Source organism: Ixodes scapularis, unplaced genomic scaffold, assembly GCF_016920785.2.
Source record: "Ixodes scapularis isolate PalLabHiFi unplaced genomic scaffold, ASM1692078v2 PGA_scaffold13__105_contigs__length_92229423, whole genome shotgun sequence".
Lineage (NCBI taxonomy): Eukaryota > Metazoa > Arthropoda > Arachnida > Ixodida > Ixodidae > Ixodes > Ixodes scapularis.
In genome coordinates, this window is record NW_024609839.1 from 40,758,193 (window position 1) to 41,046,550 (window position 288,358).

The 288,358-nt window shown below is 47.5% G+C and overlaps 5 protein-coding genes and 1 pseudogene across 9 annotated transcripts; 2 read left to right on the plus strand and 4 right to left on the minus strand.

The window, feature by feature from the left end:
• The first annotated feature begins 3,956 nt into the window (after nt 1–3,956).
• On the plus strand, nt 3,957–4,634 carry LOC120838873. Its single transcript, XM_040208982.1, has one exon. It carries the CDS (start codon nt 3,957–3,959, stop codon nt 4,632–4,634), a length of 678 nt encoding a protein of 225 aa, XP_040064916.1.
• Nucleotides 4,635–27,520: 22,886 nt separating this feature from the next.
• LOC115315970 lies at nt 27,521–28,998 on the minus strand (annotated as a pseudogene).
• Nucleotides 28,999–47,136: 18,138 nt separating this feature from the next.
• On the plus strand, nt 47,137–92,017 carry LOC8028801 (nucleoporin p58/p45). 3 transcript variants are annotated; one of them, XM_029975270.4, is made up of 20 exons: nt 47,137–47,402; nt 47,520–47,575; nt 47,657–47,713; nt 50,240–50,284; nt 51,898–51,957; nt 52,320–52,379; nt 52,571–52,621; nt 54,896–55,732; nt 60,243–60,587; nt 61,287–61,412; nt 62,371–62,392; nt 62,904–62,966; nt 63,713–63,887; nt 68,144–68,223; nt 70,207–70,325; nt 71,453–71,535; nt 79,609–79,807; nt 80,221–80,274; nt 88,911–88,997; nt 89,170–92,017. In XM_029975270.4, exons 1-20 carry the CDS (start codon nt 47,317–47,319, stop codon nt 89,253–89,255), a joined length of 2,691 nt encoding a protein of 896 aa, XP_029831130.3. In that variant the 5' UTR covers nt 47,137–47,316; the 3' UTR covers nt 89,256–92,017. The 3 variants fall into 3 exon arrangements, with proteins under 3 accessions (XP_029831130.3, XP_029831133.3, XP_029831131.3); XM_029975273.4 differs by having other exon boundaries at nt 47,164–47,402; nt 88,911–89,007; nt 89,170–89,379; XM_029975271.4 differs by lacking the exons at nt 88,911–88,997; nt 89,170–92,017 and adding an exon at nt 82,211–82,410 and having other exon boundaries at nt 47,164–47,402.
• Nucleotides 89,386–162,586, minus strand: LOC8028799 (proton channel OtopLc). Of its 2 annotated transcripts, none has more exons than XM_029975274.4 (7): nt 162,469–162,586; nt 119,562–119,905; nt 118,126–118,252; nt 111,797–111,998; nt 104,993–105,147; nt 93,853–94,069; nt 89,386–90,821 (listed from the first exon to the last, which is right to left on the minus strand). In XM_029975274.4, exons 2-7 carry the CDS (start codon nt 119,876–119,878, stop codon nt 89,842–89,844), a joined length of 1,998 nt encoding a protein of 665 aa, XP_029831134.3. In that variant the 5' UTR covers nt 119,879–119,905; nt 162,469–162,586; the 3' UTR covers nt 89,386–89,841. The 2 variants fall into 2 exon arrangements, with proteins under 2 accessions (XP_029831134.3, XP_029831135.3); XM_029975275.4 differs by lacking the exon at nt 162,469–162,586 and adding an exon at nt 132,873–133,274.
• A 3,041-nt stretch (nt 162,587–165,627) lies between these two features.
• On the minus strand, nt 165,628–185,887 carry LOC8028800 (proton channel OtopLc). The gene is made up of 8 exons (XM_029975283.4): nt 185,586–185,887; nt 178,616–178,824; nt 176,223–176,343; nt 170,999–171,236; nt 169,905–170,071; nt 168,810–168,984; nt 167,511–168,082; nt 165,628–166,736 (listed from the first exon to the last, which is right to left on the minus strand). The coding sequence occupies exons 1-8, from the start codon at nt 185,757–185,759 to the stop codon at nt 166,416–166,418; spliced, it is 1,977 nt and encodes a 658-aa protein (XP_029831143.3). The 5' UTR covers nt 185,760–185,887; the 3' UTR covers nt 165,628–166,415.
• An 18,766-nt stretch (nt 185,888–204,653) lies between these two features.
• Nucleotides 204,654–220,989, minus strand: LOC120838823 (proton channel OtopLc-like). 2 transcript variants are annotated; one of them, XM_042289874.1, is made up of 9 exons: nt 220,506–220,989; nt 213,339–213,550; nt 209,874–209,994; nt 208,897–209,140; nt 208,173–208,339; nt 207,581–207,713; nt 206,875–207,226; nt 206,634–206,806; nt 204,654–205,447 (listed from the first exon to the last, which is right to left on the minus strand). In XM_042289874.1, exons 1-9 carry the CDS (start codon nt 220,743–220,745, stop codon nt 205,158–205,160), a joined length of 1,932 nt encoding a protein of 643 aa, XP_042145808.1. In that variant the 5' UTR covers nt 220,746–220,989; the 3' UTR covers nt 204,654–205,157. The 2 variants fall into 2 exon arrangements, with proteins under 2 accessions (XP_042145808.1, XP_042145807.1); XM_042289873.1 differs by having other exon boundaries at nt 206,634–207,226; nt 220,506–220,915.
• Nucleotides 220,990–288,358: the final 67,369 nt, after the last annotated feature.

Sequence of the window (288,358 nt, forward strand, 5' to 3'; positions counted from 1 at the left end):
AAACTTCTACTCATCAGGAAGCTCGGCGGCATACCGGTTGAGGCCCGCGTACCATGGACGACACATCATATCGCAGGAGTTGTTCGAGACGTAGATCAAGGCTTGTCAGAGGAAGACATCTACAACAGCATGCGGGCCCAAGTTAACATCCTCGGCGTGCGGCGCCTGGGGAAGTCGACGACTGTCAAGGTCACCTTCGAAGGCAAGGACCTTCCGCAATATGTCCACATGGGATACGTGCGTCACCCGGTTGCACTCTTTGTGGCTCGTCCTCTACAGTGTTTCCGGTGCAATAGAATGGGCCACATCGCCGCGGTCTGTGAGAGAGAACGAACGTGCGCGAAATGTACAGGTAATCGCGAAACATCGACGTGCGAAAGCGAGACCGTTCGATGCGTCAACTGTCGACGGGACCACGCCGCCACTTCGTCGGAGTGTCCAGTCCTGAGGAAAGAGCGGAAAGTGTGCAAGCAGCGCGCCAGGTCGGCCTCCACCCACGCGGAAGCGAGAGCAGCGGTACGAAAGCAAAACACGGACAAGGTAGCCAGCCGGCGTGGCGCACCTCCTACAGCAGCCTCAGGAGCTGCGAGTGCAAAGGGACGGGCAAGACTGCCAGAAGACGATTTCCCCCCGCTAGTTACGCGACAAACTGGGGCGAAGCAGATGGCGGGGCAGAAAGACGCAACCCGCTCTGAACCAACGGAAAGTAACCGAGCACGCGAACCAGAAGGCACTGCGCAGGTGGAGAGGCGCCGGTCTTTTGCCCATGTGGCACGAAATGGACGCCACAAGACCCCATCGACGGGAGAGGCTACAGACGCCGCCCTACTACGAATGGTTTCACGGCTCTTCAGGGCGGTGCGACAACTGGCACAAGCACGACGCCACACACCAGAAGCGAAATTCGCACTGGAGGTACTAGATGCTGTCGGGGAGAGTCTCGAAGGAATCATCACACAGAATGCCTAAGCCGGGTATCGTGAGTCCACAGAAGCAAGATAACTCGACAAGCACCCCAACTTTGAAGGATGGGCGACGGCCGAGCCATAGGACGGGGGGACGGGACGTCCCAACCGTGCTGCAGTGGAATTGTCGTGGACTTACGGCCAGACACAGCGAACTAACCCTGCATCTGCAACGCTACCCAAGCCCAGTGCTGGCACTCGTAGAAGCCGGCCTTCCGGGAAAGCGGACACTACCTGGGTACGTGAAGCTTACTACGCAATCCATCCCCAGTTTTCCCCATGGAAGTGCGGCGCTTTTTATACGGCAAGGAGTGCCCTACTTTCAAGTGGACACCAGTCAGTTGTGTACCCTGTCGGCGGAGTTTGTGGCCGCAAGAGTCAGCATCGGCAAAAGAACTTCCCATGTGCTCGTGGGTTACGTCTGGCCGGATGGCACGGAGTGGCCGACAGATGATCTTCTGACATGGTGCAAGAACATCGACGGGGACCTGCTTCTGTGTGGTGACCTCAATGCGCACAGTGAAGCATGGAGCAGTCGGAAAACGGACAAACGGGGGGACGCAGTCACGAAAATGCTGGAGGAGCTGCACTTGGTCGTGTCAAACGACGGAGGGCCCACCTTTTTCAGGCCTCCCAGCACGTATAGCGCCATCGATGTCACGGCGCATACACCAACACTCGAGCTGGCATGGGCAACTGCCCCGGACACCAGAGGGAGCGATCATTTCCCTATCCACATCACAGTCAAGGGGTGCCAGACGGTCAGGAAGGTTGTGCGGTCGTGCACAAGCTGGGACGTTTTCCGTGCAGCTTTGAACACAAGCCGTGCAGACATTGCGACAGCCATCTTTCAGGCTCTGCAGAAGCCAACACACACGACGAGCATCTCTGAATGGCTGCCAAATCCCGACCTCACCTTCCTAAACCTGCAGGCGGCGCGAACAAGGCCCCAACGAAAGTACCGACGCACGAAGAACCCGGAGGACAAGACCCAATTTAACAGAGTGTCGGCAAAGCTACGAAGACACGCCAAGGCGCTGGTGAGAGCTCGATGGAAGCTGATGTGCGGGAACATCAACGCTCACTCATCGCTGCCCCAACTCTGGAGAGTCCTAGGTGCAATGATTGGGAGCTGCAGAACAAGGCATGCGCTGCAGGTGTTAGTACTCACAGCCAACATAGCAGAGCAGCTGGCAGCAGAAAGATTATGTGCCCTATACGCCCCTGCCGAAGCGCCAGGAAAACCTGGAACTCCAAATCTATCCCCGGGGCCCCTAGACGCACCTTTTACCGCCCAGGAACTTGAGAGTGCTCTCCGGAGATGCCGGAAAAAGAGTGCAGCGGGACCCGATGGAATCCCATACCAGGCACTCACGAACCTTCCGGATGACGCACAAGAAGCCCTCGTCGCCTGGTTTAACACCATATGGGACTCTGGCGACGTACCCGACGGGTGGAAACTGGCAACCGTAGTGCCCCTACTCAAGGCAGGAAAGCCCCCCGGCAAGGCGGAGTCCTAACGCCCGGTGTCGCTAACGTCATGCGTAAGCAAAGTGTTTGAGAGAATGGTTCAAGCACGCCTTCGCTGGTACCTGGATGCACACTGTCTCCTCCCCGAGTGTATGACTGGTTTCAGGAGAGGTCTGTCAGCCCAGGACAGTATATTGGACCTTACGAGTGACCTGGAAGATAACAAGAATAAACGAAGAAACACGGTGGCAGTCTTCCTCGACGTGGAGCGGGCTTACGACGGCGTCCCGCTTGCCACCATCCTCTGCAGACTGACCGAGGCGGGGATCACAGGCAAAATCCAAGCCTTCCTGGCGAACTTCCTGACGGGGCGAAAAATAGAAGGTTGCTCTGGACAGACAGTATCGTCACCAAGGGTGCTCCACAGAGGGTTGCCTTTAGGGAAGTGGGTTGAGTCTGGTGATCTTTAACATCGTGATGGCCCAGCTACTGTGCTCCATCCCACCAACGCCCCTGCCGGTGCATGTACCGCTGTACGCAGACGACGTATGCCTCTGGGTATCGGGCATTTACACCACGCAGATCCATCGGAGCATACAGGACGCCATCCACGCTGTGGACAAATTTCTGACCAATTCGGGGCTGAAGCTCTCCAGAGATAAGACAGCCTGGATGTCCATACGGGGGAACGGACGCCACTTTCGCCCACCAGACATCAAGTTGGCAGGAGAAAGAATCACACGCGTAACAAGGCAGCGGTTCTTAGGAATCATCCTCACAGACAGACTGCGATGGGCACAAGCCGCGGAGGCGACCATCACAACCTGCAGGCCGGCCACGAATGCTGTCCGCCGCATGACTGGGGCCACATGGGGCTGTACAGAACGAACCATCCTGGCCGCCCAGACAGCGCTCGTCACGTCAAGGATACTGTACAGGCTGCCCTACATGTCCCCATCCCCGACAGACCTGGAGAGGTTGGAACAACTGCACCGCCAGGGACTTCGCACGGCGTTGGGGATCCCGAAGGCTGCCAAGAACACCCTGGTCCTCCAAGAAGCGGGGTTAGAGTCGCTCGAGAGGCAGTCTTGGGAACGAAGCCTCTGCCAACTGGCACGACTGTCGGCAACCCACCCAGGTAGATGGTTCCTGCGTAGAATTCAGGGCCGGACGACAGCGTCATGGCGCAAGGTGGTGGAAGTTTTCCTTCGAGTCGCGGACCCCCTAACGATGCCACAGAGCGAGTTAAGGGCACCACCATGGGAAGTGCCGAAGATAACTAGTGAGGTGCGGATTAAGTACCTGCGCTCCAAACAAGACAAGCCACCCCTTGTCATCAAGGAATTAGTGGAGGCCCACCTCGAAGAACGTCACAGCGGAAAGCTGCAGATATACACTGACGGGTCGGTAAACCACTCACGAACCTCCAGCACGGCGGCTTATCACATACCGAAACTAAGTCTGGAGTGAAGTGGCAGACTCCACAAACCCACGTCTTCAACAACGGCCGAGCTGGTGGCCATGGAAAAAGCTTTCCTGGAGGCCGCCAAGTTGCCGCCCCAACCGATGGTCTTTCTCACGAACTCCCGGTGCGCCATCCAAAAGATAGCCAATGCCGAGACCGGAGACCCTGCAACGGCCGCTGCAAGGAAGGCCCTGGCTATCTTGGAAGCGCATGGCTCTTCAGTCTGGTTCCAATGGATCCCAGGGCACGTCGGCATCCAGGGAAATGAACGCGCGGATGACCTCGCCGCGAAAGCGCATCAGTTTCCCCCCAAGGTCCCTACACCTGCACACCCGCAACAGGCAGCTCTCGATGTCCGCTGGCATCTCCTGCGGGAGAAGCCGGAGAAATCTTTACCCAAAGGCACCTTGACCGGTCTCTCCCGGGCAGCGAAGACACTGGTGCGACGACTAGGGACAAATACGGCATACACAAACGAATTCCTTGCTAAAATGGGAAAACGACAGAGCTCAAGCTGTCTTCAATGCAGGGCAGAAGAGACGATCCACCACATCCTCTGCGTCTGCCCGGCATACGAGACCCAACGGGAAGCGCTGCGTCAACGGGTTAAGGAAGGCACCCAGGTGACAACAGACAGCTTGCTCTTTCCCGACGGGCCCAGACGAAAGTGCCGGAGGATTTTCAAGGCATTGTTGGCGTTCCTACGACACACAGAACTGACTGAGTGCCTGTAGCCAAAGTAGGCCCAGGCTCGTGGTTTTTCTTAGTGCATTACCCCCGGTTCTTTCTTTTTTTTTAGCTTTATTGGAGCTCGTCACCTGCCCAGGCCAGCACATCAGAGCTAGGCTAACCTAGGAGACGTTAAACCCAACAAACCACCACCACCACCACCTTGTCGAGTCAGTCTCGCCCCTGCGCTCGATCCTGCGGTTTCGCCGACATCGACGCCCGCGACGCTCTGCTGTTTTCTTTTGTACCCTTTTATTTCTGGCACAAGTTCGCCACATTAAACGTTTATTTCTTTCCGTTTATTTATTGTTTATTTGGTCACCACCCGTGACATTTTGGTGGAGGTGCGGGGTAATCGCATGCCCGTGCAACGTTCCCCTCCAAGGGCCCGCAGTGCAAGTCCGAACTTAGCCTCCCGAGGACCGAGCGAAGACCAGATCGGGACCCGATCCAGTCGCCGCACCCAAGGTCTACCCCCGGAACACGGACTTCTGCCACCCCGGACCAGGCAGCCAACGAGGCCGACGATGGACAACCAGTCGTCGCAGAACCCGTCCGCTGCCGCCGTCGTATACCTTCCCGTCGCACCCCGGACTCCGACGCCATTTCACGGGGAGGTCCACGAGGACGTTGAAGATTGGCTGCAACATTACGAACGAGTTGCTCGCCATAACGCATGGACTCCGGAGCAGTGCCTTCAGAACGTGTACTTCGCTCTGGAAGGCACGGCACGCACCTGGTTCGAGAACCACGAAGCGTCGATTTCGTCCTGGCAAGACTTCCAGGCGGAGCTTCGACGCACTTTTGCAAGCCAGCAGCGACATCAGCGGGCCGAAGAACTTCTTCAAGCAAGAAGCCAAGGGCCAAACGAGAGCGTCACAAGTTTCGTCGAGGACGTTCTCCGCCTCATGAATCGCGCCGACCCAAGCGCTCCTGAAGAGAAGAAGCTGCGGTTCCTTATACGAGGAGTTAAAGAGACCATCTTCGGAGGCCTTGTGCGGAACCCGCCTATCACCGTCCGAGACTTCATCACCGAGGCAACTAACATCGAACGTGCCTTTCAAGCACGCGCCTCCCACTATCAGAGACTTCCTGGCTTCGCTGCCCCCTCGCCGTACGGCAGCAACACCCCGGACATACGCGAGATCATCCGGGACGTCGTCCGGGAGGAAATCAAGAAGCTCCTGCTTGCTACCCACCAGCCTGCTTCGGTGTCAATAGCAGAAGTTGTCCGCGAGGGGGTCCAGCGGGCATTCCAACCTGAGGCTCCTGCCAGCGTACCAGCACTCGAGGAGCCCTCTTTGACCTACGCCGCGGTAGCTCGGAGACCGGCGCCAGGTGCCCAGCAGTATTCGACGCCACCTCGACGTGTACTACAAGAGCCACAAACCTTCCGACGTGTGGAAGGACAACCCCAGTTCTTCCGCACTGAACAACCGGCGCCAAGGAAGACGGATGTGTGGCGCACGGCCGATCGACGACCGCTGTGTTATCACTGCGGCGAGGCCGATCATGTGTACCGCCGATGCCCATACCGACGACTCGGGCTGCGCGGATTCCACCCAAACGACCCGAGCCCCCGGTATGGTGAACGCCCTCGGGAGATCGACGAGTACCTGCGACGACCTCAGTCCCCTGAGCCTGCGTCCCGCCGAGAGTTCCGATCGCCTTCGCCACGATGTCCAGCTTCGCCGATACACCGACCCCGACGTGAAAGCCTGTCGCCCCTCGCTCCTCGCCGGGGAAACTAGGCGCGGCACCCCTGGAGGTGGAGTTGCCAAAGACGACCGACGTAAAGAGCCTCCAAGAACGACGGAGCGCTCCCACTCTCCCGACGCTACGCATCACAACGACGCTCCTGCTTCGGTGTCCAACAACCTAAACGTTGTTATCGACGGCCTCGACTCATCGGCACTCGTGGACACCGGAGCAGACTACTCAGTCTTGAGTGGGAGGCTCTCCCGCCGCCTTCGAAAAGTCATGATGCCGTGGGATGGACCACAAATAAGAACCGCCGGAGGACACTTGATTACACCTGTCGGGAGATGCACCGCTCGTGTCGTGATTCACGGCGAAACATGCCCTGTGAAGTTCGTCGTTCTGCAAGACTGCTCGAGGGACGTCATTCTCGGAATGGACTTCCTGTGTGAATACGGCACCATCATCGACCTTGCGGAGAACAAGCTGACGCTTCGGAAGCCTGTCCCATCGGTGGAAAATCCCAAACCGACGTTAGCTTCAGTCCGAGTCCTCGCCAACCACGTAAATCTGCCGCCGCTGTCGAGTGTCTTTGTGCCCGTCGGGACCGAAGGAGCCACCTGCGGTGTAGCACTGCTGGAAGGAAGCGTCCAACTTTTCCTCGGACGAGGAATTGGCATTGCAAGAGGCGTAACCGAGCTCCAGTACGGGCGTACCGTAGCCCTTGTCACCAACTTCCGGCAAGAGTCGAAGCACCTTACAAAGGGTACAGCTGTGGGCTACGTCGAGGAAATTCAAGACTCAGCCGCGATCGCCGTGATCTCAGAAGACGCCTCTCCGACGCAGAACAAGAAAATCACGTCCTCAGAGCTCGACATCGACCCGTCCCTCCCAGCCCCACAACGACGGCAACTTCGTGACCTTCTCGCCGAGTTCAGTGAATGCTTCTCCGCGTCGTCGAAGGTGCGCCAAACGACGGTTGCGAAACATCGGATAATTACTGATGACAAAGCACTCCCTGTGCATCGGCCGCCGTACAGGGTCTCCGTGAAAGAAAGGGAAGCCATCCAGCAGCAGGTACAAGAAATGCTTGACGACGACATTGTCCAGCCCTCAAGCAGTCCGTGGGCTTCACCGGTAGTCCTGGTGAAAAAGAAAGACGGGACTCTTCGGTTCTGCGTGGACTATCGCCGACTGAACGCCGTAACAAAAAAGGACGTCTACCCGCTGCCACGCATCGACGACACCCTGGACCGGCTGCCCGATACTTTTCGTCGATGGACTTGAAGAGCGGGTACTGGCAGATTGAGGTCGACGAACGAGATCGTGAGAAGACAGCCTTCGTCACGCCGGATGGACTGTATGAGTTCAAAGTAATGCCGTTCGGGCTGTGCACAGCGCCGGCAACCTTCCAGCGCGTTATGGACACCGTCCTTGCCGGCTTGAAATGGCAAAGCTGTCTCGTCTACCTCGACGATGTTGTGGTGTTCGCAAGCGAATTCGACGAGCACCTGAGACGACTGCGAGCCGTGCTACAGGCCTTCAAAGCTGCTGGGCTGACCCTCAAGTCTTCCAAGTGTCGGTTCGCCTATGGTGAGCTGAAATTCTTGGGCCACGTCGTGATCGTGCTCAGGGTGTAAGCCCTGATCCCGCAAAGACGTCCGCTGTCGCCGAGTTCCCGAAGCCATCAGACAAGAAGACCATTCGAAAATTCCTTGGGCTGTGCGCCTATTATAGACGTTTCGTTCGTGACTTTGCGCAGATTTCTGCACCGCTGACGCCTCTGACGAAAGACGACGTGCAGTTCCAGTGGGGAGAGGAGCAAGAGCAAGCGTTCGGCGAACTCAAGCGAAGGCTCCAGTCGCCCCCCATCCTCGGACATTTTGACCAGTCGGCAGAGACTGAAATCCACACGGACGCCAGCAATACCGGTCTCGGTGCGGTACTCGTTCAGCGACAAGAAGGGGCAGAGAGAAATCGCTTACGCAAGCCGGGCGCTGTCTAAGGCAGAACAAAATTATTCAACGACCGACAAAGAATGTTTTGCTGTCGTCTGGGCGATAACCAAGTTCCGCCCGTACTTGTATGGGATCCCATTTCGCGTGGTCACAGACCACCACGCCCTCTGCTGGCTCGCAAACCTCAAGGATCCGTCCGGACGCCTCGCCCGCTGGAGCCTTCGACTGCAGGAATTCGAAGTAACCATTGAGCATAAGTCCGGCCGCAAGCATAATGACGCTGACTGTTTGTCCAGGGCTCCAGTCGAACCGCCAATCTCCGGCGCCGACGACGATGACGACTCCCGTTTTCTAGGCGCAGTTAACGCTACCGACATGAGGGCACTGCAACGCGACGAGGCGGAACTGAGCTCCGTGATCGACCACCTCGAAGGTCGAGGAGGCTCTGTCCCACGGGTCTTTTCTCGGGACCTACCGAGCTTTGTCCTGCGGGGAGGCGTGCTCTTCAGAAAAAATTTCGGAACCAGCGAAACTTCCTGGTTACTGGTTGTCCCCGCCAGCCTCCGAGAAGAAATTTTTCAAGCGTGCCACGACGACCCAACGGCCGGACATCTCGGCTACAGCAGGACCCTTGCCCGGATTCGTGACAAGTACTACTGGCCAAAGCTTCCGAAGACCGTCCATCTCTACACACGATCGTGCCATGAGTGCCAGCGACGCAAGAAACCGCCGTCAAAGCCAGCAGGTCTCCTCCAGCCGATTACCCCGCCAATCAAGCCCTTCCAGCAAATTGGAATGGATTTGCTGGGTCCTTTTCCACCGTCGACGATGGGGAACCGCTGGATAATCGTCGCCACCGATTATCTTACTCGTTACGCCGAGACGAAAGCCCTTCCGTCGGGGACTGCGGTCGAAGTCGCCAAGTTCTTCATCGAGTCCATCGTCCTCCGGCATGGCGCCCCCGAAGTACTGATCACAGACCGAGGGTCATCGTTCATGGCACAGTTGACCCAAGAGATCCTTCGTCTAAGCCACACAAAACACCGTCGAACAACGGCATACCATCCGCAGACGAACGGGTTGACGGAGCGGCTCAACAAAACAATCGCCGACATGGTCTCTATGTACGTCGACGTGGAGCACAAGACCTGGGACGAAGTGCTGCCCTACGTCAGGTTCGCCTACAACACAGCGGTGCAAGAGACCACAAGAGTGACGCCCTTCCAGCTGGTGTATGGCCGGGCGGTGACGACTATGGTAGACTCTATGTTGCCGCACGAGTCAGTCGACGACGGGAGCGATGACGCCCAAATGGTTGCTCAACGGGCAGAAGAGGTCCGCCAGCTAGCCAGACTACAAATTCAAGACCAGCAACATGTCGACGCCGGCCGCTACAATCTTCGCCGGCGTGATGCCCACTTTCAACCCGGAGACCGGGTATGGGTATGGACACCAATACGGCGCCGCGGTCTCAGCGAGAAGCTTCTCAAGCGCTACTTTGGACCCTACAAGGTTCTTCGCCATCTCTGGGACTTAAACTACGAGGTTCTTCCCGACGGAACTAGACCATCAAGACGACGCCAACCACGACCCGAAGTAGTCCACGTCGTGCGCCTCAAGCCGTATTACGAACGATAGAACTTTGAACTCTCGTCAAACCGTGAACTGTAACTCACAATTCTGCTATCCTTTTGTTGTGCCTTTGTGTTTTATGTTGCATCGGGACGATGCACTTTTAAAGGGCTACTCCACCGATTTTTTCACTGTCTCCGATTTGCTTTAAATTTTGCTAAACTAACCAACAAACATCGCAAAAATAGTATCCCAGATATTAGGTCAAAATATTGTTTTTTCGCGAGGTTATTGAATTTACAGTTTTGGTCCTCACCGTGTTTTTCAAGCTCGAAGTCTCTACTGGCAACAATGAAAAAATGACGTCCGTGGAAGGCAGGGGTTCACTCTTTGGGCTGTAGATTTTGTTTTAAACTGATTCGAAGCAGTTTCATGGTGTCAAATGAATGCTTGGGAAGCTCGCTGCAGTACCCGCGCTCCAGCACGGAACAAATGACTGGCATATTCTATTTTTTGGCTGCTTGCTCGACTGGCAAGCCTGCCTGCCACTGACGTCACGGCCCTGGAAAGCGCGCGTATATTTGAATGTTGGTTTTTGCATCATTTTCATTTGCCCATTTTGTTATAACTATTATGAATTTCGCGATTCTAAATAGCATACCGGAGAGAGTAAAGGCCGGGGAGTCCTAAAATATAGTTAGTTGAGGTAACTCAAAAAATCGGTGGAGTACCCCTTTAAAGGGGGGGATAATGCCGCGCGCAGGGCTGAGAAAGCAACGCTCGATCACGAACCTCTAGAAAGTTCTCGTTTATTCTTGTTCCAGACGTAACTTCTATCGTTTATCCCTGCTTTTGTTGTTCCAGAAAGTGCGTGTTCATTCTCGCCCTGATCGCGCTACTCTCGAACCTTCTCCGCCGAATCTTCGAGGTAGTGACTCACCTTAGATAAGAGGCCGCCCGCGACCCCTTCGAGTCAGTTTCGCCCCAGCGCTCGACTCTGCTGTCTCGCCGACTTCGACGCCCGCGACGCTCTGCTGTTTTCTTTTGTACCCTTTTATTTTTGGCACAAGTTCGCCACATTAAACGTTTATTTCTTTCTGTTTATTTATTGTTTATTTGGTCACCACCCGTGACACCGATCAAGGGCATACCGATCAAGGGCATCGACGGCATTGAGGTCCTGCTGAAGCTGGCAGGAAAACCGGTGAAAATGCTGCTCGACACTGGTGCGACTCTGACTATCATCTACTGAAAAAAATTATATGAATTTTTTTCTGATATCTTTATTGGACACCTTTTTCATATCAGAATTTATTATTTCATATCAGTTTCATATGCCGCATATCAGTTACACTAGGCTAGGTGGCGCTAGGTACCGCCCAATTCATGTGCTACAAAAATATATTCATTTACTCCTGCCACCATGTAGATAAATTACACATACCACTAGCATCAGTTGAACAAATACGTTGAGTGCATATACACATACCCGGCACAACAAACATGAATAAAAGAGCACACCGAATAACTACTTCGGAGCTCTGCGTTTCCGCCTTTTATACAGGTCGTTTTGTAAGTAAGGAGGTTTTCGGTGACCACCTACGCAATAAATAATATTTTCAGCGTGTTGTATTTTTTTCAGTAATGTCATACCTCTGAGAGTATTTAGAACGGCTTAGGGGACGAATCTCAAAATAAAAAGTAAACGCTCATGCCGTAATTATTTGAAAGCCAGCAAATCAAGCCGCTCCACTGCGGTTCCAAGCCACGTGTTTGCTTTCCCGCGCGGCAAGTCGTATACTGAAAACACATTATATGAATTCATTTCAGATATGTTTATTGGACACATTCATATCAGTTGACATATGTTGCATATCAGTTCTTATATGTCGCATATCAGTTTTTGGGTATTTCATATCAGTTCTTATATCGCATATCCGTTTTTGGATATTTCATATCAGTTTCATACGTCGCATATCAGTTTTTGGATATTTCATATCAGTTCTTATATCGCATATCAGTTTTTGGATATTTCATATCAGTTTCATATGTCGCATATCAGTTTTTGGATATTTCATATCAGTTCATATATAGATTCATATACTTTTTTTGAGTAGGGCTAGCTAGAGAGACAATACAACGAGTGACTGCGCGGTTTGCCACTAAAACCCACGACCCTGCGCCTCCGCTCGTACACGAGCGATGCCATCCCTGTCCTCGGAGAGGCACAAGTTCTGGTAACTTACCAAGACCAGGAGATGACGCTACCACTGGTGGTCATCCAAGGAGATCGACCAGCGCTGCTGGGAAGGAACTGGTTGCGGCACATCCGCATCAACTGGTCAAACATTTTCTCAATCACCGAGACTGCAGCTCGGAACGGACTAGCCAGTCTGCTAGACAAGCACAAGATGCTTTTCAGCGAAGGAATGGGAACGGCGAAGGGAACAAAGGTAGCGATTCACGTCCAGCCGGAATCTGCTCCTATCTTTTTCAAGCCTCGGCCGCTTCCATATGCGCTACGAGAGGTTGTTGAGAAAAAGTTGGAAGGCCTCGAGAACAGAGGCACCATGACCAAGGTTGACAGAAGCGACTGGGCGCACCGATTTATTTATTATTTATTTATTAATACTGCTCACCTCGTGGAGGCGATAGCAGGAGTAAAACTGTACATATTTGAAAAAAAAGAAAAAAGTGCCGTTATACACAGTTCAAAATCTCGGCAGCGCCTTGCTGCAACGCGACACAGACAAGCAAAGTGACTCGCTCATCCAATCCCATCGGAAAACACTCGCGAATATAGAATGCGTAATATACAATCAAGATGCAACTCACACGTACAACAACTATTTACTTTTCTAACCGATTTGGGAGAGGAATGAAGACAAGGTTGAACTATTCACAACGTCAGCTGGCAGGGAATTCCATTCTCTAACAGTGCGTGGAAAAAATGAATAATAAAATACATTGTTTTTAGCAGAAAATTCCCTTATCGACAGTTGATGGGATCGTCTTGTTAATCGTGGCTGAAAAAATGAGATATACTTGTTTTTGTTAATCTTTAGCTGGTCATTAATGATTAGATAGAAGAATTTTAATCGATCTCTGCGTCGTCTGTTTTCAAGACTCTCGAGGTTGGCATTTTGCAGGAGCTGGCTGGGAGACACAGACCAGCTATAGGAGTTGTAGATAAACCTTACCGCCCTCCTTTGTATTTTTTCCAGTTTATTTTTGTTTACTTCGGTGTGCGGATCCCAGACCACTCCGGCATATTCCAGAATAGGTCGCACGTAGGTCTGGAATGCAGTCAGCTTCGCTAAAACACTGGAGCGCCCCAGGGATCGTCTCAGGTACCCTAGCTTTTGGAAAGCACGTCTTGAGATGTAGTCAATGTGATCGTTCCATCGTAGATCCGATGTAATGATCACCCCTAGGTACTTAAATGATTCAACTTTTTGCAGAGGTACGCCGCCTATTGAGTAAGAAAAATGTGAAATGGTTTTTTTCGTGTGATGTTCATAAATACTGTTTTTTTCGCGTTTAGAGTCATTTGCCACTTCGCGCACCATAAGTTAATTTTTGCCAGGGAGGCATCGATGAGAAGGTGGGCTTCAGGGCTAGATCGTGGTAGTTCCCAAGAAGGACAAAGTCCGTTCGTCTTTGTGGAAACTGTAGACCGCGGGTAGGGACCACCCAACGCGGTGATTGCTGAGAGAACAATGGCGTTTATTGGCGCGCTTTTGGTTGCCACTGCCGGGGGCTGGCGGCGCTGCTTGTCGGTAATGCTTCTGACGATGCCGCTGGCCACATTTCCCTTTCTTTAATAAAAGAAACACAAATCTGGAGCTAAAGCTTTGCTCAGTCACATGTAGCGACATGGCTTGCGGGGCTGTCTGGAGCTTCTCCGTAGTGCCATAGGTTGGGGTCCCGAAGGCTGTGGCGTCGTCGTTGTGGGGCTATGAGAGCGGATGTGCTCCCTGTTGCGACGAAGCTGTTGCCCATCTTCGTTTGCCACGATGTACGATCTGGGTGCAGGGTCGGCTGTCACTACTACTGCTGGCGACCACTGAGAGGTCCGACTGTCAAACACTGAGACCGTCGACCCAGGGTGCAAACGCTCCAGACTTCTTGTACCTTGGTTGTAGTAGGTCTGTTGGTGCTGGCGTATCTCCTTAAGTCTTGCAGTCACCTGCTGGGGTGGCACTGTCTCAGGCTCTAAAAGCTTGCGGTGCGTAGGCAGCAGTGTCCTTGTCCTTCTTCCCATCAGGCGCTGGACTGGGGACTGCAGGAGCCTGTCTCTTGGCATGTTCCTCCATTCCAACAGGGCGCTGTAGAATTCTGTCGTGTCGTAGGGAGTCTTGCTCAGCAGCTTCTTTGCCTCTTGGACGGCTCGCTCGGCCATTCCGTTTGAACGGGGGTAGTGTGGACTTGACGTCGCGTGGATGATGTCACAGTGCTCCATGAATTCGGCAAACATGTGGCTGTTAAACGGTGGTCCATTATCACTGATCAGCTTGTGGGGAAGACCATGCGTAGCAAAGGCTTCTTGGCAGAACTTTATGACAGGATCTGCCGTTGTGTGTTTCAAGTGTCGAAGTTCGAAATAAAACGAATAAAAGTCCACGATGATCACATACTCTTCTCCTGCTTGGTGGAAAAGGTCCATGCCAACTGTCTGCCAGGGCAGTTCTGGGACATCATGGCTCATCATTGGCAGCCGTTGGTTCCTGGGCTTGTGTTGTCTGCAGAGCGCACATCTTTCCGCTTTCTCTTGGATGTCTGCTGACATTCCAGGCCAAAACATGACGTCTCTGGCACGTTGTTTCATCTTTTCTGTACCCCCATGGGCTGCATGCAGGAGGTCTAGGACTTCGTTCTTCATTGTGCTTGGAATGATCAGCCTGTTTGATCGGAAGAGGAGGTCGTCTTCCGAATGGATCTCATCACGGTACGGCCAGTAGGCTCGGATTTGTTCGGGGACCGCATTTTTGTCTTCTGGCCACTTCGTGCTTGCATACTCCCTCAGGGTACGGAGATTCTCATCTTGGTTTGTTGCCCGCTTGATCTGCTGAACTCTTTCTGCAGAGACAGTCAGCTCTTGGATGACGTTCACTTGGAAGTGTTCTTCCTCTGGCACCTTCTCTTTCGATGGGAACCGAGACAGGGCGTCTGCGATGAACATCTCGTTTCCCGGCTTGTATTTTATCTCAAGTGAGTACTTCTGGAGAGTCAGGCACATTCTTTGCAGACGTAGCGGACACTGGTGAAGTGGTTTCCTGAAGATCGCCTCGAGAGGGCGGTGGTCACTTTCCACCAGGATACACGGCTGAGCGAAGACGTAGTCGTGGAAGCGAGTGCATCCATGCACAATGGCTAACATCTCCTTTTCAATTTGTGCATACCTCTCTTGCACTTCAGTCAGTGAGCGAGAAGAAAAGGCCAGGGGGTGTCCATTCTGTAGGATGACAGCTCCTACTCCTCGTTGGCTAGCATCTACCTGCAACACAAGGGGTTGCGTCTTGTCCTAGTATGCCAGGACCGGTGCCTGTGATAGGGCTGTCCGAAGACGCTCAAAGCTTTCTTGTTGGGAGTCGGTCCAGACCCAAGCGTTGTCCTTCTTCAGCAGGTCTCGTAGAGGTGCACTTAACTCCGACATGTTCGGGATAAACCTGGCAACAAAGTTCACCATTCCCAGGAATGTTTTCAGTTCCTTTGCGTTCTCTGGGACCTGAACTGCAAGGATGTCTTTTGCTCTGTTCGAGTCAATCGAAAGTCCTTTGTCCGTTAGCACAAAGCCGAGGTAGCGTACCTCCGCTTTGAAAAAGTGGCACTTGGCCAGGTTCAGCTTGAGGTTCACCTCTTGGCACCGTTGCAGGACATTTTGAAGACGTCTGTCGTGCTCTTCTTTTGTTGAACCCCACACCAGTATGTCGTCCATGACCACCTCGATGCCGTCGAGACCTTGGAGCACGTGGTGCATTGCTCTCTGGAAGACTTCTGGTGCAGTGGCGATTCCGAACGGCGTCCGGAGGAATCTGTATCTTCCGTGGGGCGTGCTCATGGTGCACAAATACGAGCTGGGCTTGTCAAGTCGAATCTGCCAAAATCCTGTGGCAGCGTCTAATGTAGAAAAGTACTTGGCACCCTCGATGTTTGTGACTATGTCCTTCAGGATCGGCATGTGGTAGTGCTCTCTCTTGAGCGCTTTGTTGAGGTCAACTGGGTCCAAGCATATTCTAATCTTGTCTTTCTTGACCACAACTACCATCTGGCTGGCCCATTCAGTCGATTCGGTGATGGGGGTTATCACTCCATTTGCTTCCATTCGGTCGAGTTCAGCCTTGACCTTGTCACGGAGGGCCAGTGCGACGCTACGGGCTGGCTTAACTACACCCTGCGATCCCTGGTGCACTTTCATGTGGTACACCACCCCACGTAGTTCACCTAGGCCCTTGAAAGTCTCTTCGAACGGTTGTGCCGCTTCGTAGAGTTGGCCCTCTTCTGTCACTGTGGCCACAAGTTTGATGTGGCCTAGTTCTTGGGATAGTTCACCACTGAGGGTTGCTTGAACCGGTTCTTGCACAACGAAAAACTGTGCCCGAGCAGCTCCGTGTTTGCTGGACACTTGCAGGGTCACCTTTCCAGCAGCTTTCTTTTTCTGGCCGAAAAATGTGTTCAGTAGTGCGTTGCTTGGCTCTAACTCCTTGCGTGTTATCGCCTTCAGTTGCTTGAGTGAAATCACCGAACAGTTTGCTCCCGTATCCAAGTTGCAGACCACTGGCTTGCCCTCAATGTCGATCTCGGCTTTCCAAACTCCACCTTTTTGCGTGTAGCTCGACGAGACGGCATGCAGAAAGTAGCTTTCTTCGCATTCCAGGCTGTCAACTTTTCGGGTCTTCACCTGTCCGGCGCCTCTCTTGTTCGGCTTCTTTGATCGGCAGACGCTCGCGAAATGGCCGAGTTTGCCGCACTGCTTGCATTTCTTGCCTTCTGCGGGGCAGGCTTGGTTCTTGTGGTACGCGTAACCGCACTTCGCGCACGCTTTGTCCTTCTGTACGAAGTTGACCTCTTCAGTGCCGTCCTGGCGCTTATCGGCGTTGCCGCGGCCAGCTTGGGTCGTTTTTTGTATCTCTTCTACCTGCTCCTTGCTTTTCTCTCGCGTGCGACAAATTTCCACGAGCTTGCGAAAATCGGGATTCTCGTTGATCAGATGGCTTTGCAACCGCTTGTCCTTTATGCCTAGGATGATGCGGCTTTTCAACATCCTCTCTTCGAGCTGCCCGTACTCGCAGTTCCGGATGAGCGTACGAAGCTCAGTCAGCCATTCATCGAAGCGTTCTCCCGACTTTTGGTCTCTCGTGCCGAAAACGAAGTCGTGGTACGCGAGGTTAGCGACGGGCTTGCAGTGTTCCTCAAATTTTTCAAAGAGCTTGTCTACGTCGTCGCGATCCGCTTCCGTTTCGAAATTCAACGTGCGGAAGATCCTCCGTCCCTCTTCACCGATTATGACCAAAAACGTTGCCGCTTGAATTTCTTTTGGCTTCGTTGCGAGCCCGGTCGCAGTCGCGTAGAGCTTGTACTCACTCGCCCAAAGTTTCCATGCCACCCAAAGATCCTGCGACGTATCCAGGGGCTTCGGGGCTGGTAGCAGGGATGTTACGTCTCCCGCTGTCGCTGCTGTAGCCATTGCAGCGGCAGGGTTGCGCAACTGGCGCGGCTGTTCGGCGAAGGCTGACCGTTAGGCCTTTTCACATTAAGCCTACTTCGCCGGGTTCTTTGTCTTCTGACACCATGTAGACCGCGGGTAGGGACCACCCAACGCGGTGATTGCTGAGAGAACAATGGCGTTTATTGGCGCGCTTTTGGTTGCCACTGCCGGGGGCTGGCGGCGCTGCTTGTCGGTAATGCTTCTGACGATGCCGCTGGCCACAGAGACTACAAGGTCACCGTGAACCGCTGCATTCGGCCGGAAAGCTATCCACTACCGACTGCAGAAGACTTGTTTGCGACCCTTGCCGGGGGCAAGTACTTCAGTAAAGTGGACTTGACCAGTGCCTACCAACAGTTTTAGCTGGAGCACAGCTCGAAGGTCTACACCACCATCACTACACACAAGGTTCTGTACCAGTATAATCGACTACCGTTTGGAATCTCCACAGCTCCGTCAATTTTTCAACGGACCATGGACCAAATCCTGAAAGGATTGGAGCACGTAGTATGCTATCTCGACGACATCTTGATTACTTCAGGTACTCTTGAGGACCACCTTCGGTTGTTGGACAAGGTTCTTACTCGACTAGCAGAAAAGGGAATTGGGGCCAACCTTCAAGAATGCGAGTTCCTCAAGAGTAGCTTGGAATACCTCGGCTACAGAATTGACGTCCAAGGATTACATCCAACGGAGAATAAGGTTCAAGCCCCCGCAGGGGGCACCTGTGAAAACAGGTGTTTGGAGAGTGGCGTCTCCACGGACCCCGAGCTCCGCAGGGGGCACCTGTGAAAACAGGTGTTTGGAGAGTGGCGTCTCCACGGACCCCGAGCTCCGCAGGGGGCGCCTGCACCTTAGGTGCTAGGTGCTTGGTGAGTAGCGTCACCACGGACCCTAGCCACTTTGGCGACACCACAGACCCTGAGTAAAAGTGGCTAAGACCCACCCACGTCTGGCTGTGCGTGGCGAGCCCGTGTCCAGGGAAAAGGGCATCCTGGTGGTTGAGCTGAGCCCGGGGTAGGTTTGGACCCTTCGGGGCCCCCCGGGCGAGGCAACACACCACTTTGGCCCCTGCTTCCTGTAGACGGGTGTCCTGGCTTGGCCCGACCAGGATGATTCAGTCAGTCGCCTCATCTTCTACTATCCCCTCTTATCTTTCTCTTTTCTCTGCTCTTCTTTTATTCCTTTTCACCTTCTTTGGCGGCAAGGGCTAACCTTGGGTGGCGATAGACCCCTTGTCCGGATCCACACTAGGTTATAGTGCCTGGGCAGCACTGGTAGTGTAATGTTGTCAGCAAAGCCATATTTGTTATGGCACATTGCCTACCCCCGTGTTGGGCTCCGTGGTGGGTGGTGCACCCGGGGCACCGAAATTCTCTCCCATCTCTATGGGTACTAAACAAAAAACCTTTCTTGATCGGCCCCCCAAAAGGGGCCGCACCGAAGTACATGCGATTAATACTACTAGATCTGCAGAAAAATTTCCAAGATTCCTTGTGATGCATTCTGAGAGTGAGAAACCTTTGGCGAAACTGTCACCATTCCTTGTTTCCAAAACACTTGAGTCCATTGTTGGAAAGAACTTCTCTGCCAAAAAAATGACATCCGGAGATCTGCTCGTTGAAATTAAAACCAGTGAACAGAGCACAGCACTCCTCTCACTAAATTCAGTTTCTGACTATAAAGTGACAGTCACTCCCCACCGTACTTTGAACACAGTAAAAGGTGTGATTTCTGAAGATGACCTCCTCGAAAGTACAGAAGATGAACTCGTAGATGGCCTCAGTGACCAAGGAGTTGTCGCTGCAAAGCGAATCTTCCTTCGTCGAGAGGGGCAAGAGATCAAAACAAAACATGTCATTTTGACTTTCGAGTTGAGCAAAGTTCCCGAGTCAATCAAGGCTGGGTACTTGAACTGTAGAGTACGGCCATATGTGCCGAACCCCAGGAGATGTTTCCATTGCCAGAGGTTCGGCCATAGTGCCCAGAGCTGCAGGGGCAAGACAACGTGCGCCAAGTGTGGTCAGAACGATCACCCGTCAGACAACTGCGCAAACCCACCACACTGCATCAACTGCGGCGAACCACACGCCGCTTACTCCCGTTCTTGTAGAAAATGGAAAGAAGAGAAGGAAGTAATTACCCTCAAAGTAAAAGAAAACATCTCGTTTCCTGAGGCCAGGAAGCGACTTTCTTTTCTACAGAAAGGATCCTTTGCTACGGTAACACGCACAGGGGGCGTGTCACCAAAAACCTCGGTGGGAACCCAGGTCTGTCCCAAAGACCTGGCAGCCCCGCCGACACCCCCTGCCCCCCCAAGGTCGGCTCCACGACCACGTTTGTCGTTGGAGCCAAAAGGTTCACGGTGCCTGAATGGTGCTGCCGCGCCTCTCTTACAGGAGGCAATGGACACCATGGCACCAAAGGAGGTATCCCCTCCAAAGGCATCAGGGGTGGTGCCTCTCGCACCACCCTCAGTCCTTAAAGAGGGTCCGTCGCAGACCACCTCCTCTAAGGAGCTGGAGCGGACACCCTCGTCGTCTGCTCGCTCTTCAGGCCGAGGTAGGGCTTTGCCCACTCCCGCCTCGACCAGCTCTCGAAAGCCTGGCCAGCTGGACGAGGCATACTCGACCGCAAGCCAGCAGTCAGTAGATGAAATGATGGATGAGAGCATGCCACCCTCTGACGACGACCTGGTCCCTTCAGGTGCTGAGTCATCAGTACTTTTCAGGTCGTAGAAAAGAAAAAGAAAAATAAACTTCCTAGAATTTTCCCCCCAAAGGGATCGTAGTCCCTTTAGAAATGAATCATAAGCAAGTGTCCACTTAGTTATCTTGCGGTGTCCTAAAGGCCAGGTATAATTTTAATTTTAATTTCCAGTTTTAATCTTAACCATGTCTCTGTTTTTACAGTGGAACTGTCGTGGGCTTTTTTGTAATTATGATGATGTCACTTTTTTATTAGACGAACACCGCCCTGCTGCCTTCTGTCTGCAGGAGACGCATCTTAAAGAAACTAGGTCAAATGTACTCCGCCATTATCAAGTGTTTAGACAAGATAGGTTGCACTCCTCTGTGGCGTCTGGTGGTGTTGCTGTAGTTGCCCAGCGCACAACCCCATCTGCCGAAGTGGCTCTCTACACCACTCTCGAGGCTGTGGCTGCCCGAATACTGCTAGACCGGGTGATTACTGTTTGTTCAGTGTACATATCACCGGGATACCAACTGCAGTACGAAGAGCTAGAGGATCTTGTTAGTCAGCTCCCCGCTCCATACTTAATTTTAGGCGATTTTAATGCACACAACCCATTGTGGGGGAGTGGTAAACGGGATGCTAGAGGAGCACTTGTTGAACGTTTTCTTCTTTCCACGGGACTGTGCTTACTTAACACTAAAGAAGCCACACACTTTAGTTCAGCAACCAGGACTTTTACTTCCATCGACCTTTCTATCTGCCATCCTTCACTATACTCGCTGTTTTCATGGAGGGTTATCCCAAATCCATATGGAAGTGACCATTTTCCAATTATTTTAGAGTTTAACAGTCCTCCTGCTGGTCTTCAAACGCGTACCCCTCGTTGGAAGTTTGAGAGGGCTGACTGGGCAACTTTTAGCAGCTCTTCAGTTTTAGCTTGTTCATCACTTGATGATCTTTCCATCGATGATGTCACTCTGCATATCACTCGACACATATTACAGGCCGCAATCATCGCCATTCCCATGACGTCCTCGCATCTCCCAAGAAGGCCGAAGGCGTGGTGGAATAAAGACTGCCGCCAGGCAAAAAAGGAACAGAATCGTGCATGGGGTATCTTTAGGCGTTACCCTACTTCAAGTAATCTGATTGGTTTTAAAAGAAAAAGGGCCCAGGCAAGGTTTATTCGAAGACAAGCCAAGCGGCAAAGCTTAGAGGATATGCCTCTTCAATCAATAGCAGTGCATCTATAAAGGAAGTTTGGGACCGCGTGCATAAAATTGAGGGTTCCTACGGCGCTTTCTCTGTCCCACTCTTGTGCCGGAATGGAATATGTCCTGCAAGCCTTGACGAACAGGCTGACATTCTTGGTGAGCACTTCGAATTTGTTTCTAGTTCCGAACACTATACGCAATCATTTAGGCGGCATAAGCTACATGCAGAAAAAAAGATTGTGCCTACGACCGGTGGTTTGCAAGAGCCTTATAACTCTCTTTTCATGCTGCACGAACTGCAGATGGCTCTCAATTCGTCTGGACAGACTGCCCCTGGACCGGACGGTATCCACTATCAAATGCTTCAGCACCTTCATCCATCTACTCTAGAGCTCATCTTGTATCTTTTCAACCGAGTTTGGGTCGAGGGTCTTTTCCCATTGTCCTGGAAGGCTGCCGTCATTATCCCCCTTTTAAAGCCAGGAAAAGATCCTGCCTGTGCCTCCAGCTTCAGGCCTATAGCACTAACTAGCTGTCTTTCGAAGACATTAGAAAGGATGATCAACAGAAGGCTGATGTTTTATTTGGAGAGTAATAATCTTCTTGACAGGTACCAATGTGGCTTTTGTTCAGGACGATCCACGGTCGACCACCTAGTTCGTTTTGAGACTGTTGTGCGAGAGGCATTTGTAAATAAGCAGCATTGTGTCTCTGTTTTTTTTGACCTGGAAAAGGCATTTGATACAACCTGGCGCCATGGCATACTGCAGGATCTGTTCAGCTTAGGTGTACAGGGCCGAATGTTAAGTGGCATTCAGAGTTATCTTCAAAACCGCACTTTTCGCGTGAAGCTTGGGACAACTTTTTCTAGAGAATTTTCGCAGCAAAATGGAGTACCTCAAGGCGGTGTACTTAGCGTCACTCTTTTTATTGTGAAGATGAACTCAATTGTCCGCGCAATAGCTCCATCTATCTGTTCAGTACTCACTGTACGTCGATGATCTGCAGATTTCTGTATCGTCTTGTAATCCATCCATATGTGAACGTCGGCTCCAGCTCACAATCAACAACTTGGTCAAATGGGCTGATGTCAACGGTTTTAAATTTTCTCCTGAGAAGACCGTCTGTGTGAGTTTCTCACGTAGCCGCGGAGTTTTGCACGAACCTTCTTTGACTATGTATGATGTTCCTATCCCAGTGAAAACTGAACACAAGTTTTTAGGTCTTATATTTGATTCCAAATTGACTTTTGTTCCGCATGTCAAGAGCCTGAAGATGAAATGTTTTAAATCGCTTAATATACTTAAGGTCCTGTCGCATGTGTCCTGGGGTGCTGACCGTCTTTGTCTCTTGCGTATCTATCGGTCGGTCGTTCGATCCCGTCTTGATTACGGTTGTATTGTGTATGGTTCTGCCCGGACATCGGTTCTCAAAATGCTGGACCCTGTTCATCATCAGGGGTTGCGGCTTGCTACCGGTGCTTTTCGCACATCTCCTGTTCTCAGTCTATACGCAGAAGCAAACGAGCTCTCTCTAGAGAAAAGAAGATCTGAACTGGGCTTCACATATTTTATGCGAATTAGATCGGTTCCTAACCATCCAACCCTACACTGTATGGAACGAATACGCTACGAGCGAACCTTCAGTAAGAAGCCTTCAGTTGTTCCACCTCTTGCCATGAGGGTTCGCAATTCTGCGGAGTCTGTAGGACTGAACGTGTTGCCTCCAGTTGTACAGTGTTTGAGTTCGGCAGCCCCTTGGGACCTAGTTCCCATTCAGTGCGAACTGGAGCTAACGAAATTCAACAAAAAAGACACTCCTCGCGAAGTCTTGGACAAGAATTCCTTGAACTCCAAGTACAGTATCACGACTTTATAAGTTTTTACACTGATGGTAGTAAAACTGATTCCTCTGTGGGTTGCGCAGTGATCGGGCCTGGGATGCAGCTTGTCCGGAGAATAAATGACAGTGCCTGTAGTTTTACGGCAGAGCTCTATGGCTTACTCCTCGCTACAGATAAGATCCTCAAACAAAAGCTTCACAAGTCAATTGTTTACACCGACTCACTTAGTGCTTTACGAGCTCTTGCCAGAGTGGGAAATGATCGCAATCCACTTGTAATAGAAATAAAGAACAGGCTAATTTCAGCCGCTAAACGGAAGAAGAAAATAATACTATGCTGGGTTCCTTCACATGTCGGAATTGCCGGGAATGAGGATGCTGACAGAGCAGCAAGTACTGCTAAGGATCGAGAAGTTGACCTGTGGAAAATACCTTACAGAGACTATAGGCATGTTCTGAAATTTTCCATAAGACGCAAGTGGCAAGAGGAATGGGACCGAGAAATAAACAATAAGTTGCGCGCAGTAAAACCACTACTTCAGGAATGGGAGAGTGCACGACACCGCGAGCGTTTTTATGAGGTGGTTTTGTGCCGACTGCGAATTGGTCATACCCGTCTTACCCATGGGCATCTTTTGCGTGGGGAGGATGCTCCGGAGTGTGAACACTGCTGCATTCCGTTAAGCATCCTACATATCTTACTTGTATGCCCTTTGTATGACCAAGAACGCCACAGACACTTTGCTAAGGTTTACCAAGAGCATACACCATTACATCTCGCCCTTTTACTCAGCGATGAGCCGTTGATTCCACACAAGTGTGTTTTCAACTTTCTTAAGGATATAATACTCCTGGACCAGCTATAATTTTAATAGTTCATCGTACTCATTGCCACATCTTATGCACTTGTACTTTCATGATCATTGTTTTATTAAATTACAAGCTACTATAGCTCTTTCTTCTCTTCAACCTTGATTCAGCAATAGTCCTAGTTGTTGGCGCATTATAGCCTTGGTCGCTGCTGCGCCATTAAACCCCAATCAATCAATCAATAAGGTTCAAGCCATCCAAAACGCTCCGCCACCCTCCAATGTGATGGAGTTGCGCTCGTTTTAGGCCTATTGAACTACTATGGGCGATTCTTGGCAGGTCTTTCCACGACCTTAAAACCACTCCACGAGCTACTAGAGAAAAATAGACGCTGGAAGTGGACAGCAGAATGCCAAGACACCTTCAAAGAAGCGAAAGAGAGCTTGCTGCGGAGGAACTGGCTGACTCATTACGACCCAAGCAAGCCGCTCTGCCTCGCCTGCGACGCATCTCCAAGCGGAGTAGGAGCAGTCATCTCACACATCATGCCAAACGGGGAGGAAGTGCCAATTGCCTGCGCCTCTAAAACACTCTCACCAAGCGAGCGTAACTACGCACAGATCGAGCGGGAAGCGCTTGGTATTGTGTTTGGAGTGAAAAAGTTTCATAAGTACTTGTACGGCCGGAAATTCACACTTATTACAGACCACAAGCCTCTGACCGCGATCTTCAACGCGCACACGGCAATCCCAAGCTTAGCTGCTCTTCGAATGCAGCGTTGGGCACTTACACTCCTCTCCTATATATAACTATGATATCGTCTACAGGAAGTCCCAGGACCACGGCAATGCGGATGCGCTTTCGCGGTTGCCTTGTGATTCTGGTTCGTATCACCCCGATGAAGACACCTCGGCACTGCAAGTTTCCAACGTGGAGCTGCTGCCCGTCACAAGCGACCACATCGGAGTGGAAACTTGGAGGGACCCAACGTTATCCAGGGTGCTGGACTTTACCTTGAACGGTTGGCCCAACTCCGTCCAAGACAAGGTGCTCCGGCCTTACTTTGACAAGTGGGACCAGCTATCCACAGACCAAGGATGTCTTCTGTGGGGGTGCCGAATCATCATACCACCATCAATCAGAACGCGACTGCTGCATGAACTCCACGAGGTCCACCCAGGCACAAGTCGCATGAAGGCCAAGGCTCGGAACCATCTTTGGTGGCCAGCGTTCGATAAAGATATAGAAGAGTTCATCAAAAAGTGCTACGCTTGCGCGTCCATGTAAAACTATCCGGCGGCAGCACTGCTACACCCATGGTCGTGGGCAAGAACCCCGTGGGAGAGAATTCATGTCGACTATGCTGAACTGAACAAGCAGCACTATCTTGTAGTTATGGACAGCTTCTCGAAGTGGATAGAAGCTCTACCGACCGGGACGACAACGGCAGCTCGCACCATTGATATGCTGAGGAACCTCTTCGCGTCCTATGAAGTTCCTTCTGAGCTTGTGTCGGATAATGGACCACAGTTCGTCTCAGGGGATTTCGACAACTTCTTGCGAATGAACGGGGTGAAGCACATTCGCACACCGCCATATCACCCGGCATCGAATGGAGCTGCTGAGCGAGCAGTTCAGACATTCAAGCGAGCTTGGATGAAAGACTCGTCCATATAGGAAACGCACAAGGAGAAACAGAAAACCAAAGGCTGGCCAGATTTCTCCTGAGCTACCGCAGTACTCCGCATACTATAACAGAGAGGACACCGGCTGAGCTATTCCTCAAGCGGCCACTTCGAACCCGTCTTGACTTGATAAAGCCAAGTACGGAGCGGACCGTCGTCAAGCATCAACGCCAGCAGCAGTTGGCGCACGACAAATCGCGAAGACCACTTCGTAGCTTTGATGCGGGTGACCGGGTCCTCGTGCGAGACGTAAGAGGCCACCAGCACTCGTGGTCACCAGGCATTATTGTTTCCCGACGAGGACCACTGTGGTATCTGGTGGACGTTTGAGGACGCACAATCTCCGTTCACTTGGACCATATTTTACGACTAGATGCACAACCACCAAGTCGTGAAATATCAGGCCCACAGCCATGGACGCTCTTGGGTCCAACTGCTAGTCCTGGAGCGTCTACGTTAGCAGATGGAGATTTGCCTCGTCCATCAGCAACCGCCCCACCTCCGGTGGTGCAGACAGGGTCGGCCGGCGACACCTCCTCAACGCCGGCTGAACCTTCAACTCGGTACCCGCAACGCGTTCGGCGTTCCCCAGACAGACTTGGAGCGCTGCCTGACCTGCCGGCTGCTGGAGTGGCCCTGGAACTTAACAACTAAGCCTGGAGGAATGTGGTAACTCGGGCAATGGAGGAAGAGAATGTGCACGAGCGGACGGGCGAGCTCGAGAAATCAGGAACCGGCCACCATCGGGCAAGCATCGTCTAGCACAGCCTAGCCTGTATAAATATGTAAACAAACCGCGATTTACTACACCCGGGTTGTGTATAGTGTTCTTGCTAGCCACCTTTCAATGTTGATAGAATTGTAGGACCAAGGCTGAAAAATATGCACATTTTATGCAAGCAAATACGTTTTTTTTTTGTGTGATGAACCTGTAATTGACCCATTGTGCTCACTCATTCATGAAGACTGCTAATTATGCTTGGTCTTTTAGGCATATGTCTTGTTGGCATTCGCAAATCGACCAGCTCCGACGGCAACAGCAGTGACCAGTAGAGGCTGGTTCATGCATTCGTGACAAACTCGACCGCCATCGCTGCTGCGCGGCCACTCGTAAGCGGCTTAATAACCGGTTGTGTCACTCGGTCGCATGTGTGTGTGATCCAGTCTTATTTTAATTTTTTTTCCAATTACGAAGGTGGGTTAATTGGAAGGCAGTGCCGAAGTACTCGCTCATGCTTGTGAAACTACAAAGCCACCGTGGTTGTGCTGGTGGTACCAAACCATATGAACAAAGTACCTATTAACCCTTTGCGGTCCGAAATATTTACCAATTTGGCGGCTTTTCCGGTCAGAAACTATATTATGCATATTACTAGTGGACAAAGAAAAAGTGGAGTTGTGTACAAAGGAAACATGAGACGTTTATTTCTGGCGATTATTCTCTTTCCCATGAGTTCTAGCGGAACTTCTTCATTGTGTGAAACCTCTCAAAGCACTCTCCTGGGTGCAGGCCGGGGTTCTTGGAGCATATCTTGCAGAAAAACACTGTTTCCCTTCGGCCACCTTTTGTCTTGCGATCACTACAGACAGCGCAGTCCTTGCTGCCACGTCCGTCTAGTTTGTAAATAAAGTGTGGCTTTCCATCCAGTCTTTCCTCGGTATCCGACTGGGATGCCGGACCTCTCTTTTTGGGTCGAACTCGTCGGTCTCCTACGAGCTGGTCAATGAGGTTCCGACGGTAGCGGAGGTGGCGAGGCGTCTTTTGTCCCCATGCGCGGCCTGCTCCATCTTCATCAAAAGAAAGCTATTAACTATGGACACCTCCAAAATCCAAAAGAACAGCTTCCTCCACCATTTGATGGATTTTCTTGTGAAGCTGCAGCTCGCAATGTAGTGGTCAGCCCTGTCGACTGCCCCCATGTTCTCAGTGTAGTCGCAGATGACAATAGGCTTGTCCAGCGTGAGGGTTCGGCCTCGTGCTTGCCTTTTCACTTGCTTCATGGCGGGATTGTGAGCGGAGCTCACTACAGTGATTTGGCGCTTGTCGTGCCATGCAAGTACCATGTAGGAGTTTCCCTGCCGATAGGCAGCCACATCGCCTTTCTTCATTTTTTTCTTTAGTTGTTGCGGCATGTTCTTCCTGCTCGTCATGGCAGTCCCGGTTAGCACCACATCCTGGGCAAGACACTCCTCTGCGAGCTGCAACGACGTGTAGAATCGGTCCGTGTACATGTGATAGCCACTTCCTCCAGAGGCGTGCATGGCTTTCTCAAGGAGGTGTAGGACAATCCGGCAGGTGAATGGCAGATCCGGGCGGCAGAGGTTCTCTGTGGTGGTGCTGCTGTAGTATGGTTCAAACGCCGACACGTAACCGGTCGCGCAGTCGGCCAGTACGTGTACCCTGAGGCCCCACTTTGTCGGCTTCTGGGGGTTATGTCACTTGAAGGATATACGACCCTTGAAACCGACAGTGCTCTCGTCCATGCAGATCTTTGGTCCAGCCTTGAAATGCCAATTTATGTCGATGTACTTCGCAACGTTTCTGACCTTGCTGCCGCGTGTTGGTCGGGTTTGAGAACTTTGACGGTCTGTAGATACTTGCAACATCCAGAAGATTTGTAGAAATCTTGTACGAGAGAAGACCGATGGAAAGAATGGCATCTTGTTCAGGATGTCCAGTGAGAAGTATTCCTTGATGTCGGGCTTTGGGTTCAGTGCCATGTTCATCCGCACACCAAGAAAGGCTTTGAATTCAGGCACTGTGACATCTTCCTAGCTTTTCCACACGGACTGTTCCGGAAGGGGCTGAGGGTTTGCAATTTTTTCCCATGTACACCTGTTGGTTTCTCCATCAGTTCGTCCGTGAAAAACAGCTGAAAGTAGTCCAGTTCAGAGTGGAGATTCGAGATGTGTGCCTGTGCCCCTGGACTGCTGACAGTGAATGGAAGAGCAGAAAAATCGGAAAGGTCTCGAGTGTAAGGCCTCCAGGAAGGTCCACGTGGTGGAGCGTCTCCACAATTGCCATCTCCTGCCGCGTCTTCTTCCTCATCGGTAAGCTCGCTGTCAGTAGAGCTCATTTCATCTTCTGAAGGAGGAATATAGTTCTCTTCTTCACTGAAATCATCTTCGCTCTCAGCGAATTCGCGCGAAGAGTTTCCGTAAAAAGTGCACGGAGAAAAGGAAGCCATACAGTCTTGTCAACGCGCGGAGCGCGGGCGTTCATCGCGTCCACCCAAACGTCGTGTTTTCCTTTCCGTCGACGTTCTTTTTTTGTGTAACACAATTATATATATGCTGCAGTTACGTGTTCTACTCGCTGACAGCCTCCCCGAATTTCCTCGATTTTTCGTTCCGACTTCCGCCGCTTGGCATCGGGCGCTCGCGCGTGTGCAGAACGCTTCTCGGAGAAGGTCCATTAGAGGGAGATGATGCGATGCGATATATAGGAGCAGTGATGGAGGAGAAATTTCGGGAACCGGTACATGTGGAAGATAGAAGAACCGAGGGAAGTAGCAGTCCAGCTTGTGACATCGCGGATTTTGGACAAAGAGAATGGGAAAAGGCGGAACGAAGAGTCCCTAGTGGCACGTCGACAGGTACAGATGGGATCCCAATCAAGCTGGTGAAGAATTTGGGTCCTAAATCTAAGGCAAAACTAAGGGAGGTAGTGAGCACTACGATAGCAAAAGGAAATATTCCAGATGAATGGAGGCTTAGTAGGATGAGTACGATATATAAGGGAAAGGGAGATAATTCTGATATTAGGAATTATCGCCCCATAACCGTGACACCAGTTATTTACAGGTTGGTAATGCAGATTATAAAGAACAGACTGGAGGAATGGGTAGATTGCGAGGGCATACTGGGCGAGTTACAGAACGGGTTTCGGAAACAAAGAACGTTGGAGGACAATATATTTTCTCTAACACAGTGTATAGAAATAGCGCAAAAACAAAACATGGAGCTCTGGCTGGCATTTCTGGATATCAAGGGTGCCTATGACAATGTGAACCAAAGGAACCTGTGGGACATAGTGGAGAGCTTAAACCTAGATGAAGGACTAACAGTCCTATTAAGGAACATTTACAAAGATAATAAGGTGATTATAACATGGGAAGGAAAGGCGACGGGGAAAATAGAGATAAGACGAGGCCTTAAACAGGGGTGCCCGTTATCGCCTTTGCTGTTTATGTTGTATCTGAGAGGATTGGAGCATAGACTAGAGAAGAGTGGGCTTAGATTCGACCTTTCCCCACGTAGTACGAGAACGTTCTGAGAACATTTCGTGAATGTTCAAAATAACATACACAACATTCTTGGAATGTTGAAGATTTACGTAAGAACATTCTACCAACGTTGTCAGAATGTGGCGCAGGCACTTATCGCTACATTCGGGGAATGTCTTAAAAGGGATATTCTTAGAACGTTCTGAGAGCAACATAGAGCATAAACCAGGTCATTCAATCAACATTGAAACATCCTAACAAGGTTCTAAGAACGTTCTCAGTACATCCACAGAACTTCTGGAACATTCTCTGAATGTTGCATATTTACGTAAAAAATTCTATCAACGTTGTCAGAATGTGGCGCAGGCACTTTTTTGATATTTTTGAACGTTCTGAGCAAGACAGAACATTTCATCATCATTCTAACAAGGTTTTAAGAACGTTCCCAAAACAATCAAAGAACATCCTGAGGAATGTTTACAGGGATTCCACAATTATGGCTTGCTTAGCTTACAGCCCCACCGAACCGTGCTACATTTATTGATATAATAAATCTCCTCACACAGCGATCGATAATTTTTAATCGAAACATATTAGCCGCTTTTCCAGCGCATTAGCCAGAGCCTGTACTATAACGACAATTTACTCCTACTTATCAAGACGTGCTGCATCCGTAACCGATTACTCACTCCGAGCATAATACCTACGACGTCCCACACTCAAGCGGGACATACCTTCGTCAAGGTATTGAAACCGAGATGCTAAAAATCGGGTCTATTCAAAACTGCCCCTCTACATACGCAGTGAGTGCCAAGCTCATTATCAAATTTTGAAGACCATTGCATTTCTCCTACACCTTATCTCACATTCCTCGGTAGACTCGTATATGATAAAACTGATCCCTTATGCTAAGTTTCCAAAACCTCCACTTAATTTGCATATTTTTGGCAAAAGGTGGCATATAGTGGATGGTGCTTCGAAACACAGGTTGCTTGAAAGCTCCGTAAAGTTGGCTTCACCTGCGAAAATTCTAGGAATGTTCGCAAGCGAACGTTCCAAGAATGTTGCACATATGAATATTCAAAGGGGAACGTTCCGAGAACATTGTGCATACGAATGTTCGCCAACAAACGTTTCTAGAATGTTGAGCAGCTTACCTTGTAAGGAATGTTCGCATACGAACGTTCCCAGAACGTTCCGAATGGTGTTTTAACGTTCCTTCAACATTCAGAACACCTAGGGAATGTTCGCACGACATTGGATGCTACGTGGGTCGTACAGTAAGCTAGGCCAAACAATTCAGCAATCCTTACCGGGATTGATGTATGCGGATGATATTCTACTAATGGCTAACAACAGGACAAAGTTGCAGGAATTAATGAGCATCTGTGGTAAGGAAGGAGAGGAATTAGGTTTAGAGTTCAGTAGTGAAAAATCAGCAGTCATGATTTTTAACAATGATGAAGTTGAGAGGCTGGAAATACAGAATATTACAGTTGAGGGAGCTAGTAAATACAAGTATCTAGGAGTGTGGATATGTGACGGTGCAGAATATCTCAGTGAGCATATGAAAAGTATATAATAGGTAAGGGCAGGGATGGGCAAAATACATGCAGATATGCACCGAAATAAAATACAAAATACTTCGTCAAAAGTGTATTTAATTACAAATCTAATTACATTTCCAAAAAAGCATTTAAATACAAGATACAAATACGACCAAATGTATTTGGTCTCCTCCAAATACTTTTCCAAATACATTCCTCAAAATTTGCGTCAGCGACTTCAGGGCACCTGCAACAGGTTTCTGGGTATCTCATTTTAATTTCGCATGGCACACTCGAGTGTTAGTGCGGGAGGCTCTGGTAACGTAATAGAAATATAATCACAAAAAAAAATGTAATCAGCTTGAACGTAATAGGTGAAAAAAGTACAGAGCTTCAAGCAGCTCTTTTTGTCGATTACATTTTGGTATAGAGCGGGGTCTCAAACACGCGGCCCGCGGGCGACGGGCTGCGAGCCCTCGTTCCCATGCCCTAAGCGCAAGAAATGGCATGCGCTATAATGATATCATGTTGCAGATTTATTTCCGCTTAAACATAGCTCTGCTCCTATAACGTATCCACACAGTTACCATTGTGCTTTCATTTGCCTTGAGTCTTCTTTTATTCTTCCCCAAGTGTTGTCACGTTAGTCACCCGTACCACAATTTCGCTTTGGGGCTGCAAGCGCGAGCGCTTTGCTCAAGGACACACTTCGGCTGCACAAGCTCTCGCTCAGCAGAGGAATGGTCAAAGGTAAAGCTAAGAGCTTGAGATTTCTGCCTTCAGAAAAAATCGCCATTCGACTACAATTATTTTTTTAGACTGCTGCTATCAAGAATCCCCTAGAAACAAAGCACTGTCATATGAAGAGATTTCTTCCTCTATTAAAGAAATCTAGAGCTTGAATAATTCCCGAGTGAATTGGTGAACAAAAACAGCAGTGTGAATTCTCTCGTAGGAGCAGTGCCCATTTAATTATTGTTATCACATCAGGCAAGGACCCAAATTAGTCGTATAAAGAAAGCAAAACTGAATATGTCAGTACCTACACCAGGAGTTTACAAAAAAAAAAAAGCGAGAGCATGACTTTTAAGCCTCCCCCCCCCCCTAGGTTGGCCCTCGACCTTTCGGGGGATGGGGTATCTGGCCCTCGCACTCAAATCGGTTTGAGACCCCTAGACCAACAAAGAACCGAGACGACCAAGACGCGCAGCACTAGCTAGTGAATATTTTATTGTTGCAACTCGCACCAGTTACGAAAATCTGGACGAGCCGCGCATTTAGAATAGAGCACTTTGGAATTACAACAGGAATGAGGTGGCGAGAGAGATTTGGAAAGGGGTCATGGTCCCTGGCTTGACTTTTGGAAACGCAGTGCTATTCACGAAATCCGTAGTGCATGCAAGACTAGAAATAAAACAGCGCGGAGTAGGTAGGCTGGCTTTGGGGGCACATTGCAAAACGCCAAACCAGGGAGTACAAGGAGACATGGGATGGGCGTCTATTGAGAGCAGGGAAGCGGTGAGCAAGATAGAATTTGAGGATCGGTTGAGGCAAATGGATGGGGACCAATGGGCACGAAAGGTTTTTAGCTGTTTATACATGAGGAGCATAGACACAAAGTGGAGACAGCGCACCAGGAAATTAAGAGGACAGTTTTTAGGCTATAGTGGAGATACGGAAGAGCAGGTCTCAGTTAAGAAGAAAGTTAAGGCCACAGAAAGAGATCGGTGGCTAGACGGAATGCAGACAAAGACGGCTCTGGAAAGCTATATAGATTAAACAAAACAGTTATTGCCAAAAAAAGCATTTATGACAATTCTAGGGGAAGCTCATTGTTGTTTGAGGCGAGGACGGGTGTTCTGGGAACCAGAACATACAGAGCGAGGTACCAGGAAATGGATACAGTGTGCACTGCTTGTGGAGAGGAGGACGAGACTGCTGAGCACTTGATAATCTACTGTAAAGGGCTTCACCCTATGCCTACCGGAGACAACATGGATTTAATAAAGTCATTGGGTTTTAGAGACAGTGAAGGGAGGGCAGGGGCGGATCCAGACCTCCATTTTAGGGGGGGGCGGTTTCTCGGTGTAAAACGGCGGAGAAGGGGGGGAGTGTTCATTTTTTTTGTGGAGTTATCGTTTTTACTAAACTCTGATAACATAATATTGATCTTGAGAGCTTTTGTATCGGTTTACCTGTTGTGGATGAACTCTTTGAATTAAAACCTTTCGGGTGACCACGCTAGAGGTAGGTATCTAGATTCTGGACAATTGTGGTGGCACTATCCTTTCTGAAACTTGGGTTTCAGACACACACTACGTGAGCAGTCGATTTAGGGCAGCTTAAAGACATTGCCTTGGCAGACATTCTGGTTGGAGCTAGTGCTCAACTGCTGCGGCAACGGGGAGAGCGGCTTAAATCAATGAAGCAAGTACGTTGCAGACAAGCAACAAAAATGGCCCGGCGGCTTCGACGCTGCTCGCGGCGTCAAAACACTGTTGACGCAGCGAGCGAAACGAACGCTGCCAGGCAAGTTCGTCGGTTGTTCGCCGTATATTTGGAATGTCCAGAGCGCAGCACTTGCGGCATTGCCAACCCAAACTCGTGTTTTCACGTGTTCTGGATGTAACTCGAGAGAACGAAAGCGAATAATTGTTGAATATTTTTGAAAGCATGTTGCAGTTCGGCAACTATAACTTTTAAACTTAGACAAGACCTTAAACCAGCAATGGATCCTTCCAAATTATATTCAATTGCACTTCGTCTGGATATTTTCTGTATGAAAGGAACACTTGTTTCTGGGTGGTTAGCTCATTCGTCAGGGTCGAGAGGACAGGTGCAGAGATATGATGGGGCAGAACGGTTGTCCGGTCGGCGAATCTCAACTGGACTAAAGGCCGATCACGACTGCAGCATGGATGTTTGGGAGTCGGTGTTCACTCGAACGGGCACAGGCACTGTCTATTTAATTTATGTATAGTCGCATCTTTGAAAGGGCTCGTTTGCCCCAAGTCCCTAGGTAGGGAATTCGAAGCCGCAGTTGGAAACCAGCAAGCCCCGCCTCTGTTTCGTTCGATACACACATATTCGCTCCTGCAAAGCCGCGCGAAAGCTCTGCCGTCAATCCACAGAAGCCGCGTTTAACTGGAAAAGTAAAGACGGCGCAAAGGGGAGACAAGGAGTAGTTGGCGCCTTTCTTAAAATATGTCCCGCCACCCTAAGTTGAAACGGCATTGTATACAAATAAATGCCTACGGCGTCGGCTTGAGGACCCCATGTAAGCAGCCTCCAGCCTTTAGAGTGCTCCTACCGTTTATCTTTCTTTTATTAGCTTCCCGCCATGAGAAGTCGTACCGCAGGCAGTATGAAGCCCATTAGAGGAAACATCTCCCCCTTCTGGCGCTCGTCGGCTTCTTTCTGTATTCCGCGCTGCGGCGCTGATCCTCAGTGAGGGACGGAGGCGAGGACGAAAGCGGTCGTGGGGAAGTCCGGAGTGTCTTCAGGAGAAGCTCAGACCCAGACTACACTGTACCCGGAGCATTTGCTTCCTCTCTCAGTTGAGAAGAAAAGCAATTGGTCACCTGGTTGTACAAGCTGCATCCTGCGTCGATTGCTTACGTTTTTTCTTCGAGCTGACAAAGAACCCCGGCAGGGGGGGGGGGGGGGGGGGTTGCCTGGCGAGGCGCTTGGGGGGGGGGGGGGGGGGCGATCGCCCCCACCGCCCCCCCCCCCCCCCCCTTGGATCCGCCACTGAGGGAGAGTGGATTTCAAGACTGTAGGGATTACCAGGCAAAGATTAAGTGAATGGTGGCAGAAAGCGAGGGAAAACTAGGTATTTTCTTATTAACTGATGGCAAGGGGGTTTTATAGCCCCACTTTCTTTGCAGTGCGGAGTGAATATAGATTTCACATTTAAATATTCTAAGCTTAAATGGTAAAACAAAATGGCTAGGTAAAATAAGCTACCGCCCGATCCGAAGGGCTCAGCCGCATTCATCCATCCATCCATCAGCATGATTTGGCCACGCTTGACGGATTGTCGGGCTAAGTGTACTAGAATACTTGGGTAATGTTGGGACTAGAGCCACTCGATATGGCAGCGTAGCTGCCAGAGTAGCGCCACGCTTTTCCCTGTGCCGCCTCTCACCGCGATTGGTCACAAGCGGTACCATAGCAACGAGCTGAGCTGGCTCGGTTTCCGTAACAACCGAGTGACGACTCGTCACGTGACCTCTCAAGAGCCGTGATGTCATCGGTAAGATGGCAGCGCCCAGAGCTGGTGGATGCGAGTTTGTTCGGGACCCTTTGTCGTGATGTGCCGCAGCTTGTCGACGATTTAGGGCTTTTTCGTGCTTTCTGACGTAGGTATAACGTGAAGATCTGAAAGAATGATACTTTATACCCTTTCTGTGCAAGATCGCTCTGGATATTAGCACCTGTGCGACAGCATCATTAATATCGCCTTAGCGGTGCTCGGGTTTCCGGATGTGTTTGAGGATCGATAAGACATTTAGCATGCAATTTTCGCATTCTCTTAGCTTTTTTTGAACGGTGGAGTGTCTGAGAATCCATGCGAAATCTATGCGTCGCATGTTGGGCCTTGGGGAATTTGTTTTTGCCCCAAATAACCGCATAATCACAAACTTTTAGCGAGGAAGCTTTTGCGATGTTTGCGTTTTGTACTAATGAACCAGGGAACCTGGGTTTAATCCCCACCCATGCCCGTTTCGATCTGGATGAGCATCATACCGGCGTGCGGTTGTGTGTCACTACTGCGTGGTGCACGGTAAAGACATTTAGACCCCGGCCAGGCTAGCGGTTATACTGCATTGGCTAAATTGCTCATCTACAGCGAGTGACTCGTCGCAACTTTGAAATGGCTGACCAACTACACGCTATATAAATATTCACACAACTCCCAAGTATACTAATCAACGATTTTACGATATGCGCAGCGCAAGTTCGTCTGCTTCTTTTAGTAGGGGTTGTGGTGACGTCAGAACGCCGAGCTCTGATTGGTTCTAAATAAAGAATAGTGGGTAGACCTCAATGCAGCTTGCTTTTAGGTCTACTCACTATCCTTCGATCGGAGTCACTCAGATCTCGGCGTTCTGACGTCACCACAGCCCCCGTAAAAAGAAGCAGACGAACTTGCGCTCCACATTGCTTTTGGGATAAAATTTTCGCATTTTTCTAGCTTCCTTTGAAAGTCTGAATTTCTGAGAATCATAACGAAAGGTATACGGCGCGTGTAGGGCCTAGGGAAAATTGTTTCAGCCCTGGGTCACCGAATAATCACAGCATTTTTCAGCGAGGAAGCTCCTGCTATCTTTAACCTTTTTTACTAATCGCCAATTTTACGAAGTGGCAGTTCTGACGCTTTTGATATAACTTGCTTTCGTTGCAATAGCTTGGATTTGATCGCAGTGTTTTTTGGTTTGTTTTTCAAGTGAAAAACTGGCGTTTGCTCAAGTGACGTGTATGAAATGTCCTGCTATATGACAATGCATCAACACATACTATTAAACTTAGATGCTCAGAGGTGTGTTCGTCTTTCTAATTAACAAGTTACAGACGTATTTCTTTCTTACGAGTGTAATATTTATTTTCTGTAGCTGGGCCCGTTTTGTGCTCCTTAATGTCAGTGTGCTATGACGTTATCATCATGTGTGTATGGTTCTAAATATCCTCTGTACAATGCCTACAAAGACCGAAATGACGTTAGCCGACCCCAACTCACGGATTGGACACGAAAAATGCGTCGCTCGGATGTATGCGCTCGTCAGAAATCAATTCGTCCATAGATATTTGAATTTGCGGTCCTGGCCAAAGAGTGTCCTGACAAAGCTTATCATCACTTGCGAATGCCAAGTTCTACGGTGTGCTTAAAAAGCACGGTGAAAGCTTGGGGTCATCGCACCGGTGTCCTAGCATGTCGCGACTGCGTGATTTCACAGTTCTCTTCTGAGTTGAGGATTACAGGTAAGGAAGAAGAAGTTCAAAAATAATTTCGTGGCCCCTTTTACACGGATATGTGTGCTACACCAGATAAAAATATTGACTTTTTGAATGCCGGTAAACTTCCGAAGACCATTTGGCCTGTCCGCAAGAACACCTCATATCCGGCGTCCGTCTCTTTTGATGGCGTCAACAGTTCTCTAGAGACCACCATGCCGTCCTTCTTGGTCGAACCCCGTCGACGTCGCTCCTCACCGGTCGGTGAGAAAATCTCATCTTGAAGGGATGATCGGGTCTTGAAGAAGTATGATGCTAAACATATCTACTCGCTTACTATGGGGCAGTCGAGCAGCAGTCATGTTCCGAGCGAATCTTCCTGTCGTGGCCGGCGCAATCGGATTTTGTTCCACCGAAGCGAAGTCTGAAAGTACTAGGACGGTGCGTTCGTCCCACGAAGCGGCCGCCGTCCCGGCGGCGCCGAAAACCGCTCGCCTTGTCCGTCCACGTACAATGCCATAGCAGCTCTCGTCGGCCGACAGTCTCCGGGCTGCAAATCGTCTCACTTTTCAGAAAAAAACAGGCACCGTTCCTCCAGAGGTTCTTGCCGTACAGCGATGCCAAGCGTCTTATACCACTTTTCAATGAACGAATGGAGATATCAGCTAGACTACAAAGGTTGCCACCCGGCGTCGCTAGAAGCACGGTTACCATGGCAACCTTCCAGGCCCAAAATGGAGATCACTATCAGCGCTTCTGACGTCGTGCATCTAGATAATTTTGCGTCGTGTCGCTACTCTGGCAGCTACGCTGCCATATAGAGTGGCTCTAGTTGGGACCGGAGGGGCTCGCCTGAAGCGCGTGGTATTGATCGCGACTAGAGCCACTCGATATGGCAGCGAAGCTGCCAGAGTAGCGCCACGCTTTTCCCTGTGCCGCCTCTCACCGCGATTGGTCACACGCGGTACCATAGCAACGAGCTGAGCTGGCTCGGTTTCCCTAGCAACCGAGTGACGACTCGTCACGTGACCTTTCAAGAGCCGTGATGTCATCGGTAAAATAGCAGCGCCCAGAGCTGGTGGATGCGAGTTTGTTCGGTGCGCGGAGTCGTGATGTGCCGCAGCTTGCCGACGATTTAGGGCTTCTTCGTGCTTTCTGACGCAGGTATAACGTGAAGATCTGAAAGAATGATACTTTATACCCTTTCTGCGCAAGATCGCTCTGGATATTAGCACCTGTGTGACAGCATCAGTAATATCACCTTAGTGGTGCTCGTGTTTCCGGATGTGTTTGAGGATCGATAAGGCCTTTAGCATGCAATTTTCGCATTCTCTTAGCTTTATTTGAACGTTCGAGTGTCTAAAAATCGATGCGAAATCTATGCGTCGCATGTTGGGCCTTGTGGAATTTGTTTTTTGCCCCAGGTAACCGCGTGATCACAAACTTTTAGTGAGGAAGCTCCTGCGATTTTTACGTTTTGTTCTAATCAACCAGGGAACCTGGGTTTAATCCCCACCCCTGCCCGTTTCGCTTTGAATGAGCATCGTACCGGCCTGCGGTTGTACTGCGTTGTGCACGTTAAAGACCTATAGACCCCAGGCTAGCGGTTATACTGCATTGGCTAAATTACTCATCTACAACGAGTGACTCGTAGCAACTTTGAAATGGCTGACCAACTACACGCTGTATAAATTTTCACACAACTCCCAAGTATACTAATCAACGATTTTACGATATGCGCAGCGCAAGTTTGTCTGCTGCTTTTAGTAGGGGTTGTGGTGACGTCAGAACGCCGAGCAGCTCTGATTGGTTCTGAATAAAGAATAGTGCGTAGGCCTCAAGGCAGCTTGCTTTTAGGTCTACCCACTATCATTCAATCGGAGCCACTCAGATCTCGAAAATCAATCGGAGCCATCAGACCCTCCAAAAAGAAGCAGACGAACTTGCACTCCACATAGCTTTTAGGATAAAATTTTCGCATTTTTGGAGCTTCCTTTGAAAGTCTGAATTTCTGAGTAGCATAAGAAAAGGTATACGGCGCGTGTAGGGCCTCGGCGAAATTGTTTCAGCCCTGGGTCACCGAATAATCACAGCATTTTTAGCGAGGAAGCTCCTGCGATCTTTAACCTTTTTTACTAATCTCCAATTTTACGAATTGGCGGTTCTGAAGATTTTGATATAACTTTCTTTCGAAGCAATAGCTTGCATTTGATGGCAGTGTTTTTTGGTTTGTTTTTCAAGTGAAAAACTGGCGTTTGCTCAAGTGACGTATAGGAATTGTCCTGCTATATAACAGCACATCAACACAATCTATTAAACTTAGATGCTCAGAGGTGTGTTCGTCTTTGTAATTAACAAGTTACAGACGTATTTATTTCTTACGAGTGTAATATTTATTTTCTGTAGCTGGGCCCGTTTTGTGCTCCTTAATGTCAGTGTGCTATGACGTTATCATCATGTGTGTATGGTTCTAAATATCCTCTTTACAATGCCTACAAAGGCCAAAATGACGTCAGCCGACCCCAACTCACGCATTGGACACGAAAACTGCGTCGCTCGGATGTATGCGCTCGTCAGCAATCAATTCGTCTATGGATATTTGATTTCGAGTTCCTCGCCAGCGAGTGTCCTGACAAAACTCATCATCTCTTGAGAATGCCAAGTTCTATGGTGTGCTTAAAAAGCACGGTGAAAGCTTGGGGTCATCGCACTGGTGCCCTAGCATGTCACGACTGCGTGATTTCACGGTTCCTTTTTGAGTTGAGGATTACAGGTAAGGAAGAAGAAGTTTAAAAATAATTTCGTGGCCCCTTTAACACGGGTATGTGTGCTGCACCAGATAAAAATATTGACTTTTTGAATGCCGGTAAATTTCCGAATGACCATTTGGCCTGTCGGCAAGAACACCTCATATCCGGCGTCCGTCTCTTTTGATGGCGTCAACAATTCCCTAAAGACCACCATGCCGTCCTTCTTGGTTGAACCCCGTCGACGTCGCTCCTCACCAGTCGGCGAGAAAATCTCAACTTGAATGGATGATCGGGTCTTGAAGAAGTATGATACTAAACATATACTCGCTCACAATGGGGCAGTCGAGCAGCAGTCATGTTCCGAGCCAATCGTCCTGTCGTGGCCGGCGTAATCCGATTTTGTTCCATCGGAGCGAAGTCCGAAAGTACTAGGACGGTACGTTCGTCCCACGAAGCGGCCGCCGTCCCGGCGGCGCCGAAACCTACTCGCCTTGTCCGTGCACGTACGATACCATAGCAGCTCGCGTCGCCCGACAGTCGCCGGGCTGCAAATCGTCTCACTTTTCAGAAAAAAAACAGGAACCGTTCCTCCAGAGGTTCTTGCCGTACCGCGATGCCAAGCGTCTTATACCACTTTTCAATGAACGAATGGAGATATCAACTAGACTACAAAGGTTGCCGCCCGGCGTCGCTAGAAGCACGGTTACCATGGCAACCTCCCAGGCCCAAAATGGAGATCACTATCAGCGCATCTGACGTCGTGCATCTAGATAATTTTGCGTCGTGTCGCTACTCTGGCAGCTACGCTGCCATATAGAGTGGCTCTAATCGCGACATGTGTCGACACCGGCGCGTTATCCAGAGGGTGTGCGCATGCGCGGCTGCACGCGCGAAAATATGAATGTTCGGTGCCGCTTTGGTGGAGTGCACATAGGATTTCTGTTACAGCTGCGACCTGCCAGCGGTCGTACCGCGGCATCAATTACGCTGCAGCACGATCGTTAGCAACATGATGCTTCAATGTATTGGACGGTACAAGCTACATTACCCTTCCTTTACATAAAAACAATTGCGACTTTAAAGAAGCGGATAGCAAGTTGTTTCAGCGTAGAATTAGCTGCGACTTTCCGTTTGTCGGATGGTGAGCGTTTTAAATGAAATGCCCATTTCCTTGGTCGCAAAGGCCGAACATTAGATATTTGAAAGGGATATATAAAACTCGGAAATAGATTTTTTTTTTTTCTATTTTATTTTATAAGGGAACGAAACGGCACATACTAAAGTCCGAGATTGTTTTAGTATGTTTTTAATACCCCAGGTTAACTTCTCTGTCTTCTTTTCTGCCCGTCTTCTTTTTCTTGACCTTAATCAGCTCGCTTCACTTGTCACTCATTCTTGTGTTCATTTATGCGACGAACCACCCAAGCGACGGTCGCAAAAAAGTGAGAATTTTTTTTATTTCTTCATAGCTGCCACAACCATCCGAGGACCACCCGACGTTCATTTGTAAGAAATGGCTTATAACTTAAGCCGTGACAATTTTTATCACGCGTTTTAACATTGAACTTAAGTCCAAAAACTGAGACAACGTGGGCTGAACAAGTAATGCTTTATAAGATTCAAAGAAAACAAGCACCTATTTCACATTATTTTGAGCAGAAAACATGAGCACACGTAGATCAGGCAAGGAAAAGTTGTAATAGTTTACAACACGGCATTGAAATAATGGTTACAATGTGCAGCGCATACATGGTTACAATATACAGCGCATTATCCTCTTGAGGGTAAACCACCTGAAACCCACAAGCTCATAACAATACATTTAACCGGAAAAGCTGCTTTCTGACAACCAGGTAAGTCTCGCCTGAGCTGGGTATTCGAAGGGAAAGACCTATGGTTCCACAGGGAGCGTATCTTGTTCACGCAGACATACAGGGTGTTTTTGTTTTATTCTTTACAGAACTTTACATATTTTACAAAAAAAAAAAAAAAAAGGATGTGGCAGATATGTGGATGCCGTCTTTCGCTATATATGTAGGGCTCGGTGGAAAATAAATGGGTGAATAACCGTTGCAGTGTTTAATAATTAACCAAAATATGTTAGTTAACTTGTTTATTAGCGGCCTCATTGGCCATGGTGCAATTGCAGTTTTAAAACGGTCATTATTATAGGCAAACACAATTTCGACAATTCGCGAAAAGGCAACGAGGTTCGCGAAATTGATCGTAAAAGTTTGCTTTCTTCGCTTCATTCAGAAACGGCGTTATAAAAATAATGCGAATAGTGACTTAGTCGTCTTGATGCGTGGCGCCGGCGAGTCCATCGAAGGCACACTGTCGAGTTAGTGACGAGGGGACAGAAATTACTGTGTCATTCTTCTACGCATCAATATCAGCACAACCTCATTCGCGCTTTCAGCGCGCGGTTTTTTAATTAAGCGAAGAAAGGCAAAATTTTAGCGATGAATATCTCAGGACAGAACGAGGGGGTTGGTAGAGATAATTAAGCTTGAGGAAGAAAACGAGAAGGGACGGACAAACACAACAAAAACGAGCGCATTGCTGCTTTCGCTCAAAGCACGTTGTTTGTTCGCGAACTTTCTAAATTGGGTTGGCCTTTAACAATGGCTCCCTTTGAAGCTGCAATTGCAACATGGCCCATTAAACTTTTCATTCCCCCTTTGCCTACCGCAAAATCTTCAACTACAAAAAAAAAAAAAAAAGATTTGGAAATGTCGATTTTTTTTATGTGCCCTGTACTCTGTTTCACCTTGTGTTGTACCGCAGGAAAGGCTACAAGCGCGAGCTCCTTGCCTTAGGGCACATCTTGGCGGCACAAGCTCTCGTGCACCAAGGGCAGCTGCCAACGCTATGAGCTCGCGCGTCTAGTCTCCGCTGCGGCACAACATAAGGTGAAACGGCGTGTATAAAATCGAGGTACCGACACGTGCACCGCTGAAAGTAAAAAAGAAAAAAAAAAGGCGGGCTGCGCGATTTTTTACGGATAACTCGACTACAGCGTCGCCACGAACTGTCAATACACGCGCCCAGAGCACGCGCCCTCACGAGCTCCCGTTGCCGAGCCGCAGCAGCCGCTCCGGTCCGACATAGCGTTGCCAGATGATGAAATTCGGCACCAGATTTAGAAAATCTGGTGAAATTGGGGGGCTACTGGTGTTGATGTACCGGAACGGCTACACCAGACAATATATGGTGAAAACTGGTGAAAAATCTTGAGAAATGGCTTGTCACTTGCATTAATCAAATTTACCTCGTTTTGTTAGCCTTTTGTGAGTGTATTTATGAAGGATATCAGCGATGGATGTGCTTTATGTGTCAAGAGATAGTCCGTGCCAGTGTGACATTGACTTTGTGTGAAGTTAAGTGTTATGTGACTGGATGTCATGCTTATCAGTTGTTTTCTTCTTGAAGCTTGACTTCAAAACCTGTTATGAACTGAACTTTATCACGGTGTTGTATTTCTAATTCGTTCTTGTGTGTTTCTTTTTCTTACTGCTGAGCAGAGATTGGATGCTTAATTTAGATTGCGAGCATTTTTAGGTGCAACATTATATGGTCTTTCTTATATGTCGGTGGCCTTCATTAATTTGAATTTTCTGTCTAAGGACTACCCAGCACAAGCATCTCATAAACATGGTATATCAAAAAGTAACAATGCTGATAATGCGCCACATGTCTGCTTTCTTCCTTTTCTATTGTGCTGCGATGCCTTATATTAGTGAACCACCTGAAAGCTATCCCTTTGCGAGTGCATGTGTAAAAAAGCTGAAGGAATTGGAAATACGTAATAGACGCAATATTTCAGTGCTGGTGAAATCTGGTGAACTTCCGGTCAGAATTTGGTGCCGAAGCATCTTTCCAATCTGGCAACGCTGGCCCGACACCTGACCACAACGGAAGTCCGGTTGGTCCGGTGATGTCGGGCGAGGCCCGACTCATGACCTCAAAGGGTTAAAGTCGCAGAGACGAAAAATAAATATTAGTTTGAAATAGTGTTGATCATTCTTGAAGATGAGACAAGATTGCAAACAACTGTGGACTAAGTCGTTTTTAGTCCTTCGTGGACTAATTTGTACTACCTGCTTCAACCGAAGTGCGATCAGGGTTGCCAGGTTGGGCAATTAATAGCCAAATTGGGCTGCTTTGTCATGCATTTGGCGTCGAAATTTGGTGGTTGGCTATATGGCTATTTCAAATCCTAACGCGGCACTTTTTTCTTTGTTTTTTTTTTTGCTTGGTTTCGAGTAGTTGTACAAAAGGCTTTTCAGCATGGACACAAAGCGACAGTCCACCCTTTCTGGATTCCCGCTTTCAGGGATTTTCTGCGTGAAGATTCGTGGGCGTGATGTCAGAACCTATTAGCTCAAGTAAGTTACCGTGACATAGATTCAGCTCCGACGACATCGCTTTTGTAGTAATTGTGGCTTATTTTATGCTCCCAAGTTCTTTCTGCTTACTACTGGCGTCTCTTGTTTTCTCGAGCTTCCCACCATCCTCCTACAGGAAGCACATCATCCGAGGGAAAATGATACTAAACGCAACTCAAGACATCCTGCAGAATTTGATGTCGCCCGATAACGCGTGCTGTACCGGATATAACGAAGGAGGCTTTTCCGCAAAACATGAAAGTTTCTTAAAGCACAATGAGCCATAACAAAAGACAACAGATTGGGACAATGAATATTCCGAACAAGGCCAAGATCAATGCGCAGGAGCAGCCCTGTTTCCGTTGCTATCCGAGCTTGCCATCGCGCTTCCGACACTGCCCATGTCGAACGCCGCCGTGGAGAGAGTATTCAGTCACGTGTCCCTCACAAAGTCAGTCCTAAGGTAGAACATGTTCTTTCGAACTCTTCAAAACGTCCTCTATGTAAAGTTTGCTTTCCTTGGGAAGAACGAGTTCTGTAAGGACATCAACCCTACTGAAGTTTTTGCCCGTTTTAACACAGAAATCATGTATGAGGCGGGAAAGCCGGGCGCGAGCGTGTGCTTCATAACTATGTGACTTCAAAAACGTGTGTGGAAAATTTTTGTACTTTTGTGTTTGAAATAAAACGTTCAATGCATTTCAAGATGTAGATCTTGCAAGCTGCTCCTAAACCCTAGATATGCAGACGCAGTGCCTTCGAATTGAGCTCGCACATTCAAGCACACAATTTTTTGGGCTCTGCAGAATATGGCTACTTTTGGGCTACATAAATTTCTTGTATTTGGCTACTTTTGGGCTACGCCGTCTGGCTTTTGGCGGTTTCAGCTAGAAACTACCTGGCAACCCTGAGTGTGGTCGGTGAAGCACTGGCACCACATGGATGCAAGCATTCACGTGCGGTCAGTGCAGGTTTCCGGGAAAACCGGTTTTGTCAGTGCTACTTGCAGGAGACTGCACAGTATTAACGTCAACGGTCGAAAACAGTCGTGCAAAGATAAAAGCAACAGGAATCCGTCAAAGAAACAAGGCAATTGATGTTAACTGTCGAGAACATATTTAAGCAACAAGCAGTCCTTTACAGCTTCTGCAGTCCGTCCTTGATGCTGGCCATCGTCGAAGAAAGGCTTGCAAGCATTTCGTCCGTTCGCGCTGTCTCCTGCGGCAGAGAACCAGCTTCTCGCTCTATGTCTTCGATGGCCGACGCCCTAGACGTTCTGTCGAACTTGCCGGAATCCTGAATCATGGCGACGACGGTGCCACCGCAGTTCTTTGCGTTCTTGTCGAGCGCACACTCTGCCTGCATGATGACGGTTTCCACTTCGGCTGCCTTAAAGGGCCCATGAAACGATTTTTGGGTTGGGATAAATCATTTTAGATTGGGATTTTACTAATAGCACATCGTTCAGTGGACCAAAAGCAAAAGGTAGAAAGTCAAAAGCCTGACTTTCAGTGCAAAAATTTGAAAACAGAGCGGACTATTTCGTACCTCCTCCCCTTCGCAACCTCTCTGCCTTTTCACTGTGATACAACCGCGGTCCCAAAAGCGCGTTATCGGGTCCAAACTGACGTCACACGCAACCGGACCTCACTTATTCCCTTCACCCCTAAGCTGACATTGTGGTTGAAGCTACGCGCTTACCGGACCAATCAGCCGCCTCCCTTTCATCACCTGACTTCATTCTCTGCAGCCACATTTGCCACGCTCACGTGGCAAGTGTGGCTGGCCCAACGAGCACGTAGCTTCAACAGCACTGTCAGCTTCGAAATGAACGGGGTGGGGAAAGCAACTTTTGTCTGAATTTTGAGCGACGGGCTAATATTCTAGGGGGAGAATGGATGTGTCCGGATTACGCAAACGAGAGTGCGAGCAAGAGGGGACTCCCCCTTTTCGTCTTCTTTAACTGTTTGGTGGAATGCGCGATTTATGAGTTGAGGAGGAAAGCGAAACAGGAAAAAGTTGGAAAAGCGTTTCATGACCCCTTTAAGATCGAAGAGGCCCTGCAGTCTCGCAACAGCCAGTTGAACTGAAGACATTTCGGAAGAAGGGTGCCTGTAATCTGCCTTCACTTGTCAAGCACGGGCACGACCGGTGGACACGACTCACGAACACCGTGGAAAGACGCAAACCACAGTTGTGCAAACACCGGAGTCACTGAAAAAGTAACAAACAGCTGAAACAGCCCAACCAGCCGACGCAAACGCAATTTGAAAAAGTATACTCTCGTTACCAACCACTGCATTACCAACCGTTGACGACCACAAGAACATATCGAAGGTGTTTTGTTATAATAAACTAACAATAAACCAAATATAATAATCTAAAATTTCAGGTGATACTCTTAAATAAAACAAATAATACAAAATTTGTCGCACGAATAGGAATACTAGGAATACTCTCGGCGCAGGTGGTTGCCGATCTGAAACAAATGGCGGCGCACTTGTGTGACTGGTGTGACCAGACTCCGGTGTGACTGGCGTTGTTCGGTTGTTCGTACCGACGTTTGTTCATATCACAGCACCTTGTTTCCGTAAGATTCGTCGCCTCTCCGCTTCTATCCGTTGGCTGTAGACGCCCGAAATGACTGCTCCAGGAGGAGGAGGGTTCTCGTTCGGAACTCCGCAAACCCAGGCATCTCCGTTTGGCACCGCGTTTGGGGGACAGCCGTGAGTGCGAGTCGCCCGTAGCGTTGTCAGAATGTTCGCTTCCTCTTCACGAGGATATACCGCTTTTACAAAACGTAATCGGTGTCTCCCAAACGCTTATTTCCTTCCTTCTGTCAGGGTTCAAACGAGCGCCACCGGTATGCAATCTGCGTTTGGGGCTGCAGCACCGACAGGTGATCAACGCGTGCTGCTCGGCATTCGCGGCGCGAAGTTCGTTGTCGTACCCGGTTTCTCACACGGTATCGCATTTGCAGGTGGCGTGCAGCCCTTCAGTTTCGGCGCGACTCCGACGGCGACAGTTGCACCGACTGGTAAGGAGCGTTTGCTCGATGCTGCAGGCTGTCACCGTCGCGTTTTTAAAGGGCTGCGTCTAGCCTGCCGACCGCCCGCAGAATAATTTTTCCGAAGTTCAACCGGCAGCCCCATCCCATTAGCTGCCTGACATCGCGTGAAACCTGCCGCGAGAACAATTTCCCGCAATTATACCGGCATTTGCCTCCCAGTGGCTCTTACTTAAAAGGATACTACAACGAAATTTCGGCGCTTTTTTTAGTCTATAGGTGTTCAGAGGAGCAGTATCACATCAGACACACCAATATCTTGTTAAAAAAGACACGAAAAGGAATTTTAAAACGAATTAAACGACTAGCAAAGAGCACCTATTGAATGTCGCTAACGCCTCGTTTGTAATGTTCGTCTAGGAACCTTGACAGGTAGTGACGATAATTGTCTAGCCTAGAACTATACATGCTTTGAACCTGACGTCATCCCGACATTTCTACGGCCAGCACAAGAGCACTCCCCAATCAATGGGACTCTCTTTTGTGTGTCTCGGACATGGCTAGTCTCCCTCTACAAGATTATAGAAGATTAACCCGTCGCTCAAAATTCATGCAAAAGCAGCTTTGCAGTTAATTGCGGTGGCCGGATCGCTGGCATATTTCGACCGCTTCGGTGCCTGGAATGGCTAGGGCATCCTGACGACGTCAGCCTCGCCACAGCTTTGCTCATCCCGAGACAGACTACATCACGATTGTGCCGAATGTGATGCACTCTCCACTGGCTGCTCTCTGAGCGCTTGCTAGAGTGGGTTGTTTATAACAAAAAAAAAAAAAACGCCCATCAGGCTCAAAATACAAACGTGCAATTGTCATTTACGAATCTTGTGGATCATATTCAGCCTATTTCTGAACACAACGGGTATATTTAAAATTTCGTTGAAGTAGCCCTTTAAAAAAAGACTGAGACAGGAAAAAAGAAAGGGACAAAGTTTCAGACTTTACTGTGTTTGTCCCTTCCTTTTTCCCTGTCTCGTCTTTTTTTCAAAGTATGAACGTTCACCAGCTAGCCTGCGCCACAACCCTTATTTCCCCCTTGACTGTCTTAAATCATGTGACAACTGCCAGTAGAATACTGACTATTTTATTCTCCTGATATTTCGTGGAAGAGTAAAGCTATATGCGCACGTGCTTGTGCACCATGACGGGAAATGGCTATACAGACGGCGCGGTGAGCTCTTGCCATTAGGGTCACCCTTTTCGGACTGCGCGTGTATGTCTGGGGGGTGTGTTAAGCCCCCCCTCCCTCCTGCTACTTTGCAGCTGCTCATTACTAAACTATTAATCTACTTGGCCCCCCCCCCCCTCCCTGGCCCCCCCCCCCCCCCCCCCCCCGTACATGCTGCTTTGGTGCGTACAGGTGGCGGGGGACACCTTCGGAAAGGGAGTCTCATACCATTTAGATCAACAAAATTCGTCAGCAACAATCTCTTTTTTTTTTTCTCAGTGTTAATTGTAAAAAAATTGTAAATGTAAAGAAAAAAAAAGTAAGCCCATTTATTGGATTGAATCGGGGTCTGCTGTGTATGAAGCAGATTACCACTAAGCTACGCCATCGCTTCAGAAACTCGTTGCAACCATTCGTTTTATACGAGTTTCGTGTTGTGCGTATAGCCATTTCCGGTCGAGGTGCATGAGCTCCCACGTATAGCCTTACTCTTCATGGAAACACATTTCATGGACGTGCTCGCTAAAACATTGTTCGCCGCTTCACGGCGAAGGACGTTTTAGCGAACAGCAACGTTTTAATGGGGGCGCGTGTTAAGCCACGCCCCCACGCTGCGCTGAAGCCGCTTCACGGCGGCAGTCTGTGGCGGCTCATTAAAAAAATGTTAACCCACCTGAGCCCACCTGTACATGCCACTTCGAAGCGACAGTCTAGGGCGGCTTATTAGAGAAAAAAGCTAATCTGAATTGTCGACGGGCCAATGGGACGCATCGGGCAGCCAGTGGGATGGGACAACTGGTAGAATTCTTGGAAAAATTGTTCTGCCGGCTGCCGGCAGTATAGACACTGCCTTTTTAAAGCAGGACGTTTTGGCTACATTTTTGTCGGAACGAAGGCATAGGTGTGAGAGCTTTGTTGCACGAGCACTTTTGCAAGGTTTATAAAGTCGTGAGGCATGCACTCATTCTAGAGTTTGCCACAACGCTGCGCGTAGGCACCATATTAAGTACATGACGTTTTCCCACGTAACAGTGGGTTGTTCCAGTAGCATGTTTAACAGACCAAATCTTTGAAGAAGCAACAATCTATTTCAGACTTAGCAAAATGTCTGTGCGTAAGGCGCATTTCTCGTAAACTGACTTGTTGCCACGATATTGGATGGGCTCACTCGGACGAGTAATGATACTTCAGGAGACCAAAAAGACTACGTTATTGGGAGCTTTCCTAGGGTCCATGATTTTTAAACCACCCAGCCAGCACGGTTACAACTTATTGCCTGATTGTCAATCTTTAATGTCACAGCCTTATTTTTGACTCCCTTCTTGTTGCAGTAATAGCACAGCCTTTCAGTTTTGGCACACCGGCCACCCAAACCGGTGAGTGCTTTCTTCCTCCTCAGATTTTTATAGATTTTACACAGGGTGTTCGTGCCACTTCCGGCTGCCATGACAGGGGACAGAAATACTTCCAGTTCCCCTATGTTTACCTTGTGTTCACATAAGTGCACGACGTCTCTGGGTTCACTAGCGAGCGATTGCACGAGAGCTACGGTCTAGACATGCCCCAGTCTCATTCTTTTAAGTTGCCAACGTCGCAAGTGAACTTCTTTCGATTATCTTGAGGCGAGGAACTCTGCGAGTTTCAGCGAGTGCCACCGACAGCTGGCGCGACGCAACAAACGCAAAAATGCGGCGTCAGTGGCTCCTTGACCGACCATCTCCGTACAACGATAGGTGCCAACCGGGCCATTACGTCGCATATAAATACAAGCTGACATGGTGTTCGGGAAAGGAACCTTGAATACCAAAGTAAGCGAGGCAAAACAGGAAATTGGGCATTACAGATACTCTCATCAGCCTGAAGGAAGCGTAATAAAAATTTTCGGAAGATCGGTAGTCCGCTAAAATTGCGACCCAGCTCGGCGATCCGTGCAAGGAAGCTCGGCACACATCTTAGGCGCCTGGGGGAGGCAGTGCCCATTGCCGATGCCCTGCCGATCACAAAGTATAGGAACACACTTGAGAAGTTTTGAGCCCTTCTCAATTATATGAACAAGGCGGCCTGAATAGGTAGTCGTGAAGATGCACCCATAACATTTTCGGCAGATCTGTCTTTCTTTGAGGAACAAGCGCTCTTTCTTTTTACCCGTAAAATCAGAAAGGCGCGTCAACCTCGTTTAAGTAAATTTCGGTAGACTGCAGGGACTACAGTTCGACCTCAGCGGCGAGACTTTTAAAACTGCGCTAATCGCTGGGGGTTCTCAAAGAAAAGCAAACACAATAGCCAACCGGAAGCACCCTTCCCCCAGAAGTTTGGTCGCGTTAGTTTTTGCTTACTTCCGCTCAGCCTGCATGGGCCGATCTTGCTGGCCCGTCTCGCCATGCTGCAATGCAATGCGTCGAGTAAACTTCGGCCTTTCTGCATGCGCGACGACCCCGCTGCAGCTCAGGGACGGCCCCGAGCTGTCATCTGCACAGCCTCCTTCGGATTAAAGTTATTGTGGCGTCGCCGCGGTGCCTGAAATGCGTCTCCAGCCAAAGTGCTTGGCGTCCCGTTCCGCCCGTGCATTGGAAGTGTTCCCGAAGTGGCCACAAACTACGTCGTAGGAACCGCAGTGTCACGCTGTTGGGTGTCGCAGTGGGCGGGTGTGGAACTTCTGGAAAATAAGCAGTAGGGAATGCGAGCATCGGTATCATCGCATGTCCCAACTTGCGGCTGCCAGAGCTTCCGAGGACTGTCCCGCCGGAGGGCGACCTGCAGCAGAACGAACATCCGTCAAGTTCACCACTGCGGCTGGCGACGGCGTGACACTCCTGCGGCCGCGGCGGGCAGAAACAGAGAAACTGCTTTTTAAGACTCGGCAAACACGCCGGTCGGAGCAGGCTCTGTAGCTTCGAGCATGCTCCGAATGTTTCAGTGAAATCAGTCTGTTGGCACGTGAGGTTGGTGCATTGTCGCGTTTGCCGATGAAGGCGTCCGTTTCACGTAGGCATTGCCCAGCCCTTCTCTTTTGGGACCCAGGCGGCACAGGCTTCTACAACTCCGACAGGTACGCTTACGCCCAGATTACTGTACTGTCCGGTCTATAAGCCACATTTTTTTTTTGTTTCCCGTTCGTTGACGAGAACATTGAAACTTGCTCGCGCTTGCGCTTACGTTGCGAACGTGGTGCGCTGGCTTCTCGATGCAGTTTGGCCGTGCCGACCATACAAATACCTAAAGAAGTGTAACTTGTGCAAAGTTTCGATTTATGCTAACGTTTTATTTTCTGATGGGTAACTGCCATTTACGGGTAGGCGTGACTTGTAGACCGGAAACTACGGTGCACTTTCAAGGGCCACGGGCCTTTGGCCAGTTTAGTGCCGCAGAGACGGTCTCAGTGGAACATGCCTACCTTCTTTTGCTTTCAAGGTGTGGTGCAACCGTTCTCGTTTGGCGGCGCTGCAACGACGGCTCCTGCGGCCTCCGTGGGTTTGTTTCAATTTCTGCTCCCCTCTTTGCTTTTTACTTCTTTTGTTTGTGGTACAACATTTGACGTAGTGTCCATTTCTAAGGTCTGTCATCTGGCAAGTGTTAAGAAACTTTGTATCTTCACTTTTTTACTTTTTAGAAACATACACGTCTTCTGCCTTACGTGCCGTGTCTTTTCTTTATCTCCGCAGGCGTTTCCCAGCCTTTTGGTTTTGGATTGACAGCCACCAGGCCGCAAACAGGTGCGGCACCGTCTTACCTACTTGCAGCATGTTTGCAGCCTTACTTTTGGGAGATTGTAGCCGTCACATTTTTTTGGGATTGCTTATTCATCTACGGTGCTTGTTGGCAAGCCCACAAGGTCGTTTCACATACATGGTGTTTTCATTTTTGAGAGAAAGTATATTTTTCTTAAAGGACACATGCAAAGGAAAAAAACATTTTTTTTAGACAGCTTAGATGGAAAAAGGATGTCATAAAACGATTTTGCAACGAAGAAACAAAATTTTTAGAGCTATATTTACGGCGCTATACGAATTTGTAGTTGGCGCTCGCGGGAGCCGCCGCTGGTCACGTGGTAGGCCCGCGTGCCGCCGCGCTGTGTCGCCGCCGCACGCTGAGCGTTGTGCGAACGCCGCCGTCGCCGCTGCCGCACAAGTTCGCCTGCTTCGGGGCGCCGCCGCTGTCGTCTGACCGGCGCATAGGTCTATCACGTCTGCTTGCGCTTTTTCAGGAGTTTCCTTTGGGCTCTAAAAGTTACTTATTCGTCTTGCTTTTTTGTTATACTTCAAACAAAGATGAATAAGTTACTTTTAGAGGCCATAGGAAGCTTCCGAAAGAGCGCAAGCACCACGTGATAAATAAAGACCAGTCACGTGATAAATACGGACCACTTTTCCGCGATGCCCGCGGGCGCCAATTACAAATTCGTTTTGCGCCGTAAATATAGCTCTAAAACTTTTTTTTCTTCGTTGTAAAATCGTTTTATGGCGTCCTTTTTCCATCTAAGCCGTTTAAAAAAAATGTTTTTTTCCTTTGCATGTGTCCTTTAAAATAGCTGCAAATAAACTAATATGTGAGAAATTAACAGAAATTCACTGAATAATGTCAAAGGCCAGCCCAGTTTTTTTTAAAAACCTTGGATAGAGCACGCAGTTCGAGTCATTCAGTGTCGTATTTTATTCTGGGAATCCGTCTATATTGAAACCAGACGCGTGATTCGTAACGGAAGGACAACCCTCCTTTGACGCTGGAAAGTCACGTGCTAATGACGAAATAAGCATCACAGCGTGTTGAAGCATTCACTGTCCACGGAACATCAATTTCAGTCGGCTCCGGCGCACTGAGACTCGAAATAGTGTCGCATATTTTGTCATTAGCACATGATTCTTCAGCATCAAACAAGGGTTGTCCTCCCAGCGGGCATTGCGCGTTTGGTTTTGGTGTCGACGGATATTCGGAACAAAATTTGGCAATTAATAACTCGAACTGCATGCTAGATCAAGGATTTTTAAAAACTGGGCTGGCCTTCAATATTGATTGCTTCGATATCTTTAATATGAACGTGTATTCCGAAATGTCTAATTAAAAAGGTGATTAGTGAATTTTTGTCATTCATTAGTTGCATCCATCAGTCATCCATTAGTTTCATACTCTCTCGGACATAATGTCTGCCCGGCCGTATAACTCACTTGTGCAGACCATCTTTGTCTAACTCTGACGACTTTCTTTTTAGAAAAATATGTATTCTATCAAAAAGGACACCCCGTATGCATTGCGGGCCTAAATAACCGCTAGGAAAAGCGCTGTCTGGAATGTAGCTTCGCACTAATACAGTAGCGTATCAGTGCTGCATCACTAATATAGTGGGAAGTTGTTGCCATATTGCCAAGATGAGCGCTATTTTCAGCAATGACTAATGGTGCTAGGGTAACGCCATGATCTATGTGTGAACGGGCCTTCATAATCAGCGAGTTGACACTAAACATTGCATCCAATAAGCCCTTTTTGAAAATCAGTCTGGCAATTTTGATCACCATCATCACCTAGGTATATTGCATCCGTGCCAAACTAATGACTGCCTTGAGGCTGATGAAGGAAGAAGTCAGGATGCTACCAAGCGGGGGGGATATACGAGGGCTGTACATTCGAGACTCGAGTACAACAAATGAAGCACAAATTAGATACAACAACTGCGTAAGTGTTTATTTTGGAGTGTGGTCCAATCAATCTCTTTACACGAGTTTGACTTCAAGGCCTTCTGTGGTGGGAAATTTAGTCCTGACAGTTATGAGTTGCTGGTTTGCACTGCTTATCGAAACTGAAACAAAACGAGAAAGAATTATGATGTATTTGAAAATCCCGTTCTCATGTACCATTGACGTCAAAAGCGACTGTCTCCGATTAAGTACGGTTTCGCAATTGCCATTAGTTTGCTCAATGTGAAACTTCCTTTTGAGCCACCGGATGGTGCCAAATTTTGAAAAGGTTTAATTCTTTCCACATTTTCTTGTCAGGAGGTTTCAGCTTCGGCGCCACTCAGCCCACGACGACCCAGGCTGTCGCAGCGACGCAACAGAGCACGTTCGGAGGACTGGGTTCTGCCGCTGCTCCGACCGCGTCTGTGGCGCCGTTTTTCGGTGGCTTCGGAGCCACTGCCACGCCGGCTGCCTCCACCGTACCGGCATTTGGGAGCTTCGGATCCGTGCCTGTCGCGACCAGCTCCGCTGCTCCGACCGGATTCGGTGGCTTCGGAACGTCGACGGCTGTTGCTCCGACCAGTTTCGGCGGTTTCGGGGCGCCGGCCCCCACCCCGGCATCCACGGCTCCGACGGGCTTTGGCGGTTTCGGAACGCTTCCGGCGGCGGCCACCTCCGCCGCACCCGTGGGGTTCGGCGGCTTCGGAACGGCGACGTCCGTTGCCACGACGACGACAACATCGGCATCTCCATTCGGTGGACTCGGACTTAGTTCCGGCGTGACGATCACACCGGTTTCATCGTCTGCTCCGTCGACCGGTTTCGGAACTGCTACACCGAGTGTGTTTCCAGCAGCTCCAACCGGCAGTTTCGGCGTGCTGGCAACGACGGCTGCGACGCCATTTGCAGGCGGTTTTGGCGTTCCGACGGCAACTACTGCGGCTTCGGTCGTAGGTTTCGGCATGCCGGCAGCTACGACTGCGGCTGCAGTGTGCTCTGCCGTCACCTTGGTGACTGGCACAGCGATGCCTTTCGGTTCCACCCCTTCCGTGTCGACCGGGTTTGGCGGGTTTGGCATGGTGCCACAAGTGACCACCACGGCAACGACACCGGCGGCAGTGACACAGAGTGCTCCATCCCTTCCAATTGCTTTCGGTGAGTTTTCACCTTTACATTTCAAGATTTTCAGGCTTTGTCTTTGGCATATTGCCTCCCGGATTAAGCTGGCTACAACTGCCCGTGTCTTGGTGCTTCTTGTAAGCCTTCATAGAACTATAATTAGGTGGTGGAAGCATACTGATAATGTTTTACCATGTGCCATGGCCTTGGTCAGAAGATAAATAATTCTGAGCATTCTTACCCCATGCACAGTTAGCATGGAGGGACAGTTACCGTTTTCCTTTTTTGTATCTTTTGTCTTGCAACTGAATTCATACTCGATTCTATCACAAAGGCCTTAGTAAAAGAAAAATTGGGCTTTTTGTAGAGCGTTAATGATTTCCCCCTTTATATTCTGAATAAAACTACTCCTTGTATGTACATTTAAAATACATTTTTTGTCTGCAAAATAGTCTGGTTTTTAAGCATACTTATTATAAGTGTAGTTTTTTCTCTCTCTCTCGCACAACCTAACTTTATAAGAACTACTTTGTGCTGCGTGTGAAGTGTGCGCAAAACTCACCTTTATCTCGAGGGGACTTTGAGAAGCGGTAAATCTGGGAGGTCACCAGCGCCCTCTCTTATTAAATCCTGTAATTTCTTCGTCGCCGTGTTTGTGCTAACTGTGTCAGTAGGCACTTGAAGGCTATGTATGTCTAACTTGTTCCTACCCAGGGTCCTACCCAGGGATGTCCCAATGGGACATGATCACATTAATTTTCTTGCTGTGGTCAATAGAAGCCTTGCTACAAAGTCCCTAAATTCAAGTTTCTAAATTTAACCAAAGGAATGGTTGACTTCATAGACATCTCAAATGTGTAATCTTTTCTGTGCATCATAATTAAGGCAATCTCACTGTTCTTGAGCACATAAGATGAACTGATAAGATGATGATGACAATGATGATACATAAGTCTTTACTGCCTACACTTCATCTCGCAAGTGGCCTGCAGTATACTGTTAGAGGCGCGAACCTAACTGAATGCTTCGTTTGTGTGGGTGCCCGAGCAAAGAAGGCACCTTCTGAGGCCACGCGCTCATGACTATGCCTTCCAGGTTACTGTGTAATGTGGAGAAATATAATTACTATAGTTTGTTTCAGGCTAAAGAGGAGCTCCGGTGCAATCTTGATATTTACGGATTTCCCTCAGAATTGGTTCAACACGTGAATAAACGCTTCTGAACGAGCAATCCTAATTGCAAATCACAATCTGTATTGAAGTTTTATGTTTGGTTTGGGAGGTGCCAAGATTCTCCACTGACAGCATTGTAAATGCGATGTCAGATGTGCTCAAGATGTACACTATTATGCATGAAATATGAGGTTCAGGTGAGTTTAGAGACCCAGCAGAGGAGTGTGGGCAGACTGATGCTGGGGGCTCATGAGATACTCCATATGGAGGAGTGCAGAGACATGGGCTGGGAATCCTTGGAGGCTAGAGAGACAAGTGCTGGGGCAGAGCAGACTACTACCTCTGTGGAAAAGGCAGTAAAAGAAGCCGAGAGAAAAATATGGGAGGAAAGAATGCAGGGAAAACATAATCCCCGATTTGCCTGAAAATTTGCCAAATACAATGTCAAACATCGCTGAAATACGTATCCCAAATATTAGGTCAAATTATGGTTTCTACAGGAAGTTATTTAATGACAATTTTGGTCCTCACCGTGTTTTTCAAACTGAGAGTCTCTACTGGCAGCAATGAAAAAGTGACGCCATCGGAAGGCTACGGTTCACTTTTTGGACTGTAGAATTTGTTCCTAACTGATTCCAAGCAGTGTCATGGCGTCAAATGAATGCTTTGGAACCTCGCTTCAGTACCCATGCACCAGGACGAAACAACTGCTTAGAAACAACTGCTTAAAAATTAATACTGATAAAACTAAAGCTATTATTTTTCGACCCAAGAATAAATGTGTTACTCTAAAGAGCAGCAATCGTGCTTGACTCTATGCCAATTGACATCATTAGTAATATCAAAAGACAGTAAAACACTCCCAGTTAATGTGAAGCTATTAATTTACAATTATTTATTCTATTCTCATCTGAGTTACTGCAACCTCGTGGGGTAACACCACATTCACAAATTTGCAAAAATTATTTTTACTGCAGAAAAAAATGATTAGAATATAGTATGCAACCTGCCTTATGATTTCCATACAGGCAGTTTGTTTAAGAGGTTTAGCTTATTAAAAATTGATAGTCTTTATGTATACAGATTGATACTGAGTTTAAAATAAAAACAAGAAACATAACTCGCTGTCCAACGTAGTGGCATGGACACCAAATCAACACAATCACTTAACTAGACACATGGAGTATTGGAAGGTTGTCTACTGTTCTACTAACTATGGTACGCAAATGTTGCGATATACCATACCAAAAGTTTTAAATTTCCTTCTAGAAAAAGAAGTTTGCATTGACACTATCTCCTTCAAGGCTTTGCATTTTTTTATCTGTAGCAGTGATTCACCTCCTTCACTCGATTGATTCTTTAAATTTGTTAATTCTATATAAAGTGCGCTCTTGTGTGTTTTTTGGATTCTTCGTCTGCAAGGACTGTGCTTGCAACTGTTTAGGTGATTAATGACTGTCTTGTAATTTCGTGCACACTTTTGCTGCAATGCCATTGTACGGGGCCGTGGGCGGGTCAAGCCTCCTTTCAGGCTTTTACTTTTTGCTCCACCATGCTTCATGGAAATAAACTATTGTTATTATTATTGTTATTAATAATAAATGTTCAAAAGGTTTTAGTGGTTTATTTTTACAAGAACAGAAAAGCTATCCATAAAAAGTGAAAGTGATAAAGTAAGACAAATCGGTACTTAGTAATAAAGGTCATAGAGCAAACATTATTTGCTATTCATCCTTATAGATAGCATTTCTACAAGTTGGACAAATAATACAACTAAAAGATTTGCATACCATAGTTTAAAAAAAGAATATTGGCAGTTAAAGGGTTAAAAAAAAGCAGTACAAGCTTCTGCCCCAAAAGCTCTCTGATAACGTTAGGTGGATGGTTGTTAATGGCTGTCCCCTTTAAAATGGGCAATAGTTTGTGCCATTTAGGCTGAAAACCAAAAAACACGATTCCTCCCTCCTGCCCTCTTTGGCTTTTTTTTCTCCCTATGCATTTTTGTAACTATCAACATACCGTATTTACTCGCACAATGAACGCACTCGCGTAATGAACGCACCCCCCAAGTCGGCTCTCAAAATTTCGACTTTTTTTTTCACTCGCGTAATAAACGCACCCCCAACTCGGACGTCAAAATTTTGACCCCCTCCCCCCACGAGCGCGAAATGAACGCACTTTTCTATCCTGGTGCAACGAGTTCGCTAATGCATGGGCAGCGTGGGCGAACAAAGCGCCTTGCCAAAGGCGTTAAAAAAATCGCAAAGATCTAACGGAAGCAAGAAGCAAAACATAAAAAGGAGCTCTTTTTTTTTTTTTTTTTTGCACAGCGCAGTTTGGATTTAGGGTTCGCGGGCCGCCGCGCGCAAGGATGTAAGAAAGAGAAGCGGAGAAGCGCTCTAAGCAAACGAAACAGCTCGCGAAAGGCGGCAAAAAAAAAAAAAAAAAAAACACAACTAAAAGAAAACAAAAAGGTTTTTTTTTTCTTTTTTTGCACAGCGCAGTTTGGTTACGGGGGGTCGTGCGCCGCGCGCAAGGAGGTAAGAAAGAGGAGCAGAGAAGCCCTCTAAGCAAACGAAACAGCTTGCGAAAAGCTGCAAGTAAAAAAAAAAAAAAAAGAATAAGAAAAACAACCAGGGAACTGAAAACAAAAGAAAAAGAGCTTTTTTTTTTTTTTCTTTTGCACAGCGCAGTTCGGTTATGGGTGTCGAACTGAAAACAAAAGAAAAAGCTTTTTTTTTTCTTTTGCACAGCGCAGTTCGGTTATGGGTGTCGTGCGTCGCGCGCACGGAAATAAGAAAGATAAGCGGAGAGCCCTCGCCTAAGCAGACAAAACAACTTGCGAAAGGTGGCAAAAAATAGAAACAAGGAACTAAAAAAAAGAAAACGAAGAGGATTTTTTTTTTTGCACAGCTTAGTTTGGTTACGGGACCGGGCGCCGCGCGCAAAGAGATAAGAAGTTACTTCGATCTCTCAGGATGAAAGGTCCGTTCATTATGGGAGTATGGGAGTAAATACGGACGCAAAAATTTTACTTCGCGTAATGAACGCCCCCCCTAACTTTGCATCGATTTTTCAGAAAAAAAAGTGTGTTCATTCTGCGAGTAAATACAATTGGTGGTCTCCTCTCCAGCATTTGCTCTTCTGAAGTGGAAAGAATGGAAGGCTTCTTAATCTGCAACAGATCGTACATCCATTCCAGACATGACAGTGGGAATTAATGATAGAACATACCTTCCTCTGCTTCGATGCCACGTTTGCTGACTTCGCGTGACAATGATAAAATGAGCAAACGAAAAAAGTCAAGTTAAGGTGCTGGAAAAGGAAACTGCAGCACCATGCTGAGCTTACGTCCTTCAAATGTTTCGTTTCAGGTTCAGCGACCACAACGGCTGCCGTCACAACCGGCACGGCAACGACGACGGTGGCAGCAGTGGCAACCACAACGGCCGCTTCCCTCTTTGGTAGCCTCGGCGCCACGTCGGCACCAACCACGACGGCGACAACTGTTCCGAGCTTTGCCGGGTTCGGCGCCACCACGACCACTCCCCTGGCAACCGTGGCTAGCACTGCCTCCACCACCACGACCGCGACAACGGCCACGGCCACGACGACATCTGCAACTTCCCTTTTCGGGGGGATTCCGTTCAAGGCCGGGGCACCGGGGCTCCCCGGGTTTGGGCAGACAACGACAACCACCTCCACGGGCCTGTCTCTCGGTGAGAACACACGGAAACACCAGCTAGGTGCCTTGATGGCTCTGGGGCAAGGCGCCGACCTACAGGTTGCAGTTTCTAATACCCAGGTAGCAGGTTCGAATCACAGGGTAGCGGGTTTGAATCCCCATGTAGTGGGTTCAGATCCCCGGGTTGCTGGTTCGAATTCTGGCCGAGGTGGCTGCATCCCGACGGTGGCTCGTTGTGGGGAAGGGGTCTTATAACCGAGATTTCAGTTGCACGACGCCTTTTTCGCATCTCCAGTGTGTGTGCTTAGCGTTCCGTCCCGCCCATACGTCGAAAGCGGTCCCGAAGTAGTAACAGGCGATGTTGCGAAAGCCGGAGCGTTGCGTCATCAAACGTCGTGGTCCTGGCAGTCGGGGCTAGAAGTCCCGGTAAAAAGTAGGAGCGGACGTGAGCGTCGCCGTCATTGCGGAGTCCCGACTCGTGGCTGCCAAAGCTTTTGTGAACCGTCAAGCCGGAGAGCGACCCACAGCACAACGGACGTCTGCCACGTGCGCCACCGCCGCTGTGACGCTGCCATGACCACGGCCTGGGACGACGCGATGCTTCTCCAACGTCGTCGGGTGGATGTCGAGGGTTCACGTTTTAGGACTCGGTAGATATGCCAGTTGGAGATGTGTTTTGGACGCCATAAAAGATGCTAGCCTTTGAGAAAACGGTTCTTTGCTGTTGGTACAGGCAGCCTGAGTGCGACGAGTGCTACGGGCTTCGGGCAGACCACGACACCGTCTGTAGCCGCCCCGGTGACGTCCACGACGACAGGTCTCGGCGGAGTGGACATCCTGCCAGCATCCAGTCTTCCAGGTTGGTCCCGTTTCTCGCTCGACTAGCGACACCCGCATCATATGGGCAAATCTAGTGTATCTTTTTTACATATGACGCCTGCCCTTAAAGAGATGTTAAACTCCCTAAAAAAGGTTTTTTTTGTTTAAAACGCGTGGATAGGATGTATATCGCAAAATGACCCCCCCCCCCCCCCTCCAATGCCAGAAAAAATTAAAACAGTTTTGGTTCAATATTTGTGTTACGAGAGTCGTTTTGATGAAGGGTTAGCTTGAACTTGAGGAAGCAGACAAAGAAAGAATGGAACAGGTTGAACCAGCTGGCTCGCACCTTTTCTTTAGTCCACTTCTTCAAACGTGTAATCCTCTTCTTCACAGGCTTCTCACGTATACATAAAATAAACACCAATGTGTACCAACTAGTAGCTGCGAGTCATTTTTGGATTATGGAGCGGTTCTCGAAATATGTTCCTATTTTTGAGATGTTGACCTCAAAGTAGAAGCATCTTTCAGAGTCTCGCAATGAGCCTTGCAACGTATGCATTTTAATAAGAATATTTTGAAGGGGGGAGGTTAATGCTTTATGAGAGTTCAGTGTCTTCAGAAAAACGCTACACTAAACGCAAAGTTCTCACAGCGTGGGCACTGCTCTTTTCATGACGGTGGCCACATTTGCAGCAGCCCGAATTTGATATGCAATTTGTTAATTGGGGCAACAATGACTCGCAAGGCGCTTTTAATAAGAATACATAAATATTTAGCAAGAAATTTTGGCACATTTCTCAAATTTTTTGCGTCGACTGTTTTATCCGATGTCATTGGCATTATTTCTGAATGATGCCTTTTGCTTACCCAGTAGCACCTTGTGGTGAAAGTGACGTTCGATGAGCTAAATGGCTCTCACTGAAAATGACGTTAAATTTGCCCTCCTTTTTTGTTGTAAGCAGCAGTTTGTAAGAGTGCCACATTTTTTCTTGCAGGGTCAGCTGCTACTGGGAAATCGTAAGTTCTCTGCGGTTTTCTTAACGCGTCGACAGGCTCTTGGATCGACATCAACTCAGCCATGCATTTGGGAAGAAAATAATTAAACCAAATAACTCTATTGCGCATCCGCATATAGAGGTGCCAGAGCCACGGACAACAAGCCAACTTTTGTTGGCTTGTTGTGACCGAGGCCCCGAGCGCTTGGCAGACAGTCACACGGATGTGGAAATATAAAGAAAAAAAACATGCATTTGTTCCATCCAATCGGTTTTGCAGGACAATTGTGTTGTGTGTGCGTATATAGACAGTAGAAAGTTATTCGGCCCCAATGTGCATCTGGTGTCTTCCCTGCAGAGGAGAAATTTTGCCGTGTGCGGCTGTGGTACTACACTAGAGAAAAAGAATAGTGCTAAGGTCAGGTGCACACTGCTGTAGTCGGATCGATCTGTTTTTCGGTGCGTCCCCGCGCAGTCCCAGTAGCGTCAGTGTCGTGTAACTAGCATCAAGTTTATTGTGGCATCCTTTGCAGTGACAAGGCGGTGAAGGAAGCCTGCCTCCCCAACGAGATCTCGCAAACAGTGGACGCCTTCAAGTAGGTCTCTCTCTCTCTATTGTGTGGACGCAGAGATGGTGCATATAAGCGTAACAAAGGCCTTGCCTTGGGGAAAGTTTTGTCGAAACAAATTGGAGGCAGTGAGTGTACGCGAAACTATCAGGAAACATTTGTTAATGTTCCTGGATTAAACACGAAAATCACAAAAAAGGTTCTGGGAGGGGGGGGGGGCGGGGGGGGAAAAGAAGGGGGGGCCCCTGAAAAAAAAATAAAAAAATAGACTAGGTTGAAAAGGGGACAGGACAAACCCAAAGTCTTGAGAGCAGTCGAAAATTATTTGACAGGTAGTCCAACCTGTTGTTACACTTGTTTCTAAAATTCCAAAACCCGCCTCTGTTTTGGGGCCGACATCTCCAAATGGGAGCATTCTTACGAATCGCTCGCAACTCGAAACGAGGCTCGCAATCTAAGTCTTGCGCTATAAATTTCTTTTTTTTTTTTCGTAAAAGGGGGGGGGGGGGGACAACTTTATTTTGTAACTGAATGTTCTATCTAAGCACTAAAAAAAAAAAAAAAGATGGGGGGGGGGGGGGGGGAGTTTGCTTTAAAGCATATTTCAATAATGTCACTGTGCAGGGATTAGTGGCCACAATCGTGACTAGCTCCTTGTAGCATATTTTTTCCCGTCAGTTAGAATCCCACGGACGCTTGCACCTTTGGACAGTGCTTCGATTTCTCAACTGTGGCGAGAATCGGTTGCGGCTTATGCCCACCTTTCTTCGTAGGAAGTATGTGACGGAGCAGAAAGAAATCCGCGAGGAGATCTCCAGGGTCTCCTCCCGCACCATCGCCAAAGTGCAAGAGGAGACCGGTGCGCTTCGCCAACTCCTCTCTGCCGTGGAGAGCGGCGTCCAGCGCAACGGCGTCTCCGTGGAGCGCCTCAAACGGGAAACGTCCGAGGTGAGGCACTTCTCTGTCGTCGCGTGACTTTTTGGCATCCGTCGTGCGGTGCCTCGCGGCTAGTCCTCACACTTGCGTTCGAGTTGCCGAGAATGTCTTGACCGCTTACGGCAAGTGTAGAGTACGAGGGGGCAGAAAGCTGGGCGAGTTGGTTGACCACCTTTCAAGGTAAAACGGTGCAATAAAAATCTATGGTAAATTGATGGGAAGTTTTGTTGCGTACGTGAAACGTTCTAGCATCGCAAACTTCTATATCGTCTTTCTGCAGCACGTCCGGCCGGTTCAGCCAGACGCCTACGTTTGCGACGCTTTTCGTCAAGTAATTTAACGCGTGGCGTGTCTAGACTTGAAATGATACACCTGGTAATCTTCCAGAACCTCCTAACCCACTCCTCCTCTGCCTCCTCGCCTACCTCTCCCCCTCACTCCAACCCTGGTTGCGTGACCTCCCTGTTAGCGTCAAGCACCTCGCTTCTCCTCTCCCACCCGTCGGCCAATCACTTTCGAGCCTCGCAGCCACTCTTTCATCCGGGCTTCATTTTTGGCCTTCACGAAATGCCGAACACATAGCCAAAAAATTTTTCAATTAAAAAAAAAAAAAAAAATAGAGACACAAAAAACAAGACGTTATGCAGCGCTGTGTGCCTTGTTTCTTGTCCTTTTTTTTTTAGAGCGCAGCTCTTGGGTTCCATTTTCCAGATTGAGCTGCGTCGGCATAACCAGACGTTGCATTATGGGACGATTCCCATAATGACATCATGTGTTACGTCACGAGAGTAAAATTTTCCCTCTAAATTTGGCAGGAAAATGTTTAGCTAAATTTGGCAAGGAATTCTTGCTAAATTTAGCGGGACATTTCCTATAATGACGTTGCACATGAATTTTCCCGTAACACGTTACGTGACATCACACGTAAAGTTGACGTGTGATGTTGCACATGACGTCGCATGTCAATTCAGCAAGAAAATTTCCCCGCTAAATTTAGCGAAACATTTTCGCGATAAATTTAGCAGAAAACTTTCCCAGCTAAGTTTAGCGGGGAATATTTTCTGCCAAATCTAGTGGGGAAATTTTTCGGCTAAATTTAGCGGGGAAACTTTTCTGCTAAATTAAGCGGGGAAATCGAAAGCGGGAACGCTTATGATTTCTTCGATTTTTAGATGGTATAATACAATGGATAGGAGTGCAAGTGGCTAGCTTCAGGTCGAGCTTCCGAGTGAGATTTTCCACTGGTGTGATATTAAAGTAAAGCGGGATTTACGTCATAGTTGATATCTCTCATATTCGTCCATGACCAGCATCCACAAGCCGGGGCTCACGTACGCTGTCAGCGCCGTATCCAGTTCTCGATAAACGCTCCCACATCATCGTCACAGGAAAACAAACAATACGTTTTCCACCTTTTTTTGCTGCCACAACAAATCTTTGGTAAGGCTAAAATTGTAGATGAATACTGTGCAACATTTATTTCTTTTTCCACGAAAATATTGCGACCAGAATGCCAAACACCGATGCTGAAAATACCGGTATTCGGCGATCACAGGACCCAAGCTTTCTTGTTTGCTACTGCCACCTTCTCCGTTATCTTTACCTTTGATTGGTGTCTCTCGCGTAGAAGTGCATTCGCGTTACAACAAAGAATCATAGTCGTTGGGTAGCAAAGTTTTCACAGTGGTCTTTGCACCCCAGCCTTCCTATGTCCCATTCTAGGGGCTCAGTGAGGTAGCTAAAAGTGTGTTTATTTTTGCTCGAAATAGATAACAGAAGTTTCATGAGATCGATAAAATAACATTATTATGAATTTATTTTAAGCACAACTGCAGCGTCATGAAACGAGTAGTTAAAGCAAATCTAAATAAATGAGCTCATATAAACACGTCTTCAAGGATGTTGCAGTATCAGGTGCTGCAGCATGCACAAATGAACTTGTTTCACATAGACAACGAGATTGTCTCACTGTTTGTACATTGTTGCTGCAAAGCTGTAGCAGTTACTGTGAAATAACGGCCCTTCTGTGTGCCGCACATTCCCACGTAAACCTCTAAAGTATATATACACACAAATTCACGCTGATCAGCCGATCGGAAGTGATGTCTTGAAATTCGTACCCCTTAGTCGCCCGTCTCTGAAACGGCACGCACGCGCAAGGAACAGAGGCTGTCACACATGTTAAGAACACACGAGAGAAATAACTCGGCCGTTTTCACCATCTCTGATGTTTTATAGTCCGTTGCAACTCAAGCAGGTAGGGCGAGGGAAAGAAAGTCGAGGGAGGGGGAAGCGGAGGGAACGCTGGAGAAGAGAGGGGGAAACCTTCTTTTTTCTTTAGCGTTCCGTCTGCTTCGTCCTCCTCGGCCTTCTTTTCCCTTGCCCTACCTTCTTCAGTTGCAACGGACTATAGTACATAGTAGGCCTTGACGTAATTGAATACGAAATGCAAAAACAGCCCGCTTCCTTCAAATGACGAAGACGTCTTCATATTGGAATTCTTCCCTAATGCGGCTTTAGAATGTCTGCAGCTGTTTGCACTTGACCTTCTGACACCAGAAGTTCAAGTGGAAACAGTGTTCTGTCTTTTGACACCAGAAGACAGAACACCAGAAGAGGGAAGTTCACTGTAGGTATTTTAGTCCACAAACGACCAAAACACAGCGGTCCATGTGCCGGAAACCACAAACTATAGACGCAGCCATTTCTCCGAGCTGCTTGCCTCGGTGCCGAATGTTGGAAAACTGCCAAGACTACGAAGGCCCGGCGGGCGTGAATTTAGCTCGAAAGTCCCAGGAAATGTTGAGTCAATGCGAACATTATCACACTGGCAACGATCGTTGGTAATACACTTCGTGAACCCGTGCAAGAACTTTGTGTTTCACGGCGTATCCATGGGTACCGAGGCCAACCAGACCGAATGGGTTGTGCAGGCTACGACACGAGCGCCGCTTTGCAACAGTGAATGGGCGCGTTAGGTCGGCGCTCTTTTACTCCTACTCAGACGCTCCGAGTTCTGTACTCCGAGCGCAGCAACTAAACGACGGATAGATTACAGGAGCGCGACACACTGAGGCTGTGTTCCAAACGTAATCGATTGGATCCGAGTTACCCTGGCGTATTATGTCACGTGACAACAAAAATAGAGAAACGCTGGACGCGGGTAGGTTTTTGATAACCACCTTTACCCTAGAGTTAGATCGAGTAAGTTTTGGAACACGGCCAGAAACTATCGACGGGCCACACGAGCTGCTTCCGACCGTGGATACGGGTGGCGGAAGCCGAAAATATTTTGAAGATAAATAATTAGGCTTGTAAAAAGTCTAAAGCTTCCTACACCGTGGTCTAAAGCAAAAGATACGGCGACGTTATGAAGTTTCTACGAACGTTTTAATAATCCTGAAAGGTTTAAAGACTCGCTTCGTGCACATATATGGAAGGTTACCTTGGCCAATCTATTTATTGACCATGCATGCTGTTCCGACTTAAATTAAAGACAACATTCTTGAACCCGCTCGTCGATGCAGGAAACCCTCAAATTTGTCGGATTCCCTGGTTCCGTCGGTTCCGTCTCGCAGCAAGACGGATGCTACGCCGATACTGGCACACCGTCGTTATATAGCACATCAATTCGTTTTTAGGTGGTATGCATGAACAAACCTTTCCCGCAACGCTAACTGGTGTTTTGGCTTTCCAGTCTAAGTATCTTTATTCGCTGCAGCTGGACTAAGCATTCAAAGCAGGGCAGCGGTCTGACTGTCTTTTCATCGCAACTTTTCTGCCGCTGAGCTATCGGCACGCTCGTTCGATAGATCAATTCGTTTTCACGCAAGACGCACGAACAAACCTCTTTCGGAACGCTAATTGCTGTCTTGGCTTTCAAATCAAATCGTTTTTACCCACCGGATTATGCATTAATCATCTGAAAAGGGGCAGCTGTTTGGCTGAATGCTGGTCCGAATTAAAATCAAACACCCCATACATTTCCTAATCTTTCAGATGTAACAGCATCTCTTTTGGCATATGCTTAAGCAGGCTTTTTGCATATTGATATATAGTGAAGACACTGATGTGGAAATAATTTCTCCCACAAATTCTATTGTCACTGTGGAGAGCTTTTACTGTAGTATGTGCATATTTCATATTGTATTCAGTATTCAAAGGCAGTTTCTCACACTTTTTTTTTTTTTTTTTCGTTTTATTTGTATACTTGAGAATTTTGGCATTTTGACGTGCTCCAACTTCTTTTCTGATGCTCTGTCTGGCAGGATCTGAAACATGCTGAAATAGCACATCACACCAAGGAAACGCCAGTCGCCCTGCAATACGAGAACACTGCCCCAACACTGTAAGTAACCTTTCACCTATAATATGGTTCTTCCACCTATGCCACGTGACTGTCATGCGTATCATGTGACTTTCTCCAGCAGTGCTGTGCTGGTTGTCACTGGTGGTTTCTGATTGCAGCTATGTTATGTTCGCGCTTTTCCCGTGAACAGCAGTCGTTCTCGCCAAAAAAGCCTAGTGCTTGGAGTAATTCTAATGTCCTGTTTATGAGCTCTGGCTGTTCTAAGAAGACCTGTGTGAATATAAAATGTTTAACTTCAAATTGATTAGCAATATTAAAAATTGACTGCAAGCAGGGTGGGCGGCAGTGGCTTCGCCGCCTACCGCTCCAACTAACCGCCCACCACTTGATTTTTTTTTTTTATGTCGCGGGATGACTTTGCGATTTTGCCTGTGCACATGGCTGCAGACCATTGCTGTCGTACTAAGCAGGTTCGCACACTGCCACGTTACCGTTTGCTATCGCATCGCTGACTGCTGCCACTGTCACACTGCTTCAAACGCTCCTCGACCTAAAGTTGCGTCAGCTTCTGTGCTTTTTGCTCGGCGTTTCTCCCGCCCCAGATAATAAACCTCCAAAGCAATTACAAACAAAAAAATATCAAGGTGCAGGCGAGCTGGTGTATGTTGATCAAGATGCAAAATCCCGAGACTGGGAATGAAATTCGCAAGAAATAGTGCAAGAAGAAAGAAAAAAGGGGACAGGACAACGTCTCAAACTTAACTGAGTTGAGTTTGAGACCTTGTCCTGAGCTGAGTTTTCAGCTAAGATGAGTTTAAGACGTTGTCCTGAGCTGAGTTTGAGACGTTGTCCTGTCCCTTCTTTTCTGTCTTCTTACACTTTTTCTTTCAAATTTCATTCCCAGAGCTGAGTTTGAGACGTTGGCCTGTCCCCTTTTTTCTGTCTTCTTCCACGTTTTCTTTCAAATCTCATTCCCAGTCTCAGGATTTTGCATCATGTACAAACTAAACCTATATGTCAGCATCACTCGTGCGGCGTTCGATCGGATTACTATACCCGCGTGCAAGGGGGTAGGGGGGCAGTTTGCCAGATCACTTGAAGTGTTTTCTGAGCCTCAACCACCTGCCTGCACCTGGCCATTTTGAACTGGATGAGTATCGTTAAACAGTGCGTTCGTAGGATCACTACTTCGCGATTCACGTTAATGAGCGCCCCGGGCTGGTGGTCACAATTACTGATCTATTGTTACACGTCACTGCACTAACAAGTATTCCAGCTCATCCGGGACACTTGTCGTCTCATTTAATTGCCTGACCAACTTCGCGCAGTCTAAATATCACACCCGAACTTTTCTAAACCTGATTTCGTGAAAAGTAGTGAAGCGTGAAAACGTTGTTTGAAACTGAAACTGGGGGGTGGCGGAACATGAAAACCGGACTTCGAACTTTGCGCACTTAAACTTCAAAAAATTAAAAACCTTCGATTTTTTTTTTTTTTTTGTATTTAGTTTTAAAAAAAGAGAATCAAAACCTTTGAACTTTTCGAACTTTATGCAGAAAAAAAATCAAAATATTTGAATTTATCGAACTTCATCTTTTTAAAAATTCGAAACGTTCAAATTTTTCGAATTTATCCCAAGAAATTCGAAACATTCGAATCTCTCAAATTTCAAATTAGGGAAGTTCGAAATCTTTGAATTTATCGAACCTCAAGTAAACAAATATTCGAAATAATCGAACCCGAACTTTTAGAAACCGTGAAAGCTTCAAACTTTTCGAATTCGAAACCCCACGATTTTAGAAAGCTGCAAATTTTTTTAATTGGAACCTTTGTACAGTTGAAAATATTGAATCCTTTCGAATTCGAACATAAGTTCAGTTCGAAAATATCGAAACCTTTCGAATTCGAACTTAGGGTGGTTCGCGGCATCCCTAGTTGAAGGGCACAGGCTACTAGCTGTTGTCGAGGGGGTCTGACCTTTGTCAGTGGTTGAACGTGCTCTCAACTTGGTTTGCCTTTCAGTTACTTCCAGAAGCTTGTGACCAGCTTTGGCCAACAGATGAAGCTGTACAAGCAGCAGATTGAGGAGCTCGAGCAGCACTTTGCTTCGTTGTCCAGCACTTCGGTTCTCGCGCCAGAAGGTGACCTTGATTTTTCTCATTCGTCTTGTACCATAGCACTGGAAAGCACAAAGGCATTTACACCATAGAGCAGCCTCCGCTTGATCCGACAAATGCTTCGGCCACCCAATCCTCGCGTGAAGGGCTTAGAGCGCCGATCGGATATCAAACGCTTGCCCACGAGATCCAAGTGAGGCTCTGGCATGGACGGGAATGCGTGGTATATTTTCATGGACCTTGCCAGAACGAACACTGCGTAGGCCCATGGCACACACCTCGGAGGCATTCAGCTCGCTGTAGGGGTGCGACGGCCGAAGAACCTTGTGGCAAGTCGCCGGCAAATACACCATCCCAACAGCCAGGTTGAGACCGAGCTAACGACGACGCGAGGCTCTCCCATTACAAGCTCAATACAGCTGATGCCGTAAAAGTATTGAGTAACTTTCTCAATACTTTGAATGTGTTGTTTTTCTGCAGCAGTAGTTGCCTTTCACTATTTCCTGTCGGGGCAGCTTTTTTTAATTTTCTCATTGTCGCTTTTTTGTTAAAGTCACAGGTGCGAGCTGGGGATGAAAACCAAATAGAATAACTTGTGTTGTACACGCTCCTCTTTGGAAGCAACTAAGTGTCATTACTGTTCACTCCATCAAAAAGTATGCTCGTTCTTCTGTCGAAAAGTAACCAAGTTGTTATTGCCTCACTAGAAAAAAATGACCGCATCTCCCCGTGGTGAACGTTGTTGATTGGGGCGAAGCTCGGGTGGTGCTGATGATACTGATTTTGGTCGTAGGTAGTGCTGATGGTGCCGTTTTCATTCATGTCAGTATAAGAATGTGAGGTTTTCTTCTTTTAAGAAGACAGATAAAATGGCATCTCAAAACCCCTATTTTTTTTTTTTTCTATCTTTTTTTAAATTTTTTTTTCTTGCTCTCGCTGCTGAACTCTTGAGCAGGAGCTCGTGAGCTCCTGCTTGTGAGCTCCTGCTCGTGAGCTCACGAGCAGGGGCACGCCGGACGGACATACGGACATGGCTAGCCCCTAAGGAGCTTCGCCCCTAAAATTGAGTGATAGAAGTAACGCGTTGCTTGTGGCGTGCTGCATACAACTCTGGCTGTGACTGTGTTTCTTGATTTGCCTCGTGATTCCAGACCTGATCACCATGGTGAATAAGCTGCACCAGACATTCACGTTCCTGGCTGCCCAGCTTTATTCCCTTCACGAGGCTGTTCAGGTGAGGGGGCCTGACTTGACTAGAACCTTGGTAGGTGGCACATCGAGGAGGACACATTGTCTGGCGCGTTTTGCATGGCAAACCTCTGTTTCCTTCTCTTGTCTCTCGTAGTACAGCAAACCCCCCCCCCCCCCCCCAAACTTTTTTTCTGGTGTTTTATTTATTGCAAAAATAAACTATGCGTCGCCACATGCTCATTTTCTGCCGAAATATAGCGATAGCGGTCTGTACCGGATGCCAAACTTCCAGAATGACCCTTTATCTCATTCAAAAGTTATAAGTGAATTTCTGAAAATTTGAACTGAGTAAGTGGGGCCCCTTTTTACATGTTTTCGGTAACTAGTAGCATTATTCGGCTCCACATGTTTGAGAGCCCCATCAACCGCTGTTTTCCCATTAAAAAAAATTGCTTGTGTTTTGCTTTTTTGTATAAGTATTAATCCAACACGCCCATTAAACTCATCAGTTATAACTAGGGTTTTGTGTTTTCGGATAAATTTGATAAACTCCGAGAAACCCTCGCCGGTAAAATTTTAGACAATTTGGGTTTATCAGAAAAAAACTGTTTTTCGAAGTCGCACGGCAAAGTAAAAAAAACAAAACAGAAAAGACTATTTTTTTAACAAAGTTTGTGAGAGCACAGAGTTGGTAGTCCTGAAAAAAAGCCAATTCAGTTTTTTTTTTTTTTCTTTTTTGATCTTGGTCTATTAGCAAAATGGAGTTTCCAGTTTATCTCGTCAAGGTTAGTTCAGCACAATCGGCCAATGTACTTGTAAACCATGAGAAAAGCCACTGTTCCGGTTTGCAGTTTGGACCCTACTAGTACCGTAAAATAGCGCGGAAACGCTAACTTTGTTCAGGCGCTCACAATTAACCTTTTCCGAACTTGGAAATTTTCCAAATTACCGTAACATCCCGAGTCATCGCCCACCCCCCTGCCGCCTGAATTTCATAAAAAAGGGGGGTGAGCCGGTACTTGTTCAGTGAGCACAAAAAGTTTAGAAAAAGCTAAAAAAAAACACCCATTTTTTAGCACATGTCTGGCGCTGCTGCACGAGAGATACATTAAGCTCAAAACTCTAATTAGTTTTGTTGTTTTATTCAAGAAATGCTAATGAAAGAATGTTTTACTATCGCAAAGTCTGTTGCTGGTGCACGCGCGATGAATACCACCGAACGGCACACAACACAAACATTTGTTGCATGAAACCATTTTTCTAACATGGTTAGTAAGAAAATATAGTCAACAAGTAAACAGACAAAAACCAACGAGCAAGTGAGCGGGCAAAAGAAGTGACAAAGAGCGATACTGGAAAAGCGGGAACACCAGCGTTCGCGTTGGCAGATACTTTGGAGTCGGGGCAAGTTGGGCGCCTTGTGAATCGCAAGGAGTAGGCTCTTATGCAACTTTCTTGTTTAGTGCATACGTCCGTGTGTCCGTGCATAGAGTGACTATCCACGCGGGTGGAGGCGGCGTTGCTGCGTGGTGTGGACGGCACTACGAGCCTGCAGCTGGAAATGGGATGCTTTACAAACGTCGGCGTGCAACGTTCCTGCAGATGTTTATTTAGCCGTAGGCTTTGTCTCAAACATTGCGCACTTACCAACCGCAGTTGCGACATACTGGGAGAAGGGGTGGGTTCGTGATGACCTTATTTCCGTGGAGACGGTCTTTGACGTTACATCTTTGACCTTACATTCCGTGGTTACATCCCAGGATATGGGGCGTTCGTTGGCCTCGCGATCCCCGAATGGGTTAGCGCTTGTGTTATCTTTCTGACTGTCTTACAGTGGAGCTGTTAAGGGCTAGTTTCCCCAGTATCGTGTCCGCCAGCAAACAAATGATGACACAAAACTCTGGACAGCTATCGCCACCTATGAGCGACGGCGGAAGGCCATTACTTCATTCCCACCATAGTACAGCTTTGCTGGTCTTCCTTCTTTACCAAAATAGAAAAGCTGAAAGTTTTTTTCGTTTTTTAATTCGCTCAAGCTAACTTTTTTGTAAGCAAAAAGCTCGGAAAGCACGGAATACTACTTATAACTTTCGAATGAGATGACAGTTCTGAAACATTGGTGTCTGGTTCGCACTGCCAACACTTCATTTGGGGGGAGAATGGGCGTTTGGCAATGCGTAATTCATTTTTTGCGGTGAAAATACATCGTAAATTTTTTTTCGGGACATTCTGTACTTCAAGTTGGGTACACACGAATGTTGGTTGACGTTCAGCACGTTGCAGTCCTTGCAGTGGTTGGGAGCCAAAGAAATAAAACAAAAAAAAACATGTCCTTTCCACTTCAATAGTTTCGTCAAAGTAACAAACTCGGATGAACACAGTGTAACTAAAATTGACCGCACAAAGAGGAAGATTTAGTACGGTCACTTCCTCCGCTGACTGCACGTGTTTAGAAGTTGGAACCTTGCACGGTGTGGACCGTCCACGGGTGTGGACCATCCACGGGTGCGGGCTATTCGAGGATTTGTTTTTTCTAGACCCCTCCGTAAAGTCCCGTACAAACGCCCACCTCTGAAAGATCACCCATCCTATTTTTTGGGCTGAATATTTGTAACATAAAAATTTTGAAACATTGCCCGTCCCTCGATTCCCGCTGGATGTCAGTCACGCAATGCCCTACGGCTGTCGCATCGATTGCGCGGTGTGCGGTATCGGTGCGTGTGACAGACATGTTCGCCACGGGTTCCCTCGTGTTTATTGCACCGTGGCACGTGGATCTGCTTCATCCACAGTCTGCGATGTCCGTTCCTGTAACATGCAAAATCATAGCACGTTCTCAAATCTTTATTTTTTTTCGTCCGCCATTTGCGCGCGCAATAGTGGTTCCTGTGATACGCGAGTTTGTTGCTGTGTTCCGTGTTTATTGCACTGTGAATTGCGAATTTGCTGTGTCCCCAATCTGTGGTATCTGTTCCCGTGACATGCGAGTTCATACCAGGTTCCTGCACTTTTGTCCCCAATCTGCACATGCAGTATTTATTCCCGGTGCAGCAGAGATCGTAACTGGTTCTCACATATTTATCGCACTGTGAAGTGCGAATCTGTTGCATCCGCATTCTGCGTTATCTGTTCCTGTGCTGGGAGAATTTGTAGCTAATTTGCGCATACTTATTGCGCCGTGGAACTCGAATTTGCTTTATCTGCCATCTGTGGGATCAGTTTCTTTTTCATGTAGCTCGTATAGGTCCCTCCTCCACCCCCGTGCTTATCTCCAATATTCAATCAAATTTTGATGTCGCATCTCCAAAGCTTTTGGGACTTTATGGTAGACATGACTGTTTTCGTGAATGACAGAGTAGGTTAATGATGATTTATGTATGATTCAAGCTACTTGGTGAGCTGACAAATCGGGCATTTGTCGAGGTGTGCTGCATGCGATAAATGTTTTTCGTACATTCTAGGTGCGGACCATATAAGGAAATAACTTTTTGTTTTCGACCAAATTTGCACTGTGAACTATGACTGAGAAGATATGGTTACCCCGCATGATTTCATTACGGCTCTTGATGCAAAAACAGTTCAAGTGCTATTCCTCGTTCGAGCTCTGTTGTCACTGCATGTGCTGCAAGGTTCGTCTGCATGCAGTGATGTGATTGCTGCGCCAATTGCGCCAAACTGCGCTAAGGGGCTAACCCTGCTACATCCTGCTACATTTTGCCAAAATATGGGTATATGCGCCAAGCCTGCGTCAAAGGACCAATTTCGGTCGCCTTTTTAAACCGAAACTAAACTGAATACCGTAATTGAGCACGCGTGAGATAGATGGTGCAAGCGGTCGCCCGACACCAGAGCCGTATTACAGTGGCTTAAAAGGGGTAGTGTAACGAACGAAACCAGAGAAGCGGCACCGCGTTGGAAGACGGCCGCGGGTGGCGCTGGCGCTTGCAGCACCGTCGTTGCGGCTATGGCTCCGGTTTGGCCGCTTGTTCGACTTGGCTCTGGCCGATTTGCGGCTGTCGACTACACTGTCGTCTGCTAGTTTCATATTTTTATTCACCTTCAAACACAAACCATGTCGTTGGAAGTTCACTGGAAACAAATAATTGTTTTTGAGGTATTTATATCAGTTATGAAGCGTGTTAGGGTGCCTCTATCTGCCGGCTGATTGAGGCACCCAACGGAGCTGCGGATCGAAGCACCACCTACGCCGTCTTCCAAGGAGCGGTGGAGGCTACGCAATAACTACACTACCCCTTTAAGCCACTGTAGCCGTATATTGGCTAGTAATGGACCGAATCTGCCGAACTTCAGATTCGGCAAAGATTCGGCAAAAATTCGGCAAATGTCTGCGCACGCGCAAGAACGCGACGGAGCCAACGGAGCCTTGGATTGCAAATGGACGCTGTGCAGTCGAGCGGTTACCATCGTGCAATGTAGTACAACCAGCGGTTACGGCGCGGTGTGGGGTAGGGGACACGGTAACTGTGCGTTTGTGAGCGAGTGTGGTTCTCTTCAATATTTTCTGCCTCAAGATTAGAAGATCGACCAGTAATTTACGCAGTCCACTGCGCAAGTGACAAATGATGTGGCGCATTCTGAAACATTGAGAGATCGGCCGACAGTTACCGTATTTACTCGCGTATAGGTCGACCTGTTTTTCAAAAATCGCCTCATCAAAACTGGGGGGTCAGCCAATACGCGAATCCCGATATTATATTTTTCAACTTTTTTTTTTTTTTTTCGGGGGTCCCGAAGTTAGGGGGTCGACCTATACGACGTATCGACCAATATGCGAGTAAATACGGTACTTTAAAGCACTCCTCGCAATTATAATATTGCTTTTTCAATTGGTGTTATTTCGCGATTTTCACGTATCCGCATAAAACTAAACACAGAACCATCATGCTCGACGTTGCATATCCGACATTCACTCTCCCTATCTTCCGAAACGTTTGTGTGTGTCCTAACACCAGAAGCAGGCATGTTAAAGGTTAAAAACGAGACGTTGCAAATATTGGACGCACACTTTCATGAAAAGCTGACGTCAAGTGACTCAAATCGGAGGACGTGCATATTTACAATATTATTATTCTCTCTTCTGGTGAAGGCTCAGCAACCGTTGCATTCGTTTTCGCGCACAAAACGGTGACTCCCGGAGAAAGCAAGAACGCAGCGTTATTGCCTTCATTTCAGCAATGTACACCCTGTAGACACACATGCAGGCTTGCGCTGATGATGCCTCAAAACCGAAACTCTCGTAGCGTGATTCGTGACTGCGCCACGCTCGCTTCTACCCAAGTAAAGGTGCATTCACACAGCAGAAAGACGCACGTCGTGGGGTGAATTTTTTGCTTATTTTTGTATTGAAAAAAGTCGCGCGCCGAGGAGGACGACGCAGGGAGACGACGCCTCGGAACCCAATTTTTCCCTCGACGCGCGCGCTTGAGCCAATCAGCGAGCGTCCGAACGTGACGTATCGCCCTTTTCCGGTTAGGAAATGTTTTCGCTGTTTTTTTTATATTCGACTCACAATGAAGGCGAAAAGGCAGAGGGCTCGGGGGATTCGTGCACTCGCCAAACGTGGCTGGAAGCATTTCAGCGTGGAAAGAAGCAAGCCGATTGGAACATCTGACTGAGCAGTGTTTTATGTGCGTGTACGATGCCGTGAATCTACTCTTCATCGTTTGCGCGAAGCTGCTGCGAAAGCTACCACCGAAGTTCGCGGTGTGTTCCAATCTCCGACTGTGTGGGAGCGATCACTCCCAGTGTGTTGTGTAGTTTTGTGTACACCCATCACTACGGAATACAACAGTTCTCCATCAAAAACACTCTTGCACAAGCTGCGTGCAGTGTTAATGGTACGGACGCGAAGGCTCTAGGACGCACCGGCGTAGCACCGTGCTTTATTTGCACAAAAACGCGGCAAAAGATCACCTTCTGAAGCTGCCCGTTCGAGTCCGTGCCTTTCGCCAATGCTGCACATATAACCGAAGTGTAAACGTATATGTAATCATCACCGTTGTCCATTCAGTGAAGACGGTTGTCTCCCACCGCATATGCAATCGCGAAGGCAAGGCAACAACAATCGTGCAAAGCAGACGAATAAAAAAATTACGTGTTCTCTCGACAAACGTGAGATTCCCCGACACGACGCCGCCGTCAGGTGGCCCTGTGTGACAGCTTCGTATTTTACGATGCCGGCGTCGACGTCGACCGCAACACGCGTTTTTTGCTCAGTGTGAATGCGCCTTAACGTTGCTTCTACCCAACCTCGTTGTCACGCCACTTCTGCAAGGAGTCACAAAAATTGCCAGTAAACGCACAAAAACGACACTGATACAATTATCTTGCAGTATATCACCTTATTTTGTAAACATGTTGCATTTAAGTTGAGAAAAAAGAAACATAAAACCTTGAACATGATTGTAAACCTGAGACTGGGAGAGAAAAGAGAACACAACAGGAGGTAGAAAAAGGGGAGGCAACGTCTCAACTTGAGACGTTGCCTCCTCTTTTTCTACCTCCTGTTGTGTTTTCTTTTCTACCCAGTCTCAGGTTTACAATCATGTTCAACTTACACCAGCTCGCTTGCACTCTAACTATTTTTTCGTAAAACCTTTTTTCGCAAGAAAAAAACAAAATATCAACGAGTCTGGTAACAATGTATTTTTGCTAAATCTTTGCCGAATCTTTAGAAAAGTTCGGCAAAAGTTCGGCTTTGCCGAATCCCAAGATTCGGCACCGAACTTTCGATTTGGCAAAAGTTTGGCCCATCACTAATATTGGCAGAGTTTGGCCAATGGGGGAGGCCGCTGCCAGCGCCGAATACTGCCCCTGTGGTTGGAGCGTAAACTAAAAGGGTGACGCAGCGTCGACCAATCAGCAGACTGCGACATTACAATATTGAAAACGACATTTAAAGCGTGAAATAGAAACATTCTATCTCAGCGTCTCGGTGGCAGTTTGCTCTGGGCCGGCTTGGTGGGACAACTGCAAAAATACTAAAAAAAACAAGCGAGCTGGTGATGATTCATGCTAATAAAACCCGAGACTCAGGAACACAGAAGGGGACAGCTTCTTAGCTGAGTCTGGCTGAAAGAAAGCAGTGTAAAGGCTGGAACGCGTGAGCGCCTCAAGACGCAGACTGAGTCCCGCCCAGCTCGTGCGCTGGCTTTGGCAGGTTGTGAAGACAAGTGAGCTAAAGCAAAGAAGGCAGTGTCTGCACCTGAACCCGCACAGCGCGTTTGTTTGTCTCGAGTTCAGTCGTTGCACGAAGCGCTCCAAGAACTTTTTGACCCTGGCTCGTGATGTCTTGCATCAATGTGCTCAGGTTTTTTTTTTTTTTGCTGTGTGTTTAGCTTGTATCTAGCCCGCCGGTCTGGCAAGCACGTGCCTCTGGACTGTTTTTTGTCGTATGCTGGACACTTACATTTTGCATACAATTTTGGGAGCCAGTTGGCGACGGAGCGGAGTGGCATGGTTTCGATCGAACAGCCATCTCCGCTGGCACGACAATTTCGGATTGCACTGCAGTAGCTACGTGTTTCATCAGTTGGAGACTGCTTTCATATATTATATAACTTGTCAACCTAATGCTCTGTTATTTACTACAAAGCTGGTCATTTTCAAATAAATTTTAATATGTGAACTCTGGTTCTTATTTACCTATAGCGGGTATATATATACGTATGATTTAACTGAAGCAGTGCAAAATGTGTCATGTCATTGGCATTTCAGTTACATGTTAAAAGACTCCCAGGGGGTCTAACTTGACTATAATTTGTTTATTGCGGCAAACAAAGTGTCCTTCGTTTGTCCAGCACTTGAAACAAATATTTTTATTTTTCTAAGAATATCTGCTCCAAAAGTCACTTTTGCTGCTCAAAAACACTGTTTTGGCTGCTCCAAAGGCCACTTTTGCTGCTCCAAAAGTCACTTTTGCTGCTCAAAAACACTGTTTTGGCTGCTCCAAAGGCCACCTTTGCTGCTCCAAAACACTGTTTTTGCTGCTCCAAAAGGTGCTCCAAAACGGCCAATCACATCGCTGTGCATGCGTCAAACTTCGTTCGAGCCTCGTTTGGTGGGCGTGTCGCCTAGCGTTGCCCGTTTTCCACAGAAGCGGAAAGAGGAGCTGCTGAGCCTGAGTTCTTCCGGTCCTGGCGGTTTCTCCCTGGAACTGAGAGAGAAGCAGAACAGCCCCAGCGGCTCAAACGTTTCGATGGCATGGGGTCCCACCCCATTTTCCAGCCAGAGGAGCGACGCAGCCCTCGCCATGGCTTCCGCACTGGCGAGGGCCGGGCAGCCGACCGCCATTGGTAAGTGGGGCTGTCGTCTGTAGCAGAATAAGAAGCCGACTAACTCCGTCTTTGAGTTCCTTTGTTTGGATGAAGTATTTGGATTTTTTTTAAACACGTAGCCCTCGGATATTTTTACATAGAAACTCAAACTCATTTGGATAGTTACTTCTTTTTTTTTTTTTGTGAAGTTCGAAAATTTTAAATACTTCTTAATGTTGTTTTTGCAGGAATGAGATTTAACTGTAGATGCAAAACCAAGATCCATGTTTTGTTAATTGTGCAAGTTTTAAAAATTATTTTTTCGTGCTTTAGTTGGATTTTACTAACCTGCAGAAAAGCCTGAGCATGTTAGAATACATCTGTAGAGCTGGAAGCCTCATTTCAAATCAAAGCTGGGCTGTATACTGCTGAAAGCTTGATCCCTGTTTCAGGTGGTGGAATCTTGGGCTCGCTCGGAGGCCAGCCTGGTCTGACATCCACCGGAGGTGATGTATTTCTCTTCGCTACACCGGTTATTTAATTGCGTTACGAGAGATGGTGGTTTGTAGGACCGGGATTCTCAGGAGATGGGGGTTTGTAGGACCGGCATCCCCAAAGAAAGTTTGATCAAAGAACGTGGACATGTTACAAAACGTGTAACGCACACTTATAAAGACGAGTGTAAGAGAGTGGTAAATTGAGAAGAAATGACTAAATTCTGAACGCACCTGGACGGGATTCAAACCCACGACCCCACGATCGTGAGCTCGACATTCTACCACTGCGCAAGTTGGTGGGTAGACGGCAGTATCTATTACATGTTTGAATGTGGACGCCGGCGTTCACGTTCGGGCGGTTTGTGGAAGAAACAAGAAGTCCTAGATGTGCCCACCATCACATAAAAATGGACAGAGTTTGGAATGAAATGACACGGTATAACTAGGGTCCTGCGTTTTCAGTGTTTATTTTTTCTCGAAATTGGGGGTATTTTTTTTTTCAGCGTTTAATTTTCTATTACAGATTCAGTGTTCTTTGTTTCAATCGGTGTTCTTTGTCATAACCATTTTACACAAAAAACACTGAATCTGTAGGAAAGAATTAAACCCCGAAAAAATATAACCTGAATTTCGAGAAAACAAGTAAACACCAAAAATGCGGAACCCTAGGTGTAACCAAAGGAAACAAAATCGGCTGCAGTGTTCCCCCCAAACCTAGAAGAACGCCACAAAGACGCATTCTGCGTGTACCGACTTCGTGCTTGGAATTAAGATAAATTAATTAAAGGAGGCACTCTCTGCACTTTCCACTTTCACGGCGATAGCTGTTACAAGGTTGTGCCGGGAAACAAATCTGTTTCATGTGGGCGGAATGTGTGCATCTGGTTCTTGACGGGCAACTCTGTCTTCTACGGTTGGTGGGGGGATGCCGCCACAGATTCCTTACCGTAAAACTCTATTTGCAAAAACCGTCGGGTGTAAAGCAACTTTTCCCGTTCGGGCAAAATATTGACGGTTGTCGATTTTTGCAAAATTTTCACCGTGCACTGAATATCCACTCCCGGGTATGTCTACAAAATATCTTGTCAATATGATTGTTTTCTTCCGAGAAAACTTGCGTCCTACCCCTAAGAAGGTAGGACTTATGTATGCAGTGTGTTCCTTTTCCTACACACCTCAGTGACCACAAGGCTGTGTTGTGTGTGATCAAGTAAATAAAGAGCAGGTATGTATAGTTAAGTGGGGTACACATGATCGAAGAAAACGGGTGCCGCACAGCAGTTTCTATTTCAACCGGCGTGAGCGTCCCTACGTCACTTCCTCGGCGCCCCATCGCTCGGATCTGGTCAGTAGAGAAAACGCCGGGCCGTGCAACAGTGGTGTGCCTAGTGGCGAGCGGCACCCAGTTTCACTACTGGTTCGTTCCCTGCTTTAGGGTGCAAAGCAGATGACTCGTTGGCGGCCGGTGCGTATCAAGGAGGAGGAAGAAAAACGGCCATACGGGTTTTTGCATTACGACGGTTGGCAGAGTGAAAGCAGCAAGAACTGTACAGAGGTGGTGCTTGTCTAATAAAAGATGTCTCGTCATCCGGTTCACGTGCCGCCAGACCTCTTGCATGTCACGATGCGGTGGCCAAACGGCTCGGTACTGCAGCGTGAGCAGACGTCTGCTTGTGTTAGCAACATTTCGCTTGGCTCGCAGAGAATGAACATGCTCCTTTTTTAACGGCTGCTGTTGCCATTTGGGAAGAGGATCAGAACCCGACGCATTCTTGACCCATCGCCATACAGTCTCCCACTTTCCTTGGATTCGGGGATTTGCAGTCACCCGAAAAGCTTATGGACGGGCGCAAGGGTTTTGGCCTCATTCGTGGCGTTCGGCCCAAGCACTGCGTCAGCCGCGTCGCCCTCGAGGGACGTGCTGAGTTGCGGTTTCGCTCTCCAGGCACTTTTGCCGGCTGGAACGGCGGCCAGGTACCTAGGAGCTACAACCTCCAGGACCTCTGCCAGCGCTGCGGGTGCAAGGGGCATGATGTGCTCGGGTGCCCGACGGGTAGACATCAAGGCAAGTCCTGTCGTTTTCACCGCAACCAACCTGGTCACGCGTGAGCAAGTTGTCTGGGAAATGGCGAGCGACGGGGGTCGTTCAGGCGAGCGTCTGCGTGCCAGGTTGCTGCGACGGCCAGTGGAAGCAAGCCACTTGTGGAACCCCGTGTCGGGGACGCTACTTTCCGTGCACTCCTTGGCAACGAACCCAGCGCCAGTTGGCGGGAGATGCAGCGATAAGGGCTGTTGTTGCTGGGGGAGCATCAGTCCGGCGTCTCGAGTCTCTGGGACTCGTAATTTCTCCGGGGGAGTGTCGTCCATATCTAGACAAGGTTGCTGCAATGAAAAACTTTCCCGCCCCTCAGAGAGCGAAGGAGCTGCGGGCATTCTCGGGTCCGGCGACATGTTGCCGAAGTTTTATTCCCAGATTCTCGCGAGTAGCGAGACCTCTGCCATTTCTGTTGCGGAAGGACGTTCGAATAATGTGGGAAACCCGCAGCAGATGGCTTACGGCTGCTCAAGAGATCTCCGGGCGGACAATATGGTAGTAATGCTACCTGACCTCAACAGACAATATGCAATCCGATGCAAGTGCCATTGGCGATGCTGCAGTCCTTCTGTAGGGTATAGGTGGTCATCTCGGACCAGTTTCGTTCACGAGCAGGACTCTCGTGGAAACAGCGAGGCACTGCACAGCTCTTGTGCTGCGTAGTGCCTCACTGCTTCCACGAGAGTTCTGCTCGTGAACGAAACGGGTTTGAGATGGCCACCTAGATCCTGCGCAGCATGAGAGGAGCTGCCTGCGCAGTGCCTGTTTGCTTCCTCGAGAGTCCTGCTCCTGAATGAAGCTGCATAGCGCAGGAGAGGCACTCTGGCTGTCGTGCGGGTCGTCGGCAAGTTTAGACTTTACCTGGAATTCGCTCAATTTGAGATCCTTGCGGACCATGTCACCTCAAAGTGGATGTTTGTGACAGATGAAACATCTAGCAAAGCGTGCTATTGGGCTCTGATGCTAAGCATCCCTGCAGACGCCTTGAGCAGATGCCCCGCACTGTTGGAAAGTACAACATGACCCCCCGACTCGACAAAGGGGACGGAGGAGTGGCGGACAATGTGGTACTACAGCAGCGCCATAGTCACTCACAATGTGAGAGCAACAGGGCATGTCTTTTGAATCCCAAACGAGAGCTGGATTTGTTGGGCCTGAACAGTGATACCGATCTGGCCAAGCAGCAAATTCAAGACCCAGAACTGGCCAGGGTAGCCAGTTCTGGGTTTTGTCCATATTGTCTGTTCTCCAGCGCTCTTGCGCCATGGACGTGGACGTTGACTCAAGATGCCCGGGGTACTGCGTGTGGAGCGAGTCAGCGGAACAACCTCGTGCAGTTCTTCCGGTCCGGTCGTTGTGACGTACTTGAGCTCAAGGTTGCAGGATGCACAAGCGTCGGAGAAAGGCATGAGGGCTCGGCATAAACGTTACGTCAAAAAGAAGATGCCCGCAGAGCATCGGATGGGCGACTCGGTGGTGTGTGTCGTTCGCACTTTGGCTGATGCCAGCGAAGGGATCACAACGTATCTGGCCTGGACCAGAAGTGATCATGCAGAGAATCGGTTGCCACGACTACCGCCTTGAAAGGATGGCTCGGGTGGACGGCCAGTCGCCATTGCCCTTGTGGATCAGGTGGTCGCCTACGGGGGATAGCCCGCCACGACAAGTGGTCCAGGCAAATCTCTGTCTTTCCATCATCTCCATCATTCGCTCATCCACCGTGGGGGCTGAACTTTAATCGTTTTGTGGTTGTTGCCGTACATGTATGCCGGCGATTACACATTTGAAGATTTCCACCTTGGCGTGAAACTGTGCATGTCCTGGGTGGTGCTGCTACGTTTTGTTTTTTGGGGAACTGTAAACATTATTTTCGCACTTCGTGTCTCCTTAGTACGGCATTTTATACATAAAATTGGACGTTCTATGCACGTGATTCGCACAAGATGGCATCTCCGTGTGTCGGCCGGCTGCTCTGGGTGTATGGCAAAGTGGACAATTGGCCGAGTTTGTAAAAGTTCATCGTAACTTACAGCGCAACTGGTACAAGGACAGACAGACAGGAGAAAACACAGGACAAGCGCTGAATTAGCAACTGATTCTATTGAAAAGAAAAAAACTACACATGATGCTGCTGCTGCTTGTGCAGGCATGCCCCTTTGTGGCCCTGGCGCTTCTTCTTTCACTCAACACGAAGTCAGCTGGGTTATCCAAGATCCAAAAACTGATCTCACTGCACGTCAAAGCCACAGTGGGCTGGCTCGCACACAAGGATCTGTATTGTGTTATGTAGTACATCTCGGTCATTTCTCGGGGTAGTTTGTGCATGTGTCGGATCATCACTGTCGTGTTGGTGAAAAGCGGTTGGCATCCGCAATCCCGGCAATGCATCACGAGATGTGTGTAAGTGGTTCCTTTCATAGAACTGTGGTGTTCTCGTAGTCATATATTACGGCAGCGCCCAGTCTATCCTATATACCCATGCCCGCAGGAAAACGGAATCTTGTATATTACGCCTCCTACGCAGGCAACAAACTGCATTCCGTGTTTGACGCTGCACCCGCTGTGAGACGTTGGATCGTCTGTTGTCGCGTGTTTGTTTACTGCGGAGCACACTGAGCTGAGCTTGTGGCGGGCGGAAAAAACCACATTTACATCGTATCTCGAGGCGACTTTTTTGAGACCACGGGAAAGGCAGTGGATGTGTGGTATGACTGAAACTTTCCTCTCTCTCTGCTCGAGGTCACGTTGCTAGATCATTGGACCTGTTTTAAGGTGTTTGACCATTTTTTTTGCAAGCTGAAGAGATAACCGAATTAGGATATCCCTAATCCTTGAGGCCGCTGAATTTGGGACATGAAGCTGGAACTCAATATGTGGATGCATGTGCTTGTGAAAGCAGTCCTCAGACAGGAAAAAGCAATGCCTTTTTTGACGAGTTTGGAGTGGGCTGATTGAAAGTTTAGAAGAGCGTTCTCAGTTCTGAAACTGCAAGACCAGCAAACATGATCGCCCCCCACATCGACGAGGCGATCCAGGAAGTGAATAGGGTTCTTTTTTTGGGGCTTCATAGGTGAATCAAAGTCCTAGCCATTTTTCCGTAAATATCTCCAGCACATCGTCAAGCATCTGATTAAAATTGGCCCTTTCAACGAATACCAAATAATCGTCCACGTACACGTTTTTGGCGTGCTTCTCCAAGCAGGGTTCCAGACCCCGATCAATCCTGCCTAGGAACATGTTATTGAGCACAGCGGCTACCCTTGACCGTATGCTTACTCGAGACTTCTGTATGTACACCTTGTCCTGCCATCTGATGATTGTGGACTTTAAATAAACAGACAAACAAACAGGGTATGGCAATCGGAGTGCCGGGTCTTAGAATTCAGACTTTTAATGCCTCTCAGAATCGAATTCAGAGGATGAGGGCTCATCAACTGATAGAAGAGCTCTGTAAAGTACCTCCGGTTCCAAGTCTGCGACCGCCGAAATGTCGCGGTAACAGACGCACCAAAATGAAACCGAATGGAAAAAAGGCGACAACCTTTTGCCTTAAACCTTTCCATTTGACGCTTGTCAACCTGAACAGCTTGCGAGCACTGTACATGCTCCCATTGGATAACTCTTTACTCTTTACATGTATTCTTTATTTGTACCATTCCTTTGGTAACAAACCCCAACCGCTAGGCACACCTTCTTGAAAAAATATTTGGCGGTGAAAGGGTTAACCCTGGTATTCATATCTTCAGAAAAGGCAATTATTGTGCGAAGCAGCCGGCATAGTGAGGACAGGTAGTAGGATGGGTGCAGTGTTCTAGGGTTCTTGCGTTATTCGTGTTAGCTGGGTAATAGCAGCGTGAACTATGACAGCATAAAAGTGGGTGTTACTACGTATGCGCAATAAACGCTATCGCCGTGCCGTCTCTTTGCACATTGTAACAAAAAGCTGCATTTCTTTTCCTCTTCTTTCACATTTTTTTTACCCCTTCCATTCGAGTAAATACGTTCTGCCCTTTCAGTTCCTTCCTTCACTATCACATAGTGTGGGAAAGGAGAAAACAGGATTTTCTGCCAGGGAGATTTGTCAGGTTTGGAAATTATTATGGCCGAGGCTACATCCACGCGCGGGGACGTAGCCAAGTCGGGAGGAGATAAGGCTCCATCCACGCAAAAGGTCACGTGACTTATAATATAAAGAGATAATTTGCTTTTATGAACATATTATACCTTCTTATAAGTAAATATAGGATATAAAAATAAAGAGGTTATATTTCATTGTTGTTTTAAGGTTAATATGTCACGTGACCTTACAAATGTTTAGACAATTCATTAATGGTTTACTGTTTTCTAAGACTAATAGCAAATATAATGCATCATGAAAATAGTACCAATTGAGACGTTGCCTCGTCTTTTTCTACCTTCTGGTGTGTCCTCTTTTCTGCCCCAGTCTCAGGTTTACAATCATGTTCAATATATATCTTTATAGTTATGTTGTCCAGGAGTCACACACACGTGTGGGCGGCGTGCGTGCCATCCGTGCGTGCGGGCGGTGCGGGTGCGGCCTCCGGGGCCTTTTAATGTGAGCTTATGTGTATCGAAGGGGACAAGTACGTGCCCACCGCTTCGTACGTTCTTGATTTGCGCGCACGCTTGCAATCACACAAAGATTGTGAGAAAAGGGAAAACATGCACTAGTCCCATGAATAACAAACATACTGAGAGCATTCAATCGAGAAAACTGGGTAAAAGATTCCAGAAACAGTTTATTCCATGACAAATAAGACAGTAGCCGATGCACAGATGCCACTCGTCCACGAGATCACCGATAAACACGAAGCCCTGCTTGCGGCAGAACTCCTGCAGGAGCCAGTTCACGTCTCTGTGCCGATCATTCAACGCCTGGATATCGGCACTCTGACTACGCTGACACTCCATCGAAGAGAACCTGTTCCCCCGCCTAGGAAGGACGGAAGAAAAGGCGATCTGCATCGTCGATTGCGTCCCAAGATCTGAGCGGCCAGCCAACAATACTTGTCAACGTACGCGCTGGCACAAACGCTGGTGTTGTTTGTACCAAAATCGAGCAGGGCGTCAGACACCTTGGAAAACAAAGCCTCGATCCTAATGCCACTAAACGCCCGCACTTCGACAGCCTCCCGATTATTCAATGGGAAATACTAGGACAAGTATTTCACCGTCGAACCCCCGGCAACCAAAACTTGAGGCAGATCAGAAGCGCGACCGTGCTAATACTCAAACGGCCAAACTCCTTGTCCGAGAAAACAGAAAGAAAATAAAAACGCTTCAGAGAAAGTCAAAACCGCTTGCGGAAGACCAGGCAGGCACAGTAGACAGTAGTCCGCGCACGGCAGGAACGCAAGGTGCAATGGCCCGGGCCGCCAAGCAAATGGAAAAACAATGGGCACAATGGGAGGCTAGACCGGAAGTTGATCGTAGTGCGCCGGAAGTGACGTATTGCGTGGATGGAGCCTTATCTCCTCCCGACGTGGCTACATCCCCGCGCGTGGATGTAGACACTCCCAATTATTATTGCTGTCAACTAGAATGTTTTTCCTTTGCTTTTTATTTCACTTTTATATTAGCCTTGGTTTTTGTGTTAGTGTATGTACAGGCAGTCTTTTTTTAGGCTGTACAGATTTGTTTAAAAAAAATAAAAGCCGTGGAAGCTACACTAATGCTGTTGGTGCAGGCGAGTTATGCGGCCAGGGGGGTCACAACATAGGGGGCTAATCACAATAAGTCTGCTAATTAACTTAAATGTGTTAATTAACTTTTTAAATAGTGAAAATAAACGTCAGGTTCCAATCGGAAACTTGCTGAGCATTGTAGGAAAAGACAAAATCAGTCAATTTTAGAAAGGCTGGGAGCACAGTGGAGCACTGAAATTACCGCTTGAGCAGGAGCAAGGCTACTGGTGCGAGAACACGCCCGCACAGTTTTTAAAATTTTTTTATTATTTGCATTTTCTCACTGCCATCCTTGCGCCTGTTTCACGAGTGGTGTTTTTATGCACTACTGCGCTTCCCACGCGTTTGGTCTTTCTGAAAATTAGCCTTTTTGTGGTTTTCTATGACGCTCAGCAACATATGTTTATTTTCACTAATTAAAAAGTTATCTAACAAGCTTTAGTTAATTTTCCGGCTTAATGTGACATTGGCCCCCTTTATAATGCCCCCTTCCCTGTCCATGTAACTCACCTGCTCAGACCGCAATAGTGCAGCTTTCACGGCTATCTTTAAACAAATCCATAAAGCCTTAAGAAGACACCCTATATAGTATCATGCATAGCATCTAACATTAGTATACCAAGGAAATTATGTTTGCATTTTTTTTTCCTTTCATATCTTTTTGTGCGTTGTGTACAATTTTTTTTTTTTATTGGAGGCTCGCATCGCATTACCCTCCCGTTGACTTTGATGCTCCCGCTGCACTGAACTTCTTTGCTCGTAGGAATGAATTATTGTTGTTAATATCGGGTTCAGGGAATTGCTGAAATTGAGACCGTACAAACCCATCTTTTTTTCCAATGCAGGTTTGGTATCGTCCGGCCTTTTCGGCGGTCAGGCACCCACGGGCACGTCCTCCCTCTTTGCCTCGGCGAGTCCCTTTAAATCTCTAGGTAAATAGCGGTAAGCGCTGGTTTCTCCCGTCGGAAAGGCTTTCGCTTGTTTTTTGCGTTTGCGAGTCTGTCCCATGCAGGAAGCTCGCCTTCCAAGGACCCCGCAGATCCGCCTTAACGGCGAGACGAAACAACTGTACTACAGAGCCGCCTTTTTTCGTGTTTCTCGTAGGGGGAGACTCCTTTGGGTCGTCGACCACGGGCCAGACGTTCCAGCTCCAGAGGCCGCCGCCAGGCAACAAACGTGGCAAGAAATAGCCTCGACCTCCGTGCCTTTTTTTCCGAAGCAGTGGCCTTACGAGGTTATTGTTGTACGGCCTTTTCGTTTATGCTCACCTTTTTAACTGTGGCGTGCCTAATTGTACAAAAGGAAAGACACCAGGGACACTCGACGCCATTCTTGCGCTGTTGTACCATTTATTGTAACTGTGTCCGGCACCTGCGATGCGGCAGATTAAAGGAGCTTTCTAAAGTATGGCGGTTTAGACTTTGTATTGTTAAAGCTTTTTATGGCAAACTGCACTGTTTAGAAACTCGCGTGGTGAAACGGATACAAATTAAATAGTGTGCCGAGTATAAAAGGAGTGGGTGAAAACAGCGAAAGTTCAGTGGTTACCGCCATTTGCGTGCATCCAGACTTTCTCTTTTCGTTCGGTGCTCCCCTTTTTTTTGAAAGTCCGGGGACACTCATTGTTGATGAGACCAGAAAGCAACTGTTGTCTGGTCTTCTACTAACATCATCTTGGAGCTGACACTCACGACACCTCGGATTTGAAACACGGCCTGTCGCGACGCCGAAGTTGTTGCAGCTTCTGCCCGTCGGAGCATTGTCCCTCGAAGGCACTTAGTCCCTGTGTGAATCGGTCGACTGGCGCCATGCCTCAACGAGGAACACACAGGAGTGGAACCTGTAGAAGATGACAAGCGGAAGCGCCACTCTGGAGATGATGCCCCAGGACACTGCTCCGTACATGGCCAGCTGCTGCTGACTCACAATGTGGTTCTGATTGGTGAAGGTCTCCAGAAGCCACAAGACCAGGTTGCTGAACATGAGGAACGTGACGACCTGAAGACCCGGCTTGTGGCCGCCGTGCTTCTTGGACACGACGCTGGCCGCGACTCGTTGCACGAACAGGGACTGGAGGCTGGCGAAGATGACCATGAAGGCACCGTCGAGGAGCAGGAGGACGTGCTCCGCTCCGTCCCCGATCTTGGATGCTCCGACCACGACGCCGAAGACGCCGTACATGTAGACTGCCAGGATTCCGATCGCTTGGAGGGTGGAGTTGAGCTGAGTCATCCTGCGGCGTCTGTGGTGCATTCCCCCAACTCTGCAGAGTCCGACGGCTGCGGCCAGGAGAGAGAGTCCCTGCACCGCACAGTGGAGTGTGGTGACTGCGGACAGTGTCTCGGCTTCCATGTTTTCGTTGCTGAGCACAAAGAAGAGGATGAGGACGATGATTCCGGCCACCAGGACCAGGAGACCAAGGAACAGGCCCTTGCTGGAGCTCTGGCAGTCTAGGAACCGGAAGCTTCCGCTTCCGGAATCGGCCTCAGTGCGGCCATTGGAAGAGGAATGGCGCTTCTGGTCCTTGGTGCTGCCGCCGCTGCTGCTGTTGCCCTTGGTGCAGTAGGAGAAGTTGTCCCAAAGAGTGTAGATGACAACGGCGCCAACGACACAGTACTGGACGATGAAGGGAGATAGGAAGGGTGCAGCCTTTTTCCAGATGGCACCGATGGTGGAGTTGTGCAGGCATCGCTGCAATGTCAGCATGCGTTCCATGGGCATGTTCTCTTGTGGTCGCCACAGGCAGTCCGACGTAACTGGAACAGGAGGGCAGGGACCACATCTTTGCAATATAATGAAGTGGGAAAAAAAGTGAACTAATCTAAATACTTAATTATTTTGTCTGAATTAGCGACAAATTAACTTTTTTATGCAAGGAGCTTTTACTAAACTTCTATACCATAGATTTGTACCAAAACAGTGTGGCAGATTTTTTTCTTAACAGTTTTACTTTTTAACAGTTTACTTTTTAACAGTTGCACAGAGTAAATAATGTTTTGAGTGTGGATAAGAATGTTTATAGCTATTTGATGAATGTTACAACTTTTGTGGAGTGCCTGTGCAGCTCAGGTTGCACGATTTGATTAGCATATGTAGCGCATGGAAAATAGGCTGCAAATGTTTCAGTTTGAGGTCGTAAGAATCCACTGGTTTCCTAACACTTCCTATTGTCCAGTATGAGCTCATTTCGAATTGAATGGTATTACGATTTCCCCAAGTTTTACTTTAACATTATATTTGATGTGAATATATGTGCAAGTTCCGGTTAGCACTCCTAGCCTTGTAAATGAATTTTGTACGTCTTTTCATTTTGGTCTTACTTTTTGGAGTGTGCTGTACATTTTTCACTGATAGTCGCCACTTAAAATGTTTCAGCACATGTTTTGACTGGCAGGCATTTTGAATGCTTGGTGCAATTGCAGATATAGTAATGAGCCCCAAACTAGCTTGGAGAACTTTGTACCCTAACCATTAGACCATGTCAGCTATACAGAACTCTCCAATAGAATGACCTGAAAATTGATATGCACCAATCTTGTCTAAATAATTTTTTTTTTTTTCACATTTTGTTTTAGTTTAAAGTTTAAACTACTATGGCCTGATGAGCAACAAGAGATCTGCAACGTTTGGACAAATAGATGGCCACAGTTGGTGGTCCCTCAACCCCCAAAGTGAGCACTTGGTGTGTTTGTTTTCTTTGTTTTGTATTGCAATGCTTGAATAGCCAAGGTTATAGTTTCTCTAGAATGCATCTTGGTTGTGTGATTGAGAGATGCTGCCAAAGCTTTGAGCTTGTGCATGAATTCTTGATAAAAAATTGAATATATTTGCTCTTCAACTTGCAAGTTGGAACACGGCTGGACCTGTGTAAATATCTCCGACATGTTTCACTGGTCGTTGTTCAGAAATCTCGAAATTAAAGCTACACTCTTCAAGAAGTGGTCACTTCTAACGTCTCGACAATTTTGTGCCTGCAGCAAAGATGCATAAAAACTGACATTTAATGGAGGCAAAAGTGCGCCACCAGCAATGGACATTTACCGCATACAGGCAGCACCCAACGGCGGGTGTCTTATGCTATTATTAGAGCATTTCCGAAGTTCTGAAATGATGCATAGATTATGCGCAACCGCAGCTAGTTCGTCTCATTGCTTCTGGCGTAAACCATGCGATTGGTTCTGAGTTTGCGTCAAGCACTGCCGCAGCACTCGTGTACAATGGGTTTCGATCCGAGTATACTCCGAATGCTGGCGAAGCGCTAGTGTCCAATGCATACTCACGGTGCACGACCAACTAATGGCAGCCGCACATAATCTACGCATAATTTCGAAATTTGTCTATTAGCATTCTACATGGCCAGGCACCGTCTTCTCATATGCAATGATTTTGGTGATGTACACAGCTGTGGACTACTTAAGGGGCAGGAAATATTGTGGCATGCTTGCTAAACAGGATAATTCTGAACAAAACCATGATGAAAATGGCTTTGCTGCACCTATTTTGCCTGTCCTATACTTTGCAGCACATGCGAGCCTCCACCGCTAGATGGAAGTAGAGCCCCTGCATCTGTACAACTCTTCTCAAAAGAGGTACATTATTAGAGAAAAAGTTTATCGCAAATTGATTAACATAGAAGTCTGGACTAGTTGGTATGCAGACATAATTAAAAACAACCGAAAAGATAAAGGTAACTGCCAGGACTCAGCGCTAATTCTCAGCCGAAGATTCATTTGTTAGCGTCAAGTATAAATAGCAAACATGCCACACCAAATAAATCAAGGAGAAAAATGAAAGACGTTTACAACTTCCTGCAATACTGAATTAGAGCGCAGCTCTTGAGGAGGAAGAGGGGAGGGGACGGTATGGCCCCCTCCTCCTCATCTCCTCCTGTGCTCCTTGCCTCTTCCCTTCGTCCCCCCCTCCCTCTTTCTCTTCCCTCCTCCTGCCCCTTCTCCCTCCTCCACCCTCCCGCGCGGGACATTATGAGAAACGTCCCATAATGCAAAGCGCGCGTCACGCTGATGCCGACGCTGCTCAAGCCGGAAATGGGCGTCTAAGCTGCGCTCTAAAACAAAAAATGCATATCATGTGTTCAACAACACAGTCGCTGGTTTGCCATCATTGCTCCAAGTACTGCCTGTCTTTATCTGAAAGCACGAGCGAAGGGGCACTATTGCAATCTGGTACCAGTCTTGCGATATCACGGGCTTCTGTAATATCACGCAAGACTGTCTTTATTTTTAAAACCACTTGGCATTTGTCAAAGATTGGGACAACCACAATCTGCAGTGCAGCCCGAGGTGACTAGACACAACTTTAAGAATGTTATATCGGTGTTCTCTGAGCCGTCTGTTGACGCATCTTTCTGTTTGACCGACATAACGACGGCTGCAAGATAAAGGAATGGAATAGACCACTCCCTGCACGCTACCACGAATTGGTTTTTGGTGTTTTTTTTAGTGCACCCGATCTTATTTTTAACATTCCAATGAACTTTTCTGCAGAGCCCGGCCAGCGTATTTGGTGCTGAAAACACCATCTCAACTCCCACGCGACTTTCTACCTTCAGGTTATGTGAGATACCGTCCAGGTACGGTACAACAGCGCAAAGGGGAGAGGGGGAGATGGTTGTGTGTTGACGTCAGTGCTTCGGCCCAATGGGAGTGTCGCACGCGTCACCCTCTCCACCTCCTTCCTCTCCCCGGCGCTGACAAACAAAAGACACCGCCGGATTTTCGTCAAAACGAGCGTTCTTATACGCATTAAAGAACATTGAGGGGTACGCACAGAAGACCTTATGCTCTCCCTTGTCGTCGATGACGTGAGTGGTGAAGTTGAAGCCTTTCGGGGGCCAGATGGTCTGGCCGGCTTGTACCACGTGATTCTGCCGGAGCCACTCGCTCGAGGTCTCCCAGAGGAGGAGCTTGAGCCAGACAGCAACGTTGGTGGCGACCAGGTGCATGAGCACCGGATGCCGCAGGCATCCCAGGGACCTCGCCACTCGCTGGATCGAGGCACAAGTACAGGGGTCCGCAAACCCTTAGTTCTAGTTGGGTCTTACGTGGGCCTTATCTAAGACAACCTCAACAAGCATTCTCAAAGCTAGGCTTGGGCACTTGCATGCCTAAACGTTAAAATATATTTTTTTAAACTTTTACAACGAAGCTGTATATGACTCGTTAATCGGGTTTTTTCATGTCTGTTGACAGAAAAGCATCGCACATGCCTTATCATCGTTCGCGCGCATCTTATCTATAATGTGGTTTTGACACTTGTTTCAATTAGAAAACCGCAAAACAAGTGTCAAAACCACATGATAGACGATAAGTCCGTAGCTCTCCCCGCATGTGTTTCTCGGTAAAGATTGCGGTTGCATGAGCTGCCGCGGCAATGTCAACGTACGAAGTCTTTCATATATATAAAAAAAATGAAAGCCGTTTACAACTCCCTGTAACGCCGGATTAGAGCACAGCTCTTGAGGAGGGGAAGGTATATCCTTCCTCCCTCCCTCCTGTCTGCTACTCTTCCCTCCGAGCTGCGTCGCCGTCGTACGGGGGGGTCACGTGACGTCACCGGGGTCACGTGACCCCTATGAGGTCACGTGACGATGCCGATGACGTCATGAGTGATATCACGGATGACGTCATCAGGGACGATGCGGATGCCGATAACGTCATCAGTGACGATGCCGGTGACGTCACTGATAACGTCACGCGACCCATAATGTACCGCGCGGTTACGCCGACGGCGACGCCGCTCAAGCCACAAACGGGCGCCTAAAGGCCGGTTCTCACATGCAGCGAAGCGCTCATGTAGCGCTCCTCACGTGTCGTCGGCTACTTATCCTCTGCCATGAGCAACAGTTTTGGCGGTGCGATACAAAGCTGGTGAATGCTGCCGTCAGCACGCGCTTAGCGCGAGGTTAGCGCTATGCTTGTAGCGCTCCGCTGCATGTCTGAACGGGCCTTAAGTGCTGCGCTCTAAAAGTTTTGGTACAGTGCATTTACTTTTCTTTCGTCAATTATTTAGTATAGACCCTTTAGCTGTTTACAAACATGAACTACCGCTTGTGTCCCCAGCGACTTCCGGTCGGACCGTCTTTGCAAGCTTGTTGAACTTGCTTATGTCACCAGCGCTAGAAAGAACCAATACACGGACATCGAAGTTGGAGATTTATTGAGGGCCTTCGGCTGTACAATATTACATCTTCGAGGAGGCAAGTCATTTTACAAGAATACTCGAAACATTTTAACAGATCTTGCACTCCATTCTTCTGGCATTCACCTGGAGCATTGGTTAAACGTTTCATCTACATTTCAAGCAGTGGTGTTAAAGTGGCCTTTGCTCACAACCCGGAAGTTCTCTGAGACGTCAAAGACTGGAGCACCACCTGGTGGCGTTTGACATAAAAAGGGTCTATAGTGCAGTGGCCCGTGGGCAATCGTTGCAGGTGATGCCACAGCTTCGCTGTTCACCTTTACAGCGTAGATTGAAGCCCCAACTGTTGATTTTATTTTGACCAAGCCGACCCTCTTGTCGTTGCGTGTCGGCACAAGAGGGCAGGGGAAAGAAGGGAAGTAGTGCACTAAAGTTACCGCTAGTGGAGCAGGTACAAGACTAGCGGTTTCGGTATGGCCCTCGCGCAATTTTTCCGTTTCTTATCTAGCCCCATAACCTTGTACCTGCTCCACGAGTGGTAACTTTAGTGCGCTACTGCGCTTCTCACGCGCTCAGTCTTTCTGAAAATGACTGATTTAGGGGTTTTGGATGACGCTCAGCAAGTTTCTAATTGGAACCATATGTCTATTTCCACTAATTAAAAAGTTAATTAACGAATTTTAATTCATTAGCCGACTGATCGCAAAGATTAGCCACACACATAATGTCCGCCTAGCCGTAGAACCCACACGCACAAACCGCATTAATGTAGCTTTCATTGTTTTTTTAAACAAATGTGTAAGAATAAAAGAAAAAAAAAAAAAAACACCTGGTATAAAAAAGGCAGCTCTTAGTTGCAGTAATGATTTCTTAATGAAACTACGGCTAATATTTATGATAGACTGTGGTATTCTGGCTATATATATATATATATATATATATATATTTTTTTTTTTTTTTTTTTTTTCAAATCCGTGATTTAGCGAGGGCACTCGCAAAAAAAATTGTATGAACTGCTCTATACATGTTTTGCACCTGACGTCGACGTGGTCGTCGACGCCGACATGGCCGACACCCCACGCAACGTCAAACGTCGCTATGACGTCCTGTTAATGTCGGCCTGACGTCGCGAGACGTCGCCGTCACGTTCACGTCGTCCTGACGTCGCGCGACGTCGTCGTCAACGCGACGTCACTACGACGTCACGACGAAGCCTTGGCGTCGTGTAACGTCGTTGTCTTCGCCAACATCGACGTCGACGCGCCGTCTCGACGAAGTCCTAACATCGTGTGACGTAACGTCGACGTCGTAATGGCGCATATGGCGGCCGTCACGCTTCCCCTTCTAGCCACCATAGTTGAACTCTTGAACTTTCGTCAAACTATGACTAATAAAAAAAAATTGCGACGTGAGAACGCGACTTTGTCACGCCAGACGGCAAGCAGTCGAAGAAAAGGAAAGCCAGCAGATGGTTTTCAGCACCTGCGACGATGCTGACAAAGCACTTCGGATAGAGCTTTCTTTTATGTTGATATTTTTTTATGCGTCGTCATCATTTAATTTTTTAGTTTAATTGCAACAATAATAATAAAAAAAAAAAAGATTACGCAACGGGACGACGCCATTTGATCAGACTGTAGACAACTCGCGAGCGATGCAAAGCCAGACAGTAGGTTCGCAACCGGGCAACGTAGGAAGCCGTTCGAAACGTGGAGACAAGACGCCTGCGTATTTGTTACGTCCGTCACCGACCAGAATCTCTCCTGTTTTCGCGTGTGCGAATGTGAGGATCAGTGCCTCATAAGTGTTGTGTGCCATGACGTCGGGGTGCCGGAGAACCGAAGGTCCAGATATCCTTCCCAGTAGACGAGCAACGGTGTATCAAACGAATTAAGGAAATTCCGGAGAGAGACGTTGAAGTTACGAGCTCTTCAAAGGTACTTTTTTTTTTCTTTCGTGAAAACGGCCGGAGTATGCGCACATTTATCTGGTTTATTGCGGGTGGCTTTCGTGCCAGGAGAGGGCAAGTACAACTAATACTACCGTCATACCACTGCCCTTTCGCTGATAATAGTCGCAATTGAGGGGTTGAGGCGCAGCGCAGTCGGCCAATGGCGATTGCGCTGGGGGTCATGTGATCGCCCTCATCGCCACGTGCTCTTTCTCGCCTTCGGTCTTCCGTTCGCTCGATGCTCTAACTAACTGTATAAGCCTCGCATCACGTGACCTCGCACCCTCAGCCGGAACATGCGCGGGGACAGCACAGCCAGGTGGACACGTGCCCGAGGATTCCGAAATGCTATCTCGTTTCCCCAAATTCACTTTAGTTAATTAAAGAAAAAGATATTTCGTTCGCTGCCAAAACCGAAACATGGCTCTCCCTAGTTTTTCCCCAGTCTTTCCCGCCGCCCAAACATGAAGTCACCGGCGGGCAGCGAAGCGCGCGGCCGGCCAACCGGGTACACTCGCGCCCACCTTTCTTGCGTCTAGCTGTGAGAAAACATGGTGTTCGTGCTACCTGGAGATGATAATAATCTCTATCTGCACAAAGTATGACCCTTGCTTGCGTGCTAAACAATAATAAAAAAAAAAACTGTGATTTTGGGAAAACCGTTTTTGCAACTCGGTACGTTAAAGCCGCGGCTCGCTAGTTTCGTGAAATTGCGAGCAAATCCGTTTTCCGTCTATCAGAAGCTGGCAGTTAAGGCCCGTTCACACTCTTGCAACCGAGTACGACCGAGAAAGACCAGACAGGTTTTTAAGCCTCTTGCGATCTCTTAGGACCAGCTCCGCTGCCTCGCATCCGGTCCTAAGAAGTCGCTCTCAGTCGTACTCGGTCGCAAGAGTGTGAACGGGCCTTTACGCTCACGGACAAAGGTCAACGAATCAAGCAGTACATTTTTTGACAAACAACCCAAGCGCCAGGAAGAATGCTCGAAATGTGGATACAGGTGCCCACACGCTCGTCTTACCTGAAGGAACGTGCCATTTGATTTAGACTTTCTTTAAAAAAAAAGTTACTGTTGCAGACGCCAGCACGTGTAACTAACTACATTTGTAGCATGCATCAGCGTCAGAGATCGGTGAAGTTTTGTAACTCTACCTCCTCTCCCTTTCTTACTTTGATAATGTAACCGCACTTGCATCTTCACTTTTACTACTTTTTCTTTAAAACCTCAGTTGTGAGTCAGCGCTCTCTCCTTCCTGCTGTCTCTTCCTTCCTTACCTTATTTGCACTGTTTGCAAGTCAACATCAGTGTTCCTGCGTATGGTGCGTACTTTGCTCGTCTTCCAAAGCAATGAACATGCGCGTGCTGGGCTGTGACCGAACACATGTAGGGTGTGATTCTTGTGAACATTGAAATGTATGGAATGGAATGAACTGCATTCGTGTAGGACACATGGCAGGTTTCTGTCCATAAAAATCGCGCTAAAATGAAAACTAAAAAAAAATTCTGAGGACACCTAAGCACTTCTTATGAGTTGTGAATGCGAAAGCATGAACGTCGTTCTTCCGCCCCCTTAGTTCGTCTGCGGTGTACTTGCATGGACGGCCAAAGTTTCGCTCTACTGCCGAGGTTGCGGCCGGCGGCCGAGCGCGTGCTCTGGTGAAGCGGCCGCAGCCGCTTCACGAGAGCACGTGGGAGTTTTGGTACTCTGGGAACATTCAGCGACTCTAGTACTGGGTCGCTAAACTCGTCAACAAAAATATTCTTCGTGTTATGACATAGTGGGGGGAGGAGCCGAAAGATTGCTGCGAAGTTTTCTTTTCTCACAAACCCGCAGATCCGTCTGTCTTCGTGACGTTTTTTGTTGAGGGGGCGAAAAATCCCTACACCTCCCTAGGCACCGAACAAGAGCAGCACAAGAGAGCGTGCGGAGACGACCGTGGCTCATACGTGTGACGTCACAACAAAGATTATCAGCTGCGACCGTCATGTTTGATGGTCTCTAAAAAGCACGATGGATGCTTGGGAATTGCATTTTAAAATCAACACCGTCGAAGTTGATAGTCTGGTATCGTTCTTATTTCCGCCGATAAAGCAGAATTTACTAAGAAGCGTCCCTGCCGTTCTTTTGATTTATCTAATCTGGCCAAAGTGTAGCCCGACGTGGCTAGGTCACAACCAGCCGACTACCGTTGTCCACTTTCAGGCAAATTTCGCCTCCGGGCAGTTGTCCCTTCATCGGCGGGATAAAATCATTTTATGGTAGACATTCGAAGATCAGTCAGTTTGACATTAAGTATGTTTATCTACGGAAATAAGGAAATAAAAGTAATTTCAGGTTGTCAATATTGGCGGTGATACTTCAAGAACGCAAGGACACTAAACTTGACATCGTCGATTTGAACACGCACCATCAAATTTGTCGTTCACAACTGATAATCCTGACTCCATCGTCAAAGGTATCAACTATAAAATGACGTCACTGAACGCGCCCGCACACTATATACGTGCCCTGGCACGAGTCTTTCGCTTGAAAGTCTGTCATGGCCACTTTTGAGTTCATGGAACGCGAGCGGTTTTAATTCCAGAATCTCTTGAACCGTTATTTCGAAAATTGCAGGCTGTGCTGTTCCTCGTCCATTGCTCATTGGAACACCTCTAAGCAGGATGGGGGGAGGGGATTTAGCCCCCCCTCCCCCAGTTGCGTCGAAAGAGGGGGCAATGGGCGTAAGGGTGGAAGGGGGGGGGGGGGGGGTATCGCCCCAGCCCCGAACCACCATAGCATTTCAGAGAGATTTAATAAAATATTAGGGGAAAGGAATATCCCCCTTCTTCACCAACATCACCTCCTCTCCCTTTCTCCCGAACAATTTCTACGGCCTTTCTTGAGACTCCTATTTGTTTGTCCGTGTGTGTGTGTGTTGGTCGTACCTTAATTATTTGTTTAGAGCGCAGCTCTTCGGCGCCGTTTCCGGGTTTTGCGGCGTGGGCGTCGCCGTCGGAACGCTAAATTTAGCGCGAAATTGACGTCACATGACCTCCAACACCAATTCAATTCCCAGCAACGTGACTTCAACGCCAATTCACTTCTCCGCTAGATTGTCATGTGATGTCCTTTTCCCTGCTAAATTTAGCGGAGAAGATGAATGGGAGGAGGAGGGGAGGAGAGGAGGAGGGGTATACCCTCCTCTCCGTACCCTCCCTTATTCCTCCTCAAGAGTTGAGCTCTAATTTCGCATTACAAAGATTTGTAAACGTCTTTAATTTTTTTTTTTTGATTTCCCTTTCTTCAGCTTTTTTTTTTTTTTCTCCCCCGTTTTTCCTCATCTCTCAGACATTACCGACGTCTATACACAAACCGCCTGTGGGTGACCCCGGTGGCGTTGTTGACAGTGGTGGAAGATAAGCTCTATAAAGCCGCCCGCGTACACCGCGCACGGCTCCACAGCATCACAAAGTTCAATCTTCGCTTCGATTCCGAAGCGAAGATTTTGGCCTGAAATAACTCCTTCCCAAAGTTGTGAACTGTCACTTTGTCGTCACCAATAACTTCCACAAACGACGATCTTGCGACGAGAAAGTTCAGAGTATTTACCGGCCGCCTAGGTACAATCTACGCATCATTGACTCTAACGCGGCGTAGGGATGTAGGGACACTCGGGCGAGACGTCATCAGTGCAGCCGTTCAATCGGCTGGCACCACGGTGTTGGTCGCATGCGCTTCGATGGAGCTCGCTACGACTTTGTGTTTTACATTCTCGCTGGAATTTGAGCACCGAGAGAGCTTGGATGATTGACACCTCGCTCGGCTTGACGTCAGCGTCGCGACAGTCCAATTAGCGCGTTCCGCAACTTTCGGACACAAAGTTGTGCTCGACGAGTTTAGCTACCCTGGCACGGACGGCCAAAGTTTCGCTACTGCCGAGCTTGCGGCCGGCGGCCGAGCGCGTGCTCTGGTAAAGCGGCCGCAGCCGCTTCACGAGAGCACGTGGGAGTTTTGGTACTCTGGGAACATTCAGCGACTCTAGTACTGGCATGGACGGCCAAAGTTTTGCTACTGCCGAGGTTGCGGCCGGCGGCCGAGCGCGTGCTCTGGTAAAGCGGCCGCAGCCGCTTCACGAGAGCACGTGGGAGTTTTGGTACTCTGGGAACATTCAGCGACTCTAGTACTGGCATGGACGGCCAAAGTTTTGCTACTGCCGAGGTTGCGGCCGGCGGCCGAGCGCGTGCTCTGGTAAAGCGGCCGCAGCCGCTTCACGAGAGCACGTGGGAGTTTTGGTACTCTGGGAACATTCAGCGACTCTAGTACTGGCATGGACGGCCAAAGTTTTGCTACTGCCGAGGTTGCGGCCGGCGGCCGAGCGCGTGCTCTGGTAAAGCGGCCGCAGCCGCTTCACGAGAGCACGTGGGAGTTTTGGTACTCTGGGAACATTCAGCGACTCTAGTACTGGCATGGACGGCCAAAGTTTTGCTACTGCCGAGGTTGCGGCCGGCGGCCGAGCGCGTGCTCTGGTAAAGCGGCCGCAGCCGCTTCACGAGAGCACGTGGGAGCTTTGGTACTCTGGGAACATTCAGCGACTCTAGTACTGGCATGGACGGCCAAAGTTTTGCTACTGCCGAGGTTGCGGCCGGCGGCCGAGCGCGTGCTCTGGTAAAGCTGCCGCAGCCGCTTCACGAGAGCACGTGGGAGTTTTGGTACTCTGGGAACATTCAGCGACTCTAGTACTGGCATGGACGGCCAAAGTTTTGCTACTGCCGAGGTTGCGGCCGGCGGCCGAGCGCGTGCTCTGGTAAAGCTGCCGCAGCCGCTTCACGAGAGCACGTGGGAGTTTTGGTACTCTGGGAACATTCAGCGACTCTAGTACTGGCATGGACGGCCAAAGTTTTGCTACTGCCGAGGTTGCGGCCGGCGGCCGAGCGCGTGCTCTGGTAAAGCGGCCGCAGCCGCTTCACGAGAGCACGTGGGAGTTTTGGTACTCTGGGAACATTCAGCGACTCTAGTACTGGCATGGACGGCCAAAGTTTTGCTACTGCCGAGGTTGCGGCCGGCGGCCGAGCGCGTGCTCTGGTAAAGCGGCCGCAGCCGCTTCACAAGAGCACGTGGGAGTTTTGGTACTCTGGGAACATTCAGCGACTCTAGTACTGGCATGGGCGGCCAAAGGTTTGCTACTGCCGAGGTTGCGGCCGGCGGCCGAGCGCGTGCTCTGGTAAAGCGGCCGCAGCCGCTTCACGAGAGCACGTGGGAGTTTTGGTACTCTGGGAACATTCAGCGACTCTAGTACTGGCATGGACGGCCAAAGTTTTGCTACTGCCGAGGTTGCGGCCGGCGGCCGAGCGCGTGCTCTGGTAAAGCGGCCGCAGCCGCTTCACGAGAGCACGTGGGAGTTTTGGTACTCTGGGAACATTCAGCGACTCTAGTACTGGCATGGACGGCCAAAGTTTTGCTACTGCCGAGGTTGCGGCCGGCGGCCGAGCGCGTGCTCTGGTAAAGCTGCCGCAGCCGCTTCACGAGAGCACGTGGGAGTTTCAGTACTCTGGGAACATTCAGTGACTCGAGGGGCGACCCGGCCGCCCTTCTGCAGCATCACAGCTATACGTGAAAAAGTATATTATTACTATTTATCCATAGACAACTCATCAAAGCCTGCAACCAAGGCAACTGTCATTGTCTAAATGCGACTCCTCATGCGATTTTTACACCTACAACTGCGTCACAAAGCCTGTGACAAAACGGCAATGTGTCCACTGCGGCTATTTTTTTTTTCTGAACGAAAAGTAACGTAGTGTAGTCACGTTTATTCTAGACGTACATCAAGCAGTGACATAAAAATCACCAAGTAAATAAGGATTGCCGACCGGCCATCTTCTTTTCCATCTTATCTAAAACCAGCCTCATTTTTCTTTCTCAAGAGTTATAATTATGCAAAATAATTGTAAACACAAACATTTTCCGAACTCTACCCACGTCTGTAAAGGTCAGTTCACATAGGCATCTCGGCGCTGTGTAAGCGAAAAGTGTTGCATTAGCGTATACTGTTAGTGCTGACTCAACCCTGAGTTAGCGCAGATTATGTGTGCACGCAGGAAAAGGAAGGGTCCCACGCAGTGGAGCGCTGATATTGCCGCGCGCAGGGACAAACGCTACTACGTACTTGTGGAAGATTCGCGTTTAGTTTTACCCCAAATGATTCGACGTTCGATTCGAATGTTCGAGATACCAAGTGTAATAGATAAGTAGACCAACATGACCTTGCCCGGTAAGTCCCCCGAGTGTTCCAGAGTGTAGCCGATAAGGAGACCAGCGTTGCCTTGCCGTGGACTCACTTTCGCACCCTTGCGCTAGCCAGCTGAAACGCCGATACCTCGATGCTCGCTGCTGCTTTCTCCGCGTTCGTTCTTTCTTTTGTTTCTGGCACAAGTTCGCCAATTAAACATTCATTTTCACTTTTACGCTTGTCGATCCGTTTTCGTCTGTGGTACAATATAGTCGAAGTTTGTCAGCGCTGTACGTGTCTATAACGCTGAGTTGGCGCTGCGATGTGTGACCGATTCACACAAACATCGCAGGGGGTAAATCAGCTCTAGAAACAGCGCTGACTTGAACCTGACTCAGCCCTGATTCAGCGCTTTATCAGCGTTGTATCACCAATATGGCGGTCGCGAAGTCAGTTGCTGAATCAGCAAGGTCAGCGCTATTTCCAGCGCTGATTATATAGCGCTGAGTTAGAACTGCACTGTATGTGTGAACCGAAGTTCACACAATTATGTGATTTTTGGGAGAAAACACTCTCTACTAAAACGCAAAAAAGGGGTTTTTGATACGACTTATCTCAAAATTGCAACTTAGGATTTTCAAGTGATGTTGTCGAAGGAGATAATGCGAACATCTGAAATATTTTAATGTATTTATAAGGCACTCCTTTGGGGCTTTTTATGGACATAAAAAAGGAGCCTGTAAAATTGTATACAAAAATCTTTACCTGTAAAGTGAGTTTTGGCGATTTCGTAAAAAAAAGTAAAATGCTTAAAACTATTTAATTATTATAAGACCTCTTCATATTGTCTAAAGATTTATATACAAAAATGAAAATAACGTAGAGGCAAAAACCCACGTCAAACATATGCGACCTTCGACAGTGAGGAAAAACGCCCATTTCCACTGCGGCCGCTTGTGCGCTCCATAAATCTCTCTCTCTCTCTCTCTCTATATATATATATATATATATATATATATATATATTTTTTTTTTCTGAGACCGCGGGTTCTAGATTTCTTCTACATAACGAAACTAAGTTGTTTTTTTTTTTTTTTACAGTGGAGTTGTTAAGGGTTACTTTCCCCAGGATCATGTCCGCCCGCAAAGAAATGTCGACACAACACTCTGGTTGCCGCCGTCGCTCATAGATGGCGGTAGCTGTCCAGAGTGTTGTGTTTGCTGGTTGTCTGCTTGCCGCCGTCGCTCATAGATGGCGGCAACCTCTCCAGCCTTTCCACTCTGGCTTGCCGACTTGCGGCCGGCCATTACTTTATTCCCGCCATAGTACAGCTTCGCTTGTCTTCCTTCTTCACCAGTGTGGAAAGGCTGAAATATTTCGTCAAAATTAACAATTTAATTTTTTTTTTTTTGCTTGCACGATTTGAGATTAAATTGCCCATAGGAGCTAATCACGGGTCCTTTGCATTGATCAGTACGGCATGAAGTATTCCTTTTCATCTACATGACGCGTAGCATGACGCCTAGATTTCCTTCGAACATTTTGTGTCTCCGCTTCGTCCCTCGAAGCGCGCGTGAAAGCACGAAGCGAGGACTCTTCGCTCACCTGTGAGTTCATGAAGAGAAAGTGCATCTGGAGGAAGGCGAAGAGCGCCTGAAGCACGGGCATGGCGAGGTTCACTGGGTCCGTGCACGGCTTGGGAATCGTGAAGATGGTGGCGATCTCCAGGCCGCACGAAATCAGCATGCCCAGTCCAAACACTGCGCAAGACGAAGAAAACAAAAATATACATATATGACCAGCGACCGTTATCTCCAAAGTCCAATTAACGCCGAGATGTTTCGGTGGCGCCTTCTTATGATTTTCATTCGTGACGTCACGAGCTGCGATCCTTGCTACTTGTCAGCAGCTGCGAACGATAAGTTTGATGGTGTGGGTAAAAAGGTCGGTGGAACAGTCACGATATTGTTCAACCAACACCGTCGAAGTTAACACTCTGACATCATACTTCTTTCCGTCGATGAAAGCAGAAACAATTAAGGTCCTAACCCCCCATTCACACTGGAAGCGGATCCGCGTTCGCGAAGCGGTTGCGAACGCGGTTGTATAAAGATCCAGTGCAATTGCGCGCGCATTTGATGTCATCAAATGCGCGTGCAATTGTACTGAATCCTTATACAACCGCGTTCGCAACCGCTTTGCGAACGCGGATCCGCTTCCAGTGTGAATGAGCCCTTGTGAGCTCCTGCCTCTCCCTGGCGTCCCTTTTTTATTGTTGCTAGTACAAACTTTCGCTTTGAAAAACACGGTGAGGACCAAAATTGTAAATGCAATACCTTCGCGAACTGCCCAATATTTGGGTTACTGTTTCCGCAATGTTTGTTGGTGCGTTTAGCAAATTTTTAGGCAAATCATGCAGAGAAAAGCCTAGTTCACATGCAGCGGTTTTGGCCCTAGAGCGGCGCGATTTCTGCCGTCGCGGCGCTCTGGCCAGCACCAGCAATTCTGCGGCACGAGCGCCGCGACGGCAGAAATCGCGCCGCTTTAGGGCCAAAATCGCTGCATGTGAAACCCGCTTATGAGGAAAACGCCGGAGTACCCGGGTGCTCGTGTAACTAGGGTAATAGTGTGCGTTTTATCAATCGTGCAAAGTAGGTTGCCTACGTGTCTGTCTGCCCCTGGATAAAGGCATTCTTCGTAGCACTGAGTCGACCATCGAGTGAGTGTGACTTGTGCGGTAAAATGGCGTGTAAGGATTAGCCAAGACTACGCGACTGCGTTCCAAGGAACGGCGTTCCAAGGAACTGCGTTCCAAGGAACTGCGTTCCTGGAACGCGTTCTTTTTTTTTTTTTTTAAGAGGAGCGAAGGAACGCCACCGTTCCATCTTGCATCGGTGGAACTGGAACGGGAACTTGTTATATTTTAACTAAAACGGAAAAAGGAACCGGGTTCCTTTTTTTTTTTCGTCCAGTGAGGTAGTTTTTATTTTATTTCTATGTGGGTAACTAAAAATATATATAAAAAAACTAACTTTACGAAGAGCAAAATCTCGTTCTTTTTGTTACTTATTTTAGGGTTTATTTTGTGGGGTCCTCGCTGGTTACAGTCGAGTGCAAGCAAACTAATAAACATTTTTTTTTTGTGCCCTGGAATGCGACACAGAAAACAAAACATTTAGTTGAGGGAAAAGACGCAAGAAGCGGGACCTCCTTAACTCAGCTACCTTTTTTGCTTCCAAGAACTCTCATACACCCAGAGAGCTAAGGCCGACTACAGCCACCACTGAACTTCCACAAAGAGACCTACAGTTACAACAAAAGAACAGATTACCAGACATCGAAAGCACCTTGTAGCTCAAACATTGGTCACTTAGACGATACACATAAATTAACCTTTATTCCCTCTTCCTTTCAAACTGAACAATGACTCCGACCTTTATGAAGAAGGACTGGTAGTTTTCAAGACTGATCTTCCAAAAGCCCTACCCTCTTCTCCGATGGCGCGTCTTTCGGACAGCAACATCGAGAAACAACTGTAGTTGTTTCTCGATGAGAAATAACTGAACCACGGTTCAGTTATTAGAAGAGTGTTTACGAAGTAGCTTGATCACATAAAGGCCACTTCAACCAACAAAATTACTTTCTTGCCTATGTCGCTTCCTTCACTGTCCACATCAGTAATAATTAACAGAGCTCTAGTTGAATGTTAAAACACTTCCAATAATTGGGAGCAATTACAATAATAAGTGTTGTAGATTTTTGTGGCAGTTGTCGAATTGCGAGGCATGCCATATACGGGAGGCGAAATTTTGCTTTCTTGTAATGGGAATTTTGCACGTATCCGTTCGGTTGCTGCATAACTCAAGGAGGTTATAAGTACTAGGAGGGAGCACGTTGCAATATGGGTGAAGCCTAGTCATAAAAAGTTTAAACGATGTGGCCAACATGACCGTAGATCTCTCTGGCGATTGGTGCGCGTGACATGTCACGTGTGAGGTGGATGGTTCATTGTAGAAGGATTTCTTGCAGGCTTGCGCGCGCTCCGTCCTGCAGGCTTTGTCAGATCGAAGGCTAGACGAAGGCTAGCTACGGTCACGTGATGTGGTCACGTTGACCTGATAAGTGGGGAGAGTAAGGAGGAAAATGAGAAAGATGCGAGGCGTCAAGGGATCATGGCTTGTGGAGGCTACGCGGCTGACGTCATGCCCTGTCCTACACTTCTATCCTCCTTGGCATAACTCAATTCATGTGTGAGTAATAGTGTCTATAGACATGTTAGCAAGAGGGTCAGCTGTGCTCCAAGTCGACATCACGATAATTTTTGTGTAAGCTGGCCCGGGCATGTGCTCTATTAATCTTGCTGCTATTCTAGTCAAACAGGTTCATGAACGGAGTCAACGTTTTCAACGGAAGCAATTTAGTTTTCTTTCGAAGCTACTGGATGTGAACGAAAAATCTTAATATTTTTGGCAGTGTTTATTTGATTTTAATTTTGTACCTCAAAATTATTGATATCGTAAAGTGCTAGAGTGCTTGATCATTGGCGAAATAGTTTCTAATCGAAATCGCATCCGCCTCATTACAGGCAAGGAAAACTTGAATTTCATTGAATCTAGGGTCTTAAAAAGGCTTGACAATAATCATAAGATAAAACATACGTAGATTTAACAAGTTGGCAAAATATACAATTTTCGTCATATCGTTACCTCCACCACTGCCATCACCATCATCATCACCACCACCATGGTTACTATTATTATCCTCGGTAAGGACCTTATAACAGCCTGAGCCCAGAGACCCCAAAATAAACGCCTTAATCCGGCACTAACCCTTAAAAAACACTGTAATAAAAAAAAATATATAAAGAAGTTGAGATGATATTCGCATATATTTTTTTTTTTATTTCTTCTCGTTCTTTCGGTCGCTTATTACTGCACATCGATAGACGCTGAGAGACGCCTGTATTGGACCGCAGCTCATGAAATATGGTTGAATGCTAGAATGCCGTTTTCATGGACGCGTCTCCTGAGCGTTGCCGAAGTTTTTAGACGGAGGCGGAATAGCAGACGGAGGAGAACGAAAACGGACGCCGACGCGCAGCTTTCGTGTCCGCGTCTCACGGGCATTGCAGACGACGATAAACGGCGGTGAAATAGCAGACGATGCCGGAGGCTGCCGCGTGTCTGCTCGCATATCTAGCAGGCAGTGTCAGACGACAAACTTTTGGCGCACAGGATGTCGCGAAAGAGAGACACTAGGCTTGTTAGCGTGTTCGGTCGAGCAGCCAAGCCAATCCAGTAGTAATAGGGCGGGGTTTAGAGCGGCCGTGACCTCCAGCGAAATTCCGTCTAACAACGTAAGTATTGCGCAAAAATGATATATATTTTTTTTTTGTGTGTGACAAAATTATTTAAGAAAAAAAAAGTGTCCCAATTAAGTTTTAAAAAAATACGCGTCCCAAATAACTTGAGGTCAATGTTTTGAAGCGTTCTTCGGCAGAACGAGCGCTCGCGCCAGAAATGTACAGTGCTGCGAACGTGCGGCTTTCTCCGGGGAGCGCTAGACTGGTGGCATTCGCGGAAACTAAGCTAGCCACGTGGCGCAACATGGAACGGCCCGCTCGAGGGGTGTCCTGCCCACTCTATCAGCTTGATAAGCGAAAAAAATTAAGTGCTTTATGGTATATTTTTGTTTTTTGACGACGACATCGTTGATACGCCTTCAGGCTTCAGTTTGTTTATTGTTCGAGCAATGATGCTTGTAAAAAGCGTGCGAGCAGCCTTCCGTGTTCGGCGCCAGCTGATAGAGTGGGCAGGACACCCCTCGAGTGGGCCGTTCCATGTTGCGCCACGTGACTAGCTTAGTTTCCGCGAATGCCACCAGTCTAGCGCTCCCCGGAGAAAGCCGCACGAAGTGTGATTAGCACTGTACATCTCAAGGCCAGGAGCGCACTGCGCGTAGGCAGAAACCAGACTCGGGTGAGGCGAAGCTTCTGCGCATGCGCAGTGCCGACAGCAGCGCCACCGTGGTGGCGTGACGTCAGAAAGTTTAGTTGGTGCATACTTCGTTGGAATGTTTATCACTTCAGACATGCTGACTGGCACTGGTGCGACCTAGAGTCACTGTATGGGTTCCCAGAGTAACGCATTCCTTTTCTTTTTGCGTTTTGCCGACAACATACTTACTCTAGCCAATCATGTTTTGGCTTGGTGAGCATCATTGGACGGCAGCGATCACGTGACACAAGCACAGCTAGACTCACCTCCATCAGCGCTTCAAGCGGCTCTAATCGCTACAATCTTGGGTCCAGCAAAGGACTGCTCATCGGACGCGCGTTTAAGCGCCGCCTTTTCCACGCGGTTACCGACGTCAAAAACAAGGAGGTTGCGTACTTAGTGGCACAATGCCTGCTCGTTGCACTTTTGGGTGCAGCAGAAGGTCGGAGAATGGAAAGAGACTCTTTCGAATCCCGTTTGGAAAAAACGCAACTGCAAGGTCGGAGGAAGAAGGCTTGGCTGGCCGTAGTAAAATGGAAAGACTTCGATCTCACTGCAACAAGCAAGCTTCGTGAGGTGAGTGCCGATTACAGCTGGTTCATTGCGCGTATCGCGGAATGAACCAGCTCCTTCAACACGCTCCAATGCATGTCACTATTGCCTTCATACCCCCGTCGACGCGTGGACGCAAGATGGCGGCGCCATGGTTTCGGTTTCAGCGCTGCGCCGCGGTTCTAGAACGAACCTTTGGAGTTTCGTTAGTCTGGGAACCCATACAGTGACTCTAGTGCGACCCTCCTATTTTCGCACGCAACGCCACTGAAGAAGAAACATATTTGTCGCGGTTTCATCTCAACGATAAAAGTGAACTTATATCTACTCAGTCCTTCGTAGAACTTGATGACGTAGTCTTAGCTAGGGACTACAGTGTTGGCACAGTCACGCGGATTGTCCTATAATGCCGATATTCAAATGCGATTGGACACGTGCATTGCGTGAGCATTCAATTTGAGCTCATGTCGATCAGTGCCTGGACGAGCATTCGGGCAGTTGCTTGACCAGTCGCTGCAATGACGGTAATAACCGAACCCAAAAGCCGGGGCCACACTGCCTATACATCATACAAAAGACAACAAGCAAACAGATTCGAACGCAAGTCACCACGAGATCCGTGCTTTGAATGCCGCATGGCAACGAGTTCAAGGAGAAACTTGGTACGCGGCATTCGAACCACGGACATGGCGGTGACTGATGTTTTCAGACTGTCATTGGTATGATGTATAAGCAGTGTGACATCGGCTTAACGATGTCTGCAACCTAGCGCGTACGTGCCCTCTCAGTTCCGCTTTGCGAACCTCTGCGCGTGGCTATCAAGCTGCAGTAATACGGTTTGCAGGTGAGCTATACAGCCAGAGGGACGGCTAATCACGAAAAGTCAAATGGAAAACTATAAATTGTTAATTAACTTTGTAATGAACAAAGATAGTGATATTGCTCTAAAAACATTGGGGTGCGTGTATCTTTATACAGCCTAGAACTTGGTCTGCCTCAGCGGGCCACGAGTCTCCCAGCTGTAGAAGAGAAATTTAGCCAGTGCAGTACAACCGCTAGACTGGGGTCTTTAACGTGAATCACGCAGTAGTGATACACGACCGCACGCCGGTTCGATGCTCATCCAAATCGAAACGCGTGGGGATTGAATCCAGGATCCTGGGCTCTCCCCATATGGTTCTAATTAAGAACTTACTCAGCTTCATCGAAAACGACCAAATTTGTACTTTTTGTAATTACTTGAAGCACGTGTGAAGCGCGGAGGTTAACTAAAGCTAACACTGATGCAACACGCGCAAGGCTGGTGGTGCAAAAAGGAGGATATGATAATGTGATCATCCGAGCTCTGGACTGGGGGCGTTTGCTTTGCTGACGGCTAGCTACTGTTCTGCTCAGTTGGTAGGGCGCTAGTCTTGTAGATGTCTCCTAATCAATTCCTGGACCAGGCGGATTTTTTTTTCCAACAAACGCCTTCTGCGAGCTGCCATATTTTCTTACTGGACTGTTAAACGCCTTCTGAGCACGCGCAATAGCGCCTCTTGCGAAAAAATCGTACGCCGCGCCTGCGTAACAGTCCAGTGACTCGACATTTTTCGCCTGGGCGATAAGCGATGGAAAGGTCTATAGTCCGTGCCATGTTAGGAGTTCAGGGGAAGCTCCTCCCAGCTTTTCCCACTTTAGCGGGGCGAACGCTGGAAAGGAGGTCGCCTACTCTCCAGCGTTCTCTTTGCTGGAAGGAGCTGGGAGCAGCTTCCCCTGAACTCGTAACCTGTCAACGCCTATGGTTGCACTCCTTTTGAGGTTAAAGTTACGCTTTAACCATAACCACGATCTCACTCAAATCCAAAAGTTGACCACTGACCCAGGACGCCGATGCGCAGGTAGACGCTGACGTCCGAACAGTTGAGCATGACCCTCCGGTTTCGAACGGCCATTTCGGCGTCTTGGCTGTTCTGCCGCGGTGACTCCCCCGAGAGCGCGGGACACCTGTCCACCAGCATGCTGATGTAGACGCCCAGCAGGCAGACGACGGAGCCGCCGAGCAGATAAGCGTACAGGTAGCCCTGGAAGGAAACAGCGGCAAGTGCGTTGTCATACCCTGCTGCAGGTCAGCAGGAGAAGCTCTTAGAAGAATGGATGGCTGGACGAGTTGGTGGGAATTTATCATGGAAACAGCGCGAAAGGACGAGGACGTAGAATATACGCACGGGACGAGCGCTGTATCAACTGACAAATTTCGCTAGGAAGACACAGGAGAACGACCTTCCGTTCTATGGCAGCGCGATCCCGCGCAAGCGGATTACATGACAGTTAATAAACGCGTAATGACAGGGGCCAAAAAAGACTATACCAAATCTAAAAATGTAATCTCACTGTCTAGCAGTGCCAACGACGGTTGGCTGACGCAAGAGGCGCCCGTCTTTTTTATACACGAACTCATCCCTGTTACGTCACGGCGCGGTGGTGGCGCGTCGGACGCACTTCCGGTCCGGAGCTGTGGGCGGAAGTGCCCATCTGAGACGTGCATTCCTGCGTTGTTTTGAAAGGAACCAGACAAAAACCTGCCTTCTTGTCAAAATGCTGCGACTGGGGCTGTACCAAAAGGGTCGAGAAAGGTTTGAAGGTCAGTTTTCATGCGCTCGGCTCGTCCGAGAACGTTGATATGTGCCGTGAAAAGGGAAAACCAGACGCCGTCGGACCACGATTGCTTGGGCGGGAAGCATTTTGGGTTGAATTCACGAATACTTTTGGCCATCACATTTATTTGTTTTGTTCCAAAATGAACGCCGGAAAACCGTCAAGTTATACGGACCACCTGCAGACTACGTTCAGTGCGTCTTCAAGTTCGAACGGTCGCCTGATCGTTCGAACTGTCGTCTGCTCTTTCATACGTTTCTGCTTGTCGTCTGCTCTTTTAGAGGACACCGGCCCGTAGACCAAACTTGGGCCCGCTACTTGCGACAAGAAGTAAGTGCAGGCCTCAAAAGACTTAAGTTTGAAGGTTGGTAAGCAGGCTCGACGTAAACAGTAGATACAAGGAGATGTTGATCATTGTTACCAGTGGCCATCACCGACTTGTTATGCCTGATTCACTTGGTTAGATTCTGCTTGCGATTTTCAGTATCGACGTCGACCATCTCAGCTACGGTTCACGCTTTTGCAGTCCGAGCGACGTCGCTACTGAAAATTGCGAGCGAAATCTCATCATGCGAATCAGGCGTTAGCGTACATTCTGCGGCGTCCACGCGGAATCAATCGCCGCATGTCAGATTATTCACGCGAGGTTTTGCGGTGTAACGAGCCTCGTTAATTTCGCTGACGCCGCTCAAGTAGTCAGACATCGTTAGGAGGACGTAGAATCAACAATTGCAACGCGGAAAAAAGCGCGGGGACTCACAGCGATGCCGACAACATCACATTTCAATGGTTTGTTTATGGGCGACGGCGAGCTTCTTGCCCACACCCCCATCGCGCATGCGCGGCGCCGGTGGCGTCCGCTAGGGGCACTCCGGGCGCTCCGGTTTGTTTGTAAACATGAGTTGGTGTATACGCCTCCACTATCTCTCTAGGCAGCTAATCTTTGTGCTAAAAAAATATTTCTGTGATACTCAATGTTGGCTCCCACCCACAATCACGACAATGCATCGCAATATGAGTGTAAGCAAATGCTTTCAACGAACTTTTGTACTCTGTTAACTTCGGGATACTGAATCGAAATTTGTATTTCGCCAAATAAGGCCGCAGACGCGTTGAACGGGACGCGCGAGCTCCAAAACCTCACTCATACATCGATATCCCAAACTGATGGCCGTATTTTTGGAAAAGAAGGGCGCCATCGAGGGCGAGGACTTTGACGTCACGATCGTCCTCGAACAGTTGAGAATAAGGGGAAGCGGCATCGGTTCTTTCCTTCTCGCTTCGGTTCGCCAGCTCGACGGGACGAAGCGAGGAGAAGAAGGAATGAGAATTTCTTCATTTTCCATTTCTTTTCCAAAAAAATTTAGGGTTCTGCAGAGTCCCGTCTATCGCTCCAGCCGTGTTTTGTGAGCTAGAAATGTCGGTTCAGTATCCCTTTAAATGGTTGTTTAAATACCGTTTCCCCGTTTTACCAAAATATATTTGTCCGCACGTGGAGCTTACACACTGCGCGAACTTTGTTACATGTTTCACAGTGTAACCGTAACTTTATTTTTTTTTTTGCGTGCGTGTTTTTTTACTGCGGGTGCAAGTCTTGTTTACCTTGTTTCTGGCAAAAAAAAAAAATATATGACACCTATTTTGTATTTTGAGGCGACACCCCCCCCCCCCCCCCCCCCCCCTACCCGTGCGAGATGCGGTGAACGTAAAGGATGGTCAATTAAAACTTGTTGTTGGCCTAGTTGGTTCATGATGCAGTATAGAGGTTTTTTGCGCGACACAGGGGACAGTTACAAGCGAGTAGACACGGACAAGCGCAACAGAAAGAAGGATGGTGGCCACCTTCTTTCTGTTTTCCACGTCTCTCTCCCCGCAGTATCTCGCATCTACGCTGATACTTTTCTTTACTTCTTCGCAGACTGAGGTAATCACTGGGTCTGGAAATTTTGCTTCTCTGAGCCTCGCTATTTGGGCTGAAACACCCTCCTTTATTTTGTGCTCGCATGATTTTGATTGCGCTGGCAGAGTACATGATACAGCAATACCATTTCCTATCAGCTTTGAATGGGCAGGCCGAGAATCAAGTGGGAACTTGGCGGTTGTGGGATGGTACAACAAACAAACATGTCCCTCCCTCACATCAACATTGAGATCCAGAAACTGAATATGGTACTCTTTGGGAGTCTCAACGTAAACTCCAGGCCTAATCCTCTTTCGTTAAAGGTTTTTAGCACGTTATTGAGTGTCTGATTGAAATCGGGGTTTTCTACGAAGAGGAAATATATCCTTCACGTACCTAAATATCTTTCTGGTAAGTCCCATTAAATTGTATTAGAGCACAGTACAACTCTTAGGCGCCCGTTTCCGCGTCTCGCGGTGTCGCCGTCACCGTGACCACCCCGCTAAATTTAGCAGGAAATTGAATTGGCGTTGAGGTCACGTGACGTGAATTTTCCCGCTGAATCTAGCGAAGAAACTGAATATGTCCACGGCTAACGTGACACGAAGTCATGTGACGTTAGTTTCCCCACTAAATTTAGCGGGGAAACTGAATTGATGTTGAGGTCACGTGGAGTCAATTTTCCAGCTAAATTTAGCGGGGAACTGTGGGAGGAGGAGGAGGAGGAAGGGGTGAGGAGCTCCTCTCCAATGTTCGCTACTGCGGTGGCGCTGCTGTCGCTGCTGCGCATGCGCAGATGCTACACTCCTCCCGAATTTGGTTTTTGCGCACGCGCAGTGCCCACACCTGGTGTGGGCAAATAACGCTTGTCTGGAAACACTGTGTTGGTGATAAATGCCATATAAAAGAAAACTTTTTTTTATTTATTTTTTGTGTGGGACACGTATTTTACGGTTGTCGTTAAAAGACAGTACACAGCAGATGGGCGAATCGAATTCGCAGTGCTGTACTTTATTAAAAAGGGCGGCACACTGCCTCTGGTAGAGTATCGTATGGCTACATGCGTTTACGTGCGTCAACGGTTAGCCGATTACACGACTAATAGATTAACTACTGTAAAAAGTATTATTTGTTTACGTGAACTTGATTTGGCGTTTACATAATTCTGTCAAGCGAACACCTCGGTCTCTGCTTCCGTTTGCACTCTCAATAATTGCAAAGGGATTAGAAAAAAATATGCGAATCAATGAACCGTATTATACTGGACGAACGGAATATGTTTTTACAATAAGTATACGGTTAATCTGTGTGCATATTTTCGATTATTTACTCTTTAAAAACCACATAAGATGGCTAGAAAAAAGAAAAGCCCCATGATATAATTGATTTTTTTTTCCAGATTCCGCGCCATCGCATGTCCGCCATTGCTTGATCACTTGCTCTGAGCATGGAGCGTTCGGCGTGAACTCGGCTCAGCTCGTATCGAGAGCGAGTGTGACGTCAGCGTTCGGCGAGGACTCGGATCCAGTCACGCACTTCGGGTCCAAGCAATGCAGACCATCAATGTTGCTTGATAAAATTTTGAAAAGGGTGAAATAAAAATAAAAAAATAGGATTTTAAATATCTTTTATTTATGAAGATGTTTTAAATTTTTTTTTCTTAGCGTTGTAGGCTATTTAGCTCTTGAGGAGGAGGATGAAAGCGTACCGGGGGATAGGTGACTCCTTGAGGTCACGTGACCTCAGAAGGGGGGGGTCGTGTGACGTCAGGGGGGTCACGTGACCTCGGGGGAGGGGGCCACGTGGCCTCGGAAACACGTCATCTCAGGGGGTCATGTGGCCTCAGGGGAATCACGTGGCCTCAGGCGGGTCACGTGACCTTAGGAAGTCTCGTGACCTCGGGGGGTCACGTGACCTCAGGGGAATCATGTGACCTCAGGGGGTCACGTGGCCTCAGGGGAATCACGTGGCCTCAGGCGGGTCACGTGACCTCAGGGAGGGGGAGTCACGTGACCTCGAGGGGGGGGGGGTGTCACGTGACGTCTGGGGGTCACGTGATCTCGCGGTTACGGCGACGGCGACGCCGCTCAAGCCGGAAACGGGCCCCTAAGAGCTGTGCTCTAAAAGACAACAAAACGTAAAACTCCTTTGAGTTCTTTTTTTGCGCTGTGTGTTGAGATGACAAGCATAGTTTCTAAAAATCGGACACTGCGTTAAAAATAATTTTTTTCGCATATATATCTTACAAGTCAGCGAACTAAAAAGGTATCTCAGTGGCATGGGTGAACCATTTGATACCAATAATTTAGCAAATTGTTTCATATTCGTTATTAAAAAAATAAAAAAATAAAGATTAGGGCGGTGAGAAGATTACACTGGCATAGCTATCTCTACGTAGATAAATTTTGCAGTAAGTATGCTTTTTTGCTTACTTTAGCTACGTTTCGGCGCGAGTACTCAAGTGTCACTGTAGTCCAGGTCCATTTTTTGTACATTTGGCAACTCTGCTCCTAAACTGTTTTTATAGACCCTAGATGGTATGCTTTTCCAAAGAGGGGGGGGGGGGGGGGGGGCACTAAGTTTTTTCAAAAACAACTTCATTTATAAAATAATAAAAAAACGGATAATGTTTGTTTTTGATGAAATGGCAATTATAAGGCCAACAAAATAGGTCTGTGTAATGCTTCGCCCGTGACGTCAGGTCTTTTTGCATACTCCCCCAACCCGATACCCACCGCCCACCGCCCACTTAAGCCTAACCCATAAGTCCGCCCCTGCTTGCGGAAGCGCTTACACTGGGTCGGTCTGCCCTCAGAATGCCCTCACTCCACTCATCTCGATCGACAGTCGATATGAGCACCATGTAAGAGAGAAATCGACATCTCATCGACGAGACGACACTCGTCCTTTCTGGATGCCACCGCAGTCTCATCTCTGGGTCGGTTTGCTGGAGAATCTGGGTACCCTTCTCCACGGCAGTTAAAAGAACTGCAAAGCGGATTTTGAAGTCACGCGACGGGCACCGTGGTGAAAAAGTGCCTCGCGTTCTGGCCGATTCCGCCCAGCAGGTGTACACCCTACCCTGCCTGTAGTTTTCCTTTAATTCTCGCTCAACGCGACCTCCCCCAGAAATAACCTCGCATATATGCCCCCCTAAAGTATACACGAATGCGATTCGTTTACGCTTACATCTTGACCTTCTCAAGCCGTCTGCCTGGAACGCTAATGATACCTTGAATCTGCAGTCACAACGCTAAAGACATCATACGAAAGACAGCTTGCAGACACTGTCTGAGACGTCCAATCGTAGGACAGTTCTGCCGCGTTGCTCGTACACAAACCGTGTGCAGACATGTGCAAAGCACACACTTATATGTATAAAGAAAACCTGCTTCGAACACACATGCTTATTTATCTGCGGAGTGTTTGCGCGAATAATTCTGTCATCATGTCTGAAAACGAACACATTGCATTTTGTACGATGCATGAACAACGGAACTGCGGCTCTATATGGTTCCCCGTCCTTATAACGGAGCCGGTCACGTGGCCCGAAAATCCCTCTCGTGGCTACTTTTAGAGGCCGGGAGAGAGATCTCATTCGTGCACCGGCCAACCGACCGTTGGCGAAGGGGTCGGCGAGGCTGCATGCTTACGTGGAAGTGGAGGAGAGGAACGGCGTTGTCCATGACCTCGGTGAGCACCAGGACCGCCGTGGTGACGACCACCATCTTGCCGTAGAGGGCGCTCACCATGTTGCAGGTGTTTGATTTGGCGTGTCTCCTGCGAGGTTGAAAGGTCGTGTATGCAATGTACACGTCGCGATGTTGGCTCTGTGGGAAAACGCGATTGCCACCGGAGTGTTGCCGTTAATAGTATAGTGTGCGACAACTTAAGAAACTCAGGGCGTGGCTTATTGGGTTCCGCTTCTTGCTTCGTGATTGGTTCTTCGGCGATCGGCTGGTTTCACGATTTCATTGGCTGTGGGGCGATCATAAGATGTCCGGGGCTATCTGCGTTTCTTAAACATCTCTGCAATTCTTAAGCATTTCCGCGCTTGTTAAGTTGTCCGTGACTGTACAGCTAAAGTTCCAAAGAGGTAGGGGCTATATTACTTCATATGCACAGCATATTAACTGAAGCAATCCACGCGTGCCAGCGGGCGTTTTCGAGACAAGCTGTATACAGCGAAATTAGATTATGTGTTGATCCGGTCTCCGCAAATAGGAAGGGCCGGTGCGTATATGCTAGCGTGCTTTTATGCATACGTGTTTTCACCATGAAAGCTAGTCTTCTGGACTTCGTGAGTGGAAAACGCTTTGCTGGGACGCCTTGGACAACCTTTGGCAGTCCTACTGAGGTCTGACGGCTTGACCCTACACACCAGCTCAAGGTGGCGAAGAAAGAAGGAAAAATTTCTAGCATTGCTGAAGGAGGTTTCGCGGGGCAGTAATTTTCGAAAGCGATCGTCTTGGACCGTTTCCACGCTCCATCACTTCATTTTTGTTTTCAAAATATCTATACACGTGCAAAAAAAAAAATAAAAAAGAATAAATAAATAAAAAAAATTATTTGGAAGGTTGCACGCCTAGCGTGCACGAAATATGAGAAAATAGTGTGTTCTTCTCCTTGCTTCCGCAGCGTCTGCCACGTGACACCGAAGAAGGCGAGAGAGAAACGCGCTAGCTTTTAAACAGCTCCCAGATTTTCTTTCGCGTTACGGTCTGGTAGCCAGCTAGAAGTTAGGCGTGATTCACTCATGTCAAGAACAAAGTGGAAGCTCCTCCCACCTCTTTCCACTTTAGTAGAGCGAACGCTGGAGAGGAGGCGACCTCCTCTCCACCGTTCGCTCCGCTGAAGTGGAAAGGGGTGGGAGGAGCTTCCACTTCGTTCTTGACCTGCCACTCTTCCCACCTTTCCCTTCCCCCGAAAACCAGATGTGGTGACGGAACGGTGACGCCGATTCATGAACACGGGCCAGTCAGAGTGCCGAAATTGGCTTAAATGTTGACTTATTCCACGAGCTTTCTCCGAATACTTATCCCGCCGTGCACCATGCTTGACGGTACTTCGAAACAAAAGGCCTGCTTACCGGCATTTGCGGACGACGACTTGCGAGGAGTCGGCCGAGCCCTTCCTGTTCTGCGGGTCCTCCGGGGCGCCGTCGAAGGGCGCCGGCGGCCGAGGGTTCTCGAGTAGCGAGCCCTGGAGCAGGCTGGACTCGGGTCCCTCGGACGGGGGCGGCGGAGGGAGCGGGGGCGGAGGCAGCGGCGCCGACGGCATGTCCGCTGCGGGTTCCTCCGGCGGTGGAGGCGTCGGCTGGGGCGGCTCGTACGCGTGCAGCAGGTCACCGTTGGCCGGGCCGCTGGGGCCCTGCTCGTCCGGGGGCCGGGGCCCGGCGGGATTCATGGCCCTGGGCCGCGCTGCCGCCGGACTCTGCAAGCGACAAGAAAAGGGGAAAAAGAAAGGCCCTTTTAAGCAAAAAACTGGGGAAAAAACGCAAGCAAACTGCAAAACTAATTTCATTAAAAAACGTTAAAAACGTTACAAAATTTAAAAACAAAGAAGGGATGACGAAATGTTAGGCTAGGTGGCGCAAGCTGCCGCCTGTTGCAAATCCATCCATCTATCCATCCATCGGGAACAGATAAAAATCGCAAATACCAACGTATTTGTTCCTGGTCTGTGATTTTTCACTAAGGCGTTATGAATTATGAAACGCTTTTTTACGATAGGTGGTGCTAGTGCATTCTGTCATCGCAACAGATCACAAGAGGTTTCGAGGCACACGGTCTTAAGCAGTTGCAAGTGTGTGATCGGACATCTATCCTCTTGCTCAGGGCATAGACAAATGGCATAGGCGAACAGGAAGGAGGGAAAGATGCGTGTGGGGCACGGCAATAATCATTTTTCGGAACGACGCCAATCGAAAAACTGAAAGAACAAAACCAACTAATAAAGGAAGGAGGGAAGCGATGCAGCAGTAGTGTTGTCCAAAGGCGCTGTTTTAAGATGGTCGTGTCGCAGCAACCAGTGACTTTTGTATTCACGCAGTCCGTTATATATTGTTTCTCCGGAGATGCACACGCACAACATTGCCGATAGTTTGACTTCACCTCAAATGTGACCTATACTTTGGTTTCAGAAGCCCTCGCTTAACTCAGAAAGCGGCACCACCTGAAAAACTGTCTGTGTGCAGTAAGAATAAACGAACGAGTCATTAAGCGGACGCTTAGAGCAGCCTGTCGGCAGCGTAGCTCATAAAATGACCCGAGAAGTATAAGACAAGACAGTTTAGGGGTGGTGTAGTTAGGACTGTGGGCGACAGTACACGAACCAATTAATTCCTCGTTAGAGTATGTATTCCAAATTAATGCCTTTCAGATGCTCTCTCTGTCAGCGCTGCCAATAAATCATACGAAAGACACTCTACAGACACTGTCCAAGGCGTGTTTCCACGCTAGATGCCGCAAGCTACCGCCCGTTAGAAAGGGCATAGCTACTAACATCCATCTATCCTTCTTGTATGGCGGTCCTGTCGGATTGGCCACACAAAATACAGTCTGCAGACATGTTCGAAGCACACAAACGTATGAAGCAAGCGTGCTTCGAATATTATTGAGGCGTGTCCACATGATACTCCTGCCATCATGTCTATAGACAACACCGACTCTTTTGTATGACGCGCGAGCACTACGACTGCGGGTTAAAGATCCTGCACTGTGACAGACACGAATGAATCATGGTTTAAATAAACCTACAAAAGCGTTTCAGATTCCGCTTCCTCGCCATCATATGCGCATGCTTGCTACACGGAGTCAGCTGTTCTACTATTGTGCAGCTTCTTCGGATTGTCCTGCTTTGTGCATCTGATTTTGAGGAAGGGTATAGCCCCAGGGCGGTGATCAGGTGGCGCATCAGTCGGCTGCTAGTCAGCGCGGCTGTTGACCAGAAAGGGACAACTTTGGGAAGGGCCATGTCACCGGGCGATCGGACACGAGCCCCGCGTCACAGTTCGGAACGTCGCTCGGAGATTCGAGCTCGAGATCAAGTGCGATGATCGCAAACGAGCGGCCGTCTCCGAGTTGCAAACAGTCCCCATAAGATGGCTCCACTTGTCAAACCAAACTTCGTTGCCCCATGGGTATATCCAGGCATTGCGTACGAACTGGGTTTCCGCTTTGTGCAAGTTCGCTACGCAGGTGAAGGTTCCTTTTGGAAACTTGCAATCGCGCCTGATTGCCTACAGGCGTAAGACACGCTATAGGTGCATGCAGAACATACGGCCGAAGTCCGCCGCCAGCTCCGTTCAGCGCTGCCTCGTGCTCCGTGATTTGTCGCTGCAGTTCGATGCGTTTCCGTTGTTCTCATTTTCACGTAAGCTGTCGAATAGATCGGATATGATACGCCAGCTAGCAAGTTGAATCGTTCACACGAATCGAATCGATCCCAGAGCTAAGCTGATTATGTACTGTCTTTACACAACCCTAGAATTCTGTTTTGTGGTACGTTTCGATACTGTATACCAAAATATCCGAAGAATTTAGCGAGGCGTAGTATAGACAGTTTATTCCGCCGCATCTTTGAGTCAAAAAAGAAAGTTGTTAAAAGTCGTTGTAAACACGGTAAAATGGCTGTCGCATTATTACCGTCCATGTTCTGCATCAAATCGTCCTCCGAGTCGGAGCCTTCCTGGATGTATTGAGCTCGAACGAGACATCGGAGGATGTCAACAATGAGCCTTCCGCGTTGGAGGCTACGCGCTCGGCGAAAGGAAAGCGGCGACGCGAGATGAGAAGCAAGGCCATCGCTCAGCGAGGAAGCTCACTCTCAAGGGCTGCCCAAGGTTGCGCCACCAACAACACAACGCGCCTCAGAACTAGATTGACGGCCCCTCAAAGGGAGGACGCCTCGGCTCTCGAAGATGAGAGCTGCGCTGCTACAGTCATTGTATGACCATGCACAATTTTTTAGCCTAAATACTAGTTTAATCGCTGACAACTTAAGAAACGCAGGGTGTACCGAGTTTTGAGCATAGCATTATCGCTCCTTTGCCAACGAGACCACAGGCATTGAGATGACATACCTTACGAAAATGGCATATCTGGACTTATATATATAAAAAAACAAGAAAACAAATATGGTTATATAAAATATTGGGCATAACTGGTCATATCAAGCACATCAGATTATATAAGGCATATCTAGCCAGATATGCCCAATTTTTCATATATCCATAACTGAGTCTGCCAAAGAGGGTATATCTGCCTCCTATATAAGGCCAGATATGTCCCAATCAAATAAGTCAACATTTATATATATATGTATTGTTATTTTCTACAAATAACTACCAAAAAGTGACTTTTCATCTATATAAGAAAGATACCAATTGGATTTTGAACTTTTACCAACTTTTATTAATTTTTACATGAGTTGCACTTTACGCCACTCCTGATTTCGCTTAACTTAATTCCCAGGGGAAGCATGATTATTGACATTCGCTTAACGAGTGTCGATAAAACGTTAATGTCGACGAAACGTCTGTCCATGAAACGTGTATCCACGAGAGGGTGGCCGTGGAACGTGTTATCACGAAACGAAGGGAGAATTAAAAAAATCAGTATTGCACCTGCAGTTGTGACATGATTTACAAATTTAGGAGAAATTATTTTCCCGGCTGCCAGAAGATAGACACGGCCTAATTCTAGAGGTAATCAAGGGAAAACAACCTTTAGGAAAACGATCAATTGTCGCGAAGTAGGTTGCAGCGCACTTACGTTGACGAGACGGGTCTTGAAAGGTATAATCCGAGATATATGTCGACACGGCCACGGCAGAACCACCACTCAGACACAAAAACGAGAAGGAAGGTGTCTGTGAAGATTCAAGACGACGTAGCACAAGCTGTCATTTGTAGAACCGAAGAGCAAACGCATCACAAACAATTCTTGGGCTTCTGTGAAGAAATCGCTTGTTGCCGATATACGGGTAGGACTTTTCGAATTTATTGCACAAGCAGAAATCTGTAGCAGCCACGCAGGGCGCAACACATGCCAAACTATACTCTGTTTCACCTTATGGAGTACCGCAGGAAAGGCTACAAGCGCGAGCTCCTTGCTTCAGGGCATATCTCGAAGGCACACGCTCTCGTGAGTTAAGAGCAGCTCCCGACGCTATGAGCTCGCGCTTCTAGCTTTCTTTGCGGTACAACATAAGGTGAAACGGAGTATAAGTCCGGCAGAATGCACTCCGAGATTTCCAACGGCTAATGCGTTATCCGTCACACCACGCGACCACGCTTCTGACATTTCCCGTGCACAGAGAGAAAAGTCTATGGCTGTTTGGTTCGGAAAGCGCGTACGTTCTACCACGCTTTCAGCTTGGGGAGAGAGAGAGAAAAGGAGAGAAGGAAAGGCCAAAACGGAAGTGCACACAGAAAAGGCTTATCTTCAGGGGCATCAATGACCACAACGGGCGGATTTGTCATTTGTACCCAAGGTTGATAGTGCAGTGAATGCTATGTTTGTGTGTGTGTGTGTGGGGGGGGGGGGGCTTTGGGCTCCAGGCAGGTGCCGTGTTCTGCCTTATCACCAGCTTCTAGACTGTAGTCACGTAACCCTAACTGGAAACCCGATTGGCCTACAACATGCATAGCATCTACCCTGCTGTCAGTACTGAGTGAACAGGACAGCTCTATGAAGTCCAGCTTTTGAACTTCCCAAGAAGCTGTCCAGCTCGAAAGTGATCCAAAACGATGCGAGTTTGAAGATACTATGTTTTACGCCGTATAACCCACATTATAATTTTGAATGCAAAATAAGCGCCACTATTTTTTTTTTTGCACACGATGTCCACAAATAAATAGATAAATAAATATATATATGTTTGACCAATAAATTTAAAAGTAGGTGTACACTGTTAGGTTCGCGTTTTCAAATTTGAAATTTTTTTACGAAAGAGTTACACATAAACGCCACCACGGACAGCACATCTTACGACTTTCAACACACGATGAATCACAGACGCTCGCAAACGGAAGGTTGCGATGCTGCGGGAACGGTTTTTGAAAGATGCTGCGTTGGGTACTCCGGGCGCAACGCCTTTGCAGCCGTTCGAAGGGAAAAGGATTCGGGACGACGAAGTAGCGTCTTGCATCTTCAGTAAGCTAACGGGTCGCGTTTCCCCGCACAATTTAGCGGGGAAACATGAACAAAATTTGTTTCAGTGCTAGATTTAGCGGGAAAATGGACGTCACGTGACATAAGTACCAATTCAATTTCTCGCTAAATTTAGCGGGGCGGTTACACCGATGGCGACGCCGGCACCGCTTAACGCGGAAACGGGCGCCTAAGAGCTGCGATTTAAAATCCATTATTGGTTTAACTCGCTTTCCGATCTTATGCAGTTCGTCATATTGTCACACGTCAAACATACAACCGAATTTCATTTGTCTTTCAATCTTCAAAATGCGCGATTGATTAATTGGTCCAAAGATCTGGAATAACTTCACTTTAAGGATGTTAACAATAGTTAACCAATTACATGAGACTCATGCAATATAGATCAATCAACTAGTGTCTTGGCGAGTACATATGACGTTTTGCTTGCACGACCGAAACTGGCCGATATATCATTATCAGGGGATATATTTTTACCCATATATGTCGTATATGGCAGTATTTGAACTGTTATGCAGCGATATAGGCTGTATTTGCACGCGTATATGGCGAGATATGGCCGTATTTACGCACTTATATGACCACATATGGCAGTATTTGCCCACTTATATGGCGATATATGGCCGCATTTGCTCCCATATATAGTGGCATATTGCCATATTTGACTCCTTATATTAGCATATATGGCCATATATAAAATATATCAGGGTCATATCTGACATATTCGTACGGGAAGCCACGCGCCTCATTTCTTGAGCTGTCATTGACATGCACTTGAACCTGGAGCGTTTATGTACGTTCCCGTAATACACTTGGAAAAGGTGCAACTTACGAAGGGAGCCTGAGAATGACGGGGCTGAAATTGTGTATAGAACTAACAAACAAATCGGCCTGCGCTCTAGCACTGAGCATGATCTTTCGCAAGGCGCAGTGCCACAGCGCTGCCATTTTTTTACATGACTTGCAGCGATTGGCTTTTCCAAGTACATTGCGCGGAAAGTAGGTGCCCGAGATTTCTTCGACCCTGAGAGTGGCTCATGTGTTTGGTGCCCTGGAAAACTTAGGGCACTGCCTTTCTTTTACGTTATTTATTTTCGTGTTTAAAGGCACACCGACAGGGTATTTATGCTCGCCAAGGTTTTTATTTTTACATGACGTATGAGAGCCCAGCTACCCAGAACACAATTTGCGGCTCGAAATTCGTTTTATTTCCGCCCGAAAACCGCCGATCGTGAACTGGCCTGTCTGAGTCGCGCTCACTCTCTTCTCCGTGGTCACGTGCCGTTTCCTATGGTTTAGACGCAACCACCAAAGATAATCGAAGTCATGGGACATCAACGCATACTCTCAAGACCAAAAATAGACAAAAAATAGGATACCCATTTTTTGTGGCTTCTAAAAAACTGCAAATACGTTGACTGAAAAACAAAAAAGTTGCACATCCACGTGATATTTTTGTATCTTTCTCTTCCCCTAACGTTTCCTTCCTCCCCAGTCGAGTTTCGGTTTCGACCGGTTACGTTTTTTTACGCTATTAAAAGTATACGTGGCACTGTAGCAAAACATTGATCGGGTAGTCTTGTGACACCATAAAAAGTCGCCTGGCAAAAAGTTTGAACAAAAAATTGGGGGTTGTTAGTGTTTTTTTGTTTTGGCTAACCAACGGGAGCAGGCGGCGATGTCCTGGTCCTCTCGTCCCGATGTCTTGCATAGCCCCCCTAGGAAACACACAAAAAGCCGATCCTAGGATGTTTGTTTAAAGGGGAGCAGCTCCGGAAAAAACGTTGATAGTCACTGCTGGGGCTCGAAATTGGCTCAACGCATTAGCAGACATTAAAGCAAACTGTGCAGGCGAGCTGGTTCAACTCTGACTTAGTAACCCAATGAGCGGGAAAAGGCGGGAAAAACGGGAAATGTTTTGTGTTGTCCGTCTCGTTTTTGCCCGCTCCTGGGTTATCATGTCGTTAATACACGCATCTGAACTACTTACCCAAATTAAAAGTCAATACTTTTTTTTTTGAAAGTATTGAAGTTTTAAATTTGGTTTGCGAGGTTGAGAGGCTCTACGAGCAACACTGAAAGTGTAATGTCAGATGCTGTAATATGGGGCAATAGAGGGGATTACAGTTTGTTTAATGTGGGTTACAAAAAGTTTGATGGTGTCAAATGAATGCTGCATAATCAAGCTCACGCCAGCAAAACGAACAAAGAAAAAGAGAGGTAATTTGTTAGGCAATTGTGTTGCATGCGTGAAACGTTCTAACGTTTCAAATATTTAGCGATACTCTGAGTTTTCACGTATACAGCGCTGATAAACATGGCGATCTTCAGGAGCCTTCCATTCTCTCGAACTCCTCTCCCTCAGTGCGCATAGGTAGTTGAGCTCCTTTTTGCCTATTCCACTCCTTTTCGCCTACCCCTTTGGTCACGTGACCTGCCCCGTTAACCAATCAACATCGAGCTTCGCGGCCATCGTTATAAGGCTTCACGAAATGAGGAGCACCTAGCCAAAGAACGTTTCGCATTAAAAACATAAAAGCGTGTGCAAAATGTTACGTTGCTTAGTCTGCCTGCCTGCTCGATTTGCAAGTTATACCACATGTGACTTCACCCCACTGAGAGCCCGCGAAAATTTAAATGTTGGCTTTGGCATCAGCTTCAATTATCGTTTTCTCGATAACTATTTTAAATTTAGAAATTACGAAGAAAAAGTTTTAGCCTTTCCATTTTGGTGAAGAAGGAAGACCAGCGAAGCTGTACTATCGTGGGAATGAAGTAATGGCCGTCCGCATGTCGGCAAGCCAGTGTGGAAAGGCTGGAAAGGTTGCCGTGATCTATGAGCGACGGCGGCAAGCAGACAACCGGAAAACACAACCCTCTGGGCAGCTACCGCCATCTATGAGCGACGGTGGCAACCAGAGTGTTGTGTCGACATTTGTTTCGTACCGGACACGATCCTGGGAAACCTAACCCTTAACAGCTCCGCTGGTAAAAAAAAAATAGCATTCCGGAAAGAGTATATGTTTGGGTATTCCGAAAATGTGTTTAGTCATGGGTAGCTTGCGCTATGGCTTTGCAACAAAAAAGGCGTTGGACTATCACCCTACATGTCATTTTAACGAATGGGAAGTGAAGGAGAACGCAATTGGTGACGTTTCGGGTGGTATGTATACCGTCATTAATCCAACCGGCCTCTAAAAAAAAAAAGCCATTCAGCGTCAATCGCGGCGGCTAAAGCACCCAAACGGCAACTCGCTTTCAATGGGAGGGTCTTCAAAGGCACTCCCCAATTTTCCGAACGCGGAAGCCCCGCCGCAAGAGTCCGTGGCAAAGAGTTTTCGGTTTCGCTTTTACAGCTGCCTCGGTCGTTTTTGGCTCGACCAAGCCTCGAGGTTTCAGATTTCGGTCGCGAACGACGAAGACCCTAATCTCTGCCTGAAGCAATCTTTTTCCAAGAACCCTCCCCGCGAACTCTTTTTTTTTCCCCTTCTACTTTTTTTTTTTTTTTAGTTTCGTTTCTCCTTGTCTTAAATCTAAGCCTCGGTGTTCATTGAGAAGAGCTAAGATTGGCCATGTCGTAGCGTCTCTTCTCAACCCGTCATGTGTTTCAGATAAGTGCAGGCCGCAAGCTCTGTACGTAGTTTCCAGAGAAGCTGTCATGTTTGGCGTGACTGAGCGCCTGTCTGCTTGGACGGATCGTGGCTGTTGGGAGCGACTGTTTGTTGCTGCAGTCGCTTTCACTTTCACACCGACGTCTCTCTGCTTCGCGGTCCGCGTCGGTAACTCTTTCGACAGAAAGAAAAAAACTCGTCGGAATTTTATATACCAAGCTTTTTAACAACGAGAAACGATTTTCACACCTATAGACACAGAGCTGGAATCGACCAAATATGTTTGAAAGCACCCGCGTTTCAGAAACTAGCCTTGCCCACCATGGTCATAAAACGTTTGTAAAAAGATTTGACTCGCAGGACGTGCAGACACCGGGGTGTACGCTCAGAAATTCGTTTTCCCAAGAGCGAATTACCTGCTGTTTTCACCCGTTACGTCAAAAGCATGTGTGCGTGTATATTAGCTAGGTAGAGGTAGAGTACACCCGTGAGCGATATGAAGGTAAACAGCCCTTTTCTTGTTTTGGACGCTCCTGCAAGTTTTGGAACAAGCTCTGTTCCAGAAGAGGGCTAGAACGCAAAGTTTAGACTCCCTAGCCACGTACCATTTGAGACGTTGAGAGTTAATATAGCTTCCGGGAGCCGTAAAACAGGCAAGAAACCAGGTAAGGTGTTCACCTTCATATTTCCGGCGGGTGTACCATCTCCAGGGCGTGTGCATGTGTAATCGAAACCGCTTTGAGATACAGCTTGATTCCACTCGACGTATATTTTTATGACGCGTAGTGCTGATCGCGTCAGCCAAGCTTCGTTATATGACCGGGGGCCCTATTATACACGGCGGGACCAGGGGACCGGGACAATGCCGTCTTCTGCTATTGATTAAAGATGAAAACAGCGCAAGGACACGGACAAGAACAAGAAGGTAGACAAACAAGGCGCTGACTTACAGCTGAAGTTTATTCGTTCTAACAGCTAGTATAAATACTGTATTGTCACAACAAACAAACATGAATAAAAAGCTTGACCTGGATGCCATGTGCTCACTAGCCATCGCTATGCACTGTCACTGTTTGTCTAAATAGGAGCGTTCCTTATCTGATAAAGATAGTGACGGAATGCTGGCACAGTTTTGCCCCAATCTTCCAATTTCCCGCGCCTCAATGATTTCCCGAGTGAGTTTGTCTTTAATTTTCCTAATCACTTCACATTTGTCAAAGACGGGAGCGCAGCAACAGTCTCGGCAGTGCAGGCCAAGGTGACCTGACACAACTCTAAACACGTTATACTTGTGTTCCCGCAGCCGATCATTGAGGCATCGCCCCGTTTGCCCGACGTATCTCCTGCCACACGAGAGGGGAATAGAGTACACTACCCCCTCCACACAGTCTACGAATTGGTCATGGTGTTTTTTGGTGCAACCCTGCTTTTCTTTAGGACAGGAGTTCACTTTTCTGCACAGCCCAGATAGCTTCTCTGGAGCCGAAAAAACCACATCAACTCCAACCCTACGGCCAACTTTCTTAAGATTGTGAGATATCTTATGGAGGTATGGTAAAACAGTTGTGATATCTCACAATCTTAAGAAAGTTGGCCGTAGGGTTGGAGTTGATGTGGTTTTTTCGGCTCCAGAGAAGCTATCTGGGCTGTGCAGAAAAGTGAACTCCTGTCCTAAAGAAAAGCAGGGTTGCACCAAAAAACACCATGACCAATTCGTAGACTGTGTGGAGGGGGTAGTGTACTCTATTCCCCTCTCGTGTGGCAGGAGATACGTCGGGCAAACGGGGCGATGCCTCAATGATCGGCTGCGGGAACACAAGTATAACGTGTTTAGAGTTGTGTCAGGTCACCTTGGCCTGCACTGCCGAGACTGTTGCTGCGCTCCCGTCTTTGACAAATGTGAAGTGATTAGGAAAAATAAAGACAAACTCACTCGGGAAATCATTGAGTCGCGGGAAATTGGAAGATTGGGGCAAAACTGTGTCAGCATTCCGTCACTATCTTTATCAGATAAGGAACGCTCCTATTTAGACAAACAGTGACAGTGCATAGCGATGGCTAGTGAGCACATGGCATCCAGGTCAAGCTTTTTATTCATGTTTGTTTGTTGTGACAATACAGTATTTATACTCGATGTTAGAACGAATAAGCTTCAGCTGTAAGTCAGCGCCTTGTTTGTCTACCTTCTTGTTCTTGTCCGTGTCCTTGCGCTGTTTTAATCTTTAATCATGAAATACCAACTAGCCCAAACTTCTACTTTATTCTGCTATTGGTCAGCGCCGAGCTGATGACCAATCACAGCAGTCGGCCTTGTCCCAGTTCCTCGGTCCCTTCGTGTAGTATATAGGGCCCTAAAAGGGTGTCTTCTAGTGATTGTGATCTTGTTTTCCCACGATAGAGTGAATATCGCTTGTTGTTGTGAGTTGTCACGATGACTATTCGGGATCGAAGTCCGTCTGAACATTGTACTGCTGCGATAGGCGTTGGTGACGATGTGGCAGGCTCGCACGATGTGCCAACTACATCGCTATGTAAATGGTTTTAACCGCATGTAGAGAAAGGAGAAGTTCTCATTTGCCATTTTTGATATATGGCGTTGATGTGTAAGAGTATTCGGCGTGGAAGTTTGACGGCTCCTTGCAAACCTCGGCCGCTCTTTTTTTTTTTTTTTTTTTTGCCATTCGAATAAGTTTTTGTGCTCCTGTTTTCCCCCGACCTCAACCAATAAGGGCGCTTACAGCGAGTTTTGTACGTTTCCCTTTCATTGGCTTAGACACCAACTTAGTCACGCTCACTGGGCGTGACTAACTTCCGGTTGCAGAAACATACACACAACACAATTACGATTTTATCATTGGCGTTGGCATCGGAACGTGAGGAGGGCTCTCGCCTCCCGTTGCGTCAAAGACGGATTTTGCAACACTTGCGCATTGCTCAGTATGCACGAACCTCATCATTGTGATACGCGTGTCATACATTTCATTTATTCCTCCAACTGAAGTTTCCGGTGTCAGAGTATGTGTGGCACCGAGCGTTTAATTTCACCAAATACAGATCGAGTTGAATTGGAGTAATAAGGGTACGAATTGATGGCTAAATCTGCCTGTGGATGTGAAGTGGTTTCAGAGTGCCTCTTAATGTTAACATGATCCTTTTCCTGCCCTCTCAAAGTGCGTGCGTGGAGCGATGTTGGGATTGCTCCAAATCCACTAGACTTCAATTGTCACGGAAGCATTTATAGACGCTCTTAATCAGCTGTGCATGGGCGCCGCCATACCCGACCTTCAGTTTTTTGTTGCCTTTTCTTTCGTCTATTTTACTTCATGATTACTGCAGCAGGACAGTTAATTGTCATATTATTGTGGAAACTCGTAAACGCTCGTTTCGGTGGCTCGGCATCTCGGAATGACAAGAGAAGCTCAGCAATGGCGGATGTAATCTGGCACGTGTTTAGAGCGTCTATAGAAGTCAGATTCATTAGCTGGAGGAGGGAGAAATACTGTCGAGCGACATCAGTCTCGTCTAGACGTGGGGTGGTTTAGTAAAAGTCTCGCAGAGTGAAGCCAGGTATCTAAATATTAAAAGGGATGCTTTCACTCGATAGATTGTACTGCTTATTGTAAGGGCATCATGTTTCCGGTATCTATTTATCGAAAGAAATGTTGGGTGTTTATCGTGTTAATTTTTTTTTTTTTTAGATATCGGTGCACTTCAGTAAACTGTTTCGGACGAACGCAAAAAAAAAAAAAAAAAGGAACAGGAGCAGTGATTACCGGTCAAAAATATAATGAAATACTAAGACTTGAAATATAAGATGGGAGGCTTTCGACAAAAATGGACCTTGCGGGAGCAAAAATGTCCAGAAATCGGTGTCTTTTATTTTTACCTGCTTTTGCCTTTTTTACACGGGCAGACGTGTATCGGTGTTTTTCGGTTTTATAACCGATTTCCTACGTTTTGACACCGAAGAATTTTTATTGTTTTTTTTTTTCTTCGGTTTACACCGGAAATTTTACGGACAACTTATTCTTTAGAAACAAAGTTTGGCTCTGAGCACGATATGCCGATGTGAAGTGTCTTGGCTCACGGTACAGGTTGCTTTTACTCGCTTGCCCAAGAAAGAAATCGGAATATTTAAGACTCCAGTCAACACTGTCCCTGCATTGTACAGGAGACCCGATGTTCACTGCAGACATCGCAACAGAATGATCTGTTCAAGCGGCTCAAGAATGTCCCAGGCATGTTTGCTTCATACATTTCTATACGGTTCGGGTATGTGTCCAGACGGTTTCTGTACGACCAATGCGACAAGACAACAGACAGACACCTTCTCAGGCGAAGTTTCTTCCTGGTATAACAATCCAATCGCGATGGTCACAAAGAAGAAGAATAATACTCTTTTTAGACACTGATCTCTGCAGGGAACAACACGCTAGAAGGCACGATATTTCCGATCAGTCGGATAATCTATGACCGAAGTTGCCCACATCCGTGGGTGCCTGTAGTAAAATATAAATAAACGAATGAATCCGTTAACGCCTTTCTCAGTAAAAAGCTATACAAGAAAAAAAAAAGTAAAAAGAAAATTATAGCAGCGCGGCTAGTGTTGCCCACCTATCTGTCAGAACGACGTCATCCTCGTCGACGGGAAAGCCAGGGGAAACGGCGATGGGCGAAGCACGTCCAGAGTCGAGTTCATCACACGGTCGGCACCGCGCGGTGTGGTGATCGTAGACACGGGCGGCACGCACGGGTGGTGCTGGTGGTGACAGCGTCGTCCGGCTTATCATCCGTGCTCCGCGGTTATCCGTTTTCGTTCGTGTATCCCGGAGAGAAAGAGCGCGGCTCGACGTCGCCGTACGTGCCTCCCGACTCCGGCGACTGAATGCGTCCCGTGTTCGCCGCTGGTGACTGCTTACTTGACGAAAATAGAAAAGGAAACAAAAAAAACAAGATGGCGGACGCGCGAGGGCGCGAGTTTACCACGGGACCACGGGTGCGCTCGGCGGCGCTGCTGTCTTTTGGTTTTGCTTGTGCGCCTAGAGTTTAGAGTGTTTCCAACTGCGCGATCGTGGTCACGTGGTTTATGGGCCACGTTTGCAGCACGAGCTGCGAGGAGGTGACGAAAGCGGTGGTCCTCTGGAAAACTGTTCGCCTGGATGATGCAATGTAATTGAATTACATCCCAGATTACCGCGACAAGAAAGTAAATTAGTTAAAATTACAAATGGCGCCCCGAAAAGTAGAGAAATTACTTTCGAATTACTTTATTGTGTCTTTATATGAAATCGCTTAATACTTTTTTTTGCGGCCAATTTTATAAAATTTATTTTATTAGCACTTTAATATACATAAGCGGCTCTTTGGAGTCTGCCCCTACAGGCTCGAAGTTTCTAGAGGCGAGAGGTCCTGGCAGTCAGTTTTCGGGGTGACTCAACAAATATAGGTGATTCACTTCCTCGTGTGTCTGGTTGTGTTGGGCGGGTGAAATAGATGTGTTTGCCTGGTTCGTTTCCTGTCTTGCAGGATGCCCCTCTAAACAAAACAAAAATTAGAAGAACAGCAGATGACCAGTTTGCTACTAAAAAAAAAATGTTTGCCTTCTATGATCTATTTTCTATTAAACCTTTTATCCGTAACCTCGATCCTGCATTTCGCGACCCCCTCTTGAACTGCGGATCCTATTGTGTGAGGAGAATGTGCAGCTTATTGCAATTCTTTGGTAGACCAACCTCAAGAAACAAAAGCCCCATCGGTGTTTCGGGAACGAAGGTTACCCTTCCGAATTCCTGCTTCCGTTTCGATTGTTTTCCTTACTTTTTTTTTAATTAATACCAATGCGTTTCTGAGTGCTTTAGTCATGTCACGCTTCCAGCCACCTATGTTCTTTCTTCGAGACGTGGGCTTGAGGCACTTATTGCCTTTTTTCTTATTAATATTTTTTTCTAGTTGTGGCTAAGCTGTTTTTTTTTTAAAATAATTCCGGTGGAATTTTTTTGATGCCCACGAATATACATTCATTATTTTCATATCAATTTAAGGTAGCCTAAGCTAATTCCCTACATTAATAAACTACCTACGCCCAGAAATAATGAATGACATTGCTCATTTTACAAAGTAACTAAATTACTCTCATTTCACTACAGTCAATATATCACCGCCACCTCTGCTTGCGACCAATGTGTCCATGGTCCGTTCGCCATTACGTTTCTAACGCTTTCCATGAGTTGCTCCCTTGTCTAGGCTCTCTAAAGTTTGACTACACAGCAACTCAAACCGCGCAGACCATGAGAGCTATTGCAGCTTAATGGTTGACGGCATAAACCACATGAGCCCGCTCGAGCAGTTGGAGACACTCTCAAATTTGAGCACACTAAGTGTGGCCAGCTGATACCGCAGACGTGGCTATGTTTTACTTTTTTATGCGAATGCGGCTCCTCCTTTCGTCTGTCTGGCGTCCGTCGTCGGTTTAGTCTCCGTGAAATATGGCGTAGTAAAAGAAAAGAAATAATACAAAGAAACAAATTGTTTGCTCGCTTTGTGTGGACAGCTACGTCATACGGAGGACCACGGATGTTTCCGTTAACCGGTTCTTTTGAATTTCCTGCTCGTCGGCGATTTGCCAATGTTTGAGAGGGTGCAACGAGCTCGTGATGGTGCCTCTAAATGGACTGAGCTCACGAATGTATTTTGTTATTTTCTGCGTGAGCATGTTACGGCACATGTTGTCATTTGTTGTCCCGCGGCATGCCGCAATAGTAACATGAATGTGTCTATACGTACGGGGAACTCGAGACCGTAACCATCTAACATGATCGCAAACTTTTTTTCTTTTTTTTTTTTTTTAATGAAGACGCCATTTTTGTGGTTCTTGATGAGCTAGAAGCGAGGCCTGGGTGCGATGCACCTCCGAAAAGTGGTTTCGACATGACAGGTATAAAGGCTGCCAAAAAAAAAAAGCAGTAATTATTAACGACAACATATATTGGAAACGGCTACTGCTTCAATAAAACGATACATTCAGAGTAACGGGAAAATAACGCTTTACTTTCAAGCTGAGGTAGCGCGTTTCTTTTGAGTGGAAATAACGAGTAGCGTACGTTACTTTTTGAGGTAAATAACCAGTAACGATAGTTAGTTACACTATTTAAGTAACGTGCGCAAGTCTACTCTCACGTGCTTCGCGGGATAGTATATGCCCTAGATTTTTTTAGAGTATGGTCAGTCAAACAATGTCACAGCTTAGACGCAAAAAAAAAAAAAGAAAAAAAAAAAAGAAAAGTTTGTTGGGTGGTTTCTGTAGTTCGCGGTTCTGGTAACCTCAATCCCATCTAAAGGTCTGGCTCTATTTTTAGACATTGATTGCGCTGCTAAGGATGCAGTTCCAACAGAAACCATTCGAACGCGTCGAATGAAGCGCCGCGTGTTATGTGTTCAGATTCGACGATGCGGACCATTTCGCGGACGCGGGTTGTTTGTAATAAACGGAATTGATGCAAGGACCGAATGACCTCGTTTCCGTTTACTGGAACCGGCTCTTGGAAGATGCGAGAGTATTCGAGTTTAGTCAGCGCTCGTTTATCCGGCGGCTCAAACCAAGAAAGGCGGTCGTTGTCCGAGCATTTTTTTTTTCTCGGGCCTTCTCTTTGTGGTACATACTTCACATGGAAGCCTAGATCCAGATTCTTGTTTATACTTTATCCAGGTCTTACGTACAGACGATTTCAATATTCGCTCTCTTCGCGCCCAGGGGTGCTGTTCGATACTTGAGAGCTACAGGTCTATACAACGGGGCTTCAACTAACATGAAAAACTGAGGAAAGCATGCAAAGGTGTCGAAGAAACAACAGAGTCGGGCTTTTGATTACGTGACTGATTTTACGATTAGGTTATCTCTCGAGATAATCAAAGGTGCATGTACGAACCACGTGGTGATACGTTAAAGGGGGCGCTCGTGGTGTGGCACATTTTAGGTATATCTTATCTCGAGCGTAACTTTTTCGCACTAGCAGTGAACTTAACTGCGGGATACTTTGTGCTTTACATTGACTCCAGTAGTGTGCTGGTTCGGAATTCAACTTAATTTATTTCGCTTTCTGGTCTACACTCTCAGAAACAGTGGGTGTAGTTCTTACTCTCCTTTAAACATATATAACACCCCCAAACCTATAATTCGACGTCCAGTTCACTGATGTCGAACCGACGATAGCAACTTTCACGTGCGGCTTGATAGCCGAGTGGTATACAACTTATTAAAATAGCCAATGTACGCATTCTAGTCTACAGGAAAACACTGAAGGTTTTGGTAACCACGCTACAAATCCTCCATTTTTTGGTTTTTTTCTTTTGTTTTTGATACATACAGTATTTATTTAGTAAGTTATATCACACAGCTATCAAGCCGCTCGTAAAACTTGGTATCGTTAGTTCGACTTCAGTGGACTGAACGTCGAAATGTAGTTTTGGGGTGTCAAAGTACTACACTGAAGGTTGCAATAGACCGATCTCATTAAATGTTCGGTGCATGCGTGACGCCGCCATAACTTTAGTTCAGCAGGAGGCAGACGGCCGTGCAAGTTAGGGCTCGTGCCGTCTCGTGCTCTACACGCGCACAACTCCAGTGATGTTGTCGCACTTGCAAAAAGACTAAAGATCCCGCGATGCATTGCGGCAGCGGTGGCGTAGTCAGGCTGGCCGGTGAGATCGGTCTATTCGCCTCCCTCCTCTAATGGCGAATTCCAGTGGGCGTTTTGGAGCGCGCCGGGATCAGTTGACCAGATCCGGAATGGAGCACATGATCCGAACGGAGTCACGCCACCTACGGATCCCCAGTGAAACATGACCACTGCTCCGGGATCGGCGGATGCCTTCCCGTCATTCAACTGCTCGGGAATCCCCTTTCCGCGGCCGCCGCGGTCGTTTCGAAGACGTTTTCGCAATCGCGGCGCTAACACGTGTTCGACGCACGAGCGGCAGGAATAGCTCAGGAGCTTCTAGCAAAGGTTGCCGAAATGCCCGTAGCGCGGCAAAACCTTCTCTTCTCCTTCCTGGAAAACGAACCGGCTGTCGAGCTAGGTCGAGCCAAGGGGGTAACCAAGCGGCCATTACGAACTCTGAGGCGAGATGGGCGAGATGAGGCGAGATGCCCCGCGAGAAAGGAAGTCACGTGTGTGCGCCGAGGGCTGGCCCGGCTGGCTTCCGGTTGAATCTGCCGAAATCGTCGGAGCGACTTTTCTCGGATCTAGATCGAGGTCTGGAGCGGGAGCTAATCCAAAACGACCAGTGGAACACGTCCGTCTCGATCCCGATCGCCCGGTGAAATAGGCTCGCTCCAGAAAAGTCGATCCCGGCGCGCTCCAAAACCGTACCAGTGGAATTCGCCATAGTGCCTGCCCAATTGTTTCTTTGTCGTCGTCGTGCTTACTTCACAGATTTGCTACTAGGGGCGCCAAAACCCCATACAGAAATGCAGACGACGCTTGTCCGCTGCCTGCGGCTACAGTTCACTGTAGCTAGCGTAAGCTACGTTATCCGTTAAGCTACGTGATAATGTAAGTTTCCTATGTTAAGTTACGCTGTAACGTGACCTTGCGTGATCAAATAGGTGACTTGATCACGTAATTTTTTTTTTGACACGAGTAACTGCTTTCGGTCGTCGTTCGGCCGGCAGATAGAGCGCTTAGCAATTGCCGGCATAGCTCAATAGCACGAGGCTGTCTGCGGCTCGTGGCACGCACACCGCGACGCCACACGTACACGCGCGGTCATTTCATTTCATTTATTGATCGTGGGTACATCAGCACCTTGTGCTTAGTCCTGACACCTTGTGCTGCATTCTAACTCGCATGATACCTTACTGTTGTGTGCCTATGTGCAACTCGGACTCGCGAGTTGTACTTCCTATTGGTCATTAAGCAGGCTTTTATGGCTCCTTGTAATTCCTTCCTTGGGCACTGGGACAGGGGAGGACTATACTATCCATCAGAGAAGCTAATGAGGGTGTTGTGTGCGCTGGAAGAACTTCGTAGAGATTTTACAGAAAAAACGAAATATGCTGAAACAGCTGTTGCATGCAGCTGGTGATCCTGCGGTGGATACACTTATACACCATGGCGCTCTAAAATACGCAAAGGTAGAGAAAGATGTCAACCGTTACAAAGATTTCCTGCAACTAGGTATTAGGTATTTCAGGCCAATTTTTACAAACTACTCGGCATCCCTGACTGACAAGCATGACCCCAAGAAGATCTTCGCCAGCAAGCCACTATCTACGAAGTCGTTAAAACTCTAGAACTGCATGCGTGAAAAACAGTGCGGACCACAAGGGACCGGTCTAAAACATCAAGGGGCTTTGCGCTTAAAAAACAAATTGAAAATGTATATCAAGATCCCCGGTCAGAGTGCTGCCGACGGGTGCGCAGGTTTTCGGTCAGCGGGGACGCGTTCGCGGTCCTGAGAAAAACCACTTGACTGCCACATGTAGTCCGCGGGCCGTGTGTTTTGCGGCTCTGCTCCAGTAGCAATAAAAACGCTAAGTGGTCGCTGTATCAACGTTTTGGAAGTCCGCCAGCCTGGCTGTCTCCTTTTTAATTGGCATTGACTATTTCTGTTGTCGATATGACAAGCACCAGAGGTCTAGCATTTCAGCATAGAAACAAAACCAAGACGTGAAAGCTAAAAGAAAGGTATAAGACTTCTTTTATATATGAAATTTATACTGACGGTGCCCTGCGCCTGCTATGTAGCATGGGTTACGAATGTATTCAATTCACAGATGGCATCACAGTGCACTGGCAGCGGGAAGAGAAGAAGAGTCGTCTGCATTTTTCTATGGGGTTGTGGCGCCTCTAGTAGCAAATATGTGAAGCAGGCGCAACGACGACGAAGCATGGGGAAGCCATCCACTGGGCAGGCATATCAGAAATCCATTGATCTCGTCCGTTCTATAAATGAACCCTGCTTCATAATATTCTAAACAAGCACGCAGTACATCGACACGCACAGTACAGATCGGAACGCATAGGGCACTGCTTAATATGTTTCCAGGCATTGGTAAGTGAGCAAATGACGTTCAAATTTTAAAGACCTTCATACATAGGTTTCTTGATTTGGACCCGTACCTTCTTCAGCAATGTCTCACACGTCTCCGTACTGTGTATTATTTTTTTGTTTTGTTTTGTTTTGTCCCTAGTTGACGTTTTATTGTTGTACGATCCCCATTAACTTCCCACAGTTTCAAGTGATTGTCGGAAATTTTCAGTTAGACAATGGCGACTTACGAAGTCTACAAATGCACGTAGATGAATGGTGTCAGCTATATCGAGAACGTCCCCCTTTTTCCATTAAAGGTTTCCGAGAAGCGCTTATAATACATTTTTGTACGTAAGATAAAGGGACGCTTTAAAACGTTTGCATCGGGCCCGGTCCGCTATTGCTACATTTTTACGGAAACTCAGCGTTGGGCGACGCGCAATTTATTTATTTATTTATTTATTTTTTGCTGTGAAAAACACATTATTATATTTTGGGGGCACGTCGTATCTGCCGTTGGAAAGGAGCTGGAGTCCAAGGAGCCAATGAACTCTAATTTACCCGCGGCTATTTCTTGCTTCTAATTGAAGTGCTGTGCCATTTCTCTGTTTTATTGTTTCCTATCTCCGCCAACGTCAGAGTTCAACATGGCGACTGTCACGGGATCACGGTCCATAAAAAAGGAAGCAGAAATGGATGCGCTCTCGCTGTGTCATTCGCGACCTGGCTTTCTTCGTCACGACTCGCGTTATCCATGGGAGGCGGATTCAGCCGTGTCATTAGCGGTCCGAAGTGACTCTACAGAGTCAGCTGTCATGTCCCGCTATCGCGTACCATGCTGCGGCGCGGTCGAATCGCACGCTTTGGGCCGTGACGCGCTCGCGCTCTCAGCTCTTTTGTTCTCGTCGTCTGGGACCTGTTCAGAGTCACGTCTCCACTCTCACGGATAACGGTGTTGAATGTCAAGGAAAAAAAAAAATAAAGAAGAAAACGACAAAAGAAAAAAAAAAAGCAAGGCGTTGTTACGTCGGCGAGGCGGCGCAAAGGGATGACGTATGCAAGACCGCGTCGGGGAAGCTCGAAGAAGTGACGTGAGTTTTATTTTATTCCGGAAAGAAAATTTACATTTTACTTTCGACTCAAAGCTCGGTTTGCTCTGCCACTGCTTTGTATTTGAGAGGAGCTGAGGACCATTCAATTTATATGGACAGCTCGCCGTGTCCTATAGCTCGAATGACGGGAACAGACGAACCCTAAAGCCGGGGTCACACTGCTTATACGTCATACAGAAGACAGACTGCATACAGATTCGAACGCGAGATCACCGCGGGATTCCGTGCTTCGAGTGCCGCGTGGCAATGAGTTCAAAGAAAAACTTGGGCAGGGGGCATTCGAACCACGGATATTGCGGTGACTTGCGTTTGCAGACTGTGTTTTGTACGCTGGCGCATAAGCAGTGCGGCCTCGGCTTAACAATGTCTGGAACTTAGCACGTGCCCCGTGAATTGCCGAGCCCAGCACTGGCGGCACGTATATTTGGCCGCAGGTCACGTGGCCGCTTGTTGTGGCTGCGAGCTGACGCGTTGAGAGGTTGAGCGCTGCTTGTTTTGAACGCGATACGTCTTGTAACATTGTGACATCACAGTGTCACGTTACATCGTGTCATATCGACGTCACAATTTTTCCGTTAAATTTATCGGCGATTTAGTGTCACGTGACTGCGGTCGGAACAGAAAAAAAAGGGGGGGCGATCGCCCCCCCCCCCCCCCCCAAACATTTTTTAGTAATGGCGGGTCGCGAGCTCGATAGCTTGCAAATTTCTCAAAGTGCCGGTTTTTAAGGTATTTCGCAGGCAAGAATTTCCCAGGTTCCGAGCTATACACGCTAAATATGGATCAAAATTTATTGGAGATCTCAATTATTTGCAGTTACTTTAAAATCACGATATTCGCGAAAATTTGCTCCTCGTGGAAATGGAAACTTTTCCGAATTTCGGCTCGATAATACATGGCTAGACAACGAGCGCTTTTCGGCCGCAAATAGCACGAGAGCGACATCCTGTTCAGTCAATGATTTGCAGTGACCTCGATAATGGCGTACCGAAATTTGCCTTTTCCCGTTGTGGATTCCCTTTCGCTTCGTGGTGAGCACAAAGAAGCGCTCTACTTTCTCTATTCGACTAGCGCGAAACGAGACAGGGAAACAGATCCATTTACTGTCCAAGCCATATTTTGGAAAAAAAAAAAGTGGATTAAGTGGTTTTGCAGGAAAGTGAGCCGATCGACTAAGTAATCTTCGACATACGCCTGATCGGCCAACCGCAAGCCGCCTCTACGAGAAAGTCGGCTTGCGATTGGCCGACCAGCGTATCGTCACCGCTCCGGCTCCGCTGCTGGGGCCTTCCCTGAGCGGAAAAATCGGCTCAGAAAGTTGTGTGTCCCGACATTTCATCACGCTTTTAATAAGGAAATAGGCGTCATCGTATTTTTTTTTTATGCTTAGCGTTTGTAGTATTAGTTATGACCAAGAACAGACGATGGTAGAATCCTCTTTAGTGGCCCTCTGAGCTCTTCCTTATTTCACGCTGTTCGAAGACATCAACATGGGAGAAAAACAATTTCTCCCCAGTCCAAAACCGGAAGGAGATATATATATATTCGTTCTAAATAAACGCTCGTGAGTGTTTCCTTTTTATAATTTCGTATTGTACAGACTGTTTCACCCCCCATTCCCGTTGTCCCACCACATAAATACTTCCGACGCGTACAGCGGAAGACACCCGTCGCCCATTGGGGCTGACTTCGTTCCCGCTGACTAAACAAATACACACAGCGCCATTTCACGTTTTTTATTACTGTTCACAACGGAGGGGTGCCTTGTACATTCGTGGGGAGCTTTTATTTTCCCCTAAAAACCTGCGTACGTGGTGTACGTGCTTCGCATGCTTGCGAGACATTGAGTGTTCGTACTCGAAAGAAAAATAAAAAAAATACTAGCTTGAAGATCATGCTGACAAAGACTGGTAAGCACAGAATGTGTGATGGGCCTTCCAGTGAAGAAGAGAAGTGCGTCTGAACTGCACCGCCCTATCCAAGATCCGCTCTCATTTCTGACACGCGCCGTGATATGAAGCAGCATGACGGGAAAGGCCGCGAAGCGCACGACCGCGCCTTCGCGCGCCGCGCCACTTAGTTCGCTTTGGTGTGCGCCGACCACCGACCCCGGATAGCTCAGCCGGCAAACCATTTGGCTCACAATATTCAAGGTAGTGAGTTCATCTTGCCGTGGAACTGAATTTATATGCTTCCCTAGGAGCGTACGCTTTTCGGTGTCCGTTTTTCGTTACAGTCGGCGGCTATAGCCGGCTGCTACAGCCGAACGATACGGAACTCAATGAAAATCAACGACTAAAACACATTTAGTAAAAAATGAAGAAACGATGTTTCATTTGTATCAAAGGGGCTTCGACATATCACCCTCGCGCCAGAACCGTTTACGGGCGGGCAGGATGTTTGCGTTCTGAGAGAGAGAGAAAGAGAGAGAGAGAAGACGACGGTGGCTGGCCGTCCTCCAACGAGACTTCAAATATTGACGGTGTGTCGTCTGCGGCGACCCGTAGTCGGAACTCTCTCTTTTGCCGCACATCACGAATGGAGCCCGCAGCGAGCGCTGCTCGGTATCGCCGTCGTCAACGATGCGCCGAGTGGGAGCTATACAGAACAATAAGCACGAGCGTGCGAAAGTCATGGCTGTATCACTCCGTGTCCCTGGAGAGTTGACGAAGCACAGACGACACTTTGCGTGGCACTAAGATCGCAGAAACCACATTTTTTTGTCAAGTCACCGAAAGCTCGGGCGTCTCGAGTCTCGGGCATCTGAATGATTACCGCTAACACGCCAACTAAATTGCGATATTAGCCGACTTGATCGCGGAAGAATGACTCCCGAAGCAAGAAGCGCGTGTGCGTAACAAGAGAGGCTATTTAACTCAAACCGGGTTAAAACAAAAAAGCGTTTAAAGTCGTAGTTGTGCACTGTTCATGCATCATACAAAAGACCCCTCTTCGCGGCAGACACAATGATAGAATCGCCTTCATGTGCATGCATGCTTCGATCATGTCTTAGGACATTTTATGAATGGGCACTGTGACAGGAGTGTCACACAAGGAAGGGACACGACTCGGGCAGTGTTTGCAGACGGTCTTTTGTATGATGTATTGGCGGCGTGACCGCGATTCCGGAAAAAAATATTGATGGTCATTGATTTTTGTAAAAGTTTCACCGTGTACAAAATATCCACCAGCTACTATGTCTGCAAACTATAGTAATCAAAATATTTTTGTTTCTTGAGGAAATGAATTTTGATGTTTACGCGAACGCCTCAGAATTAATTGATTTTGCTGCCGCTGTCGCTGACAACAACGAGCAGGCGCGCTCGTGACCTCATATGGAGAGCAGACGTTGTGCGTTGCAGTGATAGTGACCGTATGCGGTTTTGCGAATTTCGTCCGGTTTAGGCTGCTCGCGGCACGCGATGGAAGGTGGGAGGAATCGGTGATTGGCTGTGGCGGTGCAATAACGCCAAGAATAAATGCGGCAGAGTGACATCTTATGGGTTTGCTACCAAGAAGTCTCTGCGACGGAAATGGGACCGAGCAGTCCGACGCGAACGCTGGCTCCTAGCGTTCCTGTTGCGGAGCGTAAGTTCGTCTGCTTTTTGTCTGTAGGAGTTGTGGTGACTGCGGAGCGCCGAGCTTTGATTGGCGCTGACTGAAGGATAGTGGGTGGACCTCAAAGCAAGCTGCCTTGAGGTCTACCCGCTATCCTTCCATCATAGCCAATCACAGTTCGGCTTTCTGATGTCACCACAACCCCTACAAAAAAACAAAAAAAAAGCAGACGAACTTGCGTTTGGCATAGAAAACAGTTCACACCTTGCTAGCAAATAAAGTCTTCCATGCCATTCTGATTTGAAGCGGCATCTGGGTCCACTAGGCGGAATATCGCGAATGCGGTCCCCACGGGAGGTCCCCTCGGAGGCGATGTCGGCGGATCGAATGCGAACGGCGAATCGTCTGAAATCTCGTGTTGGAAATCTTAAAACATTTGCTGGTCATTGCTTGACAAAGACAAGCTTGATGAATCGTAGTCCACTATTTCCCACGGACGATTGCGACGGGCTTCTGACTGTTTCTGACGCTGGGCCAAACAGGGTCAAGCTACCCATGAGCTGATGTTTATACATCTGGCATCACAAGAAGATGGCGGAGTAAAGTTGTAGTTTAATTTCGGTTTCGGTTATATCCTATTTCTACTATTAGAAATAGTTGAAACTTTTTGGGCGAAGTTTACTTGCTGCTTTAGGCTGAGTTTTTTTGTCTCCTTTCAGAAAATATGTTTAGTCCAAAACGTTCAAATTGACACCGTAGGTCACCGAAGGCTGTCCCGACCCTTTAAAGGGTCGTGTCAGCCTTCAGTGAACGCCCATTGACAGTAAGTCACTAGATCCCGTGACTTCGGTTGACACCACCCTCCGCACTCTTACGACTCTCCCGCCTATCACTCCTCCGGCGAGCGCAGGGAGCCGAATCTCCGGTTGGCAACCGTGTACACTTTGTTACGGGAGGATGTGGGTGGAGTACTCGTACACCGAGAACTGTCTCCCGAAGACATACCGCCCTCTTCCGGGGACGTCGATTATAAACACTGGCTCTTGTTTGTATTTTTATTTTTTTCATTTTTGTTTGTAATGTATTCATCCTTTCTGCGAACTTCCTGTTCTACAGTTGGCTACGGTGTTTAAGAGAGACTAAGCGGGCGGGCGTGTTGCGTGGAACCGACCGGCTTATCTCGAACGCTTTTTTTTTTTTTTATACCATAAGTGGTGCTCATCTTCGAGTTGTAACATTGAGATTGGCGGCGCTTGGCCCATTTGCAAGTTGATGGGAGCCGTGCGGGGGCGTGCAGCATTAGTTAGGCGGGTACCCGCCTAACTAATGCTGCCAGTACAGCCCGGAAACGACGAGAACGTTCTCGTCGTTTCCGGGCTGTACTGGGGGGAGGGGGGAAAAAGGGAGGGGATAAAATAGTTTATTCACTTTCGCCGAGGCGATGTGCGTTTGGGCCTTGATACGGTACGCCCGCATCGGTGCTAGTCGCTTTCTAGGCCGTAATTTTGGCTACGCCCGCTCGCGTATATATAGCCACGTGTCGCGAGGTCGATTTTGTAACCCCGGCGTTTATCCCGTATGATATTCACGAAGATCAAAGTTAGAGGTGTATACGGTGTTTCTTTTTGTTTGTTGGTTTCTTTTTTAAGAATTCTTAAACGCCCATTTTTTGATAGGTTCACGTTCGGATATAACTTGGAAGCGCGCCCGTGAAACAGGTTTTAAATTGGCGAGTCAGAACACACGATAAGCGTGGCAACAGAAACAGCTTAAACCGATGCAACACCTTGGTAAGCCCTTTTCACAAACTGATCGAGCAGCATTGGCGGTCGCCATTTCTCGGTCACGAAGCGTGTGATTGGATCCGAGTGCTCGCCGAACACTGACGAGCCGAGCACGAAGGTTGACGTGACCCTTGCGTCCAATATACATGCTCAGATCGCGTGCCCCAAACAATGGCGGACTCGAAAAATTGGCGTGGCAGCCACCAGATGGAGCGACAATTTTTTTGAAAAGGGGTAATTATTACGAGGCGACTGGAGACTGTTCTTGATTGCGGGATGATTCACAGAGCCGAGAAAGCTCCATTGACACTATCTTAATTCGCAAAATTTTCAAGATCTCGATGCCGAGATAAGGCAAAGTTGCGGTGCTGCATCAGCACTAATATATACTATATATATAGCTCAACGACAGCGCCGTGTCCCTAGCGCGGAGTTAACGCTCGGGCTTGTACGGTATACTCATATCATAGGGATCAAATTATTCATAATCGATTACTTTTTGGAGTAACTTCGTAGTCATTCGATTACTTTTATTAATCACTATTTTTCCCTCCCCTTCAAGATGGCATCTTTTGTTTCTACGTGTTTCCTGCCAAGAAATCTTTGAACCAAGTCTGCGACAGGAAAATATGGTTTCCCAAAATAGGTGGACTAAGAGCAAGAGCTCAGTCGATAATTCGGTGATTTTAGTCCAATAATGGACAGTACGAAAGAGCCGTTTTCAAACCGACAGGAAAAAACTCGTTTTGAAAACATGAAGTAATAGGGAAAGTACAGGTTACTTTTTCTTTTTTTTTCTTTTTTTCAAGTAACAACCCATTACTTTTTTTTTCAAGTAATGAGGTAACCTAATTAAATACTTTTCAACCGAGAGTAATTTTAATTATAATCGATTTTTTTTTCGTTCGTCTAACATGTCGAACGTTGTGAATGCGTTAACGGGTTTTTCAAACCGCAGTCATACTGTTACTACATCCTATAAAATACGGCCTGCAGACAGTGTTTCTTCCTCGCATGGCTGCCCTGTCTGACACACCGGTCGTACAAAAACTGTCTACAGACTTTGTGCTAGGTTAGAGTGTCAGCTAGAACGTAAACACGAAAACACAAAGGATAGAAAGAGCACCGCTGTTTGTCCCTTTCTTCTTCACACGTACGTAGGAAGCACACGTGCGCTTCGAACATTCTCGAGGCCTGTCCGTTCGCAGATAATTTTGCAGCGAACATCCTGTCTTTTGTATGGTGTATGAGCAGTGCGCCCTCATCTTCAGAATGCATTTTAACCATCAATACGCTTTTTTTTTTTCTTCTCATATCTGGATACGTTGAAATTATAAGAGGCACAGTGCGGCCATCTAGCAATGGTCGTCCGAACTCGCTTCGGAGGAACGTCTTTGCCAGCTCGACCGGCCTGCAAAGCAGACCACGCAATGCGTAGCCTAGGAGATTCTTGGCGTGCAAATCTCTCCTCCGGTCATTCCCCTCGTCAAAAGAGGGCTCGAGGCTGTTTTCGCCGCGCGGTAGCGCTAGCTACAGGCCCCGGAAATTCTCATAATCGACCTTGCTTGGCTAGCTGCCGGGATAAAAAGGCGCTTGTTTGCCCGAATCATAGTTGTTGCTTCTCACCACAGCACACATTACTTTTTCAGCGAAGGGGGGGGGGGGGGGGGGGATTGAAGTCTACGTGTTTTATATTTGAGAGCCGGGAAAGACGTGCAATAAATGCACGCCTGATTGTTTTCAGGCCAATTGCACGTCTGATCATCTCGGGCAATAGCTAGTGGCGGGTCAATAACGAGTCTCAATAAAGTTACTGACCCGAAAACACCCTTTTCTTTGTGCCTTTGAGTAGGCGAGACGTCATGTTCGTTATTCTCTCGCGGATCTGTTTACTGAATGGGAGGTTAGAGGGGTTTGAGTACTTTGGTATCGTCATTCGCTTGGGAGTTTCGAATTACATTGCTTCGTTTTCTTTTTTTTCTTTCGTGAAATCTTTATTTGCTGAATTCTACCCGTTGTTTTCGTTCTGCCGTTTTTCGCGTTTCTCTCAAGTGCTCCTGGGATGCCGTCTTGACATTACTGGGCTATCGGCAGGGCTTTCACGGCTTTAGCCCTTTTGCCGCAGTGTAATTTTGTGCGACATTCTCCCTTGTTCGAGGCCGGCTTGCTGGAAACCACGTCTTAGCAAAATACTGGGTGAAAGAACGCACTACCAGAGCCAGCACGTTAATAAAAATACGAGCTCTTTAACGCGTGCACACATCTAGTGTTTGATATAATAATAATGTTAATATTGTTACTGATAATACTTCTTATTGGCTCAAGAGAGCCGCTGCACCTCAGAAAGGCCTGTACCATGGAGGCTCGCGGTGCCGCGTCTAGGTGGTGGTGGTTTTGTGGCGATATGATGTACACGACGGGGACGACATGTTCTTCTCATCGTCGCGGAAACCGTTGCCCGAGTTCCGGAAGTTCGGGGACAGTTTAGGCGAGTCAGCCAGGCGGGCCGAGGTCACCTTGCGGACTTTTCGGTGAAAGTTTCAAGTGATAACGCCCTAAAAGTCCGGTCGGTCTGGTGGCGCGGTCGTTCACTTCGGTGAAGGCAGCGGGCTGCTGGAGGTGTTGAGTTTACGTCACCAGTGTTTAAAGCCGGGGTCACATTGCTTATCCATCATACCAGAGACAGTCTGCATACAGATTCGAACGCGAGTCACCTTAAGACTCCCTGCTTCGAATGCCGCATGGCAATGAGTTTAACGAGAAAACTTTTCGCGCGGCATTCGAAACAGGGATATTGCGGAGACTCGTGTTTTCAGGCGCCAAGAATCTCGGAGGCCACGCGTAAGCGTCGTGATCTTTTCGCCTGTCTCCCAAATGGCACGTGAGCTTCCGCCGCTAGGTGGAAGGAAGGCTTGCGCATACCCACGACACTTTTCCGAGGTTATACATTCTGTGAAATAATTTCAGATCGTCCCGTTCGCTGTGAAAACGACTCTCCCAAACCGGAACCTCCAGTCACACTAAAACGCGAACCTGGGGGCTCGTATCGCGTGCCCTCCTCGAGCGGAAAACACCGAGCTCGCGTCCGTCGACTTCCGCGCGGAAGTTGGCGTGTCGGATTTGCATCGGAGTTCCGCTTTGTGCGCTGACTCTCGGTGGGCGGTTATTTGACCGTCGGCAACCCCCAAGGCCTCCTTCTTCGCTCCAAATTCTTCCCACGCGCGCGCGCGCGCGCCGGCTCTTTTTGATAGGGATGTCCTGTGGCCCTGGCGGCCGCTTGGCGCTTGGCTCATTGAGATCGAGCGTGGGGCGCGCGCTCCGCTTATAGGCGGCTACGTGGAGCGCCGTCATTCGCACGCGCAGGCAGACGCGGAGGCACCGTCATTAAAGTCGCTGGCTTACGAGAAAGTGGCGCCATTGCCTTCCCTGCCTGCTAGCCGGACACAAACAGACCACACAGACGATCAAAACCTCGCACGGCGATTGGCTGATCGGTTTTTGTTGCAATGGCAATCGTCGTGTGGGTCGTTTCAAAGCTTCGAAATGGTCATTCTGAATGGCCGCGCCAAGATCGCTGTGGAGCGTCGTCGTGGTGAAATCGTTCCTCGCCAATGTAAGCGTCTTTCACACTGTTATATTGTCACGAATGACAATTGATGAGGCGATGATAACTGAAGAAACTAAACGTTTAAAGGGGCGAACTTGTGCCCAGAACAAAAGGGAACAGAAGAAAACAGCAGAACGTCGCGGGCGTCGATGTCGGCGAAACCGCTGGATCGAGCTCTGGGGCGAGATCGACTGACTGCGGCTCGCCACGCGGAGCCCCTTATGTAAATGCGTGAGCTTCTGGAATAATCGGCATAGAATGTTCGTCGTGCAGAATATTCGGACCTCGAACAAGCAACAGGATTCTCGAATTTACCAGGAAACTAAATTGCAGGAAGAACAAAAGATGCGTCGCTCCCAGGAATGGAACCCTGGCCTTTCGCGTGGGAAGCAGGCATAATAACCGTTAGGCCACGCGCGCGCTGCCTGCACTTGGCCAGCTGCGCGCGCGGCAATATACAATCAACTTATCAATCATTCTTATCTCCACAGATCTCTTATGGTGATGTTCCCGTTGCGTATTTCGAGAGGAGGAAAAATATTTTTCAGTGCCGCCAAGCACTTTCGCCGCACGTGGTGGCGGTGCGAACATGTGGGCTTGCCTCGTCGGTGCGTGGATAAGAAAATCTCGATATAACGAGAAATGCATTTATAAAATAACCTGTCGCCGGCAAGTTCAATTGGCTCACCAAGAACGGAGAGGTCAAGGAGTCACTGTTCAAAATGGCGACCATACGCGGTCGCTTGGCGCTATACTTTCTCACGTTCCACTGACTTCAACTGTAATAAGGGGCAGATAGGCGGCGTCTGCTATAAATAGACGTTTTCTCCAAGCAAACGCTCCCTAAGTCTCATCTTTAATGGCGCTTCTTGGAGCTGTTTGTTTATTTTTGCTTGTTCTTGTTTAGTTTTTGTTTTCTTATTTTTTTTTGTGGGGGGGGGGGGGGGTAGGGAGATACTATTCTTCGAGGTTGTTTGTTTATTTGCTCAGGTGCTGTCGTGCGCACGCCGGAAATTGGAACTAAAAAAAAAAGAAAAAAAAAGAAATCTGCACGGAGGAAAGAAAAAGTAAATATAGTCGGTGACAGGTCAAGAAAGAAGTGGAAGCTCCTCCCACCCCTTTCTACTTCAGCGGAGCGAACGGTGGAGAGGAGGTCGCCTCCTCTCCAGCGTTCGCTCTACTAAAGTGGAAAAGGGTGGGAGGACCTTCCACTTCGTTCATGACCCGTAACCGACTACAGGAACCATGGTGGCGTGGTGCGAAGATTTTAGATGAAAAATATAGTAAAGCAAGTTCTGAGAACGCGGGAAACGCGCTTTAAAATATTAATCCGCAGTTACACTGTTCACGCGTCGTTCGAAAGACAGAATTATCTGTACACAAGCATATGTACGAAGCCCGTTCGCTTTATACAAATGCATGCTTGGAAACGTGCCGAACGATGATAGAGTGAGTAGGCAGGCGAGCTGATTGATGTTTACATACTTAAAAAAAAAAAAAAAAAAAACGGGGACGACGGACGAAAAATAGGAAAACACACAAGGCGTTGAGACGTCTTGTGTGTTGTCCCCTTTGTCGTCCGTCGTCTCCGGTTTTTCAAAAATGTGTAGAACAAGAGGGTCTTTGTGGTGACTAATTTCGCAGGACCGCCGTGCAAGGAAGAAACGTGCCTCAGAGGCTGTCTGCAGAGGGACTTTCGTGCGACGTCTATTAGCAGTGTAAGTATAGTTACGTGGCCGGGGGTTTCTTATAAGCCGCGCTAACGGCGCTGCTGTAACGTCGTACAGGAGACAGTCTGGAGGCACCGGCCGAGGCGTGTTTCTTCCCCGTATGACAATCCTGTAACAGTGGTGATAAAAAAAAAAAAAAAGAAGTCTACAGACATCGACGATGCATGCGTGTGGGGGGGTGTTTCTAGACACTTCTGCAATCATGTCTGCAGCAAAGAACGTATTTTTTTTAATAATGTATGAATTGTGGCTTAAGAAACCATACTGGCAGCCATCATATGCTCGAGCTTTTTTTTTTTGTTGTTGTTTTTGTTCGTTTTAAAGCTTAGTGTAGAAAAAATCTGCACGCAAAAGAGAGGCCGTTTTAATTGAGTATACGGCTCTTGGCCCATAACTGTCGCCCACCGGATGTCACGAAACGCGTTCTTTCGACAGGCAGGCCATCGAAAGGCGGCGCTCAAGAAACGACACAACCGTCCCTCGGTGGTCTCTTGGGCTTTGAGAGACGCGTGTCACAGAATTTTCTCAGCGGCAGCTCGCGCGAGCAAACACAAGGAAGGCGGTTCTCTGGCGAACGAAGAGAGCGCAGGATCCTTTCGTTGCTCGTGGGCCGTGGCGCGCAGCCTGGAGTTCGTCAGCTGGGGCCGCTTTGCTTCTCCGATCACGTGATGTTATTTATCTGTTTGCCTATTTGTTTGCCGTGTCGCTACGCTCACGAGTCGTTGACCCTGAATGAATAAAAAAAGAAAAAGGAAAGGATACGTGTATGGAGTGGAGGGCGGGTCACCCTTTCTGGGAAGGGCAGAGACCATTAGCTGCTGCTGTTATCATTTGGGATGGGGTGGTTCTCTTTCCCGTGGGTCTCCACTCCCCTTCGTCGCTGCTACGGACGTGAGAGTTGCATCGGCATCTCTGAATCCGCTTGAGAAGTGGTTCCGGAAGGAAAAAAATGTTGCGAATCGAAAAAAGCTTTATGAAGGCTTCCTTGTTGATGACAGTCGTGTGACGACGACAAGAGAGCGCGTTCATCGCTAAGATTGTATGTTGCGGGCAAAATTTCTCATTTTCGGTTATAATTTTTTTTTGTACGATTCGGTGTTTACTGAAACGACGTTGCTGTATGTCGGCGCCAACTCTTAGTGGGAGTTTATTATGCGGTGTCGTCAGATCGGGCCATTGGGGACGAGATCCAACCATGGCGCCTCTTGTGGATAAGTTGGCAACTAAACTCATGGGGGCAACAACAGGGTTAGGGCTGTGCGGTTGAAGTTCCGCTGCGCATACGCAGCGCCACTCCTCCCCCTGGCGAGCCGCGCCCATACTTGTTAGCAGTACAGGAGTAGACGACGCGGGAGGCTGGTGCTCTTGTCGTGCCGGTCTCGCGCGATGTAAAGTAATGTACCGAATGCAAAAATGGCACGGCACATGGTATTGTTGTGTACTCAAATGTCACAGCATCGTATTAAGCGGAAAGATAAATGTGTGTCTCCCGAAAAGATTTATTCGGTTGGTTGCTGGGAGGTGATCCAAGAAAGATCGCCAGAAGCATGAATCACTCGCTGTGCGGAGGACAGGGTTAATTATTTTTTCTTCATCTTGTCTTGTGATTCAATAGTGCAGTTACGCTTACTTGTCACGCTAATAGGAACTTTTCGTAGATTACACGCAAGAGCATGCAAGAGTTTTGTGTTGCTTCGGGGAGCCGTCAATTTGAAGGCGGTCTGAGCTTACGCCCGCAGGGTCCGTAGGGCCCGCAATCCGCGTCTGACGTTCTACGATAAGTTCCTAATGTAATAGCTACAACGCTTTCCCGTGGCTGTCGACAAAAGAAACCCGAATATGCAGGTACTATGTTTTAAACAACTCTAAATTTGAAAACCAAACTCACTTTGCTTAGCCGCCAATTTTGTTCCCCATTGCTTACAAGAGAAAGCGAGAAAGCGGCAAAAGGCTTGATGTAAAATGAAGCAGATAATGCCCCTATTGCGCATAATTGTAAAGAAATTGACAGCTGTACTCTAGTTTTTTTTATATATTATTAAAATTATGTAGTTAGCTCACAACAGGTGTAATTACTTTCCAAGAAGCTCTAAAAATTAGACTAAAACATTACTGGGTGGACGAGTTAGAGCGTGTTGGCAATGTTAGGTGTGTAAAATGAAAACAACATAAAGGGGACTTGGACAGGACACCTCACAAAGGTAAATAATTGAAAATATATGACTGAAATAAAAATTCATTACATTTTTCGCAGAGAGAGAGGAAAGTAATATTAACGATCCTTTTCTCAGGGTGTTCTGAATATATAAAGTATAACTGCGCCTAAACAGCAAGCAAAACAAATATCACGGAAAAACTTATTTTTAGTCACCCACAACTGTGTTCAAAATTATCATTCTGGCATCACATAAGAAAGGTAAAAAAAGAAGACAACGATATTGTCGCAAATATGAGTCGATTGGCGATTTACTCGTAAAAATATGAGCGGGTTACTGTCGCGCGTGCGTGAATTACGATTTTACCACTTTGACGGCAGTGGTACAAGCGCGCAAACACAACAAGATGTCGCGGCGTGTGATAAAAGTTTTTAATTTTGTTGTTCGACCAGCTCGAAATGCCTGGAAACAGAACAGAAGAGCTGTGAACGCATTCGCGTCCCGCTTCGGCTTTTTTTATACAGCTTGATATGCTGATGAGGGCTGGCAGTGCCTGCCTGGTCCTTGACTTCATTAGCATGAATTAAAACAGTTTCGGCACGCTTCCAGCAGTACGTAACTCCGACTTCCTAAGAAAACTTGCCCGCGTTCAAGCAGTGTGTGCGACAGCGCAGCTGTGCGGGAAAAGGCAATTAAACAATATAGCATCCTCATCTTTGTCCGAATAGCTCTCACTTTCAAGAGCGAGCGAAACGATAAAGAAAAACAACATTTATCTTGAGGCGGATGTTACAAATGCGACGCTGTCTTGATCTTGCGAGACGCACTTCGCTTTCGACAAATGTTCTCATGCCAGGATTATCTCCTCCACCCCGGACACCTGGCACACGGGCAACCTTTCTTTGCGGAGGTTCGCCTTCCTAAAAAGACCAATCATCGCTTTTCAACAGACAAAAAGCCACAATAATATTGCAACGCGGCTGCAGTAGACTTTTGACGTGTTCCAGCGCGGCGTGCCTCTATACTATTGCTCCGGCGCGCCCTCTGGGCAACCGTTCCGTGCTAGATTGTTCGTGCTTCTGACGCAACGCTCGGCTGACGTAGCCGGACGCTACATCTGCGTTCGGCTGGGGCTCCGTGTCCAATCAGCGAATCCCCAATTGACAACGAGTCCCGGCCGAACGCTGACGTGGCATTCGTGTCTAATGACGTAATACAATCCAGTTCTGGGGCCTTGTGTTTAGTAAACCCCGAGGCACTGCGGAAAGCAAACTGGAGGACAGGCGAAGGCAACGCCATGCAAGGGGAGAAAGGGCAAGCACTAGGAAGTCTGGAGAGGAGAGAAACTTTCTCGCCTCTTTAGCGTCGCTCTCCATTGCCCCTCCTCTGCCATCCCGCCTTCCTGGTGCTCGCCCTTTCTTTCTTCGCCTGGCGTTACCTTCGCCTGCACTGCACACAACTAGTGAAACGGAGAATAGAGGGCGGTTTTACATGACGTACTTCCGGTTCGAAATCTCGCCAGTCGTCACGTTGTTGAACTTCCGCCCTATGCTTTTCTAAGCGCGGAGGCAGCGTTTTCCAGATCGCTCGAGTTTCGAATACCACGGAGGTATTCGGAAGAAACACCCGTGCAATGAAAACAATAGAGTATATCACACCAACCGTCAGGTCTCTCCGTTTGAAGAAAAACAAAGACAAGAAGGCGATGAAAGACCTCTCCCTCCCCTTACTTTTGGTTTACCCTGTTCCAGGTTAAGAAAAGCAGGACAAGTTCCTCCTCTACTCTGCCCTTTCGCAGAGCGAGCGCTTGAGATGAGGCAAGTCCCTCCTCACCTTCTTTTGCCTTCCCTCCAGCCTTCACCCTGATAAACTGGAAAGAGCGGAGAGCCAAATGACCAAAAGGGCCTCTGAGCTGTCCCGTCTCGTCTCTTAGGGGCGCTACGCTTCGGGAGTGTTCCCCCCTCCACGTAAGCCTCTCTTCCAACCCCAGCCTGATGGACGTCTGGAAGAGAAAGATGACGGTCTAAATCTGGATGGCGCGCTTTCCCATGCGGGGCCATCGGGCATCTTCGAGGGCGGGGGCGGCGGAGCCCCCGACCTCCCTTCCCCCTACCCACCTCCCTTGCTGAATTCAACGGCCAGATGGTCGCTGCGTTGGAGATCCCTTGGCTGACACGTTATTTATATACTTTTGGTTCTCGCCTTGTATCTTTTCTTGGAGTTCCCGCTTTGGCCCGCGTGCGTCTGGAACTAATCCTCGCACGTGCGGTCGCCACCGGAGACATGTTGGGAGCCCCAGAACTCCCCGATGCTTTTCTTGCACGAACTAGTGCCACCGACATATTGGCCGAACTGGGTTTGTATGTCCGCGCTGACGGTTTGACCGTTTAGATGACCCGTCCGAATGTGCACCTGCGTCTACTTTCCTACAAATCACTTCGGGCAGCCAATCGCCGCGGCTAACAATGAAGCTAAAAATATGTTTAAGCATGCCAATAAGAATTGTTACATGGCGTCCGAAGTGATAAGCGGAAGAGCAAGCCATAAAGACTTCTGCGGCAGCCTCGGCCTTGGAGGAGCTGCAAGCAGCGGAGCCGCCTCAGTTTACAGGCAACATGGCTCAAAACTGGAGACGTTTCCACCATCGACTCGAAATCTTCATGACAGCAACGGAACCACGTATTAAAGGGAAGGATGAACAGAATATTGCTCTTCTGCTGCATGTCGCAGGAGATCAGGCCGTGGAAGTTTATGACGCCTTCAACCTGGAAGGGGAGCAGACATGCGGCCGTCGTAGAAAAATTTCGAGGATATACTTCTCTCTCAAGAAAAGCGAAACTTATGAACGTTACGTTTTCTGGAGGCGGAAACAAGCAGAAGGTGAGCGGCTTGATCAATTGTACCGAGACTTGTTGTTGAAGGTCAACACCTAAGAATTCGGTACTTTGACCGACTCGATGATCAGATATCAAATTGTGTAGGGAAGTTTAAACAAGAAACTACGACGAAGGCTCTTTAGAGAGCAGGATTTGTCGCTTGCCACAGCGGTGGAAATCCGCAAGGCAGACGAACTACCGGTGAAGCAAAAGTTTAAGACAAGCCTGAAGAATCTGTTCTCAGCGCCAACCTAACAGCTACAAGGCGTTCAACGGCGCAGGCCCAGGCACCGCCGAAGCAAGACGGCGGGGAAACATGCCGAAGGTTCCGACGTTATGGTCATTTTCTGACATGCTAACCAACGTAACCGATGAACAAGCCACAGACGACGGAAGTGACTTCGTAAATCTGGAAGATGGGCATGCGCAGCCTGAGGAGTCAAAAGGAGTGGCTAGTCTCGGCGAAGGTTGCCGACAAGCATGTCACGTAGAAGATTGATACCAGAGGACATGCAAACTTGCTGCTGTGATGGCAATGCACAGACAGGAACTCAGCGAACTAAGACTTAAGAAAATCAAGTTCTTGTTGACGTGATGAAATGCATAGTCGCATCTTTACGCAGGCCAGGGGAAGGTGGATGGATTGATGATAATGGCTGTATCCTTTATAACGGGCGGTAGCTTGCGCCACCTAGCCATGGTCGCTGCCGTCGCCCCAGGTTGCCAGCACAGGTGTTACAGACCTGAGAAAACAACGCAGGGTGTTGCTTAGTATGTCGACGCTTATTGCGTCATGATTCGTTCTTCAGCGTCCTTTTCAGTTAATACTGCCAGTCCATTGACTGGATAGCGTTAATGAGCCCTGATTTTCTTAAACTGTCAATAACCTTAGGCGTGATTTTTTTTTTCTGCGGAGTTATTTTCAGTGTTTGTTTCGCATTGCCGCGATTGACTCTGTCTAGTGTTTGGGAAGTAAGTAGACCCACCGGAGTTTTCTAGAGTGTCCGAACACGTTGCCAGTCGCGCATCAAACCGTCCGCATTTCCTACGCCGCCTAAAAATAAGCAACGCGTTTTCTTTCATTTTGTTTCTTCTTTTCTTTTTGGTTACGCCGATTTGTTGCTAATTATTTTTCCTCGCGTATACTCTCCGCGGGCTGGACCGTGCCCTTCTTAGCTCATTGTGTTCTCCGTTATCGGGCAAACATCGCGAGCCTAATAATAAAAAAAAAAAAAGAAGACTATAAAAATAAACAAATAAAGATGTCTTGGCGGCGAATGGCAATGTGAAGCTCAGAGCCGGTTTTCTTTATTATTATAATTTGTTTTTTTCTTGCGTTGCTCGAGTTTTTTTGGGCGGACATTTCGGGGCCAAGCCGAAGAAGCGTTAACCGAGGCGTGACGGCCGGTGTGCGTTCGTTGGGCGAAACCTGGCGATTTTTATAGGCACGGGGCAGCTCTTCCTCTTGTCCCTGCGGCGCAGAGTAGAGAGCCTTGGTTCCAGAGAGGGAGCAACTGAATACCCCAGAGAGCGTTTGCAGTTTGATGGCAGACACCTCGCGCGCAACTCGGCTGCTCATGCGCATTCGTGATGTCGCGCGTGGCAAGGATGATGATGATGATAATAATAATAGCAATAACATATTTATTTATTATCAGAGCTATGGAGGAGGTTGGCGGGAAAAGCTGACAAATCAGCTTGACGAGCTCTCTCCTCCCTAGAAATTATACGATTAAATTTCGAGAAGGCATTGAGTGCGCTAAGTATATTGCGCAGAAACACTCCACGTAAAAAAAGAAGTATACAACGTATTGAAACAAACTGAAATATAATAGAGTACCATGAAACAACCCAGATAGTTAGATGACTCTACATGACTATAAATAGTCACTAAAAATTCAAATGCTGCGATTTTCATATAATAATATGAAGATAATTATACGATTATCTTCCTCGCAGCTTGTACTGAAAATGTCACGTGACGTGACCCTCGTCGAGCGGTTGGAAACACTCTCCAATGTGGGCACACTACCGCAGGGAGCAGATTACGGCGGCATGCAGCGACGCGCTCGCGCGCTCACACACACACACGGTGTTCCTTGACCGCACCGCGTACGTATACTACGTCCCGTCGGCTTGTTTTCTCTCTACGCGACGACCCTCTAACCCAGAAAAAAAATAAACAAACAGAAAGTAAAAAGATGAAATCAAGTTTTGGAGAGCGGCGGGTGCCGCCATTTCGCTCGGCCGTTTTGTTTGCGTTCACGCGTCGGGGACGGGGGGACGCCCCCCGAGGAACCCGAATTCTGGGCGTTGGCCCTTCTTTCGCTGGCGCGGGACGCTGCGCTCTGCCCGGTGGACAGGGCCATGCACACGACAGCGGCTGCTGCTAACCAGGCTCGTGCATAACGCGTTGCCTCTGCCTATACGGAGCGAAAGTTCGTCTGCTTCTTGAAGAGGGGTTGAAATAATGTCAGAACGCCGAGCTCTCATTGGTTGATAGAGAAAAAAACAAAAACATAGTGGGTACGCCTCAAGGCATCTAGCATAGGGGTCCACCCACTATCCTTCAATCAGAGCCAATCAGAGCTCGGCGTCGTTCTGACGTCACCACCAGCCCTGCAAAAGAAGCAGACGAACTTGCTCTCTGCTTACCCGTTTTCACCCCAAGAAAGAAAGCAAGTTTGGCGGATTGTTCGTATGCGCCGCGCGAAATTGTTCTTACAAGATTTGGTTATCGAAGCAAGGAGCGATGCTTTTGGGCGTTTCAAACGTGTAGTAAGTCTTGATAGGATAACGTATATATCTACTCTAAAATGTACCACTGAAACTAGTAACGCTCCACAACGAGCCAGACTTTTTTTTATTATTTTTTATTACGGTTTTTAGGTGAAGACGACTATAGTTGCTTTATGCGTTAAAGAAATGATGACTTGGCTACTTTACGAGAGCAGCAGGAACGCGCAACGGGTTTTACTTACTTTTTATTGGAGTAACTGGAGGGAGGTTAACGGTGGTACAGCGCAAGTTACCAAATTTGGTTTTTACTCCAGCTCGTGCCGGTGACTTTCACGGCAAAAAGACAAAAACAAAACAGATAAAAACGCCAACAAGAAAATAAAGGGAAAAGGTGCCCACGAATGCGTTAAAAAGCTAGGCATTATTAAGGTCACAAAATGTCGACAAGATGGCTCAATGACACGTTCAAAGTAACGAGAAAGTGACGTGTAATTCTAAGCTCAAGGAGCGCGTTCATTCGAGTAACGTGCTTCGTTCCCTCTTAAACAAACCATGTTGTTCATTTTTTTTTTTTTAGTAACGAGTACAGGTTTACCGGTAACGTCCCGTTTCAGAACAGCGCTCCTGGAACGCGCTGCGTCTTGCAGTAACGAAATCAACGTTGTAAGAGTTCCACCGAAACAAAAACTTGTTTCTCGTTTCCCGTTTTCTTCTCAATCTTTAAACGATTGTTCCCGTTACAAGTTCCGGTGGTCCGAAAGATTCCCGTTACGTTTTTTTTAAAATCGGAACGTGTTGTTACACTAGCGTTATAGGTTTCCGTATTTTATTGAAGTAATGTGCTGGATAAACATCCGTAGATAAAATAAAGCGAACCAGTGAAAATATCCACATCAAACTACGAGTCGTCATGTTCCAGTACTTGTTTTCGACTCTCTCTCTCTTTTGTACACTTCCCCATTTTTCGAACTCGGATATTGAAATAGTCGATAATGAAAAAAAGAAAGCCTAAACTCCTATTACATTCGGGTACAATTGCAGATAGATATATACAATTAAATAAATGAACGAAGTTTCTCTTGGTCTTACCTCGAAAATGTGACGAGTTTCTATTGCAGTTCCATGGATCCAAGATGCAACGGCAGCGTTGTTTTTCGTTCGTCCCCAAAAGAACGCCTTTTAGTAACGTCGTTCCGTACAACACCAAACAAAACAGTCCTCGTTTCGCCTATGGTAGAACTTTTTTTTTAGAATTAAATCCGCTTAGTGTAAGAACGCAACGTTTTTCTTACGTACCAGATGTTGCAGCACACTTTGATTGATGTAGGAGGTCGTAGATAGGTATATATTTTCAGGTTGTGTAATTGTTGTAAGAGTTGTGTAATTATAGTAAAGACAAAAAATGGGAGATAGCGGCATTATAGTAAAACATTTTGAACAATTACACCTTTAGGGGAAAAAATAAAAAAAGAAAGAGGTAAAGTCTCGCTCTTACAGTGATAAAAAAAAAGACATTGCTTTATTTCCTTGAAAAAAAATGTTGAGAGAGTTTTGCTATTGAAAATAACGTGTAACTATTCTCAACCAGAAGTTTCTATAGATCCGGATGATTTTCGTGGGAAAAACTATGAAATGAGACTTCACTTGACCGAGCAGGAGAACGATCGACACATTCAAGTTCAACGAGTGCAACGACAGCGCTTCAAAACTGGAATGAAAAGTGTAACGAGGACTCTATTCGAAGCTAGGTAACCAAGAATGATGGGTAAGGGCAGATCAGACATACTGGCTTCATTGTTGATGTTCACTGTACTCAAGCACTTGTGCAGGGTTTCGCCGGAAAGAAGTAAACGAAGATTACGTTAGCTAAAAATACCCATGTGTGGTGGTGACCACGTTGACATTGTTGGCGGGACCTGGGGTTTTCCGGTTTAGTGCAAAAAGTAAAGAACGCGTAATCGGGACAAAATCCACTATGATGAGGTTGTACTGGCAGACTTCATTGTGACCATCAAGTATTTGCATCTTCGGTGTTTTCGGCCCCTCATTTCGCAGTTTTGTTCCTTAGCTGTCACAAGGTGTCGTAAGCGTCTTCCTGTTAAACGCTCTGATTGCTCGATGTCGTCTGTTTTTTTAGGGTTTCTGACGGGAAGCGAAACCGCACATAACCGAATATAACCGCACAGGTAACAAGGCAAGCGCGGTGCACGCGCCGCTTCGTACGCGTGAAATGTTTGTGATGTCGTGTTGGAAAGACGTACAGTACATGTTTCTCGAAGAAATAATTCTGAGAAAATGTAGCAATATTCCTCGGAAGATAATGCACGAATTATGACAAACCTCTATACCGTTTACATCCGCTCTGTAAGTTGGCGTTCGAAAACCTACCCGCGTTCAACGTTGCTCTATCTGTCTTGTTACGTGGCATGATCATTTGGAACAGAGTTTAGATATGATATGCGCGGCTGCAAGCGGGAAAGAATGTGCACGTGCGACGCGCATTCGAATATGCCGAGTCAAGAAACATTGTTCGATTTAGTTCGGAACGCGGGTCCACGCCACAGGGGAAGCAGGACGCGGAAGTAAAAGTCCGTCGGGCTACGAGTCCGAGCTTTTCGAGGCTCGGAACCGAAGCTCGTCGGCACACCGTCGTGGTAGCACAATCTGTCGATTGCATTCCTGTCTCTATTTCTCAAATTGCATTTTTTCTTTTCCGATTTTTCTCGCGTAAATAATGTGTTTGTTTTGTGTGCAAAAGGCCTCGTCTATATTTAGTACGAAATATCAAGTTCCGCTATACTTTGTTTCACCTTAATTCCAGACGCAGACGACAATACGAGCTGACGGGGCCAATCAGAGAGCGCCAAAAAGGCACCACCTTGGCGCTCCTCCTGTTTCTGTACGTGTTCTATCGTCTCTGAACAGAAAGGGCCCAATGACGCGCTTTTGGCGCTGCGTGATCAGTCTCGTTAGCTCGTAGCGTCGGCTGTGTCTGGACTTAAGCTGAAACGAAGTATAAAAAGAACCTGATCTTCACAGACAGTTTGTGGCCAGCCACTTAATAAGACAAAAATCCACAGCACCCAAATTCACTGTGCGCTGGCAGAAGGCCGCAAGAGCAGGCGCACGTCCCGTTGGAATACCCGTGGAAACCCTCCCACTGACATAGTCGCTCTCAATGCTAGAAAGGAAAAGGACCAGATCAAATGATTGAGAAGATCTCCCTGAAGAAAGTATGCCACGTTTTTTTTTTTCTTTCTCGAACATTTTGAGTTGCAGGATTTTGACGATTTCTCACGAACTGCGTTCATAACACCTATTGTATGATCACAGACAGAATAAGAACGCCAGGGCATCTCTTTTGGGTGTCTGGCCTCCAGCACGCGCTCGAAGCCTCCCGCCGCGCTTTGACTGCGCATGCGCGCTCGGGACTCACGAGACATCAAAGCATTATCGAAGTTAGGAAGCTCGGGCTGGAGGCGGGACAGCTGAAGATGTCTCTGTCGTTCTCATCCTTCCAGTGATCACAGCCCACATGACCGTCTATCCGTCTAGTGTAGCATGCTCGCCCCCGCTGAGCGAGCGCAGGAGTGTTTCGACGGCCCAGCCCGACTCACCGCACGGGGTATCCATGGCGGCCTTGACCGTGAACACCAGCAGCCGAACTCTCCCGCGCGTGCGGCTTCGAGTCGAAGACGCCACTGAAATCGGGGAGCGGAAGAAGCCCGCCAAAAGAGAGTGAACCCGGTCCACCCCGAAATCCGCGTTGGGGAGGGTTGGGTGGCGCCCTCTCTCGGCGCGTCTCGGCTCTTCTGGTGAGGCGTCGGTCGCGGTCACCGAGCATCCGGGACAACCAGTCGGTCCAGTTGCGCGCTTTGCTCTCGGGCTGCTGCGCCACCGTGGGCGATCCACCGCTGCCCACGCAGTACCCCCTACAAGACGAGGCCTGTGGAATACGTCATCGGTATAGTGTATACCCCCCCCCCCCCCCCCCTTCCCGACCCGCACCCTAGCAGCAAACAAGCCGGAGCTTGATGAAAGTCTAGTGTCACGCTCGTTGTGTCACGCTGCGTGGGCTCACTAGTGATGACGTTTGGGAAGGAGGCCTTGTGTTCTGGGTGGAGTCGGCCCACGTGGCTCGTTACGGCGAGGAAAGCAGAAAGAGGAAGATCGAGATCAACAACAACAAATGAACATCACGTTGGGGGTTGTTCTAAGCCGCCGTTCCGCGTGACGTAGCTCGGCGTGGTTTGGACTTTCGTTGTGGTGGCTACGCGGCAAGATTGTTATTGTTGTTGCGTTATATGAGGGTCGACCTTCTGCCACGGTCAAGTACAAGTTTTGGGTGTTTTTTGCCGAGTAAACAATTTATTATGTACGGCCGCGCGGGCGCGCACGCGTGTTCGCGTGCGTCTGCGCGCGCGTGTGGAACGATGTTTCTTTAGGAGGAGTTTTGGCTTTCTTGAAAGACCCGACGTTTTGGGGTTTTTGATACGAAAAAGAGGCTAAGGGAGAAAAAAGACAGAAAAAAAAAGACGTTGGTTTTAAGCTAAAGAATGATGGAGGACCCTGGAAGTCCGCCGATGAAAAATAGGAAATGCGGTTTCTTGTGAGATAAATACAAATGAATCCGAGAAATAATGACAAAGCACCTTGCGTGCACCACTGGCTTCTTATGATTAGAATGTCCTTTTGATGGTAGCCTTCACTTCTAAACCTGTAAAGTTTGACTGGAAAAGAAAATATAAAAACGATCTTGTGGTGTCATTTTGGAACCGGCAAATACAACTGTTTACGTCGTATTCGTTTCGCAAATTCAAATGTCGTGTCGCTTTATAATAGGTCTCTACTGCCAGCGCTTCGATTGTAACCCTTGATGCAGTGAAGAGAAGAAATAGGCTGCGCTTTACACAAGCTTGGGGTGCAGTGAAGGCTACAGGCGTAATGTCAAAACTATGGCACTGCATGCTCCAGTGGGTTAGATCGTGTAGTGCAAGCTGCTTTCAAAAATACGCATAATATATATACTATATGTATATATATATATATAATATGCCCAGCCCAGTGGGCGATCTCCACAGCCCTACAACCGCATGATCGTTGCATTGAAATGGGAACAGGAGGTGGCTAACAAATAAACAGCAGGCGTTGTTTATTTGTAATTTTTTTTTTTTTTTTTTCAGAAAAAAGAAATCTTTAACAAGGGCGCTGAGGGAGTCGATGAAGCTTCGATGACGTTCATTTTTACGAAACATGAAACTAGAAGAAGATTGTTGTACTGCCATACGCTCGTCGAATCTCCTCATTCAACTCCCCTAGAACAGAATAGCCAACGAGTTCAATAACCTCAAGTTAACTTGTCTTCATTCTCGTTCCGTCTGTACGTCCTTCCTTCACCGATGGTAAGTGATGCATCTATGGTCTGTGGCAATATAAGAACGACTGGAGAGTCTCCTCCCACAAATAACGACTCTTTGGTTGGCTAGCGCGACGAGGCGCATTGCGTACGAGGTGAAGTCTTGGTTTTTGTGGCCGCTAACCTCAATAGATTGGCGCTGACGGGGGCTCCTCCCATTCATTGACTTAAGAATATAGGATAAGCTGGCGCCTTCGTTCAGAATGACTTAGGGATTGCATTTTTATTTTTGTGAGAATTGGGGGGGGGGGGGGGGGGGAGATGGCGGGGGGTAACCGCTGCATTATTTACCATTGTACATTTGGAATGGTTCCAAGACTGGCCAAGAAGGCAATGGATCCAGATGTGTTTGTGCAGTATGTTCTGTGTTTATTTTGAATAAAATTGACATTTTGTTGCTTCATTGCTCGAATTTCTTGTAGTTCCTGTGTTTAACTACACACTATAGACCGTTCCACTAGGAAGAGCGGAGAGCGAAAAAATGCTCTCACCCCGTGCGTCGTCTGCTCCGCCGAGTGGGCTGTACCTACATCCGGCTGGCGTTCAAACTCGGTCTAAAATCGCGTCATTTTGAAACATTTAGCGCAGATGGGCGGATTTTAATATGCAAGTTATCGTGCAACGCTAGGCTCAAAAAAAAAAGACTAACTGGGTCTAATTACGCTGTTACCTGCGTGCAAATAAAAAAAAAAGGGAAAATTGTGTCAGAGTGACCGGTCCTCCGGGGAAATGTAAATCCGATTGCTGTAGCTTTTTGACTCTACAGCTCGTACTGTCGTAGGCCTTTAGCGACAATGAGTGGAAATCTGGAATAATAAATAAAAACGTGCTCTCCTGACGCAATAGACGTAGCGGCTGAGGGTAGTACCGCCTGCTGACTCCACTGATATTAAAGTAACGGAACAAAGATACGTTAGTTGATCATTTACCGAAATAAAACAACACAGCTCTATAGGCTGATTTTAGAGTAGCCATGGATATTCTAAGAACGCGAAACACTTGACAACGGCAGCCACGAGCGAGAGTTCGATGCTCGGTATAGCCCGCCTGTACAGTCCAAAGATGGGGAACGGCAACCTCCCGGTCTGTCTTCTGCTAGCGGAGTCGGGCGGGTGCCCCCTCTCTCGTTTTATCCCGCCGAACCTGCTGAACTTCCTGGATGTGTGGAGAGGGCGCTGCGGTCGAACAAAATGGCGCCGCCCTGAGAGCGCTAAATGGAATGGTCTGGTGAAGATTCGCATTGGACATTAGAGTCACTGACAACTTGATGAACGCAGAGTGTGGCCTATTATTTTCAGGCTTCGTGATTGGTTCCTCGGGGCTCTTGGCAACGAATGCCGCAACCTCTTTGGCGGTGAGGCGATCAAAAGACGGGACAATTGACGTCACGTGACCTGACGTCACGTGACCGACGTCACGTGACCTATGCGCCAAGACAGTTTACTCGCTAACACGATAAAAATATACGTTTTACGCTTCCCGAAACGACTTTTAATGTATTTTAAACAAATTAAAACGATTGCTCGTTAAATAGTATATGTCACGCATTATAGGACTGGAAGATAAAAGTCTGTGCCAATTTTTATTTCTAAGTTCTGACCTTCATAATCGCGCACGCTAGCACCTAAAAAGAAAGTCTCACCATAATTACGTGTTTGAGTGAAAATACAAACCAACAAACCGACGGCATTTACCTGTTAGTTACGAATTTAATCGCCAACGCGGCAAATAAACCACCATGTGTACTGACACTTTAAGAACTACAACGACAACAACAAACAAACAGGCAAAAGTCATGAAGCTCTTTGCACCGCGTGGCGATGACGAAAACGTCAAGTCTGATTGTGAAGATGCCACGAAGACGTCAGTCCTACACGCACAGTGTCTCTCTTCACCGATGACGTCGTTCAGCATCCACCGTGAACCGTTTACGAAATCCGAAGAACGTCGCCACACACACGAGCGCTGGACGGTGTTCACCAATGGCGCAGCCAGGGATTTGTTTCGGTAAAGAGGGGGAGGGAGGGAGGCGTTGAGATGTCCATGCCTTGGGATGCGGTGGAGGGGGAGGGGAAATGGAAATGCATGTGTATAATATAGGGTTGCTTGGATGTGGGAAGAGGGGGGGGGGGGAGCTGAATTTGATGTTCACTCGGCTTCGTAGGCGGACTTCCACATGTCCGCCAGGCAAACGGAAGAGTGGAATCTGTAGAAGAGCATGAGCGGTATCGTGGTGTGCTCCACGAAGACCCAGGCGTGGAGTCCGTAGTAGCGGATGCCCATGAAGAACCTGACGGCCATCTTTCGCTCGAACGTGTACACGATCCACATGGTGATGTTGATGACGATGAGGAAGGACACCACCTCCCTGCCGGGCTTCTTGTAGCGGAGCACGTGGGAGTTGCTGCAGCGCCGTAGACCGTCGATGATGAGCGGTGTCTGCACGACCACCTGGATCACCGAGAAGATCTGCGTAGAAGAACGCGTTTTTGCCGCGCGATCAGCTGTGTGACGCCGGAAGTTTACCTTGACTCTACACTTTCCACAACAACATTGAACTGTACTTTCACCGTCCTTTCTGTTTCGAGCTGCTATAATGCTGCAATCAGTAATCAACCCCCCCCCCCCCCCCCCCCCCCACCCACCCAACTTTAAACTTTCCTGTTTCCTCACCTTTCTCCATTTTTGACAGACTGTCCTGTCTAAACTGCAATCACTTATTGTATACCATACAAAGCTCTCATGGGGTGTTCGCTGCTTACATGATGACTGAGCAGGCGCTAAGCATCTTCAAAACATGCTTGCTTCACACATGCTCCGAATATGTCTGCAGAGCGTCTTTTTGTACAACGTATTAGCAGCGTGAGCGCGGCTTCGTTGCCTTATAATCGGCAAGTGCAGCGCACTGCACTGTTAGCAGGAATAAGCAATCGCCCGTTACTCCTGTTTTTTTTTTTGAATCGGGAGGTTCTCATTATAATCACTTGTGTGGGATAATGTGGTCATTAGGGGCACCAACGTAAGCCATAAAGTGTGATGCCACTGCGTAAAGGTGCCAATGTCGTGTCCGTGCCAGTTGCGTCGCGCCACACATATACGCTCGAAGAGCGCAGTCAGGTGGATCAACAGCTGTGATTGATTTGTTTAATGAACACGTCAGTTAGAATAGACTGCCAGTCTATGGGCGAATGTGATATAAGCTCGTCAACGCGATTACCGGAGGGGGGGGGGGGGGGTACTGACCTGAAGCAGGATTCGAGCCCAGGAGCCTCCAGTTTGAAGGTTGGCTATGACCACCAGCATGCCATGGAGGAAGTAGAAGGGCAAGGGAATGCACAGCAGGAAATCATCCAGGAACGTGATGGGGTGACTGTTGATGTCCAAGACCACGATCCGGGCGTAGGCCAGGAGGCTCGCCACGAAGGCCAGAGACAGCAAGACGCCCTCTTGCACCAAGTACACGATGACCCCCGTGTGGTTATGTTCTTCGCTGAGGACAGTCACGTAGAAGACCACCATGACCACGATGGAAGCGAGGAGTACTACAATGCCGGCGAAGATGCCGCGGTTTGCCGAGTGGCAGTCGACGCTGATGACCAAGTTCTTTTCGGTTGTCTCCTCCGAAGACCTGTAGCGTTTGTGGCTGTTCTTGAGGCCGTGTTTGCCGAGGTTTTGGAGAACGATGAACCAGACGCCCGCCAGCAAGAGGTCGAACTCGATGGTGAACGGGTAGAGGTACTGCATCGGTGCCAGGTAGGCGGGCGAGAAGAGATCGGCTGTGGCGCAGCTCAGGTTGGTCAGGTTGTCGGGTTGGTCTTGAGACGAAGAAAAACAGTTTGTTCGGGTTATTGCCTCTCCACACCTACAGCGAGCGCTATAGTCGCACCGCAGACTTGGCGCTATTGTATCAGAGCTCCGCTGCGTGTTACCCCGCCTTTTTTTTTCTCACAGAGGCAATGCAGTTCTATCTCAGCGATAACAGTTTGCGCTGATGCACTGCTCACTTTGTGTTGTCTCGGCACCGAGATACATGTGTGAACCGGCCTTCAAGGCATGAAGGACGTTGTGGCAAGTCAAGTTTCAGTGGCAGGTTTGCTTACATGACTTAGCTGTTCAGAAAGTCAAGACTTGCAAGCTTTGGTTCATGACATCAGCTACGTCACCGCTCGTAGGCTACGCGCGGAGCGCGGGCAGAGAGTCTTCATCGCCGCCGAACACCTGCTCTGCGGCGAAGCTAACGAAGCTCGCCAGTCTTCTCGAGCGAACTAGGTTTTTCTTATTTTTTTTCTGTCTTTTGTAGGGTGTTATTACCGTTTGTTGGAATATTGATTAGTAGCGGCGAAGTTTAAATTTGATTCGAGATTGTATAACGACTAACAACGAAAAAGCTGAGAAAGGATTTTGCGACAGGGCGACGACTTCGATTTTTTGTGATTTTATTTGACTATTCGGTAGTCAGACCGAGTAAACGCCATTGTTTTTATTTGTACTTATCGATGATCGAGAATGCATCCTATGGTGTTAGTAATCATTTAGCCTTACCTGAGAAACGTTCACTCTCAGCGGGTGGCAGCCAGTAAGGACCTTGGTGTTTGTTGGCCTTGATAACGTCACCGTAAGCGTCGTCTACAATAGTCCGAAACCAGTAGCTCAAGGTGGTTGCGAAGCAGTGCATGATGCCAAACTTGGCCATCACCACCCACCTGTTGATGACGATCTGAAATGGTATGCCCGACGTCGACATCATGGAAGACTGTTATGAACGCCTTTATCTTTGGGGGTCTATTTGCTTTTAGATGTGATATGCATTGCTATCAAACATTTAGGCGTGAAAGTGTAGCCCTCCATGCCTTTGTATGAATTCTTCTACGCGGTTAGCAATGTCTAGAACGGTACCCGCTTGAACCCGCAGCTCTCACCGCGATGTACACGACTCTTAATATGAGCTTTAAATAAGCAATCTGTCCAGTGCCATACAGCTTCGAAATCAGGAAGACAAGGGTGGTAGAAATGGCTCGGTCGAAAATGTCGGGGGGGGGGGGGGGGGGGATAATCTCCCATTCTTTCTTTCTGTCTTGACGGCACTGCTGGAAGATAATGTACAGGAGAAATATTAAAGAGGAAGTTCGATTGCTTGAAGAAAAGGGTTCGAATAATCCGATTCCTTAATTTTAGCACAGCTTCGTGGCGCGTTGTTTACACAACTTACACATTATCAGGCCTGTTCATTGTATCTTTACGTCATCTATCTCAATCAACTGCGGGGCCAGATTGGATGCAAGTACTGCGTTAGCCCGTACCCCGCACGAATTCCCAAAACCTCTGACCAAAACGTAGCTGAGTGAAAAAAAAAAGGTCGCAAGAAAAGGACAAGTTTTCTAGAGAAGTTGACCACGATAAAGTGGCCTGCAGTTGTGCTCTGCTAGTGGTTTTTGGTATTAGCTTATCCTTCTCAGACACAAGATGCACATGTGCCTAAAAACAAAATAGTCATTACTTGTTTAGACAACGAGGGTTTAGACTGCCACAGCATGGCGACAGCGTCACCCACTGTATTTGCAAAATTTAGCGAGTGCAGTTCGACTGCTAGCCTGAGGTATTTCCGTGCATCGATTCTGATAGTGACTCAAAACGTACGTTGGAGTATTTGAAGAGGAAGTATAGCTGGTAGAATGAGAAGATCGGTCGCACGACGTGCACCACGAGCAGGGAGATGTCAGCGCAGATTTCGCCGCCGTGCATCCAGCCGATGACCTCTTTGCCCAGTAGCAGGCCTTCGTGAATCAGGTGGCCACAGCAGAACACTGTGGATTAAGGAGATTTATATTAAAGGTGCATGTCTTGAATCGAACAAAGGGCTGCATGCATCCACAGACACTCCAAATGGAAGGAAACGTTTCTGTTGGACACGAGACTTCTAGAATCGGCCATCCTTAGAAGGCAAGCAAATTACATCATGATGGCGTCATCTGCAACGGCGTCACTGACGGCCTGCCCGGGGAACGTTGCCGTTCGTCTGCTTTGTCGCAGGGGAGGTTTGCTCCCTTCAGTCGAGAGGTTTTGGTGCAGAGATAGTGAGAAAGCAGCCGAGAATCAGATTGGATGCTTACAGTTTAGTACGTCATGAACATATTCCAGGGAGAACAAGGGCTTCCCAAGGATTTGTACGCTAAAATAGCTCACAAAAACAACCTGGTGGGACCGAAAGCCACACATATCGGGTCGCCAATTTTGCAGTTTATGCTTAGCGTGTCTATAGGATCGATTGCGAATCATCCTTGGTTTCCATAGAAACCCGATGAAGGATGACATGTATACTAAACAATCCCATACCGTCACCGACATCTTAAAAAGCAGAGGCTTATGATGACATGTATACTAAACAATCCCATACCGTCACCGACATCTTAAGAAGCACAGGCTTAATGATGTTCATGTTTCCAACTTTGTTATCATTGGTGTTCTCACTGTCTAGTGCCGAAATCTCGATGGTTCCGGAGCAGACGATCAGCCGTCTTTTATTAACCTTTTCTTAACCTTTCCTAAACTTTACTTAAGCTTTAAGCTTTTCTTAATCTCTAATCTGAGGAGTGACTCTAATCCGACGAGTGAGACGGTTCCGAGTCTTAACCAAACTCCAGTTAATAGACTGCGGAACTCATTTGTATCTACCTATGTATACGCGGTTCAAGTTTCAGCGGACTGCATGTCCGAGAGCGAGCCGAACTCACCGGTCATCCCGACCTTGAGGTAGAAGCTGCCGCTGTGTCGTCCTGTCAGGTAGCTGTAGCCGGTGACGGGGCGGCCCTGGTCTTCGCTCCACTCGGACACGTAGTCGGACATGGGGATGTCCGTGTCCCGCTTTTCCCGGTCCCGCTCCTTTACGGCCCGTCTCTCGAGGCGACTCAGGTCCACGTGCAGGAAGGCCAGCCACGCGAGCCCCACGAAGCAGATCGTCGTGAAGAACACCTGGCGATGGAACCGCCGAAATACCGAGGTTTTACCTGATGTTTTTTTTTCTGGTCGGACACAAACAGTGTTCACAAGACCCTGGCTTCTCCTTGTTTCATCCTGTATATATATACAGGATGAAACAAGGGAAACACGGCACCGTACGAAACGGTGCCGTGTTGTTTGAAAACCGGTGGCTTTGCTGCGTTTCCATAGGAGCTAAGCCTTTTTCTTTTTTTGCTTTTTCCTCAGGTAAGTTCGCTCTTTGCAAATTTTACAAAAAAAAAATGCACCATTTGTGGGCAACTCTGCACAAAGTCGTAGCGCGATAGGTTGGGAAACAGAATTTTGCGGTCGATTTAAAGAGTCTGGCGTCTCCTTGAATCACCCTGTATATATACTCACACAATCCGCACTAACTATACAAGGCGTCCCCCCAAAAGACTTACAAGGCTGTTTTCACCTAAAAAATGAACTATGCATCGCCGAACACTCCTTCAACTTTTTAAATGTAGCGAGCGGTCCGAATCAGATGCCGAAGTTTCAGAACTAACCGTTATCTCGTTCAAAAGTTACGAAGGACTTTTAGAGCGCAGCTCTTAGGGGCCCGTTCCCGGCTTGAGCGGCGTCGCCGTCGGCGTTGGCGTCGCCGTCGCCGTCTGCGTCGGCGTCGGCGTAACCAAGGTCATCCCAAGGTCACGTGACCCCCAAGGTCACGTGACCCCTCCCAAGGTCATCTCAAGGTCACGTGACCCCACGTGACCCCCTGAAGGTAACGTGACCCCTCGAGGTCACGTGACCCCTCGAGGTCACGTGACCCCTTCCAAGGTCATCTCAAGGTCACGTGACCCCAAGATGACCCCACGTGACCCTTTGAAGGTCACGTGACCCCCAAGTCACGTGACCCCTCTGAGGTCACGTGACCCCCGAGGTCACGTGGTCGCCTCCCCAAGGTCACGTGACCCCCGAGGTCACGTGACCCCTTCCAAGGTCATCTCAAGGTCACGTAACCCCCAGGTCACGTGACCCCTCTGAGGTCACGTGACCCCCCGAGGTCACGTGACCCCTCCAGGTCACGTGACCCCAAGGTCACGTGGGGGTCACCTTTGGGGTCACGTGGCCTTGAGGTCACCCCCAGGTCACGCCTCCCCGCGGTCACGTGACCCCCTCCCCGAAGTCACGTGACACCCCCCCCGGAGCATATTAAAGAATGAGGGGAGGAGGAGGAGAAGGGGGAGGGGTCTACCCTCCCCTCAGTACCCTTCACTTCTCCTCCTCAAGAGCTGCGCTCCAATTCGGCGTTACAGGGATTTGTAAACGGCTTTCACTTTTTTTTAAATTTTCAATGAAAAAACAAAGGACGTTTACAATTCCCTGTAATGCCGAATTAGAGCTCAGCTCTTGAGGAGAAGGAGGGGAGGGTACGGGGAGGAGGGTATGCCCCTCCTCCTCCGTACCCTCTCATCATTCTCTTCTCGTCCCCCTCCCCTTCTCCCTCCTCCTCCCCTCCCCCTCCTCCTCTCATTCTTCTTCCCTCCCCTTCCTACTCCCCTTCTTCTCCACTCCTCCTCCCACTCCCTTTCTCATGACGTCACTCGTGACTCTCGTGACGTCATACGTGAAGGCCTCGTGAAGGTCGTGACCTTCACTGTGTGACGTCACACGTGAAGGTCGTGACCTTCACCGTGAAGGTCGCCTTGTGAAGGTCGTGACCTTCACGAGTGACCTTCGTGACGCCACTCGCGTCGTCACTTATGACCCTAGTGACCCTCGTGACGTCAATCGGGACTCTCGTGACGTCACGTGTGGACGTCACGAGAGTCCCGATTGATTTTGGGAAACGTCCCAGAATGCAACGCGCCGTTACGGCGACGGCGACGCCGCTTAAGCCAGAAACGGGCGCCTAAAAGCTGCGCTCTAAAAGGGGCGGTCAAGGGAGCTCTCAAATACTAGGTGCGGAATGGCGCCAATTACCGAAAACGGGCGAAAACAGGCAAAAACTGGCCCTGTCTTCCCATAATTTTCAAAAAATCCCTTCTAACCTTTGAATGAAATACCGGTGAGTTGTGAAACATTCACATCTGGTTCGGAGCGCTAGCGCTACATTTAGGCGGAGAATGAGCGTTCGGCGATGCGTTATTTATTCTTGCAACAAATAAACAAAACAAATTTGGGGGGGCACCTTGTGCTTGCTAGTCGATGTTCTGATCTGGCTCAACTACCCGACCTTGCTAATTAATTCCTATCAATGCCCGCTTCCATCTGGATGCGCATCGTACCGACGAAAGTTTGTGTAATCGCTACTAAGCCGGCCATATTGTTCACCTAAAGCGGGCACAGCAGACCCCCTAAATTGCCACTGTAAAGACCCTTTTCACAAGGGCGCCGCCATCTTGAATTGTCGTCACTTCCAGTATGGGCGAAACATTGTAATGCCGTCGCCATCATGATAAAAGACGTTTAGGATATAAACGTAACCGTCAGACATTTTTCGTTTGCCTCCCCTCTATTTTTTTAGCGAAATTTGGCATGGCAACGTTGGTTTATGGTTAGGGTTCCATGGATTTTTCGTGTGCGTAACCAAAAAACTCTACGCTCGCACCGCCGCTGGCGCCGCGCGCACACGCCTTCTCCGTTTAAAAGATTAGAAATAAACAACCAAAATAAAGCGTTGACGAACGAGCGTGCAACATGCCACATGTTTTAGGCTTTTGCTTTAGAACAGTTACTGCTGCGAACGTCAGCACGTGCATCACCGTGCCCTGCCATAGCCTCCTCGTAGCCTCCTCTGTACCATAGCCTCCTGTATACTTATAAAGCCTGGCGGTTCGACGACGGAGCCATAGAGTGCCCGGTCGCGGATCTAGAGCGCGAGGATCTGGTAGTACAGAACATTTCTCGGGGAGTCCGGTAGTGCATGAATGCACAGCTTTTGAGCGGCGAGGACCCGAAACACACTGTTCGTTCGGGAGAAACCGATGCGACTGGCTGCTGATGTCGAGGCTACAGCGATACCGGCCGCCGAGGCCTCCGAGGCCGAATTCTAATTTTCATACTCATTCTGGTTTGTTCTCACTTCCCGGCATGGAAACATTTTGTACTATTGAAAATCATTCGAGAGAAGGCTTTTTTGGCCTTCATAATTAAGGAAACTTGAAAACGGCCTCAGGACGTCTTTGAAAGGACCAGAATGTCCCGACTAGTTCCGGACGTCCCGACGACGTCTTCGTCGGGACGAAGACGTCTCGGCCAGCTGAGGACGTCCTCAGGACCATCTGCGTTGTCTTGGCAGTTGTGTGCCCTATGGCGCATGGACCGACGAAAACTCCAAGCGGGGGTAGTTTTTAGTCTTTATTCTTTATTTTTAAGCTCTGGAGAGCCGCAGCACCCCGGAAAGGCGGTGCAGCGGCCCACACCATGGAGGCCCGCGGTGCCACGTCTAGTGAGCCTGATTATGCGATGAGTATACATATGCAAGATGACGACGACTTAGGTTGTTGGTATTGGGGAAGATGACAGTCCGATTCGCAGAAGTCCAGATTTCGTGGAGGCGGGTTGGGCGGTTCAGCCGCGAGCTATGGGGATCTGGCACGCCGTTTGATCGGTGCATGAAGGAGCCCCAGGAACATGATGGCGCTGTTGCTCACTGGGGTCCACTGGGGTCGAAGCATCAGGCTCCAAGGAGGTAGCTCAGCCAAAGTAGAAGCTGCCGCCTCCAAGGAACCGAGGCCCAGGGCTCAGATTGAGGCACCGCCGTCGCCCGGTGTGTCATTCTCTGAACGTTGTCGCAGTCATCTTGCATACTGACCTTTCGACGCTGTTCCCGTGTATAAATATCTGTAATCTGTAATCTGTCAGCCCCGGCAGTTTGCCGCGCAATTTTGAGCGCGAACGAAACAGACGAAACCGAAACGGAGGAACGGGGAAGGGGTGGCATTCCATGTATGCCCTCGCCAACAGGAGAGAAAAAAAAAAAGAAGTATAATGTGTTTCGGCGTCTCGCCGTAGCGGGGCGCCCGTTGCATGACTCTCCTCTTATTCGTTGCTTGCAGCCCTACCTTTTCACTTTCGGCGTCCGCGTCACGTGACTATCTGCCAGGGTTTGTCAGTATAGACTATGTCTTTACTTACAAAGCCTGACAGTTTGACGACGGAGCCATAGAGTGCCCAGTCGCAGGATTCGAGCGCATGGATCTGGTAGCACAGAGCATCAAAGAACCATTTCTCAGCGCACAGCTTTTTCAGCGGCGAGGACCCGAAACACACTTGTTCGCTCGGGTGAAGTGTGTTTCGGCGTCTCGCCGCAGCGGGGCGCCAGTCACGTGGCTCTCCTCTCATACGTTTTCTACCGCTCTACCTTTTCCATTTCGGCGGCCGCTTCTCGTGGCGATCTGCCAGGCTTTGTCAGTATATAGAAGGCTATGGACCTGCATTCTCCTTGATGCTCGGGCAATTTAGCAATAGGTCTATTTCATTTCTCTTCTCTCGTCTTAACGGGGAAGCCGCGTATAGTCCGGACTCCTGAAGAGCAACGACGGGAACGGCACCGAGAATGTCAGCGGCGGCGGCGGGCGGCAAACACCACCGATGAAGATCGTGCATGAAACGCCGAGCACATGCGGGAAACCAGACATGACGACGAACGTCGCGGGGCGGTGAACGCATCAAATACATATGCGTGTGTATCCTTTCGTCACAACGACCACCGATCAAGACAATAAATGTGTTCAAGTTTGTTCAAAATTCCGTGTCACGTCTGCGTCGTGTGCTGAACAGCTTCGGTAGTCATCCACTTTCGCAGACTGGAATGGCTCGGGATTTTTTTTCTTTTGACTATTTACAGGTCGAAACGTTTTATTATTTTTTCGTCGCCCATACCGGATACGCCTATTTGGTGGCTGGGGACGAGAGTACACAAAAAAAAGGTCTATAAACTACAACAGTACTCTCGAAAACGAGTCGTTAAAAAGAAGGGGAAAAAAAACGAGGCTAACGGCAACTTACATCGTTGATCTCGATCCTGTGGAGTCCGACGTAGATGTGGGGCCTCAGTACAGTGACGACGGCCGCAAAGACGACCACAAAGGCCGCGTAGATGTAGCTGAGGAGGGTCGTGAGGTTGTCCCTGCGCGAACGAGCCCGGTTATAGTCGGCACTGATAATGTACATTGTGGCAAGATCAACTGTGTCCCGTCCCGCATTAAAAAAATGAACAGCAGTGTCCAGATAAGTAGGAATGTTTCCTTTGTATCGCCGCGAGTTGCTTAGGGTGCATTTTCTTGAAACAGCCGATAAACGTGTCCGGAGCCGTATCACCTCCGTTAGTTTCGAATTAATTTGAGGTGCGTGGCCCTTTGTGTCGGCTGTGCAGCGGTGGCAGATCGCAGGATACGCCTATGACGAAAATGCTTCGTGTGAGTATTTTCGTCAAACGTCCATTGAGTCATATCGGTTCCGATATGACTCTTGCCATGAAAAATGGCGACATCTCTATTGCAAAAATGTTGTTGCCGAAATCGCTCCGCAGGTTGTCGTTAAAATGCAATAGGGGTTTTGCACTGCCTCGTATTGCGTTGCTGCGAGGCAGACGCGGTATCCTACCCACGCTTAGGCTTGTCTTGAGCTTTGCGCAAAGGTCAAACCCGTCTACCGACTTGTCGAAGAACGTCGCTCAAAGGAAATATTCAAAGCTGTCCTTCACAGCGCTCACGTCCGATTGCAACCACGTGGCGGTCACACACGCTGCACACCATACTTAATAAGTCGTTGAGGAAATACTTCTCAAAGTGCTTGTTGGCCAACACGTACGTTTGTATTCGTTTATCGTTATGCCGTTCCGTTGCCCATGCTCGTTTCGCGTGCTTGGCGTCCCGCTCGCTTTGTAGCTGAAGTTGCTCCTCTTCGTCCGTTTAGCGAGACATCTTCTGCTTGGCTTTCCGCTTGTGTTGCAGCCGAAGTTGCTGCTCTTCGTCCGTTTCGCGAGACGTCTTCACCAACTTGGCGTCTCGATCGCGCTGCAGCCGAAGTTACCGTTCTTTGTCGGTTTCATTAACCTTCTTATTGCTTTCTGTCTCTCAAGCTTTACTAAGACACAACTCGTTGTTCCACAGTCTCTTCAGCACGTCACTATCTCGCTCTTGAGCCTTGACGAAATAGTTGCAACATCCGGAAAAGCTCCTCTCCCGCAGAACAAAGGTTCTGCGGATCACATGGTCTTTCCTCAGCAGCCAATGATGTCTTTGTTGGTTACAAGCATGAAGGACGTAGACAAAAATGCGGAGGGTTCGCTCCAAAATGCTATTGTACTTAAAATAAGTAGCGCCCAAACCCGATGACTATCAAGAAACGCTCTAAACGTAACAGATGCCTGCTGATAACTTACATTTTATTACACGCGCAGTGAAAAAATACATATGGCATTAAGCAAAGAAAGGACGTGGCATCTGAAACAGTCTGCGATGATAGGAATAGGAGCTAACGGTCATTCGTTAAACGTCCATGCCAACTATGATATTTGGAACGCGTCCCCGACTGGGTGTGTGTGTGTTAACCGCGAGCCGCAGTTTGTCCACCCCTTAGCAAGATGTTCAGCGCTGCGTGGCATTGTTAGACGCTTTAATGTACGCAGTTTGTCCACCCTTGGCGTTCTAAAACCTAATCGCGTCCAGCGTTTTTCAATCTGTGCTGTCACGTGACACGATCCCCCGGAGTAACTCGGATCCATTTGGGTAAGATTTGGAACACAGCCAGAGAAGCAGCATGACGTGCACTTGCAATGCATCTGTTGTTTTCGTCTGCTTTCTTACTCTGCTTTTCTGTCGCTCTCTTTCGCGTTCATTCTCTCTGGAGGACCTGCACTCGCTCTTTTAGCCTCTGCTAGGAGTAGAACGTTGCCCAATGTTTGGTCACGTGATGGGACCCGCAGAGCGGGAGTTACTCGGTCGTACTCGAGCGAGGCGTTCAGCTGGTGCTGGAGTCCAATCTGTGAGGAGACGAGCGCTGCTTCAGCGTTCCGCTGGCAGTCGCGGCTACGTTTTCCGTTTCAGATTTGCTACCTGGAAATGGTTAGGGTGCCTTCATGTGCGCTTTGCTTAGGGTGGAGACATCTGGCCATTTTGTCTCACACTTTTATTTTTATTTTTTGTTCAGAAGCGCGTGAAGGAACATGTCCCTGCACGCGCTCGTGGCGCTGACTGTGCTACGGCGACATTTTGTTTTCGTCGATTTCTTTGTATTTTACCCGTGAGCGCGTGCTGTCGGCATCGGGTACTACAAAGGGTGGCATCACCCTTAACAGAAGGACATTGAGGCACCCTAGAAATGGTTAGCTGCCACCAACAAAACAAATTCTGTTCTAAAAAAAAAAAAAAAAAGTTAAGAGGAGTTAGGACACTTACCAGAGCATTTCCGTGTTCTGTTTGCCAGCAGTGCGCCTGCTCAGCCTTTTCTTGTCCGACCGTATTGTGCCAATTGTGCTCGAGATGGAAGGCGAGAAGGTGGCCGTTTTGGTGATGCTGTACACCGTGTCCGACTTGAGGTCCCCGACCGAGTCCATCGAATAACTTAAACTGAGACGCGGATTTTTCTTACAGTTGTCACCGCCGCACTGCAGATAAAAATTAATTAGTTAACTAACATATCAATCAACTAATCAATTCGACAATCAATCAACCAGTCAGTCAGTGTGTCAATGAACGAGTCAGTAGGTCAATCAATCACTAAAACAATCCATCAGTTCATAAGCCGGTCTGTCAAAAAATTAATCAATCTATAAATAATGACTCTATAAAATTTTTACGTGCCGACAAACTGTCCTTAGTTCCAAAGGTTGTATTTAGTGCCTACTGAGTGTCATGTCAAATACAGCGTAATTAACCCTTTTCGTAATGCAGTGCCATCTGGTGGCTCAAATAGCAGCTTACCTTTCATCGTCATCATCGTCATAATCATCATCATCACCATCATCATTTATTATCCTTGAAGGCCTTCACGGACATTACACGAGATAACGGTACTGTTTTTTTTTTTTTTTTCTCTCTACCGAACAATTTTGCATGCAATCTTAGCGCAGGAATTCGTCGGATAAAGCAGAAATTAAAGGGGTCGCAGGGGCAGAAAATTCATATGTCTAGGTTACGGTAACAATGTCGTTTGGTAGTATGTTCCAATCGTTGATGGCCAAGGGTAAAGTGGAACTAATGTATGAAGTAGTTGACGAAAAAATAGGCCGCAACTTACAGGAGTGGTCAAAGCGGGGGAAAATCTGCCACGGGGGTAAAAACAGCGATTCAAGAAGAGGCATGTTATGGTGAAAGATACGGTGAAGGATAGAGAGAGACGGGACGCTCGTCACCTTAATGAAGGTCTGCGAATAAGCTTAGCCGTTTCGCGCAATCCAGACACGCTGGTGAATGGTGAGCAATCACAAAAACTATAAGCTCAGAGCTTTGTTTTGGATGAATTCAAGTTTAATAACTAGGTAAGATAGCCAAGGACACCATAGAGATGAAGCGAATAACAGCTTAGACCGAACTAAAGCTAAGTGTGCTAGTTGTTTTAATGTTGGTGTTGTGGGTTTCAGGTTTCGGCGCAAAAAGCTGAGGGAACGGTTTGCGTCAGCTACTATGTTACGGATGTGAGGCGTCCATGAAAGGTCAAATTTTAAATAAATACGTATACATTTATATGTACTGCCAACGGTGATAGGGGAGGCGTCATGTTAGTAAAAAAAAGGTCGAAGAAAGGCTCAACGAGAAAACGCAAGGAATTAGCATTTGTTAAAATTTAGGATCATCTTCCATTTACTGTACCATTGAATGATTTGTTTAATATCCGTTTGCAAGGTATTGTGATCTTGGGGTGAGAGAATGGGCTTGTAGGTTACGCAGTACTAATGGCAGGAATGGACCTGCCGTCTGTAGTATTGTGGCCAGGCACCGTAACTTTCGCTAGTCAACAGCAGTCGAGAATAGGCGTATTTACCTTGTAATTCTTTCTGGAACAACTGGTAAGGACGAAGCACCGATCCACATTGAAGCCGCGATACAATTTCATACATAATGGGCTGTAAAGCCGATTATGTGCCGCCAACAGGTTAACTGGACCCGAGTTAGAGACGGACGCTTACGCAGCTCCCGTATAAAAATTCCCGCGTCCCATCGTGCTAACGTCTCGCGTGTATAGGCCTCGCATAATACACTTTGGAGAATCTCCAACTTTTCCCACCATCAGTAATCAGAAGGCCGCCATTATTGCGACGCATATGCCATTCCTCAGATGGGGATAGTGATCAAAGTGGCCAGACTGAATTTCGGAAAGGGTTTATAGTCATACAGACACTGATTACTTAAAGGCCGACGACCAGACTCGAGATTCTGCAAGGCAGAAGATCCTCCTCACCATGGGGGAGGAGGAAACCGGCAACGGTAGACAGGGTGGAAGGAGGGGAGAGGAGGACGCGGGAGAAAAGTGGAAAGCGCGAACTGGTCGTCGAGCTTCAAGAGACGAAGGGCGCGGCAAGTTCGTCTGCTTCTTTTGCAGGGGTTGTGGTGACGTCAGAGAGACGCCGAGCTCTGATTGGCTCTGATTGAAGGCTAGGGGGTAGACCACGAAGAAAGCTGCCTTGACGTCTATCCACTATTCTTCTTTCAGAGCCAATCAGAACTCGGTGTTCTGACGCCCCCCCCCCCCCCCCCCCCCCGCGCTCTAGTCTCCTCCTCTCCCTCCGTTTCTACCCGCATAGTATTTTTTTTCAGTAAGAAAAATGTTTTTTTTTTAGTTTTATGAACATTCCGTATTTGTGAAAGTCACTGATACCCTAGTTGCACTAGCGCTCTAAACTGTCACTAAGTCAACGATCGTTGACATCACCCAACTGTCATTGAGCTGAACTAATACCCTTGCCACACGGGCAACTCGAATGCCATTTAACGAATGATATTTGAGCGGACGGCCAATCAGCGCGCGACACTCCGGGCGTGGCGCATCCCACGCTGATTCGCCGATCACACAAATGTCATTCGTTGTAAATGGCATTCGAGTTGCCCGTGTGGCACGGGTATAAGCTGTCCGGTGTTACACGGTACATAGGCCTAATAACAGCCCCAGTTGAGGTGCGCGTCAAGGGACACCATTGAAGACGAAACAAAACAAAAACTGATGTCACGTTATCTTTTTTTTTTTTTAAATAGCGATGCGAATGAATTATATGCACACTTTTCATTCATGATAAACGCTTAAAACAAAACAAAATAAACTTTTTTGTTTGTTTTGTTTTTAGAGTAAAGAAACGACTTTTAGAACGTTTTACACGAATTCAAGCAAGACAGACACAACGACAGTCTTGTCGGCACCGACATTACAACAGTGTTGTACGGAACGGCGTTCCAAGGAACGGCGTTCCTGGAACGCGTTCCTTTTTGGAGGAACGAAGGAACGCCGCCGTTCCATTTTGCATCGCTGGAACTGGAACGGGAACGCGTTACATTTTTACTGGAACGGAAAGAGTAACGGCGTTCCTTTTTTCGTCCAGCGGGGTGATCTTTATTTTATTTCTAACAGGAAAAGTATACGAAAGTACAAAAACAATAGCTTTACGAAGTGCAGGATCTCTTTAACGTTTTGGCTACTAATCTTATATATTATTTTGTGTGGTCCTCGCTTGCTAACAGTTTCGGGTGCAGGAGAGCTGCGGGCATTGATACTTTTTTGAGTGCCCGAAACTGTGGTACAAAAAGCAAAACTTTTAGTCGTATAGGAAAAGACAAAGGAAGAGGGTTGTTTCAAACTCAGCTGCTTTTTTTGGTTCCACGAATCCTCATACACCCAGAAATATTTTTCCAACTACAGCCAGTTTTGAACTTCAATAACGAGACCTCCAATTACAACAAGATCGCAGGTTGCCATATATCGGACTCACCCTTGTATTCCGACCATTATTCACTTAAAAGATACACAAAAAAAATAATAACCTTTATTCCTACAATTGTCCCCCACCTTCAAACTGAACAACAAATCTAACCTTCACAACGAAGTATTTCCAGCTTTCAAGTCAGAGTTTCCAAAAGTCCCCGCCCTTTCCTTCACTTGCTCCTCTTACGGACAGCAACATCGAGAAGCAACTGTTGTTAAGTTCTAACACAGGACTCTGTTGAATTGAAGCGTGTGAGCGCTGCAGAACCCAGGGATCCTGGGTTCGAGCCCCACCCCTGCCCGTTTCGATCTGGATGAGCATCGTACCGGCGTGCGGTCGTGTATCACTACTGCGTGGTGCACGTTAAAGACCCCAGGCTAGCGGCTGTACCGCACTGGCTAAATTGCTCATCTACAGCTGGGAGACTCGTCGCCCCTGTGAGGCAGACCAAGTTCTAGGCTGTATAAACACACACACAACCCAATTTTTTGAAGCGTGTGAGGTAGTTGTAAAACGCTCGTGCAATCTTGGATAAAAGTACATTCGGCTCGTCTCAAATTATCCGCTACAAACATGAAGATGGTTAATAGCTGAGATTTTTAACATGAACATATCAACAAATGAAACCCTGCTTCCGCGTCTTTTCTTCTCCTGTTGCCCTTCCATCACGACATACAAAATCGTAAGCTGACTATTAATGGGATAGATAAAAAAAACTTTGTTTGATTTAACTAAATATGGTAATTAGCAAAAAAATACAAATGTAACGTATATGTAACGATACGTTCCATTTCTTCAACTGTAACGGGAACGAGTTCCTTTTTCAGATATGGAACTTGTAACGGGAACGCGTTCCAAAAATCAGAAGGAACGAGGAACGACCTTTCGTTCCTTTTTTTGAGGAACGTGTACAACACTGCATTACAATGGCCGTCCTCGTCGAGCTTTGCTTTGGCGACGTGCTGTGATCGTTCTAGCAGCAGCTCTGGCCCCGAATCATAGCTGTTCCGACAATATATGCTGCTAGGATACTTTCTACATACCTCTCCCAATCTTCCGCAATAGTAAGTGCTTCGCTGGCGCTGCCCATGGGCGTTCATGCGGCGGACGTCGCCATCTTTAGCTTTATTGGGGTGAACCCCCATCAGTTATACTCCGTTTCACCTTACGTTGTTCCGCAGCGAAGGATAGAACGCGAGCTCACAGAGTGGGCGGTTGCTCTTTATGCGCCAGAGCTTGTGCTGACGAGACCTGGCCCAGACAGCGTCCCTAGGCAGCTTTAAAACCTGCGCGTTACGTCACATGACGCCACGTCCGGGAGACCGGCACGGGCGCCGATTGGATGCGAGTGCCGCGTCAGCTTTCGCGTGGAACTATGATAGGAGACGAGCCCCACGCGAACGCTGACGCGGCACTCGCATCCGATCAGCGCCCGTGCCGGCCTCCCGGACGTGACGTCGTGTGACGTAACGCGCGGGCTCTGCTTCTAGGAGGTGCTGCCCCGGCGCATTCATACATACATACATACGAGCTGGCGCTTGTAGCCTTTCCTGCGGTACATCATAAGGTGAACTAGAGTAGAACTGAGGTAGGCCAGCTCGATCGAACTCAACAGGCCACTTGAAGAAATCCCTCTATGCAACTCTGCGCGCGTTGCTCGCTGGGAACCAGTTGGCCATGGTTTCGGTTTCAATCAGATAGCCGCTGTCTGTACTCCTATTTCCGAGCACGTGATCTTCCAAGCCCGCATAACTTCACACGCATGCGAACGTGTATGCACGACAGGGGCACCAGCAGGGACGTTGCGATCCATCGTTCTACATTTGCCTACCTTTACCCAAAATCCGGCCACACCGGGAACCCCAAAAACAGTGCCAAGTGTTTTTTTTTTTTTTTTCGATATCTGATCACTTGTAGGAAGTCGCAGCAATGAAAACGAAAGCAGCGTGTTCCATCACAACACGATCATCATGACGAAATCTGAAACTGAAACCAAAACTGAGTGGCCAACTGGTACCCATAATGCATTTCGTGCCACCGTGCCACCAGGGCCGCTTCAAATCGGGGAAAGATATATTATCATTAGCGGCTCAATGGCAGTTGGCGCCGCCGTGTAACTCCGCCTGATTGCGATCGAAACAACTGTCATTGGCTTAATGACACTTAAGAGCTCTAGTGTAACTAGGGTATAAGTCGGTGACAGGTTGAGAACCAGAGCTGGCCAAATTACTCATATTTTGTAATTAAATTACATTACTAATTACTTTGCTCAAAATTGCTGAAATGTAATTAAATTACATTACAAATTACCACAGCCAGAAAGTAATTAATTACCATTACAAATTACTTTTAAAAGTAATTACATTACTTTCGCATTACTTTTGTATACTTTAAAATATAAAGGAGCTATTGATAACTTCCTTTTACAGATAACTTTATTTACATTATTTACACAGTTCATGGCACACAGCTAGAACTCTCTGTTGCATGTTTACCGATGGACAGAGGAACGCACGCGACTGATCCGTTTCCCACCCAACCCGGACAACTATTTTTGGAGATGACTGAGGACCCTACGCGGATTATCTCTGGGAGGGGGAAAAACAATTGTCATTGTTCGCAAAATCGCGTCGAGGGCCGTTCCACCAGGGGCCTTAGTTCGACCTACTTCCCCTCCTTCGTTTCCCGAGAATGTCAAGCAGAAAAGCTCGAATGGAAGGCACTTACCAGCCCTATTTCTCATAGTGGAAGATAACACAGAGAAGGTACGCAGTATGCACCAGAAAAAGTAAGCGGAACCTTTCAAGAGGGGCCAGAAAACGTCGAATGCAAAACCGCAAAACATAGGTAGAGAATCGCGCTGAGCGGGTTTTCACAGTTCAAGAGAATGGCAGAAAATGTCTAGCTGATAGCGGGCGCGAGAGTCGCACCAGCCGCATTAGCGTCAGCAACATAGCGGCGGCCGAAGAGCGTTTTTTGGAAAGGTGTAGAGGAAAAAGAAAAAGTAAAATAAAAAGAAAAGCGCTCTTGTGTATTGTGGACACGAAAAATATGCCTGGTGCGAAAAAGTAATTAGGTAATTTAATTACAATTACCGTCGCTGGAGTAATTCATTACATTACTAAATTACCTGCTACAAAAAGTAATGAATTACATTACTAATTACTGGAACAAGTAATTAAATTACTGTAATTTCATTACAGTAATTGCATTACTGCCAGCTCTGTTGAGAACTCAGTGACTCAGTAGGTGCTCCGCCTCCAGCACGCACTGGTCGCCTTCCGCTGGACTTTGACTGCGCGTGCAACGAAGTGTTATCAAAGACAGAAAGCTCACGATCGAGATTGAGCGCCCACTGGGTTATTTCCCCTGTCGCCGATTATAGCTTTTAAAAGCGGGCAAATAATATTTCGGTCTGTTTAACCCGCGCCTGACGCAGAGAAACATAGACATACCACGTTCGGCAGCTCATTTTTCCAGTCCGCCGATGAGAGTGTCGGGTGGTCTTCGTTCTCGAAGCCTGTTGCGTCGTCGTCGGTGGAGCTGGATCCAAGACCGGAGGTTCGTACCGACTCGTACGACATGTTGAGATCGTTGGAGGCGCGCGGCGCCAAGTTGTCGTCAGCCATGTCGCTCCCTTGCCTCTACTCTTTCGTCAACCGCGTCGAGCGTCTGTTTTTACCGTCGACAAAGCGACAGTTATGGACACACTCACTATCCGCGGCGACAACTCCGTAAGGCTATCGATGTCGGTATGCAGCCGATACGATTTTGTCAGATCCGTTATCGGCGTAGCCGTCATTTGACCTCGCTAATCGAACGCTCAGGTACGTGTTCTTCTTCGGAGCTATTTGTGTGTAGATTGACCGTGAAGAGACTGCAATCAGCTTGTCGGTCACAAGTTGTTTTTACTTGACGCGTGCATATTTGCGTGCGTGTGCGTTTATTTGCAAGAGCGCGCAGCATGCGCGGGAAGGTAATTTTCGGCGGGCTTGAATTTCACGTGCTTTCTCGTACCAGCAAAGATATGAAAAAGAATAAATAATCTACTGCAAAAAAAAAAAGTATTCTTCCGGATTTACGTGTTTTTATATAACTTTTATGAGTTTCATGATTATTGCATGCAACAGTGTGAGAGACTATGAGAGTAGTGTTTGAACGATAAGGAAGCAGACGCGGTGTTATCAGATAACGGCAAAAGTACAAGTTGGTTTATCCATTGCGTATTTTAATGACGTACTTCGTCACGATTATCAGCGCACTTATCTTGTCTTGGCACCCTTGGGGATACGCTGAACTATCAGACACTCTTAAAGCGAAAACCCTGCCAGAAGCCGAGAATTCGTAGCGCCGCTGAAATCACTGTAGCTGAAACAATGGGAACGCTGACGCGCAGGCTATCTGTAATCTAAAACCCGGAACAGTTTCTGAGAAACTGTCACAAATTGAATTGGTTGGAAACCTGGAGAGACAAGTGGGATAGTGTATTGACTCCCCATGCATTTGAAAGCTTGCAAATAGATACGAATGACATTAATGCACAAGGTAAAAATGTGTTATCTTTTTTTTTCTTTTTCTTTTAAAGAATTGACAACCGAAGAAGCGTTTAGTCTAAGATGATTCGTGCTCTGATCCCATCGTGATAAGGCTACACTTATCCTCCTCTGTTCGTTTATATAGGTGTCTAATTTGTTGTTTATCTGTAATTTCCCGGTTAATTAGGACTAAAACGACTTCCAGGTCGGGAAATTCTTAATGATGCCTTAAACGGCTATTTAATTTCCGCAAATAGCAGTTACTCGAACCCCACTGAATGTTGCCAAGCTGCTCCATTCTATAGCGTTCACTTGAACTGAAGATTGAAACCAGTCGCGCTTTCTGATTGGCTGGTGTCAGCCAACTTGAAGCCGGCTGTCTTAAAGACTGACGCCATTTCGAAGCCTGAAGTCTCGAATGTGTTAGGAGCGTTGGTTTTTTCTAGAGCTTTCTGTATAAACTAACCTGCCTTCAAGCCGGAGTCGCAGTGTCCGGGTACAGGTCCCCCCCTCGTCGCAGCCAACTCGTCATAGGAAAACTGGTCATAGGGGAACAGGTCAAAAGGGGCATCTCGTTCTAGGTTATCCCGTAGCAGGGAGCATGGTCGCGTCAACCTTTCCGTCATAGGAAAAGTGGTGAAATGTTTTCAGTTCACAACATGTTTTTATTTCTCTTTTTTTATCTTGTTCGCTAAAAAGTCTACATTCCCACAAGGGGTTATTGTCTTTCGCTGTGACCCCTCCTTTCCATTGTAAGCACTCTTCAAAGTTCTTTTCAGATGACAGTTTTTTGTTAGGGGGATGCTAAGGTTCAAAAGAAGAAATTTTTTTGTTGAACTGATGAAGGCGAACACGTTGAAATGTAGATGATTAAAATTGAAAGAACAAAAACACGAAGGACGAGGACGAGATCACAACACTCTTTCATTTGAATCCCAGAAGAAAGCTCACCAAACAAAAGCTCACCCATTCTTTCACAGACCCGAACAAAACCTCACCAGAAATAACATGTCATGTTGGTCTTAACACGAGTGCGGACAACTTAGGTGCATGCGTGCGACACTAAAATGCAACGATAAATTCAATCTCAGAGGCGCATGGTTTGTTGATTAGAGTAGAAACAAGTTTATTTATCGATTGGTTAGAAGCGAATGCAGTCCCCTACTAGCTCCAGCTGTTTTCGTAGATCTGAGTGTACCTGGAACTCCTCGCAAATATATTTTACAGATGAGTTTGCAGGCGCAGAGTGGATTTTTGCATCCGCTTCACTGGGGGTTCACCTCCCCGGGCTTGTGGCTATGCCGTGGCAACGAGCGCCTGATTTTGCTGTAGGTATTCAATCACCCTTCAGACGCTTGGATGGGCGTGCAAAATGAAAATGAGGGACTTTCTTTTTTTTCCCGCAGGCGAATTGACATGCCTGATTCGATTTTACATCGCCGCTTTTGTGAAGCCATCGACCGCAGCGCCGCGACGTGGCTTTAAGACGATTCATGGGAGTTTTGAGTGTCCATACAAATTTCAGTGGCTCTATTTTGCCCCTACACCTTCTTCTTAAACAAAACCAGTGATGTGATTGATCTAAGACATTTTGTAACACCTTTCGGAGCAGCCAAAACAGTGTTTTGGAGCAGAAAAAATGGCTTTTGGAGCAGCCAGAACAGTGTTTCGGAGCAGCATAAGTGTTTTTTTGGAGAAGATACTCTTAGAAAAATAAAAAAAAATATTTGTTTTAAGTCTTGCGCAAAGAAGGGTGCTTTGCTCGCTGCAATAAACAAATTATGGTCAAGTTAGACCACCTGGGAGTTTTTCAACGTGTAACTGACATGCCCATGACATGATACATTTTGCAATACTTCCGTTAAATGATACATATATATGTACCCGTTATAGATAAATATAAACCAAACTGCACATATTAAACCTTATTTGAAAATGACCAGCTTAGTAGTAAATATCACAACATTAGGTTGACAAGTTATATAATATATGAATGCAGACTTCGGCTAATGAAGCACGTAACTACTGCAGTGCAATGCGAAATTGTACACAAGACAAAGATGCATCACGACTAGCGGGTGCTTTTCTTTTTGCCTTTAGAAACTTTCTGCAAGGCTGCTGGAAGCCTCGCTTTGCCTTCGGCTAGTAATGAATGTCCACTTTCGATGTCTCCAAAGAGGCATTGAGACATCCCAGAAGTGTGCATACATTGCCGTAGGCGTTGTCGAGCAATTCCGAAAAACCGCTTGCCACCGTTTTACTGGATCCGGACGTGCCATATTTTTGTCAAAAGTAGGCAACCGTAAAACTTTGGATTGCAAGCGCCCCGGCTGGTGCCTCTGTCGTGCATTCATGTTTGCATGCACATGAGGGCAGCTTTGGCAGGCTTGCAGTTGCGCGTGCTTCTTCGCGCGAGCGGAGATGACTGTTCGATTGAAACCGAAACTCTGCCACTCCGCTCCGTCGCCAACTGGTTCACAAAACTCTATGCAAAATGTAACTGTCCAGCATACGACAAAAAGTAGTCCAGCGGCACGTGCTTGCCAGGCCGGCAAGCGAGGTACAAGCTAAGCACACAGAAAAAAAGAAACCGAGCGCGTCCATGCAGGACATTGCGAGCCAGGGTCAAACCGTTCTTGGAGCGCTTTGTTCAACGGCTGAACTCGAGACAAACAAGCGCACTCTGCGGGTTCAGCGTTGCAAACATTGCATTCCTTGCTTTAGTTCATTTCTCTTCATCAACTTTCTTTCGAGGCAGATTTTTCAGTTACCGGGGTCCCTCTCGAAAGAAAGCCCACCGAGAGAAACGATAGGTAATCAATACTTCGACACAGCGGTCTTTGAGTTAAAGAGATATTTTTGTAGTCTATAGCGTATGATCTAAACACGAACAGGAATGTTGATGAACATGCGGCGGTCCTTTCGTTACGGTTTAGAAAGCGCCATATCTGTAGCGACATGGGGACGGCAACATTCGACGTCGCGCGACCACGGTGACTGGCAGGCAGGGACCAGATATAGTTTTCCCACAACATTTGCTTTCAAAAGCGAGAGCTTCGGCTCATAAAGTAACTCCCACCGCGCAAAAACGTGCTTTCGTTTCACCCGACACGCTTGCGTCGGAGCGTACGCACAAGCCCGCGTCTATATAGTTGAAAAACTTTTAAAAAGCCGCGAGACGAGACGCACGAGACGACGAGAGCGCGAAACGAGATACGGCAGGAAAAACCATTTAAAGGGACCATGAAATTATTTTAAAATCGAATTTCATCCACCGCACGTCGTAAAAGGTGTGAAAAGGAACACAAAAACACAAGACTAGGGAGCCAAAAAAAATTATTTGCTATAGAACTTTTAAAAGAAAACTGGACTCTTTTGCGACTTCTTTCCTTCGAAAGCTCTGCCTTTTCACTACGATGCATACGCAGAATCGGTGCACGTCAGCCGAATCCACATCGCCTATTGGGTAAGAGCCTACCTCACCAGCACCGCGATCGTAAACAATAAATAGCCGGCGAATGTTTCCTAAAAGTTTTGTTAAATAATATTCAGATCCACATTTTGTAGCATAATTAGAGATGTGTGGCGAAAATTGCCAAATTTGATAATGCTGAGAGCCAAGCGCCATCTATCGTGTGGTAAACGAAGCAACTACTGCGCGTGCGCAGTAGGGCAGGGCCAAGTTCAGAACGGTTATTTGCTTTGGTTTCCTTCCTCTCAAAACTCTGACTGACTGAACGTTTATTTTTCTACGTGTTCATCTCGCGCGTGCCGACTTCAAGCAGCAAGAAAGAAATGTACTTAAAACAAACCACGACGAACAAGAACGCTGGATCCACAAACACCCGAGAAGAGCGACAACAGCCGCGAATCCCGCTCCGACGAAACTCTCAGAATATAGGCCTAGCAGGCACTCCGACTCGGCGCAGCGTTGCTTCGTCGCAAGACCGTCTGCCTACGACCGGCTGGCGTACTGAATGGAATATGCCCGCGCTACCCTTGTGGACCCTTCCGTATTATAGTTTGATCGCTGACCTCAATTTTAGGTTAAGAGGTGAGGTCAATCTCTTCCCCTTGTTTTCCGAGGCAGTGTTGACGAACACTCGTCGAAAAGGGACCCTCGTCGATCCTCTCCTTCTTTGTGTGATATAGAGCTGAAATAAACGCTGTATGGATTACCTTCGTAGCACGGTATGTACACTTTGTTATTGGTATGCCATTTTTATTCTGACAGACTGCACGTCACTGTCCAGCTGTAACAGTTCGTGGGAGGTATACGTGCAATACCGGTCCAACCTTTCTTTGCCGAGTGTCGCGTCAGTATCGAGTTGCAATTGTAAAAGATCGGTCCCGAAGCGCTTACCAACAGCGCGAATACAGCACTTCATCAAACGCGCGCGTCCGCTCCGAGTGTGAACAGGTATTTACGTGGCTCTTGCTGACAGTTCAAACGTATCTTTTTTAACGTCGGCTCGCTCCTGCATCTCCGAGACCGCGAAAAACGCCGCGGCAAATTGTTCCCATCTGCACTTCCCAACAGGCATACCGGCGTATGGGACTAGTCCCATGCTGTCGCTGTAGCGCAACGTATCTCATTGAATTTCGTTCAGCTGCGATGCGGCGATGAGAGGCGCCGATTCAGAAAATACGTCGGTGACATCGGCGCAGTAAAACCCACCGGCGCACCCCAACTCGCTAACGCTCCCATCTCCTACTGCAGAGAGAACTTCCGGTTCCGGAAGCATCGTACGTCACGGCTTGTTTTGCGGTCAAGAAAAAGTCGATATTTCATTAATTTTTTGTGTAGAAGTTAATAAACCGAGACGAAAACGGATGCCTGTTCGGCATTCAGTGAACATTGACGGTTTATTGTAAAAGTTATCTGGAAAAAGTAAAAAAGTCATTTCATGGTCCCTTTAAGACCGGATGAACCGGATGCAGGGTACTTTCTGTCGGGCGGCCGCTTGCGCCACCTGGCTTGTGCATGCTCAATTACGGCACTCAGTTTAGTTTCGGTTTTGAAAGGCGACCAACGTTGGTCCTTTGGCACAGGCTTGGAGCAGATTACCCCTATTTTGGAAAAAATGTAGCAGGATGTAGGGCAGGGTTAGGCCCTTGGCGTAGTTTGGCGCAATTGGCGCAGCAATCACATCACTGGCTAGACTGTTTACGTTCCTACATCATTATCTGTCATTATCTGTCGTGCGTTGTAGTTGTACATTTGATCATCGGTTTGTATTCTTGCAACACTGAACTCTCTCGAGACATAATTGTATGTGCCTGAATACGATACTTACATTAAAAAAGAAAAATGAACTCCCCCTTAAACAAACAAACGAAACCAACTGAATATTTTTCGCGCGAGACACATTTCGAGTCGAAAGCAATTCCGATATACGCTTGGACGAGGGTAGATTGAGATGCGGTGAGACGAATACTGTATTTCTTTGCTAGGAGGTGGACGGTCAGTGGTGCATTGATGTTTGTGAAGACAATATATTCGTATGCCTGAACTCGTAGTCGGACCGTCATTGTCTTTAGCGTTCTGTCGCAGCCAGTGAAGGGCACCTCATACGTCTTGCCATATGGCGGCTGATAAAGACTTGCTTGTGTGAGAAAGGCAGAGTGCGTGATTGAATTGCGTTAACCTCGGGATCATTGCACTGTAACAATCTTCGTATAACCCGGACTTATCGCCGTGGAAATTCCAGGCACTTTAGAAACTAAAAATAAATAAAGAAAGAAAGAAAGAGAGAGAGTGAGAGAGAGAGAGATAAAAAGAAAGAAAAAGAAACGGCACGGAAGGAAGTTTTTTTATAAGATGAAGTGAACGAAATCGCGGCTGCGGCGCTGAAAGTGATGTGTCAAAACATTTTACATTTTTGGTAATTGTTTTTTAACTACCCCAACAAATATATTCGTCGTGAAGGTAGGACGTGAAGGTAGGCTTTGAAACGGAAGATTTGTTACAGCCTCTTGGGTCACCAAATACTTTGTTCAAAATCGGTCTCATTACTTTTCTATCGGAACTCGCATTTCGAGATCTTAACCGCCAAATAGAAGTATATATGTTTAGGAATCGTTCAAGTGACTCTGACGACGTGCATATCGCAGGAAAAAAACAACTTCGGGGAGAGTTTATTTTGTGAGTTCAGTGTCCAATTGTTGTTGTGCCAATCAGAACTACGTTTTCTTTTACATATTTTGCCGGGCAAAACGTTTTGCGCATAACAAATATGTATGCTCGGTAAAGGAACGCGAAGACCCTTTCGCGGACTAAGGCGCGTGCGATCTATTATCCCGTGCGATAACGTTCGAGTATTCGCGGACGAATGGAGACGCATATCACTCGCATTAGCAGCGTATTGCTGACACTTCTCACGTTTCGCATTGTTACTTATCGGCACTCTGCCAGACCCTAAATTATCACCGCCAGAAACGATTAGAGGGGGCTACTGACGCCGCAACATATCAACAACGCTATCGAACAACCTTTAGGTCTCTGGTATAAACAACCTAGTATCTCATTCATTAGGAGGTTGAACCGTAGGGTCTCTCTACGATATTGTTGCAGGCATGCTATGAGTAAAATTGATTCATCGAGCCTCGGGAATTTTGTTTGCTACTGCAGCGTCGTCTCTGCAGAAACAAAAGCCGCGGTCACACTCATAATACATCATACAATAGACAGTCTGTATAGACACTGTCCGAGGCGTGTTTCTTTCCCGGTGGACAATCATGTCACGTTGGTCATGCAAAACCCGTCTGCAGGTATGTTCAAATCATGCGCATGTAGGAAGCAAACTTGCTTCGAACGTGCCTCGAGGCATGGCCGTCGATAATCCTTTCATCATGCACTCCTAAAAAAAGAGGGTGTGGTACTTACACCCATCGGGGTGTATGTGACTTGTCCCATATACGACACCCCCATGGGTGTCGTATATGTACACCGCAACAATAGGTGTACATATGCACCTTACTTTGATGTGCACATGTATGCACCTCAATATATGAGCAGTGCGGCTCAAGAGTGTGACGGTAGTGAAAACGTGTTCAATTATATCTAGATCTCTGGCCCTACGGTTGTCCTGACGGGCCAGGGAGCAAAGAGTGTGCGAGTGATATAGGTTGCTTAGTAAGCCGGTGCGAAATTAGTATGTATGAAATTGGTGCGAAATCGCTTATAGTAAGCCGGTGCGAAATTGGATAATCTCGCCCATGCTGGAGAGGACACACTCAAATCTAAAATGTCAATAACCTGCCCTGCTGTGGTAATGATGGAGCGAAGTAATCAAAATAAGAATAAAAAAAACTGAAGATCGGTCATGGCGGCTGCTGCAGAACGTCTATACTCGCATCCAACTAAAAAACCGTAGGAAAAAAAAAAAAAAAAAGCCCGGCTACTCGTTGAACGGCACCAATTTTTCCTTTCCTGTAGTGAATTAAGATGGATTAGGTGCGTCTTAGATGAGCTTTATCTTATTCTATCAAGACATAGACGTTTCAAAATCCAAAATCATCCCTTCCTTCTACGAAAACCAATTCTTGTAAGAATCACTTTGCGCAGCGCATGAATACTGTGCAAAACGTCCTCTTTTTTTTTAACTGACAGCGAGCACTTGTCGGCTGGGTGATAAGAGGGCGTCAATTTGAAGGGGATTCATTATTTGAGTCTCTCGCTTCGTGGGGAAACGTCATAGAATCAGAAAATTAAAAAAAAGTGAAAGCCGTTTACCACTCCCTGTAACACCGAATTGGAGCGCAGCTCTTGAGGCGGAGGAGGGAAGGGTACTGAAGGCCACGGTTTCTCGGGGGGGGGGGGGGGGGGGGGGGGGTCACGTGACATAGGGGAAAGGGTCACGGGACCCCCCCGAGGGCACGTGACCTTGTTGGGGTAACGTGACCTCGAGGGCGAGTCACGTGCCCCCCCCCCCGAGGTCACGTGACCTCGGGAGGGGGTCACGTGACCTGGCGGTGTCTCGTGACCTCGCGGAAGGGTCGCGTGACTCCCCAGGTCACGTGACCAAAATTTCCCTGCTAGATTTAGCGGGGAAATTTTCAGCTAGATTTAGCGGGGAAATTTTTCCGCTAAATTTAACGGGGAAGTTTTTCCGCTAAATTTAGCGGGGAAATTTTTCTGCTAGATTTAGCGGGGAAATTTTTTCGTTAGATTTAGCGGGGAAATTTTTCTGCTAGATTTGGCGGGGAAATTTTTCCGCTAGATTTAGCGGGGAAATTTTTCCGCTAGATTTAGCGGAGAAATTTTTCCGCTAGATTTAGCGGGGAAATTTTTCCGCTAGATTTAGCGGGGTCCGCTAGATCTACCGGGGAAATTTTTCCGCTAGATTTAGCGGGGAAATTTACCCATGATGCACCGCGCGGTTACGCCGACGGCGACGGCGACGCCGACGCCGCTCAAGCCGGAAACGGGCGCCTAAGAGCTGCGCTCTAAAAAAAGCTCAAAAGAAGTGAAGAGTCTATTAAGACCTACTACTGTCGCTGAGAGAATGAGATCGTTCGTGACTCGTTGTTTATGACTTGCATTCTAATCTTGTCCATAACCTTCAAACTGACACGGTTTTTTTAGATTTTGCCAAAGCATTCGACAAAGTACCGCCCCAGCGCCTCCAACTAAACCTTTCCCAATTAAATCTAAACAACGCTATTGTTCAATGGGTCAATTGAATTTCTGTCTAATCACTCTCAGTTTGTCTTTGTTAACAACCACTCATCTAATCCTCTCCCAGTAACATTGGGCGTCCCACAAGGATCAGTTCTCGGCTCCCCATCCTGTTCTTAATATACATAAATGACTTACCATCGCATCTGTCATGACACATTCGTATTTTTGCGGATGACTACGTTATTTATCGTACAATCACTAACACCTCCGACCAGACACGCCTGCAGAATGACCTTAACCATGTCAAAGAATGGTGCGACTGTTGGCAAATGACCCTTAATCCCAGCAAATGTAAACTTGTATCATTCCATCGTCGCCGTAGCCCCTTTCTTTTTCCATATACAATTGCTAGCGCCATCATCGTACATGCACAATCATTTAAATACCTAGGTGTAACACTGTCGAACGATCTATCTTGGCGCGCGGATACTACCAACGTCATATCAGCAGCAAACAGAGTCCTTGGATTTCTTAAACGTAATTTACGCCATGCCCCGAAGTACGTACGTTTATTTGCGCCAACGAGGTAGAGGGGCTTAGAGCGATAAACCGGGGTTCCGGTCTGCACTCGAAAGTGACCCCCATAAGGAGGCTGCCATTGTACGCAAATTTGACCACACGTCACATGACCAAACCAAATACGTGACGTCACAGGAAAGATGGCAGCGCCCATGCAGCGGCTGGCCCCAGCTGGGCCGGAGCTTGTCGGATGCTTTGTTGGTTGTCGTTCGTCTCGGCGAGTTGATTTCAGACGCGGAAGCCGTCATATGAGGCCGGTCGAAAGCGAGTTCAGAGTTCAACGTGGTGTTTGACGTAGGTATAACGTGAAAATACGGAGGAACGGTGTGCATTTCGCTGGTGACCGACCGGGATATTGCCACGGAAGAGACAATCTGACCTACGTTGCTCGGACCTCGGATTGATTCGGATACCGCTAGGATAAAATTTAAGGCGACGTTTCTGTGCTCTCGTTGACCATCGGAATCTTCGAGGTTTTCAGTGAAGCGTGTGCAATATATTTGGATACACAGTTTAGCGACGGAAATTGCGTGAGTAGTGCTTGGCGGTGTGCAATCGTGGTGCAGCTTCGATCAAATGACCGAGGGCTTACTTCGGTTGTGCGGCGCACCGGAAGGCTGCCTTGAAGCTGGTAGTTCCCGTGCCGTGCTGAATGATGCTGTGCTGCTTACAAATTGTTCCGGCGTAGAAGTGCACTTTCACGGAGCACAGGTGTGCGGCGCACCGAAGAGCTGCCTTCAAGCTGGTAGTTCCTGTGCCATGCTTTAGGTGATGCTGTGCTGCTTCCGGAATTGTTCCGGCGTAGACGTGCACTTTCACGGAGCACAGGTGTTGCAGTTGGTATTGATCCCGCTGGTCTGTCGCACGTTTCGTCAACACAAACGTTTCATCCACACTCGTTACGCGAATTGCAAGCTGTCCGGACATTGCATCGAGCGTGTTACGTACCCAGCTCACGCCGCTTTGTGGCAACAGTCTGCAGTGGCTCATTACCAGAAAAGTGGTCCCACATCCATTTCAGTTCAGTTCGTCCACGGCAGTCGCCAAACCCCGAAGGAGAGGATTTATTCGGACAGAATGCCACTAAAGCAATGCAGCTTCTTCAGTGGTCAGGATAGATTCTCTTCTGCGAGTTTTGTTATACTGTCACGGATCCTTGTTCCAGTCCTATCTTCTATCAATATTCACTATTCTGGGACACCGCAGGTCATGCTCAGCAGTAATCGTATGTTCTGGTGGAGGTGCTGGGCACCCATAACCCTTCACTCTGTGTGAACCCGGCGGCTCTTCAGCCGAGTTACTCGATAATGGGACACGGCTGGCGGACTATCCTGCGTCTTACACCCCCGTCGAGCCGTGAGCAAAGTCCTGACCCGATCCTGGCAGAACAACCGCAAGACGACCGAATACCACAAAAAGTAACCTCGTAAATACACCACGAAGCACCTGAAATCCGAGCCAGTTGCTGCTACCAGGAAAAACCACCGGAATTCGGTCTCCTGTCAGAAAATCCGAAGCTGACTAAGCCAACAATGACAAACCTGTAGCAGCAAACCGTGTCCCCTCCCACCATTGTTTGCATGCCCGTCGCAAATCACACTCCGACGCTTTTTCACGCAAGGTGTATGAAGACGTCAAGGACTGGATTGAACAATATGACAGTGTCGCCCGCCACATTGGGTGGACAGACAACCAGCTCCTGCAGAACCTATACTTCTCGTGGAAGAAACAGCCGGCGCTGGTCTGAGAACCATGGATCCTCCTTAACGTCATGGGAAGTTTGCAAGATCGAGCTGAAGCGCGCATTTGTCAGCCAACATCAACAAGAGAGAGCCGCATTCTTGATTCTGTCCAGGACACTGCCCCAACGAGAGCGCCACCGCACTCGTGGAGGATGTTTTGCGCTTGATCGAGCGCCCACGCCCACGCCGACCTTGATGCTACAGAAGACAAGAACCTAAGAATCCCATGCCCCTCACGGGAGGGACAACACCTTCGGCAGCCTTGTCCGCAACCCCCAACAACAGTCGAAGTGTTCATATCACCGAGGCTTCCAACATGGAATGTGCACTGCATGCCCGAGCCTGCCACTATGAACAACTTCCCGGCGTCTCGACACTCGAGTTGTCCAGCTACTACTTCGACGCCAGCCTCCCAGGCATCCACGACATCATCCACGACGTTGTCTGGGAGGAGATCAGGAAGCTACTTCCTGCCATCAGTTGCCTGGCTTTTATTTTGATTGCCGAGATTGTTTCGGAACAAGTTTGACAGGTATTTCAACCGAGACTTCTGCGAGCGAAGCGGCATCTGACAAACCAAGGGCAACTTACGCCACAATGGCACGACGACCGCCACCAAATGCCTCTTAGTATTCAATGCCAATTCAATGAGACACTCTAACGCCGAAGCATTCTCGACATTGTGTGTAGGTTTGTGCTCAACAAAGTACACCGAGGAAAACGTAGGTGATGCGAATGTGCGACCGAAAACCACTTTGCTTCCACTGCATGAAGCCGACCATGTCTACCAAAGCAGCCCGTACCAATGAATTGGTCTGCGATGGTTCGTGCCAAACGACCCTCGATTACGTCTCGAGGAGCGACCACGGGAGATTAAGGATTACCTTCGGCGACCTTTGTCCCTGATGCCGAAGGTGCTGAATCGAAGATTCTGAATCCCTGATTACCCCGAAGCTCCTCATGTCCATCACCTCAACAAGAGGTAAGCACGACAAAGCAGGTGAGCGGCGATGCAGTGACAGTGGATTTGGTGTTGGTTGTCGTCCAAGGACAATACCTAAAAATTTGCTGACATCAATTTTCTGTGTCCACTCCACGAAGCACATAATTTCCAACTTTGAGGGAGAATGCCCCTGAGTGACTTGAAGGAATAGAATGGTTGGTTGCTCTCAAAAGTGAACTGCAAGCATCACCAGACTTGGATAGCAAACAAAAATTGTTGCCAGCTATCACGTCAACGGTACAGCAAAACGCACAGCCACGTAAGCAATACATGCCCGAGCTTGCTGCATTGATGCCGAAAACCACCAGGAAAATTTTCGGATTAGAAGCCAGCCCTGCAGCTTCAGTGCATCAGACGTCAGTGGCCGCACATGACGTATGATTACAAGACAGCATCAGTCGGTCAAAGTTGCCACTCGACCAAACTGAACACCGACGTGCCAGGAGCGTCATCCGACAACAAGGTCCACAGGTACTACAACTGAACGCCTGACACGAGACTGTCGCAGAAAGAACTCGTTATGGAACCATTTCCTAAGAATCAATAATTATGTAATCAAGTGGAAATAAACATATTTGATACACTAAACAGATAAACATATTTCCGCTTGCCTTCATGCCTTGAGAGTCTACACACCGAGAATTGTGTCCACTGCACGCTCTGGACCTTACGAGGACACTCGCATCTCTGACCCTTCAATATTAATTAAGGGGTCATACCAGACTGGCAGACTTCTTGCAAGGGGCTGCACTCGTTCAACCTTTCCTGAACATGTGGTGCATCCGAAAACCAACTCCAGAGATGTGAAAATGTTATTTATTAATTTATTCCTTCCAGGGGCCTTCGTAGGCATTGCAGAGAGGATACTTAAAACTACACACATGATAATAGCATTAAAGCACACTGCTGTAACTTGTTAAATGGAAAAACAAACACACCTCTGAGCATATAGTTTAATAGTATGTGTTGATGCATTGTTATATAGCATGACACTTCCTATATGTATGACACAATAGACCCTTTGCAGAACCTTATCAAGCAACACAACTGTCACCATTTTTTTCGGTGTAAAGCACACGAATGGGCCCCAGTTCACGTCGAACGCTAATGCAGCATTCGAGTCCAATACGTGCTGAGCCGAATTCACAGGGATGGCGGACATAACATTCTTGTCGAACAAATGCCCAAAGTCTGAAAGCTTGGGGTAATTACAATAGTAGCTACTGTAATTTGTTTCATCAGAATTTGGCAGACGGCAAAGGCTACAGTCTCGGTGAGTCAATACACACATTGGAGAGAGGCACATGACAGCATATCACCAGAGTGCTTGTCTGCACAGATTTGTCACACACCTTCGCTCCGTCTCTCTGATTGGCTCGAGGGGGCTGTGGCGGTTGGCCTTTTCCAAGTAACGGTGATGCGAAGTATAGACAGCCTACACTTTTAAAAAGAGTCTATTGAAGAGACCGAAAGGAATGGCAGTCAACATTTTTCAACAAGACTGCTCTCCAGGCAAGGGATGAACACAAATATGAATCATCTTACCCAGGTAATTAGAACAATTAAATAATTGACCGACTAATACAATACACTCTTGATGGAAAAGAGTATAGCTGCAATAAATCCTACAAAACAGAAAAAATGCGCAGTTAATCTATGCATGCACCAAAACAGTTGTTCTTATAGCAAGTCGAATAGCTTTGAAGCAGGTGCCTGCAACGATTTATTCTTCCCCATACTCAGTAAAACGCCATCCTCGTAGCTGAAAATAAGGGTGCACTTCGCACTCACACACACACAAAAAAAAAAGGAAGAAAAGCGATCGAATGTAGAATCGTGGATTAGCACAAAAGAATCGCAGAAGCTTCCTCGCTAAAAGTTGCTATGGTTGTTCGGTGACGGAGGGCTGAAACAACTTCCCTTAGGCCCTAACGCGACGTATACATTTCGCGTAGATTCTCAGATATTTCAACGTTCAAACAAAGCTAAGAGAATGCGAAAATTTCATGTTAAAAGCTCTCAAAGTTCTATCGGTCCTCGGACACATCCCGGAATCCGAGCACCGGTACGGCGATGCTGTCTCACAGGCGTTAATATCCAGATGATCCAGAGCGATCTTGCGCAAAAACGGTATAAAGTCTCATTCCTTCATATTTTCACATTATACCTGCGTCAGCGAGCACGAAGAAGCCCGAAGTCGTCGGAAAGCAGCTGCACATCACGGCTACCGCTCACCGAACAAACTCGCATCCGCCAGCTCTGGGCGCTGCCATCTTACCTGTGACGTCACGGCTCTTGGGAGGTCACGTGACGAGTGGTCACATTTGCGTAAAATATGGCGGCAACCGGGGGGGTGCCACTTCCGAACTTCCGGTTTATCACTCTAAGCCCCTCTACCTCGTTGATTTGCGCACAAATCACTTGTTAGGTCAAGACTCGAATACGCATCTGCCCATCCGGAACCCTCACCAAGCATATATTAGTAATGAACTTGAATCTGTTCAAAATTGATTCTCAAGGTTCATTCATTCTGCCTACTCATACGATATCAGCGTTTCATCTTTAAAAGCAGAATCCGGCCTGACACCTCTTTCTCTTCGCCGTCGCACTTCCAGCCTCTTTCTCTTTCACAAGTTTTACTACAGCTCGCTCAATCATGCACCTTACATTGTCCCCCCATCACGTATATCTCCACACATTGGTCATCCACTTCAAGCAACGCTCCCACGTGCAGCACTACGACTTTTTTAGCGTCCTTTTTTCTAAAGCAGCAGCAGACTGGAACGGCCTTCCCCCCCACGTCGCCACCATCGCATGTCCATCCGTATTCATGGAGACTGTCGTCAACCACCTTCCGATATGAATGTCTGTCAAAAATGCTTTTATGTGTAACCCCACCCCTTATGTAGTACCACTAACGGGGTTTTTAAGGTAATAAAATGAAATGAAATGAAATGACATTGACAAGGCGTCTCTCATCATAGCCTCCTCTATACTCACAAAGCCTGGCAGTTCGACGACGGAGCCATAGAGTGCCCGGTCGCAGATTTGGAGCGCGAGGATCTGGTAGCACAGAGCATCAAAGAGCAATTTCTCGAGGAATTTGGACGTCAGCGCACAGCTTTCGCAGCGGCGAGGACCCGAAACGCACTTGTTCGCTCGGGAAAAGTGCGTTTCGGCGTCTCGCCGCAGCGGGGGTGCCAGTCACGTGACTGTCCTCTCATCCGTTGTCTGCCGCTCCACCTTTTTCATTTCGGCGGCCGCTTCTCGTGGCAATCTGCCAGGGTTTGTGAGTATAGAGGAGGCTATGGCCCTGAATGCGCGTGCACGCTCGGAACTGACGAGTCTCTGAAGTGTCGTCAAAGGAACGAAGCTAGCGCTGGTGGCCGGACAAGCAAAAGACTTCATTGACTTTCTCATCGCGCCAGTGACTATACTAAATTAATAAACAAGATAAAAAAATGAAAGCCGTCTACAACTCCCTGTAAAGCCGGATTAGAGCGCAGCTCTTGAGGCGGAGAATGAAAGGGTACTGAGGCGATAGGTGACTCCCTGAGGTTCGTGACCTCGGGGGGGGGGGGGGGGGGTAACGTGACCTCAGGGAGGGGTAACGTGACCTCAGGGGGGGGGGGGGGTGACGTGAGGGTAACTCTCATAACTGCCGTGACCCTCGTGATAGTAACCCTCGTGACCCTCACGAGGGGAACCCTTTTGAGGGTAACTAACCCTCGCAACCCTCGTGAGGGTTGCGAGGGTCACGAGCGTAACCCTCGTGAGGGTAACGCTCGTGACCATCGTGAGCGTAACCCTCGTGAGGGTAACCCTCGTGATCCTCGTGACGGTAACCCACGTAACCCTTGTGAGAGTAACCCTCGTAACCTGCGTAACCCTCGTAACCCTCACGAGAGTAACCCTCGTGACCCCTAGTGAAAAAAGTCATTTGTATGCATACCTCGGCAAACCTGATTCATGAGGGCCCTCACTCACCCTCACTCACCCTCATCGTCACAGGTGAGGTGAGGGTGAGTGAGTTTCTGAACCAGGAAAATTCATGAGTGTGAGGGTGAGTGAGGGTGAGTGAGGGCGGTGAGGGCCGTGAGGGCCGTGAGGGCCGTGTGGGCGGTGAGGGCCGTGAGGGCGGTGAGGGCCGTGAGGGCGGTGAGTGGCGTGAGGGTTATGAGTGCGTGAGTGGTGTGAGGGCGGTGAGTGCGTGAGGGGTGTGAGGGCCGTGAGGGCGGTGAGTGCGTGAGGCCCCCTTCAGATCGAGCATCTTCCTCAGCAATTTTGGTGTTAATGGCGGGTTGTTCTCTAGCTTTCCCTAGATCGACACGAATTGCTGAAATCGGGTCCGGCTCGAAATAAGCAAGCGACTCGGAGCAATTCGAATACGTTTGAAGCGGCTGCATCCAATCAGGGACGCAAAATTTTCACGTGATACCTCGTGCCGGTGATGATGACACCGAAAGACTTGGTTCTGGTTTGAAATCGATCGTTTTTTGGAAATAAACTGTTTCAGAAAGGTGCATTAGTATTCTTAACGAGATTTAAATGAATAAAAACACGTTTATAACGCGTAATTGTGTCTAAATAGTGCAAGAAAAATAAAATTTTATGATGACGATGGCAAATCGCAGCAATTGGTTGCTGCATGTGATCGCGGGCGGCCCGTGTTGCTGGTGTTGCGACACAAAGTTTCTGGGCGAAATTGCCCCATCTGAGGCTGCCCTGAGTGGCGTGAGGGCCATCAGTGCGTGAGGGGTGTGAGGGCCGCAAGGGCGGTGAGGGGCGTGAGGGCGGTGAGTGGCGTGAGGGCGGTGAGTGGCGTGAGGGCGGTGAGTGGCGTGAGGGCCGCGAGGGCCGTGAGGGCCGTGAGGGCCGTGAGGGCCGTGAGTGGCGTGAGGGCTATGGGTGCGTGAGGGCTATGGGTGCGTGAGGGCCGCGAGGGCGATGAGGGCCGTGAGGGCGGTGAGGGCCGTGAGGGCGGCGAGGGCGGTGAGGGCCGTGAGGGCGGTGAGTAGCGTGAGGGCTGTGAGTGGCGTGAGGGCCATGAGTGAGTGAGGGCCGTGAGGGCGGTGAGGGGCGTGAGGTTCAGTGAGGGTGAGTGAAGGGCTGAAGGTGAGTGTGACTGTGAGCGTGAGGTTGAGTGAGGGGCTGAAGGTGAGTGTAGCTGTGAGGGTGAGGGTGGGTGAGGGGTTTAGGTGAGTGTGGCTATGAGGGTGAAGGTGAGTGAGGGCGACCTAAAATGCTGACCTCTGTTTGTATGAGACATTTCTCGGGTCCAATAAACACATATGAATCATACAAGGTACATAAGAACATATAAGAAAAATATAAGAGCTATATAAGAACGAAATAAGAATTTTATAAGATATATAAGGACCATATAAGAAACTTTTCACAGGTTTCTTATATGGTGCTTGTATGTTCTTAAATATATTATATAATTTTGATAAAGTTCTTGTACAGTTCTTATATGGTTCTTATATGTTCTTATATATCTTGTATGAATCATATGTGTTTATTGGACAAAGAAATTTCTCATACAAATGAGAATTTTCAATAGGGATGTCATTATGGGAAAGTGTCCAAAATGCAACCCGCGCGTTGCATGCAACGCGCATGCGACACAAGGATACGTTGTTTGCATGCAACGCGTTGCATGCAAGCTTTGCATGCGCGTTACATGCAACGCGCGAGTTGCATAAAACGGGCATGCAACGCGCGGTTACGGAGCTTGCATGCAACGTGCTGCATGCAATCTTTGCATGCGCGTTGCATGCAACGCGCGGTTACGCCTACGGCGACGGCGACGCTGCTCAAGCCGGAAACGGGGGCCTAAGAGCTGCGCTCTAAAAAAACTCCTTTTTTTGGAGTGTTTTGCATCCATCTGGCTCCCACCCATTTTCCACCAGCACACGTACACTGCAGGGCACTGTTCGCGCGTACACGATTTAGGCGTTTTTTTTAGATATTATTTTGCAAAGGGCGGGCATAAAAATTTAGCACTTAGGTTAGTACAACACTTAATTACGACCACTATGGCAGTTTTGATGACAGTCTTTTATTACCGAGAGAAAGGCAGAAACAACCGGCGATGGCCTGTTCGCGCTAACAGCATCGCGGAGTGTACGTGCGAGGACGTGTCAGTTGTGAATGGTTAACGTTTACACGGCAATTTTCTGATGGCCCGTTAGGCTCGGAGCTTGTTGAGCATGCCTGTGTCGCAGAGGGCGACTAAGAGGTCCTTTGTCTCCTTCTGGTTATCACTGTTGCATAATCCACTGACGTCATCGATGATCCCCAATGTCCGGAGAGTGTGGAGCAGTATCTGACGTTGTTTAGACCAGACGTATCCAACGAATGCAGAGGAGATAGCACAGGTCTGGATGCGTCCATTCGCACCACTCCGGCTCGAGCACAGGTCTTCGAGCAGAAAACCGAGCGAAAACTAGAAGTTCATATCACAATCTTTTCGACTCCTTGCATTCAGAAAGGCCGAAGTGATGCATGGCGTTCACTCGACATCGTAAGCGGACTTCCAAATGTCAGCCAGGCAGACGGAAGAGTGGAAGCGGTAGAAGAGCATCAGCGGCACTGTTGTGTGTTCCACGATGACCCAGGTTTGAAGTCCGTAGTAACGATGCCCCATGAAGAACTTGCTGGCCGTCTTGGACTCGAAGGTGTACATGATCCACATGGCGATGTTGACGACCACCAGAAAGGACACGGTTTCTCTGCCCGGCTTTTTGTAGCGCAGCGCGGCGCAGTTGCTGCACCTTCGAAGACCGTCGACGATGAGCGGAGTTTGGGTGACAACCTGCGCCACGGAGGAGACCTGCAGAATAGGGTAATGCAGACATAATTGACCTACCGGTAGCGGGCTGTGTGTTTTCATTTAACTTATCACACTGGGCAAGAAAACAAAAAGGCCTAGAGCCGCGGTGACGCTGTTCGTACACCATACAAAATTCACGATGTCCGCTGTAGAAACAAATAAATAATTTATCTGGGGACAAGTCTCAGACATGTTTACAGCATCCTTGCTTTATACATATATGTATGATTCGAACATGTCTAAGGACAGTTTCTTCATGACAAATGTGACCGTCCATACAAGGAAGAAACATGCCTCAGACAATGTCTGGCGACTGTCTTTTTTATTATGTATTTGCAGTTTGACAGCGGCTTTATGGCTGTGTTAGGATTCAGGACCCATAAAAATATTTAGGTTTCTTTTTGTTATTTATACGGCAGCACATTTCATTTGTGAAATAATGCGAAAGACGCCATGGCGTCTTCCGCATTATTTAGATAATGCGAAAGATCATCACTGCAATAGATCATCAGACAGTGCACTGTCTGATGATCTATTGCAGCGGTCCTCAAATGGGGACCACTGCAATAGATCTTTGCGGTCCCCGGAACCTTTGGGGTCCGCAAAGGCATTTTAGCGAAGCCCTGCCTCATCAGTCAAGCCCGGCAATAAAAGTTGCATTATTTCAGGTCGAGAAGAAACGTTTCAGTTTCTGGGCGAGTTTTCTCGTGTGTATGTCAATAACAGAGGTCTACTTTACACTAGGCCTCAGTTATATCCATTTAATAAATCATTATTATATTTAACCTATACCTTTGCCCTTCCCTCATCACGAACGGGGTGCTCCAATATCTCTGCCGATCCACAAGGGGTCTGTGAAACATCGATGGTTGAGAACCACTGATCTATCGGAAAAGCGATGTGTGAAACCAGCACAAGTAAATTCGAACGTTGTCATGATATTTAAACCAATCATGCGGGAAATTACCTGGCACGACCGTCATAATGCGAACCTCTTGATCCGTAAAACAGAGTAACGCGAGACACTAGGCAGGCATGACAATAATACGACGAAGTGTCATCAAAGGCGAAAAGCTCACGCTGGAGTAGCAAAATAGTTGACTCCTATATTTTCGACTTAACGGTCAACCTTTATCTTTCTATGCTGCGAGAGGAAATTTGTTCTTTTTTTAGCATCATCTCTGACCTGAAGCGCAATCCGGGTGTATGAACCTCCATCTTGAAGCTCGGCAATAACCACCAGGATTCCATAGATGAAGTAGAACGGCAGCGGAATGCAGAGCAGGAAGTCGTCCAGGAGGGTTGTCGGGTGAGTGCTGACATCCAGGATAGAGGTTCGGCTGTAAGCCACGATGCAAGCTGCGAAAGCAAACGACACTAGCGCACCTTCTTGCGTCAGGTAGACCACGGCCGCAGCCGAATTGTACCTCCCGTTGAGAACGGTGAAGTAGAAGATCATCATGAGCACGATGGACGCGAGCAAGACTACGACGCCGGCGAAGATGCCACGATTGGCCGAATGGCAGTCGACACTGATCACGAGGTTCTTGTCGGCCGTGTCTACGGAAGACCGTCGCTGGCTCAGGTTAGGGAACCGCGTGGACGTTCTGATGTTCTGAAGGACTATGAACCACACACCGGCCAGGACAAGGTTGAACTCTATCGTGAACGGGTAGAGGTATGGCAGCGGTGCCAGGTACGTTGGAGAGGGGAAGTCTGGGGAGGAGCAACTTGAGTTGGTGTAGTAGCCCAGCAGCGTTTGGTCACCACTTGCTTGAGCTGAAAGGCAGAATGTAAGGTAAATATACGAATGTAGCCGACTGACCGTGTTTTCATTTCACGCAACGTATGCGCTGCGCCACATTGCTGTCGCGACACGACATTGACACTTTTTCTCATTTTACTTCGAAGGTATGTTTGATAGAATAAAAGTTTACTGCCCAAGTTCGTGCCCCGAATGAACAGTTTCCGTCCGAGTACCAGAATTGATGACAATCCTCCAAATATAAATGCGAAAAAAAAAAAAAACTGTCAATCACTTGCTTGCGTTAACAGTGTCGCGCCGTGTACTTGCAAACTTGTAAGGAAACTATTGTTAGCTATATGAGCTATATGTGTGTCGTTGATACGTACCTTTCTCCCGTATTCCCTTTACGACGTCACCGTAGGCGTCGTCAACTATGGTCCTAAACCAGAAGCAAAGGCTTGTGGCGATGCAGTGCATGATGCCGAACTTCGCAAGACCTATCCACTTGCTGATGACAATCTGCAGCGAGATATATATATATATATATATAGTTCCGTCAGTTGCCTTTCTATATTCGTTACTATACTTCATTTCACTTTAAGTCCAGACGCAGCCGACGCTACGAGATGATGGGACCAATCATACAGCGTGAAAAGCGCAAGACACTGGTTCTTTCCTATATATGATTGGTTCAGCGATGGTAGAACATGTACAGGCACTTGACAATCACCATGACGTTGCGCTTTTGACCCTGCTTGATTGGTCTCAACCGGCTTGTAGCATCGGCTGCGTCATGACTTAAAGGCCGACGACCAAACTCGAGATTCTGCAAGGCAGATGATCCTCTCACCATGGGGGAGGAGGAAACAGAATAAAAGGGGGAGAGAGGAAGCGGGGAAAAAGTGGAAAGCGCGAACTGGTCGTCGGTCTTTAAGGCGAAACGAGGTCAATGTGCGGAAATGGGAGCCGCCGACGTACGTTGGAATACTTGAAGAGGAAGTAGAGCTGGTAGAAGGAGAACACAGGTCGCACAACGTGCACCGCCATCAGCGTAACGTCGGAGCAGGTTTCTCCCCCCTGCTTCCAGCCGATGATCTCCTTGCCGAGCAGCAGGCCCTCCCGGATCAGGTGACCGCAGCAGAACACTGCGAGGTTTGAAACTTCTTGGAGCCAAACACACGTGACGATTCCATTGGGGCACACCACAATCCCATTGGTGACGAATGTGGGCGGATGCAGCGTGCGATTCTCTGACGGAAATTTTGAGATGGAAATGAAATGGAGCCATGCATTGAGACAGTTGCCATCTATATTCTCCTTAATAAATATTACAACTGGATTCCTCTTTTTTTTTTCTTCTTTTCTTTTTTTTTTTTGGGGGGGGGGGGGGTGGGGGTAGAAAAGAAAACTCCTCCCTACCCCTGGCTCTGGGAAAATAGTAAGGCTAACGTTTTCTCTGCTTGCATATATATATATATATATATTTAAATAAACCAGTACATGCCTCATGCATCAAAGTCGTGCCGACCATTGATTTTTGTCTTTTGGTATTGCTTCCTTAGTGGTGAAATCTTCCGGCCTAAACTTTAATTCTGAGTTATATTGTCTGTTCATCGAGGGGAGGGCAGGATATAAATCCATAAGCTTGGAAAGCATATTTATTTAAGGATCTTAATGTAGTCGAAGCATAAAACCAACATACCGGTCATTCCTATTTTGAGGTAAAAGCTGCCGCTTTGCCTGCCCGTGAGGTAGCGGTACCCAAAGGTGGGCCTTGTCGGGTCACCGGCCCAACTCGCGAAGTCGGTTGCTACGGAAGACACGTCGGAACCGGATTCTTGCTGACTCTTGCGATTTCGCTTGGCAGATTTCTCATGGCGACATAGGTCCGCATGCAGAAGGCCCAACCACGTGAGTCCCAGAAGACAAAGGACTGTTGCAAAAATCTGTTCGAAAAGAAAAAATGGTTACGTTGGAAAAGATAGTATTTGAAATTTTAAAAATATCCCAAACAACCGCGCGCAAAGTCTTGTACGCTCCCCCTTGGCTACGCAGGACCTGCCACATGAAACGGGAGAGGGCGAGAGAGAGAGACAGCTGCTCGCGTGCTCTTGCCCGTATTTTCTCAATTGCCGTCTGCTACAAGGCTACAAGCGGTTCTGTACCTAGAGTTTCCAGAGGAGGGCGCTGCACGTTTTCAAACAGGCTGAATGACGTCATGTGAATATAGCCTGTATAAGAAAATCTGTCTGCTGGATAAGCGTGGCTAGTGGTCGAAGTCTGAGAATTGCCTTGGAGCAGCTTGTTTTTGCCGTTCACTATAGCTCGATACAATAGTCATGAATATCTGACAAGTATGTTTCTATTTTGCAATTTATTTGAAATCAAAGGTACACAATTTGTTGTTTACAATTGCACACTTCCAATTGCGCGCAAAAGTTTGACGTGTATTAAAAACCTAAGGTTGAGGAGCTAAGGTTGAGGCTAAGGTTGAGCTAAGGTTGAAGAGCAGAAAACCAGAGGGGCAGAAGGGCTACACAAAACACGATCTCTCCTAAAACTCTGCTCTGCGTAGAATACGTTTTTCTGGCCTTTTGTTTTTCTTCTTTCTAGCTTACCCCAGTCTGGGACGACATGGTTTGGAGACATGCTCTGTAAGGATTAAAGGTACGGACTTACGTCGTCGATGATTATTATGTGTCCGCCGACCACTTGAAATGGCTGCAGGACGGTCGTCACGCCTCCGAAGACAACCACGAAGATGGCGTAGATGTAGCTCAGAAGTGTCGTGAGGGTGCCCCTGCAAAAGTAAACATGACGGGACACTACAAGGAGCTACAAAACACTCAGTTTTAGCGCACCCTGAAGGTTGCCTCACGCATTTGCTTTTGACTGTGCCAAGTGCGCCGAGTGTGTTGTGGTTTCTTGTAACCGTTGGCACACTGGCCCCATCTTTCAGGTAAACCCGGTACACTTTCAACATGTGTATGACCAGACCATAGCCTCTTGTATACGGGCAATGCCTGCCCAGTCGCTGGTTGCCAGCTATCACCACAAGGGTGCGCCGCTTGCCCATACAAGATAGAAAACGTGAACGACGTGAGCAACGTGATAAAGCCTCTCTCGTGCGTTCTTGCGGTCTTGGTTATGTTGTGGGGTCTTGGTGTAATAGCTGTAAGTCGCACTTAAGCAATTAGCGTTTTCTTTTTTTACCACATTTCTTGCCGCGTTTTAGGCAGAGTCGGAAAAGATTGTGCCGGGATTCTTATTTCCCGAGATACCAAGTAAGAGCCAGGATCATAGAAAAGTGACTTAAGCTCATATTGAGGAAAGTCTATGAACAAAATTCTACCTCCTGCTTTTCAAGAATATCTAGTAAACACCTTTTCCTTTTTTAAGGACATTAAGGAAAGTTTGTCTAGACACGACTTCCTTGCTGTCCTTTTCATTGAATCCTAATGCATGCTGCTGAGGCTTCCCTCAAAGCCCAGCTTGGTTCGAGCCCCCCTGTTCCCAAAGCTGGATCAGACAATGTACCCTTCCACGACCTCTATCGGTAATGTTTGACTGGCTGACCTGTCCAGCTTTCGCGCACCTCGATGTAGAAACGGGCCCCTGACGACCTCACAGTACGCCATTACGAAACGTGAGCCCCGGTAGAGCACACACATTTCTCAGTGCTTCGTAGCGATAGTAACCCCAGAAGACCCTGGCTGTTGAAATTCCTCTTCACCCTCCGCTCTTTGCCTGGTCCTTGACCTCAGAAATAAAAAGCTTTCAGTGCTCGCTGTTTCGACATTGCGAGCGTTCACGAGGTCGGCCATTTGGCTATAATCCTTATCGGGTCATATCTACCGTCCACTACATTTATTGACTATTGCAAACAACATATGTCGCTGCTCGCCCGCTATGAAGTATGCGTTCCGAAAATATTCAAATCACGTACGTTGCGGCAGTGGCAGGGCGCAGTGGACAAGCATCGTCTTCATTGTATGGGAAGCTGGCGCCTCTGGCGGTGATTATGTGAAGCAGGCGCAAAGGCGCCAAAGCATGGGGAAGCGAGCAATCGGGCAGGCATTACTGAAGGTTTTGTAGTATTTCCGAGATCAGATGCACGCACTATCTAAAGGAACAGTCGCTCATGGCATTGTCAGAATTATTTCAGACCGACAGTGCGGGAATTATGAGTAAACCATAACATATATGTTAAGTGTTTCAGGAAACGCGAGCCAAATCGCTCCTGCGAGAACTATACGCAATACACAGGAAAAAAAAAGAAAAAAGAAAACGTTGGTGACGTAGGGGTTTGTGCCAAAGGATTGATTAAGAAAAAAGTATTAGCGTTCAGTATAATCGCGTAATTATTTAATTTTCAGTAATAACATTCTTATTCATAATTTTTAAAGGTTTGGGTTTAATAAGACAATTGCTGGGCGTCCCATCGACAGCTATACTAAATCCCTTTAAGTTATACAGTGATGTAAGGCACGCGAAACTCCTTGCGGCGAAATTATCAATATATATATTTTTTTAGTGGAGCAAATTTTTGCGCAAGCAACCCCCCCCCCTCCCCCGTTCTTTCTCTCCCCGTGTCTATAATACGTAACATGCGCGCGTCGCCACGCATCGCACGTAAAGGTGCGTCTTCCAATTGCCACCGACGTCAAAAATGCAAGATTCATGTGACAGGCTTCCTTATCTAGCCTTTTGTACGTGCAATGCGTGGCGGCGCGCGTTTTGGCCACGGGTAGCGGGATTGCTCGCGCGGGGATGCGCTCCGATGAAAGACCGAAACCCAGGAACGCGTCCAAATGGAGCATTTTTTTTTTTCAGAACGCCTTAAAATGGTGCGCTTGCCTAATATCGTTTAAAGGAAAGCTGAAGTAGTTCTTTCTGTATTGGAATAAGAACATTTAAATCGTCTTTGTTTGACCTCCAAAATCACAAACATCGAGATCTGTTTTTCTTTTTTTTTTTAGTTTGGTGCAATGAGGCTGCAGAAAATCATTTTCAAAGGTTCCGCCGAAGTACCTCCTTCCCAAAGCGTGGACTTCATAAAATGAGTTTTCGGAAACTCCGCTCTCGCGCATTTTCAGCACCTGTCGAAGCTGTGCGCGAGCACTCTCGCTATTTTAAAAAAAGGTCAGAAACAGACGTGATGACTGTTGCGACTGCACGCGCTGACCACACGAGCGACACGCGCTTGGCGGCCGAAAGACCTTTTCATGACGTAACGACTGGTCGGAGGTCTTTCGTGTTTTGTAGCGTTTAGTTACATCTTCGGAGGAAAACAACATGATATTGAGACTCACGGAATAAAAATACTCTAGAATTCATTCATAACTGTTTTTTTTTATTTAAAAACCTCTTCAGTTTTTTATTTTTTTATTTTTTAACGTTTGTGTATTTAGTACTTTTCAACGATGCCCAGCAAGATTAAAATTGCAACCATGCCTTTAAGATAAATCATTAAAGGGTTCCTGAAAATAAGCACAAAAAAGGGATTTTTTCTTAAACAGTCTGGTTGGGACGCAAGTTTAAAAAAAAAATTTCCGCGAGAAAAACATTTTTTTTAGAGCAATGTTGACGTGGAGAGATTTATTTGAAGTCCATGAAAAAGTCCATGACAACGCGGGTCATTCCAGAATGACCATCTGGATCTTTCGCTTTTTCCACCTCAACGTGATGGCAAAGCCAATCCATCTCTCCCACACGCGCCCGAAATACCGAGAGAGAAAACAAGTGGAGGTTATTTTTTTCCGCGTAAGACTCTTTTTTTTTTTTGTTACGCGTCTCCCAGCTGAACTGTTAAAAAACATTTTTTAGGGGTTTTTAAACAATTTTATTATTCCAAGCCTTTTTCCTGCACGATCCGTAGTTTTCGCCGGAGCGATTTGACCCGCGTTTCCAGAAACACCCTGCATACACGAGTTAGAAATCTTCTAGTGCCACTCAATAAGTGGAGCCAGTGTACCTGCGGATAGAGGAGATCACAACAAAGGCTGGATGGTACATATCAAGCAGCCACGATTTTCCCCCTAACAAGATGTTGATCGACTGAGATCGCACCAGGCTTGGCGCACTATGATGATGGTCACGGTCAAACGCGCACGAAGCAAACTTCGATCTGCTATCTCTACCTACCATAGCACTCCTCGGTTGTGTCGCCTGGAGATCTCGAGGGAAAACGAGCGGTTTCGCGTGCGTCCTTGCGTGGAACTTCGCCTCGTGTCGGACACCGAACAGGACAGGATTCCGCTTCTGGAGATGGCGTAGGCCGAGCCGAACTTGTCGTTCTTGAGAATCGCCGAAATGCTGGCGCTGCAACGCCGCGCGTACGGTGAGCTCGTTCTCGGCTGTGTGGGAGAACACGGGGCAAAGGTACATGTACCGTCAAATCTGTGTTTGTGTGTGTGTTTTATAAGGGGAGGGGAGAATTACGGTAAAGTTGGGGTTGAGACATCATAGTTGCCAGGGGTGAATGTTTGAGATTAAAAAAATTAAAAAGTGACAGCCGCTTACAACTCCCTGTAACGCCGAATTAGAGCGCAGCTCTTGAGGAGGAGGAGGGAAGGGCACTGGGGGGGGGGGTTAAACTAACCAGGGGGGGGTCACGTGACCTTGGGGGGTCACGTGACCCCAATGCCGATGATGTCATCACTGACGTCACTGATGACGTTATCAGTGACGATGACGATGCGGGTACCGATGACGTCATTAGTGACGTCACTGATGACTTCACCAGTGATGATGACGATGACGATCCGAATGTCGGTGACGTCATCAGTGACGTCGCTGATGACGTCATCAGTGATGATGACGATGACGATGCGGATGCCGGTGACATCAGTGACGTCACTGAGGACGTCATCAGTGATGATGACGATGACGATGCGGATGTCGGTAACGTCATCAGTGATGATGACGATGACGATGCGGATGCCGGTGACGTCATCAGTGATGATGACGATGACGATGTGGATGTCGGTGACGTCATCAGTGATGATGACGATGACGATGTGGATGCCGGTGACGTCATCAATGATGATGACGATGACGATGTGGATGCCGGTGACGTCATCAGTGATGATGACGATGACGATGTGGATGCCGGTGACGTCATCAGTAATGATGACGTCATCAGTGATGATGACGATGTGGATGCCGGTGACGACATCAGTGACGTCACTGATGACGTCATCAGTGATGATGACGATGACGATGTGGATGCCGGTGACGTCGTCAGTGATGATGACGATGACGATGTGGATGCCGGAGGCGTCAATCGGTGATGATGACATAATCAGTAATGATGACGATGACGATATGGATGCCGGTGACAACATCAGTGATGATGACGATGACGATGCGGATGTCGGTAACGTCATCAGTGATGATGACGATGCGGATGCGGGTGACGTCGTCCGTGATGATGATGATGACGATGTGGATGCCGGTGACGTCATCAGTGATGATAACGATGACGATGTGGATGCCGGTGACGTCATCAGTGATGATGACGTCATCAGTGATGGTGGCGATGACGATGTGGATGCCGGTGACGTCATCAGTGACGATGACGTCATCGGGGGGTCACGCGACATCGGCGGGGGTCACGTGACCCCGGTGGGGGGCTCGCGCGGTGCATTATGGGACATTTCCCATGATGCACCGCGCGGTTACGCCGACGGCGACGGCGACGCCGACGGCGACGGCGACGCCGCTCAAGTTGGAAACGGGCCCCTAAGAGCTGCGCTCTAAAAAGTGAAAGCCGTTTACAACTCCCTGTAACACCGAATTAGAGCGCAGCTCTTGAGGAGGAGGAGGGAAGGGTACTGGGGGGTGAAGTGACCTGGGGGGGGTCACGTGACCTTGGGAGTCACGTGACCTTGGAGGGTCACGTGACGATGCCAGTGATGTCATAACGTCACTGATGACGTCACCGACATCCACATCGTCATCGTCATCATCGCTGATGACGTCATCGGAGTCCGCATCGTCATCGTCACTGATGACGTCATCAGTGACGTCACTGATGACCTCACCAGCATCCACATCGTCATCGTCATCATCACTGATGACGTCATCAGTGACGTCACTGATGACGATGACGATGCGGATGCCGGTGAGGTCATCAGTGACGTCACTGATGACGTCATCAGTGATGATGACGATGATGATGCGGATGCCGGTGACGTCATCAGTGACGATGACATCATCGGGGAGGTCACGTGACCCTGGGGGGTGGTCACGTGACCTCGGGGGTCACGTGACTTTGGGTGTCACGTGACCTGGGGGTCACGTGACCTCTGGGGGTGACGTGACCTTGGGGTGACCTTGGGGGCCACGTGACCTTGGGATGACCTTGAGGGTCGCGTGACCTTGGGGTGACCTTGGTTACGCCGACGGCGACGGCGACGCCGACGGCGACGCCAACGGCGACGCCGACGCCGCTCAAGCCGGGAACGGGCCCCTAAGGGCTCATTCACACTGGAAGCGGATCCGCGTTCGCAAAGCGGTTGCGAACGCGGTTGTATAAGGATTCAGTACAATTGCACGCGCATTTGATGACATCAAATGCGCGTGCAATTGCACTGGATCTTCATACAACCGCGTTCGCAACCGCTTCGCGAACGCGGATCCGCTTCCAGTGTGAATGGGGGGTAAGAGCTGCGCTCTAAAAATGAGAGACGTTTACAAATCTCTGTAATGCGAAACTAGAGCGCAGCTCCTGAGGAGGAGGAGGGGAGGGTACGGAGGGGAGGGTATGTCCCTCCTTCTCCTCCTCCCTTCGTTTCCTCCTCCTTTCTTCCTGCCGCTGAATTTGTTCATGGGTGACGTGACATGAAGTCGTGACGTCATTGGGGAAACTGAATTTGTGTTGAAATCACGTGATGTCAATTTCCCCGCTAAATTTAGCGAGGAAACTTAATCCGCTAATTAGTGGGGAAATTTTCCCGCTAAATTTAGCGGAACATTTTCCCGCTAAGTTTAGCGGAAAAGTTTTCCCGCTAACTTTAGCGGGGAAACGTCCCATAATGCAAGGCGCCGTTACACCGTCGCCAACGCCACTCAACCCATAAACGGGCGCCTAAGAGCTGCGCTCTAAAAAGAAAAAGAAAAGTCGGGCAAGGTACACCGCCGTTTAGAACTCATGACGTTAGTATGCCATGTTTTGAAGTGACTCCTTCCTCCAGTGTAGACTGAAAAAGTGGTGCAACGATTTCCGTACTTTCGGTAAATACCGCGGTAAATACACGAGAAAGTACACACGGGGTGTTCGCTGCATACGCGACGACAGAACTACCTGCGCACACGCCTCAAGCATATTCGAGCCTCGAGGAAAGTCTGTTTTTTACATATATGTGCCTAGATGAAACATATGCTGTCTCTTGTAGGATGTATTGGCAGTGTGACCGGGGGTTCACGCGGGAGCCTGCAATTCACTCCGCTCTCCTTGCGGGATAGAGCCACTCTCATCCCGGTTTGATTGATAATGAGAGATATCGGTCTCACTCGTGGTCTATATCATCTAGCCGCGGACTGATACCATATACGCGACACGCTTCGCGGTGTCGTTCCGAATGCGGTCGATAGCAGTCTCACGCGCTGCGTGTCGAGTCGATAAGCGGCGTGGGGCGCTCTGCAATATGCTCCAAAATTGTGGGCGTCGTCTACGAACAATGCCTCCGCCAGCGATAAGAGCCCGTAAACTTGCTTGTCAAGCATTAGCCTAACGACTTACCTGTCCTCACGCAATTTTGGAATCATCATATTAGCTCGAATGAATTTCGTTACTTAATGTTGTGGTTTTCGTCTTATTTTACGGCAGAAGAGTCGGTACCGCCACCATCATCATCATCACTATCTTCGTCATATTAATTTTCGTCTTCATTATCATTGTCACCATCGCGACCACAAACGAAAATATAGAATTCGGCAAGGAATTTGACCGTATGCACTGGCAGCGGAAGGGAAGGCGCTCGAAAAATATTCCCGATGTCTAGCTTAACCTAAAGTCACTGGGTCCCGGAAAAGTAGCGTCATTACCTTCCCTGTCTGCTAGCCGGACACAAACATGTACTGACATACAGACGACCGAACCTCGCAAGCTGATGATTGGCTCATCGGTTTTAGTTGCCATGAAAATCACCATTTCGGTGCATTCAAATCTTCGAAACTTCGAAAGAATCGTTCTGGAGCAGTCGCGCGAAGATGGCGTTCCTCGCCAACAGAAGCGTCTTTCGAACTGTGCATGCTATTATAATCATGCTCATCTATACAGATTCCTTATAATGGCATTGTTATTCTTGCGTATTTCAAGCCAGGAAAAGTATTTTTCAGTGCCTCCAGCTGGCACGACGCCGCATCTGGTGGCAGTACGAAAATGTATGCTTGTTTTGCCGGTGTGTGGACAGCAAAATCTAGGTATACAAGAAACGGCTTTATAACGCTACCGGTCACCAGCGAATTTAGATCGGCTCACCAAGGATGGAGAGGTCGAGGAAGAACTGCTCATTCCATGAACGAAAATGGCGACCTACATGGCGCTTGGCGTTACTTTCCCAGGATCCAGTTACTTTAGCGTAACTATACCAACCTATTACTTTAGAAAAAAAAAACTACGGAAAGTAACGTATGACACAGCAAAGTCACCTCTTCAGAAATTGAGCAAACGGTACCAGACGTACCTACACCAAGACCGCGTAAAGGCCCATTCACACAAGAGCGTGTGCTTACGCTTTCTTACGTTACGTTATAAGTCACCGAAATAAGGTCGGTTCAAACAGGGGCGCATTCTTACGCAACGTTACGTCCCGACCGCTTAGGACCGCTTACGTCGCGAGTCACGTGGTCATCCGTGCTTCGAATGAAGGGTGACGACCGCTTCAAGGAGTAGCCTTGCACGCGACATGCGAAACACCAATGTCTCAATGACTCCTCACGTAACCTAAGAAATCGTAAGCAAACGCGCCCCTGTGTGATCCGAGCTATATCCGTGCCTCGAACGTCACGTGCAAGGCTCCTGTTCCAACTGGTTGCATTGCGCTTAATACGAAGCACAGATGTCCCGGCGACTCGCCGTTCACCCTTCAGGGCGATTCACACACACTTGCGTTGAGTCCGACCGAGGGCGAGGGTTGCTATGGAAATAGCTGCGTCGGCTCCAACAAAACGGGGTAAAAACCGGTTTTGTTGGAGCCGACGCAGCTGTTGCTATAGCAACCCTCGCACTCGGTCGGACTCAACGCAGGTGTGTGTGAATCGCCCTTGAAGCTGAGACTGCAGTCGATGCCGCAAAACTCAAGCACGAAAGCACGAGACCTCGACTTGGGAACGATCGTCCGTAGAACGAGCGCTCGATCCCGCTATAGTCAGTTACAGGTTAAGAAGGTAGCGGCAAATGCCCCTCAAAGGGAATCAGATATCCCTCCGCCAACCCCGCATCCAATAGCGTCCCACCGTTTCCGTGACGTCGCGGCCAACGCGCGAGGAGGGTCTTGCCTTTCTGTACATATTTGCTTTATCTTTCGACTTTGACTTAGCATTGTGGAAGCCACGAGAGGGAGATTAGAGTTCTCCCCCCCCCCCCCCCCCCCGACGGAAACAAATACGAGTTTCGGGGATTAGCTTCCCCCCCCCGATGGATACAAAGGCTGCTTTCAGGGGCTCGGTTCCCTCTCCGATGAATACAAAGGTCGCTTTCTTAAAAAGTAGGATCGGAGACAAGTGGGAATCCATTGAAGCGGAACAAGGAGCGTTTCCAGCGAACTCTTCTTTCGACTGCGGAGAGATTTGAAACGGGCGCATCACACTTGTGGGAGGAGCTTCTCCTACCTTCTTGGCTGCCGCCATGTTGCTGGTGCTGATGCGGCTGGTGCGACTCTCGCGCACCCTATCAGCCGGAAATTTTCTACTACTCTCTTGGACTGAGGAAACCCGCTCAGAGTGATTCTCTACCTTTGTTTTGCGGGTTGGCATTCGAGGTTTTCTGGCCCCTCTTGAAAGTTTCTGCTTAATTTTTCTGATGCATGCTGAGTTCCCATTCTGTGTTATCTTCCACTGTGAAAAATAGGGCTGGTAAGTGCCTGCCATTCAAACGTTTCTGCTCGACATTCACGGGAAACGAGGGAGGGAAAGACGTCGAACGGACCACGACGCGATTTTGCGAACAATGACAGCCATAGGCGTAGACTACGGGGGGGCATCGGGGCTCGTGCCCCCCCCCCCGGGTGAGATCCGCGAAAAGCAGAGCCCCCCCCCCCCCCCCCCCCCCAGTCCCGGGCCATGATCCTTACCAAGACGCTGTTTACGTGCCATGTAACGAGCTTCTAGTAGTGGCATGTAAACAAAATAACGCCCACATTGCCTTTATTGACAAAATACATGGGAAATGGAATTTCAGGGTGCTTACGTTAGCTTTAATCTCCAGTTCTGGCGAAAAAGTAACGAGGGCGGCTTCCAGGATGGTCTATTCGCAAACCCAGCCGCCGCTCGCCCTCTCGCGGCCGAACGAAGAACTAGAGGAGTGGGGACGGCGGCCGCGGAGGCGGTGGACTTTCGGCCTTGGAGCTGTTGTTACCGCGTGGTTCTGGTTGGCGTGTTCGGGCATCGTGCAGTTTTAACGAAAAAAAAAAAAACATGCAAAAATAGCAATTGTCGCGTTCCGTCTCGCAAACTGTTAAAAATCAACATGCTCATGTTCATAACGCACGTCAACTTCTTCGTCACCCGTGATATGGTCCGGCCCTGACCGCTTCGTATTTGTAGCCAAATGAATGTTAGCACTCTGGCCAGCGTCAGTGAGCGGGCGCATTAGACAGATGTTATCTTAAGGGGTATTCACACGAGGGAGAAATCCCGGGGATTTCTCCCCGGCACGCGCATCCCACGACGAAAACGTCAGGCTTTGCGATGTGCAAAAGCCTCGCGTTTTCATCTCGTGATGCTCGCGTGCCGGGGAGAAATCCCCGGGATTTCTCCCTCGTGAGAATACCCCTTATCAACTCGCGCAAACTTCAAACCCCCATAAGCATTGCTCCTTACTCCGACAACCAGGCCTTGTAAGGACTACTTCTCGCCGCGCATGAACAATGCGTAAAATTTGCTTTTTTCTTGAGGTGCAAACGAGTATAGGTGGTATTAGTCTATACCCCTTTCAGCGTTTTTTGTCGCTTAGGCGAAGAAATGCATAGTCACTGGGCTGTAAACACGCGTTGACGTCTGACAATTCGCGGACGAGAGCTCGTGTGCAATGCCCAGAACGTGTCTCACAGCACAGCAGAACGATGTGCAATGGTCCGTACGTACCTCGGCTTCCGACGCCACGCCTCCCGTTTCCAGTCGGTCCATTCTCACGCCCTCCGCGGAAAAACCTTCCCCGGTATCACCAGCGTCGAGACGATCGCTCTTGAGCGATTCGTGGATCGCTTCGCGACAGGTCCTTGAGCCGGCGCTTTGGGACGAAGCGCTCGACTCCGACACACCGCTGTCGCTGCTTCTTCGGTCCTTTCTGGAAGAAGGCGGCTTCAAGCGCGCGCTGAGGTACATCTTTTAGCTGACTCGGCGTGAGAGAGACGGCAAGACTCTGCTAGTGGCAGGAGGAAAAATTGGTTGCGATCTGTTGGCAAACCTGTCCGAGGTAAACTCTCCAGATAAGATTGGATCGATCTCTCCCAGCTGTGTACTTATCTTGCGGTAGTTTCCCTCGCAAGTGTGTTGTCCAGAGCGTTCTTTTTATTATTATCACTATCCTTGATCATGTACGCGCCAAGAGAGTTTGAGGTTTCGATCTAGAAAGTACCGGCCTCTTATCTGATACAGCGTGTGCGGTTCGCCGGCTGCGCAATTTAGGAGCCAAGGGGGTGCGCTCACGCATGCGGCGTGCGCCCTTCTTAGCGCTTGCTTTTCTTTTTAAAGCCGGGGCGACACTGCTTATACATCGTACAAAAAAAAAAAAAAAGTCTGCATAGAGGTTAGAACTTGAGTCACCGTGAAATCTGTGCTTCGAAGGCCGCATGAGTATGCTTTCAAGAAAAATCTTTGCAGGCGGCATTCGAACCACGGATATTGTGGTGGCTCGTGTTGGCAGACTGTCTTTTGTATGGAGTATAAGCAGTGCGACCCCGGCTTTAAGCTCAAGCTTTAAGCTTGAGCTCACGAAGAGCTCAAAGAGAAACTGCTTATTCCATGAACATGAAGCGGCTACCATTTGAGGAGCTTGGAACCACATTCTAAGGATCCAGTGACATTACTTCCAGCAAGCTCGTGCAAAGTGAAACAAAAAAAAAAACATTTCAGGTGCATATCCTAGTACCGCCCTCTTAAACGCCGGTCGCGCAGGAGTGGCAAATAAGGAATCCCGAGAGAGTGTGTTCATAAGATGCAGCATAAAATGTATTGTGATTATAATGCGTTTTAACTTGTTGGCACATGGGCTTTCATCTTCAACCTTTTGACGCCACTGTCGACGTCTGTCGACATTATCCCTGAACAGTTTGTTGCAGTGGGTGTCACACATCGTTCTCCAAGGTAAGGAAAAGCAGAGCTAATACTGATCGCGTTCGTTATCCCTGATGGAATTTGTCTTTAACACCGCCGCCTCGTATCTTTTAGAAAATAAAATAGTTTTAACAAAACGTATCCACGATTCGGACCCCTCGACGGATCTATATAGGTATAATTTCATGGGTATCTAGAACAAAATAAAATAAATAAGCGAGCCAAAATACTGATATTCAAAATGAACCGCCGTTGGGCAATAAACGATCTCAATTTTAGGTTCAGGGGCGTCCAAAAGAAGTCGCTCGCTCCAAACTCTGAGTTCTCATCCCCCTCGCGAGGAGGCAGCACTGGTCTCTCGGAGTGGGGCGTCGTCGAGGAGTCGCTTCGTCACTTCCGGAACCCTCAGGAATTCCGCTTCCGCGTACACGCTGAACAACGTCACTTGGGGAGACCCCAGGAGGGTGGTCGCAAGACCACTCGTAGAAGCGGCCGAAAAGTAGCGGCCGCGGTCTTCTGGCAACCAATCGCAGCGCAGCCAGGAAAGCCAGACCGTCGTGAAGTTTCGTATATCGCGTTTGGTCACGAGGCAGCTGGGTTGGAAACAGAATATTCGGCTCGTTACTGGAACATGTGCTGTACTTCGCGTCATCCCAAAATGAACTAACGCCAAAGCTACGCCTAGAAAATACTAGTACTAATACTAATAATACTTCATTTGTACTCGGGAGGGATTACTCAGGAGCACAGGGTCACAAAAGGAAAATCCGCCCACGCCGGAATGGCTTGTGTAACCAGGGGTCTCAAACATGGGACGCGGCTCGCAGGCAGTCGGCTACGAGTTCCGGTTCCCATGTCTCGAGCGCTAGAAATGACATGCGCCATTGTGATCGCATCTCGCCGATTCATTTTCGCTCGAAAAGTAGTTCTTTTATTCACGTAGTTTTTACTTATCTAGGTTCATTTGCCCTTTGTTTTGCTTTACTCTTTTGCTTCCCTGCCTTTTGTTATGTGCAACGATTCCGCTACTAGTGTGCAAGCTCGAGCTCTTTGTTGAAGGATGCATCTCGGCTGCGCGAACTCTCGATCAGCAGGACGAACTGCCAAAGAAAAAGCTACGAGCTCGGGATTCTTGCCTTAAAAAAAGTATCACCATTAAAATGCAAGTATTTGCTCAGGATGCTTCAATAATAATCGTCAGGAAAGCAAGCCCTGTCAAATTAATTTTTTTTAGACATGTTGAGCTTGGTTAATTTCTTAGTGACTTGGGCAATGGGAACGACAGCGTACTTGCTCTCTTCTTCTTTTGAAATGCCAGCACGTTGGCGGGGCGGTCTCATTTTAATTCTTGCTATCACATCAGGTCAGGGCGCAAAGTAGTCATATAAACAAATCAAAACTAAAGATGTGACTGGCAAAACTGAGTTTACAAAGAGCATAGTGCACGAGGTTTCTTCTTTTAATTATTTTACCACCCCCCCCCCCCTCCCCGTCTACGTTGACCCTCGGCCCTTCCAGTATGGGCTATCTGGCCCCCACTCTCCAATGAGTTTGAGACCACTGATATATACAGGGTGTCACAAAATAAAATTTACACGGTCTTTTTCACCGCAAAAATAAACTAGGCGTCGCCGAACGCCCATTCCGAGCATAGGTAGAAGATACGAATGTGCTAGGAGAGCTACAAAATAGGTTCCAAAAAGAAAGAAGGCAATTTATTTTCATTGAACACAGTGTTTCAAGGTGGATAGCTGAAAAGGAAGGTAGACCCCTCTGGTAAGCCTTCTTAGATATAAAGAGGGCTTAGAACAATATCATTCAAGGCAATTTGTGGAACATAAGGATGTAAACGAAAAAATATGGAAATTTTTAAGCAATATTTACAAAGACAACATATGGTACTAATAACATGGGAAGGAAAGAGGACAACGCCAATAGAGATAAAACAAGGTCTTAGATAGGGACGGCCTTTGTCGCCACTGTTTTTCATGTTGTATCTCCAAGGATTAAAGGAAAAGTTTAAAAAAAGCCACAGGTTAGGCTTAGAATTCAGTTGTGACATGGTATTCAATGATGACGTAATTGCAGAGCAAAAGATACAAAAATTAGAATTTGACCGAGTCGATAAATGCAAGTATCTAGGAATATGGATTAACGAGGGTATAGAAAACCTCAATGAACATGCAAAATGTGACTGGTAAGGGCCACAAAAATCAAGCTGTAATGAAAAATAGAGTACTGTGGAACTATAACAGGCATGAGGTAGTGAGGAAGATCTGGAAAGAAGCTATGGTTCCGAGCCTGACTTTAGCAAATGTAGTTTTGTGCATAAAACTGGACGTCCAGACAAGACTATGGAAATAAAGAACGTGGAGTTGGTGGGTTGGTTCTGGGAGCACATGGTAGAACACCGAACCAAGGTGTACAGGGCGATATGGGATGGTTCTCCTTCGAGGACAGAGAAGGTAGCTGTAAGATAAAATTTTATGATAGGCTAAGAAAAATAGATGCAGAAGGAAGGGCACGAACGGTTTTTAGCTGTTTACACATGAGAAGCGTCGATGCAAAATAAAGTAAACTAGAAAACTTGAATCTAAACATATGGGCAATAGCAGGGAGGTGGATGGGAACTAAAGGTTAAGATGGGAGTTAAAGAAACTGAGATGGAGATATGGGAAGCAGGCATGCAGACTAAATCGACCTTGGAAATTTACAGATCGTTTATGGACATTGCTAAGGAGCCCATCTTCGACAATTCTAGGGCGAGCTCTTTGTTGTTCGAGGCGAGGACGGCAGTGTTGCGGACTAAGACATATAGAGCTAAATATCTGGAAGTAAATACGGTGTGTGTCTATAGCTTGTTGAGAGGAGGAGGAGACGGCTGAGCACTTGACACTTTAATGTAAGGAGCTTCACCATGTAGTAGCTGAGGAGGCGACAAATTTGAGAAGCGCACTGGGATTTAGGGATTGTGAGGAAAAAACAGGCATGGGGAAGATGGAAATAACCAAGAAGAGATTCTCTGACTGGTGGCATAGGTTAAGGGAAGGATGAATATTTTCTTATTGCCCTCCGGGCGACCTGTACGGCGGAAGGTGTGTGCACCCGATTGCATAGAAACGCGTCCGTCGTACGAGTCGTTACTTTTAAGAATTAATCTTAGATGTTAAAAGGAAAGATGAAATATATGTTAGAAAGGAAAAAAAAAAAACCGACTAGGTGGTGCAAGTCGCCGCCCGACTCAAAGCGGTCAGCTTCATCCAGTCATCCATCCGTCCATCTGTTGGTTCGGTTTTCGGGAATCGATACCAAAGAAATGTTCACGTTTTTCTGCTTTATGCGGCGCCAGCTGACATTTTCTGCCGTTTTTCTTGCTGTGCATAAAAAAAAGAGAAAAAAAAACAACAACAGATGTTTTAAAGCTTAAAATGTTTTTCTGAAAACCGTTTTAAGCGTCAGTCGAGCTTCAAATCTCCAACAACATTTATGCCCCAAAAATAATAATTTACGAGAGTATGAAAACATTCTATATATATGGCTAACTAACAAACCATTTTCACATTTTTTTAGTGGTCCCCATGCATAACACGAAGGCAAAAACAAAAACAAAAAAAAACCTCATGCAAGATTTTTTTTTTCTTTTTAAATGTTTATTCCTCTAAAAAATAAAATAAACACCGTGAGCTGTATACTACGTGACTTCTAATTCTCTCGTGATTGGGCCTGGCGGCTCGAAAACGCCAAGGACTCGACACGCACTGCGTTTATTAAAATGGCGGTTACTATACGGAGCGCAGTTTCATCTGCTTCTTCTGCAAGGGTTGTGGTGACGTCAGATTGCCGAGCTCTGATTGGCCCTGACTGGAAGAGTAGCGGGTAGACCTCAAGCCTCAAGGCAGCTTGCTTTGAGGTCTACCCACTATCCTTTCAGTCAGAGCCAATCAGAGCTCTGAGTTCTGACGTCATCACAACATCTGCAGAAGAAGCAGACGAACTTGTGCTCTGCCTAGTTGTTAACACGTGCAGGCAGTTTCGATTGAAGGGTATACTTTCGCTCTTGGTTTAGTAGACGGCGTGGCTTGTTTTGTATTAGGACTTAGCTTGCGCACCTCGTTTCCCTCTCGCGTCGCAATATTGTGCGTGTGTGTTATCGTCAGTTTTGCGTGCTATATTTGTGCGAAGTGTGAACGGTTGATTGGGCCTCGTCGGGCAGACCTTATCTGCCTTTTGTTCTCGTAGCCGATATCATAAGTGTCTGAGTAAAGCAACGATAAGGAAGACTTGCAGATACGTGCAAAGCATTTAAAAGGATATATATTTTATAAAACACATGAAAAAAGAAAACCAACAATCCTAAAAATCAGCTTCTTTTACAACAAACCGCTTCTACTTAGCCACAACATTATTTTTTTTTTAAGTTAGTTGTTCTATGTGGCACGTTCTCATCGCAAATAATTTGAAATGTGTCGAGATCTCCACACAAAGTCGTCACCGAGTGAAAAAATAATAATAAAAAAACCCGCTAACGATATGACTATCCATAGTAACCTGAGACGGAGGAACAATAAAACAAACGGACAGAACAACGAAGTCTCTAACACGGCTTGTTCTGTCCGTTTGTTTTTATTGTTCCTACGTTTCAGTGTTACTCTGGATGTCGTTCACTATCTCGCCTGCGTTTTTTTTTTACCTTTCTTCAATAACATGACTAATTAAATAAAATAAGCTTTACACGGAGGTGCCACGAGCGTTTGATGTATAGTGGTCCTGAGTAAAGCCTGATTCGCATGGTGCGATTTCCCCTTCTATCTCGCACTTTAAAACGTCGCTCGTGGGCAAAAGAAGAAAATGACGGTGGAATTTGAGGTGTTTGTCGTCGCAACTGCGGAGTTACAAACAAAATTGCACGACGTGAATCAGGCTTAACCCCGACTTTCTTAAGCATTGTTAAAAGTGTAAACATGAATGCAAAACCCCCTCCGAATAAACGAGATTTTTGGTCTTGTGGCTGTAGGTTACACAAGCAAGTGACGTTACGCGTGAATACACTATTTTTATCGGGGGGAACCCAGTCCGAATCAGCGTAAACGAGCTTTTCTCCAGATAGTATATGCGATGTGGGGAAGCCTATCTAATGCAGAAATTGAGTCCAGAGCAAACCGAATGCACTCCGAGACTTTGAACGTTCGCGACCGTTGACGAAGGCGTGATTGCATGCGGGTTGCGCGATCCAATTGCGATACTATATCCGGGGATTTCCAGCGGTAAGCGCGCCGGCAACACCATTGATGAACTCGCGTGCTGTCTTTTATACTTTCTTCGGTTATCCGTTTTACAGTCTGTAAACGTCCGGTGTGGGCGGAAACTGATGTAGGCCCACCTATCTTCTTGTTTTTTGGCAAAGACGGCACGAAGAGCGATGTTATAGACGGGTAGATAAGACATCAAGCTCCCCGAAATGGGACAAACAATAGCTTGAAGATTTTGCCGCAGATTGCGAAAGTGCCGCCCATGTTCGTGCGGACTCGAGCCAATATCCGATCTTTGGTATACCACCGCTTCAATGTATTGAGGACATTGTGTTAGGAACAAGTTTATGGCGTAATAGAACCGTTCTGAAATACGCGTGAATTGATTCTGAACGTTATATGGTCTTGAGAACGAGAAATATGAAATAGTCGCCGAGGGCTCACGCTTCTTGCTTCCTGATTGGTTCGCTGGCGTTCTCATCGGAAAATGCCGCACTCTCATTGGCTGAGGGGCGATAATAAAATGTTAAAAACTCGCCACAACCCGAGTTTCTTGAGTTGTCGGCAACTAAAATGTGTCGTCGCTTGCCGGTCGTAAAACACATTTCTGTATGCCTGTTGCATCTCATGGTCTGCGGAGGATGACACACCTCATAGGACTTGGTTTAGACAGAGCTTTCTCGCTGTCAGCAGTCGTTTTGACGACCACGCAAAGGCCCGAGGTGTAGCTGGCTGACTTGCTCCAAACGACGTTAATAAGACAAAGTCTAGATCCCTTTTAAAAATAACGCGCTTTTACTTAAAGCCCCGAATAGCTGCACACTCTGCGTGCATATGGTGTTCGCACACGAGCCGTAGCGAAGCTTTAATTTACAGTACGGGGTAACATAGGTGCCATGTATTATGTGCGTGTTCGCCACGTATAACGAACACGACCTACTGAGTTCAAACAACGGCGGATGCAGCTGGAGCCACCGGCAGGGGAGGGCGAGTCACGGAGAAGCACGAGACGCCTGAAAGTCACAGACCGCACAGACTGGGAGCAGTCGCAGACCCGAAAAGACGCTTCTCATATTACCAACCGATTGTAACCTAAACAGCTAAATACATATATCCTTGCATTATCCCAAATTAAGTGGTACATCAAAATGGCGACGAGGATTGGATCCAAGGACGGATATACAGAGTTGAGTGACATCGGAACAAAGAAGACACAATAACGTGAGTGACGACCTATCTCAAACCGAAAGAATGCCTCGCATCATGAAAATTGAAACCAGGAATCGGAATCATGCATCTTCGTACATCGAAAGGATCGAAGTGTTCTTTGCTGCGAACGACATTCCAGAATGAAAGCGAGCCGATGTTCTCTCTATCGTCGGACGAGAAATTTATTTATTTAGAAAATACTGCAGATGGTTTTTCACCATCCAAGCAGGAAAGGGTTACACACGGTTTCAAACAGAGCAGTCAGAACAGTCAACATTTGGGTCATGCACACAATCGGTTACATAAGGTTTCGAACACAACAGTCAAAACAGTCAATATTTGGGGCATGCACACAATCGGAGGGCAGTGAATTCCAGTCGTTAATCGTACGTACAAAAAAGGAGTATTTAAACGTGTTATTTTTAGGAGCATATGGTCTCACATGTACGGACTAATACGAAACTTGGCGGGCTACCAAACCAAGCACCAAGACGTACGTACAGATCGTTCAACAGCAGCAAACCACATCGACCAGACGCCCAATAAAATGGTTGAACGCTACAAATTCCAACGCTGGAAGCAGCTGGCATCCGAAACCATCGCAGACTACATAGCTGCGCTCAAGCAGGTTTCACTGCAGTGCAACTTTGGTGTTTCCCTCAACGAACGCCTTCGAGACAAGCTCATGGACGGCATTAAGAACGGAAATTACATTATAGAAAAGCTGCTGGCTGAACCGACGCTGACATTCATAGCAGCAGTGGATCTTGCCACTTCGAAGAAGGTAGCCTCGAAGGATGCGAAGGAAATAAAGCCTGGTTCAGACAGTTGCGTTTGACTGCGTTTGACTGCGTTGCGGCAGCGAGAAACCATGACATCCCTGCTCCTTATATCGCGTGCCAAGATGATTCCTTGAATTGGATTCCACGCTTCAAACGAAGCACAGATGTGCCGGTGACTCGCTTTCGGTTCTCGACGTAACGCAGTCAAACGCACTCAAACGCAAGTGTCTGAACCGGCCTTAAGGAGCGAGACCGAAACCCAACAAGATGCCAATCGCTTGGTGCAAGGTCGTAAATGCACGACTTCACTTTCGAAAAAGGCATGCGAGGGAAAAGAAAAATATCGCTCAAGCAGAACCCCATGTCACCGTTGCGGTAAAAAGAATCAAAACCTTGAAAACTGCTTTGCAAGGAACAAGACTCAAATATGCGGAAGAACAGGACGCTTCCAAACGGTCTGCCGTGACAGGAAACGAGATCAACAAGATTCAAGAAGAAAGAATAAACCAAACTTCACCAACCGTGCCACCACACAGAACTCGAGAGACGATACTCCGTTTTATTTCATCGACTCAAGCTATCGAAAACCCATCACAGTAACTATGAAGATTTGCAACAAACCTCTTCAGATGGAGGTTGACACAGGCTCACCCGTGACAGTGATCAACCTGGAGACGTTTTAAGAAATTCTTACGAATATACAGTCGAAACCTTCGGGGATAACGCTGAACCCGTACACCGGCAATCCCATCGTCCCAAAGAAAATTGTTCAAGTGGAGATGAGGTACAACGGGCAAGCCAAGCGTCATGAAATCCAAGTGGTGAAGAATGGGGGACCTCCCATACTGGGGAGGGCATGGCTTCATGATTTTCAAATGAACTGGGAGGAAGTATACAACGTGCGTGCAGAAACCTTAACTCTCGCAAGTGTGCTATAGAAACACGGTTCCATCTTTGAAGGTCCGGGAGAACTGAAGGAGTATGCCGTGAAACTCTGTGCGAATGAAGATGCTCAACCAAAGTTCCTCTGTCAGTTCCATACGCCTTCCGACAAAAGATTGAAGAGGAGCTGGATCGTCTTGAGAAAGAGCACACAATCACTTTTGTGATGAAGAGTGAGTTGGGCGACTCCATCCGTTCCAGTGATGAAGGCAAATGGACAAGCGCACATTAGCGGGGATTACAAGGGTACACTCAACCAAGCCTTGAAGCCAGATAGGTACCCACTACCGAAGACTGAATATCTCTTTGTGAAGATTGCCCATGGGGAGAAGCTTACCAAGCTAGATAGCAAGCAAGCAATCCAGCTTGTCTGTGCAATTCCAGATCCCCTTAGCGGAAGAAGCAAAAAATCTTGCTGTGATCAACACACACAGATGGCTCAATCGGGTGAACAGACTACCATTTGGAATAACCGCAGCATCAGCTACCTTCCAACGCGTCATCGAAGAACTCGTTGGGAACTTGCCGTCCGCAGGTGCATTTCAGGATGACAGGGTGGTAACTGGCAAGCACGATCAACATTACATTACAACATTACGTACTACAAAAACTCAAGGAAAGTGGACTTCGCTTATATAAGAAAAAATGCTGCTTCACGCAGCACTTCATCCATTACCTAGGACATTTCGTAGACAAGCAAGGGATCCGCTGAAATGTCAAGAAGGTGGATGCGATCCTACAAGCGAAGACGCCGAAATACCAAAAAGCTCTCAGAGCATTTCTGGGACTGCTGAACTACCGCGGAAAGTTCATCAGCAACAAAGCCCACATCCTACATCCACTACATGAACTGAAGCGAAAAGCTAATAGGTGGGAATGGTCGTGATCATGCCAGAGAGACTTTAACGAAGCGAAGATGCAACTCACCAAGAAGAGTCTGCAAGAGCATTATGACCCTGCACTTCCTCTGGAACTTCACTGTGACGCATCGAGCCATGGTATTGGTGCAGTTCTTCAGCACATACTACCCAACAAGCAACGGAAGCCGATCGCCTCCATGTCGAGAACGCTCTCCAAAGGTGGTCGAAACTACTCTCAGATTGACAAAGCAAAACAGTCTAGTTGAAGGCGTAAATAAATTTCACCAGTATTCGTTGCATGACGTCGACTCACTCAATGGGACAGGTAATGCTTTCGCATTAATAAGTCGTTGAGCTCCTCCAAGGAGGCTTCGCGAGGCGCGAGATGTTGGTTAAAGCCAAGACGAGTACAGTTAGAACATGGCGGCTCTCATAACCGCAGCTGCGGCCGCTTTGGCGGTCTTCGTGAGCGCGACGTCGTCGGCATCCTCGCCACTGCGATTTCCAATGCAGGACAACGTTGCACTTCTATAGGGAGGTGCACTTTACATATGGCTGGAAGGCCCTGCAAGGTGTGCAGCAATCACCGGCAACTTGCTGCTCGTGACGCGCGAGGGTTTCTCGACCTAAAGCGCGAAACACATGTACGACGAAACCGTCCGATCCGACGTCCGACCGCGCAATACGACGGTCGGAGGCGAGGGTTTTCAACGCTCTCCGATGCTACGAAAACCCTCTCCCCCAAGGTCATTCCGGCAGTCCGCACGTCGGATCGGAAGGTTTTCGTCGTACATGTGTTTCGCGCTTAAGTACGGTAAACGCAAAACGTATTTGGTGTGCGGAAGGTCAGTACAGACAGAAGACCTCTCTTGCCGAGGCGACACAAGCGGACACTGGTCGACCTCTCACGTGGCATTCTCCTATTTAAACAAATCTAAAATGCTACTCTAGACCAAAACACTTTTTTTTCCTTCCGAAGTTACAAAAAATGAAAGCCGCTTACAACTCCCTGTAACGCCGAATTAGAGCGCAGCTCTTGAGGAGGAGGAGGGAAGGGCACGGGGGGGGGGGTAAACTAACCAGGGGGGGGGGTCACGTGACCTTGGGGGTCACGTGACCCCCAATGCCGATGATGTCATCACTGACGTCACTGATGACGTCATCCGTGACGATGACGATGCAGGTACCGATGACGTCATTAGTGACGTCACTGATGGCTTCACCAGTGATGATGACGATGACGATGCGAATGTCGGTGACGTCATCAGTGACGTCGCTGATGACGTCATCAGTGATGATGACGATGACGATGCGGATGCCGGTGACGACATCAGTGACGTCACTGATGACGTCATCAGTGATGATGACGATGCGGATGCCGGTGACGTCGTCAGTGATGATGACGATGACGATGTGGATGCCGGTGACGTCATCAGTGATGATGACGATGACAATGTGGACGCCGGTGACGTCATCAGTGATGATGACGATGACGATGTGGATGCCGGTGACATCAGTGATGATGACGATGACGATGGGGATGCCGGTGACGTCATCAGTGATGATGATGACGATGCGGATGCCGGTGACGTCATCAGTGATGATGACGATGACGATGTGGATGCCGGTGACGTCATCAGTGATGATGACGATGACGATGTGGATGCCGGTGACGTCATCAGCGATGATGACGATGACGATGGGGATGCCGGTGACGTCATCAGTGATGATGACGATGACGATGTGGATGCCGGTGACGTCATCAGTAATGATGACGATGACGATGCGGATGCCGGTGACGTCATCAGTGATGATGACGATGACGATGTGGATGCCGGTGACGTCATCAGTGACGATGACGTCATCGGGGGGTCACGCGACATCGGCGGGGGTCACGTGACCTCGAGGAGGGGGTCACGTGACCTTGAGGAGGGGGTCACGTGACCTCAGGGGAGTCACGTGACCTCGGGGGGTCACGTGACCCCCCACGAGGTCACGTGACCCCGGTGGGGGGGCTCGCGCGGTGCATTATGGGACATTTCCCATGATGCACCGCGCGGTTACGCCGACGGCGACGGCGACGGCGACGGCGACGCCGCTCAAGCCGGAAACGGGCCCCTAAGAGCTGCGCTCTAAAAAAAAATGTTACTGTGTATTGGTGGTGTTGCAAAGGCCACCAAAAAGCTTGGGTTCTTTGCGTCGCGGCGGAAAACCCCTATTCTAACACTCTTTGCGTAGCACGCGCTAACGCGAGCGCTGGTGTACGCGCTAAAATTGCGTACGTTATTCTAAAACTCCCTATTGTTTTGGATTCGATCTTCTGCGTTCTCATTGGCTAATGTCATAGCTTTCGCCTTACATTGGCCCGGGATAGAGCCACTCTATATGACAGCGTAGCTGCCAGAGTACCGACACGACGCAAAATTATCTAGATGCACGATGTCAGAGGCGCTGATAGTGATCTCCATTTTGGGCCTGAAAGGTTGCCATGGTGACCGTGCTTCTAGCGACGCCGGGCGGTAGTCTAGTTGAGATCTCCATTCGTTCGTTGAAAAGTAGTATAAGACGCTTGGCATCGCGGTACGGCAAGAACCTCTGGAGGAACGGTGCCTGTCTTTTTCTGAAAAGTGAGACGATTTGCAGCTCGGGGACTGTCGCGCGACGAGAGCTGCTATGGTATATCGTACGTGCACGGACAAGGCGAGTGGTTTTCGGCGCCGCTGGGATGGCGGCCGCTTCGTGGGACGAACGTACCGTCCTAGTGCTTTCGGACTTCGCTCCGATGAACAAAATCCGATTACGCCGGCCACGACAGGACGATTGGCTCGGGATATGACTGCTGCTCGACTGCCCCATAGTGAGCGAGTATAGGTTTAGCATCATACTTCTTCAAGACCCGATCATCCCTTCAAGATAAGATTTTCTCACCGACTGGTGAGGAGCGACGTCGACGGGGTTCAACCAAGAAGGACGGCATGGTGGTCTCTAGGGAATTGTTGATGCCATCAAAAGAGACGGACGCCGGATATGAGGTGTTCTTGCCGACAGGCCAAATGGTTGTTTGGAAGTTTACCGGCATTCAAAAAGTCAATATTTTTTATCTGGTGTAGCACACATGTCCGTGTTAAAGGGGCCACGAAATTATTTTTAAACTTCTTCATTACCTGTAATCCTCAACTCAAAAGAAAACTGTGAAATCAGGCAGTCGTGACATGCTAGGGCACCGGTGCGATGACCCCAAGCTTTCACCGTGTTTTTTAAGCACACCGTAGAACTTGACATTCGCAAGTGATGATAAGTTTTGTCAGGGCACTCATTGGCCAGGAACGCGAATTCAAATATCCATGGACGAATTGATTGCTGACGAGCGCATACATCCGAGCGACGCAGTTTTCGTGTCCAATGCGTGAGTTGGGGTCGGCTGACGTCATTTTGGCTTTTGTAGGCATTGTAAAGAGGATATTTAGAACCATACACACATGATGATAACGTCATAGCACACTGACATTAAGGAGCACAAAACGGGCCCAGCTACAGAAAATAAATATTACACTCGTAAGAAATAAATACGTCTGTAACTTGTTAATTACAAAGACGAACACACCTCTGAGCATCTAAGTTCAATAGTATGTGCTGATGCGTTGTTATATAGCAGGACATTTCATATACGTCACTTGAGCAAACGCCAGTTTTTCACTTGAAAAACAAACCAAAAACACTGCGATCAAATGCAAGCTATTGCAACGAAAGCAAGTTATATCAAAATCTTCAGAACTGCCAATTCGTAAAATTGTCGATTTGTAATAAAGGTTAAAGATCGCAGGAGCTTCCTCGCTAAAAAATGCTGTGATTATTCGGTGACCCAGGGCTGAAACAATTCACCCTAGGCCCTACACGCGCCGTATACCTTTCGTTATGATTCTCCGAAATGCAGACTTTCAAAGGAAGCTAGAAAAAATGCGAAAATTTTATCCTAAAAGCTATGTGGAGCGCAAGTTCGTCTGCTTCTTTTTGCAGAGGTTGTGGTGACGTCAAAACGCCGAGATCTGAGTGGCTCCGATTGAAGGGTAGTGGGTAGACCTAAAAGCAAGCTGCCTTGAGGCCTACCCACTATTCTTTATTCAGAACCAATCAGAGCTCGGCGTTCTGACATCACAACCCCTACTAAAAGAAGCAGACGAACTTGCGCTGCGCATATCGTAAAATCGTTGATTAGTATACTTGGGAGTTGTGTGAATATTTATGCAGCGTGTAGTTGGTCAGCCATTTCAAAGTTGCGACGAGTCACTCGCTGTAGATGAGCAATTTAGCCAATGCAGTATAACCGCTAGCCTGGGATCTATAGGTTTTTAACGTACACCACGCAGTAGTGATACACAACCGCAGGCCGGTACAATGCTCATCCAAATCGAAACGGGCAGGGGTGGGGATTGAACCCAGGTTCCCTGGTTGATTAGTACAAAACGTAAATATCGCAGGAGCTTCCTCGCTAAAATTTTGTGATCATGCGGTTAACTGAGGCAAAAACAAATTCCCCAAGGCCCAACATGCGACGCATAGATTTTGCATCGATCCTCGGACACTCCAACGTTCAAATAAAGCTAAGATAATGCGGAAATTGCATGCTAAATGTCTTATCGATCCTCAAACACATCCGGAAAGCCGAGCACCGCTAAGGCGATATTACTGATGCTGTCGCACAGGTGCTAATATCCAGAGCGATCTTGCACAGAAAGGGCATTAAGTGTCATTCTTTCAGATCTTCACGTTATACCTACGTCAGAAAGCACGAAGAAGCCCAAAATCGTCGGCAAGCTGCGGCACATCACGACTCCGCGCACCGAACAAACTCGCCCCCACCAGCTCTGGGCGCTGCCATCTTACCGATGACATCACGGCTCTTCAGAGGTCACGTGAGGAGTCGTCACTCGGTTGCTACGGAAACCGAGCCAGCTCAGCTCGTTGCTATGGTACCGCGTGTGACCAATCGCGGTGAAAGGAGGCACAGGGAAAAGCGTGGCGCTACCCTGGCAGCTACTGCACTGGCTAAATTGCTCATCTACAGCGTGTGACTCGTCGCAACTTTAATGGCAGACCAACTACACGCTGTATAAATATCCCCACAACCCCAATTATTATTATACCCTGGCAGCTACGCTGCCATGTCGAGTGGCTCTAGCCCGGGACAGACACAAAGATGGCACCAAATTCATTGGTGAGAATAGCCCGGCGATACTGCAGAGAAACTCAGTAAGGGCTCGATACCGTTTCCATAAAAGTTATCATCTTCAGGGTACAAAGAGACTGAGTTATAATTTTCCGAGCAAAGTAAGCCCAGAGTAGGAGATCTCGTCGAGTAAAAAAAAAAAAAAAAAACGAACAAAACAAAGCCATTCATAACGCGATCATGATGTTGGTACTTACAGGTAAAATTGTACGGGCGGCGGCCATACCAGCACAAAATATGGCATGACTGGAGGTACGACACCGTGTCTTTGTGACGGACGGCTGACGCCGACTTGCGCCCGCGGCCGGAATCCTGGAACCCTGGACGTCCTTGTTCGACGCCCAGGATGCCTTGTCCTTCCGCGTCTTCTTTGTCTTCTTTTATCGAAGCCGACGATAAATCAACATTATTCGCGTTTCGCCCGACCGATGCGCTTGTTTTCATACTGATACATTCGATGGTGCCACATTCACTTTTATTAACTTGAGTTCAGACGCAGTGGACGCTACAAGGTAATGGGACCAATCGAGCAGCATCAAAAGCGCAAATCACTAGCCTTTTTTTGTGTGTGTGAATGATTGATTCAGCGATGATAGAACACGTGAAGAAATACGCCGAACACCACGATAGTATACTTCGTCTCACCCTACAATGAACCAAAGGCAAAGCTGCGGACTACCAGATCCAATCACGAGCCATTTAGAAATTGCCTGGTATTGGGCTTCAATGCACGTGTCGGTGCCTACGTCTAATGGGGATCGGCGGACAGTGGTTCAAATTGACTAGCACTGAGTGACTCACCGATTTTACAGCGCAAAGAAAGCCACAACATAGAGGCTCTCTGCAGTGTCGAAGCTACACAAATGATGCAGCTCTTCGTTATTCGGGTCATCATTCGTCCACCAATAATCAATGTTAAGCACGTCGTAGTTTAACATGTAACGTGATTGGACCTGGCGGCCTGCGGCTTTGACCTTTGGTCCACTGTAGGATGAGACAAATTATTGGCTTTTGACGCCGTCTGATTGATCCCCTCAGCTCGTAGCGCCCGCTGCGTCTCGACTTGAGCTGGAACAAAGTATAGTTCTTTGATACTACATTTCAACGCAGCCGACGCTGCGATCTAATGGAGCCAACAAGCAGCAGCAAAAGTGCATCGTCATGATGCACATCAGTTTTGAGCATTTGTGCTTCTGATCAGAGCCGTATATGCAGAGAGTTTGGCCATTCGTTGGGAAGTATATGAGACAAATCAGGAGGCGCCAATGGCCGAAAGTGGGCTAGGCGTGTGTTAGGGCGTCTTCAGGAATTCGAATGTGGCCAACCAGAAGCCGGAAATAATACCCTGGCGGTGGTCGCAAGAAACAAACTTGATAACTGCGTCGGAGTAACTCTCGGTGGCTGAAACTATGGTGCACGTGATGTTTCAATCAAGGTCATCCAGAATCATGGTGGAAGAGTGCGACTAGCGGAACGATCGACATAATCCGTACGCCAAGCGCCGACGGCCGGGTATCTACCGTCCGAGCGGTCACGCTCTGTCCGAGCTAAACAGAATTAATAATTGAGAGTTGCGGGGATATTTATACAGCGTGTAGTTGGTCCGCCATTTAAAGTTGCGACACGTCACTCGCTGTAGATGAGCAATTTAGCCAGTGCAGTACAACCACTAGCCTGGGGTCTTTAACGTGCACCACACAGTAGTGATACACGACCGCACGCCGGTACGATGCTCATCCAGATCGAAACGGGCGGGGGTGGGGCTCGAACCCAGGATCCCTGGGTTCTGCAGCGCGAGCTATCGCTCCACGCGCGTCGAGCTCAGTGTGCGCTTTAGCCCACTCGGCCACCGATCCCCCTAGAGCTAAACAGAGTTGAGCGGCGCATTCGTTTCTTACATCTTTCTGCATGATCATGATCGAAACATCACGTGCACCCTATTTTCAACCACAAAGGGTTACTACACTTCACTCTTACGCGTTTATTATAACTATATACGAACATGCACCATTGATTCAAACCGTTTCTCGCTACCATCGCTAGGGGATTCTTTTAAGCTTCTGGTTGGCCAAGAGAGCAAGCCCTCTTTCTGCGTCTGGTGCACGCCCTGGCTCTGCCTGCGCCTCCCATTGACTAAACTCTGTATACACGGCTCTGCATCTGATATCACCGTCTAAAGCAACAATGCACAGCAAACGCGCAACGATCCTGGGCTCTTTTTTTTTGGCGTGATTTGTTGATTGTTGATAGCGAGCCCACAGATACGAGTCGTGACTTTTGGCGTGATTGGTAAAAAAATCACGCATAGTTTGTACGGGTGAAGATTTTCACGGTACCCAGAATGCTGAAAGTGTGCAACTCGGGGCTTTGAAACTTGTTTCCACCCGCACGAACTATACTGTGCGAGGTGAGCAGCTATTAGCGGCGAGATGTTTTGGTGGCGCCTCCTATGGTTCCCTCTCGTGACGTCATTACCTTGCGAACAGCAAATTCAATGGTGTTTGTAATGAGCATGGTGGAAGCTTGAAATCATTGCGCTCTTAAAGCAACACTGCCGACACCGCCAAGAAGTTCTTTCATTCCACTTATTTCCGTCAAAGAGAAATCCTTTGCTGACGTCATTGTCAGCACTGGGCCAATCGTGGAAGGCCGATCAGAGCGACGCTTTTGATTGCGCACGTCGCCAATAAAGATTTAATTTCATGCCAGATAGCCCTCACATGCGCTCCGAGCTAAGAAAGAACCTCGCGTAGCTACGCTCATCACCGCAGGCCACGCGGGACGGTCACATAACCGAACGAATATTCCGGTAATCTATTATCGGACTGTTGACAGCCAGCGATGAGTCTTCTTTTTATCCGATGAATCGTGTTCGGGTCATTTCCAGGCCAACTTTAAAGATGCCGTTTGTAACTCTGTTCTCTGTTCCGTGTAACAAGTTTGTTCGATGTTTCTTTTTTTTTTTTTTCACCTGCCAAATTTACTATGTGTTGTATTATAGATGTTTTGTTCACTCCCCTCTGTAATGCCTTGGGGCCCCTGAGGGAATAAATAAATAAATAAAAATAAATAAATAAATAAATAAATAAATTGTTGCGTGCTGTCAAGTAACGGCACCTGATGTGACCATAGCGACGTACTGTCGACGAGACGTTGCGGTGGCTCCCTCGTACGTTCATATCTGTGACGTCATGATAAGGATTGTCAATTGCCAGCGACAATTTTGATTGTATTTGTGAGAAAATCACGGTGGAAGCATGTGGTCATGTCGTTCTAATGACCACGGTCCCACTGGTTCTGGCAACTGAGTTGCTCTTCGGCCGCTCGCTATACTCGTCTTATTCTGAATACTTTCTTGAATGAGTGGTTTCATTTGAAAGGTAATACGATTATCTTTCCTCTGGCATAACTTACGTTATGTCTTATGTTTTTTTTTTTTTTTTTTTTTTTTTTTATTATAGCGTCGCGAATCGGGAGACGCGAACACCCACTTGCTCCGCTGGTTCCCATTTTGTAAAAGTACCATTAAAGGTAAGAGAAATTTTATTATGCTCTTTTTTTTTTAGAAGATTCGAAAGCGGATGCAAACGAGTTTTTTTTTTATTATTAAATTTTGTATTACTTTGTTTTGTACAGCTCCCTAAATATCGCCCCAAAATCACATATTTTCATCAGGAATATTTTTTTGTTACATATATACTAGACTTAAAATTTGCAACACATGTAGTTATTGGCGTCACTTTTTTATTAACGACCATTTTGAAGCTCAGGTGCATGTTGTCGATAAATTATTTAATTCCAGACACAGCAATATTTTATCCTTCAGGTGATGGCAGTTCCATTTTGCCGAACGGATAATTGAACTACACTAAGATGTTTGGTAAAGTGTGAAAATCCGGAGGTATTCAAAGAAGTCCACGAGGGCTTTTCTACATTTTTGAGTTATTATTACTTTAGTAGCCTATCAAACTTAACTCTTTTGACTCATCTACTTTCTGGACACATTATAGAATTTATGGCATCTAATAAAGCGGGTTGTAATAATTAGACATATATTACTATATATTAAACTTCCCTCGTGATTGGTGTCCGGTTGCATTATTTAAATAGAGCTTGGACAAAAAAATCTGTTTTTGAAGTTTTGTTGCGACACCTGGTGGGAGGCCAAAAAACTGATTCCTAAAGTTCAGAAAATCGTCGATGGCGTGTATATTCTGAACAGTGAACACTATTCCGTAACATACAGTCGCTTTTCAATTGTGATTATATTGCTCAGATAAATCGATCGTCAAGCATTGCTCCTTTTAGCCACTGCATGTGTATACGTAGGTGCATCTTAAGTTAGCTTTATGTCATTGTATGTCGACGTACACGTTTCAAATGTCCAAAGCATCATTTTTTTTTTTGTCGACAACCACATCTCGTAAGAGCTGCTTCGTGTAGCTCATGAATAATGCGCATAAACTTTCTTTTTTATATATGTATATATATATATGCCAACGAGCATTCGCGAGTTCAGCGACCTATAAGGGGCGCCACTTTCGGGCAGATCTGGCGGTCTCATACAGTTTGTGTCGTGCCATGCGCCAGCTGGACGCACGACGCTGGGGCATCAGCAAGCGAGTATTGGACTCAGAATGGTTTGCTCCGCTTTTTATCCTCCACGTTTCAAACCTGCGGCGATTTCTTGGCATAAGAGAGCTTCCAGAGGCTTGACTTCTTTGAGGAAGCGATGAAAGGACTGCCTACTGTCCTTGAACCGTGCCAATGAAAGTTGATGAACGCGGAATTTCTGGTTCACGCGGTTGTGGAGGTTGCGTGCACAACAACCTTGGAACAGGCTGATACTACAGTTACGACAGAGTCACCGGGACAACTGAGCTATCGCGGAAGCCACTGACACCATGTAATCAAGGAAACCACAAGAGACGAGCACAAATCGCGGAAGGACCTGTTCCAGTCAGTTCAGTGTTTTCCCGCTAGGTGACGTCCGTTTTGCTGGAGTCAAGGGAAGGATGAATATTTTTCTCATTCCCCTTCGGCGCACCCCGTTGCATAGAGGCGCCTCCGTCGTACGGATCGTATATAGCTTTTAAGGATAAATATCCGGAGATATAACTCTATGTTAAATAAATGTTAAGAAAAAGAAGGAAAAAAAAAAAGAAATACTGGCTAGGTGGCGCAAGTCACCGCCCGATTTAAAGGTTTCAGCTTCATCCATCCATCGCGAAGCTGCTGCACCAATTATCTGTACTCTGAGCACGTATTCGCCACGAGGGCCGCGTCAGCGTTCGGCGAGGACTCGGCCCAATCAAACGCGTGTTCCCGAAAATGGCGGCCGCCAATTTTGCTTGATGGGATTTGGAAAAGGGTCTATTCACCACACTCGAGACACGGCCGCTCGATTCCCTCAACAGGGGGGGGGCGGGGGGGGGGGGGGGGCGGGGAGGGGGGAGGGGGGGGGGGGAGAGGGGGGAGGATCGAGCGGCCGTGGCAGCACATCACACGGCTAATAGACCGATCTCAGCAGCTAGTTTGAGCACGCCACCGCTGTCATCCTGCATCGTGGGAACTGTAGTCTTTCTGCCTGCGCGACAACCACGCTAGAGGTCTGCGCAAGCAGAGCACGAGACGGCACGAGCTGTCTCGTGCAAGGGCGCCTACCTCTCGTGAACTACAGTTATGGCGGCGTCACGCATGCGTGGAACACTTAGTGAGATCGGTCTATTCGGGTGGTCATTTCCCGGGAAAATATTTTGCCACATTTTCGGTAAGGGCGTTCGCGTGGTCAAAGGCTGGCGAGTGCGCGCCGTTCGAGTGGCGCTTCTGAGGCGCGTGCCGGCAATTTACCGGCACAATTTTCGCCCGAGCTCCTCGAGGTCGGGCAGCTTGTCTGTCAGACTGTATCCGGTATCGTCACATTCGAAGTGGGAAAGGGAGCCAGAGGGAACACTGCTCGCCGATAGCGGGTTCGAGTAGAAAACGAAGCAATTGAGACAGACACCCTTTTGGGCTCCGAGAAAAGATAGCAAAAACAACGAAGATAAAGATATAATATTTTCGAGGAAGCTTGCGCAAGTCCAATTTGCTCTGGGAAACGGCGTCTTACTACACCGCTGTAAAAAACAAAAAAAAAGAAAAGAAAGAAAAAAGATGTGTTGATAGTGGTGCAGCTCGACACTTGAACGTGCATTACAATTTCAATGGGGTGGACGCAAGAAAAGGCTGAGGATTCCACGAAAAGGTAATAACAAGAAAATAAGGGTGAACCCTTCTTGGACTTATCTAGTACATCTTACCAACACGCTCGTTAGGAATCTAAGAACCCTTCTTGGAGCCTCGTAAAATAGCAACAATTCTTCGGAAATCCAAACAAATTATATTAAGATCTGACGCATGTGCTCCACACAATTTTTTTAATAAAAAAAATGTAAAATAGTGGATGGACGGGCTAGTTGGTCGTTATTATACATGGCTCGTTCTGTGTTCTACTTCTTATCTGTCCCGTTTTTCTTGCGCTACTCATTTACCATGTATGTTAAGTAATCTGTAAGCTGTACTGACAGTGGTCATGTCAGTATCACTGTCAGCACAGCTTGTGAGTATAATATATGTAAATACAGGGTGTTTTTTTTTTTTTTTTTTTTAAGCTTAACAGAATTTTTTAAAAACAAACCATGAAACCTAGGTTTATGCGGTCTGCGCAGGTGAGTTATACGGCCAGGGGTACATAGTATAGGGGACTAATTGTAACAATCAATCGGCTCATTAGTTAAAAATCGTTAATTAACTTTTAAATTAATGAAAATGCACGTATAGTTACAATTAGAAACTTGCTCAGCGTCATCGGAAACCACTAGATCAGTAATTTTCAGAAAGACTTGGAACGCGTGAGAAGCGTAGTAGTGCACTAAAGTTACCGCTCGTGGAGCAGGTACAAGGCTGGGGCTAGATAAGAGATGGAAAAATGCGCGGGCGCCTTACCGCAACCGCTAGATTTGTACGTGCTCCACGGGCGGTAAATTTAGTACACTACTACGCTTCTCACGCGCTCAAAGTCTTCCTGAAAATTTCTGATCTAGTGGTTTTCGATGACGCTGAGCAAGTTTCTGATTGGAACAATATGTCTATTTTCATTAATTAAAAAAGTTCATTAACAAATATTAACTAATTAGCCGACTGATCGTTACGATTAGCCTCCTATATTATGTCCCCCTGGCCGTATAACTCACCTGCGCAGACATCATTAATCTAGCTTTCATGGTTAAAAAAAAAAGGGTTCTGTTAAGCTTAAAAAAGTCTGTATATATATATATATACATATATACAGTATATATCTACAGTAGTGAACGAAAATATATGATATTTCGGTTTTACGTGGGTGACTTTTCTTCGAACTGTGATACAGATATAAAAATTCGAATGGAACACTACATTAACGTATTTATAGAGTATAAACTGATGCTTACTTAAATATGAATCACTGAATTAGACGTCGAGCAATACTTCTTTAAAAGAAACGAAATATCATATCTTTTTGTTCACTACTGTATATATATATATATATATATATATATATATATATATATATATATATATATATATATATACAAAGTTTAAAATCCCAAGTCAGAGAAACAAAAACACGGAAGGTTTATTTCTTTTGTTTCTCTGACTTGGGATTTTCAACTTTCTGTACTCCACGCCTTCGGCCAACCCTACGCGGCCATGCCCTATATATATATATATATATATATATATATATATATATATATATATATATATATATATATATATATATATATATATATATATATAGTATCAAACAATAATCGAAGAAGGTAACAAAGCTCACGGGAAATCCGGGCAAACGAAAAACGCCAGTTGCCGGCGCTTTGTGTTCGGGTAGAGAGGGTCACATGGTTCGCTGATGGCGCGGTTTTGGTTGCCGGTGCCGCCGGCAAGGGCTCGCCGGCGGTTGACCACGCGAATTTGCCAACAGTGAGCGTACGGCCGACCACAAAGACGCTTTTGGTCGCGCTCGACGCCGATAGTTGGTGACAGGTCAGGTACTCTGCCTCCAACGCGAACTTTCTGCCTTTGAAGACGCTTCGTTGCATGTGCAGCGAAAACCCGGATAAGGGCAACGAGGGCATGACATCAAACTTGTTAACTGCCCTTGCTGCTACACTCGAGCGTGCACCTTCGGGCGACAAATCAACATGATGGTGAACAAGGGAAACTAGGGTGCCTCAATGTCCTTCTGTTTAGGGTGATGCCACCCTTTGTAGTATACCCGATGCCGACAGCACGCGCTCACGGGTAGAGCACAAAGAAATCGTCGAAAACGAAATGTCGCCATAGCAAAGTCAGCGCCACAAACGCGTGCAAAGATACGCTCCTTCACGCGCGTCTGAACAAAAAAAAAAATAAAAATAAAAGTGTGGGACAAAATGGCCGGATGTCTCCACCCTATATAAGCAACGCGCACATGAAGGCATCCTAAGGAAAACGATTAAGCTTTCTCATGGGAAATGGTGCGCTTGTGTGGGCATGGGTCTTTGTGTTGTGGGACTGTGCTCTCACGACGCTCAGACCCCTTGTGATAGAGAGAGGGAAGGAGACCTGTAATGTTAAAGAAAGCACGTGAAAGGGAGGACTCAAGAAAGAACTCAAGCCTCCATCTGACTTCCCTCCAGCTTATCATTGATCCTGAAGAACAATAGTAAACTACCAGATGTTCTACCAACTCTGGCGACAGTGTAAAAGTGTGTGCATTATGCTAAAAGGTATGTTCGGGCTAGTTGCCCAAACAAAGCCTTTACTATTAGCATGAACGCGCCCCGCCACTCGACTCGGTTTTTGCGTCGCCGTCCGCCGTTTACCCTGGCAAGCGTTTAGAGCGCAACTCTTAGGTGTCTGTCTCCGCGTTGAGCGGTGTCGCCGTCGGCGTAACCGCGCGCGTTGCATTATGGGACGTCACAGTTTCTCCGCTAAATTTAGCGGGGAAGCTGAATTGGTGTTGAGGTCATGTGACGAGAGTTTTACCGATGCGCAGCGTCGCATTATGGGACGTCACAGACCTACAGGGTGCGGCCGTAAAAACTTTCACATTTGGCACGCCTAGCGAAAATCGAATTTCAAACGTACATACCTGAAATTGCGCACACGACCGTCGTGTATTCCAGAGTTTTTCGCCTATTTTTTCAGACGTTAACTCGGGAGTAGCGAATTATTCGAAAGATAACAAAAATAGGAGACGTGCATTTCCTGCGGCCTATAGACCTTTTCTGAGACTCTCGTCCCGAGCCACCCAATAGGCGTATCCGGTATGGGCGACGAAAAAATACTAAAACGTTTCGACACGTTACTAGTAAAAAATAAGGCGGAGGCAAAACGATAATGTGTGACGGTTACGCTTATATCGTAAGTGTCTTCTACTGGCGTAGCGACTGCGAAACAATGTTTTCGCCCATACTGGAAGTGACGACAATTCAAGATGGCGGTACCCTTGAAGAAGGGACGACTTTTTTCAGAGGTCGATACGGGGCAGAGCAAGGAGACATAGTAGTAGTTTGATGTCTGTGACGTCACGAACAGTTTTTCATTTCATTTCATTTATTTATCCTTAAGGGCCCGGGTGGGGCATTACATAAGGGGGGAGTAGACGAAAACTAAAATACACCTTGACACTTGAAAACGACAAAAATAGGAAAAGGAGAGAGTCAAAATAACAATAGTAAAAAACACAAAGTACTGATATGGTTTAGTCGGGAATGGTTAGTGGTTGTGTAAAGAGACTTCCTGGCGAAACCTTATTGGGTCAGTAATGATTACAATGTCGTCGGGAAGAGAGTTCCAGATGGCTATTGCATGAGGGAAAAACGAAGTGCTGAAGGCAAGCGTTTTGCCTGCAATACGCTTGATGCATTGACTGTGATTAAGGCGTGATGATACTCGGTCTGGAGGAGCAAGAGGGGTGGTATGGGAGTATGGATAGTTATAGTAGAACTTATGCAATAAATATAACCGATAGTTCAATCTTCGACTGGACAGTAAGGGTAGTTCTAGAGTTTCTTTAAGTTGGGTCACACTGATGTCATGAGAATAAGCTGATGCGATGAATCGGGCTGCGCGGGTTTGTATGCGTTCCAGGTTATCAGAGAGGTAAGCTTGAGAAGGGTGCCAGATGGATGACGCATATTCAAGCTTTGGTCGAACGAATGTTATGTATGCAAGTTTCTTAAGGTGACTGGGCGCGGACTTTAAATTACGTTTCAGGTATCCAAGTGTGCGTGATGCCTCAGCTATAATATTATCAACCTGCAGAACCCAAGAAAGCGTTGAGGTTAAATTTACTCCTAAGTACTTATAAGAAGTTGAAGTATTAATTGGGGTGCCGCCGAGTGAATATAAATACGTATCTGTAGATTTTCTCCGGGTAAAAGAAACTACTTTACACTTGTCCAGGTTGAGAGGCATCAGCCATTGTTCACACCAGGTACTAATTTGTGTTAGGTCGTCCTGCAATATGAGATGATCTGAATCATTTGTGAGTGGGCGATATATCACGCAATCATCGGCGAATAGCCTAATTTTCGAAAGGATGTCATGAGGAAGGTCGTTTATGTATATTAAGAATAGTAGTGGGGAGAGTCCTGCACCCTGGGGAACTCCTGATGCTACTTTACCAAGGGGTGATTTGTGATTATTAGCCAATGTGAACTGAACTCTTGAGGTGAGAAAATCCTGAATCCAAGCGATGATAGTCGAATCAATACCAAGAACTGAAAGCTTGGTGAGTAGATGACGATGCGGAACACGGTCGAAGGCCTTCGCGAAGTCGAGAAATATTACATCTGTTTGGTAATTATTATTCATGTTAACAAGTAGGTCATGAGTAAACTCTGCAAGTTGGGTCTCACACGAGAGACCTTTACGGAAACCGTGCTGAAGTGGGTAGAAAAAATTAATCGAGTTAAGGTGACTTATTATGTTCGAGCTGATTATATGCTCTAATAGTTTAGAAGGAACGCTTGTTAAAGAAATGGGGCGAAAATTAGATACAAGTGATCGATCACCACTTTTATGGACGGGGATGATTTTTCCGATTTTCCAGTCTTTTGGGCTTTGGCGATCTGAGAGTGATTGGGAGAAAATTAGTGATAGATACTCACTTGAAACAATATTGGTGCTTTTAAGGATTTTGGTGCTGATGTTATCCATGCCAGCAGATGATGATAGTTTTAGTTTGTCAATTAAGGCACTTATTCCAGCAGATGAAATGACAATAGGCGGCATGATGGCACTAGACAATGAGCGGGGAGATGCTACTTCGCCAAGGCCTCCGTCCGTGAAGACAGAAATGAAAAAGTCGTTTAAGGCTGTCGCACTTTCGTTCTCAACGATGGGATCTTTATTGCTGTCTGTCAGCGACAGAGATTGGGAGTGATATTTAGGTGACAGGAGTTGCCAGAATCGGGTTGGGTTAGAACGAAGAATGGAAGGCATGTCGGCTGATAAAAACTTTTCCTTAGCCCGTTTAATATTTTTTGCATATTCCTTTGAAAGTTGACTGTGTGTGTCCCAGTCTTGAACGTGACCAGTGCGCTTAGCTTTGCGATACACACGTTTATTTTTGTTTCGTAGTATTTTTAGTGTCTTATCAAACCAGGGGTGGTTCCCGTCGGATTTAATAAGGACTGTTGGTATAAAAATGTTGATGAGACTGTTTATTTTATTTCGAAAAAGGTTCCAGTTTTCTTCAACAGATCTCGAATAAAGGTTCCTGCTGAAGTTTGTGTAAAAAGTTTGTAGTTCATTATTGATGGATTCAAAATCTCCTTTATTGTAATCTTTAATGAATTTTTGAGTTGGCATTTTCCGAATAATAGGTAATGACATAGTCATGCTTAAGAGTTGATGGTCGCTTAATCCTGGTGAATGAATAATGTTTTGAATATACTCGGGAGTAGTGGAAAAGACGAGGTCAAGCGTATTTTCGAGTCTTGTTGGACGACTAACTACTTGGGCGAGGTTGAAGTCGAGCGTGAGATCAAGAAATTTTTTTGATTCATTTATGGCACTTTTGTTCGTCACCGTGAGTGAGGACCAGTTGATGCTTGGAAAGTTAAAATCACCAAATAGAAAAAAGACTGCTCTGGGGTGACTGGTTTGAAGCTCGTGAAGAGCATCCCGCATCTTATCAACAAAAGTATTATCGCTCTCGGGCGCCCTGTAACATACTCCGATTATAATGTTTGAGTAAGGGGAGCTAATGCGAACCCAGATTAGTTCCAGATTGTTGTTCCGACTGATACAAAGCGATGAGATTTGTTTTTTATGGCAATGAGGACGCCGCCTCCCCTTCTTGAGCAACGATCATGACGATATACATTATAGTTCATGTGAGGAGGGAATATTTCAGTATCATGCACGTCATTCGTTAACCAAGTTTCTGTTAGAATGATAATGTCTGCTGTGCTATCATCAATAATACTATGTAGGTCATCTCGTTTGGACATGACACTGCGTATGTTAGTAAAGATTACAGAAAGTTGTAGAAACTTTTCAGGCTTATTTACAGGAACTATGGGGCTTGTGAAAGTCAAGCAATGGCCTAGTTAGCTGCGAGTTTCAATGACTTTTCTTGATTTAGCATCGTACACATAGCAGAGATTACCTACAAAAAGTTTATCGAGCCGTAGTTTAAACGAACATTTCTGAGGTTTGATAAATTCGAGCAGTTTGTTGCGGGCTAATCGCGTCGCTGGTGCAAAGTCTTCGCGGATTGCAAAGTCTGTTCCTTTCAGTTTTCGTCCGCATGCTAAGATGGATTCCTTGTCCTTGAATTGATTTAGTTTAATTATGATTGGGCGATTTTTATTTGCAGTGAACTTCCCTATGCGGTGTGCTCGTTCGATGTTGTTTGAGTCAAGATTGAAATCTAAATATTGCGCACAAAAAGCAATCAGTGTTTCTTCCGATTGCTGCCAAGATTCAGACTGCGAGTCAGCAATTCCTAGGAACAGAAGATTATTCCTACGCAGTCTGTTATTTAAGTCCTCGTTAGCCGCTTGGAGGACGGCAATATCCTCCGAGATTGCGTGAGTGTTAACTATTGGTTCTGTGCCCCCTGAGTCTGCTGAGGTGTTTTCCAGCACCGCAAGTCTTTGCTTAAGTTCCTCCGTAGTTTTATCTGCAGAGTTGTTTTCCAGCACCGCAACTCTTTGCTTAAGTTCCTGTACGGTTTTATCTGTAGTCTCTTGTCGCTCTTTAACTGTCTTAATTTCTGCAAGTAGGGCTGCTTGTCCCTGCTCGATCCTTTGTACAATGGCTAGAACAGTTTCTTCTATTTCTGTGGGACCAGGGTTTGTTTCTATGTCACCGGACAGTAACAGGGCCATGTGCGATAAAAGGACGTTGGCATACGAATTTAGGCACAAACACAAAAAACTACGCCATCTCAAGTCGTAGGGGCACGACATCGCAAGTAAACAATAATCACTACTACTATAATCTTTAGTACAGTCGAGGTAACTAACCTGTAGTAGAAGTAGAGGTGAGTGCATTGCGTCGTTGGCGATGTCGTGCCCCGACGAGTGGGCGTATACTGGTCGTTTATATAGCGGGCACAGTGTGTTCCCGCCGAAAAGCGTCGACGATCCAGGTTGCCATCCGTGTTGAAAGGGTGGCTCCACTTTTGGCCAAGTTTGCGATGGAGCAGGCGGCCGGGCTTGTTGGTTTCCGTGCAGATCTTGCGGTGTCCATCGTTGGCATGCGCGACCGTAGTCAGTGGGCTCAGTGGGGCTGCCGGCGAGCGACAGCACCTGTAGTAGAAGTAGAGGTGAGTGCATTGCGTCGTTGGCGATGTCGTGCCCGTGTTTTCGTCAACATAGAGCTATTTGTACATATTTTGTTACCTTGACATCTTCACCTCCTCACTCCGCGCACTCGTCCGGAGTATGCTGCCAGCTCGTACCTCCGAAGTCAACACAACTGTCATAGTTGGTAAAAGACGGCCCGTGCCAGTCGTTTGCAAAGCGACGTAGATGGAGACAAATCGCCGCGGCTTTTTTCGCGGCCTCGGAGATGCAGCAGCGAGCCGACGCTGAAAAAATATACGTTTCAACTAGGAGAGCAACGCGTGTCAGTAAGAGCCACGTAAACATACCTGTGCACACTCGGAGCGGACGCGCGCGTTTGATCGAAGTGCTTCGAGACCGATCTTTTACGATTACCACTCGATACTGACGTGGCTCTCGGCAAAGGAGGGTAGGACCGGCATTGCGTAGCTCCCACGAACTGTTATAGCTCGACAGTGACGTACAGTCGTCAGAATAAAAATGGAATACTAAAAAGGAGTTTTCGTAGATCGTTTCCGCTGTCCCGCAGCGCTCTCCGCAACCAGCTACGCTAGCCGGAACTGTGCAGTCAAGGCCATCGGCGCGCCGGCGCAGTAGCGGCTGCTTCGTTGCGGAGGGCTTCGCGGAGGGGGAAACGCGGTCTACGAAAACTCCCTATTAACAAAGTCTATGTACATACCGTGTTGCGAGCGTAATCCAGACGGCGTTTATTTGAGCTCCATATGACACAGAACAAGGAGATAGAATCGGTGAGAGTCCCTTTACGACGACAGCGTCCGTCACCGATGCCTCGAAGACAAGGAGATGGCAAGGGAAAGAGATTGATTTCTTAATCTAAAACTGAGGTCAGCGATCAAACTATAATACGGAAAGGGTCCACAAGGGTCGCGCGGGCGCGTATTCCATTCAGCAAGCCAGCCGGTCGTGGGCAGACGGTCTTGGCCAAGGACCGTCGGAGCAACGCTGCTCCGAGTCGGAGTGTCTGCTGGAGTACATTCTGCCGAGCTCGCTCGGTCGGTGTCACCGTTGCCGTTTTAGCTTTTCCGGGTGTTTGCGGATACATCGTTCGCGTTCGTCGTGGCTGGTTTCGAGCACTTCCTTCGTTTTTCTTGCTGCTTGAAATCGGGACCCGCGAGAAGAGCACGTAGAAAAATAAATGTCCGTTGGTCGTCGCGACCGAGTAACTGAGCGACGTTGTCGGTCATGTTGATCGTAGAAAAACGGCTCCGGAGCTGTTGTCGTACGTACATTTTTGGAGTAAAATTGTTTCGTGAATCTGGCCTCTGTTTTTTAGCGCATGGCGCTGCAACAAAAACGCGCCGCAACCGCCGCCTCCCCCAGCCCGAACACTGGACACAACAACCTGCAAAAGGCTCTCCACGAAACGTAAAAAAAAAAAAAAAAAAAAAAAAATATAGAGAAAAATATTTTTTCGTTTCCTTTTTACGTTCAGTCACTTCAATCCGCTTGCCGTTGCTCGAAGCGCCATCTAGATTTTCGTTTCATAACTGTGCGTTCCAAAGAGCTAAAGTTCCTGTATACAGACCGACACGCGGAGCGGCTCTGTTTACCAACACGGCCGGAAGGCCGCGCATGCGCGGTAGCTATGTGGGCAAAAGCAGCCCCGCTCTCCGTGTTTTCGCCATTGCGCTCTATGGCGTGCGCTCGTTGTTGACGTTGTAGGGACGCTTGCATCTTTATTTGTGCGTCGTATTTCCTCATAACGTATGTCGTATGCTATGTCCGACTTTTTGAGCTCGTTGCCCGAGCCTGAACGGTAGCGTTATCGAAACAAACTGTGCGAGGACGGCGTTGCCTACGAGGATCCGTACGCCGTAAACAAGGCCTGCTGGACTTCCGACGTAAAGTTGCTGCCACCGAAGTCGAGGGCTCAGGTCGTCGTTTATTTAGTTTTTTCGCCAAGCCAGTTCACGGCCGACACGGTGCAAGCATACAAGTCTCTCGAGGTCTACGATTACATCGAGTCGGTTTCCGCACTGCCGGCGGGATCTGCAGACTGCGGGTCTGCGGAAGTGTGTGTATTCATTAATTGATTAAATACACACGGCGTCTTCAAGTCAGGGTATGATATTTTTCATAGCCTCATGACCACAAGGCATTACAACTAGTAAAGGTTTGTCCGTGCTGCAGTCTTGGCGGTAACAGGTTACAAGTAACGGCGTTACCACGAACGCGTTACTTTTTTCAGTACCGTAGTAACCTACTCGTTACGTTTTCGACACAGTAGCGGGTAATGTACTTATGTTACTATTTCAAGTAACGTAGTTACGTTAGTCGTTACTACTTCCCAAGTCTTAAAGAAATTATACTTCAATTGTTTCCGTGTTTTAGGCGCGCCATGTTTTTCTTTGCGTTTTTTCTCGTAAGTATTTAGCTGAAACCGTAAAAAGAGATAAAGCAATTATGTTCAGTTTCTGCATGAACATAATGTTTCTTGATATATGACCTGTATCGTCAAAACCGTAAAATGTGTTAAATCATAATTCAAAAAAAGTAACGCAGAAGTAACGTGCCTTACTTTTTATCGGTTGCGGTAACGCGTTCCTTTTATTTTTAGATCACGTAGCACAGTAACGCGTACCTTTTATTTGCTACTAACGAGTAACATATTTCGTTACTTTTATTTATTTATTTTTTTTTTTTTTTGTAACGCCTACAACACTGCCGTTCTGTCGCCGATCCCCTTCTGCTGGGTAGCACGGGCGTAGCGAGCTTCCAACGAGCGCTTGGCCGGTGCGTTGTGCGCGAGCTCCGTCGGAACAAAATCCGGGTGGTCTCGATCGGTCAACGGTTTCCCTGCACATAAGCAAGCCTCGGGACGGAGATTGAAATGAAAGCCGCAGTTGCCTCTAAGAAAGTGTTTGCCGCACAAACGGTCGTTCGCGCGAGGTGACCATTCTTTTCGATCCACGGGTATTATCCACCTTCTATGCCTTTCAGAGTCTGCCGGGAACTTGTGGAAACTCACTCCGCTGCTTTTCTTGTACATTTCGGTGCAATTAACGGCAACACAGCTTCGCGACATGCTGAAATGCTATGACGCCCATGCGAAACGTGCGCGCTTTTGCCCATACCCCCCGGCTCCGGCGCGATCGCAGCGCCGCCGCAGCTCCGTGACGTCAAGCCCGCGTGTCGGTGTATACACCTTTCCAAAAAACACTCGACCCCAGGGGCCACAAACCGTTTTCGAGCCCAGTCACTGAGTTTGAGGCTAGACTCTCACCGGCGTCCCTTCTAACCCTAACCGAGTGGACTGTGATTTCAATAGGCGCAGCCTGCGTAGGCGCAGTTTCAAACGCTGCTGGCGGCTAAATTCTCGTTTTTTTCCCGCAATATTTTGTGTTTCGTTGTACATGTATTTTCCCGAGGGCCATTGAGAAAGCATTGTGCCACACTAAAAAAAAACAAAAAAACTGTAAACTGTTTTTGTTGGGTACGCGCGCGACAGAACGAGTGCGACTGAAATGTATAGTTCTAGTTATTTGTTTTTTTCTTACGATCAGTTTTGACGACGCCGCGGGATTCGTCGCATGTGAAGCGACAAAGCGCTTTGCTGTCAAAAATAAATTGCAACAGAAGACGGCCGAAAGGCATGCATTTTTCACGCTCACAAATAACGTGTTTACCGATGGACAGGACACCGACTGAGGAAGTGGTAACATTAGAACAACATGTCGTACATACCACACGATGCAGCGTTATCCAAAAAGAATTTATTTGAGAAAGATCTCAAATAACACAGTCACAGTCGACGACAGTCATATCTTGACGATCGGACGGAATCCGAGATGACTTCGTTTGGGGCACGTTTCGGGGAGAGCTTCCTTTTTTTCACAACCGCACCAAGGCAAAGAAACAAACGCGACTGACCCGTTTCTCACCCCAACCCGGACAACTATTTTCGGAGATGACTGAGGATTCTACGCGGATTATCTCTGGGACGGGGGAGAACAATGTTCGCAAAATTGCGTCGAGGGTCGTTCGACGTCCTTCACCTCCTTCGTTTCCCGTGAATGTCGAGGAGAAAAGCTTGAATGACAGGCACTTACCAGCCTTATTTCTCACAATGGAAGAGAACACAAGAAGGGTAGGCAGCACGCATAAAAAAAATGAAGTGGAAACTTTCAAGGGAGCGAGAAAACGTCGAATGCAAAACGGCTAAAATGCATGTAGAGAACCGCGCTGAGCGGGTCTTCACAGTCCCAGAGAGTGGCAGAAAACTTCTAGCTGATAGAGGGCGCGAGAGTCCCACCAGCCGCATCAGCATCAGCAACATGGCGGCGGCCTAGGAGCGTTTTTTGGAAAGGTGTATAGGCAACCTGCAATGCAGTTTGGCGCTGCACGTTGCGCCATCTAGCGACTGCAAAATAAAGAAACTGGGTAGGCCAGGACTAAGCGGGTCGCGGGGGCTGCAGGCAGGCGCATGCAGAAACCACGTGTGAACGTTGCATTTCGGATCGGCCTGAGTTTTTTTTGGATCCGTTTTTCGTAAAAGTAAGTCCCAACTTCACGTCTCTATAACCTCACCGGGTTCCTGTGACATCTCGCCTACTCCTGGAGTTCTTCCAAAAAATAAGCATTGCTACTGCTGCATGAAAGACGGCCACAGTCGCGAAGGTGACTCAAGGATCAAACTTCACCGCTTCCCCAGCTTCCCTTCGAGATCTTGGGAAGCGACACGGCGACAGAAGTGGATTACTGCAGTGCGACGCAACAAGTAAGTGAATTTTACAGAAACTGTTGGGAGGGAAGTGAACGAAAATATATGTGCAGGCTTGGAAAGTGGTCGGACGAACTCATTTTGCGGACTACTCGGCAAAATAACATATTTATACAAATTGTATTACGAGTCGCTTTGACAGCCACATAAGGGAAATACGATAGGAACAATCGGGGCGATTGTTGCTTCGCTGTGGCGTCGAGAATCGGGCGATCAGGTCTTCAAGCGAAAGGCTCGTCGGTCCATTCCGGCACTCCTAATGTCGTTCGGCACGCGTGGTCGCAACCAAAACCTTCCAAACCTGCGAGTTTTCAAATAGTGGATTTTCGTAGCACAAAATTTTGTTTGTTTTAGCAACCAAATTTAATGCTGAGTCTGGTAACAGTTGTGACGGCATGCAGAAAGCAGGATGCTAAAGTTTTTCTTTAGAAAAATCTCATGCGAAGCGTAAATATCCTTTTTACGCGTACACTTCGTTGCCTGTCGCCCTTTTACACCAGGCTTTGCAATGTGCGTACGGTTCTGTAGCATGCAGAGTTTTGTTCTAATTACCCAAATTTTATTCTAGTGTGTGTGGGCGTCGGGAGGAGAGGACGGCCGAGCGAGGCGCGAGCGGGGGCCAGCCGGCGAGGAAAGAGGAAGAGCGTGCTGCGCGAGGCTGGGGCCGGGCAGGAACGATAGAGCCGTTCTGGCTGGTCTGACCCATGGCGATTCCCGGGAGCATTCCACCAGCGAAGTTCGGATCAGGACCGGCGGAAGCGGCGAACCCTGACCATACTGGCCTAGTCCATGACGATCCCGGAGTGGTTCCGCAGCGAGACTCTGGCAGTGATAGCCCACGACAGATAGCCTACGCAGCGCTGGCGTGGGAAGGGCGATCCGCAGGCCTGGACACGGGCCCCGACTGGGAGCTCTGAACGACGGGCGACAACTAGGGACGGCGGGTCCGGAGTGCCGGCTCTCGAAGACGGGCAACCGGGATGTACAATAAACCCATTTGTTGTATTGTGTCACTTCCTGGGAAACGAGCGAAGCACAGACCGATCGGGCGCCGGGCGGCCACAAGTAGTGAAGACAACTCAAACTGGTGTCCATATGACGACTCTAGAATATTCTCTTAGCACTTGGACCTAGCAAGGCTCCCGACTAAAAAACCGCATAAAAGAACCAGGGACGCAGGTACACACGGGGACTGCTGAAATCGGGGTCGCCGCCGCTCGCAACGGCCCGGCGGAAAAACTGGCCGCCCCATTAACAGAGACGCCTCCGCTTGTGGCGCTGAATGCAGTGCTCTCGTGGCGCCGCCTGGCCATTGCCGGCTGCCTATAGGCAGGCTCCCTACGGGAGCCAGAGTTGCGCGTTCATCCCCGTAGTGTCGTCTTTCCTGCACGGCATGTCGATCCCGCTCCTCACGTGACTGAATTCGGCGAATTCGGAGTGGGCACGGGAGCGCCGTAACGACACCGACGCTCACACACGAGATGCTTCCCTTTGTGCAGGTCTGTAAACGTTTCTCGCTACATACCAAAAATTCAAGCTACGTATTCATCTTATGGTTCCCGTGCCCCAAAGTGCTGTTTTGTTTTGCTTGTGATTATTTTCATGTTTTTGGTAAATTACTATTACTATCTGGTGACGTCGAAACCAACCCCGGCCCTCCAAAGGTTGGTCCAAAGCACATTGAGGATATGCATGTATTGCTACTAAAACTCGACACCAATGTAACGAGCGTGGCGACGGGCCAGGCTGCTCTAAAAACCGATGCTGAGAGGGTACTTCATAACCAGACGCAACTTGAGAACTCGGTCTCTGCCCTTACCACCAAGCTCAATTCTTTTGAAAAAGAACAGGCCAGTTATTGAAAACAGTCCGGTTATTGTATGCTTTTCCTCTTACAAGACGAAAAATCAACTACTTCTTTGTGGGCCTAAATTGCGATTACTATCTCTGCGAATATCCGCGTCGCACGAAAGAAACTTTACTCGTTCGCGAAACCGCAGGGTCACCCATTTAAACCTCGGTTTGACAAATTGCACATGGGCCCTAAGACCTTCAGCTACGACGCACTTTCGGATTCCGTAATTGAAACTCCCCATAGGACCGGGCAGGGAGTAGGAGCAGAAATGTTGCCGCTATTAGCTCCCCCATTGGTGTTGTTGCCGCTGTTACATCCCCAATTGTTGCCGCTGTTAGCTCCCAAATTAGTGTTTTATAGTTAAATGCGCGTAGCCTAATGCCAAAACGAGAGGAACTTTGTTCTCTTATTTCCTCTTGTGATGCTAAAATTGTACTCATCTCCGAGACTTGGCTTCATTCCGGTATACACTCTAAAAAAAAAGGTAGTCATAGGGGTGGTAAAAAGTTGTCCCAAATATAACGACCCCTAGGGTAAAAATGACGACTCCACACGCAGTCAAAAAGCAGGTAGTGAAATTTGACTACCCCCAAAAGCAACATGGCGGACGGTTAGCGAGGCTCGGATTCCCCGGTAAGGCCTAGCGAACAGCACGGCTTTTCGGCCGAGTTAGAGAATAGGGCGCATACGCCTATTCGACGTCTTCCAGGCGCCACCAGACACTCTAAACATCCGTCCTTAGACACCGGTACCGTACCTATTAGCGGGGAGGACGGCAGCGTGTTTGCCGGAATCGTCGCGATTGCACCCGACGGCATCTCGCTAGATTGACTGTATTTTTACCGCCGGCGGAGAAAGCTCAAAAAAGAAATCGTAACGCGAGGAATGGGTATGCTGACTTTATTGAAGACAACGTATGCTTGTCGTTTGCGGCGATGAATCGCTGGGCACCTTCGTCGACACGACGGGAGGCGTTCAACTCGCACCAACGCCCCGCATTCTTTTTTTTTTTCCCCTATCTCTTCTTGTTTGGGCCTACCTCAACCGACGTGGTTATCCATTGCTGCCTGCACTTCGCAGCTCTTCGACACAGAACAATAATTTAGGTGGCCGAGTGAAACAATTATTACGATTGTTTTCAATCTGAGAGGCACGTAGGGAGCCCAGTGGACCGCAGAGCCTGGACGGCTGGACCGTAGCCAGCTGTTTGTAGTCAATAGCTACAGGACTTCACAACACTTAGCTTATTGAATCAGGCGGCAGCTTGCGCCACCTAGGAGGTGTAGTAGTAACCGCTAGATGCAGTAAAAAAAAATACTCTTCCTTCACTAACTCTCCTGAAGCTCTAGAGCTACGTACGTACTGCACCTATGACAACTCATGCGCCAACACACCAACCACGTTACCGAACACTGTTACGGGCACATACATATGAACAGTACATTGAAGGTAAACGTTCGGCAGCCCTCTGCCTGGTTAGGAGTAGACATGAAGCGAAAAATAGGGACTCTAACCAAAAATTTCATAAACATTTACCCGACGTTTCGGGACCAGTTCGGTCCCTTGCTCACGGGTGAGTGACGAAAAGAACACGTGTCGTCTAAGTGCACATACGAATGTACACTCTCAGAAAAAAAGGAGCCAAATGAGCAAAAAAGGGTTCTTTTCGCTAAAAAAGAACCGATTTCGGGGAAGATCCTTTAGAAGCGTGCTTTCTCAACCAAAAGCACCCCTCGCAAAGTAAAAAAAGAAATGCAGAGCTAGTTTCCAGCCTGCAGAGAGCGAAAAGGTTCTTGTTGCAGCCAGGAAAGAGATAAAGCGATCTTTGGAAAAAGGAGGTCACTTAAGTCTTCTACCGGATAGAGGGACACAATGACCAGGCTCGAAAGGCTTTGCACGCGAGAAATTGGGTGCGTTATTCTGTGGAAACAAAGCTGCCCGTGCGAGCTGTCAAGTCCTTGAAAGCTTAGAGAGGTGGAATGTCGTAGTTATTTACCAAGTCGCGTTGTGTTATTTACCAAACCGAGATAATCTTCGTCTCGGACCACAGATGAAACAGGCTTCGATGCCTTTGACTCCCGGGCCACCTGCTTCAGCGGTTTGAACACTGGCGTTCGTTTGCAAGCGTAACTGCTCGCCGTGTTTTATTTAGTAAGAAATGTTAGTATAAAGCTACTCTTAGGTACTCATTTGTATAAACCAAACGGGTCATTGAATTAAAGTCTATCTGAAGAAATCTGTACCTCCGGAAATCGATTGTGTAGTTTATTTCCCCCCAACCCCCAAAAAAGGCATACAAATTTTCAAAGGTGCAAAACTTCGATGAATGAGCAACACACACAAAAAAGTGCATGTTACGATGAATGAGTGATACAGTGATTAAGCGGCGTCGTGTTTTTTAGTAACAAAAGCTATTTTTTAACTTGCTTTCGTGTTTAAACAATATACGTATAACTGCGCGTATGAATGAAAAAAAAAATAGAACAGAGTAACGTTTTTTTTTGTTTTTTTTTTTTGTTTTAGTATAGAATGCAGTTGTCCTAGCTTGTGGTCATGAGTCATGACACCACCCGTCTCCCAATACGGCGCCTCTGATTGTTTCGCGGCACGCGTCAAGCCGCAAAAATAGAGTTGGGACCCATCCGCGAGGGGCATCAAAAATCCTGCTGCGCGGAAGGTTCAAGTGATGTGTTGCAGTCATCTTTATCTTCAAAAATAAATCAGACTGTAAATGGTGGTTTTTCGATTTCAAGGAGCAGTTATGTCTAGAAGGATACCCCGAAATAATCCCATAGGCATATTCTATAAGTGCGTTTTGAGTGAAGCAAAACTAAACTTCGATATGTTGTGCGTTCAAATTTATGTGCAGTGTAAGAAATGAGTGCTCCGTCCGCTGTTGAACCCCGCTCGCTACTTTGAGGTCGCCCACCAAGAGTTAGGAGAATGGGATGGCATGAGGAAAAAAAAAACAACACAGAAACGTGGTCGTTGCTGTTCTCGTAGTTTTCGCGAGCAATATCGTATGATAGGATGCAGAACAAATGGCCTCGGACGAAATGGCCCTGGACGAAACGGCCCCGGACAAAATGGTCCCGGAGAGAATGGTCCCAAGTGATTTTTAGACACTCATCTTTTAATAAGGCGCTACTCTGAAGTTCTGTTAAGTACATTCAATGCTCTTATAATGCAACTTTTGTAGAGACTATAAAAAAAAAGAAGCTCAATATAGACACGACAATGTTGGAGAAACACACACACAGGGCAGGCACCTGTCTCGTGTGTTTTTCTTCGACTTTGTACCGTTTATTTTGCACTCTTTTTCATTATGCCGATCAACCAACTAGCCCAACAATCTCTTTTACTGCTTGATACAACTCTTTCCGATCTCCCGCTCGAAGCTTTAAATTGATGCGGTACAGTTACATTTTGCGAACTTAATGTTTTACTTTAAAGGAGTTCCCTCTTGTAGCTCTGTTGAACACAGAGCTACAAGAAGACGTTTTGAGTGAAGCCAAACGTAGCACACATTTACAACTAGTTTCTTTGTGCAATGAAATGTTTATTTCACAAAAAAATGTATTGCATTATACGAATATTTATCTTTTTATATGTTGGGATTGTACCAAATAATGCTAATAAAAATAAGGAGCAAGAAAAAATACGAAAAAAATTTATTTGAACCATTTTGTCCGAGTTTACTATTCGAACAATTTTGTCCGGGGCCATTTTTCCGGTTTTTGGGCTGGTTCTATGTTTTCGATTCCCATTTCTAGTGTAAAAGAGATAAGCGCCGCCTGCACGCCCAGCATTTGCGTGACGTGGCGCTTAACTCAGCTAATATTTGTTCAGAAATGGCAATCGACGGTTCCGAGGTGGCTCCGATTGGAAGAAAAATTCTTTGTCAGCGACATCAATTCGCTCTCTCTGATTGATTTATTATCACTTCTCCTTCGAGTTCCAAAATGGGCTCGATTATCATTCAATCTTGTTTCCAGGCCCTCTATTTTGATAAATTCCTATAAAAAACACGTCACTGACCGGACACTGAATCATCGAATCTAGGTGCGTTGTCGTACTGCCGGCACAAAAGTCGCTCAGCCACCAAATAGGCCAACACGCGTTGCTCAACACAGTGTGTTGATTGTTTCCGTTGCCAGAAGGTGTCACGCCGAATCGAGAATTTCGCTCTTGTTTATTTTGTGTTTATTTTTGGCAAGAGAGTGAACTGCCAACAATTTTACCGGCGGCTGACGGACATGCTTGGTGACGTGATCGCCGTGTTTCCTGGCAGACAAGGACGGAAAAGGGATGACATCTGCATATTATCTTCGCCAGCGAACCATGGTTCAGGCAGCTCAATGGCACCCCAGAAGATAAGCCGTAATGTGTTCAAAAGCGACGTTTCGGGGGCTAATCTGCTCACCACTAGGCTGACAGTTCGTTGGGAACGTCATGCTCGTTTGACCAGTGAACCTTCTGCCTTGCACCATGTGATCACAACCGCAGAGAAAGGTGTCAGGTGATAAAAACCAGGCGACTAATTGGTCCGGCAAGCACGTAGCTTCCACCGCGCTGTCAGCTTAGCGGTGGACAGGAATGGGTCGCTGAAGGTCACTAGAGCCAACAGGATCTAGTTCCGTTGCTCGAGGGAGTGCCACACTCGCTCGTACGAGTGGCGGATCGGAACAATGTTTGACCTCCTCTCCCTTTGGGTTTGAAGCTCTAGAAGGAAGTACCTTCCTCCCTTTCCTCTTAGCCATCACTTGCAACATGTCAGCGGACGTGAGCACATGGACGATTGGAAACGTCTGCTGGTGGCTTTTTGAAAACGAACTGCAATCGGCCTGTTCATCATTTCAAGGTAAAACTTCTTCTAATCAGGCAATATTTATAATTAATCTTGAAAATTGCTATAAGTACAGTAGTGCTCAATATGGCCGGAAATTGTTTGATGCATAGGCAGAATAAGTAGGACAGGGGGCGGCTTCTTATTAATTAAGCTACTTGGCGTTTGAAATTTGTTTTTATACTATTTTAACTTGGGAGTTGTCCAAACAAGCACGTTGCAAAAAAAAAAAAAAAAAAAAAAACTTTATTTTACAGTCTTGTATGTTGAACTACACAAGAAAAAAACGTTTTTGAAGCGAACACTGATTTCATTACTACAATACTGACTATATATAATATGACAAAATACTGAGTTCAAGCTTTCCGCCAGAAAGATCTCAAGAACAGAACTTCGAATTTACAGCGCGAATGAAATGAGCAATGATATCTCTTCGTAAATGTAAAAACGTATGTTACCGGGCTTTAATTAGCTAATGTATCCGTATTTATGGCCCCAATAAACGTGTGCGAATAGGTGCTGTAAACGTTTTTGTTTTTTGACCGGCCAGGGACATGGCACTCTGAGAGCCAATCACTGCAATTTACGGCACCGCTCAACTAATGAGGATGCCGAACATTTGGTTGGACCCAAAGATGCTGTCTGCGACATCAGGGAATGCAAAACGTCCCGCTTGCTTTGCTTAATGTAACAGCGCAGATTGCATTTCTTTGTCTAAACGTAGGTTCCGCGTCGTCATTCGCTGAGAGGACTTCGCAGGTTGCAACGATTGGCTCTCGGAGTGTTGTGCGGAAATCGACAGGCGCGAACTTTTTGTGCATTTTGTGTTTGCACAAATGTGGATGTATGTTTGATAAAAATAACTGTTTTACTTGGTCCTATATTCAGTGCTGCAACTATTATGTAAACAGCTTACATGCGCAAACGGCGCATCAACGTAACAAATTGTTTTTGTTTTAGGGATTCGTTGATACTCACAAATGTGAAGACGCCGTGAGTGCTCGCCGTCATGTTTTGCTCATGAACGAAGAGATAACTAAAGCGCCCCTGAACGTTGACTTGATACAAGACCGCATGATGCGGACGTTTCAGTCTTGCCAAGAATGGATCCTCAGCGATGCTGGAGCCCTCACAGTCCTTGAGGAATTTCCGGCAATGACGATTCCCGGAATGGTAACTCAATATTATCTTCTTTATATTTAGTCTTAAAGTTTCGAGATTTTTACAGGTCATCAGGACTTCAAAAGTTTCTTACTACCCGTTTTATCGCCTGTGAATGAGATAGGGACTTTTGATACGTGCTAAATTAAATAATTTTACCTCGTAATAAGGCTAGGCAATCAATTAGTTAACATTCCGATTGATTAACTATTGTTTTACTCTGAATCAAGTGAGTTTAACTGGCATATTGGTTGGATTTAGAGTTACGAAAAGTCTTATAAACAAAAAAGTAAAAAGAATATTCATTTAATTCCTTTTGTGTGTTTATAACACAATTGTCTCTCATGGCTACTTAAGTGTTTTATATGATTATTATCTAGAGTGGTTTTGAAGTTTAAATAATAACGTACAAATATTTTATTTTAAATGTTTTCCATGCTTTTCTTGTGTATGAGCACAACGGCAACTTGATATTTGAACTTGTTATTGTACAAATATGTACATATATTTTATTTTAAATGTTAGCCATGCCTTACTTCTGTATGAGGCACAATGACAAGTTGTTATGTACTAAGCCTTATAAGACGTAGTAAAAACTTGTAAAAAAAAATCGGTTGTTCTAGGCCTTTTCTGGACACAATATCTTGCCTCGAGATCAGCGCGACCTATAAATTGATTAACTAGTCATTATAAAAGAAAACGTAAATCGAAATTATTTTAATTGACGCCAAGCCCTACTCCACTATAGTGACAGCAAGTGGTCATTTAGTTAATATATATATATATATATATATATATATATATATATATATATATATATATATGTGTGTGTGTGTGTGTGTGTGTGTAAACAATCCGTGTGTACAAATTCATAGCGCATAAATGTACTTTTGGAAACCAGCAACACTGTCCATTCGTTGTTTATTTTTCAGTTACTACAAGACGTTAAACTGCCGTTCGGCAAAGACATCCGGAGGACATGGGAGCCAAGATTGAGGCATTTACAGCTTCTACACAGGTGTTCCTCAAAGGAAAAGAACGTCACTCTGAACCTCGAAGAGCTGCTTGAAGGTATACTTTAGTTGGTGTTTTTGTAATCTATCACAAGTTTTAGACTGCGAAAACGCAGAGGTTTACCTTCGTCCACCATAAATATGCTGGGTTAACTTACTACCTCATTACGAACTGATGACCGCTTATCGGGGCCATTCGTTTAAGACAGGGTTAACTTATACTCAGAAACAACTTTCTGTGGCGTTTCTGAAGTGAAGAGTGCGTGTGCATAGCCTTGATTGGCGCTTAAGATGCGCGGGCGTTTTTAACTTCGACTACATTGCCAAAAAAGTTGCCCAAGTCACCCCCGAGTATAGTGCACTGTCACAGATGGTAATGCAAGCTTGTCAGGGTTATATCTTCAATATACGAGCTAGTAATATAAAACATATCCTTGCTTTATTTTCTAAAAATAATATAGAGGAAATATAAGCGACTAAAGTCAATGACAGGTTAAGAAAAATCTAAAAGAAGAAAGCCGATGGACGCTTGAAATGGAGAGAAGGTTTCTCCTCTCCCCTACAAGCTTCTGTCCGCTTCCTCCTCTCCAGCTCGTAGATTTTTTCTTAACCTGTTACTGACTGTAGGGCAAGGAGGATTAAATATGGGTAGAACTAACGTTTCTTGAAACATGCTTAAAATTCCTGTGCATCTACTTCCCGCAGAACACTCGAGAAGCCAATCACACCAATCCACGAAGAGAGCTCGGCGAATAAAAAGGCCAAAGCATGTTTAGACATATGAATGAAGCGAGAGATGTCACTGAGCATGACGGTTCACGTACTGACTTCATGCTCAGTGTCACGTTACAGACTTCATTTTTAAGTCAAACATATTTTCAGCTTCTCCATTGGCCGAGTTTTCTTCGTAGATTGCATTGATCGGCCCCTCGAGTATTCTCAAGGGAAGTGGACGCACGGGCATTTTTAAAAGCAGAGAAAATGCGGTGGCACGTTGGGCATTGTTTTACGTGTGTACTGCACATATATTGTAATTCATTGACTTCCGATTTTCTTCCTTTACTACTTCTTGGATGGAAAGGGAACGCTTGATGCTGCGTACCATTTTTCGCTTTTACACATTGTTGTAGCGAAGGGGGCTTCGAAGGGGACGCTTCGTCATCCGCTGGTCGCGCTCTGTAGATCGCACTGATGGACCCACTAAATGTTTTGAAGGAAATCATATCTGCGGGTATGTTTTAGAGCGTAAGGCTAAACGAGAAATAAAATGCTTAGTGAAACCTATACAATTATAATTGATCTGAAAGCGCGGCGAATGGGCAGCTCGCAGCATAATAATACAGAGGAAAATACATGTGTTATTATTCTTGCTTTCTTGTTGTAGGAAGTCCGGACACTGATGCCACTCATCCATCTCCAGGAAAATGAATTTGACATCTTTTTGGACGGTGTCCTGACAGTGAGCGACATCAGAACGACAGTAGAAGCTGTGTGCACATTGCTGGCAGTGATACCCGTCTCGTCTTGAAACTGTTTCGAATTTTGTTAGCTTTTTTACTGCGAACAGAAGAATCAATTTTTGCTACTCCAATAAAGTATATAATTGGACATGATGTTTACTGTTCTGCCTGTCACCTAGTTAATTACGTACAGGAATGAAGTGTGTTGACACTGGCCAGACTGATGTTTGTCAACCTGTCGAAAAGGCCCAGTGCTAGCGATTAATGAACAATCTAAAGACACTTTGGTTGGTAGAAAAAAATGCACCTTGTGGAGCAAGAAATACAAAATACGATTTACTAAAAACTAACTAGGAATGTAAAAAAAACTCATTTGTCATAAAAGAGGGTTAGAAGTACAAAATATGGTTTACTAAAATAACGCCAACATAATCTAAAGAACTCGGGATTTATTGAAAGAACCAAGGAGGGTTCCGAATAAAACATGAAATAGGGTTCATAAAGAAAAACCAAAGAAGGATCCGTAAAGAACCTCGAAATAAGGTTCATTAAGAGCACGAAGAAGGGTTCTGGAAAGAACCCAAATGGGGTTCATTAAGAAGAACCAATAAAGGATACGAAAAGAACCCTGAAATAGGGTATATTAAGAGCACCAAAAAGGGTTCTGGAGCGAACCTAAAATAGGGTTCATTAAGAGCACCAGAAAGGGTTCTGGAAAGAACCCAAAATGGGGTTCATCAAGAGCACCAAAAAGGGTTCGGGAAAGAACCCGAAATAGGGTTGATTAGGAAGAACCAAAAAAGGATCCTAGAAGAACCCCTAAATAGGGTTCGTTAAATAGAACCCAGAAGCGTTCTGAAAAGAACCAAAAATAGGGTTCGTTAAGAAGAACCAATAAACGATCCGCAAAGAACCCCGAAATAGGGTTCATTAGAAAGAACCCTTTTTGTGGGTTCTTTTCTGCACCTTTAAGGGTGCCGCCCATTGGACAAGCGAAAGAACCCTAAAAGGTGCTAGTTGGCACGCTTTTTTTTTAGAGTGTAGGGGGCTTTGCTCACGTCGCGCAGTCCCGAGACGTAGCTGCTGGGCAGGGAGCCCGAAGAACGATTCACGTTCCCCTTTGTGCGCTGGATAAACCAGGACTCAACGAAGAGCCGCTTTCGCCAATTCTTCTCCAAGGCCAGCACGGTGCTTCCCTCGAAGTCGACAGTGTGGCCGGCTGCTTCTGCTCCACATCCTTCTTCCGGACATCATATCTGTGTCGCGTAAGCCTCTCTGCGAAGTTCTTACTTTCGCCAACGTATGAAGCCGGGCAATCCTTGCAAGGTATGCGGTAGACCAAGCCTTGGGCCCTTTCTTTGGGGGGCCGATCCTTTGGGAGGGGGAGGCGATGACCGATTGTCGACACGGGCTTATGAGTCACCGCGATCCCGTAGCGACCGAGGACGCGGGAAAGGGTCTCGCTGGTGCGGCTAATGTAGGGGACACAGACGCGATCGGAAGGGGGACTGCTGCGCCCTAGGGGTGGATTCCTTGATTTCTCGAGTATCCGAAGAATAAACCTTTTAGGGTAGCCGTTCTTGCGGAGATCCGATGTGACGACCTTGATTTCCTCCTGGAGGCTTTTCTTTGTGGAGCAGGTGGCGAAGGCGCGCCTGAAGAGTGCAGAGGCCACCGACGCTTTATGACATCGGGGGTCTAAGTGCACATACATTCGTATGTGCACTAAGTGCACATACATTCGTATGTGCACTTAGACGACACGTGTTCTTTTCGTCACTCACCCGTGAGCATGGGACCGAACTGGTCCCGAAACGTCGGGTAAATGTTTATTAAATTTTTGGTTAGAGTCCCTATTTTTCGCTTCATGAACAGTACAACAAGGCACAAGCAACTGCAACACAACACAACCGCGACTCTCTACTCTGACCACCCAACCGACCCGATTCGTATATATGCCCTACCCGGTTCTGACAAGGATTAGGCAGGTGACTGCCGCTGTTTAGTTGATGAATACAAAAAGTATCTGCAAGTATTATTAGTATACAGTTGTTCTGAGTACTTAGATTGGCCGGCTAGACACTTCTCTTAATCTAACGCTTTGAAAGGCACCATGATATGAAAGTAATCGGCTAAAGTAACACCACATGGCATGCTCCCGATCAGTTTCGGTTTCAGATTCACGCAGTGATAAGCTTACTAATGCCATGTTGCCCCATGCTCGTTCCGCGCGTGTAATAGCAGCAAAGGTTACAATAATATCTGCATTCCTAGTCAGTAATCGGCTAGAGGTAACATAATTCTTAGTCTTGTGTTGTTATATACCCCACAAAGCCCAGCGTATCATATTTGCTACGTGGAGTTTGATAACTCAAAAAGTGACAATAAATTGCGTGAAGCTGAGACCATAGCGTTATTATTGTAATAACTCTATGGCTAAGACCAAAGCCTGCAGTATCGGTTTTCATCAACGAGGTAGAGGGGCTTAGAGTGATAAACCGGAAGTTCGGAAGTGGCACCCCCCCGGTTGCCGCCATATTTTACGCAAATGTGACCACTCGTCACGTGACCTCCCAAGAGCCGTGACGTCACAGGTAAGATGGCAGCGCCCAGAGCTGGCGGATGCGAGTTTGTTCGGTGCGCGGTAGCCGTGATGTGCAGCTGCTTTCCGACGACTTCGGGCTTCTTCGTGCTCGCTGACGCAGGTATACTGTGAAAATATGAAGGGATGAGACTTTATACCGTTTTTGCGTAAGATCGCTCTGGATCATCTGGATATTAACGCCTGTGAGACAGCATCAGCTCTGCATCGCCGTACCGGTGCTCGGATTCCGGGGTGTGTCCGAGGACCGATAGAACTTTGAGTGCTTTTAACATAAAATTTTCGCATTCTCTTAGCTTTGTTTGAACGTTGAAATATCTGAGAATCTACGCGAAATGTATGCGTCGCGTTGGGGCCTAAGGGAAGTTGTTTCAGCCCTCCGTCACCGAACAACCATAGCAACTTTTAGCGAGGAAGCTCCTGCGATTTTAACCTTTTGTGCTAATCCACGATTCTACATTCGATCGCTTTTCTTCCTTTTTTTTGTGTGTGTGTGTGAGTGCGAAGTGCACCCTTATTTTCAGCTACGAGGATGGCGTTTTATTGAGTATGGGGAAGAATAAATCGTTGCAGGCACCTGCTTCAAAGCTATTCGACTTGCTATTAGAAAAACTGTTTTGGTGCATGCATAGATTAACTCTGCATTTTTTCTGTTTTGTAGGATTTATTGCAGCTATACTCTTTTCCATCAAGAGTGCATTGTATTAGACGGTCCAGGGTTGGGCAGAAATACTCAAAAATGTATTTGGAAATACAAATACTGGGATACATTAAAATAGTAGCTAAAATACTGATACTAAGATACATCTGTAAGAATTATCGCGATACGTATCGGAAATACATTTTAAAAAGAGGCAAAAAGTATTTGGAAATACAAATACAGGAATACATTTTAGGGAGGGCAGAAATACAAATACAGAAATACTGATAGTACAATACATTTTCCAAATTTTTTGAGACACCGGCTGAGATGAAACTTGAGGTTTGAAGTGGATGTTTTCGATCCCGAAATCACTTTCCTGTAGTCTTCGCACTTTGCCTTGAAGGTAGTGGTTTCGGACGACAAGGAGTCTTCAATGGGCCCAAAAAAACGTTCCATCAAGGGCTGACCGCGGTCCCTTCCATGACATCTTGTTTGTCTGACGAGGGAATCCTGTCAACATTGATCACATGATGTCACGGTGGAATGAACTAGTATTCTTTATCTGTAGGTGTGGCCTTGAACATGAAACTTTACCACGGTGCTGTATGAAAGGACAATACATACTTTCGTTGTAGGTTACCTTGTTGAAGACCGAGTATATAGTGTCATTTGGAACTTTTGAGAATAGTGGACCACCTGAAGCATCTTGGAATACTAGTCTTATCTTCTGTTACGGTTGAAAAAACGATACGGTAGCATTCCTGTTCTGAAGGTCCTTACTACCGACCCTCCGCCACCGACGCACGAATTGCAGTCCTCAAGTTTTGCCTAGCATTATCCAAACAGAGACTTCGTGGATTGCGAACTGATATTGCCGGCACAGGTCCGAGCTGTCGGAGAAACAGCGGTCTCGAGACGAGTCGCGGGAGTATGTAGTCTGGGATGGCACAGCGAGGCCACTTCTGGCCTCCTGGGTTTCGGATCACCAGAGCAGCGGGTCACGTTCACGTCGGCTGAGGACGTACCCTTGAGATGTGCAATGTTACGAGCGCAGCCGGAGATGCATTCGAATATGTGTTGAACTTCACAGCGTGAGTCTTCCTACTATTCCAAGTCAACCACCGCCAGGCTGGTGCTGCAAAGGAATGTGACTCAGCTTTGCCGGCTGGGTGTACTCTGTACGCTAAGGCGAGAGAGACGGTTAGCAGCGGGCATTGGATGCCAGCAAACAATGACTTAAGAAATCCCTACCTAAGGACCTGCGGCGAAAGATGCTCTGACTCCACTCCTGGCACGCCACCTGGCTCGAGTCCCCGACTACGCAACACTTCTCAGAAGAGAAAAGAGGACGCAAGAAAAATAGTTTGCAGAATCAAAAGGAACCTTGGTCAGCATAGTAAAAATGCCCCAGCATCTCCTTGACCCTGGAACCCTCAGAAGTAAAAAAAAAAAAAAAAATGCGTGCAAACTTGTTTTTTTTTTTTTTTTTGGGGGGGGGGGGGGGGGGAGTATTTCTCAAGAAATGTAACGAAACACATTTCATCCGGATTGTATCGCGATACAAAGAAACATTCCAAATGTATTTCGATACAGGAATACAAATACTGGTGAAAAAAATGTATCGCGATATAGAAATACAGATACGAAATGTATTTCTGAAATACGATCGCGATACATTTGTATCGCAATACTGCCCAACCCTGAGACGGTCAATTATTTAATTGTTCTAATTACCTGGATAAGATGATTCATATTTGTGTTCATCCCTTGCCTGGAGAGCAGTCTTGTTGAAAAATGTTGACTACAATTCCTTTCGGTCTCTTCAATACACTCTTTTTAAAAGTGTGGGCTGTCTATATACTTCGCATCACCGTAACTTGGAAAAGGCCAACCGCCACAGCCCCCTCGAGCCAATCAGAGAGACGGAGCGAAGGTGTGCGACAAATCTGTGCAGGCGAGCACTCTGGTGATATGTTGTCATGTGCCTCTCTCCAATGTGTGTATTGACTCACCGAGACCGTAGCCTTTGCCGTCTGCCAAATTCTGATGAAACAAATTACAGTAGCTACTACTGTAATTACCCCAGGCTTTCATACTTTGGGCGTTTGTTCGACAAGAATGTTATGTTCGCCATCCCTGTGAGTTCGGCTCAGCACTTATTGGACTGGAATGCTGCATTAGCGTTCGACGTGAACTGGGGCCCATTCGTGTGCTTTACGCTGAAAAAAATGGTGACAGTTCTGTTGCTTGATAAGGTTCTGCAAAGGGTCTATTGTGTCATACATATAGGAAGTGTCATGCTATATAACGATGCATCAACACATACTATTAAACTATATGCTCAGAGGTGTGTTTGTTTTTCCAATTAACAAGTTACAGCAGTGTGCTTTAATGCTATTATCATGTGTGTAGCTTTAAGTATCCTCTTTGCAATGCCTACGAAGGCCCCTGGAAGGAATAAATTAATAAATAACATTTTCACATTACTGGAGTTGATTTTCGGATGCACCACATGTTCAGGAAAGGTTGAACGAGTGCAGCCCCTTGCAAGAAGTCTGCCAGTCTGGTATGACCCCTTAATTAATATTGAAGGGTCAGAGATGCGAGTGTCCTCGTAAGGTCCAGAGCGTGCAGTGGACACAATTCTCGGTGCGTAGACTCTCAAGGCATGAAGGCAAGCGGAAATATGCTTATCTGGTTAGTGTATCAAATATGTTTATTTCCACTTGATTACACAATTATTGATTCTTAGGAAATGGTTCCATAACGAGTTCTTTCTGCGACAGTCTTGTGTCAGGCGTTCAGTCGTAGTACGTGTGGACCTTGTCGGATGACGCTCCTGGCACGTCGGTGTTCAGTTTGGTCGAGTGGCAACTTTGACCGACTGATGTCTTGTAATCATACGTCATGTGCGGCCACTGACGTCTGACGCACTGAAGCTGCAGGGCTGGCCTCTAATCCGAAATATTTCCTGGTAGTTTTTGGCATCAATGCAGCAAGCTCGGGCATGTATTGCTTACGTGGCTGCGCCTTTTGCTGTACCGTTGACTTGATAGCTGGCAACAATTTTTGTTTGCTATCCAAGTCTGGTAATGCTTGCAGTTCACTTTTGAGAGCAACCAACCATTCTATTCCTTCAAGTCACTCAGGGGCATTCTCCCTCAAAGTTGGAAATTGTGTGCTTCGTGGAGTGGACACAGAAAATTGGTGTCAGCAAATTTTTAGGTATTGTCCTTGGACGACAACCGACACCAAATCCACTGTCACTGCATCGCCGTTAACCTGCTTTGTCGTGCTTACCTCTTGTTGATGTGATGGACATGAGGAGCTTCCGGGTAATCAGGGATTCAGAATCTTCGATTCAGCACCTTCGGCATCAGGGACAAAGGTCGCCGAAGGTAATCCTTAATCTCCCGTGGTCGCTCCTCGAGACGTAATCGAGGGTCGTTTGGCACGAACCCTCGCAGACCAATTCATTGGTACGGGCTGCTTTGGTAGACATGGTCAGCTTCATGCAGTGGTAGCAAAGTGGATTTCGGTCGCACATTCGCATCACCTACGTTTTCCTCTGTGTACTTTGTTGAGCACAGTCCTACACACGATGTCGGGAATGCTTCGGCGTTAGAGTGTCTCATTGAATTGGCATTGAATACTAAGGGGCAGCCGGTGGCGGTCGTCGTGCCATTGTGGCGTAAGTTGCCCTTGGTTTGTCAGATGCCGCTTCGCTCGCAGAAGTCTCGGTTGAAATACCTGTCAAACTTGTTCCGAAACAATCTCGGCAATCAAAATAAAAGCCGGGCAACTGATGGCAGGAAGTAGCTTCCTGATCTCCTCCCAGACAACGTCGTGGATGATGTCGTGGATGTCTGGGAGGCTGGCGTCGAAGTAGTAGCTGGAGAACTTGAGTGTCGAGACGCCGGGAAGTTGTTCATAGTGGCAGGCTCGGGCATGCAGTGCACATTCCATGTTGGAAGCCTCGGTGATATGAACACTTCCACTGTTGTTGGGGGGTTGCGGACAAAACTGCCGAAGGTGTTGTCCCTCACGTGAGGGGCATGGGATTCTTGTCTTCTGTAGCATCAAGGTGGGCGTGGGCGCTCGATCAAGCGCAAAACATCCTCCACGAGTGCGGTGGCGCTCTCGTGGGGGCAGTGTCCTGGACAGAATCAAGAATGCGGCTCTCTCTCGTTGATGTTGGCTGACGAATGCGCGCTTCAGCTCGATCTTGCAAGCTTTCCATGACGTTAAGGAGGATCCATGGTTCCCAGACCAGCGCCGGCAGTTTCTTCCACGAGGAGTATAGGTTCTGCAGGAGCTGGTTGTCTGTCCACCCAATGTGGCGGGCGACACTGTCATATTGTTCAATCCAGTCCTTGACGTCTTCATACAGCTTGCGTGAAAAAGCGTCGGAGTGTGATTTGCGACGGGCATGCAAACAATGGTGGGAGGGGACACGGTTTGCTGCTACAGGTTTGTCATTGTTGGCTTAGTCAGCTTCGGATTTTCTGACAGGAGACCGAATTCCGGTGGTTTTTCCTGGTAGCAGCAACTGGCTCGGATTTCAAGTGCTTCGTGGTGTATTTCCGAGGTTACTCCTTGTGGTACTCGGTCGTCTTGCGGTTGTTCTGCCAGGCTCGGGTCAGGACTTTGCTTACGGCTCGACGGGGGTATAAGACGCAGGATAGTCCGCCAGCCGTGTCCCATTATTGGGTAACTCGGCTAAAGAGCCGCCGGGTTCACACAGAGTGAAGGGCTATGGGTAAAGTGCCCAGCACCTCCACCAGAACATACGATTACAGCTGAGCATGACCCTGCAGTGTCCCAGAATAGTGAATATTGATAGAAGATAGGACTGGAACAAGGATCCGTGACAGTATAACAAAACTCGCAGAAGAGAATCTATCCTGACCACTGAAGAAGCTGCATTGCTTTAGTGGCATTCTGTCCGAATAAATCCTCTCCTTCGGGGTTTGGCGACTGCCGTGGACAAACTGAACGGAAATGGATGTGGGACCACTTTTCTGGTAATGAGCCACTGCAGACTGTTACCACTAAGCGGCGTGAGCTGGGTACGTAGCACGCTCGATGAAATGTCCGGACAGCTTGCAATTCGCGTAACGAGTGTGGATGAAACGTTTGTGTTGACGAAACGTGCGACAGACCAGCGGGATCAATACCAACTGCAACACCTGTGCTCCGTGAAAGTGCAAATCTACGCCGGAACAATTTCGGAAGCAGCACAGCATCACCTAAAGCATGGCACAGGAACTACCAGCTTGAAGGCAAGGAACTATCAGCTTGAAGGCAGCTCTTCGGTACGTCGCACACCTGTGCTCCGTGAAAGTGCACTTCTACGCCGGAACAATTTGTAAGCAGCACAGCATCATTCAGCACGGCACGGGAACTACCAGCTTCAAGGCAGCCTTCCGGTGCGCCGCACAACCGAAGTGAGCCCTCGGTCATTTGATCGAAGCTGCACCACGATTGCACACCGCCAAGCACGACTCACGCAATTTCCGTCGCTAAACTGTGTATCCAAATATATTGCACACGCTTCACTGCAAACCTCGAAGATTCCGATGGTCAACGAGAGCACAGAAACGTCGCCTTAAATTTTATCCTAGCGGTATCCGAATCAATCCGAGGTCCGAGCAACGTAGGTCAGATTGTCTCTTCCGTGGCAACATCCCGGTCGGTCACCAGCGAAATGCACACCGTTCCTCCGTATTTTCACGTTATACTTACGTCAAACACCACGCTGAACTCTGAACTCGCTTTCGACCGGCCTCATATGACGGCTTCCGCGTCTGAAATCAACTCGCCGAGGCGAACGACAACCAACAAAGCATCCGACAAGCTCCGGCCCAGCTGGGGCCAGCCGCTGCATGGGCGCTGCCATCTTTCCTGTGACGTCACGTATTTGGTTTGGTCATATGACGTGTGGTCAAATTTGCGTACAATGGCAGCCGCCTTAGGGGGGTCACTTTCGAGTGCAGACCGGAACCCCGGTTTATCGCTCTAAGCCCCTCTACCTCGTTGGTTTTCATACGCTGACAGAGTTTTCCGATTTGGGTAGTTCAGCAAGGCCCCGCCAGGCTGCCGCTGGCAGCTAGAGCAAGATGGCCGCACGCAGCAGCTCGCTCGAAGGCATACCGTCGGCGTCATTTTACTCGAAAAACAGTAAACCGTCCTAAATTCGGCACTTTCTTTTTTTGCTCAGAAAGTGTTGCGCAACCACATTATTCCGTTCGCTGTTGTTTTTGAGTCCCGTCCGCTTAGTAACGTTGCTTCAAATTTCTGCGCGGCCTATGCTATCCTGCGTCGCCAATCGCCGCCGCAGCTGAGGCAATACAGGGACATTGGCACCCCGGAACTTCTCGGAGCTGTGGGGTGGAACTGCCTGTCTGTCCGTAGGCAGGTGGCTTCGCTCCGCCTCCTAGCCTGCACGCTGGGTGGCCCTCCTACGCCTCTCCTAGGGTATGTGAGGAAGAATCGCGCCGATAAACTACAACCCCTCCTTGGACGGACGGAGCGTCATAGAAGCACGCTCCTCCCGAGAACCATCGAGCTCTGGCGCTCCCTCCCGAAGGACGTCACACAAGGGACATTTGAAAGCAAAGCGGACATAAAGGAACTGTGTAAATGTGCAACCATCCATCTGAAAGAACTGTGATCTGACACTCAATCCGACCCAAATCCCAGTGTACAAAGATTTATATATATATATATATATATTTTTTTTTTAATGTATATATGTCTGTGTAGCGGGTACAGTGGGCCTCTATGGCATGGGCAATAGCCTTTTCACTGTCGCCCGGGTTTTTAGAAACCGAATAAAGCATTATTATTTTCGATACAGTGGGTCGTAATTGATGGCAAAATTTTTGTACCAATTCTGATACGTTTTCTTGGTAAAGCTTTGAATGGTACACGTTTTAACCGTTTTTTTTTATTGATTTGTTCCTTCTAATTTTAGGTTCCTAAGTTAGGAACATATTGAACATCGTCGCTGGCGAAGATGTCAGCGATTTTAGTGATCTGTCGGAAAGTGACGAAAATTAGTCCCCCCGCCGTGGCTGAGCCCTCTGAGACAAGTGATGATGAAGAAACCGTAGAAAATTCCTTCGGATCATCTGTAGCTTCGTCTTCTCGTCCATACAACAAATGGCGAAAGGAATTGCTCCAAAACAGTCATGCTGAATTTTCCAAAGTATTCTTTGAGCAGGATGCCATAGATTCACCATTGTTCCTTTTCCGCCAGTTTCTAAGGACTGATGTGCTCACTATGCGAGTGGAGCAAACAAATGTGTACAGTACGCAGAAATACGACAGCTCTGTGACACAACTCTGCAAGAGCTGGAGCAGTATATTAGAATATACCTGAAAATGGGGCTTACAAAATGCCGAACGTCATATGCTACTGCGAGAATGGGATAAGGTATTCTCCTATCCCTGACAAGAGGTCGAGAAATCGTTTCTTGAAGCTGATTCAATGCATGCATGTTGTAAACAACATGGAAACCACCAAAGAAGCGAAGGAGGACAAGTTGTGGAAGATTCGTCCTTGGATTTTATTATTCCAGCACAACCTCTAGAGCATTGAACCAGAAGAGTTCAATGCGGTGGATGTGATAATGGTGTTATTTACAGGAAGGAGCTCGCTAAAACAGTACATCCCAAACAAACCGATGCCGTGGGGTTTCACGCTTTGGGGACGGGCAGGCACAACCGGTGTCCTTTACCAGTTCGAGGTATACCAAGGCTACTCCAAAGAAAACTACATTTTTGGACTTGGGGTGATACTGTCCTGAGCATCTGCTCTGAAATACGTTCAAATGAAGACTTCAAGGTTGCAGCTGACAATTTTTTTAGCTCTTTGAACCTTGTTGAAGGGCTAACGAGAGGAATACAGTACGTTGGAACTCTGAGGCAAAATCAGCTGAGAGACTGCAAACTCCAGGATGAGAAGACTCTGAGAAAAGTTGGGCAAGGCTCACATGACTACAGAGTTGACAATGACAAAGGAATTGTGGTAGTTCGCTGGTTTGACAGGAAAGCTGTCACCCTAGTGTCAAACTTCGTCTCTGTTGAGTCAATTCAGCAAGTCAAACGGTATGACCGGAAGACCAAACTCCACATTGACATCACACGCCCGGCAATTGTTGGTATGTACAACAGCTTTGGGGGGGGGGGATCAACCAGCATAATTATCAGGTGTCGCTGTACAAATACACTATTCGATTGAGGCTCTGGTACACGTACCTCATATATCATGCTACCTTCATCTGTGTCGTGAATGCCTGGAATATTCACAGGCGCCAAAGCCATCAGCTGAAGGAGCGGCCACTCAAGCTGAGAACCTTCATTGCCAGTTTATCAGAAAGCCCAATCTCTACTGGAAATGCGCCAAGAGGATGGCCGGTCAGTCTGCCTTCGCCTCTGATGAAGAAGAGGAAGTTCACGCCAAGTCATCCCCAAGATGACGTTAGAAAAGACGGGGTTGGGCATCTTCCAACTATGGCGAGCAACCGACTTCGATGCAGGAACTGTGTGCCCAGCGTGAACACATTTAGCACGGTTGTGTGCGCGAAATGCATTGTAACTCCGAGTCTGAGCAAGCGACGCAACTGTTTCTTTGAATACCACAAGCCACGAGACTGCAGCTGGCAAGGACGTAGCAGAAAAGCCCAGTGTAGCATATTTGATATGTTCAATAATTTTTTACTGGTTTGAAATTTCATTGTTCTTTTTGTATGAATGTACTTACCTTAGCCATAAATAAAGGCACACAAGTTTCTACAATTTTAATTTGCCTAGAAATATGTTTGGGCTTAAATTTTTCAAGCACTTAAATTTGATTATAATGCAATTAAATGCAAATGTGCAAGCGAGCTGGACAAGAATGACGAATTTAATTGCATTTAATTGCATTATAATCATAACCTTAAAATTGCAAGCTTCACCCTTGTTGGTGTTAGACTGGTGGCGGCTAATAAAACCCGTTTGCTCTGCTGATGTCTAACCCCTGGTTAGCTCAATTGGTAGAGCGCTCCACCTGTAATGGAGAGGTCCCGGGTTCGATACCCGGACGAGGCGGATCTTTTCGGTCGCGCACCAGTCACCTAGCTGTGTTTGGAGATTTGTGTTTGTCCTTTGTCCCTCTTGTTCCCCTTCTCCAGGGATTATTTTCGTCACTTAAATTTAGTGCTTGAAAATAGGTGACAATTGTAGCGGGCAAACGCTGGCGGCACACTTTCCCGTGTTGATCGTGTGACCGATGAGTCGCTCCACTCGCTCCACTTTAGAATCCCCTAAATTATACTCGTGTGAAAAAAAAAAGGATTGGGGTACCTGTAAAAGAAACAAAAACAACTAGCATAGCCAAGGTTTCTTCCTTTTTTTTTTTTGTGCTGCTTTTGGGGAACATGTACACCGATATCAAATTATTTTAAATCTTTCAGTTTTCTGTTGACAACAAAAGGTTGGCACTTTTCAAGTATGGGGACACTTGATATAAACAGTGTATTAAGCTCAAATTATTAGGACATTACAACCAAAACTATACTGTGTATATATATATATATATATATATATATATATATATATATATATAAAGTGGCTATAATGAAGACAAAGTGCTCAGGTGGCAATTGTTTGTATTCTTTTATTTTCCAAACATGATTATACAATTTTATATTGAAAATATTTTCCTCTAAAAAATAAATAAAACTCATAAAACAACCTTGTAGGTACTTTTGACACATTGTGGAAATGGAAATCTGAAAAGGAGTCCTTTTCCAGCACCGGACTATCAAACTATAATAGTTATAGTAATGATACTTTCAAAAGCCAGAAACAACCCTTTGAATATGAAACAAACCAGAAAACTTACATGGAAACAGGGAACGTTTAACCAAAAAACAATGTTATGTATGCATTACAAACATATTAAGTCATCAAAATATGCAACATCACAGTCACTTCACCATTTTAAAAAAAGAATACCTGAAAATATGTATAACACAAAAAGGGATATGGTTTACACCAAGCAAGATACTGCGCCATAAAACCAAAGTTTCAACAATAAAAGAAAGTATGAGTGGGTACCCAAAAATAACCGGAATGAATTTCAGGAGGCCGGGCATTCGTAGTACCAGCATCCACCTCTTGCAGCACCCTTCCCAAGTTAGTTTGCCGACCGGCGGCGTCTGCTAAGGATCTAGCGGCATGTTGTGAATTTCCCCAAGCGCTTCAAAATCATTCCTTGTTTTTTGCAATGTCTGACTTGAAGGACCTTCCACATCCATAAAATTATTTCCTTTCAAGACTTTTCATACGGGTGAACAGAAAAAAGTCACACGGGGCGAGGTCCTGAGAATATGGGAGGTTGAGAAGCGGTGTCATGCCAGGACAGTGTCTGCTGAGGCATTGTTGTGATGGAACTATCATTCCCCCTTTCCCTCCTATCGGGGCATTTCTGCCTTACTAAGTTTCGCAAGTGTCGCAAAATTCTCCGGTAAAACACCTAGTTAGCAGATTCACCAAGAGGAACAAACTCTGAGTGATCAATGCCCAAATATTTTTGTGTTCTTCTTCAGTTGAGGAGGTTAAAGGTCGCCCAGAACGAGGTTGCTCATCGATCAAAAAATCACCAGTCTTAAAGCGAGAAAACCACTTGCAATTTCTTATTAGCATCTTCCTTGTAAGCTCTCTGAAGCATTACAAGAGTTTCTGGCACAGTTTTACCTAAAGCAATAATTCACAGCCCCATGTTGTTCTTTCATATCAGACATCGAAAAAAAAAAAAAGATTTTGAAGTGCTTGGAAAAAATATTTGCAGCAGACAATGCCAGTCGGCAAACTCGCTCGGAAGAGGTGCTGCAAAGCGCTGCTAGCGGCGGAAGCTGGTACTACAAACAGCCCGCCTTTCAGAAATTCATTCCGGTTACTTTTGCATCCAACCTGGAACGAATCACTGCACCAAAAGCTTTCGATATATGCCATGTTTAAAAAAAAAGATGGCAACCAGTCAAAGAGGCTCAATAGACCTTATGAAAAATTGTTTGGTGATCTGACAACACTGAGAGCGTCGCCATTTTAATGTTGGCAAGCGTCGTCGGTACCAAAGCACGGTGGAGGCATCAGAGAGAGCCGTACGGGCAGTGTACGGTAGCGCAGCAGCTGTTTTCCGCCTTCTGACTATGAAATGTGGACAAACAATTTAAGCAAACAACCACAACTGTCTGATGAAGCTCTAGGAGGCCTGTGCACGCTGGCAACAACCTCGTCGAAGCAGCGGAGCAAGTCCTTCGCCTTTACTGTACAAGCTTACACACTGCGGGTTGTCGCCAGCGTGTGCACAGGCCTCCGAAAGTTTCATCAGACAGTTGCGGTAGGTTGTTTAAACTGTTCGTCCCCGTTCCATGGCCAGAAGGCGGAAAACACAGCTGCCGCGCCATCACACACTGCCCTCCACCGTGCTTCAGTACCGACAACGCTTGCTAACATTAAAACAGTGACGCTCTCAGTGTTGTCAGACTACCAAGCAATTTCGCATAAAGTTAATTGAGATGAGGCAATTTTCTCTGTAACATCAAGCAACATCAGCCACAGTATGTGCCCAAATATTGGCAGACTTCGATAATTGGTGCTGCAGCTACCATACTCCATTCACCTCTAAGCTGAGACTGTGGTGGAAGCTACGTCCTCGTTAGATTAGTCATACGCCTCTCTTTTGCCACATCATCACGCTCCCGGCCATACCCACGCGCAAAGAGTTGGGTCAGGTGATAAAAGCAGTGATGTGATTGGTCATAGCCATTTTGGAGCAGCTGTTTGAGCAGCCAAAAGTTCATTTTGGAGAAGCAAAAAGAGCTCTTGGAGCACAATCGCACACTTCATTTTCATTTATATCACTGCAAATGTGAGGAGAGATGGCAAATATTAAGAGAACAAACACCAGCTGTTTAGTTGCTTGTGGAAGCACCAGACACGGCAACAAGACAACGACTGATGAAGAACAGCGCAAACGGCTGTGGACGACGATTTTAGGTACGAAATCCCACTAAAAAAATGTTAAAATACAATCATTTTGAGCACCTAGATTTATGTGTCCTTCAAGTTCTAAGGGTGGTTGCAACAAAACTGCAACTCTTAATTCAGAAAAAAAGAACCCATAAAAAATAAACCTACAAGAGTCCATATATACCTTCTTGCACCCCGTCTCGCTCTGGAGGAGTACCTTTCCCCTTAATATGCAGGTGTGCTGCGGCGAAGCAAGACACGCAACATAGCGACGCCTAATTTGCAATTGTTGCTTCACTGCATTACACCACGCGGTGAGAAGCGCACTCAACAAAGCTAACTAACCCACCAGAACAGACCACGAACACGAGACTTGTTGTGAAACTTCTAAGCACTGTCAGTGCTTGGTGCGAAATCAAATCGAATAGTATGTTATTTGAGACGATTATCGAAAGTCCTGAAAACCCGCACGAGCCTACGCTAACGATTCGCCCCGGCAGCGAGGCCTGCAGCTGTTATATTTTCAGTATTACTTAATTGAACTTAAGTTCTGGTGCAATGTTGGTGCAAATTCCTCACATTTTGATCAAATGTAGCAAGTGTAGCAGAATAAGCACTTAGGCACAGTTTGGCACAATTGGCGCAGCAATCACATCACTGGGTGATAAGAGGGAGGCGGCTGATTGGTCCGGCAGGGTGAACATAGTATAACTGGTGCACACTTTTGAAAAGGGTCTATTCAAGGGTAGCTGACAAGCTGTTGTTGGCTGCAATACAAATAGCAGAAGCGCATACTGCAATGTTCACTTGTCTCCTATGATTTTGATATAGCCTTTGTTCTTCTCATGGGCAACACTGGATCCCACCGCTGCCGGCATGTCGTGGTCGAGACAGGTTAACGACGACAACTGATTTATTGCATACAATACGTGGTCCTGTGGGTTGTCGGGCTGCTGGCATCTATTACATGGTGGGCCTTATCTGCTAACCCTCTTTCGCATCTTTTTGCTGGTGCTTGCCACATGAGGTGCTGTGCTCGGCGGTGGGCACTGGTGTTTCCCACTACAGTTCTAAATCACTATAAAAAAACAAAACAAAAAAACAGGGTGACAAACCTGTAACAATGTAGCAAACAGATTTGTTTTAGGCTGGCTTCACACGAAAAATCTTTTTCAACATTTTGACATTGCAAGGCGAACAGAATTCTGGAAGTTTCACAATCTAAACCAACAAGCACGCCCCCCAAAGGATTGAGGATCCATTCCACCGCCTGGCCATGGTCTGACGAGCAGCTGAAATCTCGTTACATCTTGAAGTAGCAATAGCTGCAATTCCAGTCTCCTGAGTTCACGAGCAGCAACCGCTGAAATAGCAACATGCTATTTCTGGTATGATCACTATCCAAAAATACAATTAGTTCATGCTGCATAGACCCAAACTTTCGGAGTGATCACTTGCAACTATGCCTATGTCTTTTGCTGATGCACCTAGAACCATAAATTACAAAACTAGAAAAAATTAAAGCAATCAAATTTTGTTGTCAATTAACCTTCTGATCCTGCAGTGATAATGAAATTAAACTACAAGCATATACAGGTTCATTAAAAAAAATATGTTTAATATCTATCTTGAGTGAATTGTTATATTTTTATTGTGAATGTCCCATTCTTGCAAGCACATCTAATGCAGTCGTTGAAATGTGACAGAGACATCTTGGGACATTTGGGATACGAGTCACCTTATCACGGCCATTGCTAGCCTGGCTGTAAGCATGCCAGTTGACAGTGTCACCAAATGCTTCACCAGGAAAAATACATTTGTCTCCATTCATTTACGCCGGCGCACCCACACTGCCAAATGTTGCTCTCCTAACGGTGTAGACACCACGCATCTGAGAGTATGCATGAGGATCACACCGTCCACACTGTACAGCAGTCATGCCGCACCAAGGGAGAGGGCTGCCATGGGCCCGCCGAGATACCGGGTTTGCCGAGACAGCAGAGGCAGCTGTCTCGACTAGTGCTCCAGGTGTCCACAACCATAGACGGGAACAGTCGTCTATTGTTGCCATCAACTGTCCCAATAGGCAGATCTCACTAAGCAATCCACGCATGCGTGATGCCGCTATAACTTTAGTTCACAGGAGGCAGTGCACGAGACAGCTCGTGTCGTCTCGTCACGTGCAAAGCTCCAGCAGATTCTCCCACATGCAGATTAAGTTTCTTTGATGCATTGTGGCAGCGGCGGCTTAATGAAACTGGCTGGTGAGATTGGTCTATTCAAAGGCAAAAACCCTGAGGCCGCTGCACATCCAGTCGTTCCAACCATGCAAAGCCTCTTTGTGTCCAGGCCATTGGGTTCTCATGGGGTGAGATATTTTCATAGTAAAGTATCTGGTGTCGTCATGTCACACCCTGGTGGTTTTCAACACCCATGGGCTATATAATTCCTCTTCACTTTCAAAGAATTCTGTTACATCAGAAAGATGAGAGGTTGAAAACAGGGATGGAGAAGAACGTCAGAGGAAAGGAGTGGTGAAGCAAAGCGACTGACCGAATCGTCCTAGGCGAGCCAACGCAGGACACCTGTTTGTGCTGGGCGTGGGCTGGGGTGGTGTGTTGCCTAACCTGGGTGGCCTTTGAAGGAAACCTAGCCCGGGCTTGGCTCAACTGCCAAGACCCCAGTTTCATCAGACACGGGGACACCTAGCACAGCCAGGCTTGCAGGGGGTCTGAACCCATGCTGGGCTCGGGGCTCATGGTGATTGGTGACACCACTCACCGAACACCCACAAGCGCACAAGTCTCCTGTGGCAACGCAACCCTGTAAAAAGGCATTCTGTACATGAAGTAGATACTGATCAAGCCAAGCGAGAGATACACTTCAGCTGAAAAAAAAATTAAGGCTCAGCTCAGACATATGATAGATGCCCAAGTGCAGTTGTCTGTCAAAACCAATGTATTTTACATGCTTTAAGTCAGACTTGTACGTAATCCGTTACAAGTAACGAAATTACTTGTAATCCCTTACATTTATCGGTAATTTAGTAACGGAATAATTACATCTTTTCTAGAGTAATTTTAAAGTAATTCCCTTACATTTTTTACGTAACGGATTCCTTGTAATCCGTTACTTTTTTTTCAGGGCCAGCCCCCCCCCCCCCCGTCCCTCCCTCCCTGTTAAAGAAAAGGCCTTTTTTTATTTTGGTAAAGTTGAGCGCAGTGACACTGTCACGCGCATTGACCAGCGCAAAGGGAGGCTTGGCACTCTTCAGTTCTGCGAAGCCTTTTTTTGCAACACCAAGCCCCTGAACCTATTTTCGTTTTAGACCCTAACTACAATGTCATAAAATCCAAATAAGCATTTCTACAAAAAAAAAAAAAAAAAAAAGAACCCCCCTTTTTTTTGTAGAAATGTTTATATCCGCTTTTTTTAGTGTTTTTTTTTTTCTTTCTTTGCAATCGAAGGTTGGGAGAGGTGGTCATTAAGTGATTGTATGCCTCTTCGAGAAACTCTAAGCGTTAAGTGCACAGACAGGAATTAACAATGCCCTTCTCGGTTATAGTAACTACGACCATTTTCATAATGTCACAACACGAGACAACGCTCCGTCTGCCCTAAAATCCACTAAAAGTGATGTGATAATATGTGATGGTGTTATTGCCACAAGCATCCTCGTTCGTTGCTGCACACTTATCATCTTCTCTTAGAAAACAGGATGCATTTTTTCTGCTTCTTTCACATTATTTGAACCTGTTTTGAAAGCTACTTACTTTTTTTGTGGTCCAATTTCTAGGGTTGGCCCATTTGTAAATTTAAGCCAGGTTATCCGCATCTCAGCCACCCTTTTCGTGAGTCAGCTTTTTGCGATCACTCCAAAAATAATCATTGTCTTCCTTTTTTTTTTCGCTGTTTTTATTCCAGCACGACGGATCTTTACAAATAAATGATAAGAGATCTTTACAAATAAAACATAATGGTGGCTGACGTAGACTTGAGACTCTGGGCTTGAGGAGAGAGTGAAACTCATGAGTGGGGCCATAGTGTGGCTCAGTTCTCTGCCCTTCGCTGCCCGTGGCATTAGCGGAAGTCTATCTGGAGAAAACCGGAGTAAACTGCAATCGGTCCGTGCTCCGTGCGTTTTCGAACGGCATCAAGAAAGGTACACACGGCAAACGTGCATTTGCATTTCCTTATTTTAACCGACGTTCTGATTTTTTTTCTATTACTTATATTTATATGTTAAAAACGTTTTCTTATTCACCAACGCGCCTCAACCGAGGCTCGACCTGTTCAGAATCAAAGGAAGAAGAATGTCGAGCCAAACCTTAAATATTATTTTATTATCACCTTACTGGTACCAACTCTACTAAAACTCTCGAATATCAGGCAGCGGCTGCAACGATGAAGCTTTGCCCTATCTTAGAGCTAAATAGTACTTCCATTGCTTCCCTGAAAAAGCTCAATGCAGAGAATTAAATATTCGTGAGGCATAATACGGCACTCCCATCCAGTGACTCAGTTGAAATGGGGCTCAGCGTGGCAGTCGACATCTTCAGCAAGAAATGACGCAGTATATGTCTGACGAGACTTTCGAGAGTCAGCTGTTGCTCAAAATACTCAAGGTCAATAAATGGGACAGGTGGCAACAGTAAGAACTTGAATAACCTTCTTCCTTTTGTTTCTTAATTGAGGAAACTATTGTTGAAAGTAACGCCACAAAAGTAACGGATTACTTTTTGGGGTAACGGTCACTTACTTTTTTGAGAGGGTAATTGTAATTGTAAAAAATTACAATTTAGCCTTGAGTAATTGTAACTGTAATTCCTTACAATTTTTGAGTAACGTGTACAAGTCTGCTTTAAGTGAACTAATAGTTACCATAGATAAACTCAAAGCTACAAAGCAAAATGTACCCAAAATATTGAAAGCTGAGCTAAAGTATGCACAGCTTTCTTAACCAAAATACCTAAGAATGCTTTTATTTCACTTGTCTTTCTAATTAAGTGACATCTCTTTTTCAGCTACAAATGGAATGTACTCATGTGAAACCTATAACTCCATGCTAAATCTGGGTCATTCCTCCTCTGCAGTGTGCTGGCTTGCTCAAAATAAAATCAGGTGGCCTTATCTTGGTCTCAACAAAAAAAAAATTGTCGAGGCTAGTGCTGCCTTAGCAAAGCTTTTTCTTGAAGCTTCCTTAGATAGACCGACTGAGTTACTTTCGAACAAACCAGCCAATAAATAGATTATGGACAGACAGAATCAAGATTACACATTCCACTGAAACGAGTAGCCAAGTGAAATCACCAATTAGCTGAATGCTCAGGCGGTTGTAACCTGCCAACTCAGTAGCCTTCAACAAAAACTCTTTTCATTGCATCAGTAGGCAAAGTAGATGTGAAACACGTGCACAACAAAGACAGGCATTGTATGATGGTTCCCACATGAATCGTAGCTGGCGTCCTATGACACTGTGACATGGCACGTCCCGATGTCGCATTGTGGGGAGCTGGCCGACGCAAGCAGAAATTGCAACCTCACATTTTGGTAATTTCACTGCAGTGTCAGGTGTATGCAGTTTGAATGTTTTTGTGTTCTGCGAAGCTACTGCAAGCACCATGAGTGACAAGGAAGGTGTTGTGATATCTCCATCTCAACTACAAACAAACAAAGCATTGCAACAACGACAATGATGCCGAGAAGCGGTGCTAAAATGCTGAAAGGTAGTGCATGCTTTGGTTTTGCTGCATAATCGGTTTTGTTTTAAAGTTCAGAAGGTGAAGAGGAATTGCAACAGTCAGGGTCCTCTGGGGTAACAACCGCTACGAAGTCACATAAGCACTGTGGAAGGTGTTAGCTGTGCCAGGGCTCACGTTTCATAATGACGCACTGTGCCTGTTGTCAGGCGCCCGTCACTATATACCTCAAGCAGTGCGAGAAAGATGTGCGTAGGTAAACAGTAACAGCCAGTCAAGCAGCACCAAAACAGGACCTGGAAGGGTACATGGGCTCATCCAGCTTTGACACCAGAGAAGCCTGAGCCAAGCTGGGCTTTGAGTGGAACCTCAGCAGAATCCACGAAAGAGGACCAGACAAGCCTTCCTTCATGTACGTCACAAAAAGGTGCCTACCACACACTATTAAATATATAGGAGGTCGAATTTGGGACGCAGTTTTCCCTCAAAATAAGCTTTAGTCACTTTCCATGATCCCGAGTGTTGCTTGGGGTCTCGTGAAATGACAGCCCCGGCAAGTTCTTGCCCACAGGTACCACGACAAATGCCAAAAACAGCACCAAGAATACAAGAATGCACGAGAGGCTTATTTGCATTCACATTTTCTGCCTTGTATAGGAAGGCGACACACCCTTGTAGTGATAGCTGGCAACTGGCAATTGAGCAGGCATTATCAGTATACAGGAGGCTATGCTCCATGACGCCTATCCCTATCCTGGGGCCCTATGTTGCGCTTTTTGGACTCCCACGGTGACTAGGGAGAGGGAAGTGACGTCAAACACGCAGCAAACGCAGATTGGATGTTGATTGGTGAGAGTTGCTGATGACGAATTTCCGCAGAAGAAAACAAAGAAAAAGTGAGCTTTGTTTTCTTCTGCGGAAATTCGTCATCAGCGACTTTTACCAATCCACACTTAATCTGTGCTTGCTGCGTTGTTGACGTCACTTCCTTGTTCCTAGCCGCCGTGGGAGTCCACAAAGTGCGACATAGGGCCCCAGGCAGGTCAGTCATGAAGAGCTTGGCACAAACCATCTTCTGGAACCCCGGTGTTGACAAAGACATTTAAGACCATGTAAGAAGGTGCGAAACATGTGCCCAGTCCTGTTAAATGCCCCTGGTGCAGGTTAGGGTCAGCTGATTGGATACCAAGCAACGATGAACATGGCTTATATTATGTTGTACAGCTGGAGAGTTACGTGATACTGATCGACACAAAGCAGATAGAAGCATCGGCCGAGACCACAGTGGAAGCCCAGTGCGACATCTTTGATCGATTTGGACAGCCAAGGACACTTGTGTTTGACGACAACAAACCCAGATTAATAGTACTGTTTTCAAGCAGTTTTTACAACAGTCATGTACATCACCCCACCACCCCTTTGTATAACCCGCAGTTCATCAGGTTATCCGAGCATGCAATATGTGGAGACAAGGGGGAATTTATGAGGTTCAACCTCACAGTTTTTGGCACCAGGCTTGCAAGCACTTCCCCGCTGTTGTTGAAGTTCCACTGCTGCAGAACCTCAGCAAAAGATAGGAAGTATTCTTCTTAACTGTTATTTGGCTACCACATCAGATCCTTGATTGATTTTTGTCTATATGCATTTGGACTCGTCCCCGCACATGGGAGGCAACCATCCTTTTGGTGTGGGACAGACTGTGTGGGCGCGCAGTTTAGGCCTATGGTGGATTCCTGAAATTGTCTGCTCACTTGATGGTATACGAATGACAACAGTAGGCACCTCAAGAGGACAGCACCAACACCAGGCAGATCAGCTCTGGACAGAGCTTCCCCACAAGTGGGCCAGCCTACCTGTAGTAGTTTTTTGACGGAGAGGCAACAATGTTGGAGGTTCGGTGGTTCAATCATCAGGCTGCTCCTTGGCAGCAGGAGACATCCAAAATGCGCTGGTAGAGCGGCCAGGTGATGGGGTACCCTGATGGGAGACGAGTAGTGGCGGGGTTCACAGTCAGCGCGAACCCTGCCAACGACAAAGCAGAGGTGATTGACTTTTAGGTTTAGATTTCATTAATTATAGAGCAGAACATCAGAACTGAAGAATAAGAATGGCAAAGAGGTTCAAGCTCGGACTCGAAATTGCACTCGTAATAGTGCAAATAGTGTCTGTGACAATGTAACAAACTAGTAAAAGCCAATTATTAGATTCTCCTTTCCTTAATTTTTTTTTAAACAAAACCCCAAGAAAGACATTAAGGGGGTACAGAATCAAAACTTGGAATATTTCCAGAACACTTCGAAATAAGTGAAATATGATCCACGATATCTGTAAATGATAATGGCACGCTTGTATTTTTAGCAGATGGCTATATTTTTTGTTCCAACCGACAGATTCTGGCGAGCGCTTCAAAAACAGCCATCGAGTCGGCACGCAAATCTCGGGATATTTACCCGTAACGTCACGCTCGCAACGTCACGGGCCCAT

Coding starts and splice junctions, on each gene's coding strand:
- LOC120838873 (XM_040208982.1), top strand. CDS start 3,957: ATGGAAAAAGCTTTCCTGGAGGCCGCCAAGTTGCCGCCCCAACCGATG.
- LOC8028801 (XM_029975270.4), top strand. CDS start 47,317: ATGACTGCTCCAGGAGGAGGAGGGTTCTCGTTCGGAACTCCGCAAACC. Junction 52,622..54,895: donor AGCCACCAGGCCGCAAACAG/GTGCGGCACCGT, acceptor TTTTCTTGTCAG/GAGGTTTCAGCTTCGGCGCC. Junction 63,888..68,143: donor TCAAACGGGAAACGTCCGAG/GTGAGGCACTTC, acceptor TCTGTCTGGCAG/GATCTGAAACATGCTGAAAT.
- LOC8028799 (XM_029975274.4), bottom strand. CDS start 119,878: ATGAATCCCGCCGGGCCCCGGCCCCCGGACGAGCAGGGCCCCAGCGGC. Junction 94,070..104,992: donor TTCTCTTCATGAACTCACAG/GTGAGCGAAGAG, acceptor GCCTCGATCCAG/CGAGTGGCGAGGTCCCTGGG. Junction 90,822..93,852: donor GGGAGAGCATAAGGTCTTCT/GTGCGTACCCCT, acceptor CTCCTGTTCCAG/TTACGTCGGACTGCCTGTGG.
- LOC8028800 (XM_029975283.4), bottom strand. CDS start 185,759: ATGGCTGACGACAACTTGGCGCCGCGCGCCTCCAACGATCTCAACATG. Junction 178,825..185,585: donor AAAATGAGCTGCCGAACGTG/GTATGTCTATGT, acceptor TTTTATCTGCAG/TGCGGCGGTGACAACTGTAA. Junction 168,985..169,904: donor TCCTCTTCAAATACTCCAAC/GTACGTTTTGAG, acceptor ATACCATTTCAG/ATCGTCATCAACAGGTGGGT.
- LOC120838823 (XM_042289873.1), bottom strand. CDS start 220,745: ATGTACCTCAGCGCGCGCTTGAAGCCGCCTTCTTCCAGAAAGGACCGA. Junction 208,340..208,896: donor CCTCAAAATAGGAATGACCG/GTATGTTGGTTT, acceptor CAAACCTCGCAG/TGTTCTGCTGCGGTCACCTG. Junction 205,448..206,633: donor ACACCCGGATTGCGCTTCAG/GTCAGAGATGAT, acceptor CCTATTCTGCAG/GTCTCCTCCGTGGCGCAGGT.